General features: G+C 44.6%; 5 protein-coding genes, 2 long non-coding RNA genes, 2 other non-coding genes and 4 pseudogenes across 21 annotated transcripts in view; 7 read left to right on the forward strand and 6 right to left on the reverse strand.

Annotated features, from left to right (window-relative positions):
* Nucleotides 1–48,462: 48,462 nt before the first annotated feature.
* Nucleotides 48,463–64,652, reverse strand: SH3BP5L (SH3 binding domain protein 5 like). Of its 2 annotated transcripts, none has more exons than XM_025989059.2 (8): nucleotides 63,721–64,652; nucleotides 62,710–63,353; nucleotides 61,585–62,192; nucleotides 54,951–55,013; nucleotides 54,657–54,785; nucleotides 52,037–52,198; nucleotides 50,915–51,088; nucleotides 48,463–50,360 (listed from the first exon to the last, which is right to left on the reverse strand). In XM_025989059.2, the coding sequence occupies exons 3-8, from the start codon at nucleotides 61,765–61,767 to the stop codon at nucleotides 49,890–49,892; spliced, it is 1,182 nt and encodes a 393-aa protein (XP_025844844.1). In that variant the 5' UTR covers nucleotides 61,768–62,192; nucleotides 62,710–63,353; nucleotides 63,721–64,652; the 3' UTR covers nucleotides 48,463–49,889. The 2 variants fall into 2 exon arrangements, with proteins under 2 accessions (XP_025844844.1, XP_025844843.1); XM_025989058.2 differs by having other exon boundaries at nucleotides 62,568–63,353; nucleotides 63,721–64,112.
* A 12,135-nt stretch (nucleotides 64,653–76,787) lies between these two features.
* ZNF672 (zinc finger protein 672) lies at nucleotides 76,788–84,639 on the forward strand. 4 transcript variants are annotated; one of them, XM_072763000.1, is made up of 5 exons: nucleotides 76,889–77,383; nucleotides 77,820–78,701; nucleotides 79,991–80,047; nucleotides 80,838–80,932; nucleotides 82,254–84,639. In XM_072763000.1, exon 5 carries the CDS (start codon nucleotides 82,375–82,377, stop codon nucleotides 83,740–83,742), a length of 1,368 nt encoding a protein of 455 aa, XP_072619101.1. In that variant the 5' UTR covers nucleotides 76,889–77,383; nucleotides 77,820–78,701; nucleotides 79,991–80,047; nucleotides 80,838–80,932; nucleotides 82,254–82,374; the 3' UTR covers nucleotides 83,743–84,639. The 4 variants fall into 4 exon arrangements, with proteins under 4 accessions (XP_072619100.1, XP_072619103.1, XP_072619101.1 ...); XM_072762999.1 differs by lacking the exon at nucleotides 77,820–78,701 and having other exon boundaries at nucleotides 76,788–76,917; XM_072763001.1 differs by lacking the exon at nucleotides 77,820–78,701 and having other exon boundaries at nucleotides 77,254–77,383.
* Nucleotides 84,640–85,104: 465 nt separating this feature from the next.
* ZNF692 (zinc finger protein 692) lies at nucleotides 85,105–93,310 on the reverse strand. The gene is given in 13 exon segments (XM_072763003.1): nucleotides 85,105–85,272; nucleotides 85,274–85,540; nucleotides 85,682–85,781; nucleotides 88,242–88,356; nucleotides 89,979–90,057; nucleotides 90,159–90,236; nucleotides 90,324–90,545; nucleotides 90,862–90,984; nucleotides 91,077–91,125; nucleotides 91,621–91,884; nucleotides 92,199–92,230; nucleotides 92,521–92,708; nucleotides 93,174–93,310. Coding segments are annotated over 12 exon segments (1,539 nt in total). The 5' UTR covers nucleotides 92,697–92,708; nucleotides 93,174–93,310; the 3' UTR covers nucleotides 85,105–85,238.
* A 16,003-nt stretch (nucleotides 93,311–109,313) lies between these two features.
* On the reverse strand, nucleotides 109,314–113,643 carry LOC112912334 (uncharacterized; annotated as a pseudogene).
* Nucleotides 113,352–113,457, forward strand: TRNAL-CAA (transfer RNA leucine (anticodon CAA)). Its single transcript has 2 exons — nucleotides 113,352–113,389; nucleotides 113,412–113,457. It is a non-coding gene; the product is annotated as a tRNA-Leu (tRNA).
* A 46-nt stretch (nucleotides 113,644–113,689) lies between the features above and the next one.
* TRNAE-CUC (transfer RNA glutamic acid (anticodon CUC)) lies at nucleotides 113,690–113,761 on the forward strand. The gene has a single exon. It is a non-coding gene; the product is annotated as a tRNA-Glu (tRNA).
* A 16,259-nt stretch (nucleotides 113,762–130,020) lies between these two features.
* Nucleotides 130,021–130,933, forward strand: LOC112912335 (zinc finger protein 639 pseudogene; annotated as a pseudogene).
* A 19-nt stretch (nucleotides 130,934–130,952) lies between these two features.
* On the forward strand, nucleotides 130,953–131,700 carry LOC140593683 (zinc finger protein 639-like; annotated as a pseudogene).
* Nucleotides 131,701–135,517: 3,817 nt separating this feature from the next.
* On the reverse strand, nucleotides 135,518–143,896 carry LOC140599521 (uncharacterized). The gene is made up of 4 exons (XM_072762674.1): nucleotides 143,854–143,896; nucleotides 141,271–142,550; nucleotides 140,004–140,121; nucleotides 135,518–135,898 (listed from the first exon to the last, which is right to left on the reverse strand). The coding sequence occupies exons 1-2, from the start codon at nucleotides 143,894–143,896 to the stop codon at nucleotides 141,616–141,618; spliced, it is 978 nt and encodes a 325-aa protein (XP_072618775.1). The 3' UTR covers nucleotides 135,518–135,898; nucleotides 140,004–140,121; nucleotides 141,271–141,615.
* On the reverse strand, nucleotides 135,962–137,221 carry LOC112912341 (glycerophosphodiester phosphodiesterase 1 pseudogene; annotated as a pseudogene).
* Nucleotides 141,731–213,604, forward strand: PGBD2 (piggyBac transposable element derived 2). 9 transcript variants are annotated; one of them, XR_012002482.1, is made up of 7 exons: nucleotides 142,229–142,363; nucleotides 153,273–153,336; nucleotides 162,426–166,992; nucleotides 170,684–170,887; nucleotides 171,414–171,575; nucleotides 185,327–185,544; nucleotides 212,768–213,604. XR_012002482.1 is itself a non-coding variant. In XM_072763005.1 (4 exons), the coding sequence occupies exons 3-4, from the start codon at nucleotides 153,320–153,322 to the stop codon at nucleotides 164,236–164,238; spliced, it is 1,830 nt and encodes a 609-aa protein (XP_072619106.1). In that variant the 5' UTR covers nucleotides 142,235–142,363; nucleotides 145,927–146,006; nucleotides 153,273–153,319; the 3' UTR covers nucleotides 164,239–164,588. The 9 variants fall into 9 exon arrangements, 2 of the variants coding, with proteins under 2 accessions (XP_072619107.1, XP_072619106.1); XR_012002481.1 differs by lacking the exon at nucleotides 212,768–213,604 and adding an exon at nucleotides 190,041–191,211; XR_012002485.1 differs by lacking the exons at nucleotides 142,229–142,363; nucleotides 212,768–213,604 and adding an exon at nucleotides 141,785–141,805 and having other exon boundaries at nucleotides 166,826–166,992; nucleotides 185,327–191,211.
* A 21,121-nt stretch (nucleotides 213,605–234,725) lies between these two features.
* Nucleotides 234,726–236,537, forward strand: LOC140599624 (uncharacterized). The gene is made up of 3 exons (XR_012002478.1): nucleotides 234,726–234,972; nucleotides 235,636–235,764; nucleotides 236,121–236,537. It is a non-coding gene; the product is annotated as an uncharacterized lncRNA (long non-coding RNA).
* Nucleotides 236,538–264,752: 28,215 nt separating this feature from the next.
* Nucleotides 264,753–267,407, reverse strand: part of LOC140599627 (uncharacterized) — a 10,322-nt gene continuing 7,667 nt past the window's right edge. The window contains exons 3-4 of the long non-coding RNA XR_012002487.1: nucleotides 265,308–265,807; nucleotides 264,753–264,816 (exon numbers count right to left, since the gene is read on the reverse strand). This is a non-coding gene — a long non-coding RNA (uncharacterized lncRNA). The remainder of the gene's footprint in view (nucleotides 264,817–265,307; nucleotides 265,808–267,407) is intronic.

The raw sequence follows: 267,407 nt of genomic DNA on the forward strand, positions 1-267,407 counted from the left end.
GCTGGGGGGAAAACATTGTAAAACAAACAGTGAGAACAGCCTGGATTTTAAAAGTCTTACTAAAATGCATCTAGTGGAGATCACCTATAGAAAATGATCCCAGAAATGAACAAGGGGTAGTGGAAGGGGAGGTGGGCAGGGAGATGGGGTGACTGGGTGATGGGCACTGAGGGGGCACTTGGTGGGATGAGCACTGGGTGTTATACTATATGTTGGAAAATCTAACTCCAATAAAAAAAATATATATATACAAGCAAGCAAGCAAGCAAGAAAATGATCCCAGGACCATAGCTAATACATAGGATGCTCTTTCTGCTTTAAAAGGTCTGTAAGATTATAGTACGATGGGGAAGAGCAAGAATAGTGGAATTCCTAAGAACTGAGAGAGGCAAACCCTATGGAAAAAGCAAACAGTTGTCAATCACGTGCATTAGAACAGTCGGAAGTGGTGCTGTCTCCATGCTGGTGAGCTTTGTAATCCTGGAAAACGCTGTGTGCCTTCTTGGTGCACTAAAAGATTAAAGTATTTCATGAGAAGCTGATACATCCAGGCATTAATTCTAATTCAGTATTTAGAGGTGCTTCGTTAATTTTACAATTGGAAAAATATTCCATGCTCATGGACTGGAAGAATTAATATTGTGAAAATGTCAACGTTACCCAGGGCAATTTACACATTTAATGCAATCCCTATCAAAATACTATGGATTTTCTTCAGAGAGTTGGAACAAATCATCTTAAGATTTGTGTGGAATCAGAAAAGACCCCGAATAGCCAGGGGAATATTAAAAAAGAAAATCATATGTGGGGGAATCACAATGCCAGATTTCAAGTTGTACTACAGAGCTGTGATCATTAAGACAGTGTGGTACTGGCACCAAAACAGACACATAGATCAATGGAACAGAATAGAGCATCCAGAAGTGGACCCTCAACTTTATGGTCAACTAATATTTGACAAAGCAGGAAAGACTATCCACTGGAAAAAAGGCAGTCTCTTCAATAATTGGTACTGGGAAAATTGGACATCCACATGCAGAATAAAGAAACTGGATCATTCTCTTACACCAGACAGCAAGATAAACTCAAAATGGATGAACGATCTAAATGTGAGACAAGAATCCATCAAAATCCTAGAGGAGAACACAGGCAACACCCTTTTTGAACTTGGCCACGGCAATTTCTTGCAAGATATATCCATGAAGGCAAGAGAAACAAAAGCCAAAATGAATTATTGGGACTTCACCAAGGTAAAAAGCTTCTGCACAGCAAAAGAAACAGTCAACAAAACTAAAAGACAACCTACAGAATGGGAGAAGATATTTGCAAATGACCTATCAGATAAAGGATTGGTATCCAAGGTCTATAAAGAACTTATTAAACTCAATAGCAAAGAAAAAAACAATCCAATCATGAAATGGGCAAAAGACATGAAGAGAAATCTCACAGAGGAAGACATAGACGTGGCCAACATGCACATGAGAAAATGCTCCGCATCACTGGCCATCAGGGAAATACAAATCAAAACCACAATGAGATACCACCTCACACCAGTGAGAATGGGGAAAATTAACAAGGCAGGAAACCACAAATGTTGGAGAGGATGCGGAGAAAAGGGAACCCTCTTACACTGTTGGTGGGAATGTGAACTGGTGCAGCCACTCTGGAAAACTGTGTGGAGGTTCCTCAAAGAGTTAAAAATAGATCTGCCCTACGACCCAGCAATTGCACTGTTGGGGATTTACCCAAAAGATACAGATGCAGTGAATCGCCGGGACACCTGCACCCCGATGTTTATAGCAGCAATGTCCGCAATAGCTAAACTGTGGAAGGAGCCTCGGTGTCCATTGAAAGATGAATGGATAAAGAAGCTGTGGTCTATGTATGCAATGGAATATTCCTCAGCCATTAGAAATGACAAATACCCACCATTTGCTTCAACGTGGATGGACCTGGAGGGTATTATGCTGAGTGAAGTAAGTCAATCGGAGGAGGACAAACATTATATGGTCTCATTCATTTGAGGAATATAAAAAGTAGTGACAGGGAATAAAGGGAAAGGAAAGAAAATGAGTGAAAATATCAGTGAGGGTGACAAAACATGAGGCACCTCACTCTGGGAAACGAACAAGGGGTAGTGGAAAGGGAGGTGGGGGGGTTGGGGTGACTGGGTGATGGGCACTGAGGGGGGCACTTGGAATGAGCACTAGGTGTTATGCTAAATGTTGGCAAATTGAACTCCATTTAAAAAATTAAAACATTTTACAATTGATATTTGTACATTTTGGGAAATATAATTTGGTAAACTCAGTGCAGGTACTTAGGGGATTATTCACTGTTTACTTTGCTGAAGAGGCTAGTTGTCTGATAGCATAAGATGAAATAGTGTGTGCTGGGCCTCAGACATTACAGAATTCTCCCCGATGATGAACTCTAGGAGGTATGAAGTATGATACACAACTTCACTGTTTCCTCCTTGGAAAGAGAGAGAATCTAGAATGAAGGGAGTTTCCTGAGTTCTGAGGAAAGGGGAGTCTTATCTATGGTGAGCCCCGTGACAGGCAATGGCCTATCTGGCTGGGCAGAAGGGAACCCCAGAATGTGGACGATCTCTCCCCGTGGAGAAACAGGAGAGTGAATCACTGTTTCTGTTTCTCTAGGCAGAGCAAGTAGGGAGACATTCACAGGTCCTGGATGTTGCCCCTCACCTGCACCCCTCACTCCAATCCCCATGAAGCAATTCTCAAGCATGTGTTCTTCCCAAGAAGAGAATCCAAGTTCAGAAGACCAGGCAGTGACAACGGGGTGGGAAATATGGTGGACAGATATGGGTAGCAAAGGCCCCAGCCAGGCTAACTTCTGGTCCTTGCTATGGAAAGCCCGGACTGAGAATGCCTCTTCATCTCTTTCTACCTGTATCTCTTTAAAACCTGGAAGTGAGGGTTACCTCCCACCCACTTCTAACCCTCCATTCACGATCAGTCATCCATTTCCCACACTGATATGTGATATGAGGAAACCTGGCTATGTCATGTCATTCATCTGACTCAAGGCCTGACTGTGAATCACCCTCCAGTAATTTATGGATACTCTACAGAATGTTAGAAGGAGGTTGAAGGTGAACCATCAGGTGTATTGCAGAATTGTATATCATCAGCTATAGGTGCTGTTAAGCTACATTGAACAGTTAGAGTTAAGTAGTATTTTAGCTGATTACTCTCTATAATCAGTTTTCAGGAACATTTTTGTTTGAATCATTTCAGTTTGATTTCATGCAATTTCAGTAGCTTTGAGGATTTGTGTGCACAGGCACAGGGTGCCCAGATTATACACATTCCGACCCTGTGTGACTCCCTCTAACCCCCTTCCTGTGAATCTATTTGCTTGAGGATAAAGAATCTCCTTCCTCAGCCTCGGTGTCCATCGAAAGATGAATGGATAAAGAAGATGTGGTTTATGTATACAATGGAATATTACTCAGCCATTAGAAATGACTAATACCCACCATTTGCTTCAACGTGGATGGAACTGGAGGGTATTATGCTGAGTGAAATGAGTCAATTGGAGAAGGACAAACATTATATGTTCTCATTCATTTGGGGAATATAAATAATAGTGAAAGGGAATAGAAGGGAAGGGAGAAGAAATGGGTAGGAAATGTCAGAAAGGGAGACAGAACATAAAGACTCCTAACTCTGGGAAACGAACTAGGGGTGGTGGAAGGGGAGGAGGGCAGGCAGTGGGGGTGAATGAGTGATGGGCACTGAGGGGGGCACTTGACGGGATGAGCACTGGTGTTATTCTGTATGTTGGCAAATTGAACACCAATTAAAAATAAATGTATTATTTAAAAAAATCTCCTTCCTCAAACAGCAAACATAGTTACCAAAGCGAGAGTGGAATGTCTGATTAGTGGCTTCTCTGCTGGTGCTGAAATGTGCTTAATTTTCATTCCCACTCATCACTCCTTGCCTTTCTGGAAAGGGCAAATTTAGCAGAGCTCTCATTCAGTACCGTGGAGTGTAAACTGCTGTTCATGACCACCACGTCATTGGAAGATCTTTTTCATTATAACCTTAGCATTTTGTAACAACTAGTGAGCTAGTCTTTTTTAAAATTTAGAAAAAATTGTTTTAAGTTCTAGATGCTCCGGGTAGTAAGAGGCCCATTTCACAAAATGCTAAAGTAAAACATTCTCTAAATTCAAAAAGAAAGAAGAAAGAAAGAAAGAAAGCAAGGAAGAAAGAAGAAAGAAAGAAAAGAAAGAAAAAAAGAAAGAAAGAAAGAAAGAGAAAGAAAGAAAGAAAGAAAGAAAGAAAGAAAGAAAGAAAGAAGAAAGAAAGAAAGAAAGAAAGAAAGAAAGAAAGAAAGAAAGAAAGATAGATAGATAGATGTTAGAAGGGCATCTCTCCCCATACTAGGCCTCTGGCCTTGGCCTCACCATGGATCTCTCTGGACTTCAGATTCATAAAATGAGGTCATTGTTCCAGTTTTCCTAACAGAAACACCATGTGTCCATAAAAGTGCTTCATGAACTATAAAGAGCCATGTCCCTTCCAATTCCTGCTGCTAACGGTGGGATGGGGAGGGCTGGATACACATGTTCTAAAATTTTACAGGATAAGGCTGCATAGGCCTTAATTTTAAGGGTCTGACAGTTTAACAAAAGATTCAGAGACATGGAAACAAATCATCACATTTTATGTGGAAGTCCAGTTCCTCTAATTCTCCTAAAACTCTCAAAGTTCTCTAGGGGTTTGGGGAAGGAGAATTCTGAGAGTAGAATTAATGGCAAGATTCAAGATGAACTTTTCTATGGCCTTCCAGTCTTACGTTGACCAAAACCTCTGGCATCGCCTTTCCAAGCTGTCAGCCCTGAGAGGCAATGGTCTCTAAGGGAGAAGCCTCTTCATCCCCTGCATGGATGGAGTCATCCTTACCTAGTTACTGGTTCTAGTTCCAACAGATCTTTTTGGAGAGTCATCACCTCTAACTACCATATCTTTAAGCTCATCATCTACAACCTGCTTCCTCATAGATCCATTTGTGCTCTTCTCCAGTTCTACAACAGTCTTTTCCTATGAACCACATTTCCCAGGATCTTTTGCCCACTGACTTCAATGAGGTTCAGCCAGTAGAATGCTCTTAAGGAGGCAAACCCTAAGAAGTGGGATACCAGAGGTTGGATGAAGGGAAATAGCAGATTAATCACTCTTGTGTCTCCATTCCAGGTGGTGTCTCCAGCTGTGGCTACAACTCCTTATAGCAAATTTAAGATATCATGTCCTTCCCCATGTAGTCAAGAATACTACCAAAAACATACTGTGAAAAACATGGATACTTCCGCAGACCTAAAAAGGGGCAAGGCTGACCCTCTAAAGAAGAGGAGCCTCCAGAATCCATAGCTGTGAAGGGGCAGAGCTAGAAGTCAACATCAAGACTTCCAACTCCAAACCACCTCCAGAGACCACAGCCACACCCTGCCCCTACCACAGCCCACTCCTGCACACCTTGGGTCCCTACAGACCCAGCTTGGGTCCTTGAAACATTCTACAGTGATCCTGACACATGCATTGTCCACTTTTGGCAAATGTCTCAGGCCACTCCAGAGATCTTAGAAAGTGCACCAGGTGCCCTCCAACTCCTCCTTCTCTTCCCATTTCTTTTTTTTTTTTTTTTTCAAGATTTTATTAAAGACGATGAATGCAGAGGGGAAGCCCAGCTTTATGTTAGGTCTTGAATTCCCTTCCTAACATTTCTGTAGTGCTTATCCTACCTGGTCTTCATGTCTCCTTCATGTCTCCTATATATATATATATGTCATCCACTTACACTGAAGGCTAAGAGCAGGCAGAGAAGTAGGTTAACCATCAAGTGCATTTCCCTGGGCATTTATAATGGAGCTACTGTGTGAAAATCAGAAGCTCGGCATATGAAAGGAATTCCAGATAATTCCTGGCAACGACCCTTCGATCAGGTTATTATAGAACCCTACTTGAAAAGCTTCTTCCTCAGTGGAATTAGTCCTTTCAACTATTTTTGGCATAGGATTACTTTCAGCTGGGTTTTAACATCTATAACCTGGAAAAAAATCAACATCACACAAACACATACATTCAGCCCAGAAAACTGAGATTTCTCCTGGAGCAGCCCCTCTCAAATATGGTGTTTTGTACAGGTATCCAGTAAGTTGTGAGGTGTTTCCAAAGCAACCTTTAATAAATAATTACTGAAGATAAAGAACCTCCCTTTGAAGGGGACTCATGGTTACCCCTTCCACAGGTCTGTGCCTCCATCCCAGACCTCTCTCCTGAGTGTCATTCCAGTATCTCTATCTCCACAAGGATATTGATGGGAAAGTGAAACTCAATACCACTCTGGGTAAACTCAACCCCTCTCCTACTTTACCTGTCAAATCTTATTCTCCTATCCCCCCTCCCGTTATGGGTAATGGAACCATAATCCTCCAGCCAGTTAGCCATGTCAGAAGCCAGGGAGTCACCTTAAATTGTTCCCTCTCCTACTAATCCTTCTTGTCTCTTAATTGGGGCATACACAGCCCTAAGCTGGGTCACTGGCCCATAGTTTTAGTTTCTGTTGATGTTTATCTCCTTATGAGGGAACAAGATCAAAGAGGCTCCTTTCCAGAACCAAAGAGGGCCAGTGCATGTTTGTCCTTCTCTTCTAGGCTTCTATACCTACTCTCTGGCAGCTTTACTCCACTCTTTCTGCTTCCCTCTCAGCTTCACACTTCAGGCATGAGCCCAGACTTAGACAATCCCAATGCTGGTTAGTTACTCACAGAAGTAAAGCATTGAGTCTTTGCCCTCGAGTCACCCTCACAGAAGAGTGGGTGCCTACGTAACCTGTCAGGGCTTCCATCCTTATAGATCAGGGTGAGAACAGCAGTGTCCACGGTGACCATCTGCTGTGTTCTAACCAGGTGAGATGATTTCATACACCCAACAATAAAAGAACGCTAAGCCAGAGGGATGGCATTGTGGAATTAAACAGCCTATCTCTGGAACCACCAGCTTAAGCTTCCCATAGCTAGCACCAAAGAGAGTCCTCCACACTGGTTGCACCTACATGGGATCCCCTACCATGGAATGCTTTCACCCTGTCTTTTCCACCCAAACTGTTCCTGGGAGCAATTTGAGAGGAGTTTGTGATCTGCATTCGCACAACTCTGAATTGGAGCTACTGAGCTCCTAGCTCGAAGGACATTGTACTTGTACAAGGTGAGGTTTTACCTGTCACTGTGGATTTCCAGCTTGGAGGTTTCCAGGAAGGAGGGGCTTACCATTCCTACCTCCAGAAGAGACTGATCTAGGCCAGCACATAGGAAATACTCTGTGAGGTGGACACATAGATGCACCAGGCAGCCCAGGCATTGAGAGACAGAGTCCCTGTTCTTGGCCTCAGTTCCTGACCATGTTGTGACACACTCCCTCACCCTACCAGGCAGCAGCATCCAGCAGCACTGTGCAGGGAGCATCTTGCCCTTTGCAGGTGGTTATCAAAGTGCTTTATGAACTGTAGAACACCAAATACATAGAAACAGAAGGAACAGTTTAGCATGTGCCCTGTGATGGAAGTGATAGGAAGAGACTTTCATTGTTGAGGGAATGGAAAAGCTTCCTGAAATGATAAATGCACAAACATCATAGTGCTCATGCTACTTGAGTTCTGCAATGTACCTATTACTAATGCTTTCTAATTTGACTCTCAGAACTACAATGTGCATGCTTCTTTGGGAGGACCATAGTGCTGGGAGTACCATAGTGCTGGGAGCACCATAGTACCCAGGACACTGGGTAAAGGAGCACCCATTGTGCTGCCCAGTGCTGATACTTAATGCCTTCTTTGAGCTTCTGGCTTTCTGTCAGCAAGTAGAAGAATATTAGTACCTGCTCAGAAGTGGTACCTTTCTTTTCTCTACATCTAGTAGTCTTTAGAAAAAAATCTACCAAACAACAAAGACCTAGCCTAAGAGTTCATAACTCAGGCCCAAAGCCTGTCACTAATAGATACTGTACAATACTCCATTACTGTCTGGAAATGCAACTCATGGATAAATTCACCCATCTACAAACTTTGTCCTTTTTAATAGATTAATGCCCTCAGGTTTCATATAATGGATCAACAATAGAAAGGTCATTTATAATAAAATGATGAGTGTTTCAATGTGGAAATGCTTAAGAGCAACTAGAGTAGACGATATAACAAAGAAGCCAGGTGACTGGATTTAAGAGACTAGATTTAGGAGAATATATTTTGACATTTTAAAATAAAGGCTAAATATGCATAGAGCCATAATGAATGCCAGAGCAACAGAGTCCAGCTGGAGCATGTGTATGTGATGTTTTGGCCTCTCAAATTACCACGAATGCTGTTGCTATGGATGATGGAGCTTTTCAAAGTGAGTGATTCTCAGTAAAGTTCTGAGCATAATGTTTAGTCCTCTTTACATGACAATTGTATGCTTAGAAAATTCAGTCCAGGGATCCCTGGGTGGCGCAGCAGTTTGGCGCCTGCCTTTGGCCCAGGGCGCGATCCTGGAGACCCCCATGTCGGGCTCCCTGCATGGAGCCTGCTTCTCCCTCTGCCTGTGTCTCTGCCTCTCTCTCTCTCTCTCTCTCTCTCTGTGTGTGTGTGTGTGTGTGTGTGTGACTATCATGAATAAATAAATAAAATCTTTAAAAAAAAAAAAAAGAAAATTCAGTCGAAAAACCATGCCCCCAAATGCTTTCTTTTATATATAAAACTGAGTTGGATCCTATTAACAATAATTATAAGCTTCTGACTAACATGAATGTCCTCTTGGACATTCCAGAGTCATGAGGTATGTGGGATATACCTTTGTTATTCAAGACTGAATTACAAATGTCTGGCATCTCTATTGCCCACTAAATGTCACGTACTACCACCACCATGAGTAATAACTGTAACAATTCTAAAACACCTCTATAAATCTCAAAAACACTCTTCGGGGGACAGTACTTTCCTTTTTTTAAAGATTTTATTTATTTATTCATGAGAGACACAGAGAGAAGGCAGAGACATAAGTAGAGGGTAGAAGCAGGCTCTTCCCAGGGAGCCTGATGGGGGACTCCATCCTGGGACCCTGGGATCATGCCCTGAGCCAAAGGCAGACGCTCAACCACTGAGCCACCTGGGTGTCCCAGTACTTCCCTATTTAGAATCACTGACCTACCACTAAAAACTTTGTTAATTAAAAGATAAATATTGATTGGAATAAGAAGAAAGCAGTTATCAGGTCTGATTGGTGGATAGGAGGGGCATAATATCACAGATCTCCTAAAGGATATGTCAGCAACTATATAAGCCTCTTTTTCTGAGTATATGAGTTACTTGAATTAAGTTATGCTGCAATACCAAACAACCTCTACATCCCAGTGGCCTAACAACAAATGTTTATTTCTCCCTCGTGTTTCATATGTGGAATGCATTGACAAAAGCATTCTGCTCATCTTCACAACTGAGCAACCAGGCCTGACAAAGGCTTCATCCTAACATTGAGCTCACTTACACAGCTGTGGTAAGAAGCAGGTCTGGGGAGCCCTTGGCTTCTAAATCTTCCACCTTCAAGTGACAAATGTCACTTCTTACCAAGGAAATCACCATGGTCATACAACTGCACCTAGAGAGTGGAGAAGGGAAATCCAACATACACCTAGGAGAGCCAGAAACAGAGATATTCTGTTAGTGGTTCCCCAGACTACCATACTGGGCTTTGGAATCAGAAAAGCCTGAATTCAAACTCAGTCTGCACTTACTAACTGCAATATGTGCCATTACTTAGCCCTTCTGAACTTCAGTTTCTTTTTTTTTTTTTTTAATGCTATTTATTTATTCATAGAGACACACTAGAGAGAGAGAGAGGCAGAGACACAAGCAGGCACCACGCAGGGAGCCCCATGCGGGACTCCATCCCAGGTCTCCAGGATCACGCCCTGGGCTGCAGGCGGCGCTAAACCGCTGCGCCACCGGGGCTGCCCTGAACTTCAGTTTCTTTATCAGTAATAGTAAAAATAATCATAGCACCTGCTACTTATTGATCATTTACTTTGTGCCAGACATGGCACAAAATGTTTTACATTTCACTGGACTGACAGAAGAGCAAATGCTATTCTGAGAGAAATATCTTCCTTATGGTAATGGTGTAAGACCAAATGAAGTAGTGTCTGCAAATTGTAGTTGGTGCTTTAAAAACCGTATTTGATTCCAGCTCTGTGAAAGGCATGGCAGGAAGAAGCAGCAGAGTAGTAGGAGGCTAAGGAAAAAGAAGTGGGAGACATAGATATTAACCTTCAAGAAGATTATAGATGGTTGGAAAGACATGAATGTGTGACCCAGAAAACTAAGAGACACTTCCCCTGCAGTGGGAAAGTAAAATCCTTTAAGGAATTCTTAACAGGTTTTGAGGAAGCAGAGAAGAAAGAGGAGAGAATACCAAGCTGGGGGAAAGTAAGCCAGAGTATGGAAACATACTCCAGGGTCATTTCCTGGTGAGGGCATTGAGAAAAGTTCCCACAGTATTTCCCACTAGTATTTCATTTTGTATTCTGATATCTAGGGATGCACCATTAGTCGTTCCCTGATGGATCTGAGTTTTCCACATAGTCGTAATCAGCTCCAGCTGGCACCAATATCAGCACTTGTCTGATCTAATCTCTAATTCCTAGGATGAAGAATCTGAGGCTCAGAGAAGATGAAAAACTTGGCTAAAGTTGACTGAGAGCTGATATGGGTCTCCTAATTTTGTCTAGTGCCTGTTGCCTTCACCACCAACGGCCCTCAACATCAGGAGAACCACAGAAAGCTAGCTCTACCTGTTGCTGTCCTACCTCCCCAGTTCTTAGAGGAATAGCCAAGGGCTTGCTCTTGAAAATAAACAGGGTATGAGAGAATGTATTAGTATCTTCAGAGATTCGCTGACACTCTGTTAGGATAGAATATACTTCCTTGTCTCAGTGACAATAGACATGATCATATGATTTGCTCTAAATACTAAAATGTGAGCAGAAATGTGTATTCTATGTTTCGGCAGAAGCTAGGGTATAGTTGGTGTATGGTTCTCTCTATCTCTCTTCATTTTTTTTAATTGTGGTACAATGCATATAAGGTAAAAAGTTACTATCTTAAATTTTTTTAAAAGATTTTATTTATTTATTCATGAGAGACAAAGAGAGAGAGAGAGGCAGAGATACAGGCAGAGGGAGAAGCAGGCCCCATGCAGGGAGCCCAATGTGGGGCTTGATACTGGGACTCCAGGATTATGTCCTGAGCCAAAGGCAGATGCTCAACAGCTGAGCCACCCAGGTGTACCTATATTAAACATTTTTAATTGCACAGTTCAGTGGTGTTAATATCCATGCTCTTTTTTTCCCTCCACCATGACAACCAGCAATTCTTTAGAAAGCATCTTCTCCATCAGCTTGAGTCCCAGGTTAATGTGACTTAGAGTAGACACGCAGCTGACCTAGATGGTGTGAGCCAGAAATAAATCTTTAATTTTGTAGCTTCTGACACCTTGGAGTCACTCAGTATAGCAGCAGTACTTAGCCTCTTAGTACTTAGCAGTACTCAGCCTGGCTGATACCAGGATAACACATGGCTGTCATCTCTAACTTGCTGTCCAACCTGCTGGCTAAAGACCATGAAGTTTCCATGCAATAGCATCTGACTTACAACTAAGTAGAAGAAAGTGTTTCTAGCTTCTAAAATCTCAAGGTGAAGGATGCAGAACAAGAATAAAAACATCTGAAAGCAAGGGCAAATGTATACAACTGAACATGTGCTTTCATTGGCACAGGGCATGCTCAAATAGCCTGATCTTCTGACTTCTTGAGAACGGATTTTCCTCAGATGTGAGTCTTTGAAACAGGGTGTCACAGCCAACTTTCTCATTCTAAAGAGAAGGATAGAAATGAAGAGAAGCCAGGGCAGTGGGAAAAATAAGTTCTTCAGTCACTGACTATCACTTCAGGCAGGGAATTTTTATTACTGTCTACCCCTAAAAACATGTAGGAAGACAGACCAAAGAGATGTGATGGTGTCAAGTTGTCCACCCTCAGCCTGGGGCCACCCAATGCTTGCACAATCCCTGGTAGCCTGCCACCCAAGAGTACAGGTTCTTTGAGTGACCAAGCCCTCTGCCCTTCATTGACAAGGGACAGATGGTGTTTGTACTTCTTTCAAGGATAGACTATGTCATGCATAGGCGGAGGAGGAAATAAAAGCTTCATAAACACACTCAAGCCCTCTTTATGGTATTCACTTATATACCTGGCAGATGTCCAACTCATCAAAATCCCACTCTTTCCTGAACATGTCAAATGACCAAAGTTAGGTCGAAGTTTGAGAAGGCAGAGAAGGGTCTGGAGGTGATAGAATTAGGTTGAGCACAGGCAGTGTTCATGGTGGGACCCACCCTAGAGAAAGACAACCAATTACACATTTCCCCCTCAATTTCTGGCCCTTGATGTACTCACCAATATCTATCATATCCCTTCTAAGAACCTGGGCCTAAGGGAAGTATAAAAGCTTACAGTTTTTTTACCTGGACTCTGGAGCCAGAGTGCCTAGACTCAAAGCACCTAGAACAATGCCAGCATGACTAGATTTGAATAAAGTTTAGCTATAGCTACTGCTATAATGCTCTCACTCATCACTTTTCATAGAGCTCGTAATTCAAGAGCACAGATATGCAGCATTTTTCTGAACCTGAGGCTTGGAAGATAAGTGAGATTCAGGTAAGTTCACAGGCCCTTGGCCTGTGAAAATCCCACTCCCTGAGGCCTAGAGGGAAAATGAAGAGGCAGTTGTCATGTGGAGAAACCACCAATACCAAGAATGAGGATCCCAACCCTGAATCCCAGCTTTTTGGTTATTTCAAGAGGTGGGAATGGAACTCCTCAAAAGCCAGTCTGGAGAGCCAAGAGTAAGGTGTCATCCTGAGGCCCACCACTGTTCATCTGAGAAGTGGGCAAGTCAGAGTAAGGATGTACTGGCAAGTGGCCTAATAACAAGAAGTAGGGCAGCAAGGCCTGATGTGCAGGGCATTGTGCACAACATTGTGATGCTCACACAATCTTGCCAGTAAACCAGGGGAGATAAAGGTTATGTGCAGGTCTGGGTGGGAATTTTGGCCCAGCATAGGGATGCTTACCTGAGACCACTGCTCGGTGAGAATCAAGACTCTACATCCAGCTGCCATGGGAGCATGAAAGGAAATGACTATAAGAGAGAAAATGTCACCCTAACTACTTCTTACTACCAGCTTAAAGCACTCTCCCCCACTCACTAATTCACAGGACCAGAAGGTATTTTCTAACCCCATATGAACATGTAATGGGCAGAACATATAAGGGTGAATGAAAAAGAGTTAGGATGAAGATATGGAAGTTTTCCAGTCAACAAAATAAGCCTAGAAGTCAAAAAATAAAAGTTTCATGTGAGGGCTATGAATGAAAGTTTGGACAAGGTGGTGTGTGTGTGAAGGTGTGCAGCAGGGAGGCATCTTGGGTTCAAATTATGAAGGTAACTGTCTTGGTTTCTTAGGGCTACCATAACACAGTGCCACCAGCTAGGTAGCTTAAACAACAAAAATGTGTACTCTCACAGTTGTGGCATCTAAAAGTCGGAAATCATGGAGCTGGCAGGGTTGGCTCCTTCAGGAGGCTGTGGAAAAGATACTGTCCCATGCCTTTCTCCTGGCTTCTGGTGGCTGCAGCAATCTTTGTCACCCCTTGGCTTATAGACACATCACTCTGATCTCTGCCTCCATCTTCACATGGAGTTCCCTTGTGTGTCTCCCTCCTCTTTTTATAGGGATAGGGACACTAGCCATATTAGGTTGGGGCCCACATTATTTCAGTATGACCTCATTTAACTGATAACATCAGCAATGACCCTACTTCCAAATAAGATCATATTCTCAGGTATCCAGGGCTTAGGACTTCAATATATCTCTTTTGGAGGTGCAAATCAAAGTCATAACAGGAACAGAAGCCCTTGGATTCCCCCCTCTCAGTGCCTCATTCCTTCTACCTGGGTCCCTCTAACTTTGTCCTTTCATGTGTCCATCCAAATGGCTAGCACTGCTCTCCTCAGGGACACTCTTTACTGTATGAAAGGGGTCCATCTGAGAGTGGAAATTGGGACAGCCACTATGGAAAACAGTAGGAAAAAAAAAAGGAAAACAGTAGGAAGGGTCCTCAAGAAACTATAAATAGATGCACTTCTGGGTATACAACTTAATGAAACAAAATCACCACCCTGAATATATCTACACCCCATATTCATCACAGCATTATTCACCATAGCTAACCAATGGTAACAACCTAAGTATCTATCAACAAATGAATGGATGAAGGAGGTATGTTTGTGTGTGTGTGTACACACACACACACACACACACACACACACACACAATGGAATACTATTTGGCCATAAAGAAAATCTTGCCATTTATGACAACATGGATAGACATTGGGGGAATTATGCTAGGTGTAATAAGTCAGAGAATAACAAACACTTATAATCTCACTTACATAATAAATTGATAGAAACAGAATAGATTGGTGCTTACCAGAGGTAGAGGGAGAGTGTGGGGCATACTCCTTAGTTTTGTGATCTTGGAGCTGAATTTACCTTTTTCTTTGAAAAACTTTTCATGCCCTGTCTTCCATTTTAAGTACCATATTTATGGATAATGATCATTACAAAGAATACATGTTTGTTACAAAAAAACTCAGAATGTAGAAGTATAGAATAGAGTGGAAGTTACCTGCCTTCTGGTGGCTTCTACATCCTGTAATTGTTTTCTGGGTGAGGATGTTCCAGAGTGTAGTCTTCCTGAGGCAACAACTGTTCCTGTAAACTGTAGTGAGGTAGTTTAAGGAAGTGGGTTTATATATGAACATAAGATTCATCCCTAACTGGGTTCAAATTCCTACCCCTTCTGTTACTAGCTCTTCCAAACTGGATGCTATTTCAGCTTTCCATGCCTCTCTTTATCTTTAAACTACAAAATGATCATGGTAGTAGTCCCTATATCATGGAATTGCTGTGAGAATTAAATGATTTCACAAACATGGTAAGTCTTGGCTACTTTTATTATTGTTTTGTATCTTTCTGCCTACTGGAGGTCTTTGAGCCAAGGAATAATGAGATAGTACAAGTTCAAGAATGTAAATTAACCAACAAAAAGACCAATAAGGATAATAGCACTGTCGCTGAGGTGTGGATGGAAAACCTAAAAACAATTTTAAAAATTAATTTTTCCAACTTTATTGAGATATAAATGACATGTAATATTGCATAAATTTAAAGAATATAATAGTTTAGGGGATCCCTGGGTGGCTCAGCGGTTTCGCGCCTGCCTTTGGCCCAGGGTGCGATCCTGGAGTCCCGGGATCGAGTCCCATGTCGGGCTCCCGGCATGGAGCCTGCTTCTCTCTCTGCCTGTGTCTCTGCCTCTCTCTCTCTCTCTATGTCTATCATAAATAAATAAAAATAAAATCTTAAAAAAAAGAATATAACAGTTTAAAAAATATTTTTTTAATTTTTATTTATTTATGATAGTCACACACAGAGAGAGAGAGAGAGGCAGAGACATAGGCAGAGGGAGAAGCAGGCTCCATGCACCGGGAGCCCGACGTGGGATTCGATTCCGGGTCTCCAGGATCGCGCCCTGGGCCAAAGGCAGGCGCCAAACCTCTGCACCACCCAGGGATCCCTAAAAAATATTTTTATTTAAATTCCAGTAAACAGTGTACTGCATATTAATTTGAAATATATATATATACTGTGAAATTACAATAAATTTAATTAACATCCACACCTCACATGGTTACAAATTCTTTTTCTTGTGATGTGAACTTTTAAGATTTACATTCTTATCAACTTTCAAATATATAATATTGTTAACTATAGTCACCATGCTGTGCACTATATCCCCAGACCATTTCATAGGTTGCCTTTTAGTTTTGTTGATGTTTCCTACACTGTGCAGAAACATTTTGTTTTGATACCATCCCAATAGGTTTATTAGTTTCAGAGGTAGAGCTTAGTGATTTATCAGTTGCATATAACATCCAGTGCTCATTACATCATGTGCCTGCCTTAATGCCCATCACCCATTTACCTCATCCCCTCACTCACCTCCCCTCCAGCAATCTTGTTTGTTTCCTAGTGTTAAGAGTCTCCCGTGGTTTGCCTCCCTCTCAATTTTCATCTTATTTTTCCTTCCTTTCCCCTATGTTCATCTGTCTTGTTTCTTAAATTTTACATATGAGTGAAATATTATGGTATCTGCTTTCTCTGACTGACTTACTTCACTTAGCATAATACCCTCTAGTTCTAGTCACATCACTGCAAATGGCAAGATTTCATTCTTTTTGATGGTTGAGTAATATTACATATTATATCCATATATATTGCTTCTCCATTCATCTCTCAATGGGCATCTTGGCTCTTTCCATATTTTGGCTGTTGTACGCACTCCTGCTATAAACATTGGACTGCATGGGCTACTTTGAATAACTATGTTTGTATCCTTTAGGTAAATACCTAATAGTACAATTACTGGGTGGTAGGATGGTTTTATTTTTCAATTTTTGAGGAACTTCCATACTGTTTTCCACAGAGGCTGTAACACTCTGCATTCTCACCAAGAGTGTAAAGGGTTCCCTTTCTCCACATCCTTGCTAACATCTATTGTTTCCTGTCTTGTTAATTTTAGCCATTCTGACTGGTATACCAGCCATTCTGACTGGTATGAGGTGGCATCTCATTTTGGCTTTGATCTGTATTTCCCTGATGACAAGTCATGTGGAGCATTTTCTCATGTGTCTGTTGGCCATATGTATGTCTTATTTGGAGAAATGTCTGTTCATGTCTTCTGTCCATTTCTCAACTGAATTTTTTGTTTGAGTTTGATAAGTTCTTTATAGATTTTGGATACTAGCCCTTTACCTGATAATTGCCAATATATTCTCCCATTCCATAGTTGCCTTTTAGTTTTGATATTTTCCTTAACTGTGCAAAAATTTTTATCCTGATGAAGTTTCAATAGTTCTCTTTTGCTTTTGTTTCCCTTGTCTCCAGAGATATGTCTAGAAAGAAGTTGCTGCAGCTGAGTTCAACAAGATTACTGCCTGTATTCTCCACTAGGATTTTGATGGATTCCTGTCTCACATTTAGGTGTTTCACCCATTTTGAGCTTATCTTTCTGTATGGTGCAAGAAAGTGGTCCAGTTTCATTCTTCTGCATGTGGCTGTATAATTTTCCTAACACCATTTGTTGAAAAACTGTCTTTTTCCACTGGATGTTCTTTCCTGCTTTGTCAAAGAGTAGTTGACCATAGAGTTGAGGGTCCATTTCTGGGTTCTCTGTTTCATTGATATATGTGTCTGTTTTGTATCAGTTACCATACTGTCTTGATGATCACAGCTTTGTAATATAACTTGAAGTCCAGAATTGTGCTGCCTTCAGCTTTTGTTTTCTTTTTCAACATTACTTTGGTGATTTGAGGTCTTTTCTGGTTTCATACAAATATTAGGGTTGTTTCATAGATCAATGGAACAGAATAGAGAATCCAAAAGTGGACCCTCAACTTTATGGTCAACTAATATTCGACAAAGGAGGAAAGACTATCCACTGAAAGAAAGACAGTCTCTTCAATAAATGGTGCTGGGAAAATTGTACATCCACATGCAGAGGAATGAAACTAGACCGCTCTCTTGCACCATACACAAAGATAAACTCAAAATGGATGAAATATCTAAATGTGAGACAAGATTCCATCAAAATCCTAGAGGAGAACACAGGCAACACCCTTTTGAACTTGGCCACAGTAACTTCTTGCAAGATTCATCCATGAAGGCAAGAGAAACAAAAGCAAAAATGAACTATTGGGACTTCATCAAGATAAGAAGCTTTTGCACAGCAAAAGATACCGTCAACAGAACTCAAAGACAACCTACAGAATGGGAGAAGATATTTGCAAATGACGTATCAGATAAAGGGCTAGTTTCCAAGTCTATAAAGAACTTATTAAACTCAATAGCAAAGAAAAAAACAATCCAATCATGAAATGGGCAAAAGACATGAAGAGAAATCTCACAGAGGAAGACATGGACATGGCCAACATGCACATGAGAAAATGCTCTGCATCACTTGCCATCAGGGAAATACAAATCAAAACCACAATGAGATACCACCTCACACCATTGAGAATGGGGAAAATTAACAAAGCAGGAAACCACAAATGTTGGAGAGGATGTGGAGAAAGGGGAACCCTCTTGCACTGTTGGTGGGAATGTGAACTGGTACAGCCACTCTGGAAAACTGTGTGGAGGTTCCTCAAAGAGTTAAAAATAGACCTGCCCTACGACCCAGCAATTGCACTGCTGGGGATTTACCCCAAAGATACAGATGCACTGAAATGCCGGGACACCTGCGCCCCGATGTTTCTAGCAGCAATGTCCACAATAGCTAAACTGTGGAAGGAGCCTTGGTGTCCATTGAAAGATGAGTGGATAAAGAAGATGTGGTTTATATATACAATGGAATATTACTCAGCCATTAGAAATGACAAATACCCACCATTTGCTTCGACATGGATGGAACTGGAGGGTATTATGCTGAGTGAAATAAGTCAGTCGGAGAAAGACAAACATTATATGGTCTCATTCATTTGGGGAATATAAATAATAGTGAAAGGGAATAGAGGGGAAGGGAGAAGAAATGGGTAGGAAATATCAGAAAGGGAGACAGAACATGGAAGACTCCTAACTCTGGGAAACGAACTAAGGGTGGTGGAAGGGGAGGAGGGCAGGGGTGGGGATGACTGGGTGGCGGGCACTGAGGGGGGCACTTGACAGGATGAGCACTGGGTGTTATTCTGTATGTTGGCAAATTGAACACCAATAAAATATTTATTATTAAAAAAATAAATAAAATAAATAAAAATAAAAATTAGTGAAAGGGAATAAAGGGTAAAGGAGAAAAAATGAGTGGGAAATATCAGAAAGGGAGACAGAACATGAAAGACTCCTAACTCTGGGAAACGAATTAGGAGTGGTGAAAGGGGAGGTGGGGGGGGGGGTAGGAGTGACTGGGTGACTAGCACGGCGGTGGGCACTTGACGGGATGAGCCCTGGGTGTTATTCTATATGTTGGCAAATTGAACACCAATAAAAGATAAATTTATTTTTAAAAAATGTAGAGTTGTTTGTTCCAGCTCTATAAAAAATGCTAATGCGGGCAGCCCAGGTGGCTCAGCGGTTTAGCGCCGCCTTCAGCCCAGGGCCAGATCCTGGAGATTCAGGATCGAGTCCCACATCGGGCTCCCTGTGTGGAGCCTGCTTCTCCCTCAGCCTGTGTCTCTGCCTCTCTCTCTCCCTCTCTGTGTATCTGTCATGAATAAATAAATAAAACCTTTTAAAAAATGCTAATGGTATTTTGATAGAGATTGCACTGAATGTGTAGGTTGCTCTGGGTAGCAATAGACAATTTTTGGGATAGCATTAACAATTTTTGTTCTTCCAATGTATGAGAATGGAATGTTTTTCCTTTTCTTTATGTCTTCCTCAATTTCTTTCATAAGCATTCCATAGTATCCAGAGTACAGATCCTTTACCTCTTTGGTTTATTCCCAGGTGTCTTATGGTTTGGGGGACAATTTAAGTGGGATCCATTCCTTGATTTCTTTCATCTGTTCATTGATAGTGTATAGAAATGCAACTGACTTCTGTGCATTGATTTTATATTCTGCGATTTTGCTGAATTCCTACATCAGTTCTAGCAATTTGGGGATGGAATCTTTTGGGTTTTCTATATAAAGTATCATGTCTACAAATAGTGAAAGTTTGGCTTCTTTGCCAATTTTGATGCTTTTTATTTCTTTTTGTCTGATTTCTGAGGCTAGGACTTCTAGCACTATGTTGAACAGCAGTGAGAGTGGACATCCCTGTCTTATTCCTGACCCTGGAAGAAAATCTCTGTTTTTCCCTGTTAAAGATGATATTCACTGTGGATTTTTTGTATGGCTTTTAGGATACTGAGGTAAGTTCCTTCTATCTTTATACTGCAGAGAGTTTCAATCAAGAAAGGATGCTGTATTTTGTCAAATGTTTTTTCTACATCAACTGAGAAGGATCATATGGTTCTTATTCTTTCTTTTATTAATGTTGTGTATCACCTTGATTTGCAAATGTTGAACCACCCTTGCATCTCAGGAATAAATTCCTCTTGTTCATGGTAAATAATCCTTTTAATGAACTTTTGGATCCAATTTGCTACTATCTTGGTGACAAATTTTGCATCCATATTCATCAGGGATCTTTGGTCTGTAGTTCTTCTTTTTGGTGGGGTCTTTATTTGGTCTTGGGATCAATGCTGGCCTCATAGAATGAGTTTGGAAGTTATTCTTCCATTTCTATTTTTTTGGAACAGTTTCAGAATAGGTACTAATTATTTAAATGTTTGGTGGAATTCCCCTGGGAAGCCGTCTGGCCCTGGACTCTTGTTTGTTAGGAGATCTTTGATATCTGATTAAATTTCTTTGCTGGTTATGGCTCTGTTCAGATTTTCTATTTCTTCCTGTTTCCATTTTAGTAGTTTATATATTTCTAGGAATGCATCCAAATTGCCTAATTTGTTGGAATATAATTGCTCACAATATTCTCTTATAATTGTATTTCTTCAGTGTTGCTTGTGATCTCTTTTTCATTCATGATTTTATTTCTTTGAGTCCTTTCTCTTTTCTCTTTTTGATAAGTCTGGCTAGGGATTCATCGATCTTAATAATTCTTTAAAAGAATCAGCTCTTGATTTCATTGATCTCTTCTGGGTTTTTTTTCCCCATATCATTGCCTTCTGGTCCACTCTCTATTATTTTTCTTCTCCTGCTAGATTTAGGCTTTATTTGTTGTTCTTTTATCAGCTACTTTAGATTTCAGGTTATGTTGTGTCTTTGCAACTTTTATTGTTTCTTGAGAAAGGCCTGTGTTGCTTTATACTTCCCTCTTAGGACCACCTTTGCTGCATCCTCATAGTTCAGGGACATGTCTAGAAAAATGTCGCCACAGGAATATCAGAGAAATTGCTCTCTTCTAGAATTTTTATAATTTCAGATCTCACAATTAGGTCTTTGATACATTTTGAGTTTATTTTGTGTATCATGTAAGAAAATGGCCTACTTTCATTATTTTTGCAAGTAGCTATCCAGTTTCCCAACACCACTTGTTGAAGAGACTTTTTCCCACTATTTTTTCCTGCTTTGTCAGAGTAAATGATCATATAATTATAGATTTTTAGTGTTGTTTTATTAATCTATGTGTCCATTTTGTACTAACAGTATACTGTTTGAATTACTACAGCTTTGTAATATAACTGGAAGTCTGGAATGTATTACCTCCTGTTTTGTTTTTTCAAGATTGCTTTGGCTACTTGGGGTATTTTGTGGTTCCATATAAATTTTAGGATTGTTTTAGCTCCGTGAAAAATGCTGGTGATATTTTGATAGGAATTGCATCCAAAGTGTAGATTTCTTTGGTTGGCATAGACCTTTTAACAATATTTGGCCTTCTAATCCATAAGCATGGAATGTCTTTCCAGTTGTGTCATCTTCAACTTCTTTAATCATTGTTTTATAGTTTTCAGAGTACAGGTCTTTTACCTCTTTGGTTAAGTTTATTCCTAGGTATTTTAATATTTTTGGTTCAATTGTAAATGGGATTATTTTATTAATTTGTCCTTCTGCTATTTCATTATTAGTGTATAGAAATGCAACAGATTTCTGCGTGTTGTTTTTGTATCCTGTGACTTTACCAAATTTATTTATCAGTTCTAGAAAGTTTTTGAAGAAGTATTTAAGGTTTTCTGTGTGTACTATTATGTCATCTGCAAATAGTGAAAGTTTTACTTCATCGTTGCCAATCTGGATGCACTTTATTTCTCTTTGTTGTCTGATTGTTGTGGCTAAGATTTAGAGTACTATGTTGAAGAGAAGTGGTGAGAGTGGACATCTTTGTCTTGTTCCTAACCTTAGGGGGAAAGTTCTCAGTTTCCTCATTGATGATGGTGTTCTCTGTGGGTTTTTTACATAAGACATTTATTATATTGAGATACGTTCTCTCTAAGCCTTTGTTGAGAGTTTCTATCATGAATAGATGCTATACCTTGTCAAATACTATTTCTGCATCTATGAAATGATTATATGGTTTTTATCCTTTTACTGATCTGACGTATCATGGTGGTTGATTTGCAAATATTGAGCCATCCATTTGATTGTGGTAAATGATTTTTTAATCAATGTGTTGTTTGTATTTTATTGAGAATTTTTGCTTTTATATTCATCAGGTATATTGACCTGTAGTTCTCTTTTCCAGTAATGTCTTTATCTACTTTTGGTATCAAGATAATGCTGGCCTCATAGAATAAGTTTGGAAGTTTTCCTTCTTTTTCTATTTTTTGGGATAGTTTGAGAAGAATAGGAATTAATACTTCTTTAATGTTTGGTAGAGAAGAGTTAAGATGGAAGAGTAGTATGGGGATCCTTGGCTTTCCTTATCCTTTGAACATAGTTGTATTGAGGTCAGATCACTTTGAACACCCAGGAAATCAATCTGAAGATTGGAAGAAGGATTTCCATGGCTGGAGGGAGACACACCAGCAGGTGCAAGGTGTGTGTGAGTAAATTAGGGGAGAGAAAATCTGCCCTGCTGCAATGGGGAAGGATATCTTTCCCCAGGGAAAGGGGAAAGAGGGAGAGACGGGTTGAGAATGTGCAGCATCAGGTTAGCACAAGAAGAAAACTTCTTGGACTATTGACTGGGAAGCCAGAGGAACTGAGTGGTACAGGTTATTGCAAACAGTGAGTGGAGCTCAAGTTCAGAGATTTTGGAAGTGCACAACTTTCTCCAGAGGAAAGCTGCACTGAATATGCAAACTGGCATAGCCACTGTGGAAAACACAGTATGGATGTTCCTCAAAAAGTAACAAATAAATCCATCCTACCACCCAGCAATTGCACTCCTAGGTATTTATCCGGATATAAACATAATGATTTGAAGTAGTTCATGCATTCTAATGTTCACAGCAGCAATGTCCACAATAGTCAAAATACGGAAAGAGCCCAGATTTCCATCAATATATGAATGGATTAAAAAGAAATAGTGTATATATATATATATATATATATATATATATATATATATATATCAGGGATATTGACCCTGATATTGATTATGTATATATTTCACAGAATATTACTCAGCCATCAAAATCTTGCCCTTTGCAATGACATGGATGGAATTAGAAGGTTTTATGCTAAGCTAAATACATCAAGTCAGAAAATGACAAATGCCATTTGATTTCACTGATATGTGGAACTTAAGAAACAAACAAAAAACCACCCATGAACATAAGGGAAGGGAAGAAAAAAATAAAATAAAAATGGAGAGGGAATCAAACCATAAGACACTTCTAAATATAGGGAACAAACTGAGGGTTACTAGACAGATGGTAGGTGGGGGGATTTTGTAATTTGGTGGTGGGCATTAAGGAGGGCACTTGATGTAATGAGCACTAGATGTTATATGCAACTGATGAATTACTAAATTCTACCCCTGAAATTAATACACTATATGTTAACTAATTTGAATTTAAATAACATCTAAAAAATAATTAATTAAAAAATAAATGTTTGGTAGAATTTGCCTGTGAAGCTATCTATCTGGTCCTGGACTTTTGTTTGCTGTGAGGGTTTTGATTACTGATTCAATTTATTTGCTGGTTATCAGTCTCTTCAAATGCTCTATTTATTTCTGCTTCTGTTTTGGTAGTTTATATGTTCCTAGGAATTTATTGTTTCCAAGTTGTACAATTTTTCATACTATTCTCTCACAATACTTTGTATTCCTGTAGTGTTGGTTGTTATTTCTCTTCTCTCATTTGATACTTTTTTTTGAGATTTATTTATTTATATGAATCTAGTGAGAGGTTTTTATTGATTTGTTCAAAGAATCACCTCTTGGCTTCATTGATCATTCTATTGTTCTTTTTTAGTTTCTGTATCATTTATTTATGCTCTAATCTTTATTATTTCATTCCTTCTGCTGGTTTTAAGGGGTTTTTCTCTAGCTTCTTTAGGTATAGGGTTAGTTTGAGATTTTTCTTGCTCTTTTGAGCTAGATCTGTATTACTATAAACTTCCCTCTTACAACCACTTACTGTATCCCAAAGTTTTTGCACTGTATTTTCATTTTCATGTTCCCATGTGCTTTTTAATTTTTTCTGTTTCCTAGTTGATGCATTCATTGTTTAGTAGCATGTTGTTTAACCTTCATGTATTTATGGTCTCTTTAGATTTTTTCTTGTAGTTAACTTCCAGCTTCATAGTACTTTGGCCAGAAGAGATGCATGGTGGTGAGCCTGGCTGGCTCAGTCAGTGGAGCAGGGAAATCTTGATCTTGGGCTCATTCAGGCCCCACATTCAGTGTAGAGATTACTTAAAAATAAAATCTTTAAAAAAAAAAAGGTATGTATGGTATGACTTCAATCTTCTTGAATTTTTTGAGGCAGGTTTTTAAAGCTAATATGTAATCTATTCTGGAGAACTTTGGACAGGCCTTCTTAACTCATTTTGAGCATGGACTCCTCTAGCCATTTTGTAAAAAGACTTCAGAAATGTGCTTGTATGCATAAAATGAGGTACAGAGCCTCATAAGGGAAATCAATTATATTAAAATACAGTAATAAAGATAGTAGAAATTTTAAAACCTTACAAAAATAGTTATGTGTACTTCTTTATTAATTTATTAAAGCATTAGCCTGCCTGAAGATCTAATAACCACAGCTATTTTCAGGTTGTGGTGAGTATAAATAAAATTTTGAATTGTTTGTTAACAACTATGGCATAATATGACCTGTGGTTTCTCTTGGCATCCAATCCACTGGTCTTTCTAATCCTTCTCTTTGGTTGGCTCCATTCATCATGGAAGAGAAAGCAATGATTCTTGTAAGCTGGGGAAAATAAATAAATACTTTTAACTATCCACATTAATTGACCCCTAAATGTTGTTCATAGACTGGAAGTCTGTAGAACCTAGGTAAAGAACTTCTGAAGAAGCAGCCTACATGGGCTCAAGGAATCTTTACTGTACTCTGGAATTCCATCCACAGCATCCAGTAGATGGGAAGTAAAATAAAAGAGCTCCAACCATCAGGACTGGAGTCAGACCACTGCCACCACCACCACCCCCTTGGAGTGCAAATGGCCATTCCTGGAAGAGAGCAATCAGTAGGTGCAGTCATCTGACTGGAAACTATGGACCTGTAAGTCATAGTCCATGGACAACTTGATGCAGCTGCAAATGGGTGGCCAGTGTGTTAACTGAGGTTCATAGTCCCTAGATTCAGGGCATGGAAGAAGGGACAGCTAGGCAGACATAGGCAGAAGAAAAAAGGTGAATAACTGACTATTCATTTCCTCTGGGAATGGTGAGCTCTGTAATTGGGCTTCTTACTTATCTACTGCTGTTGCCACAGTGCCTGGGCAAAACAGGCATTAAGAAGATACATATTGAGGGATCCCTGGGTGGCGCAGCGGTTTGGCGCCTGCCTTTGGCCCAAGGCGCGATCCTGGAGACCCGGGATCGAATCCCACATCAGGCTCCCGGTGCATGGAGCCTGCTTCTCCCTCCGCCTGTGTCTCTGCCTCTCTCTCTCTCTCTCTGTGACTATCATAAATAAATAAATAAATAAAATTTAAGAAGATACATATTGAATAGAATAATAAGCTTTTCTATCTGAGCAAGATCTTTGAAATTATCCTATTCATGTATTTTTCTTTTCTAGGTAAGTAAACAGACCTCATTTGGTTCCACAACCAAAACCATAAACTTGGGAAGAGAAAGACTGGAAGGAGTTATGCTTCCAACTCCTGACTTTTTCTGCCACCCATTATGGCCCTGACATATTTCTGTCATAAAATCTACCTATATGTAGAGCTGAGCAGGATGTGGGAATTTCCAGAAATCTGAGGACAGTGTTAAGAGCTGTTCCTGGGATCCCTGGGTGGCGCAGCGGTTTGGCGCCTGCCTTTGGCCCGGGGCACGATCCTGGAGACCTGGGATTGAATCCCACGTCGGGCTCCCGGTGCATGGAGCCTGCTTCTCCCTCTGCCTGGGTCTCTGCCTCTGTGTGTGTGTGTGTGTCTATCATAAATTAATTAATTAATTAATTAATTAATTAATAGCTGTTCCTGCCTCAGGATCTGTATACCTGAGTCAGGATCTGTGTACTGCAAAGGGAGAAGTTTCAAGTGAAACTAGGCAATGATGTAGGATTCAGACTAGGTTCTCTGGGCAGAAAAGAACAAAGGAAGTTTGGTCTCTGTCCATCAACTAAAGTGTCAAGGGTAGAAGGACATCCACATTCAAAGAGACTGCAAGATCCATCTCTGAGCATTCAAAGATCTTTATATCCACAGATGCTTCCTTCCTGGGAGATCGGAAGCCCAGGTTCCTTTCTGCTCTGGTAGCAGTCAGTATGATGGTCCATAGGCATAGAAGGATCCCTGGATCCTATAACCTTTTCCATGCCACTACCTAGCCAAGGTGGGCAGAGAGGCTCAAGATAGAGAATGAGGAGGCACAGTGAACTTAGTCCTCTTCTGGAGTCCAGGGCTGGGCTCCTCACTGGAACCTCTTATACTTGATCGCACTTACTATAATCAACATAGAACTGATGTGTAGGATGGCAGTTAGAACTAGGCTTAGGTGACAGACTAGGGTGGGAATGCCATGAGTTAAGTTAGGGTGGAAGGAGAGGTCACCACGAATGTGTCAGTGACTGAGGAGGTGACTGTGTATGTGTATGTGAGAGTCACCTGCCATAGTCTATATCTGGAAGGCAGTTGGAAGGAAGACCCTTTCTCCCTACATACCATCCTTTCCCACATACATAATTGTAATGGGAACATGGTGGTTTAGTTCTGAACTTAAATGTAATCAGCATGTCCTGGCTCCAACAAGCTTTGGGGACTCCTGAGACCAAATTAAAGTGGCATCTTAGTGAAAGTTCCACTTTTAGTACATTAGTATAAAAAAACTCTGTAGACCAGTAAACTAGTGAAAAAAAATTTAAGTCTGTAAATTGTCATAAGGGCATATAGTAAATAAAAAGTTGTTCAATAAGTCTACTATGTTTAGTAAAAAAGAGAGAGAGAGAGAGAGAGAAGTCCCAACATTACTTGAACCAAGATCCATGCCTTGTCCCTATTCTAGCTCAGCAAGATGGAATTTCCCCTCACCATTGGTACTGCCAAGAACACAGGGCTCCTTCTCACTCCTGCCTCTAGTCAGAGGGCTGTCTTCCTAGGAAAGACAGAAATCAGCACAAGAGCCATGGCTCAGACATTTTTCCAGTGGAGAGAAGCAAACCATAGAACAGAGAGTTCCAAATTTCCCTCCAAAGGAAATGACCTCATTTGCAATAGGTTGTAAAAAATAGTCAAACCTAAGAGAGCTCTAAAACCAGTGAAGCCTGTGGTAAAATGCAGTTGGGAAACAATTGATGCATTCATCAAAGATACAAGCTAAACTTTAGGCCAGTTAGTTTGCCAGAAAGAAACAGGAAAACAGGGAGCCAAGAATCTTCCTGGGGTCAAAGCAAATTTCAAACACTAACTTTGAAACTTATCTCTTCAAAGGAGCCTGAATTTGATTAATTTGGGGGCCAGAGGTTGAGGAGGGCTCTTCTCAAATAATGCAGTTTCAAAATTCTCAAGGGCAGACAATGACCCATAACTAGCACTAACAACATCCTAAGACTAGGTACATGGGTACATGACTTAATAAATAGGTAAGAATGATGTTTAACTTACATTATCAATTATTGAGAATTGAGTGCCCCTCCACAGATCAATAAAAGAAACCAGAAAGGTCAGGAATAAACCCACATTTATATAATTAGTCTTTGACAAAAGCGGAAAGAATATGCAACAGGAAAAAGATAGTCTTTTCAACAAATGGTTTTGGGAGAACTGGACCACTACATGCAAAGGAATGAAACTGGACCACTGGTTTACATCACACAAAAAATAAATTCAAAATGGACTAAGGATCTAAAATGTGAGAGCTAAAAACTACGAAAACCCTATAAGAGGGTGCAGATAGTAATTTCTCTAAAATAGGATGTAGCAACTTTTTTCTAGATATGTCTCCTGAGGCAGAGGAAACAAAAGCAAAAAATAAATTATTGGAACTTCATCAAAATAAACTCCGCACAGAGAAGAAAACAATCAATAAAACTAAAAGGCAACCTACAAACTGGGAGAAAATATTTGTAAATGACATACCTGATAAAGTGTTAGTATCCAAAATGTATAAAGAACTTTTACAACTCAACACCCAAAAAACAAATAATCCAATTAAAAATGAGCAGATGAATAGACATTTCTCTAAATAAAACATCCAGATGGACAACAGACACATGAAAAGATTCTCAACATCACTCATCATCAGGGAAATGCAAATCCAAACTACAATGGGATATTACCTTACATCTGTCAGGATGGCTAAAATCAACAACATAAGAAACATCAAGCGTTGGCAAAGATGTAAAGAAATAGAAACTCTTGTGCACTGTTGTGAGTGCCAACTGGTGCAGTCACTGTGAAAAACAGTGTTGAGGTTCCTCGAAAAGTTAAAATTAGAACTATTCTATGACCTAATAGTTGCACTACTGGATATTTACGCCCCCCCTCAAAAAAAAAAAAAACCAATAATACAAGGAGATAAATGCATCCTGTTGATTGCAGCATTACTTATAATAGCCAAACTATTGAAACAGCCAAAATGCCCACTGATTGATAGACAAATGGATGAAGAAGTGAGATATATATATAGATACAATTTAGCTATACAAAGAATGAAATCTTGCCATTTGCAACAACATGGACAAATCTAGAGAGTATAATGTGCATGAAATAAGTCAATCAGAGAAAGACAAATATCATATGATTTCACTCATATTTGGAACTTAAACAAAACAAACATACAAGGAATAGAGAGAGAAACCAAGAAACAGTCTTAATTATGGAGAACAAACTGATGGTTACCAGAGGTAGACAGGTTAAATAGGTGATGAGGATTAAAGAGTATACTTATCATGATGAGCACTGAGTAATGCACAGAATTGTTGAATCACTACATTGTATACCTGAAACTAATATTTTATATATATATATATACTATAATATATATATATATAATATAGTATGTTAACTATACTGGAATTAAAATTTAAAATGTTAAGCAATAAATAAATTTTAGAAAAGAATTGAAGTACTCAAAGAAAATCCTTTTTCTCTTGAATAACCTAATTCTAATGTTTACTTATTCAGCAAATCTCTAAATCTCTAAATATTTTAAACTTTAATGAAAGTAAGAAAAAGAGGGAACGGGATGTAGGAACAAAGGGAGAAAGAGAAGAAGGGAGAGAGGGAGGAAGGCCTCTAAATGACTTCCTCACCTCTAATCTTGCTTCTCAGATATAATCACATATAACATGTTATGATTTTAATTCTAAAGTCGCTTCTACATCTTTTGGTAAAGTTTTCTTTTTAAAGATTTTATTTATTTATTCATGAGAGAGACAGAGACACAGACGTAGAAAGAGGGAAGAGAAGCAGGCTCCATGCAGAGAGCCTGATGCAGGACTCCAACCAGGGACTTCAAGATCACACCCTGAGCCAAAGGCAGACGTTCAACAGCTGAGCCACCCAGGCATCCCTTTTGGTAAAGTTAAATCACTATTTCTTGATTAATTTTAGGCATTATGTCCCTATTATGATACATAAAGTTCCTATTATGATAGATTAGGTCTCTCTGCCACTACCACTTCTCAATATAGTTCTATCAATATTTTAGCTGTGTTTTAATTATATGTAACTGCAACAATAATTAATATACTTAAATCCTTCCACTAACTGTAAACCATGTCTCTTAGCTCCTTACTATACAAGTGAAAGTGTTGGCATCTTCCCCTTCTCTCCACCTCTTTTCTCTGTACCATCTCAAAAAGAGTCTGAATTTAGTTGGATGAGTTTATGGGTTAATTTAAGTCCAAGGCATGCTGAAAAAATAGAGTAAGCAGCCTGCCATAGCTGAGTATAGTCAGAAGAAGAGATAGTAAATAAAGACCTGCCAAAACCACTGTCATCTCAAGACTATGGGCATACACAAGGGGCATATAAGGTCCTCTGAACACAATTATTTGAGGCTTCCCACTGCAGAGGTGGGGAGGAATAGTCGGGGGAGATGGGTGGATAATAGATATAATAAAGGTAAGCCAGCCAACTATTACACAAGTAAGCAGGCAAATAATAAGCCCCAGAGTGAAGTGAGGACTACCCACAGTTGCAATCATATATTATCTAAAATGCATAGTTTCCAACAAAAAATTGGGAGATATGCAAAGAAAGGAGAAAATGTAACCCATATACAATAGAAAAAGCAAGCAATAGAAACTATCTATACAAATGGTGTGTTAGGGTTCTCCAGAGGAGCATAACAAACAGATGACATATATTTATTTCAAATATTTGGCTTATGGGATTACAGGGGCTTCACAATTCCAAATCTGCAGAGCAGGCCACTAGCCAGAGACCCAGGGAAGGGTTGCAGTTCAAGTCCAAAGGTGATCTGCTGTCAGAATTTCCTCATACTCCTGGGGGGGTTGGTCTTTCTTCTATTAAGGTCTTCAATTAATTGGGTAAGACCTACCTACATTATGGAGAGTAATCTGCTTTATTCAGTTTACTAATCCTTTTTTAAAAGACTTTATTTATTTATTCATGAGAGACACACACAGAGAGGCAGAGTTATAGGAAGAAGAAGCAGGCTCCATGCAGGGAGCCTAATGTGGGACTCGATCCCAGGACCAGGATCAGGCCCTGAGCTGAAGGCAGGCACTCAACTGCTGAGCCACCCAGGCATCTCTTAAGTTTACTAACCCTAAAAAATACCTTCACACCAACACTTAGAGTATTTGATCAAATATCTATTTACCATGGCCTAGCCAAGATAATACAAAATTTACTATTGGATTTCCACCTCTTATCAACTTGTACCTATACACATCTCTTTATTTTTTTTGTAAGATTTTATTTATTTATTCATAAGAGACACAGAGAGAGAGGCAGAGACACAGGCAGAGGGAGAAGCAGGCTCCATGCAGGGAGCCCGATGCAGAACTCGATCCCAGGACCCTGGGATCACAACCTGAGCTGAAGGCAGACGCCCAACTGCTGAGCCACCCAGGTGTCCCTATACACATCTCTTTAAATCATTCTAAATCTCCAAATAAATCAAGAACAAGGACACAGTTCTACCTGACATGATACAGCTATTCTACATACAACTGAAAACACAGAGGCTATTCTCCAGAAAAGAAATGGATCCAGAAAAGGATCCATGCAAAGTCCTTGGGTGATGTTTACTTGTCTTGATGTTTCATAAAGTAAATACTATGATGTAACATTAACAATACGTAAATACTATGACATAAAGTCAATACTTCTGAGACTATGGGGCAAGATGGCTGAATTAGGAGGACCTTGAGTTCATACCATCCCATGTTTACAACCAGATATCATCTATCTCCATGTCAATAAACTGGAGAACAATATGAAGAATGACAGAACAAACTCCACAAGTAAATATAGAGAAGAAGCCACAACTGAAAGATAAGGAAAGTCAGACAGAGGATGACTGCCCACAAAGGGATGTAGCTCCACATACTGAGAGGGCAGAGAAATGGACCCTCACCCCAGGGAGCTCACAATGGGAAGATTAATCCTCATAATATTTGGCTTCAAAAACCAGAGAGGCTAAAATCCATGAGTTTGTAAAACCAGTGGGACTTAGAGCCTGGAGCTTTAATCCTGACTCAATCCTGGACAAGATGGGAATGCACGTGATAGCTGCGTCACTGCCACTAGAGAGATGGCAACCTGCATGGGGAGGCAACATAAAAGCTCAAAGTGGCAGTTTACACAATGTTAGGGGCAAATGGGAGACAGATCTTTTCATATTGATTTTAGAACATGTTGAGGGATATTCTTGAAAATGAGAAGTTGGAAGGCATCATTTTCCTAACCCAAACTCACCACACAAAGCCACCTGCAGGAAGCAGAGCTGCACAAATACTTGTAGCTTCCACCCAGAGCTCAGATCACATTTGGTTAAAGCTGCATACACACCCCGCCAGTCACTGGGTACACAGCTGCCAACTTCTACTCAGCCCAACCTCACCTCCAGACACCACTGCATGCCATGCCCACTGCTGCCACTGTGCCACATACAGCTGTACCTAGGGATCCCTGCTTGCAGCCTCACATCTCCAGCTACCCCAGCATGCAGGCCCCAGTCACTTCAGTGCGTCTGGGGATCCAGAATAGGACTAGTGGCCCAACAAATTTGGCTAACAATGTTGACCCAAGTTCTCTGGAGGGAACGGCCCCTCAGAGCTGGCCTGTCTGGATCCTACTGACACCACAGAGAACAAGCATAGCCCAGAATAGGCACACAAGCAGTGCAGATGACTGTACTGAAATGAAAAGTGCCTCAGACACAACAGCAGGGTGTAAGCAACATACATAGAATACTCTCCTGAAGTGCAAGATTCTGTTGAACAGTGGACACTGCACTACAGAACACTCCATGACCACCTTTTCATAAAGTCACTACACTCAATAGCAGAAGGCAGCTGGCTTTACTAACACACAGAAAGAGACACAGAGAGGCAAACAAAATGAAGAGACAGGGAAATTTATTCCTAATGAAACAACAGGACAAGGCCACAGAGTTCTAAGCAAAACATATATAAATAATTACATGCATGATACAGAATTTAAAGCAATGATCATAAGGATACTCACTGAACTTGAGAAAAGAGTAAAAGACGAGCGAGACCCTTGATACACAGAGATCAGGAATAACATGGCAGACATAAAAGGCTCAATAAATGGGATCAGAAATATGCCTGATGGAATGAACAGGATAGAAAAACAGAGGAATAAATGAGTGCCCTCGAAGACAGAGTAATGGAAAGAAATCAAGCTGAACAAAAAAGAGGGGGGAAATGCACAAAATAAGAACACATTTGGGGAACTGAGTCATTTCATCAAACATAATAATGTTCCTATTTTAGGAGTCCCAGAAGAAGAGAGAGAAACGAGGGCAGAAAATGTATATGAAGAAATACTAAATGAAAACTTCCCTAATCTGGAGAAAGAAACAGATATCCAAATCCAGGAAACACAGAGAAATCCTACCAAAATCAACAAAAGCAGACCCATACCAAGACATATAATAATTAAAGAAAAAATCTCAAAAGCAGCAAGACAAAATAAGTCAGTAACAAGGGAGCCCCATGGGGTTAACAGGAGACGTTGCAACAGAAATTTTTTAAGCTCAAAGAGAGTGGCCTGATATATTGAGTTCTGAATAGGAAAAATCTGCAGCCAAGAATACTCTATCCAGTAAGGCTATAATTCAGAATAGAAAGACATGGAGCCTCCCAGACCAAAAAAAAAAAAAAAAAAAAAGTTTAAAAATTAAATTAGGGGATGCGTGGGAGGCTCAGCAGGTGAGCGTCTGCCTTTGGTTCAGGGCATGATCCTGGAGACCTGGGATCGAGTCCCACGTCGGGCTTCCTGCGTGGAGACTGCTTCTCCCTCTGCCTGTGTTTCTGCCTCTCTCTCATGAATAAATAAATAAAATCTTGTTTAAAAATTTTAAAAAATTAATTAGAGTGTGTGTCCACTAACCAGCCTTTCAGAAAATATTAAAGGACTTTTTTTTTTTTTTTAGTGGAAATGAGAGGCCAAGAGTGACAGTATAAAGATAGGAAACACAAAAGCAGTAAAAACGAAATTTCTGTAAAAAATGAGTTAAAGGACTCACCAAAAAACAAACAAACAAAAAAAGATATAAAATATAACAACATATACCTGAAATTTGAGGAAGAGAGAAGAAAAGACTGAGTTCAATTTTGTTTAAAGATTTTATTTATTTGAGAAAGAGAGCATGAGAGAGAGATCACAAGCAGTGGGGAGGGGTAGAGGGAAAAGCACACTCCCTGCTGAGCAGGAAGCCCAATGCAGGACTGGATCCCAAGACCCTGGAATCATGACCTGAGCTAAAGGCAGATGCATAACCAACTAAGCCACCCAGGTATCAAACTGGGTTCAAACTTAAACAATAATCAACTTAATATAGATGGCTATTTGCAAAAGAGGTTACATACAAACTTAATGGTAACCATATATTAAAACCCACTAATAAACATGCAAAGAATAAGGAGAAAGAAATCCAAAAATATCACTAAAGAAAATCATCTTCGCAGGAAGACAAGAAAGGATCTGAAAAAATCTTCAGAAACAACCACAAAACAAGTAATAAAATGGCAATAAATTCATCTCTACCAATAATTACTTTGAATGTAAATGGACTAAATGCTCCAACCAAAGGACATAGGGTGACAGAATGGATTACAAAAACTCCCCATCTATATGCTGCCTATAAGAGACTCATTTTAGGCTTAAAGATACCTATAGGGATCCCTGGGTGGCGCAGCGGTTTAGCGCCTGTCTTTGGCCCAGGGCGCGATCCTGGAGACCCGGGATCGAATCCCACATCGGGCTCCCGGTGCATGGAGCCTGCTTCTCCCCTCTGCCTGTGTCTCTACCTCTCTCTCTCTCTCTCACTGTGTGCCTATCATAAATAAATAAAAATTTTTAAAAATTAAAAAAAAATAAGATACCTATAGATTGAAACTGAAGGGATGGAGAAACATCTATCATGCAAATCCATGTCAAAAGAAAGCCAGCATAGTACTACTTATATTGGAAAACATAGCTTTTAAAACAAAGACTCTAAGAAGAGATAAGGACACTATGTAATAAAAAAAAGGGGACAGTCCAACAAAAAGTCATAACAATTGTAAATATTAATGCACCCAACATAGGAGCCACCAAATACATAAAACAGGTCATAACAAACATAAAGAAACTAATTGATAATGAGGCAAAAATAGTAGAGCATTTTAACATCCTACTTATATCACTGGGTGCATCAGCTAAACAGAAAATTAACATGGAAACAATGGCTTTGAATAACACACTGTAACAGATGGATTTAACAGATGTATTCAGAGCATTCCAACCTAAAACAGCAGGATACACATTTTTTTTTCAAGTGCACATGAAACATTTACCAGAATAGATCACATCTTAGCACACAAAACCAGCCTCAAAAAAATTCAAGATTGAAGTCATATAACATGCATCTTTTATCGCCAAAACCCTGTGAAACTAAAAGTCAACCACAAGAAAATATCTGGAAAGACCAGAAATGCTTGGAGGTTAAAAAATATGCTACTAAACAATGAATCAGTCAACCAGGAAATAAAGAAGAAATTTAAAAGTACATGGAGACATGGGACACCATGGTGGCTGAGTGTCTGCCTTTGGCTCAGGGCATGATCCTGGGATCCGGAATGGAGTCCCACATCAGGCTCCTTGAAGGGAGCCTGCTTCTCCTTCTGCCTATGTCTCTGCACCTCTCTCTCTCTTTCTCTGTGTCTCTCATGAATAAATAAATCCTTTAAAAAAAGGTACATGGAAACAAACAAAAATGAAAACAATGGTCTGAAACGTCTGGGATGCAGCCAAAGTGGTTCTAAGAGGGAATTTTATATCAATACAGGACTTTATCAAGAAGCAAGAAAAATCTCAAATAAATAACTTGACATTAGAGGAGTTAAGATGGCAGAGAGGACTCTAGGCTTTTCTCATCTCTCAAACACAGCTGTATTGACATCATTGAAACACCTGAGAAATTAATTTGAGTACTGGGAGAAGGACTACATGGTTGGAGTAAGATAGCTGTCAAGTGCAAGGTGCTTGGAAGTAAATTGGGGGAGAGAAAAACTAAAAAGAACTTATCAAACTTAATATCCAAAAAACAACTAAGCCAGTTAAGAAATAGGCAGAAGACATGAATAAACACTTTTCCAAAGAAGATATCCAAAAAAGATATCTTCCAGAAGATATCCAGATTTTACTAAATCTACCCTATGTGTGATTTGGCAACTGCAGTACTAGCTATTTACCCATAGGATACAGAACTACAGCTACATGTGCTCCCATGTTTATAGAAACATTATCAATATTAGCCAAACTAAGGACACAAAGAGATGGAAAAATGTTCCATGCTCATGGATTGGCAGAATTAATATTGGGAAAATGTCAATGTTACCCAGGGCAATTTACACGTTTAATGCAATCCCTACCAAAATACCATGGACTTTCTTCAGAGAGTTAGAACAAATTATTTTAAGATTTGTGTGGAATCAGAAAAGACCCCGAATAGCCAGGGGAATTTTAAAAAAGAAAACCATAGCTGGGGGCATCACAATGCCAGATTTCAGGTTGTACTACAAAGCTGTGGTCATCAAGACAGTGTGGTACTGGCACAAAAACAGACACATAGATCAATGGAACAGAATAGAGAATCCAGAAGTGGACCCTGAACTTTATGGTCAACTAATATTTGACAAAGCAGGAAAGAGTATCCACTGGAAAAAAGTCTCTTCAATAATTGGTACTGGGAAAATTGGACATCCACATGCAGAATAAAGAAACTGGATCATTCTCTTATACCAGACAGCAAGATAAACTCAAAATGGATGAAAGATCTAAATGTGAGACAAGATTCCATCAAAATCCTAGAGGAGAACACAGGCAACACCCTTTTTGAACTTGGCCACAGTAACTTCTTGCAAGACGTCCAGGAAGGCAAGAGAAACAAAAGCAAAAATGAACTATTGGGACTTCATCAAGGTAAGAAGCTTTTGCACAGCAAAGGATACAGTCAACAAAACTCAAAGACAACCTACAGAATGGGAGAAGATATTTGCAAATGACGTATCAGATAAAGGGCTAGTTTCCAAGATCTAGAAAGAACTTATTAAACTCAACACCAAAGAAACAAACAATCCAATCATGAAATGGGCAAAAGACATGAAGAGAAATCTCACAGAGGAAGACATAGACATGGCCAACATGCACATGAGAAAATGCTCTGCATCACTTGCCATCAGGGAAATACAAATCAAAACCACAATGAGATACCACCTCACACCAGTGAGAATGGGGAAAATTAACAAGGCAGGAAACCACAAATGTTGGAGAGGATGCGGAGAAAAGGGAACCCTCTTACACTGTTGGTGGGAATGTGAACTGGTGCAGCCACTCTGGAAAACTGTGTGGAGGTTTCTCAAAGAGTTAAAAATAGACCTGCCCTATGACCCAGCAATTGCACTGTTGGGGATTTACCCCAAAGATACAGATGCAATGAAACGCTGGGACACCTGCACCCCGATGTTTATAGCAGCAATGTCCACAATAGCCAAACTGTGGAAGGAGCCTTGGTGGGTATTATGCTGAGTGAAGTAAGTCAATCGGAGAAGGACAAACATTTTATGTTCTCATTCATTTGGGGAATATAAATAATAGTGAAAGGGAATAGAAGGGAAGGGAGAAGAAATGGGTAGGAAATATCATAAAGGGAGACAGAACATAAAGACTCCTAACTCTGGGAAACGAACTAGCGGTGGTGGAAGGGGAGGAGAGCGGGCAGAGGGGGTGAATGGGTGAATGGGTGACAGGCACTGAAGGGAGCACTTGACGGGATGAGTACTGGGTGTTATTCTGTATGTTGGCAAATTGAACACCAATAAAAAATAAATTTATTATTAAAATTATATATATTAGCCAAACTACAAAAGAGCTAAAATGCCCAATGCCTGGACATAGTGTATATATAGAATGAAATACTACTCAGCCTTCAAAAAGAATGGAATGTTGCCATTTGCAACAATGTGGATAGAACTAGATTGTATTATGTATGCTAAGCAAAATAAGTCAGAGAAAGACAAATACCACATGATTTCACTCATATGTGGAATTTAAGAAAAAAGCAGATGAACATAGGGAAAGGAAAGTAAACCAGAAGACTCTTAACTATAGAGAATAAACTAAGGGTTGTTGCAGGGGAGGTGGGTCAGTTGTCCTAAATGAGTTATGGGTATTTTTTTTTTTTTGAGTTATGGGTATTAAGGAGGGCACTTGTTGTGATGAGCACTGGGTATTATATATATATGTAAGTGTGAATCACTAAATTCTATACCTGAAACCAATTTTACCATATATATTAAGTAGAGTTTATTTTTTTATTATAAATTGGGTGGCTCAGTTGATTAAGCATCTGACTTAATTTTATCTCAGGTCATGATCTCAGGGTTGTGGCATGGAATCTGCTTGAGATTGTCTCTCCTCCTCATCCCACCTCCTTTCCTCCCCCCTCTCACACACACTCTCCTCTCAATAAATAAATAAAATCTTTATAAAAACCACAAAGTCCTTTCTTCTTTCCTTTACTCTGACATTGGCTTGAAATGATAATGCCATTGTGCATATCTCCCAGGCCCGCTAAAGAGGATCATCTTTCAGACTGTCTGATTTGTCATCAGAAACTCCAATCTGTCTAGATCTACCCCTATGTCTTTGCAGAATTATTTACAACAACCGGGTTATGGAAGCAGCCCGAGTGTCTATCCATAGATGAATGGATAAAGATGTGGAGTGTGTGTTTATACACACACACACACAAATACAACTGAATATTACTCAGCCATAAAAAAGAATGAAATCTTGCCATTTGCAGCAACATGGATAGACAGACCTAGAGGGTATAATGGCAAGTATAATAAGTCAGTCAGAGAGAGACAAGTACCATATGATTCACTCGTTTGTGGAATTTAAGAAACAACAAATGAACAAAGAAGAAAGAAGAAAGAGACAAGCAAACACACACACACACACACACACACACACACACAAAAACCAGACTCGAATACAGAGAACAAACTGGTGGCTGTCAGAGGGGAGATAGATGAGGGAATGAGTTAAGTAGATGAAAGGAATCAAGAGTACACTTATCTTGGGAAATACCAGAAAGGGAGACAGAACATGAAAGACTCCTAACTCTGGGAAACGAACTAGAGGTGGTGGAAGGGGAGGTGGGTGGGGGGTGGGGGTGACTGGGTGACGGGCACTGAGGAGGGCACTTGATGCGATGAGCACTGGGTGTTATTCTATATGTTGGCAAATTGAACACCAATAAAAAATAAATTTATTTTAAAAAGGAGTACATTTACCTTAATGAGGACTGAAAAATGTATTGGACTGTTGAATCATTATATTATATACCTGAAACTAATTTAACACTGCAAGTTAATTATGTTTCAATTAAAAAAAACCCTGAGATCTATGATGCTAGAGATCCTCTGGTCCTGTGACCAATGTTTCTTCTATCCTCAATGTCACCTTAAACTTCAATCAACTCCTCTTATAAGTCACTTATAGGACTTGACTTTTATGATCAAAGCACACAATACTTTGATTTTACCTTTCCCCAACTAAATCTATTGTACTTGACCAGTTAGACACAAAAGCCTACAAAAATCATAGTAAATTTGCACTCCGATGTTCATATCATTATCTAAACTGGACTGTCCACAATCATGAAAATATCTTTCTAGCAGTACCCATTTTTGCAAAGAATTTAGAACCCTTTATTTCAAGCTAGGAGATTCATTACCTGAATGTGCTGAAAATATAACTCCTGGCTTGAATGGGCAAATCTGCTGTGCACACATCTATTATAGTGCCACCTTAGTGGGAATGGTTTGTTCTCCAACAGGATTTATCCTTGTCTATGGGTTATCATTCTCCTTTGGCCTATGAACACCTACAAGGCTGGCATATAACTTGGCAATGCCTTTTACGTTATCTAATTGTGTGCCTAACCGTCCACAATCAAACTGAGACACTTCGTTGGTACATTCCCCCAAATTTATGTCACCAAGTTAGAAAAGACCTACCAGGAGATAGTCATAATTCAGGATCTGCTTCCTTGGTTAGGAGTAAGAATGAGCTCTAATCAGGAACCTTTCAACTCTTGAAGACACTGCAGGTATGTTAAAGCAATTACTGCCCAACAAAATTCTTAGACTCTCTGGCCAAACAGTTCTTGATGACAGGACAGTTCTTCACTATCTTTTAGTGGAGCAAGAAGGCATCTGTACTATAGCTAACACCACTTGCTGCATACAAATTAACACTTCTGGTGAAGTTAAAACTTAGCTACATAAGATCACTATGCAAGCCACCTGGCTTAAGAAAGTGACTCCTTTAGTGGGGGGGGGATCTTTCTTTGATTTAATCAATCTTAATTCACTTGAGTCTTGGGGACCGGGGCTCTAGAGTGCACCCCAGACATTGGGAATTAGCCTTATAGTAATCATAGCAGTCTCCCTGGCATATTGTATTCTCTCAAAAGCTTTCTATGCATGTTCACCACCACTAACCAGCAAACAAATGACCTAAAACTAGAATGTCAGAAAAATGAAGAGAATGACTCATTTAAAAAATCTTAACCTGAAGTTGTGACCTACGAATACCATGCAAAAACTGTGAGAACTTCAGCAAAATAGCTGGGAGCAGCACACATGGTTTAAATTTTGATCAGTTAAGGAGGGAATTGTTAGTAATAAAACGAGACCCAAAATAGAGTGACTTACGTTAGTCCCTCAGCAAACTGAGACTCACTACTTAACTGCACTTTCAGCCTATCCCAAAAATGGAATCTTAAACCAGTCAATCAGCACTAATGAGGTAATGGGCAGGACAGATCCCTGCCATCCCCTAAGGATGACCTTGACACAATCAACCCACTTTTGTTAGTGTAGCTTCCTTGTCCTGCTCCATTCTGCCTATAACATTCTTTCATTTCATACAGTTCCTCAGAGCTCCTTCCTATTTGCTAGTTGGGATACTGCCCCACTCATGAATCACTGAATAAAGCCAATAAGATCTTTAAAATTTACTCAACTGAATTTCATTTTTTTAACAGCTCACAGGATATGACTTATTAGATGTTACTGTTGGAGCCAACAGAGGGTGAGGCATGTCTAAAACAAGGATTTTCCTGATATCAGAGCCATAAATGTCTAGCTGACAGTCAGCTGCAGAATGCAGGCAGCTCCAAGGAATAGCCCCCACACCTAGCAATCTTTTTTTGTTTGTTGTTTCAAGTTTTTATTTAAATTCTAGTTAGTGGGCAGTCGGGGTGGCTTGGCAGTTTGGCACCGCCTTTGGCCCAGGGCGTGATCCTGGAAACCCAGGATCGAGTCCCGTGTCGGGTTCCCTGCGTGGAGCCTGCTTCTCCCTCTGCCTGTGTCTAAGCCTCTCTCTGTCTCTCTCATGAATAAATAAAATCTTTTTTAAAAATTCTAGTTAGTTAACATAGGGTAATATTGGTTTCTGGAGTCGATATTAGTGATTCACCACTTACAGACAACATCCAGTCCTCCTCACAAGTGCCTCATAATACCTATCACCCATTTAGCCCATCCCCACCCACCTCCCTTCATCATCCCTGCTTGTTCTCTGTAGTTAGAATCTCTTACGCCCCATCTCATTTCTTATCCCTCTTCTCATATGTTCAACTGTGTTTCTTAAATCCCACCTACCAGTGAAATCATATGGTACTTGTCTTTCTCTTATTTCTCTTAGCATAATTCTCTTAGCTCCATCCACATCATTGTAAGTGGCAAGATATCATTCTTTTGGTGACTGAGTAATATTCCATTGCATATCTATACTATCTCCTCTTTATCCGTTCATCTGTCGATGGACATCTGGGCTCTTTCCATATTTTGACTGTTCTGGACATTGCTGCTATAATAACATTGGGGTGCAGGTGCCCTTTCATGTTACTATGTTTGTATCCTTTGGATAAATACCTAGTATTGCAATTGCTGAGTCATAGGGTAGTTCTATTTTTCACTTTCTTAGGAACCTCCATACTGTTTTCCAGAGTGGCTGCACCAGTTTGCATTTCCACCAACAGTTTGAGAGGGTTCTCCTTTCTCTGCATCCTCGTCAAAATCTGTTACTTCCTATGCTGTTAATTTTAGCCATTCTGACACATGTGAGGGCCATACCTAGCAACCTTGAGACAGGTCAAGATAAGGGATGCCTGGATGGCTTAGCAGTTGAGCATCTGCCTTCAGCTCAGGTTGTGATCCCAGGATCCCGGGATCAGGTCCCACATCGGGCTCCCTGCAGGGAGGCTGATTCTCCTTCTGCCTCTGTCTCTGCTTCTCTCTCTCACAAACAAATAAAATCTTTAAAAAAAAAAAAAAAGTGGGGGGAGGGAAAGAACTATAAAATTTACCTGGACTTGATCATTAATGTCCAGGTACCTCTGAACATCATTTCTGCTACTGGCTCAGTCACCTGGGAGGATTTTCCTCTTATCTCCGGTCCTTCCCTCCAGCTGACAACATAGATCTTCATGTCTCTCTTCCTCTCTTCTCCACTTTCTCCAATCCCTGTGGTTCCTCTAGTTGCAGTGTTTTCTCTCATCTCTCTCCCAATTTTTATGCTTCTAGATCGATTTGCCTGTCTTTTGAGATTGTCTTCTTGTCTTGCCACTTTCTCCCTGGATGGATCTTTAACGTTGTTTTAAAGAAAAACGAATTCAATTCAGAAAAGAAAGAAGAAAAGAAAAAGAAAGAGAGAGCATGCAATAGCATATCCAAAGTGGCAGATGAACATACCTCACTGCATTTTTTAACTATATTTGTTGGTGTCGCGAAGACATAGCTTCCCCCTTTCTAAAGGAAACCATGCTAAGGCCTCATGCCCTCTCTCGTCATTGGCAGGTCCCCCTTCCAACTGGGTAGCTTTATACAGTCTCTTCTGCTAAATGCAATTGTTTGAAAAAGGAAGAGTTTGTGATCGGGGGTTTAGGAAATAGTGTCCAAAGTGGAATTGGTGGTTGGGTAAAGATCAGCTAGAGGAAGGCCAAGTGTGAGAGTCGAAAATGCATCCTCCTGCCCTGTAGTGCATGGGCGGGTACACTTCTGGCCTCTTTCTCCAAGGAGAATTGGAGGCTGAATCCACAACAGTGCCACTGAGATTTAAAGGAGAAGGAAGGGGTGACTTTAAAGGAGAGACACTCATTCTCCCCTAACCAGCAGCAGCCCCTGAGAGTCCTGCATCTCACGGAGCCTCATACCACGAAACCCTCAGCTTCCACTATTTCCTCCACTCCCCTCTCAGTCTCCCAACTCCTGTAAGAGTTCCTGCCTCACCTCAGGAGGACAGGCCCCATTGGGTGTAGGGAGGACTCTGCCTACTTAGCATGTTACTGCAGAAATCACAAGGAACGAGGAAAAGGGGATACCACAGCAACCAAGAAAGGATGCATTTGTCTGCTCTTGACAAACTACACAATCCTAGTTTCCATCCCAGCCTAGATCAGGATGTTCCTGTCCCAAATGGGGAAGAAACTAATTTTTATAGCCCCTCCTCCCAATGATGTTGATGAATAAATCAGCTGGCTTATCTCCACTGTGTGGTGGTAACCGCCTGCCTGCTCTGAGGAAGGAAAACTCACTGCCAAGTCCTTCACCACCTCATATCCAAAGCAGAAATGTCTAGCAGCTCTTTACTGCCTCTAGGCTGGGCCCTGACCAACCCCGGTCTTGGAGTCCTCATGCTATGACCCATCAAGATAAGCCCTCATGCTAAGACCCATCATCTTCTACAAACACATCTACCATCTAACCACCTTCACCAAAATACCTCCCATGGGCCCCAACCTCCTCCACCAGCCATAATTTAGTGCTTTGATAACCTGAGATGTTATCCACCCCGTCTGGCTCCCCTTCCTGACCCAGGAACACCAAAACCCAGAGGAGCTGACAGCCTCATCCATAAGCACACATGCTTGCATGGCAGAGGCAGACCAGTGACAGCTCTCTCTAGACGGTGCAGTCAGTGCTTTTCAGTCCTGACTTGCATCTGCCGCTGCCTTTCACACTCAAGTGTCCCAGTTTAGACAATACATGGTGTATGGTCACTCTATTTTATAGGATGTCTATTGTACTATGTTAAGTGTTGAGTGGGATGGAGTCAGGAATGACACCGAGCCAGGCTTGTGACAAGTCAAGGGAGCTCAGGGGATTTGGTCCAAAGTCCACATGAGCTGAGCCTCAAATCACAGGCAGAAATCTGATGGGTTATGCAGGGAGAGAACTTGTGCCAGGAGCAGCACAAGTATAAGCAAGTCAAAGGACGATGTCTGCTGAAGAGTGCTGTCTCACACCCTGAGGACACCAAGGCAGGTGAGCCACAGGCCCAGACCAGATGAGCACAGGACAATTTCAGAAGAGCAAGGCATGGGGGTAAGACGACTGGCAGAAGAGAGAATCTGACCACCACCTCTCCAGCCTGAGGGCAGGGGCTGGTCCAGAGCTTCAGAGAGTAGTTTCCTGCTCAAAGCCTTTCCTAACCTCCCAGATGTCCCCTTGCCTGCAGCCCTCTTAAACATCTATTCATTTGGGGCATCTGGATGGCTCAGTCGGCGTAGTGTCCAACTCTTGGTTCTGGCTCAGGTAATGACCTCAGGGTCATGAGATTGAGCCCTGGTCCGGCTCCAAGCTCAGCAGGGAGTCTGCTTGAGATTTTCTCTCTCTCTCTCTCTCCCCCTCCCTCTCCCCTGCTCTAAAACAAATAAATCTTAAAATATCTATTTGTTTACTGCCTTGTATCACCTGTTACCTGTATCCACCTGTGTTTCTCAATGGGATATCCAGCCCCAGTATTATACTTTCTGGTATTCCTAACAGGTGCTACCAGTGCTAAATATTTAATAAACTACATGCCCTTTTGCCAGCCAGCCAAATGGTCCTCTGGTTCCTTTAATTCAAGGTACGGTGCAGTGTGGCAGTCTGGGGCCAGGCAGGAATGGTGGACAAAGGGGAAGACAAAGGCTCAGGAGTGGTGATAGAGGGAAGCTAAAGGGACTTCCCAAGAGGGGAATATGCAAGGAGGCTAAGGAAGCATAGGGTGAAAAGCCACCAAGGAGGACAAGGAAGGAGGCCAATGCTGAGGAGAACAGGGCATCAAGAAGCACAGAACATACGGTCTCAAATGACCTGCTGCCCCACAGACCTGAACCAGCTTTCACACACAACAGACCATCCCAAGCACATCAGGGGTGCAAGAAGCCCAGGTGGGGACGGATGTGGTTGGACTAATTCATACACCTCATCTTCTACCCCTCCAGGGTCCCAGGATCACCTGCCAAGCATCAAGGAGACAAACCCAACAGGCCAGCAGGAAAATCAGGACCAGGATCAGCCAACCCAGGTTGCGCTCCACCCACTTTCTGGTGGCTGCTGCCCTCTGCCGACCAAGCAGGACCATGACAGCCCGAGAAGCCCATCCTTGCTGCACTTGCTAGGTCAAGTTAAAGGGCGACTACCAAAACTACATCCGGAGTAAGAAGTAAACCCAAACTTCATCGGGGCCTTTATAAAAAGCCTCCTTCTCTAGCACAAGACAGAAGGAGGCCCTCCTAATCTGGAATCTGCAGAGAACTAATTCCAGATCATGTGGCTACCACCTGGCGTAGCTTTAGGCATACCCACTCTTTCTCATTTTACAGGTAATTAAATTGGAGCCTAGAGAACTCCCCACCTGAAGACATGGAGATATAATCCTAGGACTGTGGATACAGATGCTGACCTCCTAACCACGGTCTAACAAAGTAACCTAGCATAGATTTGGACTGGGGGGAGGAGGGGAGATGCAAAAGTATGTTTCCTAAACATTTAAGTGCCAGACATGTATTAAGTATTGGGGAGACTGAGGCCCAGCTGCTCACTTGGGGAGGATATAGTTCAGAAGACTTTATTACCACTCAGTAACATGGGTAACATGACATGGCACAGGAATGGGGGAACTTTCACCCTGTTTCACCACCTCTTGCTCATTTTATTTTTTTTTTTAATTTTTATTTATTTATGATAGTCACAGAGAGAGAGAGAGATGCAGAGACATAGGCAGAGGGAGAAGCAGGCTCCATGCACCGGGAGCCTGATGTGGGATTCGATCCTGGGTCTCCAGGATCGCGCCCTGGGCCAAAGGCAGGCACCAAACCGCTGCGCCACCCAGGGATCCCTCTTGCTCATTTTAGAACAAAATTCCTTGACTCTCCTATTTCTTAGCTCAGTTCCCCTCCCCCAGGAAACTTTCCTAAGAGGTAAATACGTCCACTCCACTTTCTCACCTATGGTTCCTGTGCACTCAAGTCCAAACACTTCCATTACCTTCTACTAGGCTATGGGCAAACTAAGCATCCCCACTACACCTGAATTCTCATCTTTGTAAAGGCAATCATGGTGCTACCCACCCAAGGCTGTTGTGGAAATCAGCAAATACATACACCTGGCACATGAATACAAGACACCGTTAGGAGGGTTGGGGGGCATATTTGCTGTGGCCATTTTCTTCCACGTGGAAACAGCGCCATTAGCTCTTAACTCTACTAGATGTTCACTCTTGCCTTATCTAGGAGGTGATTTTGTGAAGAGAAACAGGGTGGGTGGGCACAGCCAGCCCTTCTTCTGGGGATTCCTTCACACCAAGAGACTTGCAGGTCCTGTAGCAATGATTGGGTGGGGAAGTAGGACCCTGAAGTGTCATCGCAGAAGGCCTACTTGCCCAAGGACGTAAGCCATGCATTCTCACAACTTTTCCAGGAATAAAGGGAATATTCTGGTACCCATCTGCCTTACCACACTTCACTCAATTAGGAAGAGAGATCGGATGAAGGCCATTCCGATAAGCAACGGTAGATTAAATCCAGTGATGTTGCAATGGAAAAGAAGAGAATCAGATACCATTTGCATTGTTCATGGTGATGACCTGCTTTTGTGCTGTTATGGACTGAACTGTGTCTCCCTCAAAATCCATAGGCTGAAGCTATAACCTAGTTAGAATATGACATTTGGAGAGAGCGTCTTTGCAGAGGATACTTAGGTAAAATGAAGTCATGAGAGTGAACCCTGATCCTATATGACTAGTGCCCTTATGAGAGGAATTTGAACACAGACCTGTACACAAGGAAGATGATGAAGACACTGGGAGAAGATACATCTACAAATGAAGGAGACTTGGGACAGATCCTTTCTGTTCAACCCTCAGAAGAAACTAATCCTACCGACAGCTTGACCTTGGACTTATCCTCTGAACTGCGAGAAAGATAAATTTGTTTAAAAAGAAAGCCAGGGCGGGCAGCCCCGGTGGTGCAGCGGTTGAGCGCCACCTGCGGCCAGGAGTGTGATCCTGGAGACCCGGGATCGAGTCCCACGCCGGGCTCCCTGCATGGAGCCTGCTTCTCCCTATGCCTGTGTCTATGCATCTCTCTCTCTCTGAGTCTCTCATAAATAAATAAATAAAATCTTTAAAAAAAAAAAAAAGCCAGGGGATCCCTGGGTGGCTCAGTGGTTTAGTGCCTGCCTTTGGCCCAGGGCATGATCCCAGGGGGTCCTGGGATCGAGGCCCACGTCAGGCTCCCTGCATGGAAATAGAGCCTGCTTCTCCCTCCACCTGTGTCTCTGCCTCTGCCTGTCTCTCATGAATAAATAAAAATCTTTAAGATAAATAAACAAAATAGATTTAAAATATAAATAAAAAGCCAGCTTGAGTAAGGCAGTCTCATACCTGGACAGTACCTGTCAAAAGATACGCAGTGCATGCTCACAACACAGTGGCTCCAGATGGCCCATCTGCCACCTGAGATCACCAGGGTCACTGCTGTCCTGTCCCAACTCTGGCCTTCCCTCTGCCCCTTGAGGGTCTTCAGGTCACCAACTTCCCATCAAGGTTCCAGGGGGGTCTCCTAACCTCCTCTCTTTCAGTGCCTTCTCCATCCCTTGGTGTATCCCTCCTGACCTGCCTCGAAATGCAGGCGCACCTCTGGGGCTGGGGCTGAGCCTGCTCAATCCAAAACTTTCACTCTACACATCTACACCCCCTGAAGTTCTCATCTCTCTCCAACCTGATGCCACCAAGTATTTCACAGACTGTGGGTCCAAGCACAATCAAATCCTTTCCACCCCACAAAAGGTTAAGTCCCGACTTGGGTGACAGCTTTCATCTATATTAATTTTAGATAGCAACAAAAAACTTAGTACAAATATGCCCTAAACACTGCAGGAGGGAAAACTATATGAAATTTCAGTCAGACAGTCTGACTACTGTCCCTCCCCTTTCCTCAACACATGTCCAGATCGAGGGTCGGCATCCTCATCCCTTCTGGAGTACCAGTGGCTGACAATGTCCTCATCTCCCTGCCTGGCAGGTACAGGGAGGTCTCCCCCACCCTGACCAAAATTAAGACCCCCCCGCCCCAACAGGGACAGCAAACGTTAACTGTTACATAAACTATTTTATTTAAATAAAATCAGGGGCATACCCTCTTCTTTCTCTCACACTCACTCTCTCACACACACATACCCCCAGCACATGCACACACGCATGCCCATGTTTCCCTCCCTCTCCTCCCTCTACCCATGGCCACCTCAAACCCAGTGGTTCTCATAGTGACCATCTTAGCAAAGGGAGACACCCTCCATATGAAAGCCCACTCCTCCCAGGTGATGGCAGCAGCACAAAGGCCTAGACACCAGCTGTCCTGCCTAGAGTCCAGCTCTCAAACCTCTTAGGGTGGGAAAGGAGAAAGGACCAGTTCTCCCAAGGAACCCAGATCCAGGTGTGGCTTCCCCATAGAGCTTGGAACACTACCAAACACCCAGAGCTGCTCCCCATGGAGGGTGGGTTCCCTCACCCCAGGGCAACCCCTCCCTGCATCAGAGAAGGCTCTGCAGCCAAACTTGAGCATCTCCTGCAAGGGATCCTGGAGTAGGTATTGTTTGGTTTGGGGGAAGAGAGAGGGACAGCAGCTGAGCACCAAATTCCCTAACTCCACCCTGCAGGAGGATGCTGAGATTCAGCTCAACATCCTATACCCAGAAAAAGTAAACCCAACTCTGCAGCAGGAAAGGCAAGGGCCTCTACCATCTGGACCTCATTCCACATCTACCCCCCAACACGGACCCTGTTAGAGACTTACTAGCACCTCAGCAATGTTAATGGCCCAGCCCAGCTGGGGAAAACACCATGCACATGGGAGCCTAGTGGAGTTGATGGTGTCCTCCCATGTTGACAGGGGGTCGGGTTTCACCTTCTCTGACACTGGTACCCTTCAAGTCCTGCTTTGCGGCACACATAGCAAAGTGGCTTGGGTCATGACGAAGGGGCACTGAAGGAATGGGTAGTGTTTTCCAGAGGCACAGTCCTACAGTGCATTTTACAGGTTCCACATGGACAGGATGGGACAGAGGCCTCTGCAGCATCCTTAGACTCCTCGGGAGATGGGGAAGTGGAAGGGACACGTGTCTACTTCCTCAAGCTGGGGGCCAAGCTGCCAGGACTCAGGTCCCACACCCACCTTCTCTGATGGGATTCCCTGTGCCTTCCAGACCAAGTTCCCTGAGGGGAAAACCAGACAGAGGGAAGGAAGGCAGAAAGGGGGCAGCAAAGGGCATCAGACCATGAGGAGCCAGCAGGGAGAGGGCAAATGTGAGAGCCAGAGAAAAGCCTTCTGAAAGGATAAGGCAAAGAGAGCTGCCACCTGCAAGGAGGGACCTGGAAAGGCGAGGATGGGGAGAAACCCACCAGAGACAAGAGCCAACCTGACCTCTCCAAGGGAAGCAAGAACCTGAGGAGAGGGAGCTTGGAGCCTGTCTGGTCCTCATGGGTCAGCGGTGGTGAAGAGGAACAAGCCACCCTGAGCATGGACTACAGGCTGATGCTGCGCTGATGGCGGCCCCCACGGCCCCCACCATCACTACCCCAGCGTCCCCCACTGCGGGAACCCAGCTCCTGGCCATCCAGACTGGTGTGGTCAGAGAGGCCCCGCAGGTGCTCCACAGAGTCACACTTCTGCAGGTCTGAGGCCACGGTGCGCAGGCTCAGCAGGCTGAGCGTGTCTGTGTCAGGGGCAGGACCAGGCCCCAGGCTGCTGCCCTCTTCCAGGCCCCCGCCTTCAGCCCCCTCCATGATCCCACTGTCCCCATCCTCCCCACCATCAGGCCCAGCCTCTGCCCCCACAGGGGAGGATCGCCGCTGGCCTGGGGCATGAGGGGACTGGCCCCGGCGTCGTGCATGAATCTGCTCGCTGATCTGCTCCAGGTTGCGCAGGGCAACTGAATAGCGAGTCTTGGCCTGGGCCACCTGCTGCTCCAGCTCTGTCACCTTGGCCTTGTGCTCCTGCAGAGTGAGGAACAGAGTGAGGTGACCCAGGGGGCAACTCTCCGTGTTTCTGGAGCTGAGTCGCTTCAGCCCCACTAGCACTCTACCTGTCTCTACTTTTCCAGACCCACGGGCAGCTCCCCACTCGACACATACCCACAGTGCTACACCCCCAGCCAGCCCCTGTCTACTCCTCCTCTTCCCCAGCAATCCTGCCCTGCCTGCTACTCTAAGCCTTCTACCCAGGTCTTCACTCCCACCCACCCCTCCTCGCCCCACTGTTCCCTTTCCCTATCTGGCCAGTTCCTTATCCCCAATCTCCCTGGTTTCCCGATTCCCAATTTTCCTCATTTGCCTCCTTTCAACTCCATTCTCTGCCAGCACCTATTCCCCAAGCTGCACTCCCACTCCTATGGGTCATTCTAAGCACATGTACTGCCTACCTGGCCCACCACACTGGCCTCTGAGATGGCCCAAAGAGTCACCGCCATCCCCTCTAACAGCCCTCATTCTATGCCTGCCCCCTTCCTGCCTGTTCACATACCTTCCCACTCCCACTCCCCCTCCCCTACCTCCAGAATCTGGCTGAACTGGGCCTTGAGTTCAAAGTAGGGGCGGCTCTTGCCAATGGCCCGCCGGAGCGTCTTCTGTAAGGCCTGGACCCGAGCTTCAGCTTGCTGGCACAGCCGAGTCACCCGCTGATGCTCCCGCTCACCACGAAGCCGCTCCTCCTCTGCTTCATTCACCTGGCCCAGATGAGGCAGAGAACATATACATCACTGATCTAGGACCCACGCTCTTATCTCTTAAGACATGACCATCCTGGGGCAGCCCCGGTGGCACAGCAGTTTAGCGCCGCCTGCAGCCCAGGGCGTGATCCTGGAGACCCGGGATCGAGTCCCGCATCAGGCTCCCTGCATGGTGCCTGCTTCTCCCTCTGCCTGTGTCTCTGCCTCTCTCTCTGGCTGTGTCTCTATGAATAAATAAATAAAATCTTAAAAAAAAAAAAAAAATAACCATCCTTCAAGAGCTGACATCTGTTGCTAGAGACTAAATGTTTGTATCCCTCCAAAATTCATATGTTGAAATCCTAACCCCTAAAATGATGGCATTGGAAGTGGACCCTCTGAGAGGTGATCAGGTTATGGAGGGTCTCTAAATGGGATTAGCACCCTCATAAAAGAGGTCTTAGAGAACTCCCACTTACCCCTTCCAGCTCATGAGGACTCAGTGAAAAGATCACCTGCTGTCTAGAAACCAGGAACCAGGCCCTCACCAGACACCCAAATCTGCCTGCATCTGAGCTTGGACTTCCTAGCCTGCAAAACTGTAAGAAATAAACTGTAGCTTAAACCACGCAGTCTATGTTATTTTGTTGTAACAACCTCAATGGACTAACTTCTTTACAAGGTGAAGGTGGCAGACTGGAGCTGATGCCAGGGATCCTCCCACTCTCTACTCTCCTTTGAATAGCTGAGAAACAATACACAAATTACACTTAAAAAATCAAAGTATACTAACAGAGGCCAAACAGGGCAGAGAGGAAGAAAGAGGTTTTGCTTGAAACAGAATCAAAGCTGAGGAAAGGTTGGAGTGAGGAAGAAAGGAGGAAGGAGGAAGGAAGATGATGGGATGAAAGCATAGCAAAGGAAGTAGCAGAACCTGAGAAGACCTGTTGGCACTGACTGGCTCACCTTACAGGTGGCGTGATTGAGCATCTCCTGCCATGTGGGGTCCAGCCGGTTCTTGTCTGCCATGACACCCTGCTCAGCCACAAAAACCATCTCCCGGGCAGCATTGTGCATGCTCACGGCCCGCTCATACCTCAGCGCTGCCTTCTGGGTCTCTTGCTGGGCCTGGGAAGAGAGGGCTATCAGGATGGGGAGCCCCAAGGAGCCCCACCTGCCCATGGAGACCCATCTTGGATGAGGACAAGATAAGGAGGAAGGCCAGTGCAACATCAGCTTCGCTTCCCAAACTGCGCTAAGGATAAATATCAAAGAAGTAGCATTCTATAAAGAATATTTTGTAAAGGGATCCCTGGGTGGCGCAGCGATTTGGCGCCTGCCTTTGGCTCAGGGCGCGATCCTGGAGACCCGGGATCGAATCCCACATCAGGCTCCCGGTGCATGGAGCCTGCTTCTCCCTCTGCCTATGTCTCTGCCTCTTTCTCTCTCTCTCTCTCTCTCTCTGTGTGACCATCATAAATAATAAATAAAAAAAATTTAAAAAAAGAAAGGAAGCAAAAACATTTAAAAAAAAAAAAAGAATATTTTGTAAGGATATGATTTAAAGGAATTAAATGTAGAAATAAAGATTGGAAAATGCTGCTGCTAGAGGGGTGAGAGCATGTGAAATCAGCACTTACAAAGGCCACTGGCCTTTTGCCCTAAGGGGAAAAAAGAAAAATCCACACCACTTCAGCTGCAAGGTGGTTAGTGACACAGACCAAATCTTACAGAAAGTACACCCCTGAGATCATCAATTCCAATTCAGCAGGTAAGCTGAAGGAAGTAAGACAAGTGCTCAACAATATTCATCAGAGTCATGTTTACAAAAAAAAAACAAAAAAAAAAAAAAAAAAAAAAACTGGAAACTTAACTTTTCAGTTACAGAATGAACAACAAAGTAATAATAAGGAAATACTAAGCAATTCTTAAAAATGACAGCAAGGTGGGACGCCTGGGTGGTTCAGAGGTTGAGCATCTGCCTTTGGCTCAGGGCGTGATCCTGGAGTCCTAGGATCAAGTCCCACATTGGGCTCCCTGCATGGATCCTGCTTCTCCCTCTGCCTGTGTCTCTCATGAATAAATAAATAAAATTTTTAAAAAATTGACAGCAAGGATGTATACTTATCAACACAGAATTATGTCATAATTAAAAAATAAAAATAAATAAAAATAAAAATAAAAAAATAAAAAATAAAAATAAAAATAAATAAAAATAAATAAATAAAATAAAAAATAAAAAAAAATAAAAAATAAAAATAGCACGTGTCATCTCATTTGGCAAAATGATACAAAAAAAACTAAGAGGCTATCTGTGCTGTATTAATTGTAATTTCTGTATTTTACAATGCTTTGACATCTTGGGGGCCTCATGACCCTGGGCTAAGTCCTAGAGATAGTAAACTCCTCTATGAGCACACTTTTCAAATGCAAACCAACCAATCCAAATCCCCACCACTCCCTTTATCTAACTCTCACACCACACTAATATTTCTCACACCTGCTCTACATTACCCCAGGGCCAGGTACCAAAATATAGAGACCATCCCTCACCCAGAGCTCACAAATATTCAAGCTATCTAATTCCAAATTTGCTCAAAGTTACCTTTGAGGTAACTCAAAGTGCCTTACCCACTCCTTCCCATGATAAGCACAATAAAGGCTCTGAGCCAAGCTTCCCTCTCAGTTCTTCTGGCTCCTCACTGACCCAGGTGCCTCCCCTACATGGTGTGGCATGCCTTTCCTTCTTGGGAATTTTAAGTAATACAGTCTCCTTTCAAGGCAGCTCTCACTGTGTCTGTCACCTTACCATATTTGGTTAAAACAAATCCTATGATGGATAAAGAAGATGTGTTTTATGTATACAATGGAATATTACTCAGCCATTAGAAATGACAAATACCCACCATTTGCTTCAACGTGGATGGAACTGGAGGGTATTATGCCAAGTGAAGTAAGTCAATCGGAGAAGGACAAACATTGTATGTTCTCATTCATTTGGGGAATATAAATAATAATGAAAGGGAATATAAGGGAAGGGAGAAGAAATGTGTGGGAAATATCAGAAAGGGAGACAGAACATAAAGACTCCTAACTCTGGGAAACGAACTAGGGGTGATGGAAGGGGAGGAGGGCGGGGGTGGGGGTGAGTGGGTGATGGGCATTGAGGGGGGGGCACTTGACGGGATGAACACTGGGTGTTATTCTGTATGTTGGCAAACTGAACACCAATAAAAAATAAATTTATTATTAAAAAAAAACAAATCCTATGTACAAAAAACATGAAACATGTACATGGTAGGATTTGGGGTGATTTTGATTTTCTTCTTGTTTCATATTTATAGTTACATTACAGTCTTCCAATAATGAACACATATTATTCATGTTAAAAAAAAAGGGGGGGGAAGGAAAAGGGTAAAGGAATGGAGGGGTGGGCAAAGAAAAGAAACATGAACCAAAAGGAAGAGACAGAAGAGAAAAAAGAAAGGAGAAAGTGTTCTGTCTCACACAATTCATACAGAGATAGAAGAGTACAGGGCCAGGCTCTGCATGTGGCCCTCCTGGAATGCATGTCAGCTGGCCATACCTCCTTAGCAAGCCTCCGAGCCTCATAGTAAGGCCGGGCCTTCTCGATGCAGCTCCCCAAGTGGGAGCCCTGCGTGTTGAGCTTCCTTGCTGACTCCTGGAGGATCCTCCGATAGGTGGTCCTGGCCTCCTGGCAAATGGAGAGGGACATGAGCAGAGGGAAGGCATAGGTGTAGGTCCCAGCCCCTCTTGTTTTTCATACATGCCCCTTCCCCTGCCACCATATTGAACAGGGAGAGAAGGAGACACCTCCAGAGACCAGCTCAAGGGGGTGAAGAAAAGGAATAACACTCACATCCAACTGCAGCTCCACCTGGTTGATCTCCTCGCTGGCCTGGTTCAGATGCTCTAGCTCTTCCTGCCACAGAGAGGGGCAAAAAATGAGAGCAGTGGAAAGCAGCCTCATGTGAACCACGTGGAGTGGGAGCATAGCCCACAGAGGGAAGGTCCACCTGACTAGAGAACGGAAGAGATGCAGGAGGTTCTGTGGATGGCTCCTGGTAGGAGACCTAATAACATAGTCTCCTGTAATCCTCCCAACTCCACCTCTGCATCAGGTTGTTAAACCCCCATTTTAACAATGAGTAAATCAACATTCAGGGAATGAAACATGCTCAGGGCCACAGCAGAGTGGCAGCAATCTGCCCTCTCTTCATCAGACAGTGCCACCTTCTCTTCATATTCCAGCCAGGAGGAGGAGTCTCCTTAGAGCTAGTCTGTGTTTCTAACAGTACTACCGCGTGGCCACCCATTCATCACATTTTCTACATATACTTCACAGCTCAGCACACCTGAGATCCCAGAATTCAGAAAACAAAGAGGTAGGAGCTCATGGCCTAGTAAGTAAGCAAGAAGTTCTCAGCACTGCAAGCAGCTGTAAGAGGTAGGCATGGTGGGGGCAGCAGGGTCACCTACCTGGACAGAAAAAGCCAGCTCAGGACACCCACAGTACTTGCTCCTGGGCTGGGCTTTGATGGATACATAGAAAAGCACCAGTGAGGAGGGGACCAGGAATCAGGAGAGCAGGTGCCTGGGACAGGCAGCTTGTCAGGTGAGAAGCCAGTAAGGCTGGGGCACAGAGAAAGGATACCATAACTTTTCCCAATGGCAGGGGGAGCCCCTCAGAGCCTGGCACCACCTTGTCTGTGGCTTAGGAAGACGGATCTGAGCAATATGTGGGAAGTTTACAAGGGCCGAGGGACAAAAGTGGAGGCTGTCTGCAGTATGCCAGGTAGGAGAGGACAGAGGACAGGGCAAATGCCAGACAAATGCAGGATGCAGCAGAATCAGGAGGGTGTGGTAGACAATTCAGGTCAAGATGGGAGAAGATCACATGGCTCAAGGGCTTCTAGGCCTACTTGGGCAGTAGATGGACAGAGACCCCAGGTCCTCACACAACAGATTCTGTGGCAGGGAAGGAGAACCTAAGGGAAAATTCATGAGCCCACCATGCCAAGGACACTCCTGAGGAATGAAATACCTGACACTCAGCTCTGGGATGCTCTCCCAGGAGCCTTACAGCCCCTGGACAGGACAGTGGAACCGGCCTGTGTCTGCCTGCTGCCCATAACCCAGACACGACCTGCACTTGGCAGTGAGTGATGCTGCCATTACTGGCTCCCACACTTCATTTGGCCCTTCTAACAACCCAGTATATGATCTTCTTTTAGTCTTTTTATTTGTATACCTGTCCTAAAGTCCTAAAAAATTTGAGTCAGCAAGTAAGAATACAGGAAGCCAAGTTATATGGCCAAATGTTAGTGAAAGAAAGAAACATGTAACAGAATCAGGAACAAGGGTATGAAAATATGCACACCTACAACAATGCAGCCCCTGTCCCAAAGAAGACCATAAATTTGGCTCTAAACTTTACAGAGCAGAATCGTCCAACAAAACTGTGAGCCTCATATTGAACTTTTAGTTTTTGGCAACCATTTAAAAAAATGCAAAAGCAAACAGATTACATTATTAACAATACATTCCATTTAATCCACTATATCCAAAATATTATAATTTTAACATGTTTATCAAATAAACATGAATTTTACATTCCTTTTAACCTATGCCTTTGAAATCTTCATGTGTTTGACCCTTAGGACACATCTCAACTTGGCCAGTGCCATGTGGCTCCCTTACTGGACACTGTGGGTCTAGGAGTTGGTGCACATAAGCAATTTCATTAAGCACAATCCCAGTTTATCACAATAAAACACTGTGGAACCATAAAAAGTGACACAGTTCACAGGACCTCAGAAGAGGCCCAGGGGCAGAGCCTGCCCACGTGACACACAGAGCTCAAGAGTTTCACAGTGCCTTCCTACCTAGGACATCACCTTCAGCTGATGGAATTCTCCAAGGGTCCTCAAAAAAGGGAATTTTTGTCAGGATGAGAGACCACCTCTCCCACTGTGGACCTAGTCTCCTCCAGCTTGCTGAAGCCTGTGGTGGGTTTCAGACTATCTGGGAGGGGAAGTAACAGTGCTTTCAGCAGCTCCTGTAAGAACATTCTTTCTCAGCTCATTCAAATTTGCTAGATAAGAAACAATGAAGTGGGGAGTTAGGGGCAGAATTGAAACTGGATTTAGGACCTGATGTGGAATCCAGCTTTCCTGCTATTGTGACCACCATCCTAGGACTAAGCATATCCTTGGATGGATGCCTCAGAGAAGACAGGAGTACAATCACCTAGAAAAACCACAGTCCTGGTAGAAAGAGGACATGCCCCTTAGGAGGCAATACACTGATTCTAGAGAAGAGGAGGTCACTAAAGGCCATCCTGCAACACTGCCATAGGCAAACCAAGGTTCAAGACTGGATCCTACTCAGTTCCACAGCCCAAAGTGCTCCCAGATCCTAGTAAGATCATCACAGGAGCTGACGGCTCTACATAAGTCTCGAAAAAGGATGTGAACGGCTCCAGCTATCAGCTAAGGGCAGGAGCAGGTACTTCTTTCTATAAGGGACCTTGCATCCACACAGCACTTCCAGCAATTAAAAAAACCTTTAAAAAAAAAAGATTTTATTTATTTATTCATGAAAGACACAGAGAGAGAGGCAGAGACACAGGCAGAGAGAGAGGCCCCACACAGGGAACCCGATGTGGGACTTGATCCCGGTCTCCAGGATCATGTCCTGAGCCGAAAAGGCAGGGCCAAACCACTGAGCCACCCAGGGATTCCCCCTAAAAAAATCTTTTGATCACAAAGTTACAAAGCTCTTTCTAACATGACCAGGATACTGGGAAAGAGAATAGGCTAGAGGAGGGCAGGGTGAACAATCAGGCTGGGACAAACCCAGGACAAGGCTGAGTGGGAGTCAACGAGCACTCAGGACTCTGTGTTGGGAAGTTGGCGATACATTCCATTTGGCCTGCTCTACCAGGGACTCCTGGCACGCGGCTGAAACGGAATTTGAATATGATGAAGTCTGAGTCAGCACACATCATCCATCAGTGAGCCCGCAACCAGCAAGGAGGGTGACCTTCCCAGGGCACACCGGGCACATTCCAAAGATGCCAGGCCACTGAGTCAAAGGCATGGGTGCTCAGCGGACAGATGCTCCTGCCCACCTTGTGCAGGCCATTAAAACTCATAAGCCGATGGTGATGCAGGGCCAGGGTGATGCATGGCCCAAGAATTGAGAATAAGGAAAATATGACTGTCCTGTGAGAACTAAACTGATACTTCAGATGAGGACAAAGAGGTTGCAAAGTCACTCTGAAGAGTCTAGGGAGAAGGTAAGGCACTATATCCACTCACCTGAGAATGAATGTGCCCATCACAAAGGGAACTGAGAAAGTCACAGGGCAGGAGACCCAGGACCATCCTAGCACCACCCTCCTTCATTTCTTCCCTCCACTGGGACCCAGTCAGAAAGCTGAGGACCAGCCTGAAGGCCTCAGAGAACTACTACACTGAGGTCAAGACATGGAGACTAAGACAGGGCCTTCCCTGGGGGACAGCAAACTCCAGGTAGGCCTAGAGCTGGCCTCCAACCAACTTCCAGAGGCATCCTACCAGAAAACAGGGACATGAATTGCCTGCCAAGAAACCCCCTTACCCTATTGAGTACAAGCCTTGCCTTAGAGGCAACCATTTTTCGGAGTTCCAGAAAATACCTGAACACAGTCCCTGGCCTTTGGGATATCCTTGGCTCAGTGAAGACATGTGGGCTGCATGTTAGAACCACTTCTCACCCCACGGAGACCAGAATTCGCATGTCTGAGCATGGCTCAGGAATGGGTGTTTTTATTTTTTTTTAATTTTTTTTTAAATTTGGGATCCCTGGGTGGCGCAGCGGTTTAGCGCCCGCCTTTGGCCCAGGGCGCGATCCTGGACATAGCCACACAGAGAGAGAGAGAGAGGCAGAGACACAGGCAGAGGGAGAAGCAGGCTCCATGCACCGGGAGCCCGACATGGGATTCGATCCCAGGTCTCCAGGATCGCGCCCTGGGCCAAAGGCGGGCGCTAAACCGCTGCGCCACCCAGGGTTCCCTGGAATGGGTGTTTTTAAAACTTGCTGGTGGATTATGATGGATCTGTTGGCGGAGACCCACAAAATATACTGAAAATCCCTTTAAAGCACTGAAACACAGTTATCAGGATACTATGGTCTCATGCATCATCAACACCAACAGGGAGCTCAAATGACACATGCCTCCATCTCCTCCTTATCTAGAGGAGCCAAAACACAGAAGGGCTGAATCCTACTAGCTTTCTCTGAGAGGTGCCCTTCACATCGGGCTCCCTCTCTCACATGGTAAGACGACACAGAGGCCCTGATAAGGGCAGAGCACTGGCCCAGCCACAAGTGTGCCATCAAAGGGGGAAGCCTCTACAAGACTTTCCTCCCTACATAACCCACACTGCTCCACAATGTGCCTCCTGGTTTAACAAGAGTGACTATGGTCTGCTTGTTCTTCTCACTCAAATAACACTGCAAACTCCCTGGATTCAAGGCAAATCTTATGCCTGCTTGGTACTCTGTGACCCTCACAGAGCTCATCCAATAGAACTATGATGATGGAGATGTTCTACTTCTGCAATACGAACAGCAGCTAGAAAACTGCATTTTAATTTTTTAATTTTTAATTGATTTTACTTAAGTAGCCATACGTGGCTCACAGCTACTTTACCAAACAGCGCAACATGAGAGTGTGACTCTTCACACTATGGCCTTTGCCTGTGTGGGCACTGGAAAAACACACAGGAGCAGGAGAGACTGAGCAAAGAAACCACCCATGGTAGATTCTCACCTGGAGGAGACTAAGGAACACTGGAAAGAGATGTATGAAGTGCATCACACAGCCCTCCACACCACAGAACAGATATGGGACTCTTTCCCCAAGCACTACCTACAAACTTTCACCAAGAGCTAAGCCAAAGAGCTGTGATAGGAAAGAACCATAAGACTATGTCAAAGCACAGCAAGGAGTTGTGCTCACAAATCAGCGAGACCAACCCCTCACTTTATAGATGAAGGTGAAACTCAGAGATTACATAACTTGCATGGAAATCACGAACAATGGAGCTGGAGGTTGCTTCAATCTCAGCCCGACCGCGTTTTTTCACTACAACTTATTTCCTCAGTAGATAACAAATCCAAATCCATGGAATTGGCAGAAGACACTCAGCTGTTTTCAATGCAACACCCATGACACGTGGAAGAAATAAACTGACCCACGCCAGTAAACGAATGGCTTACCGCAGCTCCAATATAAGCATGGACACAGTTACCCCACCTCAACATCCAGGGAAGCTCCACCAAGAGGGTGGAGAGGATACTCAGACCAGACCTGATCTCCTCTTGACTCACAGAAGCGATCTAATAAGGGTTGGCTGGCAGAGAAGGCCAGGAATGCAAGCCCTGAGATGCTCCTGCTCACCTAGAGATGTACGTGCATCACCGCCACGTCAGAATCTTGGAGACACTGCCAGACCTTCTGGCAGACTCAGCCCCCAACATACAACAACTTCCTGCCCTCACCTGCCCAAGCAACTTTCCCAGTCAATGCCGGGAAACAGTAAAACTCCACCTTGGCCAACCGTGCATCTCACCCGCATGGTGCTTGTCCTCCTCACCCACTGCTCTGAGGCCGCCTTCCAAGATCTGCTCATCCTACCAACTACTAGCCCGTAAATACTCCAAGGCAATAATAAATCCGCTTTCCCACTCATTGGATACAAGCAGCACCCTCAGACCTGGGAGACTGGTCAACTCCCTAAACACATGGGATTTCCTTACAGGCCTCAATCTGTTGAGTCCTTACAAGATGTGAAACGTGTGCATCCCTGGAAGGCACTGATGAGGAGAGAAGGAAGGGAAGGTTCCCTACTACCTCCCAATCTCCAAATCCCATCCTCTCATCTGGCACCTCTCAGCCAACAGCCCCTTACTTGGAAAGGAGAACAACAGACAGTTCTACTCTCCACTGACCTAAATGAGGCCCTGCATCTGATGCTAATTTGCTGCTTCACTTGTCAGCGAAGCCTTGAGAAACACAGCCCAGGCACGGGGCAGGTGGCTCTCTCCATGGCATCACGCTCTACACTGCTGCCATGATTACTGCCAGGCTGGTTTTCCTTCCCGCTCCTGCCCACCAGACAGAGAGAAAGTCTAACTCTTCGCTGATCCCACAGCTCTTCAGGAAAACCGGAATCTGGGCTCGCTGTGAGTCTCCCTCCCTCTTGGTCTTTTTTTTTTTTTTTTTTTAAGATTTTATTTATGCATGAGAGACACAGGGAGAGAGAAGCAGAGACACAGGCAGAGGGAGAAGCAGGCTCCATGTAAGGAGCCTGAGGCGGGACTTGATCCCAGGACTCCGGAGCCGGATGTGGGACTCGATCCCAGGACTCCAGGATCACGCCCTGGGCCAAAGGCAGACGAATAGCTGCTGAGCCACCCAGGTGTCCCCCTCTTGCTCTTCTCACCTGAATTCGAGGATCCAGTTCCTCCTCTTCTCTGGGAGACAGCTTGGCCTCAGTACTGCCGCTCCCGCTTCTTGGGGGCTCCTCCGAGACCGGGCTCCGAGGGCCTTCATCCTCTACAACCTCAGCCCGAAGCTCCCCCTGCGGGGTCTCCCGCCCCCCCGGAGCCGGCCTGAACTCAGCCATGCTGATGGGGAGGGGGCACAGTCCTATGCACAAGAGAGGACTGCCATTTTGGGACCAGGGCCCCAGCGTGGGGCTTCCTGGGCTCCGGCCAGGGAGGAGGAGGGCTTCTCTTCTCAAACGGCGGGAGAAGGGGCACAAGTATGACCTGACGCTGGGTTAGAGGCCAAGATTCACGTGGTCGGCGGGGCTCCTGGAGCTGCAGCCCGGTCTGCGGTAGAGGTCCTCCGTCCCCGTCACGGGGCGTCCGGCAGGAGGGACCCGGAGCTCCGGCTCCAAGGCAGGGGGTAGAGGGGGCGTGGATCCCGGGCCGAGGCCTGCGAGGAGTAGCACCATTCGGGAGGGCGGAGGCAGGCGCCTCCAGGCTGTGGTGGCGGCTGGAGAGATAGGGCTGGCCCCCGAAGCTGCGGACGACGGTCTCCGGAGAGCTGCACGGACACCAAGGCCCAGCGCACGGGCAGCATGAGGACGCACGCGGGCCAGCGGCCCCTTCCTGCCCCTCGGCCTCCGAGCCCCGCGCTCCCGGCCGCCACGCGTCCACCAGACCCCACCGCAACCACTGTCCTCGGCCCTTCGGGACCGCCCGGGACCGCCCGCGCCTTCCGCACTTCCCCGCGAGCCCCTACCTTCCCTACGCCCGCCCGGGCTCCACCCCCCACCCGGGCTTCGCAATCCACTCCCTAACCCCAGCCCCGCCCCACTTCTCTCTGCAAACGCGGGGATGACCCCGCACCCTCCCTCAGTCGCGAACAGCCTGCCCCCAGGACTCCCACACACCCGGGCCCCCCGACACAGAACCTTACCTCAGTTTACCTTCCCGCACACTAAGCTCCTCCACCGCAAACAATCTCCCCCCTCCCTCCCCACAACAAGCCCGTCCAACCAAAAAGCGACGGGGCCGGGCGGAAGCGGAAATACGCCGCCCGCACACGACGCCTTCCTGACCTTTCGCCCCGCCCCCGCGCTCTCCGGGAGGCGGGGCCACGTCTGGGCACACACGTCTCCTCCGCGCCGGTCTCTCCTGTCAGTGCTAGTCGGTGCCGCTCGGCGCTCTTGGGCGCCGCAGTGCGTGGCCTCCACCTCCGCTGGGTGGAACTGAGACATGAGCGTGTTCTGCTGAGAAAAGCAGGGTCGGCGATGCGAGTCGGGAGTCCCTGGCGCATAGGGAAGCGGTCCAACTAGAACGAACTGGGCACAGTCGCCTCGGAGAGAGCGCCGCCATCTTGCTCTGCGCGCCGGAGCGCTGGAAAGTCGCTTCCGGCCTCGCGCGGGAAGGCCGGGGCGGCGCCGGAGGAGGAGCGGCGGCCGCAGTCTCGGGACAGCGTCCTGGGAGTCGGGCGTCGGCGCGTCTTCCGGCCGTCACCGGTCCCTCCGCCAAGCCAGCGATGCCCTTAGTAACGCGGTCCAGACGGACAGTTCTCACAGGCCAATGTGCTCCTCGGCGCGGCGCCCCCCGCCTGGACCTGGTTGCCCGGTGAGCACTGACCAGAACCCCAGGCGCCCGAACTCGGTGTGTCGCGCTGCCACGCGTGTCCGTGAGAGGACCTGACCTCGGCGATCCGCTCCTCACCTTGTGTCACAGGCACAGCCTAGGGGGAAGACAGGAGGATTCATGTTTTGTTTTTGCAGAAGACCTAACTTACTGAGCGCCACCTCAAGGTTGACCCTGAGGCAGGGAAGGCAAGCGCGCTGAATATTCTTTCTTCTCTTCGGATTTCCTCCGTTCCCTCACCACAGGAATAATCACACACACACACACCCCAAACCACCCCCCCCCCCGAAAAAAAGAAAAGCTTTTTAAAGAAGTCGAGCCAAGTACATTCCTTTAAAAACGACTTGAGAGGTTGTTTTGTTTTGTCCACAAAGTTAGACGTTTTATTTTCGAAATTCTACAAGTGACTAATGCAGTGAGTCAGTGGGAGTCCGACTTAAAGCGTCTAAGGAGACAGAGCTTACCGGCGCTAACACCTGTCTCCCGTCGCATTCCTTCTCGTTACTGAGAGAGCCACGTTCGGAAACCAGATGTAGTATCTATTACCTTCTGGTAACTTTAATTATTAGACCTGGAATTTCCCTGCAGGGATGCCCCACTTGACGCTGCGTCTCCGTCTCGCCGAGCCCGAACTCCCCAGCCTCTTCTCCCCAGCACGAAGCCTCGTCTGCCGCCCCAACACCTTGTCCCGCAGCTCCTTTCCCTGTGCATTCAGTCGTTAGCAAGGCTTGTCACATGGTTTTGCGTTGGCTGGGATGACACGAAGACCTGTTTTGCCCAGACTCCTCCTGGGTCACATCCTGAAGTTCGGTAGCCTCCCTGGTATCTCCCCTGGCCTTTTCTAGGGTTGACCTTCACTGAGACACGTATAGTGCCATTTATTGATTGTAATAGCTCCAGCAGTTTCTCTGCTATAGTTGGATAATGTTTCTGGTAGGAGGAGTTTGGGAGCAGTGCTGGCTTGTCCTGTGGGGCCAGGACAGGCACGGTGAACTAAAACTTTCTCCTAGAACTGCACTCTCCAATAGACTGTCTGCAATGTTGGAAATTTTCTGTCAGCTCCGAGGAGTGGTAACCACCGGCCGCATGTGACCATGGAGCACTTGAAATGGAGCTAGTATTGTGAAGGAACAGCTTTTTTAAATGTAATGCTAATTTAAATCTCCACATTTGGCAAATGATTCCATTATTGGGCAGTACAGTTCTACTACAGCTTGGCTTTCCTAGATCTCTTTCAGACACATACTGAACTTTCACAATTTCAGTACAAAACCAGTTACTCCATTGTCCTATGTGTCCTTTCTACTCCCTTCCCATTTACTTCTGCAGTCTAGCTTCTGTCAATCCACAGAAATTGCAGATATGAGGTGTCATCCATGCTCTGAATATCACCAAATGACCGACACCTGATATTGGGCTATTTATTCTCTCTCTTCCTTCTTTAGCTTTTGAGTCACCCTTGTCCTGGGTTTCCCTTACTTCTCTGGCCTATTGACTCATTCCTTCATGCATTATGTCTTTACTGAGCTACTGTGTGCCACGATTTTAGGTAATGAGGAAAAAGACACTTGTTCCAGTTTGCATGTAGCTTATAGTGTGCAGTACTCCCTTTATAAATCAGTTGACATTCAAACAAATAGGACCACAACCCAAAAATGTTTTACCTTGTAACAAGTGTACATATATTTGTGTAAATATACAAAAGTTTAAGGAAAAGATTTTTACTCAAATTCTATGCAAAGCATACTCTTGCTTTCCATATATATATATATATATATATATATATATATATATATATACACATACTGGTGGAGACCATTGATTTCATTACCCGCTCATGTTTGAAAACCTTACCCTGCATGCCTAGACTTCTCAGGCTCTGATGCTACACTATGACCATCTTATATGTCATGCAGCCTGCTTTCTGTGAGAGCTCTTGCCAAAGTGCATGGCCCCTACCCATGGTTCCTTTCTTGGACCCCTACCTCCACTCAAACTCCCCTCAGATCACATTCTGAGATCCAGCAGCTTCTCAGACCTCTGGCCTGTGCAAGGGTTGCCTCTCCCTGAGTTTAGATCTGATTTCCACTTCCCAATCCTACTTCTTCTATATTTCTTTTCTTGGTGAATGGTTCTACCATCCACCCATTTACATAGGGAAAAACCTAGAAGACCTCTTAAATGTATCCCCCTATCTTCACTCTGCAGTACAGTAAGTATCTTAAGAGATCCCTCCTCTCCATTACATTTCCATTGCTCCAGTTGAGACCCTCCCCACCTCCTTTGTAGATCATGTACCTCAAGAGGCTTCTTAATCAACTCTGTCCACTAGAACTTTCAGCAGTGATAGAAATTTCTGTATCTGCAGTGTCCAATATGGTATTCACTAGCCATGGGTGGGACACTCAAAACTTTAAAGTGTGGCTACTGCAACTCAACTAAATTTTAAATTAAGTTTAAGTAGCCATATGTGGGGGCGCCTGGCTGGCTCAGTCAGAGTAGTGTGCAACTCTATCTCTGGGTTGTGAGTTCAAGCCCCATGTTCGGTGTAGAGATTATTTAAAACATAAAATCCTTAAAAAAATAATAAATAGCCATATGTGGTTAGAGGCTAATGCATTGGACAGCACAGGTATACATGATCTCTTTGCCACAAGTGTGCCTTCTTCCAAGCCCTGACAGATAACCTATCAACCCTGTTGACTGAGTTGATAAATGAGATGTAAAAATATGAAAGCCACATAAAGATGTGATACTATCTAGTAAATTGACAGTGTTAGTGACAAGTCAACTCTTCATCAGTGAAGTAAAATTTTTCCCAAGCTTTTATTTTTATTTTATTTTTTAGAGAAAGTGCAAGCTGGGGTGGGGAGGGGCAGAGGGAGATAGAATCTCAAGCAGGCTCCACACCCAATGTGGAGCCCCATGCAGGGCCCCATCTCATGACCCTGAGATCATGACTTGAGCCAAAATCAAGAGTAGGAAGTTTAACCAACTGAGCCACCCAAGCACCCCATCAAGCTTTTTTTTTTTTTCCCCATCAAGCTTTTATTGGTAACTTTTTTTTTAATTTCTTCACAGAAATACTCTAAATTACCTTCATCTTTAAAAACTCTTCTTGTAGTTTGTTTTTTTTCCTACCAACAAAACTACCTTTCTATGGTCTTTTTTTTTTTTCCCTACCTTGAGTCAAATATTTTAATACATACCACCGTCTGGTAATGAAACATAATTGATTACTAATATATAGTGACAGAAGGCAGATCAGTGGTTGCCAGGGGAAAGGAAGGAGAGAGGACAGAATGATAACGCAGACTTGCAGGTAGTGGATGTGTTCTCTATCTTGATTGTAATGAGGATATGATCTGTATATACATATGTTAGGACTTTTCAAATTGTACATATCAGCACAGAGTATTAACCACTGTAGGATCACAGTGAACTATCAGGCACCTGTTCAAACTGTACATTTCAATATAGAGATTCTGTATGTCAATTATGCTTCAATAAGTTTTTATTAAAAAATTGGTTGGAAACTTGCTCTGAGAAATATATGATGTAAAGTTTGCTAATAAATGTTAATTAAAGGGACAACCTATATTATTTAAAATACCTAAATTATTTCTACTCTGTTAAACCTGCTAGATTTTTGAGAAATAAATTATTTTCCCCTTAGCTTGTCATCTTATTGAATCATAAAAACAGTGAACACATATGCAGTGTTAACTCTCTACCAGGAACTGTTCTGCGTGAGTTTGTATCTATCATTGTTCCTCATGACAACTGGAGTATACTGTACCTCCACTTTACAACTGAGGAAATTGAAGAACTAGAGGTTAAATAGCTTGCCCACGGTGGTACTGCTGGTAAGTGACACACCAGTCATGAAGTCAGTCTAGGGCCTCAACTAAGCTTTATACAGAAAAGTATTTAACATTATACACTACTGCTCCTAAAATGCCTTGAAAGTGGTTTCGATTATTATGTTGAGCAAAATAAGTCAGAGAAAGACAATCATACGTTTTTGCTCGTATGTGGAATATAAGAAACAGTGCAGAGGATCATAGGGGAAGGGAGAGAAAACTGAATGGGAAGTTATCAGAGAAAAACCATGAGAAACTTAATGACAAGAAATACACTGAAGGTTGCTAGAGGGGAGGTGGATGTGGGGATGGAGTAACTGGGTGATGGGCATTAAGGAGAGCACGTGATGTGATGAGCACTGGGTGTTCTATGCAAATGATGAATTATTGAACTCTACATCTGAAACTACTGATGTATGTATGTTAGTTAATTGAATTTAATTTTTTTTAAAGTGATTTCAATCAGTGATTTTATTCTTACCATGTATTTTACTTTAATTCTCCCCTAAAAGCTATATCTCATATTTTAAGCTCATTTTCCAAATATTTTGTGAACCAGTGATTCCTACATGTCAGTTTTGAACGTAATTTTTTATTTTTATTTTTTTAAATTTTTTATTTTTTTTGAAGATTTTATTTGTTTATTCATGAGAATACACAGAGAGGAGAGAGACAGAGAGAGGCAGAGACAGGCAGAAGGAGAAGCAGGCTCCATGCAAGGAGCCTGACATTGGATTTGATCCCCGGTCTCCAGGATCAGGCCCTGGGCTGTAGGCGGCTCTAAACCGCTGAGCCACCAGGGCTGCCCGAGCATAATTTTTTTTAAAAATATTTGACTTATTAATCCAGGAGAGACACACAGAGAGAGAGAGAGAGAGAGAGAGAGAAAGAGGCAAAGACACGGGCAGAGGGAGAAGCAGGCTCCATGAAGGGAGCCTGATACGGGACTCGATCCTGCGTCTCCAGGACCACACCCTGGGCTGAAGGCAGTGCTAAACCACTGAGCTACCCAGGCTGCCCATTGAACATAATTTTTATCTGGTAGAACTTTTATTTCTTTTTTTAAAAATGTATTTAAATTCAATTTTGTTAACATATACTGTATTGTTAGTTTTAGGGGTAGAATTTAGTGATCAACATTTTTATATAACACCCAGTGCTCATTACATCAAGCGTCCTCCTTAATGCCCATCACCCGATTATCCCTTCCTCCTACACATGGCCTTCCAGCAACCTTGTTTGTTTCCTAAAGTTTACTGTCTCCTATGATTTGCCTCCCTATTTTCATCTTACTTTATTTTTCCTTCCCTTCCCAGTGTTCATGTTTTGTTTCTTAAATTCCACATACGAATGAAATCATATGATATTTGTCTTTCTCTGATTTCATATAGTATAATACCCTCTAGTTCTATCCATGTTGTTGCAAATGGCATGATTTCATTCTTTTGATGGCTGAGTAATATTCCATTGTATATATACACCACTTCATCTTTATCCATCTGTTGATGGACATCTGGGCTTTTCCCATGTTTTAGCTACAGAGGACATTGCTGCTATAAACATTGGGGTGCATGTGACCCTTTGAACCACTATTTTTTGTATCCTTTGAATAAATACCTAGAATTGCAATTACTTTGTCATAGAGTAGTTCTATTTTTAACTTCCTGAGGAATCTCCATACCGTTTTCCAGAGTGGCTGTGCCAGCTTGCATTCCCACCAAGAGTGTAAGAGAGCTTCCCCTTTCTCCACATCCTTGCCAACATCTGCTGTTTCCTGAGTTGCTAATTTTAGCCATTCTGACTAGTGTGAGGTGGTATCTCATTGCGGTTTTGATTTGTATTTCCCTGATGCCTAGTGTGATGTTGAACATTTTTTTCATTTGTCTGACATAACTTTAAAAAAAGCTAGCATTAGGACTAAGAAATTTTGAGTGGTGGAGGAAAAGAAGACTAAGAAATTTCACCATTAAGGACTTAAACATCATTAAAGAATAGGAAAAAGCTTGTGTTTTTTAATTTAAATTCAATTAGCAAACATATAGTACATCATTAGTTTCAGATGTAGTGTTCAATAATTTATCAGTTGTATAACACCCAGTGCTCATCTCATCATGTGCCCTCCTTAATGCCCCTCACCCAGTTACCTCATCCCCCCTTCCCCATCCCTCCAGCAACCCTGTTTGTTTCCTAGAGTTAAGAGTCTCTCATGGTTTTCCTCCCTCTCTAATGACTTCCCATTCAATTTCTCTCGCTTCCCCTATGCTCCTCTATGCTGTTTCTTATATTCCACATATTAGTGAAACTATATGATAATTGTCTTTCTCTGATTGACTTTTTTCACAACTCATCATACCCTCCAGTTCTATCCATGTTGATGTAAATGGTAAGTATTCAGCCAAAGAGCTTCTTTTTTAAACAAAGTTGATCTTTATCCTCTCAGCTAATATTCCACTAATATCCTCTCAACTAATTTTTGTGTTACACCAAGTTTATCCAGTTTGTCTGTATCTAGTTTACTAGAGCTTTTACAATTAGTTTACCTGCATAAATGTAAAAATAAGTAGCAGTCTCTGATTGAATCAGTGCCTGAGACTTTGAAGTTGGCTGCACACTTAAAGCTGCACAACCTCCAATAATTTTCTATTAAAAATTAATTAATAGAAATAGAAATTAAATAAAATTGTATTTAAATTCTAATTAGTGGGATGCCTGGATGGCTCAACAGTTGAGCCAGGATCAAGCCAGGACTTGATCCAAGTCCGGATCCAAGGGATCAGGCTTTTTTTTTTTAAAGATTTTTTATTTATTTATTCTTTATTTTTTATTTATTTATTCTTGAGAACATAGAGATAGGCAGAGGGAGAAGCAGGATCCAAGTCCGGATCCAAGGGATCAGGCTTTTTTTTTTTAAAGATTTTTTATTTATTTATTCTTTATTTTTTATTTATTTATTCTTGAGAACATAGAGATAGGCAGAGGGAGAAGCAGGCTCCATGCAGGGAGCCTGACGTGGGATTCAATCCTGGGTCTCCAAGATCCTGCCCTGGGCCGAAGGCAGCACTAAACCGCTGAACCACTGGGGCTGCCCAGGATCAGGCTTCTTGTGGGGAGCCTGCTTCTTCCTCTGCCTATGTCTCCGTCTCTCTCTGTGTCTCTCATGAATAAATAAATAAATTCTTTCAAAAAATAAATTCTAATTAATTAAAATATGATGTAATACTGGTTTCAGGAGCAGAATTTAGTGATTCATTACTTACATATAAACACTCAGTGATCAACACAAGTGCCTTCCTTAATACCCATCCCCAGCCCACCTCTCCTCCAAACCTTCAGTTTGTTCTCTATAGTTAAGACTCTCCTATGACTTGCTTCCCTCTAAGCATGCTCTTTAAATTAAGACAAAAAATTAATACTACCCAAAAGCAAACTACACATTTAATGCAATCCCTCTCAAGATACCATCAACATTTTTCACTGAGCTAGAAGAAACAATCCTAAAATTTGTAGGGGACCACAAAAGACCCTGAATACCAAAACAATCTTGAAAAAGGAAAGCAAAGGTGAATGCAAGATCATTCCAGACTTCAAGCTGTATTATAAAGCTGTAGTCATCAGGATAGTAGGGTGTAGGCACCACAACACGTAGGTCAGTGGAACAGAACAGAAAACCCTGAAATGGACCCACAACTATATGGTCAACTAATCTTCAACAAAGCAAGAAAGGGACACCTGGGTGGCTCAGCAGTTGAGCCTCTGCCTTCAGCTCAGGGCATGATCCTGGAGTCCCAGGATAGAGTCCCACATTGGGCTCCCTTCATGGAGCCTGCTTCTCTCTCAGACTATGTCTCTGCCTCTGTGTGTGTGTGTGTGTTTCTCTCATGAATAAATAAATCAAATCTTAAAAAAAAAGCAGGAAAGAATATCAAATGCAAAAAAGGACAATCTCTTAAACAAATGGTGTTGGGAAAATTGGACCACTTTCTTATACCATACACAAAAATAAATCCTATATGGATGGAAGACCTACGTGAGGAAACATCAAAATCCTAGAGGAGAACACTTGTTATGCCAGGCACTGGGTGTTATATGCAAATGATAAATCACTAAATTCTCCTGAAACCAATATTATATGTTAACTGGAGTTTAAATAAAAATTTGAAGGAAAATAATGAAAGGACATTTAATACTCTATGTCAAAAAAAATACTCTATGTCATGTCATTAAAATTAATTTGCTATTGATGTAATTTGTAAGCTGTCTATTATTTCCTGAAAACCATTTTGACCTGACTTTACAATATGCTTGCAACTTGAAATTAATAAAAACCCTCATTCTTAAAACAATAAAATCTGCAATTCAGAATTTTATTAGGTTGTCTGTTCTTTCTGTTCTCATTCTAGATTGTTAGATTTCACTTTACTGTACTTGGTTCTTTCCACTATTGGAAAACTGCCAGTTGACATCTGTGGCGTTATTTGGGAAGCAAAAGAAGCTATCACGTTCTAGAGGCCAATGTTTTTATTGTAAATGGGACTGAAATTGGAATGCTTAATTGTATTTAGTAATACAGGAACAAAATGAAATTGAAACTGTTCTCAGGCTTTATATCACTGTAACAGCAAGCTTTCCAAATTTCATTTGATCAGGATCACATTTCAAACAAGGGATTGAAATAGTGGTCTATACCCTTAACTCTGCTTATTTACCTTTCATTCGCCTCTCAACTGCAATATGTTCCACATGCCCACAATGAACAGTACTTTTACTCCCCTTTTCTGTCCCTATCTCTCCTTTTAAACCACTAAGAGTGCCCTCCGATCAAACTCAATGGACTGACATTGCTATGATATTACCGGGCTTATGCATGCATTAGGCATGGACCACCGTTTTCTCACATGGGATCCAAAACCTCACCCTGTCTAGAGGCTCATGGGTGGCTCAGTCAGTTTTGTCTGACCCTTGGTTTCAGCTCAGGTCTGATCTTGGGGTCGTGGGATCAAGCACCATGTCAGGCTCTGTGCTCAGGGCAGAGTCTGCTTGGGATTCTCTCTTTCCTTCTATGTGTGCCTCTAAAATAGATAAATAAATCTTAAAAAAAAAAAAAAACTCACCCTGTCTTGATTGTCCCCCCTTTTTTTTTTTTTAGATTTTATTCATAGAGACACAGAGAAGCAGGCTCCATGCAGGGAGCCCAATGCGGGACTCAATCCCGGGACTCCAGGATCACTCCAGGATCACACCCTGGGCTGCAGGCAGCGCTAAACCGCTGAGCCACTGGGACTGCCCAGCAGTCACTTTTCTAAAAGTCCTTACTGATTGCCCCTTCTACAGCTGCCTCCTTTTAGACGCTAGGGCTCCAGGGTTCTACCTTTAGTTCCCTTCTTACCCACCCACAGCCTCTTTGGGAAATGTCATCCACTCTCATAGCTTCACCTTTTCACCTCTAACTTCCTAGTCTTTTTTTTTTTAAAAAAGATGTATTTATTTATTTATGAGAGAGAGAGAGAAAGAGGCAGAGACACAGGAGGAGGGAGAAGCAGGCTCCATGCCAGGAGCTCGATCCCGGGACTCCAGGATCGTGCCCTGGGCCAAAGGCAGGCGCCAAACCGCTGAGCCACCCAGGGATCCCCTAACTTCCTAGTTTTTACAAAACCTGACGCCCCATGGCTCCTCCCCTGCCCAGTGACAGAAGCCTAAACTCTTGACTGTGGCATAGATTCTTCTAACCACACTGTAAGGGCATGCTATGGGCACATTTCACCTGCCTAGGCAGGTGAAACTCAGTGTGTCCTCAATAAAGATTCATGGAAGGGAGGGACCCCTGGGTGGCTCAGCGGTTGAGTATCTGCCTTCAGCTCAGGGCATGATCCTGGTCCTGGGATCTCGTCCCACATCCGGCTCCCTGCAGGAAGCCTACTTCTCCCTCTTCCTGTGTGTCTGCCTCTCTCTCTCTTTGTCTCATGAATAAAAAGTAAAATCTTAAAAAAAAAAAAAAAAGACTTGTGTGGAAGAGAGAGATTCTTCAAATTAGCCAAATTTCTTTGAGTTTCCTTTCTCAACATCTCCATTTTCTAGAACTCCTGTCCTGCCCCACTCAGCATCCTCCAGAGAATTCTGATCTGCATATACTAATATTTTGTCCTCAGTCTAGAGCAAGAGTATGGAAACTACTTTCGTGCTTATCCCATCTCTCTGCCCAACCAAATCCCAGTATCTCTACCTTGGCAGAAAGCTCCCAGGACATGGAAATAATTGGCATCATCATCCTGATACAAAATCTTGGATACATGTTTAATCTATGAAATTTTCTGATGACCTATAGCAGAATTGTCCCACTCTTCCTGTTCTAGCTTTATACCACTTTACACCTGATATATCGTGGGAAGGTATAGTCTATGGAGGTCTGTCTTCCCACAACACTCCTCAAAGACTCCGTTTCTGTTTTGTCTCTAATACTCAACAACTCACTTCCTTGAACATAAGCAGGCATTTGGAAAAGTGCATTCAGTAAGAATGCCCTTAAGCTTACGGTTTAGTAGGGGAGATGAGACACAGACACAGTTTTGAAGTATATGATAAATGATATTAAATACAGAAGGTATTCATATGTCTTGTGGCCTGAAAGGCAACACATTTTCAGATAAATACTTACAGAATTTCTAGATGAACAATTCTAGTGGTCAGAAAGGAAATATGTTTTTCTTTTTTCTTTAAGATTTTATTCATTTATTCATGAGAGGCAGAAAGAGAGAGAGAGAGAGAGAGAGAGAGAGAGAGAGGCAGAAGGCAGAAGCAGGCTCCATGCAAAGAGCCTGATGTGGGACTCGACCCCAGGACTCCAGGATCACGCCCTGGGCCGAAGGAAGACGCCAAACCGCTAAGCCATCCAGGGAATCCCCAGAAATATGTTTTTCACTTTGAAGTGGATTGGCATTTAAACAGAGTTGTGAAGGATAAGCAGGACTTTGGCAGATAAAGAAAGGTGGAGGAGTAAGAGTATATTCCAGGCTGAGAGAAATGTAGGTAGGTGAGCAGTGATCTTGTTTAGTGGAGGCTTGAAGAGAACAGGCTAAAAAGACAGGTTGGAACAGGAGGAAAAAGATCTTGATGTTACACTAGAAGAGTAGACTTCATTTGATGGCTAATATAGAATTTAACAGTTTTTGAGTGGTAGGATGACACCCTCAGAGCTTACTTTAGGGAGATTCATCTGGCACTTCAGAGATGTATCCCCCAATGACTGGAAGATTACCTGGCATATAGTAGATCCTCCATAAATATCTTGAATATTTACAGGACCATACTGGGAGTTGTCATTTAATGATGGAGATTTGTAGTGAAAGGCAACCATCTAGATCAAATATTTTCAAACTGACAAATATGCACATAACTTCATCTTGACCTTCTTTATTTCACTAAACTCAGTATTCATGCTCCAATTATTATCCCCCTCTGTAATGACTCCCACAGGGAACAAAAATCCACCTCCCTGCATTTTCTCTCCATTGAGTTCTTTCCTCCATAGCTACACAAAAGAAAGTTGTTTTTAAAAAAAAAGTTGGGATCCCTGTGTAGCTCAGCAGTTTAGCATCTGCCTTCAGCCCAGGGCGTGATCCTGGAGTCCTGGGATCGAGTCCCACATTGGGCTCCCTGCATGGAGCCTGCTTCTCCCTCTGCCTGTGTCTCTGTGCCTCTCTCTCTCTCATAAATAAATAAAATCTTAAAAAAAAAAAAAAAAAGTTGTCAGGGCACCTGGGTGGCTCAGTCAGTTAAGTGCCTTCAGCTTAGGACATGATCCTAGGGTCCTGGGATGGAGCCTCCACATAGGGAGCCCCACTTAGGAAGTCTACTTCTCCCTCTCCTTCTGCCCCTCCCCCACACTCATGCTCATGCTCTCTCAAATAAAATCTTAAAGAAAAAAAGTTGTCTAATCCAGACCTCTTTCACATGACAGTCTGTCAAATTTTGTGTAGAGTCATCATGAACATGGTTTCCCCAGCCCTTTCAATTATATAATGTATTTATCAGTATTCTAGTCACTCCTCTGGAATTGGCCTACGTGTCACATATCAATGCTGAACAGTGAGTCCAGAGATGTCCTAATTAATCCATTCTTCAGGCCTGAAGGGCTTTGGAATGATCCTGCATAGCATTACCTTATCTGCATATGGAACTTTACAAGCATGTTTTCCTTTTCTACTTCTCCAAATCCATCCCTTCCTGGTTCAGGCCATCATCACCCCAGGCCTGCATCCTGGGTCCGTTTTTTGGTTCCTTGCCTGCTGCTGCCACCCCTGAACTCCTTACATCATATTCACAGGTGGACCAGCAAACACTCATTGAGCACCTGTGATGTGTGGTGCTCAGGCTTCAGGCATGGCTTATGAGTAAGACAAGGCCTGTCCTTTAACTGCAGAGGTGACAGCCATCCTCTGACTGCACCACGTGTAGAGGGTTCCACAGTGAGGGTGGAAAGCTGCATTCCAGCATAGATTGGTGGAAATGGCACCTGACTAAACTTTTGTTTTTGTTTTTGTTTTATTTTTTTATTTATTTATGATAGTCACAGAGAGAGAGAGAGAGAGGCAGAGACACAGGCAGAGGGAGAAGCAGGCTCCATGCACCGGGAGCCCGACGTGGGATTCGATCCCCGGTCTCCAGGATCGCGCCCTGGGCCAAAGGCAGGAGCCAAACCGCTGCGCCACCCAGGGATCCCTGTTTTTGTTTTTTTTAAGTTAGAGTTGAAAACAGAGGAGCATTCCATGCTGTCACGGGGTAGGACGTTAGGAGTTTGAATGGACGGTGATTTAGGGGACTCCTGAGCAAAGGGACAGAAGCTCCCGATAGGTAGCAGCATGGCAGTGCTAAGTGTCCTCGGAAGGAAGATTAGAGCAGGTGAAGAATGATCCCGAGAGCCATCCGGGATGAGGAGTCTGTTCCAGATGATCAGTAGGGTACCAACCGTATCTCCGGAAAGCAGCACTCAGCACTTGCATCTCGCAGTGGAAGACACTGAAGCCTCGACATTTGGACTGGGAGCTCTGCCGAGCAGTTGTTGAAGAGGCGGCTGCAAAGCAGCTCAGGACCTCCCCTCCTCCACTCTGGCAGTGCGCCCCTGGGTGGGTCATTAATTGGTGGGAGCCTCCTTGGCAGGGCTGTGGCGAGCATTAAGCGCGATAATGGGTGCCGAGTGTGGCCTCGCGGTACGAAAAGTCACTAACACTGGGACGATTTGGTCGGGCGGACCCCGCGGCTACTCCACGCCAGGAACCCGATACCCAGGGTGGAGGGGGGCAGCAGGAGCGAGGACCCGGAGCGCGAGCAGCTGCAAGAGCAGCGGGGGCACCCGCACTCCTCGCCTGCCGACCCACGCTGCGCGCCCCTTCCTCTGATTGGACGGGAGCAGCCCGGGGGGCGGGCGGACGGGAGGGAAGGCAGAGATTGGCTAAGCGTGGGAAGAAGGCGGAGCCTTGTCGGGGAGGGAGGCGGAGCTTGGCTCCTAGGGCTAGCCCGGTCCCCCCGCTGGGATTCCGCCCGGGGCTGGCGGCTCTGAGGCCTTCCAGATAGACGACCCAGCAACCGGTGACGCCGCCCGCAGGAGGCCGACGACTGGTCAGCCGGGGACGCGGGACTGGAGCGTGACTCCCTATCTCGAGGCGCCTCCCAGCTGCCCCACTCGGCGGCCGCGCGCTCCGCCTGCCCCTTCCTCCGACGCCCCAGTCCCGCGATCCGGGAGGCGGGGGCGGCGAGCCGGCTGAGTGGGGGCTGCGCGGCGTACAAGGAGCCAGTCGGCGACCGGTGAGGGGACCAAGGGGCTGGGGGGGCAGGGTTGGCGCGGGGCGGCGACCCCCAACTGTCGTCGTCTCCCCTCGCTACCGGCGGCTGGCGTCTGCCGCTGTCGGGAGCGCGGCCCCGGCAACGAGTGACCGCGGCGGTGCGGCACGCGCGATTGGTCGGCTGCGCCCGCGGCCGCCGGGCCTTGCCGGCCTCTCCCGGTGACCTTCGGGGCCGGCGGCCCCGCGACGCGGACCTGGCCAGGCCGAGGCGGATCCGGAGGGCAGTGTCAGCACCAGGCTCCGTCGGCGCCCCCGCTCCTCGCTACGTTTTTGCTGCCCTGTCCAGCCCCCAGGGTAGGCCGGCGCTAGGGGCGAGGAGCTGCGGGAGGACCCGGGGCTGCAAGGTTCGCCCAAGGAGAACCTGCCTAGCAACTCGTGACGAAAGTAGATTGAGGCGCCCGGGATTGGCTGCGCCGCGACCTACCCAGGTGCGGCGTTCCTCCTTCGGTGAACCGCTTTGTGCACTTGCGGGTTAAGTCCCCACCGACTAGCCTGAAACTGAGTAATCCGCTTCCACGCTGGCTCCGACAGCTCCCGGGGTGTGGCCTGCGGCTACGGAATGCCCACGCTCTCCAGCCGTGCGGAGAAGGGTTCCTCGGGGGTCGGGGAAGGACTTCAAAACTCTTGCAGAACGTTTAGAATCCTTGCGGGGGGGAGGTGGGTGGGTGGAGGGGGCAGGAGTCAGAACCCGTATTCAGGGTCCCTCCTCAGAGGAACTGTCTTGAGCAGGGCAAAACCTAAAAACTCCTATTTTAACCTTCTTTTCTTTTCTTTTCTTTTCTTTTCTTTTCTTTTCTTTTCTCTTTCTTTCTTTCTTTCTTTCTTTCTTTCTTTCTTTCTTTCTTTCTTTTTTATTTGACACAGACAGCGCTGGGGCGATAGCGCACAAGCAGGGGAGGAGCAGCCTCCCCGCTGAACAGGGAGCTGGATGCGGGGCTCCATCCCAGGACCCTGGGATCATGACCTGAGCAGAAAGCAGAGACTTAACGACTGAGCCGCCCAGGCGCTCCTAAACCTTATTTTCATATGAAACGTTAGGATAGCTTCCTTTACTGAGTTTTCCCAGGCACCTGAAGTCCCCTGTCCAAGGTCACACAGCTAGTAAGGAGGAACTGCCTCTGTGGTTCTTTCATGGATGTTGGCAGTTCCATTTCAGTAAACCAAAGCAGACTACTTGCGGTATGTGCAGTATCAGATAGGGCTAGGGAGGATACGATGACTGGAGAGAGGCCTCCTCCTCCTGTAACCTAACTTTTGAAAGAATTATTTCCAAATTAATGTATTTTTTAAAAGCACTGAGTGCCATCCATGTGCCCAACTTCTTGCTAGTCCCAGAAAAGGTGTAAAACACCTTCCCACATCCCAGTTCTGCGATGCTTTGCCCTCTGTGGGTTGCAGTTTTGGGCAAGTGTCAAAGGAACCTAGGGAATAGACTATCCTACTATATATGTTCTATCCCTGCCGACATCCCTATCTTCTTCACACTTTCCAGTGCACAGGAAAAGCTCTGTGAAGGCAAAACTTCCAAAAGAGTGTATTTGGATCACGATCAGGCTTGGGCACTTGGGATGGGAAGCAGCACTTCCGAAAACTTGTCGGACTGAATCTGAAGCTGAAAGGGGCAACTTCTTTTGAAGTACTGGACCTTGTTTCTGTTATGGAAGAAAAGAAAGCAAGGAGTAGCCATTCTGGTGCTCTAGATTCCATCCTCCCTACCTAGAAAAGGGGCTGAAACCTTCCTAGAATGTATGAGAATCACTTTCTTGTTACTTTCATTGATTATTCAGAATAAAGGCAAAGGGGATGGGGCTGTGGGTTATGGAGTTGCTCAGCAGAGCTTCTGTGAGGAGGGGTGACTGTAGCAGAGCCCTGGATAAAGAGAGAGAGGGGCTTTACAAGTGGAACTAGAAGTGGAACAGTCCCAAAGTAGGCAGTTAATTTTACTAATACATTTCATTTAACCCAATATATCCAAAATATTATCATTTCAACATACAACATTAAACAATATTCACGAGGTAGTTTGCATTCTTTATTCATACTAAATCTTTGGAATCAGGAGTGTATGTAATCCTTACAGCACATCTCAATTTGGACCAGCCACATTTCAAGCGCTCAGTCACATATGGCTCATGGCTTCTGTAGTGGACAGTACAGCTGGGACAGCCCTCAGCCCCACTCCTGTACCAGTTTTACCCAGCTCTGGCTTCAAGAAGGAGGATCGCTTGTCTCTTCATCCTGCCCCAGAAATATTGGCCCAGCAGAACAGATAACCAGAGAAGAAAATCTTTGTACTAACCAAAGGATACAACTCAGAAGGAAAAGAACTAAGATGTTCTCATAGTAGATTGTTAGTTAATGTACTAAATCCGGATGAATTATCATACATCTCTAATCTGTAATATGTTAGATATGGCATGAAATACCTGCAACATCTATTAAGAAATAAACAAAAAAGGGCAGCCCCAGTGGCGCAGCGGTTTGGCGCCACCTGCAGCCTGGGGTGTGATTCTGGAGACGCAGGATCGAGTCCCACGTTGGGCTCCCTGCATGGAGCCTGCTTCTCCCTCTGCCTGTGTCTCTGCCCCTCTCTCTCTGTGTCTATGAATAAATAAATAAAATCTTAAAAAAAAAAAGAAACAAAAAAATAAAGTGATATATAAAATTCAGAAGTTTATTTTTAATCAATTGTGAACGTTAATTTTTTCATTAGCTTATCTTAGTACCTGTTTATTAATTACACATATAATATTTGCAAATATTTGTAAGTATTAAATGCTTGAAAAGTACTAAAATATTTTATTTTTTCTAAAATATTTTAAAGTATTGAACTATTAGGACTTTTTGCCAACTCATAATTACCTTCTTCCCTCTTTCCAAGCCCTGGTACTTATTCCTGTTTCCTTCTGTACTTATTTACTTAAAATAAATATATAACAACTTGAAGACTCTCAATTGGGAAAGTGTCTAGGATAGTCTAGAATTTTTTTGTACCATAATATATATATATATTTTTTTTTTTTTTTTTCTTTCAGATTTCCTCCCATTCACAGACCCTTTTGCTTCCAGGGCAAACTACATCATGGAATGAGGTACACAAGAGAGACCTGAGGGCTGTACTCTGGCACTCAGTTACCAAATCAGCCCCTAGATCAGGGTCTGTCTTCCCTAACATTTGTAATGGGGGGAAATTGTATCTTTGTGTAAATGCCATTTTTGTAGGCATGTTTTTGTTTGTGCATTTGTCTTGCCTTCCTTGGGCATGTGCCCTGGGAGACAGAGGGTGGGTTCCCAGAAACTTGGCCTGAGAGGTCTCCATGGTCCCTGGAGACCCCCAAGTGATGTGGAGCCCTCATTAGTATGCACATTGCTCTCTTTAGCATTTGGATCAAACACTTGAGTCCTGAGGGAAGGTTTTATTCACAGGAGGGCAACCACTCTTTTGAACTGACAGCCTAGAATCGACAGCCCAAGTGTCTGGGCCGAAAGTTCCCTCTGGAAGGATGGGCTCCCTTTAAAGACTGCTTTTGGGTCTGCAGAGGGACTCCTTCCCCTGCTTGTAGCTTTTGCTTAATCTCGTATCTGTGAATAAGGTGTCTAGGATTTAAAACACTGCAGATCAAAAAAAAAAAAAGAGAGAGAGAGAGAGAGAGAGAGAAAGTGTGGGAGTGGAGGAGTGTGACAGATGAAACAATAACAAAATGTAGGTAGATGCTTAGGTGAGGGGGTGATTCATGATATTCTTTAGTTTTTTATATTTGAAAATGTCCTTTAAGGCAATACCCTTTTCCCTCCAGGAAATACTCCCCTCTTCTATCTCTCCCTGCCTCTGTCCCCTTTGCTCAATGTAAATTCATGTTGTCCTCTTACTTCACCCTGCAGTGTACAGAACATCCTGTTACAAAGGCATGAGAAGAGAACATCCTGTAGTGGCCACTCCTGCCCATCGTGGAGGGAGCAGAAACTGCAGAGCTGAGGTTTGTGGCTTTCAAGGCTTTTTTCAATGGATCCCATTTATGGGGTGTTTTAAGCAGAGCTGAGTATTTAGGATGTTTCTATCTGCCAATAAGAAAATGCTGACCATTTTGTTTGCTTCCTCTCCCTGACCTGTTGAGTGACACAGCCTATATATATATATATTTTATAGAAGCTATATCTAATCTTCACTGAATTTAGCTGGGACCAACCCATGGGCCTCGGGGAGAACAGTCAGTGATGGGGCCTGCGGGAGGTTCTGTACAGAAAGGCTGAGCCCGCCCCCAGACAGCTACCTGGACCAACCTGTCAGAAAGATACAGGGATAACATCAGAGATAAACAGGGCAGCAGATCAGAGTCCGTCTCCATAATGGAGCTTCTCTGCTAGTCTGGATTCTCCGATTGCTGGAGCTAGGGCAATGAAAAAAGACTGGAGAATGTTTACAAACAACTGGGATGACCTGAGAATTAGGAAGGAATGCTCCTTCCTTCTCCCCATGTTTCCTGAAGATGGGAAAAGCACTCCTAGGATAATGCCATTAACTTTCAATATTGTTCTTTGTGGATGATTCATGTTCCTTTCTGCTTCTTTCCTGAGTCCTGAGTTGCTTTCTCAAGGCAAAGCCATGGAACTTTGACATGGAGTGCTTATTTATCAGGTGCTGTCCAAAGCAAAGGTGCAGTACTTTGGGGTTTCTCAGATAACCATCCCTTACCCGGGCCCCAGTCGTCTCTGAGACTTTTGCCCAGACTGCTGCTTCTGCACAGGTACCCTCCTTGTCCTTCCAGCCCAGGCCTGGCTGGGTTCACACTGGGGACTTAAAAAACCAGAGTCACAGAGGAAGGTGTTGCTGTCATGTAGGCCCAGGGGCCTTCTCATTGCCCCTCCCCCGTTGGTGTTTCCTAGTGCATCTCCAGGCCGAGACACAAAACAGGCTGGCTATTCCTCATCCCCTCCCTCCCTCTCTGAATCCCTCCTGCCCTTCCTGGTTGCATGAGGGCCCCCCTCCCCATATTCTAGGAGTCCTATGGCTTTGTCTCCTCTCGGAGAATGCAATCCGGGAGACGGCCTGGCCCTGGCCGAGGAAGTTATAAGAGACAGGGTCCCTGGGCTTGCCTCTCCATTCCCCAAGGTGTAGCTGTTGCAGCTGTTACTGTGGCTGACAGCGACTTTCTCCCTGTAGGGCTCTGAGTGAGGGGTGAAGCTGGCTGCAGCCCACCCGAGAAAAAGCTGCAGAGCCTGCCCACAAGAGAAGGAACCTGGTGTCTGCCAGCCAGCTTCCCAGGCCTCCCGTTCCTCCCTCTGCCACCCCCTTTGCAGGCTTTCGGAAAACCGAGTACCACGCAGTTGGAGGAGGTGGACCCCGGAGTGGGAGAGGCACCTTTCCCGGCCAGCCTGGCCCCAGCCTGCATCCCGAGGGCGCCCCCGCCGAGCCCTCGCCATGCTCGCGGGATCAGAGGCGGCGGCGGCAGGAAGGCCCTACGTGTGCAGTGAGTGCGGCAAGAGTTTCCGCTACAGCTCGGTGTTGCTGCGCCACGAGCGCGCCCACGGCGGCGACGGCCGCTACCGCTGCCTCGACTGCGGCGAGCGCTGTGCCTCGGCGGCCGAGCTGCGCGCCCACCGGCGCGCCCACGCGGGCCAGACGCTCTACATCTGCGGCGAGTGCGGCCAGAGCTTCCGCCACAGCGGCCGCCTCGACCTGCACCAGGGCGCGCACCGGCGGCGCAGCTCCCGCGCTTGCCGCGCCTGCGGCCGCCGCTTCCCACACCACCCGGCTCTGCTGCTGCACCGGCGCCGCCGGCACCCCCCCGAGCGGCCGCGCCGCTGTCCCCTGTGCGCCCGCGCCTTCCGGCAGAGCGCGCTGCGCTCCCACCAGGCGCGGGCGCACCCGTGGGCCCTGCCCGCCGTGCCCGGCCCCCCGCCCCTCCGCGGCGCGCAGGGCCCTCGGGCCTTCGGCAGCCACACGGGGCCACGGAGCCACGCCCGCGGCCGCGCGGCCCCGAGCCCCAGCGAGTCCGCAGGGCCGCCGCCCGCGCCGGCCACGCACCAGTGCGGCGTGTGCGGGAAGCGCTTCGGCAAGAGCTCCGTACTAGCGCGCCACCTGCACACGCACTCGGGGGAGAGGCCCTTCGCGTGCCCCGAGTGCGGAAAGGGCTTCCCGGAGAGCGCCACGCTGGTGCGCCACCAGCGGACGCACACGGGGGAGAAGCCGTTCGCGTGCGGGGACTGCGGGCGCCGCTTCAGCGAAAGCTCCACCCTGGTGCGCCACCAGCGCAGCCACCAGGGGGAGCGGCCGCACGCGTGCCCCACGTGCGGCAAGGCCTTCGGGCAGCGCTCCGACCTCGCGGTGCACCAGCGCATCCACACGGGCGAGAGGCCCTTCCCGTGCGCCGAGTGCGGCCGCCGCTTCAGCGACCGCTCGGACCTCACCAAGCACCGGCGCACGCACACGGGCGAGAGGCCCTACCGCTGTGAGCTGTGCGGCAGACGCTTCACGTGCGTGTCCAACCTCAACGTGCACCGGCGCAACCACGCCGGCCACAAGCCCCACAAGTGCCCCGAGTGCGGCAAGGCCTTCGGCGTGGGCTCCAAGCTGGCACTGCACCGCAAGACCCACCTGGGTGAGCGGCCGGCCCCGTGCGCCGAGTGTGGCAAGTGTTTCAGCCACAGCCGTTCGCTGTCCCAGCACCAGCGGGCCCACGCCCGGGCTCGAGCCGCCGGCGCTGCCACCCAAGCCACCGCAGCAGCCGCAGTCCTCTTCGCCAGGCAGGCAGAGCAGGAAAAGCCTGGCCTCTGGTGTCCTAGTTGAGGGACACCTGCTGAGAAGCGTCTTGGGAGGCGGCTGGGCAGGGACTGAAGCGCTGGCACAGCGACTGGGGCACCCGGCAGGCGGAGGCCCGCGCGAGGTCACCGTGGCTGCCCGCGGCCTTCCCACGCCCCCGCTGGTAACCCTGCCACAGTCCCCCCGCTTTTTGCCTTGCCTGCTCCCCCCCCACCCCGCTGTGGATGCAGGGAGCCTCGGAATTGAGCCAGGGCCCGTAGAAGCCGGCTGCCGCCACTGTGCCCTCAGATGTTTCTTTCCTCTCTTCCCACCTGTGCTGGATCTTCTCTTGTCCCAGCCCCTTTTTCCAGCCTGGGCCTCCTCTCGCTCTTCTTCCTGGGGACTTTTGTCGTCCCACCTCTTCAGGTAGTGACCACAGATGTGGCTACAGCGACAGCCCACCCACCTTGTGGTCATCTTGCCTCTTGGTTCTACTTGACAGTCTCTCTGCCGCTTTCTCCCTGGGCTCTGAGGGATGGGATTTGTAGGCAGATGATGGGATCGCTCATTTCAGTGAAAGATCTCATGCCAGAAGTATGCAGCCTGTGGGAGAAAGCCTACCTACCATGACAGTGGACAGGAGCCCTCAGCAAAGCACCCACCTGCCCCATGGGTCAGACATGATCACGGTGCCAGATCAGAGTGCCTCTCCGGGCAATATTCTGCAGCTAGGGACATTAACTTTGGGACCTGAACTGAGACCCCATGGGGTCCATAAAGCAGAGTATTGTCAAGTGGAGCTTCAGAGTGGGATTTCCAAATCAAACTTGGAGCCATGGGGAACTGAGCTACATGGAGCCAACAGTACAGAAAGTCTGAATTGGCCAGCGATTTTTTTTTTTTTTTGCTTATGGCTGGAGAAATAAAGATTGTTTGGGTTCCAGATGCCAAGATCCTCCTTTATCAAAGCTGAGGCCATTGTCTTGGCAGACTTAGGAGTGATCCTAAGGTATTCAAGGTAGCTCAGTGATCTTGCACGTACAGCCCCCTTGATTTTGCATGCAAAGTCAAGACTCCTCAGGCATACACATTTGGTTCTCCCGGATAACACAGTGTACGAATATGGCTTAGGCTCACATACCTCCATTCCTGCTCACATACCTTCATTCCTCTCTAGTGTCCCAGCCTGCCCTCCTTGAGTGCAAGAATGGGTATGTATGATGATAACCCACAGAAAAGAACTGCAAAATGCCAAAGCAAACTGGGAAAGACAGCTGGCTCCTTGAGGTGGGGGCCCGCAGAGAGGAACAGGGCCCAACCGATGGTGCACTCAGGCATATTCTAGCAGCCTGCTTCTAAAGGAATCAGGATTCCTGTGTTGCAGGTGCCAAAATACTCTGCCCACACGTGTCCATGTAAAATAAGGGTTTATTCTGTCCTTTAGGAAGACTAAAGTAGCCTGGCTGGTTTCTTTGCCCCCACCCTGCACTCCCTGGCACTTCTCTCCAGTCCCTGGGGTCTGGCTCCTCAGAGCCCAGGGATGCTCACTGCTGAGGGAGTACAGTCAGAGTCTGAGGAACCCGAAGGCCTGGACTCATCACCAGACCTCGGGGTCACAGAGGCAGAGATGCTGGGACAGGGCTCCAGTGGGCCAGGTGACTCTTGTAGGGCTGGTAACAAGGCTGGATGGCTTTTGCTACAGTGAGCTGCAACGCTGTCCGGCTTCTCGAATCGCTTGCCGCAGAACTCACAGGGGAAGCGCAGAGTGGCAGCAGTCTCTGCATGCTTGCGCCGGTGCCAGTTCAGGGAGGCCTTCTGGCGGCAGGTGAACCCGCAGATCTCACACCTGAGCCAGGGACAGTGGAGGGAAGGACAGGGCTTCAGCCCATCTTGACTTCCCCAAGGGTTCTTCCTGCCTTTAGCTTCCCAGTGTCTTGCTGGCACCCCTGGCAGCCCTACCTTCCCACCCATACTCCCCCACACTCACTGCAGGGGTTTCTCTCCAGTGTGGATGCGCCGGTGGATGACGAGGTTGCTGCTGGTGCGGAAAGACCGGGCACAGAACTCACAGATGTAGTCCCGGGTGTCTGCGGGTTCACAGGGGTCACGCCAACATCCATCCCCAAGCCACGGCCCTTCCTCAACCCAGCCCACCTGCCAACCCTTACAGGCCGACTGCCCCCAAGCAACCTGCTTATCCTCCCAGCCCGACTGCGCCCTGTGGCTGTCAGCTGCCATCCTGCTCCTTTTTCCCTACCAGCACTAAGCACCTGCCCTTTGCGCTTCTCCAGCAGCTCTCACAGGCCTGTAGTTTTTCTCCCCAGGTCTCAGGGCAGGCTCCACAGGAATATCCCTGCTTCTTGTGGCATCCTTTAGACCTCTGCCTCACCACCACTTGGATCCCCCACTGTCACACCACACGTGTCCACCTGCAGCCTTCTTCCCCGTTTCTCCAGCACACTCCACAAATCTCTGGCTCCAGCCCTCTCCTCCCCAGTTACTTGTGCTACTGCTTTGTTTTCTACACGTCCAGCACTCCACATTTCTGTTCCTGGTCTCCCATCCTTCTCAGCCACCACTCCCAGGTCATGTCCCATCACTGGACTTCCTGTGACTTCCTGCTGCCAGTCCAGCAGCCCACCACCCACCCCTGTGCCCATCCACCCTCCTCACCCAGATCCCTTTCCAGGGCGTCTTTGTAGCCTGCCTTCACTCACACTATGAAATCACTGACCACTCTCTCCCTGGACAATTGGACCTGTTTGGTTAAAATCCCACTCAGGATTAACACAACTCTTGGCCCGCTCTAGGAATGCACAGGTGTGCTAAGGGGAGCAGAAACACAGCCCACTATCTGTTTGCCCAGCCCCCAGCCTCTCCTTTTCATACCCAACGATATGCCTCTGCACTTTCTTGGTCGGTTCCCTCTCCCACTCTTAGAGGAGTCTTCTCTGTGCTAGCTCATTCAGCAGTGATCTCATTTTTCAAGTCAGCAAGAAGAGAGAAGTCAAGAGAGAATAACCATATCTTCCCCCAACCTGATCCATCAGTCAACCTCTGTGCCATATATGTGAACACTCCTTGCTCTGCTGCACAACTCTGCTTCTCCCTGACCAGAGGTTCCCCATGCCACCTAGACATCAGTAAGCCTTTTCTCGGAGGGGGGGGGGGGGTCATTCCCATCTTTGTACCCCCAAGCTCACAGCCTTCCAGCTAAGCTCTCATTTCTCTACCTGTCATCTCAACACCCCAGAGAGTGGCCCATCCTCACTATCTCTACTTCTTTAGCTCATTCCATTCTGGCTGTCCTCCCTTGTCGCTCGCCACCTTGTCGTCTAGTCCAAGGTGGCTTCCCACCGCCCCATCCAGCGGCCTGTCCTCATTGTACTCAGTCCTGTAACACCGGCACTACCCCCACCCCAGAGGCCGCAGAATGCTTCTCTACCTACACTCATGCCACGTGGGTACATTCCACCCGCAGCTCCAAATACCACTGCATGCTTGTGAACACAGTTTTTTCTTCCCCAACATCTCTGAATTCCAGATTCACATCTTCTGGAACGTGAATAAATAAAATGTCCCCTTCCCAAAGCCTACCTTTCCTCACCTTCAGGAAATCACATCACCTCTGCCCAGTTGCCGAGACTGGAATCCTTCAAGTCAGCCCAGGCGCCCTCCTGCCCACCCACCTGTGGCCACTCTGTCCTCACAGCAGCCTCCAGCCACTTCTCACCAACTCAACTGTACCAGCACGTCAAGGCTATCACAGCACATTCCTACAGTCCCATTTGTCCACGTGGCAGTCACTCTGCTCCCTGTAGAGGCAGTTCTGTCCCTGAGCTGCCCAGCTCATCCGGCCGGAAGTCAAGCCATGCTGATGGTAGTCGAAGAGGCCCCAATCACCTATCTGATCTCTTTTCCTTCCTCTCCAACTTCCTGGCCTCCTCTCCATTCTTGGAACATGCCATGCAGATGCCAGGTGAAGGCCTTCCCAGTGCTGCCCACAGACATGGACAAGCCTCCATTCCTCCCTTCACTTCAGTCTTTGCTCAAAGCACCTTCCCTTTCTACAAGAGAGACTCCTCCCTCATGCTCTCCTCTCCTTCTGAGCTTTCAGATCTCTTTGTTCCCCTGTTATCACTAGAGTGGGCATCCTAAGGATTGCCCTCTTCGTTCACTTTTGTATCCCAGCACCTAGAACAGTCTCAAGCAGGCAGGTGCTCAACACACAGAGAATGAGTGTGAGAGTCATTCCACAGAGGGGTATGATGGGACCTGCAGATAGGAGGTGATGGGTTCCAAGGGGAGATGAAGGGACCCTCAGGGGAAGTGATGGGCCCCACAGGGGAGGTGATGGGCCCCTCAGGGGGGGTGATGGACCCCTCAGGAGGAGATGACATGCCCCACAGGGGAGATGAAGGGACCCTTGGGAGAGGTGAAGGGTCCCTCGGGGGGAGGTAATGGGACCCAAAGGGGAGGTGAAGGGATGCACAGGGGAGGTGACAGGACCCACAGGAGGGAAATGAGGAGGCATTTCCGACACTCACCACTATGCAGTTTAACATGCTCCTTTAGGTGTTTCTTAAAGTTGAAGGACTTCCCACAGGCTGGCTCTGGGCAGGAAAAGGACTTTTGATGGATGTGCTGGTACTTCTTGTGGTGCTGGGAAAGGAAACAGGTGGTCTCAGGGAGACCGCCAAACCTGGTCCAGCAGGCAGGCTTCTCTGTCCACCCTCTACCAACAGTTCTAGCACCACCAGCTCACATCATCCTGGCCAGTCCTCCTCTGAATGCCAGCACCCATCCCATCCTGACACCAAACTGTGCCCTCATCTTCTTCTGTCCTGGACTTGCATTATCTCACATTTTTGCCACAACTTTCCTTAGCAATGCCCAGCCCTTGAACCAAGTGCCATTCTGGTGACTGTCTTGGTTCCCTAAACATGGAGCTGCTGTCTGCTGGGATGAGAACACAATTTGGGGAAGGTATGGCTATCCTCTTTAACATCGATGTACAGGGATGCCTGGGTGGCTCAGTGGTTGAGTGTCTGCCTTCGGCTCAGGTCGTGATTCTGGGGTTCTGGGATCAAGTTCCACATGGAGCACCCCGCAGGGCACCTGCTTCCTCTCCTGTGTCTCTGCCTCTCTCTCTGTGTCTCTCATGAATAAATAAATAACCTTAAATAATAGTAATAATAATAATAATAATAGCAACAACAACATCAACGAACAACAGTACTGCCTAGATGGCCTACTTTATCAATAGCTCATTGTGGTCATGTCTTCTACGATGTTTTCCTAAATCTGCTTTGGAAACACACACATGGGCATGCTTTCAACCTGGAACACTTGTAGAGGTAGTCTGTACTTAACTCCATGAGTATGTCTGGGAAATAATTCCCTGTCCAACCTAACTTTACATCCTGGCTCAGTAAACTGCATGGGCTTTCCCCTTTTCTATAGTCCCAGTTTCCTATAGTTAAGCCACTGTTCGAGGCTGCTTCAGTCTTCTTCATTAACAGGCTCCAATGTGTTTGACTAGCCTTGCTAAACTTCTCATCCCAGAGCTTTCCTGCCACTGGGCACCTGCCCATTCCCTCTCTCAAATCCCATCTACCCTCGTGTCACCATCCCTCTGGTCTGGGCTCTCCCTCAACTGTAGGACATGGTTGGGGAGGGCTCTGGATAGGGTGGGGCTGTAGGCCACCCCTCTGTGCCTCAAATCTCGCTGGCAGTTAGGCTGCACCTACCAACCCCCAACACTAGAACCACCCACCCCAGCCAGCAGCGCCAAGCGGCTGAGTGTGGACTCAGGAGCCCCAGCACTACCACACACTGACTGAGGAGCCTGGGCCATTACTTAGCCTTTGTGTGCCATTCTGTGGGAGGAACAGGATCAGCACCTACCTACTCCCTAGGGATCAAAAGACTTGACCCACAGCAAGTGCTTAGAACAGTTGCTAGCACTTCAAGAGCCTGAGGAATGCCATGGTTATCTGCCTTCTCCTTGATGCCTGGAGGACCCATGCAACCAGCAGTGGTGGGCAGCAGCTATGTGCTTGAGGCTTGGTTTTCTGCTTTTACCTACCAGTTTCTGGTTGAGGGATTATCAACTGTAGGTAAGCTCTGCAGGTCCACCCTAACACTTATCTTCCTATCTCCAAATCTACCCACACTCCAAGCTTCTTTGCTTCAGCTTCTCCTTCACCTCAGCATCTCCTTAAGCCGTCCTCATACACCTCTGAGATCACAAAGGACCCAATGTGTGTCCCTCATGTCCTCACATTCAGGTACTGCCGGTTGGAGAAGATCCTTCCACAGCCAGGAAAGTCACAAGGCAGCAGCTCTCTTTTGGCAGCTTTCCTGGGGAAGGACAACGGGAGAGCTTCAGGACTCCCACAGGCTCTCCTCAGCCCCCTCCTCTCAGTCCCGTCCCCAAAGACTCCCCCCGCCCCCAGTCCTACCTAATTCTCTTGGAGCCAATCTGTGCCGTGTCCTCCTCCCAGGCCAAGGTCAGAGCAGACTGGGCCTGACTCTCAGGGCTACGGGCAGCAAAGAGGGAGCAAAGGGCCTCGAGGGAGGGCCACGTCCCAGGATGCCCCTGCCCTCTGTCTCAGCCATCAGGTTACCTGGCCAAGGGCTCAGTCTGCTGGGTTGCTTGAGGGGTCCCTCTGATTTCTGGCTGTACCCCAACTTCTGTAGGCAGAAGAGCTCCAGAACCCAATGATGATGTTGATGAGGACAGTACAGCAAGAGGATTGAGGGGAGCTTCTGGGGGTGGGGGTGTCTCTCCCTCCTTAAGTGCATGGGTGACAGGGGAAGGTAGTAGTCTGGGGGCATCTGGATCACTGCTGAAAAGAGAAGAGAAGAGCATTATCTCCCTGGGCTCTCAGCTAGCCTTCAACCCAACCCACGCCCCTAAACTGCAAAGATCCCCAACTTGGAACCACCCTACCCTACCCTAGAATCTCTATTCACATCTGCTTTCAGCTTTCATTCTCCTCTAGAGCCGAACTTCAACCCTGATTTTCCTGATTCAAAGCCTCCAGTTCTTTCCACCTTCCCCACCAACAAGCCTTTCCCTCAAGTCTGCAAAGCTTTGGGGTCCCTGGCCAGCTACTCCCTCCCTCCTGCTCACTTCAACATCCTCCCACAACCCCAACTTGCTCATCTGGGGAGGAGCTGTAGGTCCATGGGCTGGCATCACTGAGCATTTCCTCTTCATCCTCATCTTCCTCCTCCCCCTCTTCTCCTGGGGTTGGGAAGGTCTCCAGTAAGGGTCCTACTTCCCTGCTGGACCAAGGAAGGCAAGCCTCAGGCTCCCACTCTCTTGCCTGCACTGTTCACCCAAGTCTCTCCTTTCCCTTCCCCCCAAACCTCACCTGGGCAACATGGCCTCCTGAGTCCTCTCATCGTGCTCAGATGCCAAACCTGTTGGTACAGGTAGGGTCAAAGGGGAAGGATCTCTGGGCTGGAGGGAGGACAGGTGTACTTTTAAGGTCTCCTGGGATGGAGGAGGGTACAGCAGGAAGGGGTGCTTTACTCTGGAGATGATACAATCACATGGTTCAAAAGGTAAAAGTATAAAAAGGTACGCTTGGAAAAGTCTCCTTACCAATACTACCCCCTCTTCACCTAGTTCTTCCCACAGAGAACCGGGTTTCCCTCATGCCCTTCCAGACATATTTGATACATTCGTAAGTACATATATATATATATTCTTCCTTCCCTGGTTTTTCCACCAATGGTAACACAACATACGTCTCATTCTGTATTTTGCTTTTTATACCTAAAAATATATTTGAGAATATATTTCCTTGTTTTTCCATTAAGAAAGGATAATTTTTAATAAAGGGGGTTCTATGGTACAGAGACGGGAACCATTTTCCCTCTGTTTTCTTCACAGTTCTTCCTGCCCCCGCCTACCTGCAGGCTCCTGCCCGCTCCTGGCCTCTGGGCACCAGCTTCTCCGGGCAGTATTTGGACAGGAAGCTGGCTTAGGCTCCTCTGGAGATGTGAGGCCTGAAGACGGGCCCCAGGAGAAGGTGTGGCCTGCAGAGCACTCCCACACAAGCCCCCCATCTTGGCCCCCGGGGTCCCGGAGCCCAGGCACCAGGCTGCATTCCCGGCTGTGGGCATGCGACAGGAGCACCAGATACTGCAGACCCTTGGGGGGCAAAGGCTCAGGACCTGAGGTGGTGAAGGCAACAGTCAGGGCGAGCTGGCAAGCCTCCTACTCTCACACTGGGACCACACCCTCCCTGGGCAAAGCCAGTCCCTACCTCAGTTTATCATCCTTCAGAGCCCAGAACCCCCCCAAGGTCCCTAGACATTGCTCTCTTCCACAGCCTGCTCCCATCAAACTACCTTGGGCTCCCCAACTCCCCACCTTTCCCCAACCCACTCAGGGTCCCCTCTGATCCAGTCCCCTCCGGAGGGGGTTCCCTGTTGCCCCTCCGCCCTCCCTGGCTCCTGGCCCCGACCTCTAGCTACTCCCTACCCACCTGCACAGAGCACACAGCGTGAAGAAGTGTACCTGCCAGGGGGAGGGGGAAGAGAGGCGGTTTAGGGAGGGATCCGGGCCAGCTGGCCTCAGCTCTCTGCACTCCCACACTTTGAAGGGACCAGACCCTAGGGCCCCTATTCGCTGGAAACCAACAGCGGGGGGACAGGACCCAGAGAGGCCCCAAGTCACACAGGCTGTTCTGCTGAAATGAGAAATCTGCGGGCGGTGACGAGCTGGCGGCCGGCACCGACCACGTAGGGGACTGGGCGTCGCACCCCCGGCGCCCTCCCGCGCAGCCCCGGCCCGGCCCGGCTCCTAACCGGTCCAACAGGAACTTCGCGAGCTGCGAGTGCAGGGAGAAGCCCAGCCGCTCCTTGAGGAGGCACCACTGCTCCATGTGGCCGCCCAGGCGAATGCGGCACTTGCTGCGGCGCGCGTCCAGCTGCCGCCGCTTCTCCTGCCGCCTGCGCGATGCGTCCACCGGGGAGGAAGCCATGGGCACCGGGACCTACGGGTGGAGGACACACGCGCACGGGCGGCCTGACCCGGGGCGCCCCCAGGGCCCCCGGCGGCCGAGATCCGCCAGCCCAGGTCCTCCCCGCAGCCGCCGCCGGGGCCGCACCGCCCGGCTTATGTTACTGGGCGCGTAGAGCAGCGCTGTGCGGGGGAGGGGGGGAGGAGGGGAGCCGGCGGCCCGGCCCCGCGCCCCGGGGAGGCGCCAGGCTCCGGCCAAGTTTCAACGGGGGCTGGGCGACGGGGAGGTGACAGTTTCACCTTGAAGACGGCACAGGCCCCTCCAGCCCGGACTGCTGGGGGGGGGAGGGGGTGTCTGGGGGGCGCTCTTCATGGCGGAGTGAATGGGGCCGGGGCCGGGGGCGCTCCCACCCCGCGTCGGGCCGCCCCACTTAACGCCCACTGAGCGCAGGCCGGGCCCCCGGAGTGCCCGCCGCGGTCCACCCCCGCCGGGTCTTACCTGCGCGCCCCCACCCGCCCTCGGCCCGACTGCGCCTGCGCCTCCCCCTCCTCCGCGCAGGCCCGGAGAGCGCCGGGAGGAAGAGGGCCCACCTCGCGCGCTCCGCCGCCGTTTCTCCTTTAAGAGGAAGCCGCCCCCTAGGCGTCTGCGGCTCCAACGCGGAACTGGGGCCGGGGCGGCTGGGAGGGGGACTGGGAGGGGACTGGCGGCGCCTGCGCAATGGCCGGCGAGCGCACCGCCTGCCGGGAGCTGTAGTTCCCGTAGGAATCGCCCGAGCGCCGCGGAGCTACGGAGTGATGCAGACCTGGCGTCCGCCGGGGATGCCTCCGCCTGGTGCGGAAACGTAGCGAGCCTGACCCTGCCCTGTGCGCTTCACCTGCGGTTTCTCCCTCTCCGTTGCCACCTACATGCGAACACCTGCAGCATCAGCCGCCCTAACCACCTAGACCCCTGTCTAGGCCTCAAAGGCACATCTGGCCATGGCCCACTCCCTCTGAGGCATCGAGAGGCCTCTGAAAAGTTGCCTGGATTCGCTGCGGACTCTTAGTCACTTCCTAGTTCCTCTTGGGATGCCTCCCGCGGAGATTTCCTCTCCATCAAGCCGCTGGAACGGCGCTTCTCCGCCTTCAGAGCATCTGACCCTGCGGGATCATCCCCTCTGCCCTCCTCTGTCCCAAACCCCAGTGCTGCTGTGTCTGCATTCTTTCGGTTTTCTTCCTTCGTCGTTGGCTCCCCCTTTCCTTTGTTGGATCCTCCACCACTGTACCACCCAAATACAGTGTCCTCCTGAATTAGAACCTAGACCAAATATCCTCTCTTCTGTTCTTGAGTGAGCTAACCGTCCCAGGGATTTATTATTTTTTTTCTTCCAAGTTTTTTATATAACTTGCAGTTAGTTAACATACAAAGTAATGTTAATTTTAGGTGTAAGACTTGGTGATTCCTCACTTACATACAACGCCCAGTGCTCATCACAACCTGTGCCCTGCTCCATACCCATCATTCATTTAACCCATCCCCCACCCCACTGCCCTTCAGCAGCCCTCATTTGATCTCTGTAGTTAAGAGTTAGTTTGGGGGGTGGGGGGCACCTGGGTGGCATCAACCTTGGCTCAGGTCATGATCTCCTAGTACTGGAATCAAGCCACTGCCCCCACCCCAGGCAAGGAGTCTGCTTCTCTCTTTGTCCTCACCCCATTCATGCTCTCTGTCTCTCTCATTAATTAATTAATTAATTAATTAATTAATTAATTTTTTTAAAAGAGTCTGCTTTCCCTCACTCCTTTTTTTCCCTCCCTACTTGTTAGGTTTCTTAAAGTCCACATATGAGTGAAATCATGTGATATTTGTCTTTCTCTGACTGACTCAGTTCACTTGGCATAATATACTCTAGCTTCATCCATGTTATTTGTTTTTTTTTTTGTTTTTTTTTAACATTTTTTTTTAAAATCTTTATTTGTTTATGATAGTCACAGAGAGAGAGAGAGAGGCAGAGACACAGGCAGAGGGAGAAGCAGGCTCCATGCACCGGGAGCCCGATGTGGGATTCGATCCCGGGTCTCCAGGATCGTGCCCTGGGCCAAAGGCAGGCGCCAAACCGCTGCGCCACCCAGGGATCCCCATCCATGTTATTTGAAATGGCAAGTTTCTCATGGATTGGCAGAATTAATATTGTGAAAATGTCAATGTTACCCAGGGCAATTTACACGTTTAATGCAATCCCTATCAAAATACCATGGACTTTCTTCAGAGAGTTAGAACAAATTATTTTAAGATTTGTGTGGAATCAGAAAAGACCCCGAATAGCCAGGGGAATTTTAAAAAAGAAAACCATACCTGGGGGCATCACAATGCCAGATTTCAGGTTGTACTACAAAGCTGTGGTCATCAAGACAGTGTGGTACTGGCACAAAAACAGACACATAGATCAATGGAACAGAATAGAGAACCCAGAAGTAGACCCTCAACTTTATGGTCAACTAATATTTGACAAAGGAGGAAAGACTATCCACTGGAAGAAAGACAGTCTCTTCAATAAATGGTGTTGGGAAAATTGGACATCCACATGCAGAAGAATGAAACTAGACCACTCTCTTGCACCATACACAAAGATAAACTCAAAATGTATGAGAGATCTAAATGTGAGACAAGATTCCATCAAAATCCTAGAGGAGAACACAAGCAACACCCTTTTTGAACTTGGCCACAGTAACTTCTTGCAAGATACATCCACAAAGGCAAAAGAAACAAAAGCAAAAATGAACTATTGGGACTTCATCAAGATAAGAAGCTTTTGCACAGCAAAAGATACAGTCAACAAAACTGAAAGACAACCTACAGAATGGGAGAAGATATTTGCAAATGACATATCAGATAAAGGGCTAGTTTCCAAGATCTAGAAAGAACTTATTAAACTCAACAGCAAAGAAACAAACAATCCAATCATGAAATGGGCAAAAGACATGAATAGAAACGTCACAGAGGAAGACACAGACATGGCCAACAAGCACATGAGAAAATGCTCCGCATCACTTGCCATCGGGTAAATACAAATCAAAACCACAATGGAAAAAAAAAAACACAATGAGATACCACCTCACACCAGTGAGAATGGGGAAAATTAACAAGGCAGGAAACCACAAATGTTGGAGAGGATGCGGAGAAAAGGGAACCCTCCTGCACTGTTGGTGGGAATGTGAACTGGTGCAGCCACTCTGGAAAACTGTGTGGAGGTTCCTCGAAGAGTTAAAAATAGATCTGCCCTACGACCCAGCAATTGCACTGTTGGGGATTTACCCCAAAGATTCAGATGCAATGAAACGCTGGGACACCTGCACCCCGATGTTTATAGCAGCAATGTCTACAATAGCCAAACTGTGGAAGGAGCCTCGGTGTCCATCGAAATATGAGTGGATAAAGAAGATGTGGTTTATGTATACAACGGAATACTACTCAGCCATTAGAAACGACAAATACCCACCATTTGCTTCAACGTGGATGGAACTGGAGGGTATTATGCTGAGTGAAGTCAATCGGAGAAGGACAAACAGTGTATTGTTGGGAGCCACGTGCCAGGAAGGGGTTAATGGATTGAGCAAGGGCTCTCTGTTGACTCTTCCAACCACAGCCTACGCCTACCTGTCTCACCCTTGTTGTTGAAGGCTTGTGGCTCAAGGACGCATACCATTGCTATCTAAGGGTGCATACCTTGGCTATCTATTCAAGGGCGCATACTACGGCTATATATTCTGAAAAGACATGTTTGGAGAACTAAGCTTAAGACATCCTGCTTGATATACAACCCTGCTCTATAAAAGAGTGAGTAACACAAATAAAGTTGGCATTGTGGCTGAATCCGGCCATATGTCCCTCCTGCTCCCACTCTGTGTCTCTTTTCTTTTCCTCATTCCCTTACCCTCATCCCTGGACGGTTGTCGCCCCCAGCGCATGCGACAGTGTATGTTCTCATTCATTTGGGGAATATAAATAATAGTGAAAGGGAATGTAAGGGAAGGGAGAAGAAGTGTGTGGGAAATATCAGGAAGGGAGACAGAACATAAAGACTCCTAACTCTGGGAAATGAACTAGGGGCGGTGGAAGGGGAGGAGGGCGGGGGGTGGGGGTGAATGGGTGACGGGCACTGAGGAGGACACTTGACGGGATGAGCACTGGGTGTTATTCTGTATGTTGGTAAATTGAACACCAATAAAAATTAATTTATTAAAAAAAGGCAAGTTTCGTTCTTTTAGATAATATCATATATGTGCATATAACATATACATATATGACCCATTTGTTAGTTGATGAACATATGAACATTGGGCTCTTTCCAAAATTTGGCTATTATGAATATTTCTGGTATAAGGGGTACGTGTACCCCTTCAAATCACTGTTTTTGTATCTTTTGAGTAAATACCCAGGAGTGCAATTGCTAGGTCATACGGTATTACTTTTTTTTTTTTTTTTTTTTTTTTTTGGTATTGCTATTTTCACTTTTTGAGGATCCTCCATACTGTTTTCCAGAGTGGCCGCACAAGTTTAAATTCCCATCAACAGTGAAAGAGGGTTTCCCTTTCTCCACCTCCTCATCAATGTTTGTTGTTTCCTGAGTTGTTAATTTTAGCCATTAATGACTGGGTGAGGTGGTATCGCATCATTTTGATTTGTATTTCCCTGATGATGAGTGATGTTGATCATTGAGCATCTTTTTATGTGTCTGTTAGCCACCTGGATGTCTTTTTTTTTGGGGGGGGGAGTCTATTCATGTCTTCTGCCCATTACTTAACTGGATTATTTGTTTTTTGGGTATTGAGTTTAGTAAGTTCTTCATGTAATTTTGACAGTAACTCTTTGTCAGATATGTCATTTTCAAATACCTTCTCCCATTCCATAGGCTGCCTTTTAGTTTTGTTGACTGTTTCCTTTGCAGAAGCTTCTTATCTTGTTAGTTTCAATAGTTCATTTTTATTTTTGTTTCTCTTGCCTCTGGAGACGTCTATACTAAGAAGTTGCTACTGCATAGGTCAAGGAGGTTGGTCCCTGTGTTCTCTAGGATTCTGAGGGTTTCCTGTCCCACATTTAGATCTTCCATCCATTTTGAGCTTATTTTTGTGTATGGTGTAAGAAATGTCCAGCTTCACTCATTCTTTTCCCAGCAACATTTGTTGAAGAGACTGTCATTTTTCCATCAGATATTCTTCCCTGCTTTGTCAAAGATTAGTTGATCATATAGTTGTGGGTCCATTTCTGGATTTTCTATTCGGTCTCGTTGATCTATGTGTCTGCTTCACAGTCAGTACCGTACTATCTTGATGACTACAGCTTTGTAACGCAGCTTCAAGTCTGGAATTGTCATGCATCCAGGTTTACTTTCCTTTTTGAGGTTCCTTTGTTATTCGGGATCTTTTGTGGTCCAAACAAATGCTGGGATTGTTTGTTCTAGCTCTGCTGAAAAATGCTATTTTGATAAGGATTGCATTAAATGTGTAGATTGTTTTGCGTACTATAGACATTTTAGCAATATTTGTTCTTTCATGAGTGTTCTATAGTTTTCAAGCGTACAGATCTTTAACCTCTTTGGTTTATTCCTAGGTATCTTACGATTTTTGGTGCAATTGTAAATAGGATCCATTCCTTCATTTGTCTTTCTGCTGCTTGATTATTGGTTTATAGAAATGCAACAGATTTCTGAACATTGATTTTATATCCTGAGACTTGGCTAAATACATGTATCACATCTAGCAAGTTTTTGATGGAGTCTTTCAAGTTTTCTGCAGAGAGCATCATGTCATGTGCAAATAGTGACAGTTTGATTTCTTCCTTGCTTATTTGGATGCCTTGTATCTCTCTCTGTTGTCTGATTGCTGAGGCTAAGACTTCCAGGACTATGTTAAATAACAACGAGGAGAGTGGACATCCCTGTTTTGTTCCTGACCTTAAGGGAGAAGCTCTCAGTTTTCCCCATTGAGGACAATATTAGCTGTGGGTCTTTCATATATGGCCTTTATAATGTTGAGGTATGTTCCTTCTGTCCTACTCTGATGAAGGTTTTTATCAAGAATGAATGCTGTATTTTCTGAAGTGTTTTTTCTGCATCTATTGTGGGAATAATTTTTTTAAAAAGATTTTATTTATTTATTTATTTATTTATTTATTTATTTATTTATTTGAGAGAAAGAGCATGAAGGGAAAGGAAGAAGCTAACTCCCTGCCAAGCAGGGAGCCAGACACATGGCTCTCTCCCAGGACCCTGAGATCATGACCTGAGCTGAAAGCAGATGCTTAACCAACTGAGCCATCCAGAAGATCTGATCTTCTGCACCCTGAAGATCATATGATTCTTATCCTTTCTTTTATTAATGTGGTTTATTGCATTGATTGATTTGTGAATATTGAATCACCCTTTCAGACCAGGAATAAATCCCACTTGATCGTGGTGAATAATACTTTTAATGTACTGTTGCTTTTTTTTTTTTTTTATTGATTTATGATAGTTACACAGAGAGAGAGAGAGAGGCAGAGACATAGGCAGAGGGAGAAGCAGGCTCCATGCACCGGGAACCCGACGTGGGACTCGATTCGGGGTCTCCAGGATCGCGCCCTGGGCCAAAGGCAGGCGCCAAACCGCTGCACCACCCAGGGATCCCTGTACTGTTGCTTTTGATTTGCTAGTAGCTTGTTGAGAATTTTTGCATGATGTTCATCAGGGATATTGGCCTGTAATTCTCCTTTTTAGAGGAGTTTTTGTCTGGTTTTGGAATCAAGGTAATACTGGCCTTGAAGAATGAGTTTGGAAGTTTTCCTTCCTCTTCCTATTTCTTAGGACAGTTTGAGAAGAAAAGTCATCTTTAAATGTCTTGTAGAATTCCTCTGAGAAGACACCTGGCCTGGGAATTTTGTTCGTTGGGAGATTTTTGATTACTGAATCAATTTCTTTGTTGATTGTGGGTCTGTTCAAATATTCTATTTCCTACTGTTTCAGTTTTGGTAGAATATATGTTTCTAAGAATTTATCCATTTCTTCTAGGTTGCCAAAAATGTTGGTATATAATTGCTCATAATATTCTCTGATAATTATTTATATTTCTGTGGTGTTGGTTGTGATATCTCCTCCTCTTTCATTTGTGATTTCAGGTATTTGGATCCCTTCTCTTTTCTCTTCTATACACTGATTCACTCCTCTGCTTCCTCCATCCTGTGTCATAGAATGCAGTCAGTTTTGCATCTTGGTTATAGTTTTTTTGTTTTTTGTTTTTTTTGGCCTGACTGGGTTTTAGTTCCTGTATCTTCACAGTGAGGGATTCTCTGGTGTCTTCTCTACTTTTCTTAAGCCCACAATATCTTTATGATTATTATTTTAAATTCTGATTCAGGCATATTACTTGTATCTGTTTTGATTAGATTCCTGGCTATGATCTCTTTCTGTTCTTTCTTTTGTCATGAATTCCTCTGTCTTGTCATTTTGCTAAGGTGTTGTGTGTGTGTGTGTGTGTGTGTGTGTGTGTGTGTGTGTGTTAGAAAGGCCTGTTATATTCCCACTGCTGAGAGTAATGACTATATTAAACGGAAGTCCTATACTTTCTTAGGCCTGGTGCTTCAGGAGGTGTTTCAGAATGTGCACTCTGCTGTCGTGTTTTGGCTGCTCTTTCTCTCAGGGTTGTCCTCTGCAGAGTTTCTCCTGCAGTAGGGAGTGTTTGGATCTTCTGTGTGGCAAGATTTAATTAGGTGTGTTTTGGTCGGCTTGTTAAAAGATGCTAGATCCTATTTCCCCTAGAGCTGAAGCTTTGCAGCACTCTATGAACAGTAGATTTAGTGCATGTGAGGGGTTTGTGCTGGTCTTCTCGGGGAGTACTGATTCTCAGGCACACTTACCCACATAAAGATGCTCCTCCAGGGCAGTGTCAGCATGCAGTGTAAGTGGCTGCAGACTCCACTGGAGGCGCTGTGTGGTTCACTGAAGTCTGTCAAGTGCTAATGGGGGGTGGGGTGGGGAGTGGGAGGAATGGTATTGCTCTACTCTTTTTCCCCAAAGCAGAGAATTCTCACCCACCACCCACCACTCTTAAGTGAGCCCTCACAGTAGAGTGAAGAATCTCCCTTCCTGTGTCCCTAGTTTCCATCATATCCCTGCCATCACCCTATCTGTGTCCAAGCTGTCTGCCTGCCAAGCAGCACAGTTCTCCTGTGTTTTATCTTAGGTGCGTGCTTAGGTGTCAAAAGTCCAAATGTGAGGGACCCGGTGTGTTATGCACCTACACTGATCTTCTGGAAGAGGGTCTCACCATGCTGTAGCTAGTGCTAATTTGTCCCAGAAAAGCGGTCCCATGATCATGCAGCACTTCAGAGTTTATGGTAAAGCACATCAAAAGCTGGCACCAAGATTTGCCACCCTCAGCAGGTGTCTCTGTTCCTATGCTAAAGAATAGGGAAGTACATTGGTGATGGCCATCTCTTTTGTCCCTGGAGAGGCCATGCCACTCTTCCCAAATGCACTCCAAGAAGGAGAACTGTTTCTTTGCATCAACCCAGGGGATGCTCAGACCATGCCTTCTGCACCTGGGCCTCTGTCTTCCTTGCCCACAGAAGGACCACTAAGCCCATCAGCAAGGACTCTGGTGATGGCGCAGACTTTTAAAACTTCAGACTTTAACCTATGCTGTTGATAACAACTTTTGGTAGTCCTTTCCCAGTGAATGGTTTTGGGGGAGAGTTTTTCTTGAGCAATCCCCTGCACCTGCTGCTCTCCTTCTTTCCCTCTCACTCCTCTCGTTGTGATCAGGGCTCCCTCCCCTCCACATCATTCCAGGGGAATTGTTAAGACAAATAGGTTATGCTTTAAGGTTAACATGGTAGAGAAGTAGGGGACCCTAAGTTCATCTGATCCTTGGAATTCAGCTAGATAGTTATCAAATCATTCTGAACACCTGCAAAACCAATTGGAGATCTGAGAAAGGAAATGCTACAACTCTACAAGTAGAAAAGCAACCACTTCTTGGGAGTTTGAAGGTGCAGAGATGTGAATCAGGAGTCATATATCAGAGGATCTGGGGAGGGGAGGGACCCAGCCTAAGGAGGCTACCACCAAGTATTATAAGCAGTGGAACATGAAATCCGAACTTTTAGATGTCTGCAATGGTGGGGGATGTCCCAGGCTTAAAGGTGCTCAGGTGGCAATGTGGGGCAGGAATCCCAGGTGTGGCAGCATGATATCAGGGTCCCTGGGGTCACAGGAAGAACAGGAGTCCCTGAATATGGCAAAGCTCCCAGGCATCAGAGTGGGGAAGCCAGCTGAAAATAGCAAGTCTAGGCCCCAGTGTGACCTCAGCCGCAGCACCTTCTTGCTAGAACATCTCCAAAGGCAAGGGAGACAAAACCAAAAATAAACTACTGTGACTTTGTCAAGATAAAAAGCACTTGCAGAGCAAAGGAAATGGTCAACAAAACAAAAAGGCAACCTATTGAATGGGAGAAGATGTTTGCAAATGACCTATCTGATAAAGGATTGGTACGGAAATCTACGAAGGACTTATTCAAACTCAACACCCAAATAACCAAGAATCCAATTGCAAAATGGGCAGAAGCCGTGTTAAGACATTTTTTTCCAAAGAAGACATGCAAATGGCCACCAAAAACATGAAAAAATGGTCAACATAAATCATCGTCAGGGAAATACAAATCAAAACCACAGATATCCCCTCATGCCAGTCAGAATGACTAAAATTAACAATACAGGAAACAACAGATGTTGTCAAGGATGTGGAGAACGAGGCTCTTATGCTCTTGGTGGGAATACAAACTGGTGTAGCCACTCTGAAACACAGTATGGGGTTTCCTCAAAAAATGAAAAATAGAAAAAAAATGAAAAATAGAGCTACTCTACAACCTAGCAACTGCACTACTAGGAATTTATCCAAAGGATACAAACATCATGATTCAAATGTGCACATGCACCCCAAGGTTTATAGCAGCAATGTCCATAAGAGCTAAAATATGGAAAGAGCCCAGATGTTCCCTGATAGATAAATGTATAAAGAATAGGTGAGACATATATATAATGGACTATTACTCTCCCATCAAAAAGAATGAAATCTTACAATTTGCAACAATGTGGATGAAATCAGAAGGTATTATGCTAACTGAAATAAGTCAGTAAGAAAAAGACAAATACCATACGATTTCACTCGTATGTGGAACTTAAGAAACAAAACAGATGAACATAGGGGAAGGGAAGGAAAACAAAAATAAGATGAAAATTGAGAAGGGGCAAACTGTAAGAGAGGTTGAACTCTAGGAAACAAACTGAGGGTTGCTGGAGGGAAAGTGGGGGTGGTAAATGATTGGGTGATGGGCATTAAGGAGGGCACTTGATGTTATGAACATTTGGTGTTATGTGCAACTGATGAATCACTAAATTCTACCTGTGAAACTATTAAAAAAATAGACAGTCACTATTATAGGTCACTATTTAGTTTTCACTGGAGGCTAAGATTTCTAAGATTTAAAAGTCTGCCAATGTAATTGAGACTTCTGGAAAATGATAAACCAAGAGATATGTCAAAAACATATAGAGAATGAAAATCCATTTTTCCTTACGGAAAAAAATAATTTTGTCCTGAAATGTGACTAGTTATTTAGTGAGGAAAACTTAGGATAAAATATAAATGAAAGAAAAACTTATAAAAGATTTATAAAGGGGCATTTTTGAAAAAGAATTTTACATCCAGTCAGGAATAAGATTGTAATAAGTGAGTTTTAAAAGTACGATGGTATAAAATTAAAATTTGCATTTTTGCTCTGTAAAAACCTAAGTCTTCTTGGATTATAGGTGTGCTTTTGATAAAAAATTATAAACAATTTTTTCCAATATGCCCAGAAATACAAGGTTTATGTATTTGTTTATATCAGGTTTTTAATTAAGAAAACGAAAACTTCTCAATATTCATGGAGCTAAATTTTCCTAACAACTATACAACTTTCAATAGAATCTCTTATGGCCACTTTGGTTAAACAAATAATTAAGATGTTTTTAGGTTCTTATTTTAACTCCAATTAGTTAGCATACAGTATTATAGAAGTTTCAGGTGTACAGCAAAGTAATTCAACATTTCCATATCACCCTGTGCTCATCACCAAAAGTGCATTCTTTAATTCCCATCATGTATTTTAGCAATTCCCCACCCCTCCCCTCTGGTAACCATCAGTTTGTTCTCTGTATTTGAGAATCTATTCTTCTTTTGTCCCCCTCTCTCTTATTTTTTTTTCCATTTGCTTGTTTGGTTTCTTATATCCCACATATAAGTATAATCATATGAAATTTGTCATTCTCTTTACTTAGCATTGTAATCTCTAGCTCCATCTACATCATTGCAAATTGCAAGATCTTATTCTTTTTATGGCTGAGTAATATTCCATTGTGTGTGTGTGTGTGTGTGTGTGTGTATGCTATATATTCCTTTAAAAAATATTTTATTTATTTATTATGAGAGACACAGAGAGAGAGAGGCAGAGACACAGGCAGAGGGAGAAGCAGGGTCCCTGCAGGGAGCCCAATGTGGGACTCGATATTGGAACCCCAGGATCACCCCCTCCCGAGCCAAAGGCAGACGTTCAACTGCTAAGGCACCCAGGCGTCCCTATGCTATATATTCTTTATCCATTCATTTATGGATGGACACTTGGGCTGTTCCCATAGCTTGACTATTGTAAACAATGCTGCTATAAGCATAAGGGTGCATATATCACCTTGAATCAGTGGTGTTTTTTACTCTTTGGGTAAATAGTAGTCAATTGCTGGATCTTAGGTATTTCTATTTTTAACTTTTTGAGAAATCTCCATACTGTTTTCGACAATGGCTGCACCGTTAGCATCACCATCAATCCTGCATGAGGCTTCCTTTTTTTCCATATCCCTTCCAATACTATTGTTTCTTGTGTTGCTAATTTTAGCCCTTTTGATAGATGTAAAGTGATAACTCATTGTAGCTTTGATTTGCATCATCCTGGTGATAAGTGATGATGATAATTTTTTCATGTGTCTATTGTTAAACCGGGTGTCTTCTTTGGAGAAATGTCTGTTCATGTCTTCTTCCTATTTTTGAATTGGCTTATTTGTTGAGTGTTGAGTTTTATAAGTCCTTTATACGTTTTGGATAGCAGACCTTTATTGGATATGTCCTTTGAAAATATCTTTTCCCATTCTGTAGATTGCCTGTTAGTTTTGTTGAGGTTTCCTTCATTGTGCAGATAATTTTTTATCTTGATGGAGTCCCAATAGTTTATTTTTGCTTTTGTTTCCCTTTCCTTCAGGAGATATATCTAGAAAGAAGTTGCTACAGCTAACGTCAGAAAGGTTACTCCCTGGGCTCTCTTCTAGGATTTTGATGGTTTTAGGTCTCACCTTTAGGTTTTTAATCCATTTCTAATTTATTTTTGTGTATGCTGTAAGAAAAAGACCCAGTTTCATTCTTCTGCATGTGGCTGTCCAATTTTCCCACCATCATTTAGAAAAGAGACTTTTTCCTGTTGGATTTTCTTGCCTGCTTTGTGAAATATTAATTATCCACATAGCTGTGTGTTTATTCTGAGTTTTCTATCCTATTCTATTGATCCATGTGTCTACTTTTGTGCCAGTACCATACTATATTGATGAATATATCTTTGCAATACAGCTTGAAGTCTGGAATTGTGATACCTCCAGCTTGGCTTTCTTTTTCGAAGATGGCTTTGGCTCTTTAGAGTCTTTAGGACTCTAAAGAGTCCTAAAGTTTGGTTCCACGCAAACTTTAGGATTGTTTGTTGTAGCTCTGTGAAAAAAACTAGTGGTATTTTGGTAGAGGTTTCATGAAATACATACACTAATTTGGGTAGTATAGACATTTTAACAATATTTGTTCTTCCGACCCATGAGCATGGAATGTTTTTTCACTTCTTCGTGTCATCTTTGATGACTTTTGTTGGGAGTTTTTTGATCACTGACTCAATTTCTTTGCTGGTTAATCAGTCTGTCTAAATTTTCTATTTCTTCACGTTTCAGTGTGGGTATTATATATGTTCCTAGGAATTTACCTATTTGTTCTACATTGTCCAATTTGTTGGCATATAGATGTTCAATTTTTTTTTTTAGTTTCTCTATCATTTATTTGTGCCCCAATATTTATTATTTCCTTCCTTTTGCTGTTTTTAGGTTTTGTTTGTTGTTCTTTTTCTAGCTCCTTTAAGTGTAAGGTTAGGTTATTTGAGGTGTTTCTTGCTTATTGAGGTAGGCCTGTATTGCTATAAACTTCCTTCTTAGAACCTCTTTTGCTGCATCTCAAAGGGTTTGAGCATTGTATTTTTATTTTCATTTGTTTCCATGTACTTTTTTTCTTCTTTGATATCCTAATTGACCCATTCATTGTTTAGTAGCATCTAGTTTAACTTCCATATATTTGTAGTCTTTCCAAATTTTTTCTTTTTTAAAAGATTTTATTTATTCATGAGAGACACACACACACAGAGGCAGAAGCAGGCTTCTTGCAGGGAGCCCAATGCAGGACTGGATCCCGGACCCTCAGATCATACCCTGAGCTGGCAGATGCTCAACTGCTGAGCCACCCAGGCATCCCAGTCCCCTCTGGTTTTTAAAGCCAAAATGTTATGGGGATTAGCCTTCCCCATGTGAGCTTCCTGGGGTGAAAGCCCATTTCTCTGCCCTCTCCATGTGTGCAGCTCCTCCCTCCTGGGGACAGTCTCCCTCCACTTTTCTGACCTTCGTAACCTTCGTATCAGATGCAGCTTCTCTATATTTAGTGGTGGAGTTTGTTCTATCAGTCTTTGGATCACTTCCAGGTTTAGTGAGTTGGATGTGGATGATATCTAGCTGTGAACGTGGGATTGGGTGAGCTCAGGGTCCTCTTACTCTGCCATCTTCCCAAGCTCCCGATTTGTTTTTTTTTTTTTTTAATTTTTTTATTTATTTATGATAGTCACAGAGAAAGAGAGAGAGAGAGAGAGAGAGAGAGAGAGGCAGAGACACAGGCAGAGGGAGAGGCAGGCTCCATGCACCGGGAGCTGGACATGGGATTCGGTCCCGGGTCTCCAGGATCGCGCCCCGGGCCAAAGGCAGGCGCCAAACCGCTGCACCACCCAGGGATCCCAAGCTCCCGATTTGTAACTCTTTGTGTTAAAACATGTACAGCTCTGCTCCTAATATTTTCCCCCAGGGCTCTCTCTTCTCTGTGAAGACCGCACACCCTGAGCAGCTGTCCTAACTTGGGCTCAAATAAGCCTCTTCCTTTCTTTTTTTTCTTAATTAGAAATTCCACAAAGTTTGTTCATTTTGTGTTGACAACATAAAAAATGCTGTTGGCCTTCAAAATGTATCCAGAAGGGCAGCCCTGGTGGCACAGCGGTTTAGCACCACTGGCAGCCCTGGGGTGTGATCCTGGAGACCCGGGATTGAGTCACACATCGGGTTCCCTGCATGGGGCCTGCTTCTCCCTCTGCCTGTGTCTCTGCCTCTCTCTCTCTCTCTCTCTCTCTCTCTCTCTCTCTATGTCTCTATGAATAAATAAATAAAATCTTAAGAAAAACAAAACAAAACAAAACAAAATGTATCCAGAAGTCCACTCTCCTGTCACTGCTTGGCTCGCTGCCGCACTGTTTAGTCACGGAGCCCAGTAGTGGCCTCTCAGTTGCTCTCTCTGCTTCACATTTGCTTGCACCCAAATGTCTATTCCCAATGCAGTAGCCAAGGCATCATGAGAAAGCAGGCCATACCTTACCACAGCTTGGCTCAAAACTGTCCTCTTTGCTCAGTGAAGTCATTCTACAGGTGGCACCAGTCCCTCTCACCCAGTTCCAGCGGTACTTTTGAGTCTCCTTGTTGGCCTTTCTATTTGTTCTTCCATTTCCCGGAAGCCCTCTGGCCCCAGATACTTCATCTGGTTGCTCCTTGACTGTCTTAAAATTTCTGTTCAAAAGGCACATCCTGAGAGGCCTTCCTCATCACCTGCATCTCTCTCTACCTTTCTTTCTCTGCTTTAGTTTTTTGTCACATATTTATCACTCCCATATTTATCTTGTTTATTCTAGGTCTTTGTCTACTGGAATGTAAGCTTCTCTGCTGCATGCAGGTGCCCAGGTAGAGCAGGGCTTTCTCTGGCCATGGCAGTGGGAATGAAGGCAGATTGAACATGTTAAGGAAAGGCGGCTAGCTCCCTGGGGCACATGGGAGACTGCGAAGTGGGGTCAAGCTGGCCTAAAGGTCATGAAGGCCAAGCGGCCACCACAGAAGTTGGATAATATCATAAGCATTATTGAAAACACCATTCCCTGTGTCCTCACACTCATGTCTTCCCTTCAGTCAGTCTTATCAGTGTGATAAGAAATGATTCTCCAAAACTTGTAAATAGACAACATAGATAACTACTGATAAACACTCTCCCTGACTTAATTTACTTAGGCTCCTCTCATTAAGGCCCGACCCCCTGAACTCAGGAAATTTCTAGTAGGAGCTTTTGTTGAACTGCCAATCTTCCTTTTAGAAACTAAACCACTAGAAGCTTCTATCTAGCTGTCAGTCTTAGCTTCAGAGACAAGGTAACAAACTACAAGAACAGAGAAAGAAACATTTGAGGGAGAGCCTGCCCAGATGAATCAGAAAGTACCGGAGGAGGGGACCAACAATCTCTTCAGCCTCATTATAAAGTTAAAATTCCCTTCTGTATATTCATCCCAACCCTAAAGGAGCCTGTGTTCCATGGTTTCCGGAGACACAGCTTTGGAAATTATTCCCTGTGATCTCCTTATCTGTACAAGTAAAGATGGCCTTGTAAGGCAACTTCACCTGCTGTAATCTCTATCTGTAACTAACTGGGGGGGCAGGCCCACTTTGGTTCAGTAACACTTCGAGCCCTTTTTTCAGGCAGGCCTTGACCTTGGGCTTCTATGTCTATTCTAGCAGAGTCTAATTTTTTTTTTTTTAAAGGTAAAGTGGAGAGGACACCTGAATGGTGCAGTGCCTTTGGCTCAGGTCATGATCCCAGAGTCCTGAGATGGAACCCTGCATTGGGCTCCCTGCTCAGCAGAGAGCCTGCTTCTCCCTCTACCCCTCCCCCCTGCTCATGATCTCTCTCCCTCAAATAAATAAAATCTTTAAAAAAATAAAAATAAAGGTAAAGTGGGTATTTTATTTATTTGTACTTAAACCTATAAACCAACCAGTCAACTGGTATTATTATCATGATGCATTGAAATATAAAGCCTCTTTCTACAAAGACTAGAATAATGAACAAATTAGGAGGGTTTTTTGTTTTGTTTTGTTTTGTTTTTGTTTTTGTTTTCAAATTAGGAGTTGTAGTAAAAACAGCACTGGAACAACTGAGGTCATCAACAAGTAAAACCTCTCAATCTCAGAAAACAAGGATAATCCATCATACATCTCTGTGCTTTTACTTCCTATTCTATTTTTTATTCAAGTTAATTAACATATAGTGAGTATTGGTTTCAGGAGTGGAATTTAGTGACTCATCACTTATACTTCCTATTCTTGAGGTTAGATTCTAGAACCCAAAGATATTCAAGCTAGTATCCTATCTAGTTATCTACAGCCAGAAACATCTTTTATCATGTTGTGCACAGTGGCCGATCTACTGAAACCTCTCTGATTAGACTCTAAGCAAGCCCCCCTCCCCTGCCACCCCCCCCACCCCGCAGTGGACACAATGAGCATAAAGGGAAACGGAACATCAAGGCAGAGATCCAGGACCTAAAAGACAAATCCTCGGAGAAGTAACACAGCCCCAATTGAGACTGAATCATAGATTCATTGTCACACATCTTCAGGCTGTATGGTCACAGAGTACTTTGAGAAAGATCCACCATCTGCTGTGTACTAGACTACTTGGCCGTTTGCTCTCTTATGGCTTTCCTCAGCAGCTTTCTAAGATGGACTCCACATGGCTGACAAAATCTTGCTGGAACTGGATCTGGGGCAGCAGGGATTCTTCTCCACAGTTGGTTGTTCCAGGCTTGGGAGCACCAGATCTGACTATTCCAGGAACAGTTGTTCCAGGACTGGCTTTTCCAGGTCTGGTTGCTCCCACCTGGGTTATTACAGGCCTGCTTGCTCCATACTGGAAGGTTTCCAGAAGTCTGCATCAGGAATCCCCGGTGACAGGAGTAGAAGCCTGGGTGTTCTGTAGTCACTGAGCTATTTATTACGAGACACACCATTCTATCCTGCGACTCTTACGTTGTTGTTTTTCTGCTACCACCGTCATTTCATCCTCTGGTTCTGGAACCAGGTCTTCACCTGCTTATAGCTAAGGTTCAGGAAGCTATAAAGTTCTCACATCTGCTGGAAACTGTGGTATTTCTGTCTCTGAAATCTGTCATTGAGTACATATAGCTGGGTCTGAGAGAACATGGTTCTGATCTTCTCTTTCTTGCCTTGGGCCATAACTTCCCTCTTCACTGTGCTCTCTACAGAAGTGGGTAGTGATTCACTAGTTTTACTAGAAAGAATCAGGGCTGGCCTGAATAAGCAAATCCATGGAGGAAGGAAAAGGAGAGATGGTCTCCATGTGAGGTTCTCAGCAGATGATATTTGCAAGGGTGCATAATTTTCTTTAGAACCATAAATCTCAGGCATTGAAGAGTTCCTAGAATTTGCATGCAAGATGGGCACTGGGCCGGAGCTAGAAGCCACACTCACTGCAAGGCTATTGTAAGGCAAAAGGTAGCTAGCTGCCTGGTTGTCTAGACTGGGTGGGGAACAGGAAAACTGGGGCCACAGAACCTTAGTTTGCCCATAGCCACAGAGTCTAATTTTAACAATTCTGCTAGGTCAGTTTATCCAGAATCCCTCCATCCTTGATATCTAATCACCCTCCTTATCTCATCAAATTCCTCATCCCCCACCATCCTCCAGGTGCCATCTCATGGCTGGCCTGCCTTTAGCAGAAACCCTGTTAGCTCAGTATAGCAAGTCTCCCTTCTCCTCTCTTCTCATTTTCCATCCACTGACTCTCATTCTGTTCCTTGACTATAAATCCTTGCTTGTCCTTGCTATATTTGGAATCGAGCCCAGTTCTAGATGAGGTTTCCTATCCCCTACTGCAATAGTTCCTGAATAAAATCTGTTTGTATGGCTTAACTTCTGTCCGGCTCTTGTCCTTTTGGATGTTAGGTGTCCTAACAGTGGAGTGCTTAGCATTGCCTAGCAGACCTTTTGGGGGTGAACTGATTCCATGGGCACCTTTGACTGAGTTGGCTATTTTCTAATTCTGCAGGTATAGAGGTTAATTTGTGGGAAACTGGGATCCCTGGGTGGCGCAGCGGTTTGGCGCCTGTCTTTGGCCCGGGGCGCGATCCTGGAGACCTGGGATCGAATCCCACGTCAGGCTCCTAGTGCATGGAGCCTGCTTCTCCCTCTGCCTGTGTCTCTGCCTCTCTCTCTCTCTCTCTGTGTGACTATCATAAATAAATAAATAAACTTAAAAAAAAAATTGTGGGAAACTGATTGCAATGCATATGGTTTCTGTGTGAGAGCAAGGCCAGAGAGTCCTGTTTATAGCAATACAAATAAAACATGTCAAGAGATGCCCCTGATTTCTGTCTGGTAAAAAACAAATAAGTAAAAAAGTAAAAAATAAAAATTACCCCAAAGTAGAAATCATAACTTTAAGTATCATAGTTTATTACCTATCTTTAGGATATTAACCTCCCTTCCATCTGTTAGCAATCTTTTTTCAACATTCCTTTGGTTGACTGATTATTTAAAAAAAAATCTATTGAATATCTCATTTGAATTGGTTATTGCAACAACATTCGGGGCCCCTCATAAATGAACTGAATAAACTCTTGACAGGGGTGCATCCTATATTTGCGTGAGAGTCGCCTGTTTTGCTTTTTTTTTTTTTTTTTTAAGATTTTATTTATTTTTTCATGAGAGACACAGAAACACAGGCAGAGAGAGAAGCAGACTCCATGCAGGGAGCCTGACATGGGACTCAATCCCGGAATCCCAGGATCATGCCCTGGGCTGAAGGCAGATGCTCAACCGCTGAGCCACCCAGGCATCCCTGTTTTGCTTTTTAAAATTATTTTAGGGATCCCTGGGTGGTTCAGCGGTTTGGCACCTGCCTTTGGCCCAGGGCATGATCCTGGGATTCCGGGATTGAGTCCCATGTCAGGCTCCCTGCATGGAGCCTGCTTCTCCCTCCTCCTGTGTCTCTGCCTCTCTCTCTATGTCTATCGTAAATAAATAAATCTTTAAAATGAAATTATTTTAGCAAATCATCTCAGCAGGACTCACTTGACCAAGGTGGTGTAAAAATACAACCTGCTATTCCACTACCCTACTCTTGTTCCTCCAGCGTATATATTTGTTTGTGCAGATTGTTCCCCCCACTAGCAGTTTTCCAGGGCAAGGGCTTCTGTGTTCGTTCACTGCTGTATTTTCAGGGGACCCTCAGTAAAGACTCAGTGAATGAATGAAGGACTGAATGGGATGCAGTCTGGAGCAGGGGAGTGGGGCCTCCCCATTGGCCGCTAAAGCACGCTAGCTGTCTTTGCACTCCTTTAAGTGTTCCCTAGATTTTTTTTTTCTTCTACTAGGCCTGACTTTTGGACTTCCATGTTTGTCTCTGCATTGTCCAATTTTGGCAGGATTCCTGCTAAATAAATTTAGCCAGAATCTCCCATCCTTGATATCTGATCATCCTGGATATCCAGTGGGGTTCCTCACCCCCCCCCCCCCCTTCCCCGAAGTGCTATTCATCGTGTAAGGCCGAGTCAGATCCAGCATCCGGAATCCTAACCCTGGATGATGTTTTCTCTGCCTCCTTTGCCATCCACTGACTCCCCCACCCCCCACCCCCCCCCACCCCGGTTCCTTAGCTAGAAAATTTCACTTTTCTTTGTTGTATTCTGAATGGAGTCCGACTTCTGTCCCTGCCGGGGCCAGCCCCCGTTGCAGTGGTCCCGACACCTGTCGCGACGGCCGCCCTTAAAGCCTCCCTGACCGGGGATGCCTCGGCGGCTCCGGGGCTCAGCGCCTGCCTTCGGCCTCGGCTGTGATCCCGGGGCCCCCGGGTCGAGTCCCGCGCCGGGCTCTCCGCCTCTCTCTATCATAAATAAATAAAATTAAAAAAAAAGAAAAAGCCTTCCTGATGGTGTTTCAACAGGGGTCGCGCGTGGGTGCTCCTTTTCTTGGATGGTTACAGTCATCGCTTTCTTTAATAGTGTTTCCGCATCATCTCCAGCCCCCGCGGAGCGCGCGGGCGCGGGCCGGGGGCGCGGGGCGTGCGGGGTCACCACGGACTCGCCCGCGCTCCCCGCCGCGAGCACGTCCCGCGCGTCTCCCGTGCACCTCCCGCAGAGGCCCAGCCGGGAGGGCAGGGCAGGGCAGGGCAGGGCAGGGCAGGGCGGGAGCCGGGGGGCAGCCGCAGCCGGGCTCTCTCCCCAGCGCACTTTTCGCCCGCGGGGCGCACGCCGGCCGCGGTCGAGCCCTCCGGTGCCGGGGACCCAGTGCGCCGGGCCGGCGCGGCTCGCTGGACTCCCTGCGGGGAAGACCCGGCCGGGCCGCCGGCGCCGAGCGGCCGCGCGGTCCTCGGAAGTGCAGCGCGGGCGGCCTGCGCGGCGGAGGCGGCGGTCGCCCAGGAAGCGGGTGCAGCACAGCCGGCCTCGCCGCCGGGTGTCAGGATGGCCGAGTGGTCTAAGGCGCCAGACTCAAGGTGCTCACCTTCCCCGCGGGCGTTCTGGTCTCTGCATAGAGGCGTGGGTTCGAATCCCACTTCTGACACAGACCTTTTGTGTGCGTCTCCCGCAGGACCCCCACAGCATCCCAGGGACTGCTGGCGATTCTTTTTGCCCCCGAGAGACCCTGAGGTCGCCGAAGTCCTCCCGCAGCTCTTTCTGCGGGCGTGCGGCGGGGCCTGGGGAGGCACCCCAAGTCCTCCAATCGCGCTTTCCCTCCGACTCGCGTCATCGCCACATGTTTGGTCTAGCACGTCAGGAGCGGAGCGAGCGTGCCTTCCCTGGTGGTCTAGTGGTTAGGATTCGGCGCTCTCACCGCCGCGGCCCGGGTTCGATTCCCGGTCAGGGAATGGATGTTTTTCTTTCCACCTTCAAAATACACCCCGTAGCTTTTCTGTTTTGGCAGAAAGGCCTTATGATAAGTGAACGGTGCGTCTGGCAAGGGCTTATGCGCAGGCTGGAGGCAGCGCTAACCGAGGCAAGGCGTCACCCCCGGGCTGCCCCGAACCTGGACGGGTCACCTGGATCTTAGCTGCTCACAGTGACGCTGGCAATTGTGGATCTAGAGAAGTCTCGTAAATCTCCCTCATCCCAACATCTACTTATTATTTTGAAGATATGTTAAATAATTCAACTAATGGCACAAGGGACGCTTGGGTGGCTCAGCGGTTGCATGTCTGCCTTGGGCTCAGGTTGTGATCCTGGGGTCCTGAGATTGAGCCCCACATTGGGCTCCTTGCAGGGAGCTTGCTTCTTCCGCAGCCTATGTCTCTGCCTCTGTCTCTTATGAATAAATTTAAAAATTTTTTTTAAAATGACACAAAAGACACAGATATTCTCTCTACCTAGATACAACCCTGGTTAATATTTTGCCACATTTCTCTCTCTGTCTCTTGCAACCCCAGCCTGCTACCCGTGTGACAATTGCAGAGGTCATTGCGCTATTCAACGTTAACATATCAGATGCCAGTTCACATTCAGATTTCTCCCAATTGTTCCCCAAGTATCTTTTATAGCTTCTTTTTAAAAAGCTTTTTTTCTAGGAATTTTCACTGTTCGTTTTCCTATTGTAATGCCTGTAGAAAACAATATATTGTAATAATAAGAACAGTTAGACCACTTTTAAATTCTATTTTCTTAACATTTGTATAATCTGAGCCTCTATACCTAATTTGTTGTTTTTCAAAGTGTTCATTTCTCCTTGGGCACCTTTTCTAGACCTCCAGGCCAAGAATGATCTAGGGTACACACTACCTCACTATGGGTTAGATCCTGCTTTCCCAGACAGTCGCAAATCTGGCACAAAGAACTTTGCTTCTGTTTTGCTGTGCTCTAGCAGTTGCTGTTGTCCTTGTTGTTTGTTGTAATTTAGTCCAGTATGGAGCAAGGCGCAGTGAATGATGGATGGCTAGGTGAGTGGTCAGGTTGAGATGAGTAAGTTCCGACTGTGTATTTCCAGCTGAAGGCAAGTTGCTTATCTTCTCTAAAACTTAGTTTTCTAACCAGCAAAACTGACCAAAGGATGAAAAAGAAAGAGACTAAAATTCTATTTAACCTCTAAGTTTAATTTTCAAAACTTCTCTCCATCTTCAAAAGGAATTGGAAGGGATCCAAATACATGTAAGAACAAAAGAAAAAGAAAGTTGAAAGGACAAACATCTAAATGTAACTTTTATGATTTCTTAAATGATTTTCTGTAAGTGCTAGGATTGTGAAAATCCTTAATTTTCTGTAACTGTAATTTTATGCATATGCTAATTTTCCTACCATGGGTATATATAATTTATTAGTAGATGAATACACTTTATTTGAAAAATTGCTCATATTTTACACAAAAATCAGCTCAAAATGAATCACAGAATTAAAAATTACATTCAAAACTATAAAATTTTAGGAAAAAAAATGTAGGAGAAAATTCTTAGGACTTCAGGCTTAGTGAAAAGTTCTTAGATAACAATAAAAGTATAATCCATAAAAGAAAACATCATTAAATCAAAACTTGCAAGAATTAAACATTTATTCTGCAGATCTTAAGAGGATGATAAGACAAGGTATAGACAGAAAAAGAAATTTATAAACCACGTATCTGACACCGGATACATAGAGAACTCTTAAAACTCAGTGGTAAAACAATAAACAATCCAATTTAAAAAATAAACCAAAGATATGAAAAGACATTCATGTTTATTTTATTGAAGTAGGAATGAAAATCACAATGAGATGCCACCATCACCACCACAATGAGATGCAGAGTGACTAGAATAAAAAGTAGTGATAACACCAAATGCTAGTGAAGATGAAGAAAAACTGTATCACTTATTCATTGCTGGTCAGGATGTAAAATGGTACAGCCACTCTGGAAAGAGTCTGGCAATTTTTTACAATACTAAATATGCACTTACATTACAACCCAGCAATTATATTCCTGAGATAAAGGCCTCAGGATAGATAGAGAAATAGAGAAATGAAAACTTATGTTCATAAAAAAACCTATATACAAATATTCATGGCATATTTATTTGTAACTGCCAGAGCCAGGGAACAATTGAAATGCCCATTGGTAGGTGAATGGTTAAACAAACTGGAGAATAGGATTCATAGAATAGCACCATAGAATACCAGAGAATTCTACATAGCAGTAAAAACACATGAATTAGCGATAAAGGCAACGAACTTTGGTAGAGCTCAGATAATTATGCAAAAGATCACTCTCAATCTCAAAAGGTCATGTACTGTATGATTCCTTTTATTTATCATTCTAGAAATGACAAAATTACAGTGAAATCTCAGAAGGGGCAGTCCAGAGAGCTGAGGCCTTGGGGGCCTGTGGGGCTTTTCCCTGGAGGTAACGTTGGTGTGCCTAGAGAGCTGGGGTCTCCCTACCCAGACAGGTGCTGGGAATAGAGAACTTGGAAGGAAGACAGGGACTCTGACTCAGGCTCTTTAGGGCCGTTAGGAAGACAATTTCCCATTTCTCCATCTTACCTGACTCTGACCTCAGATGCCCTCCTCTGGAGCACTTAAAGGACAGGTTAAAATAGGGAAGACAGGAAAAGTATTTGTCTGTCTAAATGGTGGGGTGGAAACCTACCCTGAGGGAGTTCGAAGGAGGCCCTGTCATCTTTGTTGGGCCTTCCCTATTCCCTCCCTCCTTCCTCCATTCACAGTGAAAGATTGATTGAGCAAATCATCAACCAAGTGCCAGGTTCTGTGTTACCTTAAATGCCTCTTGGACCAAGGTGCAGTTGAAGAAAGGGGAGAAGAAGGAAGAAAAGAGACCTAGAGGAAGGAAAGGGCGGGGGAGGGAAAGAGGTGGTAAGAGGGAGGGAGGGAAAACATGACCAAATGAATGCCAAGCACTTTCCAAACTTGGACATGCAGATCAGTTAAAGAGTAGACACATAATAGTGTTTATTAAGTCACTGAAAAGAATAAGAAAAAGTCTTTACCTTCAAGAAGTTTCTATGTGCAAATATAAAATAGCTGTACTGAATAACAACTCAACCGCTCGGCCACCCATGCAAACCTCTTCACTGAGTTACTCTGAAATACACCTGAATTCTGGCAGAGTATAGGGACTCTCCTCCAGAAGGACGCTGCACCGAAATTGCTCAGCTTGGCCTTCTACCCCTGGCCAGGCTTCTAGTACCTGCCTGGAATTCCCAGAACACAAGTGATTCGACCCGCAAGCTCCTCCTGCCCCCTTTCAAGCCCAGGCACTCGAGCACCTCCAGTTCTTGACCAGCAGCTTGGTTTGGCTGAATGTGGCTGGTGAGGAGAGTGGTGTGGTGAGTGTGCTCTCTAGGGTGAGCAGGGGAAAATAGAAATCAGTGGAGGCAACTGTCATATATTTTGTGTAGAACAGAGAAATGGCAGGTATACGCAGCCATTTGTCCATGTGAGGGTGTGTGTGTGCATCTGTGGGGCACTGTGGAGGTCATTATATGTGCCAACACCTCATGGCTCATGTCTTCCTTTAGCCTCTAAGTCTGTATATGGGTAATGTGACATACACAGGTGTACACAGGTGTGGGAAGTGCCCACTGAATTTTGAGCTCCAGAGATCATCCCCTGGTCCACAGTGAACTGTAGGTCAAGGAGGAGAGTCTCGCACCACGGCTGCTCTCTCTCATCATATAGTTTGCAGGTATGTTATACTTAAAATTGATACACAAAGATAAAAAGGTGAAAACTATGTGACTTGTTTATTGTCTCTTGGACAAAATGATTTAGATGAGGCTTGTAAAACATTGCAACAATACCATTCAGTTTTACAATCAATTTGAAGGGTCATGATGTACCATTTATTTTATTTTATTTTATTTTATTTTATTTTATTTTATTTTATTTTATTTTATTTTATTAATTTAATTAAATTATTTAATTTGTCTCATCCAGAAACACTCCCACAGACACACTCAGAATGTTCTTTTTAAATTGAGATGTAATTGACATATAATGTTGTGTTAGTTTCAGGTGAGCAAAATAAAATGATTTGATATATGTAAATAACCCAAAATGATCACCACAATGAAATTTAATTCACATCCATCACCTCACAGAGTTACAATTTTTTCTTGTGGTGAGAACTTTTAAAATCTACTCATTAATAACTTTCAAATATTAACAGTAGTTACCATGCTCTATATTAAATATTATTTAACAATAATTAAATTATTAACGATAGTTACCATGCTCTATATTAAACCCCTATCACTTTTTATTTATTGATTATTTAAATTTTAATTAGTTAATATATGGTGCAATACTCATTTCTGGAGTAGAATTTTGTGATTCATCCACAATATCCCATGCTCATAACAAGTGCCCACCTTAATATCCATCTCCCATCTAGCCCATCCCCCACCACCTCCCTCCATCGACCCTCAGTTCATTCTTTAGAGTTGTGTCTTATGATTTATTTCCCTCTCTCCTTTTTGCCCCTTCTCATATGCTCATCTGTTTTCCTTCTTAAATTCCACATATGGGTGAGATCACACAGTATTTCTCTTTCTCTGCCTGATTTATTTTGCTTAGCATAACACGCTCTACCTCCATTCATGTCGATGCAAATGGCAAGAGACGTTTATTGTATAAGTGGAAGTTTGTACCTCTTAACCCTCTTTATCCAGTTCACCCACCCCCACCTCCCACCTTTTTAATTAATTAATTAATTACCCCCCACCTCATTTGAATCCAACTGCCTCCAAGAAGCCCCCCCATTTCCAAACACCATGCCTTTGGAAATTAGGGCTGAAATATGAATTTGGGAGAGAATGGATGACTTCAGACCATAACACCTCTCGGTGTTCTCCAGTTCTCTTTGAGGGTAAGCCCATTGCGCTTTCTGTGTGCTGGGAGCCTCGTGGGCCAGAACCTGCCGCAGCAGACTTAGCTGCCAGAGTGGGGCAGTGCTGGGTGGCAAAGGAGGGGAGAGAGGCAGAATCCCAGCTCCCAGCTGTGCAGGAAACACTCTCTGACCTTGGTGTCCAGGCCACAGTGTCCCTGGGGTACAACAGTCAACAGTGGTTGGGCACTTCTTCTGAGCCAGGTTCTGTGCTTTACATGCATAATTCATTTAACAGTAGAGCACCATTGCCTCCATTTTACAATTATGAGATCAAGACTCAAAGACACTAAGTAACCTAAGAGATCACACCACATACCTGGAAATGGTGGAAACAACAGAGCCTGGCTCCTGGTCACTGCATGTTGTTGGACTCCCCACATAGGAGAGGAGGTGGCACCCTGGGGCCCATGGTCCAGAGTCAGCCAGAGTGCTCAGGACACACCACACTTCCACCAGTCAAGCATGTGTGGGGTCCCTAAATGTCCTGTATATTTTCTTCTCCCTGCTAGAGATCCCTGTAACGGGCATCAATATTTCCACAATTGGGCAGACAAAAGCACAATGTTGCTTGTGTTGAAGCTTTCGGAAACTAACTCTTCAGGGTGAGTGGTTGCCAGTCACAGAGCTCCTGGGATTCCTGTGGTTCTGCAGGAAGAAGGGAGCAAAGAACAGAGGACCTGCAGACTGGCAGGAGCTGGAGCACTAACATGTTGACTCATGAGACTACATCAACAGAAGCTCCCAAACTCTGGCAATTCTAGTTGCTGTGTGTTCCGTGGCTGGCCCTCCTGCAGCTTCACGGATTTCTCATTTGGTCAGTGCTACTTACCTTCAAGCCTGAGTGGAGGGCCATTTTGTTACCATGTGCTGTCCTGGGTGGCACTCAGGGCTTGTGAGGGTCCTCCGCACCTCCCTGCCCCCTACTTCCTCACTCCCTATATGTTAAATAATTAAAATATAAATAAAACATTTAAAAAGGGAGACATCAGCTCACAGCTTCTGGAATGGCTAAAGTCAACAACACAAGAAACAGTAGATATTGAGAGGATATGGAGCAACAGGAACCTTCTTGCACTGTTTGTGGGATGCAAACTGGTGCAGCCACTCTGTAAAACAGCATAGAGGCTCTTCAATTAGTTAAAAATAGTACTACCAATTGCACTATGGGGTATTTACCCAAAGGATACAAAAAAACACTAATTCAAAGGGATACATGTAACCTTATGTTTATAGCAGCATTATTTACAACAGCCAAGAAGCAACACACATGTCCATTGACTTCTTAAAAAAGATTTTATTTATTCATTTGAGAGAGAGAGAGAAAGAGAGCACAAGTTTGGCAGAGGGAGAAGCAGGGTCCCTACAGAGGGACTCAATCCTAGGACCCTGGGATCATGGCCTGAGCCTGAGGCAGACACTTAACTGACTGAGCCATCCAGGCACCCAAGATGTCTATTGATTGATGGATGGATAAAGAAGACATGGAATATATTCAGCCAAGAAAGAAAGACGGGGGGGGGGGGGGGGGGGGATGAAATGCTAAAATGGAGGATTCGTCCCAAATGTAAGAACTCTGCTTAGATCTCTCTCCATGACCTGAACTTGGTCATGGACAGAGATCTAAGCAAAAGAGATGTAAGTAATATGCCTAATGGAGAATTTAAAACAGCAATCATGAAGATATCAGAAAAGAACAGTAGACTTCAGAGAGGCTTTTACCACAGAAATAAAAAAGTTAAAAAGAACTTAAGATAGTTATACTGCTGAAAGCAATCTACATATTTCATGCAATTCCTATCAAAATACCACCAGCATTTTTCACAGAACTAAAACAAACAAATCCTAAAATTTGTATAGAACCACAAATCTCTGAATACCAAAGCAATCTTGAAAAAGATTGCAAGGGCCTCTGGGTGGCTCCATTGGTTAAGTGTCTGATTCTTGATTTCGGTTCAGGTCATGATCTCAGGATCCTGAGATTGAGCCCCAAGTCAGGCTCCATGCTGCACATGGAGCCTACTTAAGATTCTCTCTCTCTCCCTTTCCCTCCCCACTCCCCTTTCTAGCTCTCTCTCTCTCTCTCTCTCTGAAAGAAAGAGGAAAGAAGAAAAGAAGAAAGAAAGAAAGAAAGAAAGAAAGAAAGAAAGAAAGAAAGGAAGGAAGGAAGGAAGGAAGGAAGGAAGGAAGGAAGGAAGAAAAAAAGAAAGAACGAGCTGGAGATATTATGTTTCCAGATATCAATTATATTACAAAACTGTACTCATCAAGACAGTATGATACTGGCACAAAAACATACACATAGATGAGTGGGGTAGAATAGAACAACCAGAAATGGACCTTCAATTCTATGGTCAACTACTCTGACAAAACAGAAAAGAATATCCGATGGAAAAAGGACAGTCTCTTCAAGAAATGGTGCTGGGAAAATTGGACAGCCACATGCAGAAGAATGAAACTGGATCATTTTCTTACACCACACATAAAAATAAACTCAAAATGAATGAAAGACAAACATGGGATAGGAAGCCATCAAAATCCTAGAGGAAAACACAGGCAGCAACCTTTGTGACCTCAGCTGCAGCAACTTCTTGCTAGACACGTCTCCAAAGGCAAAGGAACCAAAGGCAAAAATGAACTATTGGGACTTAATCAAGATGAAAAGCTTGTACACAGCAAAGGAAACAGTCAACAAAACTAAAAGACAACCTAGGGAATGGGAGAAGATGTTTGCAAATGACATATCAGATAAAGGGCTAGAATCCAAGATCTATAAAGAACTTATCAAACTCAACACCCAAAAAACCTGGGATCCCTGGGAGACCCAGTGGTTTAGTGCCTGCCTTTGACCTAGGGCATGATCCTGAAGTCCTGGGATTGAGTCTCACATGGGGCTCCCTGCATGGAGCCTGCTTCTCCCTCTGCCTGTGTCTCTGCCTCTCTCTGTGTGCCGCTCATAAATAAATAAATAAAATCTTAAAAAAAAATAGACATACTACTTCATACCACTGAGAATGGGTACAATGAACAAGACAGGAAAAAAACAAATGTTGGTGAGGATGTGGAGAAAGGGGAACCCTCTTACACTCTTGGTGGGAATGCAAACTGGTACAGACACTCTCAAAAATAGTATGTTGCTTCCTCAAGAAGTTAAAAATAGAGCTACCCTGCCATCCAGCAATTACACTACTGGGTATTTACTACCAAGGGTACAGATGCAGTGAAACAGTAGGACACCTGCATCCCAATGTAGAAAGAGCCCAGATGTCCATTGACAGATGAATGGATAAAGAAGATATGGGGCGGGATCCCTGGGTGGCGCAGCGGTTTGGCGCCTGCCTTTGGCCCAGGGCGCGATCCTGGAGACCCAGGATCGAATCCCACATCGGGCTCCCGGTGCATGGAGCCTGCTTCTCCCTCTGCCTATGTCTCTGCCTCTCTCTCTCTCTCTCTCTCTCTCTCTCTCTCTCTCTCTCTCTGTGACTATCATAAATAAATAAAAATTAAAAAAAAAGAAGATATGGGGCATATATACGATAGAATATTACTCCATTAGAAAGGACAAATAACACTACATCAATGTGGATGGAACTGAAGGGCATTATGCTGAATGAAATAAGTCAGTGAGAGAAAGTCAATTATCATATGGTTTCACTCATATGTGGAATATAAGAAACAGTACCAAGGAATATAGAGTAAGGGTAGGAAAAATGAATGGGAAGGCACCAAGAGAGACTCTTAACTCTAGGAAACAAACTGAGGGTAATTGAAGGGAAGGTGGGTGGGATGATGGGTTGATTGGGTGATGGGCATAAGGAGGTCTCATGATGTGATGGGCACTGGGTATTGCATGCAACTGATAAATCATTGCACACTACATCTGAAACTGAGTACTCAATATTAGTATATATTAGTTTCAGGTGTACAATATAGTGATTTATTTATTTTTCAATATAGTGATTTAACTATTCCATACATTACCCTGTGCTCATCACACAAATTGCACTCCTTAATCCCCACCTGTTTAACCTAACTCCCCACCAACCTCCCCTCTGGTATCCATCAGTTTGTTCTCCATAACTAAGAGTCTGTTTCTTGATTGTCTGTCTTTTTTCCCCTTTGCTTGTTTGTTTTGTTTCCTAAATTCCACATAAGAGTGAAATCAGATGATATTTATCTTTTTTTGACTGATTATACTCTCTAGCTCCATCCACGTCATTGCAAATGGCAAGATTTCCAATATTTTTTCTCTTTTCCTGCCTTAACTACAATATTTTACCAACTCTTCATTTTTAAGCTTTTTCTTTTTTGACTTTCATATTTCTACAATGACATGTCTTAGATATATTCTTCAGTTTTGGATTCCCTTCAACATACTCAATTTAATTTTGTTAGACATATGAGTTATGGGTTTTTGCTTTTTGGTTTTTTGTTTCTTCTGTCTTGTTTTGTTTTATAATGGTGAAAGTTAGTACCGTCTAGTACATAGATCAAAATACACCCAGAACCAAGTAGAACACTGTGTTGGTTCATTCTGTGAGACTATATTCTCTCTTCCTTCCTATTTGGCCCCCTTCTTTTATCTCATTTATGTTTTTCTGGTCAATGTGGAGGCTTTGTATAAATTTCACTGTTTTGTATAAATTTGGAATTGAGCATCTTCTAACATACAGAACAAAATACATTCATAATCAAGAGGATCATCCTCTAGGTCCCCTTGGGGAGAATATATTCTCTTTCTACCACCACTTTCTCACCACCACCCCATTTATTTTCTTCTTCTTCTTCTTCTTCTTCTTCTTCTTCTTCTTCTTCTTCTTCTTCTTCTTCTTTTTGGTATTTGTTTTTCTTTATACTTACTATTTGTTTTAAAATCTGTTTTTCACTGTAGTAGTCCTTCTGTTTTATTTTGTTCTGTTCTGCTTTTTCTTTTATTTTCTGGTATCTGACATCTTCTGAATCATCTAGAGTGTATTTTACTTAGGTTGTGGTTGATATTTGTGACTCTGCTCGCTCATACAGCTACTCTGCACTGGACAAAATGACTAGATGGAAGAATTCACTACAAAAGAAAGAAACGGAAGCCATACTCTCTGCCACAGAAATGCTGAATGTAGATTTCAATACGATGTCAGAAATTCAATTCAGAAGTACAATTATAAAGCTACTGGTGGCTCTGGAAAAAAGCATAAAGGACTCTAGAGACCCTCTTACTGCAGAATTGAGATCTAATCAGGCCAAAATTAAAAATACTTTAACTGAGATGCAGTCCAAACTGCTCTAACTACTCGGGTTAATGAGGTGGGAAAGAGTGATGACATAGAAGACAAGCGGATGGAAAGGAAGGAAGCTGAAGGAAAAGAGAAAAATAATTAAAACCCATAAGGAAAGGCTTGAAGAAATAACTGATAGCTTGAGGAGGAAGAATATTCATCTTTTTGGGATTCCAGAAGAGGCTGAGAGAGAGAGAGGACCACAAAGTATATTTGAACAAATCATAGCGGAGAACTTCCCTAATCTGGGGAAGGAAAGAGGCATCCAGATAGAAGAGACAGAGAGGACGCCCTAAAAAATCAACAAAAACCATTCGACACATCTTATTTATTTATTTATTTATTTATAAATGATTTTATTTATTTATTCATGAGAGACAGAGAGAGAGAGAGAGAGAGAGAGAGAAGCAGAGACACAGGCAGAAGGAGAAGCAGGCTCCATGCAGGGAGCCTGATATGGGACTTGATCCTGGGACACTGGAATCACACACTGAACCAAAAGCAGATGCTCGGACACTAAGCCACCCAGGCATCCTAACACCTCACATTTAATAGTGAAACTTGCAAATGTCAAAGATAAAGAGAAAATTCATAAAGCAGCTTGAAACAAGAGATTCTTAACTTACCTGGGGAGAAAATATCAGATTAGCGGCAGACCTCTCCACAGAGACCTGGCAGGCCAGAAATTGCCAGCAGGATATATGAAGGGAACTAAATGAGAAGAACATGCAGCCAAGAATACTTTGTCCAGCAAGGCTCTCATTCAGAATAGAAGGAGAGATAAAGAGTTTTCCAGACAAAAACTGAAAAAATATGTGACCACCTGACCAACTCTGCAAGAAATATTAAGGGGGACCCTGTAAGAGAAAGAGGGAGCCCAAAGAACCAATCCACAAAATACGGACTGTGTAGGTAATACTATGACACTAAATTCATATCTTTCAATAGTTACTTTCAATATGAATGGGCTAAATGATCACATCAAAAAATGCAGGGTACCGGACTGGATAAAAAAGAAAGACCCATCTATATGCTATCTACAAGAGACTCATTTTAGACCTAAGGACACCTACAGCCTCAAAATGAAAGGTTGGAGAACCATTTACCATTCAAATGGTCCTCAAACGAAAGCAGGGGTAGCGATCCTCATAGCAGATAAATAAGTTTATCCCAAAGACTGTAGTAAGAGATGAAGAGGGACACTGCATCATACTTAAAGGGTCTATTCAACAAGTGGACCTAACAATTATGTACAGTTACACCCCTAATGTGGGAGCTTCCAAGTATATCAATCAATTAATAACCAAAGTAAAGAGACACCTAGATAATAATGCCTTAATAGTAGGAGACTTCAGCACAGCACTTTCAGCAATAGACAGATATTATAAGTAGAACATCAACAAAGAAACAAGGGCCTTGAATAATACACTGGACCACATAGATTTCACAGATAGATACAGAACATTACATCCTAATGCCAGTGAATACACGTTTTTCTCAAGTGCACATGGAACTTTCTCCAGAAAAGATCCCATACTGAGTCACAAATCAGGTCTCAACTGATACCAAAAGACTGGGATTTTCACCTGCATTTTTTCAGATCATGATGCTTTGGAACTAGAACTCAATCACAAGAAGAAATTTGGAAGAAACTCAAACACATGGAGATTAAAGAGCATCCTGCTAAAAGATGAAAGGGTCAACCAGGAAATTAGAGAAGAATTTAAAAGATTCATGGAAACTAATAAAAATGAAAATATAACTGTTCAAAATCTTTGGGATACAGCAAAGACAGTCCCAAGAGGGAAATACATTACAATACAAGCCTCCCTCAAAAAATTGGAAAAAACTCAAAAACACAAGCTGACCTCGCACCTAAAGGAACTGAAGAAAGAACAGCAAATAAAGCCTAAACCAAGCAGAAGAAGAGAGATAATAAAGATCAGAATGGAGCTCAATGAAATAGAGATGAGAAGAACTGTAGAACAGATCAACAAAATCAGGAGGTCATTCTTTGAAAGAGTCAATAAGGTAGAAAAATCCCTAGCCACCTTTATTAAAAAGAAAAAAGACTGAAATTAATAAAATCACGAACAAAATAGATCACAAGCAACACTCAGGAAATACAAATGATTTTAAAAACATATTATAAGCAAATATATGCCAACAAATTAGGCAATCTAGAAGATGTGGATGCATTTCTGGAATCCCACAAACTGCCAAAACTGGAACGGGAAGAAATGGAAAACCTGACAGGCCAATAACCAGTGAGGAAATTGAAGCAGTCATCAAAAATCTCTCAAGACACAAAAGTCCAGGGCCAGATGGCTTCCCAGGGGAATTCTATCAAACATTTAAAGAGGAAATAATATCTATTCTACTAAAGCTGTTTCAAAGGATAGAAAGGGAGGGAATACTTCCAAGCTCATTCTGAGGCCAGCATCTAAATGTGAGACAAGAATCCATCAAAATCCTAGAAGAGAACACGGGCAGCAACCTTTTTTTAACTTGGCCACAGTAACTTCTTGCAAGATACATCTATGAAGCCAAGGGAAACACAGCAAAAATGAACTATTGAGACTTAATCAAGATGAAAAGGTTCTGCACAGCAAAAGAAATGGTCAACAAAAATAAAAGACAACCTAGGGAATGGGAGAAGATGTCTGTAAATAACATCAGATTAAGGTCTAGTATCCAAGATCTATAAAGAATTTATCAGCCTCCACACCCAAAGAACAAGTAATCCAGTCATGAAATGTCAGATGACATGAATAGATATTGGTCCAAAAAAGATATACACACAGCCAACAAGCACATTAAAAAAAATGCTCCACATCACTTTCCATCAGGGAAATACAAATCACAGCTACAATGAGATACAGATGCAGTGAAATGGCAGGACACCTGCAGCGCAATGTCTATAGCAGCAATGTCCACAACAGCCACACGGTGAAAGGAGCCTTGGTGTTCTTAGACTGATGAATGGATAAAGAAGACGTGGTCTATATACATGGAATATTACTCAGCCATTAGAAAGGATGAATACCCACCATTTGCATCGATGTGAATGGAACTGGAGGGTATTATGCTGAGTGGTTAGTCAATTATTGGAGAAGGACAACCATATGGTTTCACTCAAACGTGGAATATGAGAAATAGTGAAAGGGATATAAGGGAAAGGAGGGAAAATGAGTGGGAAAATTAGACAGGGTGAAAACATAAGAGACTCCAAACTCTGAGAAACGAACAAAGTGTAGTGGAAGGGGAGGCAGGTGGAGGGATGAGGTATTGGGTGACAGGCACTGAGGAGGGCACTTGATGGGATGAGCACTGTGTTATACTATGTGTTTTATTAGCAAAGAGATAGAGGATAGCATTGTCAATAATATGCATATATGAATTATTACCAGCCTGATACTTGAATGTACTTCCATTACACAAAGAAACATAGTTGTTTATATTAATCCCAATGTGATCCCCTAAATGAGCTCTCACCTAAGTACCAATTACTCCTTGTGCTAAGCAATGAGAGTGATTTGGTACCAAGGGATTCATTACTGTCAGGATTCCGTTAGGAATAATTTTTGCTCCATCTAAAAGTTTGATCTTTTATTTAGATTATACAGACTCAGGTATTGAACAAATGGCACAACTGAAGAGGAAAAATGTCTTCCTAGGTGGTTGGGATGGGAGATAATGTTTGGAAGGTTTGATTTACATGTTGGGAAAGTATATTTATATATATTTTATATATATAAATATATATATTTATCTTATATATATTTATATATACTTATATATTTATCATATATATATATATATATATATATATATATATATATATATATATATAAAAGTTTCAGCTCCTTGCAAGCCCATACTAGACTCTTGCCACTTGCTTTCTTGCTTCCTCAAGGGGGAGGCGGTGTGTGTGGCTATGTGGCCCAAGTCTGGCCTTTTGGGGAAAAGGAGTGGTGTTGGCAGAAAACAAATGATCGTCATAATAAATCCTCATTAATCTATGCCACTTGAGATCTTTCCCTGGAGTATGCAATAGGAAACTTTAAAAAAAAATGATGCTTACTTTTCTGTGATAATGAAAGCAATCAACAGGGAATTATAGTAGAAGAATCAAAATTTTTCAGAGCAGGCTAATAAAAAAACCTCAGGAGGGCAAAATGCGGTTGCTTCCTGTAGCCAATACACTGGAGATAGATCATATTTCTATATGTTTACGTGCATATGTACATGTGTATGTTGTATATACATTTATATTTATTTTAAAAATATTTTCTCCTAATGCTAACATTTTATGTAAGCATAACACTGTTAATCAAAACCAGGAGGTTAATCTAACTATTGGCCTTATTCACATTTCACAAGCCTTTTCACTAGTGTCTAACCAGGATCTTGTATTTCATGTGATTGACATCTGCTCTTAGTATCTTTCCATCTTTGAGCACTCCTCTGTCTTTTCTAACTTTGACACATGGTAAGATTACTGCTCACTTATCTTGTTGAGTGACTCTCAGCTTACTTTTGTTTGTTGGCTGTTTTCTCATTATTTGATAGATGTCATGGATTTTTGGCAAGAATGCCACAGGAGGGCTATTGTTTCCTGCCCAGAGCACCATAGCAGGGGATACCTGATGTCAACCTGTCTCGTTAGTGATAATGTAACCTTAAATAGCAAAGAAAGGTTTTTAGTTGGGAGATGGTGGAGGGAAAACACAAGTGCCACAGCAAGCAGACTGTCTCAGTCTAGGTGAGCAGTCAGCTATTGCTTTGGGAAGTCAGTCCACTCACTGCCAGTAGGGGAACTTGTACTCCAAGAGGAGTACAGGCCTGGCCTGCGCAAAACCACCATCCCTTCTTCAAGGGCTAAAGAATATGGCTGGCTTGATGGAAGGCATGGGCCTTAGCTTCATTAATCCTGTCCTCTATGTGACTGTTTCCCAAACACATTTGACCATGTCTCATAGTAATAACAATAACAGGAATGATGAAAATAACAAAACAAATGACACTTACTGAGTGAGGTACAGGACTAAATGTTTTATACTTGATATTTTCCATTTAATTTTTATGACATCATGGGATAGGTACTATCATTATGTTTATAATTCTTAGATTTAAAAAAATGACACCCAACATGATCAAGAAACTCGTCCAAGGTTACAAAACTCCTAAGAGGCTTGCCAAGGTTCAAGTTCAGGCCTCCAAGTCCTCAGGGGTGACCCTTCACCACACATCATGCTGTCTCCATGGACCCAGGTCACTCATGCACACAGCATATATCACACACACCACACACCCAGCACACATTAGATGCATTATGCATATCACATGCACACACCCACTCCACACATACCCCTTCCCACATATCACATGCACCACACACACATGCACACTCTATACACACCATACACATACACAATGCCCCCCCACCACATGTGAACCACACACTCTCACATACATAAACACAATCACACATACTCATATAGTCATAACTGAAATAAAATTTGTGTAGATTTATCTCTACCAGGTGTGATGCTCTGAAATTTTGTCTCTATTTCATTTTTTAAAATGATGCACTTTGCCAATTTCATTAATGATTCTATAAAGGTGGGAAAACCCTGCTTGTAGCCCATTTGCTTGAGAGATGCCAACATGATCATTTCTTCTGTGCGTTAAAACACAGGGCTAGATAGCAGTGGAACCCAGAGGTGAAGACAGAGTGCACTGGTTGTGCTGCAGGCATTTTTGATAAAATCTTTAATTATGAGTGTGGAATATGAGTTACACTTTTTGACCTTTCCCATGAAAATTTTGAAGATGCTTGATTCAATGATTTATCTCTTTTATTCAACAAGAAATATGTACTTCAAAGAAGAGTCATAGGGCCTGGCGGGCAGGGCAAGAGGCGCCCGGGAATGCGAGGGCCACAGCGCTGCCTGGGAACTGCGCCTGGGCTGGCCGGGTGGCCCCGCAGTCCCATACAACCTAGGGACGTGAGTAGTTTGAAGCAGTTCATCTCATTGCAAAGAGGCATTTTTTACCATCTGTGAAAACTTCCTTGTAATTCATTTCTCCTCCCTCCAGTATTAAGAATTGTACCATATTGAAAAGATATGAATGAATATCCTAAAAAAAGAAAAAGGAAGACATTACACCCTTCTCATTACTCAGATTCCTCTGGAATAAGCAGGATTGCAGATTGATTCAATGAAATTTTTTCTGATCATTGTTATAGTGTTTGTTCTATGAGACAACCAGACTTAAAATATTTTGACAACAAAGATGATGATTCTGATACAGAAACATCAAATGACTTGCCAAAATTTACAAATGGGATCAAGGCCAGAAGTAGAAATCAGAACTACCTGGTTCCCAGCCCTGTACTTAGAATTCTAGACCACACTGCCTTTTCTACAGAAAAATCTGCTGATATTGAAATTTGTGATGAAGAATGTGACTTACCTGAGTCAGCCAACCAACAAGCTCAAGAGGAGAGTCCTATAGAAGTTCACACTGCTGAAGATGTTCCAATTGCTGCAGAAGTACATGCAATTTCTGAAGATTATGATCTAGAGACCGAAAACAATTCCTTGGAGAGTCTCCAAGACCAAACTGTTGAAGAGCCACCAGCTAAACTTTGCAAAATTCTAGATAAGAGCCAGGCTTTGAATGTGACTGCCCAACAAAAATGGCCTTTACTGAGAGCTAATAGCAGTGGCCTCTGTAAGTGTGAACTTTGTGAGTTCAACAGCAAATATTTTTCTGATTTAAAGCAGCATATGATCCTGAAGCATAAGCATACTGATTCAAATGTGTGTCGAAAAAAAAAAAAAGAAATAAACAAACAAACAAAAAAACCCCACAAATGTGTGTCAAGTATGTGAGGAGAGTTTCTCTACCAACATGCTTTTGATCAAACATGCCAAACTGCATGAAGAGGATCCCTACATTTGTAAATACTGTGATTATAAAACAGTAATTTTTGAGAACCTCAGCCAGCACATTGCAGACACCCATTTTAGTGACCACCTCTACTGGTGTGCGCAGTGTGATGTACAATTCTCATAAAGCAGTGAACTCTACCTACATTTCCAGGAGCTCAGCTGTGATGAACAGTACTTGTGTCAGTTTTGTGAACATGAAACGAATGATCCAGAAGACTTGCATAGCCATGTGGTAAATGAACAGGCATGTAAATTAATTGAGTTAAGTGATAAGTATAAAATTAGAGCACATGGACAGTACAGCCTGCTAAGCAAAATTACCTTTGACAAACGTAAAACTTCTTTGTATGTCAAGTATGTGGTTTTCAGAGTAGACTTCATACAAATGTTAACAGGCATGTTGCTATTGAACATACTAAAATTTTTCCTATGTTTGTGATGACTGTGGGAAAGGCTTTTCAAGTATGCTAGAATATTGCAAACATTTAAATTCACATTTATCTGAAGGGATTTATTTATGTCAATACTGTGAATATTCAACAGGACAAATTGAAGATCTTAAAATTCATCTAGATTTCAAGCATTCAGTTGACTTACCTCATAAATGTAGTGACTGCTTGATGAGGTTTGGAAATGAGAGGGAATTAATAAGTCACCTTCCAAAAAAAAAAAAAAAAAAAAAAGCCCCCTTCCAGTCCATGAGATAACTTGATTATTTTCTTTAACTGCCACAATGTTAATGTAAAATAATAAATCTTTTTGGATATGTTAAATGGTAAAACAAAAACAAACAAACAAAAAAAACAAAACAGAAAACCAAAAGAGAGTCATAAGATAATGGTTTAAAATGCTTTTAAAAAATGTTTTAAAGAAGAGTCCAGCTGCTGGTAACCAAAGTCTATATAGCTAATTTGTACTTTTCTAGGCAAAGAGCAATAAAATGAAAACTCTTTGCAGTAAAGAGTTGACCCAGAAGTGTCTAAACCTTGTACATTCCAAAGAAGGCCTCTGTGGCTCCTGAGAAGTAATCTATAAGCTCTTGGAATATCCTGCCTGATAAAATGTCTTTGTTTAATGGGGCTTGGGTAGTAGTCCAAGAAAGTCTATGCCAAGAACTTGACTTATATTGGGGGCCTTGAGCCATATAGTATCAACTTGACTTTTGGGAGAGGATGGAGACTAAATTCAGCCCCCCAGGCAGTCAGTCATATGTGACTAACTCCCAGTAAAATCACCAAGGCTCAAGTAGGCTTCTCTGGTTGACAGTACTCTGTATCTGCTGTCATACATCATTGCTGGGAGAACTAAAGGCTGTCTGCATGTCTCTACCAGAAGCAGATAACTACAAGCCTGCACCTGGTATTTCCTGGACCCTGTATGTTTTATCTTTGCCAACTTTAATCCATATTCTTTCACTGAATAAACCACAACCATGAATATAGCAGCTTTTCTCAGTTCTTTAAGTCCTTCTACGAACCTGAGGGTGATGTTAAGGATCCCCAAGAAGTCTGGACACACACAGGGGTGGAGAGGGTATGGGCAGTGAGGGGTCTTCTGCTCAACAGAGTGAGCTTGTGGCAGCACTGCCTTTGAGGACACTGTGACTGAGTGACTCTGCCTCTGAGAAAGCAGCTGAGGAGGGGGCAGGAGCATGGTCACAAGAGTGAGGAAAGGTTCCCATGTGCCTTGGTGGACCAGGAGAAACAAAGTCAAGGTTTTTTTCTTTCAGAACCTCACTACTTGGAACCCTTATTGAATTGGAGAACTGCTTTTCTGATATTGCTTTGGAAGAGAGGTAGTTAAAGTAGAGGGAAATGGTTTCATTTAGGGAATAGGGAACTGCAGTCTGAGACATCCTGGCTTCCACTCCCACTGCGGAGGTTCAAGTTCAGGGGCCCCATTTTATTTACAGTGAATGATTTGATGAAAGAATAAAGCGACTGATTTGAGAGTGACTTAGTGATGGTCACCATCTGTGAGCAGATAAATATATTTCAAGAAGAATTCAACCTAAAATCTCTGTTTTATCTCCACATAACTGAAACAGAAACCTATGCTCCTTCCTTGGGATTTGTCTAAATCGGCTGGGCCTCCTGACCAGGTCTGGGAGGCCAGTGTCCTTTCTTTTCCACTTGCACTGGAGATCTTGCCTGCGTGCACGGGCAAGCATTGAGACTGGCGTAGTGATCCAAGCTTACCCAGCTCAGCTTCCCTGGTCAGGAGGACGGGTGGCCCTGGAAGGGACCCTGCTTCCACCCAGCATCCCAATTCACTCACCCTCATGACTAATGTTTTCACCCAGACTTGTAGCTTTAAATATAATTTATACTCTCTAGCCAATTTCTCTCTCCATCCAGGATCTCTCCTTTGAATGGCAGGTGTGTAATAGGCACCAGACATGGAACAGGTCAAACTGAGCCTCTTATCTCTGTCCACCCCAGACCCTAACTGCTCCTCCCACTGCCATATTTCTGGTCTTAATAATGATACTTCCACACTTCTAGCAATTCAACACAAAACCTGGGAGAGTCAGCCCAGACTCCTCTTTCGCACTCAGATTAGCAAATTCCATCCACTCTACCTTCAAATATAAGCCACCATTTTGTAGCAACTTCACTGCTCCCATTCTGTTCCTACTCACTCTCATCTCCTGTCTGGAAAACTCAGTAGTCTCCCAGCCTTTCCTTCTCTCCCTGCATCTGCTGTGCCCCCTTTGTCTAACTGTCAACACAGCATCTGCAAATCTCATCTCCTTCATGTCTTTACTAAAGATAAGGGTGCTACATACTATGAATTGCAGAGCTCCAATTAAATTTGAATTTCATCTAATAAATAAATATTTGTTTTTATTCCTTTTCATTTTTAATTTTCATTCTAGTTGTTAACACACAGTGTTATATTAGTCCCCTTTAATTTGAATTAGAGCCCTCTCCCATCTTCCTATCATCCTTTTCTGCTTTATTTTATTTTGCAGACTTATGTGCAAAATACCACATATTTTGCTTGTTTTTACAAATTCTGTTAAGGTGAAGTTCACATTACATAAAATCATTTATTTTATTTTTAAAAGGATTTTATTTATTTATTCATGAGAGACACACAGAGAGAGGCAGAGCCATAGGCAGAAGGAGAAGCAGGCTCCTTGCAGGGAGCCCGATGTGGGACTCGATCCCAAGACCCCAATGCCACCACCCAAGCCAAAGGCAGATGCTCAACCACTGAGCCACCCAAATGCCCCTAAAATCATCCATTTTAAAGTGAACAATTCAGCGGCATCTAGTACAATCACAATATCCTTCAACCACCACCACTATCTAATTCCAAAACATTTTCCCCACTCCAAAGTAAAACCCCACAGCTATTAAGCAGTTTCTTCTTATTTCCAGCTCCTGGCCCTACCTCCATGCCCTTTGCTTTGGTAACCACCAATATGCATTCTAGTTTTATGGATTTACCTATTCTTCATATTGCATACAAATGGAATCATACAATATTTTGCCTTTTTTTTTGTATTTGGTTTCTCTCACTTGACATAATGTTTTCAAAGTTCATTCACACGTATCAGTGGTAACATGTATCAGTATTTCATTCTTTTTCATGACTAATATATTTTCACACACACATAACTATATGTTCATCAATCATTATTTTACTTTTGAATTGTATGTAGATTCAGGCTATTGTAAACAGTGGTGCTATGAATAGTTGTGTACAAGTATTTGTTTGAGCCCCTGTTTTCAGTTCTTTGGGGTATTATATACCTAGGAGTGGAATTGCTGGGCCATAGAGCAATTTTATGTTTAACATTTTGAGATTGCCAAGCTATTTTCCATAGCAGCTTAACCATTTCACATTGCCAACAGATATATGTTTTCCAGTTTCTCCAGGTCCTCATCGATACTTATTAGTCTCCATTTCTTATGGTTTGTTTGTTTATTACAGCCACCCTCAAAGGCCTGAAGTAGAATCTCATTGTGTTTTGATTTCCATTTCTCTAATGATTAGTAATGTGTCGAGCATCTTTTCATATGCTTATTGACCATTTGTACCTCTTCTTTGGAGAAATGTCTGCTCAAGTTCTTTGCCCATTTTTTCAAAAGTTTTTATTTAAATTATGTTTTTTTAACATACAGTATAATATTAGCTTCAGGTGTACAATATAGTGATTCAAAACTTCCATTCCTCCATCCATTTTTAAACTGTGTTGTTTGTTTTGTTTTTTTTGTTGCATTATAAGAGGGTTTGATTTTTAAATCTATTCTGGATATAGAGGTTCTGAGATATATGATTTGGAAATATTTCCCCCTTCTGTATGTTGTCTTTTTGCTCTCATGATAATGCTCCTTGATGCACAAAAGATTTGATGTCTAATGTATGTACTTTCTTTTGTATGTATTTTTTTATTTGAGTTCGATTTGCCAACATATAGCATAACACCCAGTGCTCATCCCATCAAGTGCCCTCCTCAGTGCCTGTCATCCAGTCACCCCATCCCCCCGCCCACCTCCCCTTCCATTACCCCTGGTTCGTTTCCCAGAGTTAGGTGTCTCTCAGGTTCTGTCTCCCTCACTGATATTTCCCACTCATTTTCTCTCCTTTCCCCTTTATTCCCTTTCACTATTTTTTATATTCCCCAAATGAATGAGACCATATAATGTTTGTCCTTCTCTGACTTACTTCACTCAGCATAATACCCTCCAGGTCCCTCCACATCGAAGCAAGCAACCGGTGGGTATTTGTCGCTTCTAATGGCTGAGGAATATTCCATTGTATACAGAGACCACAGCTTCTTTATCCATTCATCTGTCGATGGATACTGAGGCTCCTTCCACAGTTTGGCTATTGTGGACATTGCTGCTATAAACATTGGGGTGCAGGTGTCCTGCCGTTTCACTGCATCTGTATCTTTAAAGTAAAAAAAAAAAAATTAAAAAAAAAATTTTTGCTCTTTTTAATGATTTTACTGGTATGGTCACAAGTTTGATGTACATTGATTATGTAGCTGAATACAAATATTTTAAATAAGTATATTACATAAATGGGTCAAGTTTTAAAATGTCAAGTTTGAATGATCATGCATTTCCCATGCATTTGCATCTGCATCCCCAAATTGTACAACTCAATCTATGCTATCCTCACTGGGTCTTGGTGTATGCCTCAGCTAGGTTGGGGCAGGAGCTGTTGTGCCTTTTTGCAGACCCAGATTTTCAAGAGCAACAGTGTTGAACTCAGGCATTCCATGGAGCAAGGAAAGCAAAACCAGGTTTTGCTCTGGTTCAGTTAAAAATGCAAATACTGACTATTGCTTGTGTGAACCACCTGATCCCCCAGGGCTTGGGCTAGCACAAAGGGTATTTGGATATCCCTGCATGAAGCCAACAGGCAATTTCTATACCCACATTTCCTCCCTGGGGGAAAATTCTAGAACTGAGATGCACAGTCTTCCAACATGCTGTTAGTTATATAGCTGGAACCAAGATGGGATTCATACTAACTTTTTTCATCAAAGATATTAACAGTCCAACCAACAACCTGAATGCCTTTGGCTGACCACTTCTTCAAGTAGTCCGGGGATACAAAAATCCTTCTGTAGGAGGAAAACTGAAATTCCACACAGGTACCACAAGATATTATGCATACTCCAGTCGAGCAAAATGTCCATTGCCACAAACATGGACTGTTTCCAGAAAGTATCATAGCATGGCTTCCCATCTCCTGTATGGCTAAGGCTCCAAGGTCTATGAGTTAACTGCATTCTGATCTGTTTGTCTCATCTTATAGATAACTTCTGGCAAGAAAGAACAGACGATACTATCATTGTATAGTTGAGGAAACTCCAGATATATTTTCTTTAGAGCATCAGTAGCCATGTTTGCCCATGGCCCTTGACACCAAATATTGTGAGGTTGTAATTTAGGCACTCCACTCTGCAACGGCTTGTCTCAGGGTAGGGATCTTTTCATCAGGGAAATCATTCCTTAACCTGTGATTTGCTGTAGGATTAAGCTTCCTAATTTGTTCAAATATCAAATCACACAATTGACCAGTGCCATCAGTCATCCTATCGACTGTGTTATCATGCATTAGGTTGGGAATCCCATCAGAAGTAAACTCAAGGTCCAACTGCACGCCGGTTGCTCCATTCTTAGCTGCCTGCCAAAAGCCCGCCAGCGTGTTCTCGGGGGCTTTGTGGGGCGATGGTGGAAACATAGCCCCCTGGCTTGAGCACCTGCAGGGCCCTTTGGGAGGACCCAGGCTCAAAGCTGAAGAGGCACAGCAAGAGGTAGAGGCTGCCGGTGAAGAGGCAGGCATTGAAGGGATTATGTGTCACCAGCAGCAGCAGCAGCAGCAGCAGCAGCAGCAGCAGCAGCAACAGCAGCAAGGAGAAGGGGCCCAGGAGGCCTCTCTGGTGCTCCCACAGCCACCTGCTGGTGCCCGCACCCCCACGGATGGGAGTCCCCAACCCACCTGGCTCCCCAAGCCCCGGACACTCCCCACAGAGGGAGCCCTCTTAGGGGACCAGTGCCGCACAACTGTGGTGGCCTAAAGTTAAATTTTAACCAAAGTTGTAAAAAGCTCCAGTTAAAGGGATCCCTGGGTGGCGCAGCGGTTTGGCGCCTGCCTTTGGCCCAGGGCGCGATCCTGGAGACCCGGGATCGAATCCCACATCAGACTCCCGGTGCATGGAGCCTGCTTCTCCCTCCGCCTGTGTCTCTGCCTCTCTCTCTCTGTGACTATCATAAATAAAAAAAAAAAAAAAAAAAGCTCCAGTTAAAGTAAAAGTAAAGTAAAAATAAGCTATAAAAGTCAATAATAATAAATAGATAAAGTAAAAATAAGCTGATTTAAAATAACAGATACCTAGAACCCCACTACTCTATGCCCTAAGCTAGACCTAATGGAATCATTTATTCTTATTTATTTATTTTTGGCCAAGAAACTTAAAACTCGAAGCAAGATCATTGTGGATGCCTTTGTAAGAAACAGAAAATGAGAAGACACACAAAGACACAGTGAGAAGGCCACGTGAAGACAGAGGTAAAGATTGGCATAACACAGCAGGAAGCCAAGGAAACTAAGACATCCAACACTGGATTTAGGGGTCATGGTAATCAAGGATGTAACTCACCTCAATCTTTACTTTCATAACATCTGAAAAGATTCTTATTTCAAAGATTAAATTCTGAGGTTCTGGGTAAATGTATGTTTTGAGGTGGCACCATGCACCCGCTAAGGGATTTTTAAGACCTTCAGTACCACAAGCAATGCAAAAATTTCTTTATATTAAAAAGAAAACTCCTCAAGGCCGTCTAAGGAAACAGCTCAAAGAGTGTACACCGTATCCACTAGATGGGTTTACCTGGGGGAACCTGGAACCCATCACTCTACCATTGCCCTCTTCCTTCTCTTCACCACAGTCCATCTTTCCAAGACTATCATGTCTCTTTCTGTTTTTGATTCATACCTATTTCTCCCTTTAACCTAGACTCTCCCTACTCCATATCTCTATAATCTGGAAGAGACCGCACTAGGGCCCTGATGTTTCTGTTGGTTGGTGTGCTGATTTATTCTGGAAAAGTATTTGTCTCTTATTCTCAGATTCTTCCATCCTCGATTTGAGCTCATTCATGAAGAGTCACAGTCTCATGAAGATTCACAGTCTCCAGCACATGTACTGCCATATAAACCTGTTCTATAAGCTCCAAAAGGCTGCAGAAAAAGTTTTTAAAGACAGAGGAGTAAAAAAAAAAGGAAACTACCAAAGAATCCATTGTTCTAGGCAAGGTTGCCCTCCTAAGGAGATTAGAGGGTGTCTATCATTAATTATCCTAATGCTGACCAGGAAATCCCCATGGTGACTGGTTAAAGGTTACATATCTGGGGTGGGGTTGACCTCCAGTCATCCAAGCATGCATTATATATCTTCTTGGTAAATGAATAGGGGAACTATCTGGTCCTTAAGACAATGATTCTAATCCCTGCATTCCTTGATGTTACAACTCGTTATCCTGCCTATTTGTTAATATTTAGTCTCTTGATTTTTTTTGCAATATATGAAATGTATTTAACCCTATAAGAACTGTTCATTTTCCAGAGCACTTCCTTTGTGAAGATCCTGTTTCTTGGTCAGCTGTCCTAATTGAGGCTCAAATAAAACTTTCTTTCTTCCTTTTAGAGATTCTAAAAGGTTTGTTCGTTTTGCAACTCACTTATGTCCTGCCTTATTTGGGGGAACTTACCTGATAGTTATCCCAAATTCCTAAGGACTTAAGCTTAGTAAGATTTTTCTGTTTTTGCTAGATATCTACATCTTTCAGGACTATAGTTCTTGAACATAAAACAAGCAGATGTGCTAGAGGGTAGCATGCTTGATTCTAGAATTTAAGGATCCCATTAGCTAAGTCTTTGGGTTTCTCGGAGCTGAACTAGTACCTGAAAAGGTTGGGCCACAGGCTTAAGGATTATGCGTGTTTTACAGTGTACCTTGCTGCATAGCAGTTTTCTTGATGCTGGTGGGTGGCCTAGTGTCCATCTAACCCATTTCATGACCAACCTACTCTATCATGGGAGTCTTCCTGAGGTGGCAAGTGTTCTAATAGCCTTTAAGTGCTTGACCCACACCCACCAATTTTTGCAGCCTTTTGGCTTCTGAGATCCTCACGAGCAGTAGCCGTTATCCACCTAAAACAGGACAAATATGGGGATATTAATGTATTGAGAGTCTCACTGAGATGTTAGTCTGTCCTGGCCACAGGAAGGCCTTGAGTGCACCGCATCACCAATTCCTGTGGAACCTGCTGAGGTTTTCCATCCAGGGAATTGTGGGCTGAAAAGCTAGAGGCTTGGCCCTGGGCTAACCCTCTGCCAGCGCATCTGGGCTCCAGGTGACTATACAAACTCAATGGTTAATGGAATATCTGTCTGCCCGCTCAAGTCGATGTGCCCTATAAATAATGCCAATTCGATTGGGAGCTCAAACACAAAAATAGTGGCACTCAGAAGAACTTACCTATAGCCTTGGAAATGTGAAAAAGACGGTGATTTCGAAGGGATCATGAGAGCGTGCCCAGTTTTCTTATTGAATGCTGGCCAGAAGTTCTGCTTCAAACCCCAACACTGTCCCAAGCCTGTTAAATAACAAAAAGTCAACAATGTAAATTTTAAAAATCCTATTGGCTTTATTAACTGATTCATGAGTCAGGCAGGATCCCATCCAGCAAGTAGAGGGAAGCATCAAAGGGCTACAGAAAAAGGAAGTGTTTTTAAACATGAAGAAGTAGTGGAAGAAAAGAAACGATTAGCCTAGAACCCGTTGTTTTAGGCTAGGTTTCCCTTCTAAGAGGGATGAAGGGGTCTATTAGTCAGCTTCCTAGTGCTGACCAGGAAATCTCCACGTTGACTAGTTGAAGGCTACATTTCTGTGGGGCTGATGCAGTTACGTGAAGCATTAAGTGCTGCTTTACCGACTTGAGGCCTTAACCTAAGTGACATCATTTTCAGGCTGTGATTTTCTTTTTAACAACGGTGACAAAAACATTGAGGCACCTGGGGGGCTCAGGTGGTGAAGCACCTGTCTTCGGCTCAGGTCACGATCCCTGGGCTCTATGACCCCTGGGTCCTGGATGGAGCCCTGCAACAGGATCCCTGCTCAGTGGGGAAGCCTGCTTCTCCCTCTCCCACTCCCCCACCTGGTGCTCTCTCTGTCTCTTTCTGTGTCAAATAAAATCTTTAAAAAGTAAATAAATAAATTCATCTACATAAAATCTCAAAACAATGAACAGTGACAAAAATAAACACCTTGTGGAGAATTGCCAGGGTAGAGAAGCAAAATGCAAAACGTTTGCTACTTGGCTCTCTTGAATGTTTGTTCCCAGGAGTATTTGTGTTTAGAGGCCAAGTCATCTTCTTCAGTGAAGTCCGCTGTCCCATGTATCTTATAAAGCAGTGATTCTCAAGGTATGACAGTAAGGGTGGGTTGGGGTGGAGGGGGGATTTTGCTCCTCCCCCAGTGTTAAAAAGAAAACCATAGACCCCGAATGATATCAATTCCATTGAGTTCCTAAATTGTGGATTAATATTAATCTAATTCCAATTTAGGGGCACCTGGCTAGCTGAGTAAAGTGTGTAACTCTTGATCTTATGGTTGTGGGTTCCAGCCCCACATTGGGTGTGGAGTCTACTTAAAAAAATAAAATGTGTAAAAAAAAAGAAGTTGTAAGCAAAAATATCAAACAAATAATTGCAGTTTCGAATTTCTCCAGAAAAGTAGTCTTTACCAGTAGTCAGGATTTTTGTTGTTGTTGTTAGTGCCAGTCTTCCCCTTGGGCCCTTTCCATCCCCCAAAGGCGAGGGAGTCAAGAGCAGATAAGACCCCTTGCCTCTCCCCACAAGGCAAAGGTCTTTCCCGGAACAATCCTTTCCATTTGCTAATGAGTTGCTTGCCCCAGGGTCCTGCTATCAACACCTTCCATGTTGTATCATTCCTCGCAGCAATCTTCTATTTGCTAGATGGGATGTGACCTGATTTGTGAGTTATTTAATAAAGTCCGTTAGATCTTTAGCAGTAATCGCGCCTCGGATAAACCTCATTGGCTACGTACGATACTGCCACTGCACAAAGGTCAGTCAGACCTTGAAAGCTCAGCTGAGTGTTTTATGTAACGCCTGGATCGTGGGGGTGCGTCTCCAGACAAAACACAGATGAATGCTCCCGGCCCCATATGAATGCTGAACTGGCCCTGTGGTTTGCCTGAACGCCAAGTAGAACAGGCCTGCGTGTGTTTATCCGGAGGGTCTCCCCCTCCTGCGCAGGTCAGGCCCCCACGACCTCGATCCAGGCCAGGGCCAGGCCCCGCGGGCTCCCAGCCGGCTTTGGCTGAGGCTGAGCTCGGGGCGGGCAGGGGCCGGGGGCCTGCCGGGTGCCGGGTCCGCAGCTGTGCGCGCAGCTCCCCGCGCCGCGGTTCTCGCCTCTTTGCCAGGTGCCCGGGGGCCTGCGACGACTGTCCCTGTGCTGGGAAGGCGAAGGCCGCCTCTTGCCCGAGCCCCCGCCCTGGGGCGGGGAGAGGCTTCGCGCCTCGGGGAGCAGGAGCCACGGCCGTCCGCGCTCCTCGGGGCTGGGGCGGGGCGCAGTGCCGCGGCCCCGGCGTCCCCGCTGCGGGCGGAGGCCTCTCGGGTCCCTCTAGGCTCCGCGGAGGCCGGGCCTCTCGGTGGTCGCCGGGGCCGGGGCGGGCCGGGGCGGGGCCGCAGAAGGAGCCAGGCGCGGGGAGCCCATTGGTGCCGGACGTTGCGTGGCCGCGACGCTTCAGGCCCGGGCTTCCGGGCGCTCGGGCTCCTCGCAGCGGGCCCCGCAGACCTCGGCCCGGCGCGCAGGTACGTGTGGGCCCCGAGCGGGGACGGCCGGTTTGGCTGTGCGAGAGGCCGGGCCTGGCGTTGCGTTTTCTCAACGGTGCTGCAGGCGCTGGGCCTCGCTGTGGCGTGGAGGGACTGGGACGGGGGCGGTGGACTTCTGGGGCCGCGGGGAGGCGGGCGGAGACCTTTGGGCCGCCACGGTGCTGGGCTGCGGGATGCCAGGGAGGAGTGGTCGGACCTGAACCCGGAGCGGCGGCTGCGGTGAGGCCGGCTGCAGGGCAGGTCGCGTCCACGTGGGCTCAGGGCGGGTGCGGCCGCGTCCACACGGGCTCACGGAGGGTGCGGGCCCCATTAACGCGGGCTCGGGGCGGGGGCGGGGGCGGGTCCCGTCCACCCGGGCTCATGGAGGGGCGGCTCTGGGGCGGGCAGGGTGCAGTGCACCTCTGGCGCCTCTGCCTGCTCCTGTGATTGTGGACTCTCTGGTTTTCTCTGCCTTTTATCACTTTGATGTTGTGATGCGGGGCGGGGTCTCACCAAGGCTCCTCCCCCCAGCCCTTGTACCGATGGCTCGACTTTGATGCATTTACATTGATCAAACGTCTTATTTAAAAAAATATTTTTGAAATAACGTAAGGATGAAAAAAGTTCAGAAACTGGTACAAAGTGTTGTCACGTTCTGTGCATTTAGACTCCCCAGGTGTAATTAACATCTAATGGAACAGAACAGGAAAACTAGAGCCCTAACATCTACACGGTTTATTCAGACTGGCCTGCTGGTCTCACCCACTTCCTTTCCGTGGTATAGGATCCACGTTAGGATTTAGTTGCATTTACTTGTCTTGTCTCATCGGAACCTTTTACGTTTTATGTATTTATTTATTTATTTATTTTTAAACGATTTTTTAACTTTATTAATGAGAGACAGAGAGAGAGAGAGGCAGAGGTTGAGAAGCAGGCCCCATGCAGGGAGCCGGACGCGGGGACTCGATCCCGGGTCTCCAAGATCATGACCTGGGCTGAAGGTGGCGCTAAACTGCTGAGCCACCCACGCGTCCCAACCTTTTACGTTTTATTTTATTTTTTTAAGATTTATTTATTTATTTATCTATTTATTGTATTTATTTATTTATGATAGACATAGAGAGAGAGGCAGAGACACAGGCAGAGGAATAAGCAGGCTCTACGCCGGGAGCCCGATGCGGGACTCTATCTTGGGACTCCAGGATCGCGCCCTTTGCCAAAGGCAGGCACTAAACCGCTGAGCCACCCAGGGATCCCCCAACCTCTTACATTTTAAACAGTGAAGGTCCTCTTACCCTCCAGGACCCTTCAGAGTGGCCTTGGAAGCAGCAGGTCTCAGATGAGAGGGTCTTTTCTTCCTCCATGCCGGCCCCATAGAGAACGTCCAGCAGGGCCTGTGGGCAGCTTTGGCACTTGTCACTGTCTGCCTTGACCCATCTAGTCCTGGCCTTTCAGCCTGTGTGGACTCTCCTCCTGCTTCTCAGGCCTACCTGCTTCTGTCCTGGTATCTCTGAAGATGCCGGCTTTGGCCATCTTCTCTTTCAGTGGGAGCATTTCCCCTGGGTGATCTCGTGTGGCTCCAAGGATTCTTGTGGGTTTGAGCCTAACCTACATCCTCAGAGAACTCCCTCATCTGTGATTGCAGCCCAGGCCACCTCTCTGTTCCCGACTTACAGAGCCTGTGGCCTGCATGGTACCTTGAAGGGTTACCTCAAAGCATTTCTGTCTCAGTATAAGCATATCTCAGCCTGAACTCACTCACATCTGGTCTCCTCTTGGGCTCCCAGATCTGTGAATGCGACCACCGTACCCTCGCCACTCAGCCCATCCTGGGGTAGGCCTCCCTGACCAGCTCTACCCCTGCCCCCCAGTCAATCCAGACTTGGTTTCCTTTTTGAATCCTCCCTGGGCTGGCCCACTTTTCTCCCTGAGAACCACCATCCTGGGTTTTGTCCCCCTGTGCTTGCTCTATGCCCTCACTCAGTTGTCCACACCAGAGTCGGACTGAGCTAATTATTTTATTTTGTTTGTTTTTATTTAAAGATTTTTATTTATTTATTCATGGGAGTGACAGAGAGCGAGAGAGGCAGAGACATAGGCAGAGGGAGAAGCAGGCTCCATGCAGGAAGCCTGATGGGGGACTCAGTCCCGGATCCCAGGATCAGGCCCTGGGCTGAAGGCAGATGCTCAACCGCTGAGTCACCTGGGGGGTCCCAGACTAAGCTAATTAACATGTACAAGTGATTGTGTCATACTCTGCTTGTATTGTTTTAAAATTTGTCTTTACTATAAAGAGAGAGAGAGAGAGAAAGACAAACTAAGATACAGACCATTACAAACTGATGGTCAGGGATCACTGGGTGGCTCAGCAGTTTAGTGCCTGCTTTTGGCCCTGGTCCTGATTCTGGAATCCCGGGATGGAGTCCCGTGTCGGGCTCTCTGCCTGGAGCCTGCTTCTCCCTCTGCCTGTGTCTCTGCTTCTCTCTCTCTGTCTCTCATAAATAAACATCTTTAAAAAAAAGAGAGAGAGAGAGAGAGAAAGTTGGTGAAACAGGTGGCAGGAATTAAGGAGAGCACTTGTGATGAGCACCAGGAGATACATGGAAGTTTTGAATCACTAGATTGTATGCCTACTAATATAACACTGTATGTTAACTAACTAGGGTTAAAATAAAAACTCAATATTTAAAGAAGGTGCAAAAATAAATAAATAAAATTTCCCTGTGCTGTACGATAAGGTTCGTCTTCTTAATGGCGCCCTCAGGGCCCTGAAATGGCTGGTCCAGCCTCTTCCTCTACCCTCCCCCTTGGGTTCCTGCTTGGCCAAACCTTCAGGGAGCTTGCCACCAGCGTGCTCATCTGTCTTTGCAGAGAAGCGCTCCTTAGTCTTGGGGTTCACCCAGGTTTTGAAGCCTCCTACCTGGATCCCAAAGCTCCTGCCAGAGCACTTTTTCTGTAGTTGGCTGGCTCATCATTGTATAGGGAGACAGAAGTGGGGCGGTTTCCGTTGTGCCATCTCGCTGACATCACGCCTGGTTGTTCAGGATGGATCACAGGTCACTTCTGCTGTTCAAGTCTCAGTAATTTTGTCTGTAGATCATTAACCACTGAAAGAGATGTGTTGAGATCTGCCGTTATTGTGATGGATTTTTCAGTTTTGACAGTTCATTTGTATTGTGAAGTGGTTACTAAACGCATGAAGTTTAAAAGGATTATAACCTAGTGAGTGAATCATTCTTTCCCTGTGCAGTAGTCTTTTTCTCTGATAATGCTTCTGTTTATTTTTAATTCTAAAAGTTAGCAAAAAATAAAATTTACTACATTAACCACTCTTCAGTAGTGTTAAGCATGCTCATATTGCTGTGCAGCCAATCTTCAGGACATTTTTATCTTCCAACATTGAAACCTTTGCCCATTAAACATCATCTTTCCATTTGCCCCTCCTCCCTCCACTGCTAACCACCATTCTACTTTCTGTTTTTATGAATTTAAGTACTGTCCATAGCTCATCTAAATAGATCCATACAGTATTTGTCTTTTCATGACTGTTTTCTTTCATTTAGCTGAATGTCCTTAAAGTTTCATCCATGCTACAACATGTGACAAGATTTCCTTCCTTTGTAAGGCTGAATAGTATTCCATTGTAAGTATATACCACATTTTCTTTATCCGTTTATCTTTGATGGACCTTTGAGTTGCTCCCACCCCTTGGCTATGATAAAGAATACTTCTATGAAGATGGAGGTCTCTTGGAGAACCTGCCTCAATTCTTTGGACTACATGCCCAGAAATAGGATTGCTGGATTATATGGTAGTTCTATTTTTAATTTTTTTGAGGAACTCTCATACTGTTTACATAGTGGTTGCACCGTTTTACATTTTCCTATCAGCAATGCACAAGTGTTCTAATTTCTCCATATCCTTGCCAACATTTTTATATATATATATATACTGGTCATCGTAATGGGTATGAGGTGAGCCTCATCGTGGTTGTGATTTGCATTTTTTAATGGTTAGTGATGTTGAGCATCATTTCATACGTTTATTGGCCATTTATACATCTTCTTTTGAGAAATGTCTATACAAGTTCTCTGTCCTTTTTTTCATTGGGTTACTTGTTGCCTTGCTACGAAATTCATAGGAGTTATTTGTATATTAACTTATTGTCAAATACATGATTTGCAAATATTTTTCCCATTCTATTCATTGTCTCTTCACTCTCTGGATTGTGTCCTTTGATGCATTTTGAAGTTTTATATACCCCATTCGTCTATGTTTGCTTTTTTGCTGGTGCTTTGGTATCATAGTCAGGAAATCATTGCCAGGTCCATGGATGCCTGGGTGGCTCAGTCAGTAAGCATATGACTCAATCTCAGCTCAGGTCTTGATCTCAGGGTTGTGAGTTCAGGCACCATATTAGGCTCCACACTGGGTACGAAGCCTATGTTAAAAAAAGAGAGAAATCATTGGCAGATGTTGTATTGTGAACCTTTTCCCTATGTTTTCTTTCAAGTGTTTTATAATTTTAACTTTTACGTTTATTTCTTTGATACATTTTGAGTTAAGTCTTTGTAGATGATGTCAGACAAGAGCCCACTTTATTGTTTTGCATATAGATACTCCATTTTTTCTTTTTTTTAAAGATTTATTTATTCATTTATTCATGATAGACACACACACAGAGAGAGAGAGAGAGAGAGAGAGAGGCAGAGACACAGGAGGAGGGAGAAGCAGGCTCCATGCCGGGAGCCTGACGTGGGACTTGATCCCGGGACTCCAGGACTGCGCCCTGGGCCAAAGGCAGGCACTAAACCGCTGAGCCACCAGGGATCCCCGATATTCAGTTTTTTTCAACACCATTTGTTAAAGAGACTATCCTTTCCTTATTGAGTAGTTTTTACGTCCTTTTTGAAGATTACCTGACCATATACATGAGGGTTTATTTCTGGTTCTGTTACACTTCACTGGTCTGTATATCTGTCTTTATACCAGGGCCATGCTATTTTGACTTCTTTAGCCGGCAATATATTGAAATGAGGACATGTGAATTTTCCAACTTTGTTCCTTTTTTCCAAAGTTATCTGGGCTATTTGGCTTCCCTTGATTCCAAATAATTTTAGGACGGATTTTTCAATTTCTGGGGGAAAAAATGGTATAGGGATTTTGATAGAGATTGCCTTGAACCTTTGAAGTACTTTGGGCAGCGTTGACATTTTAGCAATATTAGGCCTATCAACTTATGAACGAAGATATCTATTTTTGTGTGTTTTTTAAAACATTAGTCTGACATGTTTTCTCATTTTCAGCATATGATTCTTTCACTTCTTTCATTAGTCTTATTCCTGAATATCTTACTTTTTTCAGTGTTGTGGTAAATGTTGTGTTCTTAATGTCCACTTCAAATTGTTCATTGTTAGCATATAGAGATGCAACTGATTTTTGGTGTTTTGGTTTTCATTTCTGCAACCTTGTTCAATTTGTTTACTGCTTCTAATTTTTTTTTAATCCTTTCAATTTCTACATATAAGATCATGTTTTCTGCAAATATAATTCTTCTTCCTTTCCAACTTGGATGTCTTTTGTTTCTTTTTCTTGCCTAATTGCTCTGGCTAAGATTTCTAGTACTATATTTGATAGGCCAGAGTAAACAACTTTATCTTGATCCTGTTTTTAGAGGAAAAGTTTGAGTCTTTTGCTATTTTGTACATCAGCTGGGATTTTTAAAAAAATATTTGGTCTTTATTATGTTTAGTTGGTTTACTTTTACTCCTAGTTTAGTAAGAGTTCTTTTCATGAAGAGTAAGAGTTCTGTCTTAGTAAGAGTTCTGTCTCCGAGGCCCAGGACACTTGTCAGAAGGAAGCAGAAAAACAAAACAAAACAAAAAAACAGTAGGTTCCACCCTCTTCATCCCCGAAGAACTACGTCCCCCACTTCGGCAGCAGGGCCAGAGCGACACAGCCGAAAAATTGCAGTTTCTCTGTACTTCTTCTGTTTGAACTCTTTCCATGTTGTCCTGTTTACAAGTTAACCTAAGTTGGGGTATCTGTCACGGGTCTTCCTGTTTTTGTATTGAAATAAAAAACAAAACAGCGGCCAGCCGCCTCCCGTAGTTCCGCCATAGGTCAATCTTCCGTGTGTTTGTGCAGTGCGGAGCCCTACCGCCCGCACTCCAGTAAATTCTCAGCTCACCGCTGTGAACCCGCCAATCCGCTGTAACAACTCTGCTTTAAAAAAAACAAAACCAAACAAAACTTAAAAAAATAAAAAGTGTTTGTGATCCAGCTTTCTCTTGTCATCCTATGTGCATGCAGTAAGATCGGTTGGATATTAAACCATCGGTAAAGTTTCACAAGATTTGAAAAAAAAAAATTAAATCTTGTGAAGTGGATTTTTTTTTCATTATTTGCTATAAATATTTGTTTTTTTAAATGTTTTTTTTTTCAATTTAAATTTAATTAGCCAACATATACTAAGTACATCATTATTTTCAGATGTAGAGTTAAAATAATCCATCAGTGAACATATGCTTTTTGTCTATCATTCTGTTCACTGATTGTTTTCTCATGTTGAACTATCTGTGCATTCAAGAAATCTCCCTTTGTTGGGGTATATAATCCTTTCAATGTGCTATTGAATTTACTTTGTTTATAATATTTTCTTGAGGATCAATATTCATCAAGGGTATTGATTGTTAGTTTTCTTGTAGTATCTGTTTGGCTCCAATATCAGGGTAATGCTGGCTTAGTTACTGTATTTTTCTGCTCCAGAGTGTCTTTTTGGATCTTTTCTATGATTTCTATCTTTATGTCAATATTCTCATTTTGTCATCCATTTCCTGATTTTGTCTCATTGTTTCTCTTGTTGTCTTTTAGCTCTTTGAATATATTTAACAAATGGCTTTTAATTCTTCACCAAGAAACTCAGCAGTCTGTCTTTCTTTAGGATTCATATCTGGAATCTTATTTTGTTTCTGTGACTGAGCCATGTTTCCCAGTTTCTTTGTATGCTCGTGATCTGGTGTTGAGATATGGCCATTTGGGAAAAAACAGCCTCTTCTCAGTCTTTATGGACTGGCTTTGTTCAGGGGAATACTTCACCAGTCAACCCTAGAATCTAGAAGTTTGGAACCTCACCAACATCTCCTGGTGATGCATTCTCTGGACCTGAGTGTGTACTTTTAATTTTAATGGTCTCAAGTTCCACAAACAGCGTGTCCCTAATTTCTTCTTAGAAATGTATAATTTTTCTCTCCCTGGCATTGGCATGTAAAACTACAGAATTTCTGCAGCTCTGGTGTGCTGTGGCACTTGGTTATATTTTCAGTAACCTCCAAACTGCTCCCATTCCCATCAATGCTCCATGTCTGATGAGGCATAAAATCTGTATCACCCAGGGAGCCCCCAGACAAGTCAGGGTGTTGGACAGATTAGTCTACTCTGATTTCCACTCCAGGGTCGAGTCACTGTATTTACCCTGGCTGTGCCTTACTGATCTGAGTGGGGAGAGATCCATCTGTGCACAGAATGCCATGAAATCTCCTACGCTTTTAAAGGGAATCCCATCTTACTTTTCTGTTGGCCTGGGTTGTACACCATTTCAAGTGGGCTCTAGCGTTCTCACAAAGATATTCGGGTTCATCTTTGTTGTTAACTTGTATTTCCATGGGTAATGAGGGCCTGGAGCTTTGAAGTCTACCATCTGCTGATATCACATCCTCTATATTTGTCTCTTGAACTGTCCTCATATTCCATTCTTTTCTTATAATGTCCTTCTCAAATGCTCGTATTGTGGTAATGCTCCTCTAATGAGTTTGGGTTGGTTTGTGTGTGTGTGTGTGTGTGTGTGTGTGTGTGTTTGGAAGAGTTTGAGAAGAGCTGGCATTAATTGTTCTTTATGTGTTGGGTAAAATTCACCAGTGTGTACATTTGGGTTTTTGTTTATTTTTGGTTTGTTCGTCTGTTTTTTGGTTGGGAGAGTTTTCGTTACTGATTCAGTCTTTCTCCTACTTAATTGGACTGTTTCAATGATCTGTTTCTCCTGGCTCAGTCTTGATAGATTGTGTGTTTCTGAGAATTTCAGCCGTTCCTAAGTTGTGCAGTTTGTTGGCATATAATCAATAATCAATTTGTAGTAGCCTCTATGATCTTTTGTTTCTGTGGTATCAGTTTTAGTCTCTCCTCTTTGAGATGTATTTTTGTTGATTTGGGTTCTCTTTATTTCTAGGATACCGTAGCTAGGAGTTTATCAATTTTGTTCATCTTTTCAAAAAACTAGTTCTTAGTTTGTTCATCTCTCCTATTATTTTTATGTTCTCTATTTTAATTATTTTGGCTTTAATCTTTTATTTCCTTTCTTCTGATAACTTTGGGCTTAGGTTATTCTTTTTTTTTTTTAAGATTTTATTTATTTATTCATGAGAGAGACACACAGAGAAAGAGAGACATAGGCAGAGGGAGAAGCAGGCTCCCTGTAGGGAGCCCATTGTGATACTCAGTCTCAGGACCCCGAGATCTTGACCTGAGCCAAAGGCAGATGTTCAACCACTGAACCAATTATTCTTTAAAAAAAAATTTTTTTTGGGATCCCTGGATGGCGCAGCGGTTTAGCGCCTGCCTTTGGCGCCTGCCAGGGCGCGATCCTGGAGACCCGGGATTGAATCCCACATCGGGCTCCCGGTGCATGGAGCCTGCTTCTCCCTCTGCCTGTGTCTCTGCCTCTCTCTTTCTGTGTGACTATCATAAATAAATAAATAAATAAATAAATAAATAAATAAATAATTTTTTTATTTTAATTTAATTTTAAATTCCAATTTAGTTAATATAGAATGTTATGTTAGTTTCAGGTGTACAATATAGTGATTCAGCATTTCCATATGTCACCTGGTGCCTATCACAAGTGCAGTCCTTAATCCCATGACCTATTTTACCCATCTCCCACTCCCCTCTGGTAACCATCAATTTGTTCTCTATACTTAAGAGTAATTTCCTGGTTTCTCTCTCTTCTTCTCTTCCTTAGCTCATTTTAAAATTTTTATTTATTTCTGTGAGAGAGAGAGTGAGCACAAGCATCAGGGAGGGAAAGAGGGAGAAGCATACTCCCCGCTGAGCTGGGAGTCCAATGTGGGACACGATCCCAGGATCCTGGGATCATGACCTGAGCCAAAGGCAGATGCTTCACCAACTGAACCAAGAGCAGTTTTGCACATTTGCCCCCCTTTGCACATTTTTTTGTTTCTTAAATTACACTTAGGAATGAAATCATATAGCATTTGTGTTTCTCTGACTCACTTATTTCACTTAGCATTACTCTTAGCTCCATGTACATCTTTCCAAATGACGAGATTTCATTCTTTTGTATGGCTGAATAATACTCCATCGCATATGTACCACTTCTTCTTTATCCATTCATCTATTCTTTTTTTTTTTATTCATCTATTCTTTTTAGAGTTCCTTGTATATTTATATATATATATATATTTTTTTTTTTTTCTGTATGTGTTTATAGCACTAAACTCTCCTAGAAATCTTTTGCTGCATCCTAAATGTTTTGGTATATTGTGTTTCCTTGTTTCATTTGTTTCAAGATACTAAGTATTTATGTAAGAAAGAGAACCCAGAAGTGGGTTGGGGCAGGGGGAAAGGAGAGGGAGAATCTTAAGCAGACTCCACACTCACTGCAGATCCCCGCACAGGGCTCGATCTCAAGATCCTGAGATCATGATCTGAGCCAAATTAGGAGTCGAATGCTTAACCAAGAGCCACCCAGATGGCCTCAAGATACTTTTTAATTTCCTCCTTAAGTTATTCTATGAAAGAATTTTTTCTTCTTTGACCTGTTGGTTGTTAAGAGAATGTTGTTCCATAAGTAGTTCTTTAGGGGGTCCCTGGGTGGCCAGCGGTTTAGCCCAGGGCGCGATCCTGGAGACCCAGGATCGAGTCCCACGTCAGGCTCCTGGTGCATGGAGCCTGCTTCTCCCTCTGCCTGTGTCTCTGCCTCTCTCTCTCTCTCTGTGTGTGACTATTATAAATAAATGAAAATTAAAAAAAAAAAAAAGTAGTTCTTTATACATCTGGGACTTCACGAATACAGTGGTCACTGGCCAGGCACATGTGACAATTTACATTGAATTTAATTAAAATTATATAAAATTGGGATCCCTGGGTGGCGCAGCGGTTTGGCGCCTGCCTTTGGCCCAGGGCGCGATCCTGGAGACCCGGGATCGAATCCCACATCGGGCTCCCGGTGCATGGAGCCTGCTTCTTCCTCCGCCTGTGTCTCTGCCTCTCTCTCTCTCTCTGTGACTATCATAAATAAATAAAAATTAAAAAAAAATTATATAAAATTAAAAATTCAGTTTCTCAATCACACTAGCCATACATATCAGATATGTAATAACCACATACCATATTGGGCAGCACTAGTAGATCCTTTTTACAGTAGGATCTATTGGTAGTCTTGATATAGAATAAGAGTTGTCAACCAGGTGCAATTTTGTTCCCCATGGGACGTAATGGCAATGTCTGGAAACATGTTTGATTTCACAAGTAGTGGAAAAGTAGTGCCGGTGTTTTACTGGCATCTAGTGGGTAGAGTTCCAGAAAGCTGTTAAAATCCCGTAATTCACAGGACAGCCCCCAACAGAGACTCATCCGGCCCACATGCCAGTAATTTTGACGGTGAAAACCTTTGCCCTATAATATGTTTTGGTGTGAGGTGGAGAGCTCCTTGTTTTTCCCTCTGATGGGCCAGCTGACTAGATCCCCTCTGCTGTGTGTACTCAATCCATCCTCTGCTTACCGCTGGTGAACATTAAGCTAAACATGTTTTTTCACTTAAATGGTGGAGAAGGTCCTATTGCCTTGCTAATTAGCATACAATTTTTAAAAATCGACCTCTGCTGTCTTACAGATTCTTTGACTCTGCACATATAGACAAGTCTCTGTTCCTGGCTCATCATGGCTTCAACTTCAAGGTAAGTGCCTTTGATGAAAGCCTTTATGAAAGGCCATGCCCAGGACATTTTTAGCTCTTGGTCCTGCTGGCCTCACTAAGCATATGGTGTCTAGGAAAGAGAAAGGAGGAAGAGAGAGCAGAAAATGGAGATTGAGGAAAGATGAGGCAGGCAGGGTAGTGTATATGGCATGGGTGAGGCTTTGTAGCTCCAGGGTCTACACTGTGTCTGAAAATGTGATTTATTTTTCTCATCTTTTTTTTTTTTTGTAAGATTTATTTTTTTATTGAGAGAGAGAGAGAGAGAGAGAGAAAGAGAGCACAAGTGGGAGGGTTAGAGAGAGAGGGAAAACACGCTCCAGATTGAGCACGAAGCCCGATGTGGGACTCGACCTCATGACTCTGAGATCAGGATCCAAGCTGAAACCAACAGTTGGTCACATAACTGTGCCTTCCAGGCTCCCTTTCCTCATCTTTTAATGCACAAGGTGCTTGCTACTGGACTACCATGGTCCTTGCAAGCTTTACCATTCCATGAGTCTTCTTTCTTTATTTTTTTCAAGTTTTTACTTAAATTCCAGTTAGTTAACATGTACTGTAATATTGGTTCAAGACTAGAATTCTTCACTTACCTATAACACCCAATGCTCATCACAAGTGCCCTCCTCAGTGCCAATCACCATGCCAATCCCCTGCCCACCTTCCCTCCAGCAAGCCTGTTTGTTCTCTATACTAAAGAATCTCTTATGGTATACCTCCCACTCTTTCCCTTCCTTCCCCTATATTCGTCTGTTTTTCTTTTTTTTTTTTTTTAATTCTACATATGAGTGAAATCATCTGGTACTTTCTCTTACTGATTGACTTTGCTTGACATACATAATACACTGTAGTTCCTTCCATAGCATTGCAAAAGAGAATATCATCTTTTGATGACTGAGTAATATTCCATTGTCTGTCTGTCTATCTATCTGTCTACGTACGACATCTTTGCCTGTTCGTCAGTCCATGGACATTTGGGCTCTTTTCATAGTTTGTCTAATGTTGATAATGCTGCTGTAAATATTAGGGTGCATGTGCCCCTTCAGAGAATATTCTTGTATCCTCTGAGTAAATACTTAATAGTGCTATTGCTAGGTCACACATAGGGTAGTTTTATTTTTAACTTCTTGAGGAACCTCCATACTGTTTTCCAGAGTGGCTGCACCAGTTTGCATTCCCCCAAGAGTGTAAGAGGGTTCCCCTTTCTCTGTAACCTTGCCAACATCTGTTGTTTTCTGTGTTGCTAATTTTAGACATTCTGACAGGTGTGAGAAGGGATGTCATCATGATTTTGGTTTGTATTTCCCTGATGATGAGTGATGTTGAGCATCTTCCCATGTGCCTGTTGGCCATTTGTAGGTCTTCTTGGGAAGAATGTCTATTCTGTCATCGGCCCATTTCTTAAATGGAATATTTGGTTTTTGGGTGTTGAGTTTGATAAGTTCTTTGTAGATTTTGGATAAGAGCTCTTTTTCTGATAGGTCATTTGCAAACATCTTCTCCCATTCCATAGGTTGCGTTTTAGTTTTGTTGATTGTTTCCTTTGCTGTGCAGAAGCTTTTCATCTTGATTAAGTTCCAGTAGTTCAGTTTTGGTTTTGTTTCCCTTGCCTTCGTACATGTATCTTGCAAGAAGTTACTGTGGCCAAGTTCAAAAAGGGTGTTGCCTGTGTTCTCCTCTAGGATTTTGATGGATTCTTGTCTCACATTTAGATCTTTCAACCCTTTTGAGTTTGTCTTATTGTGTGGTGTAAGAGATTGGTCCAGTTTCAATTTTCTGCATGTGGCTGTCCAATTTTCCCAACACCACTTATTGAATAGACTGTGTTTTTTTCAAGTGGCTATTCTTTCCTGCTTTGCTAAAGATTAGTTGACCATAGAATTGAGGGTCCATTTCTGGGTTCTCTATTCTGTTCCACTGATCTATATGTCTGTTTTTGTACCAGTACCACACTGTCTTGATGACCACAGCTTTGTAATGCAGCTTGAAGTCAGCATTGTGATGCCCCAGCTTTGGTTTTCTTTTTCAGCATTCCTCTGGCTTTTTAGGGTCTGTTGTGGTTCCATATAAATTTTAGTGTTGTGTATTCCAGCTCTGTGAAAAATACTTGTGGTATATTGATAGGGATTCCACGAATGTCTAGATCCCTCTGGGTAGGATAGACTTTTTCACAATATTCTCCCAATCCATGAACATAGAATGTTTTTCCATTTCTTTGTGTCTTCCTCAATTTCTTTCACAAATGTTCTGTAGTTTTCAGAGGACAGATCCTTTACCTCTTTGGCTAGGTTTATTCCTAGGTATCCAATTGTTTTGGTGCATTTAAATGAGATCAATTCCTTGATTTCTTTTTCTGCTGCTTCATAATTGGTGTATAGAAATATGAGAGATTTCTACATTGATTTTGTATCCTGAAACTTTCCTCAATTCGCGTTATCAGTTCTAGCAATTTTTTGCTGGATTCTGTTGGGTTTTCTAAATAGAGTATCATGTTGTCTGCAAATAGTGTAAGTTTGACTTATTTGCTGGTTCGAATGGACTTCTGGTATTATTTTAAATAACAATGGTGAGAGTGGACATCCCGGTTTTGTTGCTGACCTTGGAGGAAAAGCTCTATTTGCCCCCATTGAGGACGATATTAGCTGTGGGTCTTTCATCCATAGCCTTTATGATGTTGAGCTATGTTCCCTCTATCCAGACTTTGTGGAGGGTTCTTATCAAGAATGGATGTTGTGCTTTGTCAGATGTTTTCTCTTCATCTATGGAGAGGATCATGTGGTTCTTACCTTTCTTTCATTAATGTGGTATATGATATTGATTGACTTGTGGATGTCGAACCCCCCTTGTAGCCCAGGAATAGATCTCACTTGATTGTGCTGAATGATTCTTTTAGTCTAGTAGTGGATTTGATTTCCTAGTATCTTGTTTGGAATTTTTGCATGCACGTTCATCAGGGATTTTGGCCTCGTTGGGGTCTTTGTCTGGTTTTGGAGTCAAGGTAATGCTGGCTTCATAAAAAATGAATTTGGAGGGTTTTTTCCATTTCTACTTTTTGGAGCAATTTGAAGAGAATATGTAGTAGCTTTTCCTTAAATGTTTGGTAAAAGTTCCTGAGAAACCATGTGACCCTGACTTTTATTTGTTGGGAGATTTTTTTTATTTTTTATTTTTTTGTATTTTTTTTTATTGGAGCTCGATTTGTCAACATACAGTATAACACCCAGTGCTCAACCTTTCAAATGCCCTCCTCTGTGCCCATCACCCAGTCATCCCCCCGCCCGCCTCCCCTTCTACTACCCCTTGTTTGTTTCCCAGAGTTAGGAGTCTCTCTGCTTTGTCACCCTCTCTGATTTTTCGTTGGGAAATTTTTAATTACTGATATAATTTATTTGCTGGTAATGGATCTGTTCACATTTTTTGTTTCTTCCTGATTCACTCTTGGTAGTTTATATGTTTCTAGGAATTTATCCCTTTCCTCCAGCTCCTAGTTTCACTGATCTGGTCTACTGCTTTTTTTGTTTCTTTATCATTTATTTCTGCTCAATCATGATTATTTCTCTCCTTCTTTTGCCTTTAGGCATTACTTACTGTACCTTTCCTAGCTCCCTTAGGGTAAGGCTAGGTTGTGTATTTGCACCTATTCTTGCATCTTGAGGTAGGCCTGTATTGCAGTATACTTTCCTCTTAGAACCACTTATAGACAAATAGAGCTTTTCCTCCAAGGTCAGCAAAAGTTTGAGACTGTCTTGTTTTCATTTTCATTTGCTTCCATGTATTTTTTATTTCCTTTTTAATTTTCTGATTAACCCATTTATTCTTTAGTATGGTCTTCTTTAACCTCGATGCATTTGTGGTTTTTCCAAATTTTTCCTTGTGATTGACTTTAGGTTTCATAGCATTGTGGTGAGCCATTATGCATGATATGATCTCAGTCTTTTTGTATTTGTTGTGGCCCGATAGGCGACCCAGTGTGCGATCTGTTCTGGAGAATGTTCCATGTGCGTTCAAGAAGAATGTGTATTCTGGTGCTTTCAGACAAAATGTTTGTAATATATCTGTTAAGACCATCCAGTCCGGTTTGTTATTTAAACCATTTTTTCCTTGTTGATTTTCAGGTAGATGATCTGCCTGTTGCTCTAAGTGGGGTGTTAAAGTCTCCTAATATTATTTCAGTGACTTTAAGTTTGTATTTAATTGATTTTTAGGTTTGGGTGCTCCAGTTTGGAGGGCATAAATATGTACAACTGTTAGATGTTCTTGTTGGATAGATCCTTTTATTATATTATAGTGCCCTTCTTCATGTCTTCTTATCGTTTTTAGTTTAAAGTCTAGTTTGTCTGATGTAAGTGTGGCTGCTGACTTTCTCTTGATGTCCATTTGCATGGTACATGGTTCTCCATCCGCTCACTTTGAATCAACAAGTGTCTTTAAGTCTAAAGGGAGTTTCTTGTAGGCAGCATAGAGATGGGCCTTGTTTTTTTATCCATTCTGATATCCCATGTCTGTTGGTGGGAGCAGTTAGTCTGTTTCCCTTCAGAGTGAGTGTTGATAGATATGAATTTAGTGCCATTGTGTTACTTGTGAGGTTGGTGTTCCTGTAGATTTTCTCTCCTCCTTTGTAGTCTTTGTGGCTTTTGATCTTTCTTTACCTCTTGAAAAGTTCCCTTTAATATTTCTTGCGGGGGTAATGTAGTGGTCATGAACTCCTATTGTTTTTGTCTGTCTGGGAAACTCTTTTTCTCCCCTTCTATTCTGAATGATAGCCTTGCTGGAAAAGTATTTTTGGCTGCATATTCCCATTGAGCACGTTGAGTATATCATGCTTCTCCCTTCTGATCTGTTAGGTTTCTGTGGAGAGATCTGCTGCTAACCTTATTTCTCTTCCACTATAATTATGCAGGGGACAATCCCAATCTTTTGGTATTGGTTAAGACCTGATTTGTGACCCAGTAATTTAATTTAGGGATTTCTTTTCCATTGCTGCTCTCAGGATGTTTTCCTCATCTCTATATTTTGCAAATTCTACTCTAATATGTCTTGGTGTTGGCCTGCTTTTGTTGATTCTGGCCAGAGTTCTCTGTGCCCCCTGGATTTGGATGTCACCTTCCTTCAGCAGATTAGGGAGGCCTTCAGTATAACTTCCTAGAGTAAGCTGTCCGGCCCATTTCCCTGGAACTCCTATGCTCTGCCTGTTATTTTTTTTTTTAATTTACTATTTATGATAGTCACAGAGAGAGAGAGAGAGAGGCAGAGACATAGGCAGAGGGAGAAGCAGGCTCCATGCACCGGGAGCCTGATGTGGGATTCGATCCCGGGTCTCCAGGATCGCGCCCTGGGCCAAAGGCAAGCGCTAAACCGCTGCGCCACCCAGGGATCCTCTGCCTGTTATTATGCTTTATGAGGTCACCCAGTTCTTTAAGTCTATATTCGTGATCTTTTTCTTTCCTTTGACTTTTCAGCTTCATTATTTCTCATAATTTAATTTTTTTAAATCACGTATTCATTCTTCTGCTTCTTCTATCCTTGCGCTCATTGTATCTGGTGGATTTTGCATCTTGATTACAGGATTTTTTATTTCAGACTGACGAGTGTTTAGATCTTTTATCTCTGTGGTAAGGGACTCTCTGGTGTCTCTTACGCTTTTCTTAAGTCCAGAGAGTATCCTTAGATGTTGTTTTATTTGTATTCATTCATTTTTTTAAAGATTTTATTTATTTATTCATGAGAGACACAGAGAGAGAGAGAGATTGAGAGAGAGAGGCAGAGACACAGGCAGAGGGAGGAGCAGGCTTCATGCAGGGAGCCCGATGTGGGACTCGATCCCAGGTCTCCAGGATCACACCCCGGGCTGCAGGCGGTGATAAACCGCTGTGCCACCAGGGCTGCCCTTAGATGCTGTTTTAAATTCTGGGTCAGGCATATTACTTATATCTGTTGGAATAGATCCCTGGCTATGACCTTTTTTGTTCTTTCTTTTGGGATGAAGTCTTCCCTCTTGGCATTTTGCCTAAGTCTCTGTCTTCTAGGTGTTAGGAAAACCTTTATGTTTCTTTGTCATAGGGGTGATGACTGTATTAAGAAGAGGTTGTATGCTGACCAGGCAGGGCCTGGGCTTCAGGAAGTGTCTGGAGTATGCTGTGTACTCTGCTGCTGTGTTTTGGCAGCTCTTTCCCTTAGGTCACCTGTGCAGTGTTTCCGCCTGCCTGCAGTGTGCCCTTGTCCAGTGTGTGGTGAATTTTACCTAGATGTGCGGTGGTCATCTTGGTAGAAAGGCTAGACCCAGTATCCATTACAGCTGGTGTTGTATCACTCCATGGTCTGTAGTCTTGGGTGTGGGGAGTGGGTGCTGGTTGTCTGGGGAGGGAGAGGCCCAGCTGCCTTTCCGGCTCTCAGGTACACTTGCCCTTTGAAGAAAGCACCTGCAGAGCATAAGGGGATGGGGATCGGTGTAAGTTTCTCAAGCTCCCACTTTGTTCTCTGTACTGCTGCCTGAAGTCCTCAGTGTTGACTAGGAGCGGATAAAAATGGCATCATGCACTCAGTGTTCACACCCACAGCTATTCAGGAAGCCATCATAGAAGAGGGAACCATGTTCCCTCATTGGCCCCAGGCTTCCTTCAGATTCCTGCCTTCCCCCTGTCTGTGTCTGAGCTGTCTGACCCCCAGTGGCTCAGTGCTCCTGTTTTATCTCATGCATGCTGGCTGGGTTTCAAAACTCCAAATTTTAGGGACCCAGTGTGGCATGGAGCCACACTAATCCTCTGGGAGGGTCTGCCCTTTGTGGCCGGTGCCACTATGTCCCTAAAGGGCCATCACGTGAACACACTGGGTCTTGGAGTTTATGGTGAAGCACAGCGAAAAAGCCAGTGTCCAGGTTAGCTGCCCTCAGCAGCTGCCTCTGCTCCTATGGTAATGCGTGGGGCAGTTCAATGCTGTCTGCTGCCTGTTTTGTCCCTGAGTGGCAGTGCCACCTCTCCTAGATACACTCCAGTGGGCCCCAGGGGATCCTCAGACACGCTGTCTGCTGCTGGACCTCTGCCCGCCCACCCCCACCCCAGGAGCACTTCAGAGCTGGCCAGGCTCCACCCATGGAGATGGCATGGAGTTCTGAGATTCCAGACTCTGAGCTCCCCTGCTTCCAAGAACTTTCTATAATCAGCCCCTTTTGCTTTCTCCCCTCGATGGCTTTGGGGAAATGTTTCTCTTGTGCCCCATGCATGTCCTCTCCCACACGCACTCTCCTCTCTCCCTGACCATGGCCCCCTCCCCCCTTCACCTACCCCAGATCCTGTCTCCCCCAGACCTACCTTCCAGGCTGTAGCCCCTTTTCTCCAAGTTCTGCACTTTGCTCTCCATCCTCAGATCAGTTTCTTGGGTGTTCAGAATGATTTGGTATTTCTCTAGCTGTGGTCATGGGATGAGGCAAGCCTAGGGTCGCCCTCCTATTCCTTCCTCTTAATTCCTCCTCCCCTTGTCCAGCAGTCTGAACAGCCACGCGCAGGAGGTGTTTAGAGTGAGGTAGTGAGACTGGTGGAAGCCCTGGCTGTCCTGGCCTGGATCTGCTGCTGCAAACCAAGAGAGGCAGGGACACTTGTGAAGATGGCTACTGACCCCAGAGAAGTGCTTGATCTGAGGTCCATGGGAAGCGCTTTTGTATCCTTGAAAACTAGGTTCCCTTCCTGGCCCACACAGAGCATAAGAAGTATCTTAGTTCCCTGAGGTCAGACCTCCCAGGCCTTGGTTCTAGCACAAAGGCTAATGAAGTCAGCATCACGAAGTGAGTCTGAACTCGAGAGTCCAGGGGCAGGTGTTCAGAGACCTTGCCTCTGTGTAAAGTCTGTTTCCTCCCTTGGGTTTGAAATTCTTTTAAGTGGCGCAGGACATCAGTAGTGCCCACCTTCCCCACCCTGTCCTTTCTCACACCCTGGTGGCCCTCCTCCGTCCCACTACAGAGGGCTTCCTGTGACAGCTGAACACATCTGAATGTCCTGATGGGGCCTCTAGACCCCTGGGGCCCTGGGCCAGGTGTCCTGGGCTCCTTGCTCCCCTGTTACTATATCTGAAGCCTCCTTGCTTGCAGATAGCCTGTCTTTTTGGGTTCAGGGACTTGTACCTGCCGCTCTCTTCCTGTGCCAGGGACACCCCATCTCCAGCTCTCTGTAAGGCCCACTCTCTTTCTCAGGTCACCCGTGTGGTGAGCCTTCACCCATCATCTATTGGAAATAGCAGCCCCAGTCTTAGTGTTTTGCTGTATTCTCTGAACCTGGTGCCGTCCCACAGAGCTCCTTGTCTGTTGAACTGTCCTCCTTCTCCTCCAGGGCAGATCAGGAGTGGAGCACGTCCACTGCCAGGCCCTGAGAAGCACCTCATCACAGTCGGTGCTCATTAAACACAAGTATCTCTTGACATCCAGTTAGTTCCCACGTGCTCAGGAAGAGTTAGGAAGGCAGGGGTTTCCATGTTTTGTGAGTCTATCTGGCTTCTGAATTGCAGCTGCTACGTAGTAAGATGTCTAATATTGAGGGAACCATCTAAAAACCTGTCTGAATCTGTTCAGGTCCTGAATTGGGGTAGTAAGGCTTCAAATAGGGAGAGTTTGGAAATTTGGGAAAGACGAAACTTATAATTGCTCAATTTGTAAGGGAAAGGGAAGACCCAGGTAAGACAGGGATGAAAGTAGGGCTGCTGAGGCCATTGAGTCAGAGGACATCACTGGTGTCACTTCAGCAGCTCAGGCTCCCTGGTGGTGGTTCCTCCCTGGGGATGACAGTGCCACCTGGACTTATCACTAGAGGCGATCTTCTCTTCAAAACACTTTAAGAAAGAAAGAAGAATGGAATGTGTCCCTGGAGGTCCTCCCACTAAAATACTCCTGCACTTGAAAGTGTAACATGTGCTGGCCTGAAACTCAGTCACGTGGCCTGGAGCCTGATGGTGCTGGGTCTGACGTGCTGTTGGGGCCCAGGTGCTCTGTGGTGGGAGCCCTCTTCTCCAGGCAATGCTTTAACAGAGTTTCCTGCTGAAACACTGTCTCCTTGTGGCCTCTCCCCCCCTTGGTTCCTATCATTGCAGCAGCTTCACTGTTGGGAGAGGTGCCAGTTCAAAGGCAAAGTCTGCGAAGCTGCTCGAGGTTCTGAATGCACTGGAGGAGGAGGAGGAGCGCAGCCACAGCAGGCAGGAGATCTTCATTGCGCCACCTGACAGTGCCTCAGGGGACTTCACTGACGAGGACTCAGGGGACGAAGGTGGCCGACGAGGCTTCCACCTGCCCGGCAGCGTCCTGCATGCCTCCGTGGTGCCTGAGGACTCTGGCGCAGACGAGGAGGAGGAGGAGGAGGAGGAGGAGGAGGAGGAGGAGGAGGAGGAGGAGGAGAAGGAGGAACAGCTGTTGCAGCCGGCCTTGAAGAGACAGAGGGCAATGGTGGAGCCTCGGCGTATTTGGACCAAGAGAGATATCCAAGCTGACTTCTGCAGCTGGACTGCATCTGATCCTCACATAGAGGATCTCAAGAGCCAGGAACTGAGTCCTGTCGGCCTCTTTGAGTTGTTTTTTGATGAAGGAACAATTAGTTTCATTGTTAATGAAACCAATCGTTATGCTTGGCAGAAAAATGTCAACCTGGGGCTCACAGCCCAGGAATTAAAGTGTGTTCTGGGCATTTTGATTTTAAGTGGGTATATATCCTATCCAAGGAGAAGGATGTTTTGGGAAACCTCTCCTGATTCCCATCATCATCTTGTGGCTGATGCAATCAGAAGGGACAGGTTCGAAGTGATCTTCTCCTACCTACATTTTGCAGATAACAATGAGCTGGATGAAAGTGATAGGTTTGCCAAAGTCAGGCCTCTCATCGTCCGGATGAATTGCAATTTCCAGAAGCACGCACCCTTGGAAGAGTTCTACAGCTTTGGAGAGTCCATGTGTGAGTACTTTGGGCACCGAGGATCCAAGCAGCTGCCTGCAGGGAGGCCCATGCAGCTGGGCTACAAGATCTGGTGTGGGACAACCAGCAGGGGCTACCTGGTGTGGTTTGAGCCCTCACAGGGCACGCTGTTCACCAAATCAGACAGGGGTCTAGACCTAGGAGGCAGTATGGTGGTGAAGTTTGTGGATGCGCTTCAGGAGCGTGGCTGTCGGCCTTACCACATATTTTTCGACAAGGTTTTTACAAGTGTCAAACTCCTGTCCATTTTGAAGAAAAAGGGGGTGAAGGCCACAGGAACTGTTCATGAGTATAGGACTGAGCGATGTCCCCTCAAAGATCCCAAAGAACTTAAGAAAATGAAGAGAGGTTCATTTGATTATAAAGTCGATGAGAGCGAGGAGATTATCGTGTGCCGCTGGCATGATGGCAGTGTGGTCAACTTCTGCTCCAATGCTGTGGGCATAGAGCCGGTGGGGCTGACCAGCCATCCTTCAGGAGCAGCCAAAACACGGACCCAGGTCCATCAGCCCTCTCTGGTGAAGCTGTACCAGGAGAAGGGGGGCGGTGTCAGTCGGATGGACCAGAACATTGCTAAGTACAAGGTGAAGATCCGGGGCATGAAGTGGTATTCAAGCTTCATTGGCTATGTCATCGATGCTGCCCTGAATAATGCCTGGCAGCTGCACAGGATCTGCAGCCATGATGCCCAGGTGGACCTCCTGGCCTTCCGGAGATATGTGGCCTGTGTGTACCTAGAGAGCAATGCTAACGTGTCCTCCCAAGGGAGGCGAAGCAGGCGGCTAGAAACTGAGAGCCGCTTTGACATGATTGGGCACTGGATCGTCCACCAGGACAAGAGGACCCGGTGTGCCCTCTGCCACTCACAGACCAACACGCGCTGTGAAAAATGCCAGAAGGGTGTCCACGCCAAGTGCTTCAGGGAGTACCATATCCGGTGATGCACGAGGGCCAGAGGGAGCCCTGTGGATGTTTGGTTTATAATGAGATTTTACAGCTACTTACATATAGTAGATGGAGCACCTGATTTTGTGTTGGGAAAAAGAGACCTGAATCCCTCATTATTTGCTTTTGTATTTTCTCCGTATCTCCATTATACTTCTCTTTTTATTGTCTTCTGTGATGCCCACATGTAATATAAATTAGTATTTATATTGGCAATGATCGGTGTTTATAAATCTCTAGATTATACTTCTTATTTACTTCAACAATGGGCCCTTTTTATTCAGATAAAAATCTTCCTTTGAGTTATACCTGAGTCCCAGTAAAGAAAGTCAAATATAGCCAAAAACTTTGTGAAACTTTTATGAAGAGTAAAAAAGGTAATTGCATGCTACTGATGACAATCTAAGATGGAACATTAGTATATAGGTATGGTATTGATGTGATGAAGGATATTTTATCATTTTATTTCACTTTAACACTAGCCGACTCTCCGTGGATAGATATTTATCTATTTATCTCTGCCTTCTATTTATCCAGAGGGCTAGATTTGTAGACTCTATCAAGATTTTCTTGATAAAAATATTTTCCTGGGGCGACTAGGTGGCTCCCTTGGTGAAGTGTCAGCTTTCAGCTCAGATCATGATCCCAGAGTCCTGGGATGGAGTCCCACATCCAGCTCTCTGCTCACCGGGTAGTCTGTCTCTTTCTCCCCCACTTTCTCCCCCTGCTTCTCCCCATGACTCATTCTTTCCCCCCCTCAAATTAATTAATTAACTAAATATTTTCCTACTTTAAGTATATTCTTTTGGGATCCACTTTCATAACTAGAGCGAGATAGGAATCTCTCTCTCTGCCAAAACAATGGTTTGCATCATTTTAAAAAATATATGCATATTTCCCCACTGATTTCAATTCTAACTATATAAATTCCTGAAATTTTGGGTTAAGTATTAAAACACAGGAGTTATTCCAGACGACTAAAAGAAATACCTGTAAAAATTTGGACCTATCAAACATCAGAGAAAGGAACTTTTTTTTTTTACTTTTTAAAAATTCAATGTTTATTACTAATTTGGGGGTAGCATATAGTGATTCTCAATGGCAATAATAACTAGTGCTGGTTACATCAAGTGCCCTCTGTAACGCCCATCACCCAAACACCTCATCCCCCACCTCCCTCCCCTCCAGCAACCGTCAGTTTGTTTCCTATAGTTGAGTCTCTGATGCTTTGCCTCCCTTGCTATTTTCATTCTGTTTGATTTTTCATTTCCTTCACTTCCCTTATGTACATTGCTTTTGTTTCTTAAATTCCACATGTGAGTGAAACCATATGATATTTGTCTATATCTCTGACTTATTTCGCTTAGCCTGCCACCGTCTAGTTCCACCCACATTGTGGCAAGGGACAAGATTTCATTCTCTTTGCCAGCTCTGTAGTATTCCACTGTATAGAAATACCACCTCTTTTTCATCTATTCATCAGTCAACAGATATCTGGGTTCATTCCATAGTTTGGCTCTTGTGGACATTGCTGCTGTAAACATTGGGGTGCAAGGACCACTTTGAATCTGTAGCTTTGTGTCCTTTGAGTAAATACTTAGTTGTGCCATTGCTGGGTCATAGGGTAGCTCTAGTTCTAACTTCTTGAGGAACCTCCCTACTGTTTCCAGAGTAGCTGCAGGAGCTTGCATTCCCATGAGTCAACAGTGCATGAGGGTTCCCCTTTCTCTGCATCCTCACCAGCATCTGTGGTTTCCGGAGTTGTTCATTTCAGCCATCTGATGGTGGTTTGCCATTGTGTTTTTGAGTTGCATTTCCCTGATGATGAGGGACCTTGAGCATTTTTTTTCACATGTCTGGTAGCCATTTACCTGTTTCATTTGCAAATATTGAACCACCCCTGCAAAAACAAGGCCAATTTAAGAGTTGAATTATTACCTGGGAAAAGGTGCTTCCCTAACACAAGGATAAAGGAGAACTCTAAAGAATACAGAACTGCAGCTGGAGTCCTGGCTCCACCAGGCAAGTCTGTCTGATGGAATTTCAGTCGGGAAGTAAGCTACATAAGGCAGGTAGCTCGTCACTGTTCTGGCAAAGTGGGCACACGTACCTGGTTTTTGGAAGCATCCACGGTGGACAGACAGGTCCCTGACACAGCAGGTTTAAAGCAGGTTTAAAGCTGGAGCGGCTGTGGCATGGAAATCTGGGAATGTGGCTCCCTCGCTGGCTGTGAGGAAAGGCCAGGGGAATCCCTAAGGAGCAACACTAGGCACACGGGGCTAGCTGCTGCACACTGTGCACTTGGCTGGTGATGCTGACACTCCGGGCAGAGCGGCCTGTCCCAGCACTTACTGGTCTCCATCATCATGTCTCCAGTGCTTATGTTTTTGCACCCTAGTTTTTTTTTTTTAAATCACATTTATGTTAGTTTTTCAAACCACTAGCATTTAGCTTTATGATTTTCCCCAGCATGCACCTGCTTTCTTTTAATGAAGCTCTGCTTTTATATTTGTAATGTAGTTGCTTCTCTCTTCTGTTCTATTTGCTATTCTTCTTTGGCTTCTTTTTTTTTTTTTTTTTTAGGATTTTATTTATTTATGAGAGACACACAGAGAGAGGCAGAGGCACAGGCAGAGAGAGAGAGAGGGAGAAGCAGGCTCCATGAAGGGAGTCCGACGCTCGATCCCAGGTCTCCAGGATCGTGGAAGGCGCTGCTTGTTACTCGACTTATGTTCCATGGAATCTGTGAGGTACGATCATACTTATATTCGAGGCTTGCTGTTTTGTGTCACCAGTCTGCTCCTGCTTCTTTATCCCTCTTTCTGCTTTTTTGGTTTGATGAATTATTTTCATTGTTCCCTTTCAATCTTAATTATTCCGTTTTCTCCCTTCAAGATTCAGCTTTATTTCTTTTTTCAATTAATTATCTTCAATGGTGTTACTTCTCCTCTGCTGACTTTCTAGTTCTGCATATCCAGGATCATGTCCTGGGCCGAAGGCAGCGCTAAACCATTGCCACCTGGGCTGCTGTCTTCTTTGGCTTCTTAAAGGAGAAGCTTCTTCACCTGATTATCAGCATTTCTTCTTCTCTAATATAGACACGTGCAAGCCTGTTTGTACCTTTCATCTACACCCCAAGCAAAATTTGTTTTCATTACATTCAGTCTGGACTATTTCCTGAGTTTTCCTGTGATGTGTCCCTCGACACATGGCTCACGAACACATGTGTTGTTTCCTGTCTCAGCAGGAAGGGATTTCCCAGTTGTCTCCATGTTGTGGATTCCCCACTGAAATCCAGTTTTCAGGATCACAGTCAGCGGGAAGTCAGTCTTTTACAATCTGTTGAGACTTGGTTCATCATCAGCATACAGTCTGTGTTGTCGATCATTCTGTCTGAAATGCCGAAGGACATATATTCTGAGTTACTGTGTGTAGTAGTAGAGCCAAAGGGTGCAGGTGCTCGGTCTCCCCTTCGCTGTGGGTTTTCCTGAGTGTTCTGGCCGTTAGCGTGAGAGCGGCGTGTGAAGCCTCCAGGGCTGGTTTGAAATTTGTCCGTTTCTTCCTTTACTTTGCGGGCATATTGCTATGTGCCTATGACAAAGGCTGTGCATGTCATCCCGCCACCCCAACCCTCTCTGGTGTGAGATGTCCCACTTGCTTCAGGCAAGAAGTCTTCACTTTGAGTCAGCTTGGCTTCTACAAGGAGAGCTCACTGCTTCCTTTGGTTTGTGTCTGTGAGCTGCCCATTGTCCCATCTTTTATTGTGGACTTTGTGTCTGGAGTCTGCACGGGCTCCCTGTCAACAGCAGAGACTGGGCTATTGTTTTGATGGGCCGCCGGCTTTTGCTGGAAGGTGCTGCTTGTTGCTCGACTTATGTTCCATGGAATCCGTGAGGCATGATCATACTTACATTCGAGGCTTGCTGTTTTTTGTCACCAATCTGTCCCTGCTTCTTTATCCCTCTTTCTGCTTTTTTGGTTTGATGAATTATTTTCATTATTCCATTTCAGTCTTATTTATTCCATTTTTTCCCTTCGAGATTAAACTTTATGTCTTTTTTTTAATTAATTATCTTCAATGATGTTACTTCTCCTCTGCTGACTTTCTAGTTCTGCATATGCGTATACATTTATATCCGTTCCTATGCCGGTGCGTGCAGATACACATCATTATTTCAGTTCAGTTGGTGGTCAAGCTGGAGAGTCAGTGCCTCCTGTCTACTTACAGTTCTGTGGCTGACAGCAGGTTTCCTACTTGTAAACACTCAGTCTTAAGACTCACTAGATTGATTCATCACGCTGCCTTTTTATGATCGCCCTCATGTTTCAATTCTACATGCCTGCAACCACAATAGTGCTTTTTTTTAAAAAAAATCAATTTTCATTCCCCTTCTTTATGTCCATATATATTCATAAGCAGTCATATTCATTTACATATCCATACTCAAGGGCAGCCCTGGTGGCGCAGTGGTTTAGCGCCACCTGCAGCCCAGGGCGTGATCCTGGAAACCCGGAATCGAATCCCACATCGGGCTCCCCGCATGGAGCCTGCTTCTCCCTCTGCCTGTGTCTCTGCCCCTCTCTCTCTGTCTCTATGAATAAGTAAAATAAAAAATCTTAAAAATAAAAAAAAGAAAGTGTTAACATATTCATACTCAAATAGACAGCATTATTTACATATATATTTATACATACACATATATATACACACACATACACATGCGTGCACACATATCTTGCTCTTATTTCCTTCAGACGGTCTGTAGTTCAAGTAGAAAATTTTCCTTCAGCCTGAGGAATTGCCTTTTGTATGTTTTATGGAGATCTCTCATATGTTTTCTCAGTTTTGTGGAATATGATTCAGAGTTCCTGGGATTGCATCTCCCTCCCTCTCCCTCTGCCTGTCTTCACTGATCATGCGCACGCACTCTCTCTCTCTCTCTCCCTTAAATAAATAAATAAAATCCTAAGAATTAATACTACTACTACTAGTAAATAACACACAGAGTGAGCATAAAGATGGACATGCAGGCCTGCTAGGCCTGGCTGGAGACCCCCTCCCTCGTGCCTGTGTTTGTTGTCTTCCCCTTGTGCTGCTGCCTGCAGAGGTGCATGACCTCCCAGGGAGGGAGAAAAGGCCCATGGAAAAGCCACCCTGGCTCCTGAACGACCCCGTGAACAAGTTCAGTCTCCAATCTGAACAGCCACTCAGTGCTGTCAGGTGGGGCAATCTGTGTTGACGCGATACTGACATTGGAGGAGTCACTTGATGATTCCGCATAATGGGATAGACCTACCAAAGGTGGACATCTCCAAGTAACTGAAATAGTTATCACTCTAGTAGCTTGAAAATGACCGATGGACGCCTGGCTGGCTCAGTCCATAGGACGTGTGGTTGTTGACTTCAGGGTCGTGAGTTTGAGCCCCACGTTGGGCACAGAGTTTACTTGAAAAACAAAGAAAACACAAGAATTTAAAAATGTCCAAAGTCAATAAGGCCCTAACCGTTGTGGGGCCTGAGGCGGGATGGATCCTCCCACCTGCTCCTTCAGCCACTGAGCCCTGAGCACAGTGCCAGAGCTGATAAGCCGACCAGATGCTCCCTCTCGAGCTCATGCTCCAGCGGGAAGATGCACAAAATATGGAGCAAGGTCATGAATGAGAAGGGCCGTTGCTCCCTAGAAAGAGAGCCTGGTGCTTCCCTGGGTCCTGAGCTCCGCAGGTGAGGCTGTGACAAGGCTGTGCTGCGGGGACGTGGGGACGTCCTGAACCCCGCACATGTCAGGGCACGCAGCCGGGCAGAGGCCACCACGGTTCAGACGCTCGAGGCAGAACTTGGTGTTGCCAGAGTGGCGGTTCGAAGGGGGGCCCGGGGGCCGGAAGAGGGGAGCAGCAAGAAGGGGAGGGGGGGCAGGGCCCTGTCCTCTCACTCTGAGACCACATTTCCCCGCCCGGTGGCTTTCCCCACCAACACTCCCTGTCCCCCAGTGTCAGGGGCCAGGGATCCCACAGGACGCAGCGGGGCTCCTGCCAGAGCCTTCCAGGGGGCGGAGGCTGCTGTCAAGACCGAGGATGGACCTGCTTCCCAGAAGCTGGGCTCTCGGAGGGCTGGGGGCGGGATTCAGTCCACACTGCAGGCCAAGTTCCCAAACCTGTGGGCTGTTGTCCCCGGAGGCCAGGGCCCGAGCAGGGACTGTCTTATGGCTCAACATATGGCCTTGTGGCCCAGTGTGGGGACCCAGGAAAGACGCGGGCCAGACTGAGAGCTGCTGGGCCCTGAGCTGTTACAACCAAACTCTAGAAGTGGCTTTGGGTCACATTGCCTCTGCTGCGGGTGCAAGTGTGTCATCAAGTGCAGGCCACACTCCAAGAAGTTATGCCAATCTGTGAGATTCTGGGGCCAGTCGTGCACTCGCTTTTGTCATTGTTCCTTCAACATAGATGCACTGAGGCCCGAGACACCAGGAACCGCAGAGTCATAAGTGCTTGCTCTCAGGACCCGCAGAGACACGGCCCCTCTGGCTCCTAGAACCGGGAGGCCGGAGTCCGAGTGCGCAAGGGGGACAAGCCGGTGACCTGTGGGGAGGCGCACGTACCGCACTTCATCGCCCACCGCAAGGGCTGGCTGTCTGTCACTGCACACAGGTGAGGGAGGGGCCCCTGCCGGGCGGGCGGAAGGACCCATCTCAGCGAGTCACGGCCTCCCCAAACAGGAGATAAACACCTGGGAGGGGCTTGCTTCCATTCCTCCATATTCAGAGGTTTTATTCTCGGATTTCACACTTGCGAGTCCCCGTGGACGAGCCGAGCACCGCCCTGCACACACCTTCCCCGCCAGGGCTCTGCCTTCTTATTTCCGCTCATGCTGCGAACAAGTGTTCTTTTCCCGATGGATTAGTGCCACATGTTCACAGTTCTGTGCTTTTGGTGGGTGATTCCGCTGCCTTAAAGTAGCCCTAATGCTGAAATGTGAAGCTCGGGAAGGGTGTGAGGTACACACAGAGAAAATAGGCAAGGTAGGTAAGCTTCCTTCAGAGGCCAGGTATAATGGCAGAGTTCAGCGTTAATCCATCATGTGTATTACACGAAGGGTCTTTAAGCAGAACACACAGGAAACAAGATTATATATTGAGGTGTTGACCACACTGTCCTAACCCTGTGTTTCTTCTAGGAGCGATGGTTCAATTCAATCAGTGCGACTGGATCTGGAACCCCCTGCAGTGTCCTGCACTTGTGTATTGTGACGGGTTCGGTTCCTGGGTCCGATGGTTGAGGCTGTGCTACGTGACTTCAGGACTATTTCCCTTGGGTGGTCTCTTCTATGATCCTCCGGGTAAGAGCTGTTTTTTTTTTTTTTTTCAGTCTTTTCCTGCCAACATATTCTTACATGTTTATGGCTTGGAGGTAGGTTAAAATAATGAAGCCTTTATTCCATGATTTATCCTCTATTTTTAATATTTAAGAGATGCTAATTTCACGGTTGGTATTTTGTACATCATAAACTTTCATAGTTACTCATTTGTGAATTTGAGAATTTTTGTAGTTTTTTGTATACAGTTTGGTATTTTTTGATCCATTGCAATGTTGATGAAATTGTCAGTTATTCTCTCGTTTTATATTTTAACTATTAGAAAAGATTTATATTTTTTCTATTAGTGATCTCACCACTTGATATACTGAGTTGTCTTCTGAGAATTCATTAAGATTATGCAATGAAACCACATACGTGTTTTAAAGTTTAATCGTATTGTATCATTATATCCTTGATCTCAAACTGTTAGCAGATTGAGAAAAAAGTACATAGTGTGATTTGATCAAATGCCGTGTTTCCATCGCTCTCGCTCACTGTGTCAAGCAAGTGTGGTTCACGGTTTCCCTGTTTACTGGTCACTTTAATTTTAACTTTGTTACACTGCTTTATTCTCTGTCCCCTGCAGCTTTGAGGTTCCCTTTGTGTTGGCCCCCCCTTTATTTTCTGGTCTTTAATCTTTGCATATTATTTCATTACCTTTCTACTATAACTCTTACATCATTCCACTAATGCTCATGCCTCCTTCTCTTTGGATGAAGCACTATAGCAGCAGACTGTTTGCGAGCATCACCGTCGTTTCAGACAGCTCTGGGCTTGTGTCTTCGTTCTGTGACTTAGGAATTGTGAGGCCTTTGGGAAGGAGCTTAGAGTTTCTATGTGTAAAAGGAAGTAATAGTAATATTTAGTTCAGAAAGCTGTGAAATTTAAATAACGTGTCATAAATTTTTGAACACTTAGCATACTACTCAACACATTACCTAGAAGGTTTTTTTAAAATGTGATTCAAATATACTATTTTCCTCCAGTCTCCCTCCAAACCCCAAATGGCCAGAACTTCATTTTACCATGTTGTATTTCTACACATCCTATTGTTCTTTTGAAGGCAGTGTGTCTTCCCAACCCCCACCCCCCGCCACAGCTACTTTTGTGATTTTCTTTTTGTTTTTCTGTATTTTGATGATCATGTGACCTGTGTGTGATGTGTGCCTGTGTGTATATGTGCACGTGTGTGCTGTGTGTGCCTGTAAGTGCACACGTGTTTTCATTCTGCCTCTTGAATATGGGAGTTGGTGTCTTTCTGCAGTTTGGGATCCTTGGCTGTTATCTCTCTGGATGTTGCTTCTGTCTGTCCCTCTTTTCCTGGGACCTCAAGTACAAGTATGATGGGCCTTTTGCTGTGGACCATGTGTCTTCTGTTCTTTTCATTGCTGCTTCTGCTTGCTCTTCGGTTTTGGTATTGTCTGTTTGCTCTGTCTCAGAACCACCAATCTTGTCCTTTCCTATGCCATCTGAGTTTTCTGTTAAGCCGTCGATGAACGCTTGATGAAAGATAGTTTATTTTATAGGTCTAGAATATCCATGTGATTTCTTCATATGCATTACACTTTTCTCATTGAGTTCTCCATTGATTGCATCCACTTTTCTCCGTCTTGTTATCTGTTTGTCTTACCACGATGATCTTACTTCACAGTCTTTGCTTATTTTCATTCTGAATTATTGGTTGCATTTTCCTTCCCATGTATGTTTCTGGTAATTCTTTGGACGTGTGCATAACACGGTGAATGAAAGAACATCAAGGGCCAGATGGTTTATTTGGTTGGTTGATAGTCCCTTTTTCTCTTTGGTGCATTGAGCTGGCTGTCGGTGCCCCTGTAATTTGTCCGTTTTTCCCCTGTGGACACTGTGTTTTGATTGAGACCCACTAGTCAGAAGTGGGCTCTTTGTCCTCAGCACTGGAAGGCCTCACAAGCACTACGCCAGTCCTTTCAGGGATTTCGAGTGTCCTACTTAGTCCTATGCCCCGTGCAGCTTAGTCATCTGGCACCTCCCACATGGGTGGGTCTGGGTTTGTGGCAGACCCCTTCTTGCTTGCAGAGGCTCATCCCGTAGGTGCTGCGAAGCCACGGTAAGCTTTGCTCGGTCTTGTCCCCTTCACCTCCCACCTTGCCAAAGCACACGTCCTGTGGGAACGTCAGCCTTGCATCTGGGCCTCCTTGAGTTTCCAGTGTGGCATTGTATGGTGGTCACGATTGATGCTGGTGTCCTCCTATCCCAGTGCAGCTGATGTCCTGAGCTGGAATTGGCAAGTGGCCTGGGGACAAAATGGTGCCCCGTCATCAGCCTCCTCAGTGAAGGGCTCTCTGTCCTCTGCACAGAGCCATTACCTAGTTCTGGTCATCTGACAGCTTCCTTACTATCGCCAGGAGCACATTTGTGCGTAATCAGCCTTTTCTGGTTGTTGGGATGGAGGCTTTGGCTTGCACCATGTATAAATCTTCTCAGGAAGTGGAAGTCCCCGATTTAATAAAAAGCTTAGAAATTGTGATTTGTTAATATCTTAAAGATGGTAGTGAGCTAGTTCTTGGTAACTGATGATTCACATAGCGAGTGCCCCATTACTGCTTTTTGAATTGGATGCAGAGTGTGTTCTTCACTGTACACAAGAATGTGTGATTTTTTTCTTTTTTTTTTTAGATTTTATTTAAATCCAAGTTAGTTAACATATAGTGTAGTATTAGTTCAGCGGTAGAATGTAGTGATTCATCAGTTGCATATAACACCTAGTGCTCATCACCTCACATGCCCTCCTTAATGCCCATCCCCCAGGTACCCCATCCACCACCCACCTCCCCTCCAGTGACTCTCACTTTGTTTCCTATGATTAAGAGTCTCTTATGGTTTGCCTGCCGCTCTGGTTTTATCTTATTGTATTTTTCCTTCTCTTCCCCATGTCCATCAGTTTTGTTTCTTAAATTCCACATATGAGTGAAATCATATGGTGTTTGTCTTTCTCCGATTGACTTATTTCACTTAGCAGAGTACCGCGAGTTCCATTCATGTTGTTGCAAGTGGCAAGATTTCGTTCCTTTTGATGACTGAGTAGTATTCTAGTGTGTGTGTGTGTGTACATACATAACATCATATATACCTACACCACATCTTCTTTATCTTGATAAAAGTCTGGGCTATAGATCTTTATCCAAAGTACGAAAAAATAGTGATTTGAAGGGGTACATGCACCCCAATGTTTATCTCAGCAATGTTCATAATAAGCAAAATATGGAAATAATGTGTAATTTGTAGCTATGTTCTTGAAACCACATTTGAGTAGCATTAAGAAAAATTCATATAGCAAATTATAGTCGTAATTTATTTCAATGGTTAATTTTAAAAGATCCTAAATTTTGCTTATTCGAACTATTTTTGAGGCTTGACTTAGATGTAAGATTCTCCATAAAGTTGACAGTAGTTCGGTTTGTTGAAGAGTAGTTAATAAGATTTTATCCTCTATCAATATGGATGGAACTGGAGCATGTTACGCTGAGTGAAATAAGTCAATTGGAGAAAAACAATTATATGGTTTTACTCATACATGGAATATAAGAAACAGCACAGAAGATCATAGGGGAAGGGAGGGAAAACTGAATGGGAAGAAATCAGAGATACTCTTAACTCTGGGAAACTGAGGGCTGCTGGAAGGGAGGTGGGTGGGGGGATGGGGTAACTGGGTGATGGGCATTAAGGAGGGCACATGATGTGATGAACACTGGGTGTTATGTGCAACTGATGAATTATTGAACACTACATCTGAAACTAATGATGTATGATATGTTGGCTTACTGAATCTAATTTAATTTTTTTAATCTAATTTTAAAAAAAAGACTAGGAAATTTCTTTTACAATTTACTCAGTATTTATTTACAATTTATATAGAAAGCTTCTTCATATTAGTGTTAAAATGTAATGTTCAAAATGTGATAAACACAGCATAGAAACTTTGGGAGGGATGAGAAATACATCCATGATCCTGATTCTGGTGATAGTTCATAGGCATACATATATGTCAAATCTTACCAAATTGTACACTTTAAATATATGCAGGTTTGTGTACATTAATTAAACTCCGATAAAGCAATTGGATACACAAAGTTAATGTATTTAGAGAAGAGCACAAAAATGAAAGAAGAGGACATAAATTTGGTGTAATGAAGTAAGTATGTTTCTTGGAGAAATAAAATGGCCATAATTCCACTTTGTCATGCAAAGCAATAATATAATGTTTTATTAGGCCTAAGAAAAGATCTTGTAGATAAAGCTGTATTATACTTCATTACTATAATATATGAAGAAAAATTACTGAACACATGCAAAACCAAAAAATGCAAGCATCAGGACTTGCTGAATTGTAATATTCAGGAGATGTCTGAATTCAGGAGCATAATTTTGAGAAATGTTGCCATCACCACTACCTGTGGAAAAACACAAACACTGATGACTCTGAGTTGGAAAATGTGTTAGAAGAATTAGCCTATGAATATAAACAGGATTTAGAAATTCCTTAACTAATTGTTTTCAGTTATAATCCCTTTTGTGGTATATAACAAAAAGCTATGCCTATAGAAATCCGAGAGAGCTTTTTGAATAAATATGAAATTAAAATTATGTATTAGAAAAAATGATATACACACACCCTTCATACAAATAGTAAACCCATGTCAATGTTTTAATCAACTCATTAATGAGGGAACCTGCTGGGTGACAATGCAGGTTCTGGAGGGATATAAGAAAGTGGATTAATAAGTGAAAGAAGGAATTCTTCAAATAAGATTGTCAAATTGGATACAAAATTGATTAATGAACTACAAGGCAATAAATCCAAACCTTTAAGGTAATCTTTTCTGTAAACACAAAGTATAACATCTCTCCTCATCAGTTTTCTATAAATTATTCTGTAACTTGATAGAATTGTAGAAAGAGGTTCCAAGTCAAGCTGCATTATATTGTTAGGGGCCGAGGCCTCTTCAGTGGGCTTGTTGGGCATTAAAATGTCATGCAAGCAGCTTTCTGCCCAAATTCCAAGTTTTTTTTTTTCTTAAATTTTTTTTTAAAATTTTTATTTATTTATGACAGTCACAGAGAGAGAGAGAGAGAGAGAGAGGCAGAGACACAGGCAGAGGGAGAAGCAGGCTCCATGCAGGGAGCCCGATGTGGGATTCGATCCCGGGTCTCCAGGATCGCGCCCTGGGCCAAAGGCAGGCGCCAAACCGCTGCACCACCCAGGGATCCCCCCAGATTCCAAGTTTTAAATATTCCTGAGCATTGGAGAGGCATTGCAACCATATAAGCCACATGTTAACAAAATATTTTCTGCCAGCAGTTGGTTGGCTTCTTGGAAGCTGTTGACAGAGGCTTGTTTAGTGAGGTACTTGGTTAGAAGGATTTTTTTTTTTCTGGCTAAAGAATAGTTATTTATTTTCATTTTTTGACCAGTTTATTTCACTTAGCATAATGTCTTCAGTTTATCCATGCTGTAGCATATGTTAGAATTTCCCTCCTCTTTATGACTGGATAATATTTTGTTATGTGTATTAGCACATTTTGTTTATTCATTCATGTGCCATTGGTACTTTATTGCTCCGACCTATGACTATTGTGGATAATGCTGTTATGAACATGGATATACAAATATTTGAGTGTTTCCTTTTAAATCTTTTGGGTATACACCCTAAAAAGGAGTTTCTGGATCAAAGAATGGTATTTTAAAGATTGGATTTTACTAAGGTAGAAGGAAAGCCATTGGAGGGTTTTGAGCAAGGTGGTGGCATGATCTGGATGTGTTTTAGAAGGATCCCTTTGGCTTTGTGTGGGGATGAGATTCTGGGGACCAAAAGGGAAGCCACCAGACACATCCCAGAAATCCATGCAGGAAAATGTAGCTCACCCAGAATAAGAGCCCAGGAAAGGTGAGTAGTATTGACTCTTGATTGGCCTCTGAGGTGGAGCCAAATAGATTTGCTGACATATTTCCTATAGTCACACAAATGTAAGGCAAATATCCTAACTTCCTTCTTTGGTTAGAGATGTTAAATGTTCAATAATGCAAAAGGTTATTTCCTGGGAGTATACATGTTTCTGATGCTTGCACAAAAGAGGATCAAGATTCCAATGGAAGTATAACCACAAAAATGAGCTGGGACCTAAGGAATCATCTAGCCCCACAGGTGACAACCTACAAGGCTTGGCCATTGAACTCTTAACTTCCTACTTTGCTGGTAACTCTTGGCTTTGGGATGATCCTTCCTGACACCTGACACTGCCCATCCAGGCAATAATCACATAACAGGGAAGTCTCCATAAAGGTCCCAATCCACACAACAGGAGTCCATATTCTCTTTCCGTTTACAGGTGCTGAACTGTTTACAGAGAACTGTAGTCATATTGCATGTGAAGCTTAGAAACATTTGAAGTGTAACACATTAATAGTTAAATTGCATAACGTGGTAGCAAATATTATACAGCATTACAATGTCATTTATATGTTAAATAAAGTTACTGTGATATCTAAAGGAGATTCCACACATATTCAGGTGGCAAATGTCAAAGTGCCAGTACTTATAGCCTTAGAAAATGACCTAACACTAGTTGCAATCCTTCCCATAATTTTTCCAGCTATAAAATCTGTTTACATTAAGTCTGTTCACTTTCAGGTATGAAGAAGTCCAGTGTGGTCTAAGTTACATATTCAATCATATGTTCCATTCAAAGCCTCTCTCCTCTTCCAACTTTAGCTCTGTCCTAACACTATCTCTCCCTTCTTTTTTTTTTTTTTTAAAGAAATTATTTATTTATTCATGAGAGACACAGAGAGGCAGAGGGAGAAGTAGGCTCCATGCAGGGAGCCTGATGTGGGACTCAATTCCAGGAACCCAGGATCATGACCTGAGCCAAAGGCAGATGCCCAACTGCTGAGCCATCCAGGCATCCCATTACCTCTCCCTTCAATGATTCTCACCTCCTGCTATTCACACTCTTGTGCAATCCCCACCCCACAAAATACCTCTGACTTGTATAAGGGTATTGCAGAAATGATGGCATATGACTTTCAAGGCTAGGGTATAAAAGATATTTTGGCTTTTGACATGTGCTATTGACTTGCTTGCTCTCAGGATGCCAGCAATCATGTCTTCTTTTTTTTTTTTTTTAAGGATTTTATTCATCCATTCATGAAAGACACACAGAGAGAGAGAGAGAGAGAGAGAGAGAGAGGCAGAGGGAAAAGCGGGCTCCATGCAGGGAGCCCAACATGGGACTCGATCCTGGGTCTCTAGGATCATGCCCCGGGCCAAAGGCAGGCACTAGACTGCTGAGCCACCCGGGCTGCCCCAGCAATCATGTCTTAAACACACTCAGTGGAGAGTTCCATGTAGTGAAGAACTGAGGCCTCCTGCCAACACCCAGCACCAACTCACCAGGCACATGAATGAGTCACCTAAATAGCAGATTCTCCAGCCCCAGTCAAGCCTTCAGATGACTGCAGCCCCAACCAACATCTAGACTGAGCCAGTCAAACATCCACTTTATTTATTTGCTGCTTCTGGCTTCTTCAGGGTCAAATTAGATGAAGAAGAATCAGAGAAGATGGGACTAATTACTTACCTAATTGGTGCTATTGCAATTTGGCTGCCAGTGCATCCCAAAGACTGGTTCTCTTGTTAGGACTCAAGTTGTGAGTTATTTAAGAGGCTCTACTCAGACCCTAACCTGGGCAACATACTGTCTGCCTGTACTCTTAAAATACCATCCCCCCTCAGCAACTGCCCATGGTGGAGGAACTCACAGTCTCCTTTTGCTGAGATCCCCTCATGCTAGCAGGCTTCCTTTTGGGACAGCCTACTTATAAGGTCACCACAAACCCAGTTATTACTCTTTGACATCCATTTAACCATTTAACACATGTAAACTTGCAATGCAAGGTGGTGGATATGTAGGCAGCTCCCCATTGCCTTCTACTTTAGGAGAGAAGGAAGCACTAGTTTCTAGGCTCATGGATGCTCCCAGATTCCAGGACACACATATCAAGCTCTCCCAAGAACCTTCTCACCAATCTATACACCAGGCTTCATTCATGCTGAATCTAATGAGTTTTTGCAGTTCATTAGTCAACCAGCAAGGGAGGGAAATGACCTTTTCCCCTTCTTGTAAAGACCCCCAATCTTTTGAAATCATATTGCTGAAGCTCTCTTCTATTGGCCTTAAGGCGAGTTAGTAATCCTTCCTTCTTCTGGCTTGGAATGTAGGAAAAGATCCTCAGAGACTATCTCTATTGGAAGCTTGCATAACAGAACTTAGAACTACAGTCTGGTTTGCCTTCAGAAGAGGGTTTGTACTCCTACAATAATGCCTATAATTTATTGCTCTTGCTCACTGGTTGGTATGTTAATTCAAATGTAAATGGAGTTGAGGAAGACACACATTGAACTTGACATGTTTCAGGCAATTCATAGATATCACTCTTACTGTTTTGTGTGAGGAGCCAGACTGCATAGTGGGTTCCTTTTACAAGAAGTATTGATTCAGTTTCAAAATGTAATAAAAATATAATAAAATACAAAAATAAGATTTTGTCTTATAATCATGCTACCTTTATATGACAACTAGACTTTTTGTGTTCTTGTTTTTTCCTTGTTTGTCCTTTCCAACTTTGGAAAAGTACCGTTGGGAAGGGAAAATGCATAAGATTTTAAGTCAGACAAATCTGGATTCAAAATCTGTTCTCCCACTTGCTTATTAAATTAACCTCAGCTCTCTAAGCCTCTTGTTATTTCAAGACAATAATGTTTATTTTGAAAGATTTTTGTAAGGATAAAAGATGAGGTAAGTGCTTAGAATAGCATCTGGGAAAGAAGCACTCAACAATGTGCAGCTAGTACCAGTTATTGTCATTATGAACATATACAAAGTTTTTATACAGTTGAATTATAATGTACGTTGATTTTGAGTTCTAATTTTCTTATTTACCTAAACTTGTTTCAAAAGTGTTTTCTGGGATCCCTGGGTGGCGCAGCGGTTTGGCGCTTGCCTTTGGCCCGGGGCGCGATCCTGGAGACCCGGGATCGAATCCCATGTCGGGCTCCCTGCATGGAGCCTGCTTCTCCCTCTGCCTGTGTCTCTGCCTCTCTGTCTCTCTCTGTGTGACTATCATGAATAAATAAAAAAAAAATTAAAAAAAATTAAAAAAAAAAAAAAACCAAAAGAAACCCAAAAGTGTTTTCTGAGATGCCTGGGTGAGCATCTGCCTTTGGCTCAGGTAGGGATCCCAGGATCCTAGGATCAAGTCCTGCATCAGCCTCCTGCAAGGAGTCTGCTTCTTCCTCTGCTTATGTCTCTGCCTCTCTCTGTGTGTCTCTCATGAATAAATAAATAAAATATTTTAAAAAACAATACAAAATGTTTTCCATGACAACCATATTTTTTGTTTTAATGACTAAAATATTCCAGCATATTGATATTTTATAATTCATATGCATTTCTCTATTCCTTAAAATTTAGGGTATTTCTAGCTTAACACTTTTTTATTTTTGGCAGTTTCAAATTATGTGCTATCAACCTCTTCATACATATAGTCCTTTTTTCTTATTTTAAGTTACTTTTCTGAGACAAAACTCCAGTTGTGGAATTACCAAAGTGGGTCAGAGTGCATGAATATTTTTATAGTTCTTGATATGTAATCCCTACTGGAATATAGGGCACTGTTAAAATTATTTCTCATTCCCGTGAGACCCTTCTGTTGGCTAGGCATTCTCTGGCTCAGTTGTACGTTTAGCAGCAATAGCTGCCAAGGACAGAAAGCACCATGATTCCGTAATAGGTTCTGTCTGTATCTGAGGACAGGTTGACCTTCAAGTATGATTGGAGATGTCAGATGCTATCACTGAATGGAACTCCTTCCGGGGAAGATCTAAATTGAATTGATACAGATACAATTTCTTGGTGAGGTTTCTGGCATGTGCCATGAATTGCCCCTGTGTACCTACAGGGAAGTAACAGTGAGGGAGAGGTAAGAGATCGGATTGGAGATGCAAGCAGGAATCAGACTGTGCAAGGCTTCCAGGCTTCCAGGCTTCTAGGCTTGATTTTATTCTGCACATATTATGGACGAATTGTGTCCCCCTCCAAATTCGTATGTTGAAATTCTAGTTCTCAGTGTGACTATATTTAGAGATAGAGTCATTAGGAGGTAAGTAAGGGTGAATGAGGTCCAAAGGTAGGGCCCTAATCTACTAGGACTGCTGGTCTTCTGAGAATGAAAAGAGATCTCTTCCTCTCCATTTCCCTCCTCACATTACAGAGGAAAGGCCATGTGAGGATTTGGTGTGAAGGCAGCAATCTGCAAGCCAAGAGAGCTCTGGCCAGGAACTGGATCAGCCAGCACCTTGATCTGGGAATTCTAGCCTCCAGAACTGTGAAAAAATAAATTTCTGTTGTTTAACCACCCAGTCTATGGTACTTTGTTATGGCAGCCGAGGCTGACTCATCCAGTGTGTCATAGTAAGTTATTGAAAGCTGTGAGCAAGAAAATGATGGGATCTGATGTGCAGCCAAGAAGCTGCTACCACTAAAGCAAAGCAGCAGATGAAATCAGAAAGGTGAAAGAGTTCTAAATTTATATAAGACCACATGGGACCAATGTAAGGAGGGTTTTGAGTAGAGAAATAATGGGACTTGACTCAATGGTTGAATAAATTATCCTAGTTAGAGGGCCCAGCAAGAGGAGAAGCAGATACAGTGGCCATCAGGCAAGAAATGGTATGGTCTACACCAGAGAAGTAGCAGATTTGGCACACCTACTCCATCCTCGGGGCTCAAATCCATCACCTGCCTTTTCTGCTGAGTGGCAAGTCCCATACTTGCACAAAATGAAAAGCAAGCTCCAATAGTACACTTTCAACATTTCGTTCACAACTGTATAGCCGCTGCCTAGTGCCTAATGTGTATGAAATATTCAATAACTATTTGTTGAATGAATAAACTAGGAAAAAACTTAAAAAATAGCCAGAAAATCATCACCACTGAGGAAAAGACTATGTTTAACCAATTATCTGACCCTGATAATGGTATAAATTCTTCTGGCAACATCTCTATTGCTCTGGGATGCGCTCTCAGGCAAGGCAGCACAGCTGGGGAAGTCGCGCCCAAAGGAAGTACCTGCAAGCTTTTTTTTTTTTTTTTAAGATTTGGTCTATTTATTCATGAGAGAGAGAGGCGCAGAGACACAGGCAGAGGGAGAAGCAGGCTCCAAGCACGGAGCGCGACCTGGGACTCCATCCCCGGTCTTCAGGATCATGCCCGGGGTCTCCAGGATCACCGACCCCCCCACCCCACCCCCGGGCCTCCAAGATCACCCCCTGGGTCTCCAGGATCATACCCGGAGTCTCCAGGATCATGCCTGGGGTCTCCAGGATCACATACACCCCCACACCCCCACCCCTCTCTCCAGGATCACCCCCTGGGTCTCCAGGATCACGCCCTGTGGAAGGCAGCGCTAAACTGCTGAGCCACCGGGGCTGCCCACAGGCGAGCTTTTTAAGGGGAGGGGTAAGAGGCTGTGTCCCAATGGGGTGATAGGTATTAGGGCCTGTTACTGGGGGGGAATGGGTATGGGGCGAGAACTGCTTATGCCCTTATATGGGGGTTTGGATAAGGTGTGGTTCCAGTTTCCTGCATAGGTCCTGTTTTCCCGAGAGGATGTGTCCTCGGAGGGTCTGCTGGTGGCAGGAAAATCCCGAGGCGAGGGTGACAAGACGGAGGGTCCACCGCCACTTTGTTGGTGCCTCCCAATGCCCCTTGATCCCGCCAGCCCAACAGTTTTCACTCAAACAAATGGCCAGACTTGGGGGTGCCGGGCTGGCTCAGTCGGTGGAGCATGTGACTCTTGATCTCTGGATTGTGAGTTCAATCCCCATGTTGAGATTAGAGACTACTTAAAAATAAAAACAAAACCCAAACTTTTAAGGAGCTTGAAGTATAGAAACGGGGTGGGGAAACAAGACTTTTGTACACACGTGTAAAAAAAATTCTATGGAAGTGGCATTTTTAAGTAACAAATGAAGTAGTGCTGGACCTTTGAGGAAAGTGGAATTGAGGGTGGGGGGGTCAGAAAAAGCCTTGTTAAAATTGAAATGATCCTGGAAGAAAAAATGGCAACGAGGAAGGGCAAACTCTAGGCAACCTGGCCCTTCCTTACCTTTTCCAAGTTATTCCTTTCCTACCAGCTTTTCCCAAACATATTAGTATTCCTTTGACCTCATGGACCCCCTGAGATAGCATTAGAAAACTTGAGGAGTTCCCAGACCACATTTGGAAAACCACTGAGCCAGCCCATGACTAGCAGGAAGAAGACTTCATGAAAGCTCGCTGAACAGATTCATTTATTAAATAATTATGTACTTATTTAGTGACTTATAATTTTTACAACCCTTTCCATGTGACTGTCCATAGTATTATTTCTTTTTGAATTAAGCAATTATGGAGGTTTGGAATGAAGACTAATATACTCCCACATGTACTCCCACCTGGCTCTAACACTCCTCCTCGTGGTCACCACGGTAGCAGTTTGTGGCATGTATATACTTTTTCTGTTCATGTGTATTCACATATACATGTATACTGGGGGTTTTGTGTGTCTTCATACATACATGTACATTGGGGGTTTCATGCATATTCATATATACATGAATATTTGGGATTTCGGGTTTCTCACTCCCCTCCCTTACACAAACACACGTGAATAAGATTGTGCTGTATAGATTGTTTCTATAACTTGCTTTTTTTTACTTTACAGTCTGAAGATCATTTCAAATTTTTACACATAAATGTACTTCATTCCTGATAACAACCACGTAATAGAGTAACAGCTCTGTGATGTGAACATTTGTTTTTTAGAGGGAGGAAGGAAAGGAAAACCAATTTTTTTTCTTGTTTCCATAGGGATGACCAGTGGTACCAACAGCTTTCATTAAATGGTTCACCTATTTCTTCCCAATTTGAAATGCTACCTGTAGCTGTTACCAGATTTCCATATATGCATGGATCTGCTTCAGATACTGTTTAATTAATTGATTTGTCTCTTTCTGACATTCTTTTGATTTCTATGTCTCTATGTCTAGCTATCTAAGTGTAAGTCTACTTTCCCTTTTATTTCTCGTTTCAAATTGTTTAGAATATTCTTATATATTTACTATTCTATATATTTTTTTCATAAGGAAACAAAATATCTTTATTGCCTTCCATAATATATTTAGAGATTTGCTTCTCAGAAGCAATTTGAATAGGAATACAAGTACTTTTTTTTTTTTGCACGATCATATATATTCTAGTCAGAATCTATAATGTAAACTTTAAACAGAGAAATACCGCATCACTATCCATGTATATTTTGTGATCAGTTTGTCAAGTTCTTTAAAAAAAATCTAATGGTGACTTGTAAAAATGAAATTAAGTATTTTTGAACAGGAAACACATGGGTGTGATGCAAAATTCAAAGTGTATGTGGGCACGCTGGAAAATAGTCAAAGCAGACAGCACGTAGATGCTAATGGCTACTAGAAAATGAATTTATGATCCTTATGTTCTTAGTTTAACGATTAATTCCGTCTTTGGTCTGTACCTCTATCTCTTATTTTTGTTATAGTTAATGGTATATATAATTGTATCTCTCCCCAACTGAAATGTGAACTTCCTGGGGACAGTATTGTGTTCACTTCTCTTTGCAGCTTGGTGTCAAGAATACAGCCCAAAATTTGGGATACCATTAAGGAGAGAGAAAAAGCTGATTTTGATAAAGAAGAAGGTGACCTATATTGAGACTGGGATCTAGCAGGAGTAGACACTGAAAACTGAAAATATCATCACTTAAAATATATAAACAAGCATCTGCCTCCTAAAAGGAGACACTTGATATATGTGGAGGCAAACCATCCCTGAGTTCCAGGTAAACCTAACTCTGCTTTAGTTGTGCAAATGCAAAATAACCTTTTTGGAATGGAGCTGTGGTCTAGGAGCTAAAGTACTCTTCGTAGTTCTATGACATTTGTCTTCATGCTAGAAAGAACTGTGTATCTGAATATTATGTTTCCTCTAAATCCTCATTCAGAGAAATGTTTGCTTCCTAGATTCCAACCATCCTGTGTAATTACATCTGCATATTCTTGGGCCATATCTGTAGTTACACCATTTATACTCTTAGTTGCCTACGGGAAATTAAAAGACCCTGAAGATTGCTGAAATAATATGTAAGCCTGGTCATCTCTTCATGGAACTGTGCTGATTTTGGTGCTATTTGATGCTGATTGGCCTGTTGATAGCACATGGTTTTATTCAAGATGGACTATCCTGGACTCTAACGACACTAGTGATATTGGGTGGCTGTATTCTTGTATACCACAATACATAGCATGCTGAAAACACATGAAATATTTCTTGAGAAGATTAAATATGGCACACCTAGGTGGGCTCAGCAGTTGAGCATCTGTCTTCTGCCAAGGGTGGGATCCTGGAGTCCCGGGATTGAGTCCCACATCAGGCTCCCTGCATAGAGCCTGCTTCTCCCTCTGCCTATGTCTCTCTGCCCCTCTCTCTCTCTCTCTCTCTCTCTCTCTGTCTCTCATGATTAAATAAATAAGATATTAAAAGAAAGTTCTACTACCTTCAGAAGAATCCCAATCCTAATTCCTCCAAACATACTTTATTTAATCTTTTTTAAAAGATTTTATTTATTTATTCATGAGAGACACAGAGAGAAAGAGGCAGAGACACAGAGAGAGAAGCATGGAGCTCCCTGCATGGAGCCTGATGTGGGACTCCTCCCTGGAACTCCAGGATCATGTTCTGGATGCAAAGGCAGACGCTAAACTGCTGAGCCACCCGGGCATCCCAGTAGTAGAATTTCTAGTCTGCTGGGAAGAATTCTATCCACAGAGAAGAAACAGGAATATAGGATATTGAGGAAGGAAAGCCGAATTCTACTCTGAACTGCAAATAATTAATATCTACACTCCAGGACTGTTGGACTGGAGCTGGCTTGTTGTGTTATGTTGGTTCTTGGCTGGCAAAAACTGATTACCAAGTTTTCAAGAATCTTCCAAGCTGGTTGTTAGACTATTAGTAGCTTAAAATTGGCCCTGGTGGGAGTATTTATACTATGGAAATCTATCAGATAGAAGCAAACGTCGCAATGGGCTTTTTCTAGCAGGTAGAAGCAAACACTGAAATGGGCCTCTCTCCCCCTAGAGAGCTAGTTGTTAATCATCTACAGGCACATTACTGACTCTAGCTAAAAGAGTCAAACACAGTCCTCATTTGCCTAGGACAGTCTCATTAGACTGCAGTTTTCCTGATGTAGGTATTAATAGCTCCGCTTTCACTGCTGAAAGTGTCTACTTTGCACAATATATATTTGGTTATTCTAGCTCAAGGGCCCTCTTATGGAACAGTAAACTGTCCTCTGGCTTGTGGTCAGGCTCAGGGACTCCTTAGTATAAGACCCCAGTTGAGATTTGGACCTACAGAGTTTGAGAAACACCACATTCAACTATCCTCTTGTTTAATATCTTTAATTCATTCTCCTAAATACAGTGTTAATTAAAAATCCATTTTCAAAAAAATAATTTTCACTAATTTTAATGGGAAGAATTATGATGCCTTAAATCCCAGCCCAAGATCTTATATAATTTTTGCAGAAAAATATAACAACTAAATAATACAAATGTGTCTAAGTAACAAGTGATAATTTGAAAATAAACAAACATGATTTGCATGTAAAACCTAATGTAATGAAGGTTAACTGTATTTGCCAAAGATGAATTAAAGACCTTGGGGTGGGTGGAGGAGGAGGAAGGGGGGGAATCTAATGGACTTTCAGCCAGACATTCTGGGTCAGAGTGAGACACACTTGATAACTTTCTCTTTCTTGAGACTACAACCAGAAGCAGCTTCTTTTGTGGGCATGATCAATTTCCCAAAATATATGACTGATTCAGAATTTTTATTTATCTTCTCATAATTTGCAAAAACTTTATATACAATATGATGAACTCTCCTTTTATAACGTTCAAAGTATCTTATTTTTTCTCCCTTTTCATTCTGTTTATCACACCCATCTTTTTTGAATACCTAGGTTTCTCATTCTTCTTTCTGTACCATTTCCTTTCCACCAATACTTGAGCTTTTGGAGGCTCATACTATTTTGTACTTGCGATGCTCTTAAAAATAAAGTCACAATACAAAAAAAAAAACCCTTTAGGACAAAATGAATGCTAACCAGAAAATCACTTCAAACACACTGAAGAATTCCTCTCACTTAATGCGTGTGAAAAACAGACACAGTACAAGTTAAACATAGCACACACTTAGGATCTGTTCCACATGATACTCTTTACCTAGAAATTGTGTCAAGTGAATTGGCAAGTGAGTCTTTGTCTAAAATGATAATATCAAAATACTGCTGCTTATAGAATATTCGTTTAATGTTTTTGAGTGAAAATATGCTATACTGGAAAAATGACTTGTCAGAAAAGTGACATTACGGTTATCGTGGTGTAAAGTTGTAAACTGAATTGACACTACGAGTCAAGAATGATAAATACAAAACATTTAGCCTGATGTGTTAAAATTCCATCCTGAAATCATTAAGCATTTAGGAAAGTCTTATCAAATGTTCCAGCCAAGTCTTAGCTGCCATCATTGGGAATGGAAGGAAGTGTGCATGCGCACACTTGAAATGGAGCAAGAGGAGAGAAGAGGGGGCGGCTATGTAGAATACAAGGGAACAAAAAAAAAAAAAGGAATACAAGGGAACTAGCCATCCTTAACACCTCTAAAGAGAAGCTGAACAAGTCAGATATAAAAGACTAAGAGTTAGATGGAATCAAACTTTTCAAAGACCACATGGAAAGCTGGAAGACAGTGGTGAAGAGCCTTTAAAATCTGTATCTTTGGGATTTACCCCAAAATACAGATGCAATGAAACGCCAGGACACCTGCACCCCAATGTTTATAGCAGCAATATCCACAATAGCCAAACTGTGGAAGGAGCCTCGGTGTCCATCGAAAGATGAATGGATAAAGAAGATGCGGTTTATGTATACAATGGAATATTACTCAGCCATTAGAAATGACAAATACCCACCATTTGCTTCGACTTGGATGGAACTGGAGGGTATTATGCTGAGTGAAGTAAGTCAATCGGAGAAGGACAAACATTATATGGTCTCATTCATTTGGGGAATATAAATAATAGTGAAAGGGAACAGAAGGGAAGGGAGAAGAAATGGGTAGGAAATATCAGAAAGGGAGACAGAACTTGAGAGACTCCTAACTCTGGGAAACAAACTAGGGGTGGTGGAAGGGGAGGAGGGCAGGGGGTGGGGGTGAATAGGTGACACGCACTGAGGGGGACACTTGATGGGATGAACACTGGGTGTTATTCTGTATGATGGCAAATTGAAAACCAATAAAAAATAAATTTATTATAAAAAAAAACAAGAACAAAACCAAAACCAAAACCAAAAACCCTTTCATCTTGTGTACCCGAAAGCTTAGCTGTTCTATGAAACAAGGTTCTGAGTTTCGAAAAATGTGACCTTCCATTCATGCTCTGAAATGTTCGGAGGCATGTAAATTAGCTAGCTGTAGACATGCACAATGTTTGGCAAATTTAACAGGCTCCTTTCAAAGCGGGGGACATTTCGTCCCCCTATCTTCCTATAATGAGTAGCCAGGGGAGGCAATCGGGGGGAAGGAGGAGGACTGTTGGTTTTGCTTTTATCCAACGATCTCTGAAAACTGTTAAGCAAATACTGCATATCACACATTATCCAGTATGTGTGAAAGTTACTTTGATTTGTTTTTGATATGCAAAACTATAAAACAGCATTATCTTAGTTACTAGGAGAATAGCTCTGTGTGTCTCTGTGGATGTGTGTGCATGTCTGTGGATGTTCGTGTGCATGTCTGCGCATATGTATGTGTATATATGTCTCCGTGTAGGCATGTGTATATTTTTTTTCAAAAATGAAATATTTATTACCGCATTTTGTGACTTAACACCTTTTTTTTTACGTAACGTCACAGTCCTCATACAAGTATGTTAATGTAAATTTGACAAAGCTTAAAGGTAACAGCATTTTCTTCTAGTGAGGAACACGTGCTGAGAAAAGAATTCATGGACATACAATACCAATTCCACAGCAGATCTGATACTAGCAAAAACATTCTTTTTTTTTTTTCAATTGAGGTAAACACATAGAATATCTAACATGAAACAATCAATAGACCAAACTCTGTACGAAGTTTGTTACAATATTCTCTTGCTCCTTTTTCTCCTCCAAGCTTTGAGTTCCTGATAAAGTCCTAGTTGTGGTGCTATGACCATTAATAACTTTCTTGTGTTGAGGAAAGCTGCCCAACTTGAGATTGTTTTGTCCACAGCCAAGGCTTAGAACTCTTGGAAGAAGCTCCTGCTCCATTTTTAAATCTTCACTGGCAAGCTCTTTGAAGAAGAGTCCCCCAAAATAATAAGAAGAATTGGCTTATGAAGCACAAACTATAAAGATCTGTTGGAAACTAAAGGACACATTTCTGGAGGAACAAAGGCCGGGCATGAAAACACATTCTGGAAGCTGGAGTCCAAGGGATGAGGTTCAGCCAGACATTCACCATGGTCTCCGGCGTGCTTCTTTTCTCATTGGCCCAACAGGTTTAAAACAGACCACAGTCTCTCCTGGATAGTGAATTCACTGATGAACCAAAACAGTCATTCTTTTGGGAACAACACACATAGTGTGGAAAACAAGGATATATATTTTTTTCTCTTCTAAAACTATTTGAGGCAACGTAACAGAGTGATCAACAGAAATGTACAAGGTTTAACTTAGTTCCTATATTTATACTACAGTAGTTATAACTCTCGGAGTCTTTTTCCAGAGGATCTTTACATGGACAGAATCGTCTCAGTGAGCCCATGGTTTCACATTTGTGTTCTGGTCTCCTTGGTCCTCTGTTGCTTGATGAAAAATTACAAAAGTAAAAAATAATCACAGCTGTCTGGATTTCATATGAAGTGTCAACATCTGGTCAAAGTTCAGAAGGTCCTAAAATAGTTTTTGTGTGTGTTTCCTTTTTCCTTGAGTTCCCTTATACTACTGGGCATGAATGTCCATGACCTGTCCACCAACATTGAGATCTACAGAATTTAACACTGTGGGACTCTGTGCTGACATAGTCATTCCAGGGTGGGTAGGGGGTCCTCTGTGCATCATCATGGCTGGGTGGTGGGGATGACTTGGCAAATATGAATGCATTGGGGGTCCATGTCTTAATTGAGTAGGGTGTGCGGTCAGCTGGGGAGGAGGGTAACTTGGCTGTGCCATACTCATTCCCATAGGACCACCCTGAGAAACGTAGTCCCCTGGCATGCTCTGCAAACCTGCAGGCCGGATTCCCATGTGTTGCTGACCATCCAACACAAAGCTCCTCATGGGCTGACCCTCTGGGCTATATGCAGCTCCTTGGCTCACTGCTTGATTTGACTGGTCAATCATGGGCTGTACTCTTCTTCTTCTGGCATTAATAAACCAGTTGTTTACTTGGAGAATTGTAAGTCCTGTGTCTTGCGCTGTTTCTTCTGCTCTTTGGAAGGGTACGGATGCTCTCCCAAAACTTGCATGGCTCCTTGTCATCACAAACCAGATTCTTGGGGCACCTGGTGGCTCAGTCAGTTAAGTGTCTGACTCTTGATTTCGGCTCAGGTCCTGGTCTCAGTGTTGTGAGATGGAGTCCTGTGTTGGTTCCATGCTGGGAGTCAGCATGTGTATATGTTTGTGTGTATGCATTTGTGTATGGGTGTGTCTGTGTGAGTGTGTGCATATCTGTGTGTGCACATGCATGCTCACATGTATATGTGTGCATGCATGCCTGTGTGCATATGTGTGCATGCATGTATGCATGTCTCTGTGTGCATATCTATGTATATGTGTGTGCATGCCTGTGTATATGCATGTGCATGTATATATGCCTTATGTATGAATGTCTGTGTCTGTATGTGCATGTATTTCATGGTGTATGCATGCCTGTGTGTGCGCATATCTGTGTATGTATGTGTGTGCTCATGTGTGCATGTGCCTATAAGTATGCATAGGTGTATGTACATGGTTGTGCGTGTATGTATGCACGTCTCTGTGTGCATGTACGTCCGCGTGTGCATCTGTGCATATGCATATCTCAATTGGCAGGATTTCCTTCTCGTGTAAGGGTGAATCATACTCCACTCTACATCTACCCCACATTTTCTCTACCCTTCCACATCTTGTCTGTTGTGCACAGTGCTGCAGTGGATGTGAGAGAGAAGGTAACTCTTTGAGATCCTGATTTCATCTGTTATGGACAGATACTTGGAAGTGGGACTACTGGATCCTATGATAGCTACAGTTTTAATTTCTAGAGAAATTCTGTACCATTGGTAGCTGCACTGTTTTACACTCCAAGCAAGAGTGCACAAGGGTTCTGAGTTCTCCATGTATTCAAATAAGAAAAATAAACAGATTCTGACATAATATGAAATGTATAAAATACGGGGCATCACCATAAGCTAGACTATTACATATATATATATATAATGTAATGTTATAATATATATATTACATATACTATTACTAATAAGTATACATGTACTATTACATATATATATTACATAGTAGAAAATTCAAAACTATGTAGTATTTTATTTCAGTACTAAAACAATAGAACAATATCAAGTAAAATATATAATTCTAAATTTATGAACATATGTGGACAGAGTAACACGTAAATGATACTTTTTTCCTCTTAATACAGTGGTATAATGGATATATTTTTAATTTAATTTTTTAAGGCTAACCAATTACTTCAATTAAAAAAAATCAACTAAAAATCAACAAACAGTTTTTTTTATGATAGTCACAGAGAGAGAGAGAGAGAGAGAGAGAGAGAGAGAGAGAGGCAGAGACATAAGCAGGCTCCATGCACTGGGAGCCCGACGTGGGATTCGATCCCGGGTCTCCAGGATCGCGCCCTGGGCCAAAGGCAGGCGCTAAACCGCTGCGCCACCCAGGGATCCCAACAAACACTTAATAAAAATAAATTGTGCATTATGATAGATGTCCTGGCTCAGATAAGGGTTCAAGTAATGCCACATTTGGATGACTTTATTCTTGGAATAAAGATGCTGAATTCTCCTCCGCGGCTTTCAGAGGAGTATGGACTCCTAACTAGCCCTCAGATAATGAGAAAAGATGGTTTTCTTGGCAACAATGGAGTAATAATAATTCAACGAACTTGTATTGATCTTTATGTACAATAATTTGCAATACAAACATATTTTTTAAAAGGTAAGAAAAGCCTTCTGAGACTAAAACCATAACCGTGTTCACAACAAGAAATTCTATGCCCATATCACAGCTATTTCCCACACAGGGCGCTGTGGAGTGTGGGTCTCCCACCCTGACCTCTGGTGGGAGGGGCAGCAGGTGGAAGGGCCGTGGGGAGGGGAGCTGAGCCTATTGGTGTCGTGGAATCTTGCTCTGCCTTCTGTCCGCTGGTGGGAAATGGTGGAAGCTCTTACTAGAAAAACCTGGAGAGAGGTGTAGGGCTTTGGAAGACCCCCTTCATGCCAGGGAAACCGAGTTAGCACGGGCCCCAGCTCTAGAGGTCTGGGTCAGGAAGCATGCAACAGGGGCGAGGGGGCAGGACTCAGAACAAGGCACAATGAACACAGCTGTGCGGACCTGTCTTTTTAATCCTAAGTGCCTAATTAGTTAGAAGTGTTGCCTTAGAGCAAAGAGGTCCTGGGTTCAAATCCAGTCTCAGCTACTGGTTCTCTCTCTCTCTGTCTTGTTTAAAGATTTTATTTATTTATTCCTGACACAGAGAGAGAGGCAGAGACAGGCAGAGGAGCAGCAGGCTCCATGCAGGTAGCGTGACGAGGGACTTGATCCCAGGACCCCAGGATCACGCCCTGAGCCAATGGCAGACGCTCAACCACTAAGCCAGCCAGGCGCCTCTGCTTCTATATCTTTTAAAAGCTGCTAATCTTTTCCTCGTTTCTCACATGAGGGCCATGATAGCTTCCACAGCATGGCTGTGGAGATTAAACCAAATGGCGAATGTTAAATGTTAAGCAATGCTTGGGACACATGCCGTTACATTAATCTGTTCCCTGGGATTTAAGCACAGGAGGTTGTCTTTTCATAGGTGGCACAGTAAAATTATTTACATGGACAGGCATGTGTAAGGCTCCTGAAAAGCACAAAGTCGAGCTAATTTCCTCTTTCTTGGAGTAGCTGATGCTAAACCTAGGCTAAATGTGCACAAAAATACTTGAGTCAACAAAGGATGACAAAAACAGGAAAGCAGACGGTGTGCGGAGAACTAAATAGAGATCATGACTAGGAATCACTTTCCGTGAAAAGAAGAATTTCTGATTTCCAGTTTCAGAAATTTTCAGGGTTTCTCCCAGGCCAGCATGTGTCATTATCGTCATTTTAACTTAAAATATACTGAATACCTGCTTTCATTAACCCCCCTCTCCCATGCCTTACAAGGACCTCAGAGTAAGACAGGCTGCTCAGTGCGATGCTCTGCAGTCATAAATACACATTTCTGTTCTTGGCTTGTGCCCGTCTGGGCTTCTCAGGTAGGGGCTTCCGACCGCCTGTGCTGTGCACACCTGATGCTCAGCGCTCGGCAGAGAGCCCGCCCAAACCCCGTATCCTTCCAGCCACCCAAACACCAGCTTCCCAGATACCCTGGGACAGCTTGGTTGTGTTCTTTGGTGAGAAAATTCACGTTTCCACGAGTGTGTGGCCTCCCTTACTAACAGTGATACTACGGTACCATTTACCCAATGATCCACAAAGCGGGTTCTGTGGGACTAGAGGTGTATCCTTGATTAACCTTCACAATCGGTTTGGGGGCCACCGTGTTCAGTTTCCTCTGTGTTCTGTACGTGTTCTCTGTTCTCTAGTTCACATCTCCTGCGCCTTCGGTTGTTTTACCTTATTACGAAACGCACACACAAAACTACGCGGAATATACAGCTTGTGTGATATATAAGCCGCGTATAAAAGCCTTATAGAACACATAAATCATATGCTCCGGTTTAAATACTGATGAAACAGACGCCAGTACGTCACCTGGTGAGCAGAACCCTGAACCAGTGTTGCTCTGCCCTCGTGAGGGCCTCTCTGTACCCCTTGCCGGTCCCACGCCTTTCTTTTCCTCCCACCCAAAAAGTAGCAGCTATCAGTCTGTTTCTCCTTTATGGAAAAATGAATTTCCAAATAATTGATTTTTTAGTTTGGCCTCATTTTCTGAGCTTCTCAGCCATTGCATCACCAGTGGATGGAGGGGGCCGCTTCCCTATTCCCCACCAGAGAGATGAGCAAACAGGGTCACTTGGGAGAGCAGAAGGAAAGGCCAGGCCCTTAAGAGCTACACCCCCTACCTCACCCTTGCCCGCCCAGGATGATGGGGAGCCCAGCAAGTCAGCACAGCAGTGGAGCCACTGGCCCCGGGACTGTCTGGACCCCAAATGTCCAGCTCCCGGGGCTCCCGGGGCATGCGTCGATGGTGACACCTGCTAGACTGATTGAAATCGCTCATTGGCTTTAAGGAGCCCCACTGGGATCGGAGCTTCACTCTACTGCTTTCCTTAGATCCCAGCACCTAGTGAAGGCCTACATACAGAGCGGGCACTGTGAACGTGCTTGTTAATTAAGCACAGGATTAATTAATTAAGCAAGGGATTAATTAATAATACACAGTTTATATTTGTGTTTATTTTGTGTCCTAATCCCCTTCGTCTTCATCCAACTACATCCCATCAACATCAACACATGGGCTTCCCGGAGTCATCAGCCCCAAGGCAGCTCAAGGCTGTTCCACGGTGGTGTATCTGTCTAGACACCGGCTCCTGAACGGCTCAAAGCTCCTCCTTGACTTTGTCTCCTGGAGTGTAGCCTAGCATGAAGCACGAGTCAGATAACCAGTAAATGGCAAACGAGGGAGTTCAGGAAATAGTGATGTGGCTTGATTATGATGTGAGAAAGGGTAAACGACCCGGACACACAAACCAGAACAGGTGGGAGGTGCCTGGGCAGATGGGGTCCAAAGCCAAGGCCTCACTGCAACAGCCTGGGGCCCCGGCATCTGCTGAAAGCTGGTTAGATGTGAGACCCCCGGGTCTGTTCCAAACCTGCTGAATAGGGGCCTCTGGCAGGGACTGGGCACTCGCGGAGTCCGATGCTCTGTCAAGTTCAAGAGTCACTGACAAGCAGCTCTGCAGGCGGCGCTCACTGTGCCACTGCTGGCAGGAGTAGAATCCAGTGAAATCCAGTAAACGCCAGTTGATATGGGATGATTCTGCTGTCTCCAGGATCCTGACGTCTCATAGAGCAGAAAGCCAGAGTCTGAAATAAAGAAGACCATGTGTTCTGGGAGTCTGAGAGGAGGTAGCACGGCTCAAGTGGTCAGGGAGGGCACGGACGAAACTTGGTTCTGGCGGGTATTTAGGACCTGTGTATTCATCACATGTTGAAATGAGGACAGGACACTAACCAGGGACCAGCCTTTGGGATTAGGAGGTATCCCCGAGGAATCTGGACCATATTTTAATACCAGGTGGGTGCTTTATTGTAATTTTAGAGGACTATGACCTGATTAAATGTAGATCGTATTCAATTGGTAGGAACCCATAACTAGAGCTAGTAGAGCCTTTCTCCAGAATATCAACGTGGGGAGGCGTGAGGGCAGGGGGTGTGGGGGCCATCTCTCACATACGGGGCTGGGTCTACATGACCCAAACAGCCTGATTCTGGCACATCGCCACAACCAATAGAAATCAGCCAGCTTGACATCTGGTGCCATGATTGTTCCACAGGGAAATGTGAAAACGTGCAACAGTAACGGGCAGAATGACAGTCCAGGATCCTAGGAAAGTTGTCCCCTGTGAGGGTCACACCTTTTGGAAGCAGCATCAGGCCAGTAATCTGTACCCCGTGCCATCCCAGCAAATGGTGAGCTTCTCACTCTGCCCTCCTGAGATGTGGGGTGAACCCCCTAGAAAGGGTCATCAGAGACCATAGCTGAGGTTGTGCCCCCACTTCCCCAAGGACAGAGGGTGTCTGAGCACCCCTTTCTGGGCCCCCCACCCTCTGCTCTCCCCGTGGTGGATGGCATGTGTTGCTCGACGCCTGATTCCCCTGTGACCCCCCCCAGTTCCCATGGCTCCCCATCCTTGCCCCTCGATTTATGGCAAACACATATTTATTTGATCACGAGAAAAGGAAGATGGTATCAGAGAGATTTAGTACCTGCTGGTAAATGTGCTAATCCTACCCCACCCCCCATGGCTGGTGGTCTCCATCCAGTCACCTGTCGAAGGCAGACCACCCTCTCTGCACCCTCATAGTGCAGAAGGTGCTTCCTGTGACGACTTCTGTTCTGTGAATTCTAAAAAAAAAAAATTACATAAATTCCACATATGGGTGAAATAAACTCAAAAGAGAATAAAGACCTAAATATGAGGAGCCCTGAAACCAAAAAGATTCCTGGAAGAGAGCACAGGCAGTAATTTCTCTGACATTGGCCATAGCAATATTTTCCTAGATATGTCTCCTGAGGCAAGGAAAACAAAAACAAAAATAAACTAATAGGACTTCATCAAAATAAAAAACTTCTGCACAGCAAAGGAAATAGTCAACAAAGCTAAAGGGCAATGCACTGTAGGAGACGATATTTGCAAATGATATAACTGATAAAGGGTTAGGATCCAGAATCTATAAAGTACTTATACAATACCCTGAAACCAAACAATCCAGTTTAAAAATAAGCAGAAGGCATGAACAGATATTTCTCCAGAGAAGATATCAGACGGCCAACAGACACTTGAAAAGATGCTCAACGTCACCTGTCATCAGGGAAATGCAAATCAAAGCCACAATGACATATCACCTCACACCTGTCAGGATGGCTAAAATGACAACAGGAAAGAACAGGTGTTGGTGAGGATGAGGAGAATGTGGACCCCAGGTGCACTGTTGGTGGGGTCCAAACACTGGGGCAGCCACCGTGGAAAACAGTATGGAGGGTACTCAAACATTTTAAAATAGAATTACCCGATGATCCAGTAATTGCACTACTAGGTATCTAGCCCCCAAATACAATAATGCTTAATTTGAAAAGCTATATGCTCCCCACCATTAATGCAGCATTATTTACAATAGCCAAATTATGGAAAGAGCTCAGATGTCCTTCGACAGATGAATGGATAAAGAGGATGTGGGTCCATGTCCGGAATGGAATATTACTCAGCCATCAGAAAGAATGAGATCCTGCCATTTGCAGCCATGTGGGTGGAGCTAAAGAGAATGGTGCTAAGTGAAATAAGTCGCTCAGAGAGGAGATTGAAGAATACTTGAGAATGAAGAAAAAAGGTAGGGGGAGGCTTCTACATTGGTAATTGGCAGTGAGTGAGCCTGAGCAGACAGGGAGATAGACTAACACTGTTGAAATAGGCACCCTACAGGGATCATGGCTGACAAATGTAGCCACTGTGAGGTCTGCCCTCAAAATTATAATGGTTACTTTAATTTAATTCCATTTTTAAGTGATGTACAAGCTATTTGCACATTTTTGTGCAACTACACAATTTTGAATTAGTAAAAGCCCCTGGAGCACAGACTAAGGTCATGTCCTCACTTGGAGGTAACTAGAGATTGCTGGGACAGCCAGAAGGAGCTGGGTCACTGAGCTCCAATTCAGCCCTGGCCCGTGGGGCTGGAGGACACAGGAGGATGTAAACAACTGTTCTGGCTGGGACCCTAGGAAACAATGTGGTGGGCTCAGGACATCCCACAGACAAGAGGTGTCACCTAGCCCCTGGAAAAAGGGCGAACCCAGCAGACAGGGGGTTTGGGAAAAATTCGTTTTTTCTCTTTTTCCATAGTAACATTTCCAAACAGTTTTCAATTGTTTTGATTTATTAGTCAGTATGAATTTCAGCTTCAATATATTTCAGTTAGGTACAAATTATATCATGAAAACGCAACCCTGGTTTGAGTTGTTTTTAAAAAAAAATAAATAAATTTATTTCTATTGGTGTTCAATTAGCTAACATACAGAATAACACCCAGTGCTCATCCCGTCAAGTGCCCCCCTCAGGGCCCGTCACCATTCACCCCCACCCCCCGCCCTCCTCCCCTTCCACCACCCCTGGTTCGTTTCCCAGAGTTAGGAGTCTTCGTGTTCTGTCTCCCTTTCTGATATTTCCTACCCGTTTTAGTTTGAGTTTTTAAGATAAATACAGACTCTAATTTTTACCAAAAGAAACAAGCTAAAAACAAAACAAAGTAGACCGGCAAGAAGGCAAGTAATCATGGCCAAAGTGCTTCACCTCAGTAGAAATAGATCCTGGGACTCCATCTGGCTAGACTGAAACAGCAGCGTTTTGCATGAAAAGCAGCACTGCAATACTGAGCAGCCTGCCCTACAAATCTGCCCAGTCAGAAAGTTTATATAGCTTTCAACATTGCTTTTCCATTGTCCGATCTCATAGCCTAAACCTGAAAACTCCTTAATTTGACATTAGCAGAGATAATTGAGAAAATAGCATTTTGATGACCGTTTCCAATGTTATTTAATTGTTTTCAGTTACGTATGTGGAATCAGGATGAACTCCTTATTGTGGAGAAGATAATGAGCATGTCATTCAATATTATAAATTATTAGCAGAGCCTTCCTACAGTTACCTCAAGACACTTCCCGGAATTTGTATTCCTCATTTGTAAAATCATAGAACGTGTCCTATTGTCTCTGGAGGTTTTTTCCAACACAACAAGGACACGAATAAGGAACACTGCCCTAGTTCAGCTCTGGGATCTAGGGTCACAGCATAGAAGGAGAAAATAAGACAGTATATAACTGTCTTGGCTCTGTGCAAGAAGGTTTAACTATTCAGCCACCAACAATGCTTCTGGAGGGTGACGTTCCTGCAACTTAGCAGGATTTCTCTGGAAATGGACCCACTACATAAGCAGTTCCAATCTATTTTGTATTCTGGACATATGTGAAAAGAAAAAAAAAAACAAAGCCTTGATGCTTTTATGGGAATACAGCCTGGTCAGGACAAAGATCCAAATAGTTTTCTTAAAATAGTTTAAAGGTTGTTATATGGAAGAGAGCTAGACTGGAGTTGTGTAGCCCCAGAACCTACTAGAAGGTCTTATAGGATTTCATGAGATGATGGTATAAATAAGTAGTGCCCTGCAGTAGAGATATCAGCACTGGAGGTGATGATTTTCAGGATACTGGGATTCTGGCAAAGACTGGAGAATCAGAAGCTAAAACTTCCCAGGACAATTGATGGCAATGGCACCAGATGCTGCCTCCGACGATCGAGTCTTTATTCTGAAATGTCCAATTACCAATGGTTCCACATTGCCTCAACAAATATTCCTGAGTTCTTCCGGAATCCTACCAGCTTCCAAGAAAGATTCTAAGCATTAGTGGCACCCACATGAAGAAAAGAAGAGCCACATTCTTGAGGGGCTCCCCAGGAAAGACGGAGAGGAAGCCACATTAATAAATAATTGGACCACATTGCTTCAGGGTCTGGAATATTTTCACAGCCTTCTCCGACCCTCTGTACCAATGGCAAAAACATTCTGTGGCTCCCTTGGTCTTCTGAGCTTATCTTCTTGTGTTGCTCATCCTCCACATCTAAATTTTCAGCTTAGTTGGGTGCCTGTCTATCAAACAGCATGTTCTTTGCACACTGAACCTCTGTGTTGTCTCTAAATCAAGAACAGCTCCAAAGACAATAAGAAACACTCACCAAGGAGTTTCCACTGATTGACTGAGAGCACTGAATGCCTTCCAAGGCATTCAAAATGAGGGTATACAGAGGAGACACCATCTGGGGTAGGTCTTTGAAGGACTTGCAGTTTCACCCGTGAGGAATGAATCTCCAAGTAGAAGCAGAGGTGAAGGGAAGCTGTGTGCACCTGAGACCTACAAACGTATGATCCCCACATCTGAGCCAGGGCTCAGGACAGCAGGTGGCAAGAGGCAGAATGACGAGGGAGGTCAGGGTCATCTGTGAAATGCAGAATGTCATGCTAGGTCATTACAACTTCAGGATCTAGCTAGTGTCTACATATTGGGATCAAGTGGTAGTAGTTTAATTAAAATTTTTGTAGAGATGATTATAGATTCACAGCAGTTTTAAGAAATAATACAGAAAGATCCTTTATATTACACTTTTGCCAGTTGCCCCCAGTGGTATACTTTTTAATTCTGGTCTACTGCTCTAGCAGGACTCCCCCATCTTACACTCCACACTTGGCCACACCTGGATTTGCCACATCTATCCTATAACCCCCCTGGTCTCTCTACTTGAACACTGTCTCCTCTGTGCCTCCTTCCCTCCCCCGCATTGTTCCCCACCACGCTGTCTGAGGTATTACGGGGAGACAACAGGCCTTAATACTGAGTATGGTGACTCTCCCACTTATATCTCTCTTGTCAGGATTGCCTGTGGCTTTCAATATAAAATAGATTGCTTATCTCCATCTACAAAAGTTCTGATTGGGATATTTATAGAAATAGCATTGTCTATAGACCATTTGCGGGAGGAATTTACGTCTTCACTATGTTGAGTCTTCTAGTCAATAAGTATGTTCTTTAGATGGTCTTTGATTGCTTTCATCATGATGTTGCAGTTTTCAGCATAAAAGTCAGCATGTTTTATTATATTTGCATCTAAGTATTCCTCGCTTTTTGTGTAATTATAAATATGGTTATATTCTTTTATATCTCAGCACCCATGTGTTCATTTCATAGAAATGCAATGGGTTTTCTTATGTTTATCTGGTATCCTGCAACTTTGCTAAATTCACTCACTAGTCCTACAAGTATTTTTTTTAGAGTTTTTGTGACTTTCTATTTAGACAATTGTGCCATCTGCAAATAAAGATATGTTTTTATCACCTTATTGTGGTGATAAAATACTATACTGATACCAGTACTATATTGAGGAAAGGCGATGAGAGTAGACATTGTTGTTTTGTTTCCAGTCTTAGAGAGAAGCCTTCTGTCTTTGATATTAAGTGTGATATTTGCTGTAGCATTTTGTAAAGCACACTTTATCAAGTTGTGGTAATCCCTGCCCCCAGAACTTACTTGCTGACAGTTTTCACCATGGATGGATTTTAGATTTTGTCAAATACTCTTTCTGTATCAACTGATGGGATCATGCGATTTTTGCTTCTTTCATTGATCTGTAGGATTACAGTACCTGTTTCTAGTGTTGAACTAGCCTTACAGGCTTGGAATAATTCCACTTGGTCGTGTGTAATTCTTTTTATATATTATTGCATTTGATTTGCTACTATTTTGATTTTTTATCTATGTTTATGAGAAACTTTGGTCTGCAGTTTTATATTTCTGTAATGTCTTTATCTTGTGTTTGGATTAGGATAATGCTGATCTTTTAGGATGAGACAGCGTTTTGTCTACTTTTACTTTCTGGAAGCAACTGTGTAGAACGCATATGATTTCTTCCTTGTATCTTTGGGAGGATTCACAAGTGAAATCATTTCACCTTAGTGCTTTTTAAAACTGTATTAATGATTGACTTAATTTTAATAGATGTAGGCATATTTAATTTATCTGTTCCTCCTTGTGTGAGTCTTGAGAGCTGGGTCTTCAATTAAACTTAAATATGATGTCCATCAGAGTGTGCCTTCATTATGTCTACATGATCTCTCATGATAGTCCTCTTTCATTCCTGATTTCTATAATCTGTGTCTTTTCTCTTTCTCCTTTGTCAACTGTGCTAGAGATGTGTCCATTTTATTAATATTATTTTTTTAATTTTTATTTATTTATGATAGTCACAGAGAGAGAGAGAGAGAGAGAGGCAGAGACACAGGCGGAGGGAGAAGCAGGCTCCATGCACTGGGAGCCTGATATGGGATTCGATCCCGGGTCTCCAGGATCGCGCCCTGGGCCAAAGGCAGGCGCCAAACCGCTGCGCCACCCAGGGATCCCCATTTTATTAATATTATTGAAGAATCAGCTCTTTGCTTCATTGATGATTCTCTATCATGTTTCTGTTTTAAAATTTACTAATCTCTGCTCTTATTTTTATTATTTCCTTTTTTCTGCTCGCTTTTCGTTTATTTTGTTCTACTTTTCCTGCTTTCTCGAGGTAAGAACTTCAGTTATTAATTTGAGACTTTCCTCATTTCTCATGTAAACATTCAATGCTATAAATTTATCTGTCTAAAGAAGATGTGGTATATGTATACAATGGAATATTCCTCAGCCATTAGGAACAAGAAATACCCACCATTTGCTTCGACGTGGATGGAACAGGAGGGTATTATGCTGAGTGAAATAAGTCAATTGGAGGAGGACAAACACTATATGGTCTCATTCATTTGAGGAATATAAAAAAAATAGTGAAAGGGAATAGTGAAAGGGGAAAGGAGAAAAAATAAGTGGGGGATATCAGAAAGGGAGACAGAACATGAGAGACTCCTAACTCTGGGAAACGAACTAGAGGTGGTGGAAGGGGAGGTGGGAGGTGGGAGATGGGAGTGACTGGGTGACAGGCCCTGAGGTGGGCACTTGATGGGATGAGCACTGGGTATTATTCTGTATATTGGCAAATTGAACACCAATAAAAAATAAATTTATAAAAAAAAGAAAAAATAAATCTATCTGTCAATACTGCCCTGCATATTCCACAAATTATGATATGTGTAGCTTCATTTCCATTCAACTCCATGTATTTTTGTTTGTTTGTTTTGTTTGTTTAAGAAAGAGAGAACTAGTGAGAGGGGCAGAGAGAGAGAGGGAGGAGAATCCCAAGCAGTCTCCCCATTGAGCATGGAGCCCAATGTGAGGCTTGATCTCACAACCCTGAGATCATGACCTGAGCTGAAATCAGGAGTCAGACACCTAACTGACTGAGCCACCCAGGTGCCCGTCAACTGGATGTATTTTTAATTATTTTTCATATTTTATGAATCATGGGTTCTTTAAAAGTATGATGTTCATTTTCCACATGTTTAGGGGTTTTCTTGTGTTTTTATTTTTGTTTTTGCTTTGCTATTGATTTCTAGTTTGGTCAAAAAACACATTATGTAGGATTTCAGCTATTTAAATTGTGTTGAGATTTGTTTAACAGTTCAAGATATGGTCTATCTTGGTAATCCCTGGAGTAGAGGGAGATGTCTGCCCTGCTTTGTTGTGTGGAGCACTCTGTAGGTCAGTCAGGTGCTGTTGGTTGGTTATGTGTTCGACTCCCCTACCTTCTTGCTGGTAGCTCTGTTGATTGCTGAGAGGAAGATGTTCGATTCCCCAGCTGTGGATTGGTCTATTTCTACTGTTACTTCTGACAGCCTTGTTCCCTGTGTGAGGCTTTGGTGGTTGGTGCGAATGTGTACGCACCTGGCATCGACATAGGTGATGTCTGCTTTGTCTCCATCACTTTCTTCTCCAACAGCTCTACACATAGTCACCCTGCTTTTTTCGGATTAATGCTTGCGAGGTCCATGTTCTAAGTTGCATTACTTTCCAACGATCTCTGTTGCTGAATTAGATGTGAATTTAAGGCTCCTGTAGGTGAGTTGTTTTTGTTGTTGTTGTTTCTGTATGGTTTTTTTTTAAATTTTTTTTATTTATTTATGATAGTCACAGAGAGATAGAGAGAGAGGCAGAGACACAGGCAGAGAGAGAAGCAGGCTCCAAGCACCGGGAGCCCGACGTGGGATTCGATCCCAGGTCTCCAGGATCGCGCCCTGGGCCAAAGGCAGGCGCCAAACCGCTGCGCCACCCAGGGATCTTGTATGGTTTAATCTACTCTGCCCTTTAGCTGGTGTATTTAGACCAATTGCATTTCACTTAAGTTTTGATATGATAGTGCTCAGGTCTCGCATTTTATTACCTATTTTCTCTCATTATCATTCCTCACTTTCTCTTTCCTTGGTCTCCTGTAAGTCACTTAATATTTGTAGGAATCGACCTTGATTTATTTATAATTTTTGAGTGTATCGCTCCACATGGTGGTCACAGTGGTTGCTCTGGGAATTGTAAGATATGCATATAGCTTGTAATATTCTATTGATAATCAGTATTTTACCACTTCAAAGAAAGTGGAGACAACTCACTTCTATTTAGCTCCCTTTGCCTTCCCCATTCAACATATCATCATCATGGGTATCAGATGGTGCTTAGATCATCCTGTGGTTGAGGGAGCATGAGCGCCTGAGGACAGTCTGCCCAACTCGCCTGCATTGCATGCTCTCCACTGTGCCCTGCTGCTTGCTGACGCTCCCCGTGCCTTCCAGGCCCATGTCCTCCCTGTGGAAGAATGTCCTTTAGCCATCTTGGAGGCCAGGGCTGCTGATTCCTTTAGTTCCTTCCACCTGAGATTGCTCCCTTCCCTTTCATTCCTGAAGAATGGTTACTGGACATAGAATCACAGTTGATACTCCTTTCCCTTCAACACTTAACAGAGGATATTGTGCCACTTTCCTCCTCCCCTCAACATTTTCCATGAAAAATCTGATACCCTTTGAATCACTGTTCCCTGTAGGTCACATGCGGCAGCATCCTCTTTGGTTGCTTTCAAGCTTTTAGGATTTTAATTATGAAGTGCTTTGGTGTACATTTCTTTAGATTCTTCCAATTTGGGGTTTACTCAGCTTCCAGCTTTTAGAAGTGTGTTTCCTTTGCAAAATTTGGGAGGTGTTCAGCCTCAAGAAACTCAAGACTCAAGAGTCTCCTGGGCCTGCTCCACTTCCTGTCCTTCTGGCACCAATGATGGGGCTCGTCTGTGATTTCCCTCTGCCCCTGAGGTTCTGTTTAGATTCTAGTCTGCTGTTCAGACTGCTTCGATCCTAACAAAGTGCCCTAAGTTCACCAGTTCTGCCCCTCTTGTCTTCACCTTGGAACCAGCAAGGGAGGCTTTTATTTTATTTCAGTAATTGCTTGTTTAATTCCTATAATTTCATTTGAGTCTTTTTACCTATTTTATTTCCTTGCTAAATTCTTTATTTTACTTTGTGTATTTGTTTGAAGAGTCTCTCTGATCAATTGTCAGGCATTTTTGAGAGCTGCTTAAAAACCTCTATCAGAGCACCTGGTGGCTCAGTCTTGTTAAGCACCTGCCTTCAGCCCAGGTCATGATCCCACCATCCTGGGATCAAGTTCTGCTTTGGGCTCCCTGCTCAGTGGGAACTCTGCTTCTCTCTCTCTCTCTCTCTCTCTGTCTCTCTCTCTGTCTCTCCCTCTTTGTCTCTCCTGAATAAACAAATAAAATCTTTAAAACCTCTGTAAGATAATTCTAACACCTGATTGGTGTTGGTGATGACATTGCTAACACTCACAATCTCAGAATCTTACTGAGGGTCATGGAGGATAATTTTTAGTACTGAAAAATAGCACTTGAGGTTAGTCTATAGAAGCCTATTGCACATTTAAGAGATATGAAGAAATTGGAAGGGTATATATATATTTAAAGTTATCTTCTTAAGTTCCCAAAGTCATAAAGAGATCATAACCTGATGGGTAAAATGAACAATTTACAGGGAAATTTGTGTGCCTACCGCAGTAGTATCTAGAAACTGTTTTATAATCACCATTCTGAAGGAAACGGAAGAATGGACAACAGGCAGGAGTTAGCAGGTGGAAGTAGAGTGTAGAGTGGCCATTTGATCTTGAAAGAATGTCCTGGTGGGTCACCAAATATAGAGGAGTCACCCCTGCGTATATGAGGGAGAAGATCCCTAGGGTTGAACAGCCTGCGTGGGAGGACATGGAAATAGGCAGAAAGGCAAGAGGAAAGCAAGAAATATGAAAATTGTGTGGAACCCACAGCACTTCTTGGGGTGGTCATGCCTTTTCCTCTGAAGAAAGGGCAGCAAAAATGGTTTAACATGTCAAGCGGAGCCTGCCATCAGGATGGGGAAGTGTAAGCAGTGAGCATGGAGCCCCAGCCCGTGTGTGTGGAGACCCAGCCCCATGTCCCATGGGACACCCAGCCCTGTGTCCCGCAAGAGAGCCCGCCCTATGTCCCCTGGGAGAGCAGCCAGTGCTCCCCAGCCAGTGGGGAGATCCAGCCCAGTGTCCTGTAGGAGCTGCAGGACAAGAAGGGAGCAGAATGGACCCAAAGCCGTCCACAAAGGGGGTCGCGCTCTGCAGCATCCTCAGGGACCCAGAGGACAGGGCCTGAGAGTGCCCCTCTCCTGCACCATGTCTGCACCTGCTGGCTGCCTGCGCCTGGCACATGTGGCACTAGCCCTCGGTTTCCCTGCCTGACATTTCCTCAGCAACAGAAGCAATCAATCATCTACAGAAAGACCAACATGAACAAGTAGGCAACACGTGCCCAGTGTGCCCAAACACCAAACAAGAATACACATTTTTAAGGCACTCTGCTAATTTTTTCTGAGGCCCATAACTGCTGCCCCCATGGCATGATTTATGCTGGACAAGGACAATAAACCAGAGCAGAGGCATTTTGCAGAAGAGCTGTGGTCACTTCACACGATGCCGTGTAAGGTCCGAGACACCTTCAGGGCAGGTTCACACTAAAGCAGCAGCTCCTCCTGTGCACGTGTTCTAGAGCTCATCCACTGTGTGCAGTGCAAGCACACAGCTCATCCCCACTGCATCTCCGCCCGGCTCAGACCCCAGACCTGCACTTCCAGAGACCTTCTGGCACCACCCTCTGTATGGCCCACCTGTAGCTGCAATCTGAAACATATTCTCTAAATTCATTTCTCCTGTGTTTTCTTAGATGTTTTTAATGACTCCTGGGCATCCTTTATCACAGGCCAGAGTATTTACTTGTTTTCTGTAGTCAGCTTGCCTAGGATTCATCTTTCCTGTGCAAGCCGGCAGATACAAGGCCAAGCCCCCACTCACCTCCTTATCTGACCCTCACACACCAAGCCAGTACCCCCTACCCTAAATCCAGACAACTAGAGGTTGCCCCTATGGCCCAAAGCCCACTGGAATTATTCAAACTAGCCAGTACCAAATTGTTTACTCTTGCCCGACTTGCTTTTCCTAGGAAACCCAAGTAAAGACTCTAGTCTATGCTCTAGTCTTTGTCCCTCTGGCTCCTAACCAACGCTAGTGCTTCTCTATGTCCAGAGCACCCACATGGCTTGGCATCAGGCTCTCTGTGCCATCATAGAGGCACCTCCTCAAATTCAAATCCCACAGGTAGAAGTGAGACTCAGCCCTTGGGTCCTCTTAGCATAAGGTTCAGGATGTGGCATGTCTGAATTTGGAAATGTAATACAGCCTGGCCAGCCGTGCCTGTATGGACTGGCTTGATCCTAACCCACCAGCCTCTCTAAGAGGCCGTAATAATCCCTTGCCCAGAAGGGGAGGTGATGGGAGTGGACACATCGTTGAACTATGAAGAGACCCCGCTGTCAGACAGAGAACATCCGTCACCTCGGCCCAGGAGGTCACAGGAGACATCTGTCTTGTTTACCACTGTGTCCAGGCACCATTTCTGCCACAAGATTGAGGGCAAGGGTCACATAGTTACACAGATAAGAGGGTGAGCAGTGAAGCCACCCAGACTCTTCCCATCCACAGGCTGTTGGAGAGGGTGGGAACCTATTTCACATTCCATGTATTGTCAACTGTGTGATCTAACAGCTTAGTGACAGTTGTGTGGTAGAATTAACTGGCTTTACTTCCCAGCTCATAAAACCAACAGTGACATAGGACCAGGTTAGAACAGCCTCAGGGCACGGAGTCTCCATGGGGCTTCTTCCTCCAGGGCCATACCCAATACTGCCACCACGTGCTCCTGTGTCCCAAACCCTCCTCCCTCCCTGCAGACCCCGTGGGGAGAGAGACACCGTCCTGGCACGTGAGCTCCTTGTCAAGTACGCGCTGCACACACAACATGGAACTAGTCCATGTTTCTGTGTGTGCTGTCTGATTACATGTGTGCATATGTGTGGGATGTGTGTGCATGTGTTTGAGTGTAATGTATGATTCTAAGCATGTGCAGAGTGATACATATGCATGTGCATATGTGTGAGTGCATGTGTATGGATGTTTATGTGGTGTGTGCATATGTGTGTAAGTGTTGTGTATATGTACATGCCGAGTGTGCATGCATGATGCCTACGTGTGCACATGTGTGTAGTGTGTGCACATGTGCACAAGAGTGTGCACTTGTGATGTGTACATGTGTGTAGCATGTGTGTGTATAGGAGTGTGCATCTGTGCTGTGGCATATGCACGCGCATGAGTGTGCCTATGTGTTCAGGAATGTGCATGTTTGTGTGCACAAGTATGTGTGCGGTGATACATGCCTTCTCTGTGGCTCTCAGGAGAGCCGAGTGCTCTGTAACCTGTTGGACGTGACGGAGCTGGTCCCTGGGTAGCCAGTCCAAACACCTGCGCAATGACAGCTCTTCTCAACTCCACCCTGACTCCTCAGAAAGGCCCCCCTAAACATGGGATTTCTCAGGAGGTTCTCCCTTTAGACAAAGGTTCAAGAAGCCTGCGTGACCACTCTGTGGCCAGTGTGGGAACCTCTACTCTACTCGAGGACCAACTGCAACAGGGGTTTCTAGACCTGCCTCCCACTGGAGACGCGGGGGTCTGAGAAGTCTCTGATCTGTACCAGGCTTTGTTTTGAACTCTCCGGGTTGGGTTAAGGTCAAGGCGATTTAGTGGTGCCTCCATGGCTTCCTGGAATCCCACCGTCCCCAAGCACATATCATTTTGAAGGAATAGTTCCCAAAAACTTATGAACAACATCGTTAACCCACAGACCTCGTGAGCAAGTAAACAGTTGCAGGAAGGTTTCACTTAAACCAGCAAACCACACCCTCTTTATCTTTTTCTTGTAAATACTGCTTGATCTGCCTTGATTCCTGAAGCAGAGGTAACTGTTATGGAGCCCGTTGATTCGGATAAAGGGTATTTGTGCAGAATTTTGTATGGTTTCCATGGAAAAAGTGAATAGGACTGTACAGGATTATTGTGGTTTTAAGGATAAAATGTCGAATCTGCCCTCGTGAATCCATGTGAGACTCGGCCTGCGTGACATGGGCATTACAGAAGGCTTTATTTTTTCACACCCGGTACTGGAACTGGAGACCTGGATAGTCCCCAAGGAACTGGTGCATTCAGATTTTCCACATTGATGTTATATGATGCCTGAATGAGAGTACAGCCTGCCAGGATTTCAGAGGTAGAAGGAAAAGCAGAGTCTCCTACTCATGCCACGTTCTCGGCACTGGACCCCAGAGGCCTGGCCTTCCCAGGGGGCCCTACCACACCTGAGTCTCCCCTGCAACTTCATCTCCCTAGAGACCCCTGCCTGTGCCACCTCCGCAAAGAGGGTCTTCCTACTTGCATCCCTTTGGAATCATTTTGGTCTCAGAAAGCTTCCCTCCCTCTCCCAGACGTCTGCTTCAACGTCCACTTAAAAATAAGAACAGCTCTGACCTCACTACCGGGAGCGGCCACCCCACCCCAGATCTGGCTCTCTCCAGCTGTTAGAACCTGCTTTTCTGTATCTTTCCTAGAACCTTTACCCCCTCTGAGAAAAACTGTGTTTTCTGCCCTCTCTTTTTTTGTTGTTGTATCTCTTCACACGAGTAGCTCCTCGTGCCTTGTAGGCATTCATGGATTGTCTCCTGAATGACTCAATGAGCGTCCCGTCTTCTGGACCCTGAGAGTCACAGTTCTTCTGGTCCAGACTGCAACTTTCCTGTAACTCCAACGCATGCTAAAATTTTAAGAGTGGCAAATGGGCTCCTGGATAATGGGAATTAACCATGAGAGGGAATCTTATATCTTTGAAGGCAGTGATGACTCTGTTTCCCCTCCTTGACCACTAAATGTGTCTGTCTCGCAGAAAGAATTGTATGGGGCAGACAGCGCAGGGCAGGGCAAAGCCAGCAGAGTCGTCATTTGGGAAAACTACTCTAAAACTGACACTTCGGGATCCCTGGGTGGCGCAGCGGTTTGGCGCCTGCCTTTGGCCCAGGGCGCGATCCTGGAGACCCGGGATCGAATCCCACGTCGGGCTCCCGGTGCATGGAGCCTGCTTCTCCCTCTGCCTGCTTCTGTCTCTGCCTCTCTTTCTCTGTGACTATCATAAAAAAAAATTAATTGAAAAAAATTAAAAAAAAATAAAACCGACGCTTCATGACCATCCCAAATGGAAATCAGTGTTTTTAACAGACTTTTACCACATTAAGTTATGGTACTGTGGCTCATGGCAGCACCTTTGTGACCTAAGGAAGGCATCAAGGTAGGACTCACTGCTCTCCGCCAACTGCTAAGAAAGAGCCCCTCTCCAGTTGGGTTACAGGAAGGTTTCCTCTAGATCGTATATCTGTCTTCAAACCAAGAATACATCACATGATCTTCAAAATCTCTGCTACGCCTACAGAGCCTGGAAAGTGATCTTCCGAAAATGCAAGTCCTGTCTCAGCTCTTCCTGCCACCTCCAGGCCAAACATGTGCAGACAGGCAGACGTGGGGCGTGTAGGTGTGGACGCTGAAACACGCAGACGTGCAAACCGAAACACGACATTCACAAAGCGATGCTTGCAAGCTTGCTCCTTGCGCAGCCCTTTGACATCTTCCCTTCCACTGTGTTGTATTCCCTTGCAGCCTCTTTTATTTTGAGTCTTGTCCTGGCCCACTAACCTCTCCTCTTGACTCCGCGAGGGTTAACAAGAGCAACCGAAAAATACCGATCCACAGAGGCACGCCTGGACTTCTTAACACAACAGCCTGTGCTCTTTTACAAGATTCAGGAAAGCTCTCTTTCCTCTACATACACTTCCTTGCCCCTTGGGCCTCAGGATGCAGCTGGGCACATGGCATGGCATGGAGGCCCCTGGCTCTGGGGCCTCCACACAGGGTTGAAGGACCTCTGTGTGTGTCCCCCGGGGGCTACTTCCATGACCGTGAACGACGTTAGACACCAGAGCCAGGGACCCAGAACTTCTCACCTTGTAACATTGGTGTCTGACACGATACCTGACACACAGAGCGAGCGACCCAGGGACAGAAGTTAGTGTTATTATTGTGAAGATCAACTGTCAGAATATGGGGCAAGAAATTCTGGGAGTGACCCTGTGATCCACTGTGATTTCATCCCTCAGACTTGCACCAGCCTGAGTCAGGGTATTGCTGGTAATGGTGTGGAACAAGCCACTTCATGATGCTTAGCCCAGCAAAATCCTCTCCCAGAGCTGTCCTTCTGTGTACTCGTGGCAGTTCTGTCTTCTCACATGAGAAGCCTTAAGGTCTCAGCATGTCACTACAGGGCCCTACAAAATCAGGGACTCTTCTCACATACTCAAGGCCCTAGAAGGAACCCACATTTCCCAAAAGGCCCATGCTCGTTCCTCTGCACACACAGAGGGATCTACCTCAAATTTCATCCACCACCCTTTCATTGTCATGGCCAACTCCTGCTTATCCTTTGAGATCCAGAACAGATATCATTTCCTTTTGACCCAGGGCTCCTGAGTGAGTGAGCTCACCCTAGCATGGCTGGGAAGATACCCAGCTGTCTCACTGTGACCGTGTCACGATGATGATGATGATAGGCACAAATATGGAGTGCATGGCAGTGGGAGGGAGGGAGCTGCTCTCCACAGAGATGGCAAGGATCCAGCTGAAATGGACACCTGCAGGAGGGACAGGAGACAGGAATGCAGAGGGGACCCATTGCATCCTACAGCCCGCAGGCACAGAGGCACATATTCCCTTTGGGGAGGATGGGGGAGGACACATGGCCCACTCAGCAAAGCCAAGCCTGAAGGAGCACCAGTGCCTGCTAGAGCCTGGATTTTACCCTTATCATGACAGTGATGGTTGTGAGCTGTGTGGCATGGTTTTTACTTATGGGAACAACCTGGCCGGGTTTACCATATGGAAGGATTCCATTGTAAGGGAAAACACAACGATCTTTTTACCTTACTTCTTCCTGTGCTGGCCCTATCCCCTTCATTTCTGAACTGAATATGAGAGAAATTGTGGTCACAGGTTGGCCATGTGGCCATTCCTACTGGAAATGTTAATAACTTCCTGATAATTTCTTCAATCAGATGAGAGATGTGAACCCCTGGAAGACACTTTGCAGTGTGCCTCTGTGATACACTTTCAGCGTGAGGGCTGGAACCAAGAACTCCACGTGGCATCCTCTCCATAAGAGCATGACTGGTGGGGACCACTGGCATCTTCAGCAGCACAACGTCATTATTCGATAAAATTCCTATTGCAGGGATCCCTGGGTGGCGCAGCAGTTTAGCGCCTGCCTTTGGCCCAGGGCGCGATCCTGGAGACCTGGGATCGAATCCCACGTCGGGCTCCTGGTGCATGGAGCCTGCTTCTCCCTCTGCCTATGTCTCTGCCTCTCTCTCTCTCTCTCTCTCTCTCTCTCTCTCTCTCTGTGACTATCATAAATGAATAAAAAAATTTAAAAAAAACTCCTACTGCAGAAGATTCACGTGTGAATAACTTGATTGTCCACTCCAGGAGCTTCCAGAAGGATCTCTCTTCAATACAAGCATTGGCTGAGAGTTTCTATCCAAGACTCTTAGACCCTTTCTGCTGTGCCCGCCTCTCCTCAACCATTATCCTGTGGTCATTGACCAAATCTGAACAAAACCTAACATGAAAGACCCATCTCAGCCCAGACCACAGAATCTCAATAAACATCCTGACTTCACTTTTCCCCTCTGAGGTGTCTTCAAGACTCAGTTGAGGAGGGACGCCTGGGTGGTCGGTGGTTGAGCCTCTGCCTTTGGCTCTGGGCGTGGTCCCGGTCCCGGGATCGAGTCCCACATCGGGGTCCCCGCAGGGAGCCTGCTTCTCCCTCTGCCTGTGTCTTTACCTCTCTCTGTGTGTCTCTCAAAATAAATAAATAATCTCTTTAAAGAAAATTACTCAGTTGAGGTGAGTTTCCCTTTCCATGATAAAAAATAAATAAACTGGGCTTTGTCTCACCCACAGCTGTGGTGGCGCTGTTTTGGAGAGCGGGCGGCACTCAGCAGGTGCAAACCTGGCAGGCTGCTTGTCCCTGGGTGGGGAGATGGGGGGAGCGGAGGGGAGGCTGTGGCTAGCAACATCTGAGTCACTGCAGGGCCTGGCCCTGTCTGAGGCCCTGGGGATAATGAGGAGTGAGGGACATTGGTGCCATCGAGGAGCACAGAGCCTTGGTTGGGAGAAAGCTGTGTGAGCCACACTTGCGATGTCATGGAAGCCACCAGGACAGAAGACAGTGCCCTCTGCAGTGGAGGAGGTAACAGAAGGTGCACAGAGTGCTACCAGCCTCATTTTAGCCAAAGACGGGACAGGGGAGGAAGGATGCAGAGTGAAGGCAGGACCTGGGCCATGCCACCAGTTATGGAAGCAGCCCAGGTGTCCACGGACTGATGAATGGATAAAGAAGATGTGGTCTATACATACAGTGGAATATTCCTGTCATAAAAAAAAAGTGAAGTCCTGCCGTTTGCAATGACATGGATGCATCTAGAGGGTATTATGCTAAGTGAAACAAGTCAGAGAAAGACAAATACCATACAATTTTGCTCATGTGTGGAATTTAAGAAACAAAACAAACAAGGAAAAATAAGACAAACAAAAAATAATGCATTTCCTTTATGCCTAAGTCTCTTCATCTGAGAAATGGGTATTATTTTAATTTCAATTGCGTGCTATGTGGGAAGATTTAATGCAACAAGGCAGTACAAGAATGGAAAGGACAGCGTGTGGATGAGGCACAGGTCATACAAAGAGTTACTTTAAGAGACTTATCTGGCATTTGACGTTCTTTCAATGCAAAGTACGACATCACTGAGATTATTCACTTTTCCTCTCATCAAGGGTGGTCTCAGAGGCTGTCCCATGGAGATGAGGCCTGTCCAGTGGAAGAGGAAATGAGAGGGTCCCCAGTGAGCCACAGACTGACCAGAACAGGCAGGCATGGGAGGGCTGACTAGATGTCAGGGGCCAGGAAAGTGCAGGAGTGGTGGGTGTGGAGGTGTTCACAGGCACAGACAGGCCCCTGCTGCAGCCCCTGCCCACTGCTCCATGCCTTCCAAATGCTCCAAGTGTATTTGGAAAGCATGTGGGGGCCAGGCAGTGGGTCACCGTAGGGCCATGGAAGGAAGGGGATGGATTCACACTGCAGATGAGATGGGCAACCAAGATCAGCAGGGACATCTGAGTGGACGGAGAGAACCTGGGAGATGGACAGAGGAGGCAGCCTGAGAAGGGCATGCGAGGTGGAGCTGGGCATGGTGGCGCTGGCCCCGTGGGGCCTTCCCGTGTCCACCCCTGGAGGACTCACGCAGGGAGCATGGGGGCCCCGGAGGATGACACGAAGCTCCCCTCTCTCTGTCCTGCCCTCTTGGGCTAGTCAGGGTGGCTCTTGGCAGGAAGATAAAAGGGAATTACAGAAACCTCTCCTCTGTCCACGCTCTGTCCCCTCCTCTGTGGGAGGCATTGCTTTCCATCTGGATGCTGGTCTCTTCCATAGGAGAACGTGGAGTCATTCACATCGGGTTCTCATCCTGACTCCAATAAATGCTATTTTTGAGTCAGTAGACCTCAGTTTTATCACCAATAAAAAGGAATTACGATACCGAGATCTTTCTTGGTTATTGGGAAGGATTAATTAACTCCATGTGTGGAACACAGAACTCAGACTGTGGCTCTTGTAGTGTTTCACAAATGACAGACCTTATTCCCTTTGTAGCTAAAGCCACAAGGAAGCACAGTGTCTAACAGTGAGTGGAGCCCAACAGACATCTCTCAGAGACAAGAAGACACAGATAAAAAAAACTGAGTAAAGAAGTAGACCTGTGTGGTCTTCACACAGAGACTCAGCCTAAGGATGAGACTGTCGGATGCAGATAGAGTCATGAGTAGGATAAAATGTCAAGAACCTACTCTCACAGGGCTTGTGCGATGCCAGCGGACAAGACAGCAGATGTGAGCCTGCCCGGCTCCCCAAGGTGCACCGCCAGGTCCCGGGCTGATGCGCCAGGAGCCTGCTGGTGGTTGGTGAAGTCCAGATGGAGATGCTGACAGTCTGGTTCCTGGTAAGTGCTCCCCCGACCCAACACCGTCCTCCTCGGTGGGGAGAGTGAGAGAGGAAGGGAAAGCTTGCTGGTGATGCTTCCTATGGGGACACCAGGCCTAGTGGATGGGGTCCCACTGTATGACTCACTTACACGTCATCATCTCCCAAAGGCCCCTCTCCACAATCTTGCTGGGGAGTTGGGAGGTGATTTGGGGCACAGCCACAAAGCCCTACAAAACACTCCAGTAAAACACCTCTGTCAATGCCACCTCATTCCCCCCAAAGCAAAATTCTCAGAAGTGTCTGGTCTACACTGGGCCATGGGAGGCAAATAGCTGAAAAGAAAGAAGACATCAAGCTTGAGAAGTCTATCTAGTTAAACAACTTGCCAGTACACATTTTTACAAAAGGATTCAAAACTCCCATCACGAGACTCCAGGAAACTGGCGTCCAGGTCTCCCCTCGGGGTTGCACTGACCCTCCCTCCCTCCCAGCATGTATATTTGCAGCCCACAAACCCTGTGGGCCAAGGCTGACCCGCCCTTGCATGGAATTTCTTATTTTCAGAACATCTATTGTTTTTGATGTAATCATCAAAGGCTATTGGAAAAAATATTATTTCATAGCTTAGGGAAGAAGAAAGGACATGTGGAATGAACTTGGAGTGTGAGAGATAGTGAGCTCGTAGACAACACGCAGGAAGATGAGATGAAGCTCACGGGCGCAGTTTCCGACGTCAGAGGTGGAGGACGGGTGGCCGGGGCCTGAGGCACCTCTGTTTCTGAGTCGTGCTAACACAGCCCGGGGTGCTCCTACGCAAATGTGAGGTGCTGTTCATTGGAAACTCCCCTCTGACCTGCTGTCCTGTGTGCTTGTTTGCACACCTGGCCCAAGGCACTCACTTCACCGCATGGTCGTGTGGGGTCGGTGACGGCAGGGACAAGCCGTGAGCGCCGGGCCTGGCACTGGGCACCTGCCCCAAAGGTGACTCTTCATTTCTATTTTAATGTCAGTAAGAATGAGGATCACATGTTAGGTCTCCGGATTTTCCCACTGTTAAAATACAAAGTGAGGGGCGTCTGGGGGGGCTCAGTCCGTGAAACCTTGGCCTTCGACTCAGGTCATGATCACAGGGTCCTGGGATCAAGCCCCATGTCGGACTCCCCAGTCAGCGAGGGGTCTGCTTCTCCCTCTGATCCCCCACCCCTGCTCATGCTCTCTCTCTCTCCCTTTCAAATAAATAAATAATATCTTTTTTTAAAAAAAAAGTAAAATCAGGAATAATTTTATTAAGAAAACTTACCAAACAGCACTTAAGCATTAATAAATAAAAATACTTATTACAAATAAGGAATACAGACTGTATATATTTGCCCTGCCCTACCAACACAACTGCGTCGTTCGCCAGTCCCCAAAGCGTCCTCCCCCCCAGGCCTTGTCATGAAAATCCACATGTGTGGACTCACAGGTCATGTGTCCCTCACCCAAGGACTCGGGGAGCTGGACAGCAGACACGTGGCGGCCTGGTGTGCTCCACACCCACGGTTAGTCGGTCTGTGCTCATGTGGCTTTCCCTGAGGAAGCCCTAATTTCATGACCCTGTTTTCATGGAATACAACTTGAACAGCTCACAAGCACTTAATTTAGGACAGTTAGCCTCAGTGACAACCTCCTTGTCCCGGGCTGCCGGGGTGCCGGGAAGGCAGCAGTCCGGCCCCGGGGCTGTTTCAGTCAGTGACCTCAGGCCAGGCAGACATCTGGGATCCGATGGTTGGCAGCCATCTGAGGGCCACCCTCTGGAAGCTCCGATTACCCCGGAGAGCATCTGGGATACACACACAGCGAAGGGATAGAAAGAAACAGAAACAGCACGACGGTGCCCAGCCCACGGCGGAGCTGAGTGTCCGTCCCCACAGGACGCACATCGGCTTTGCAGGTGCTCAGCGAGATCCAGTTCTTGACATGCAGACATCTCGCGCTCCCAGCCTGTGAATCTCACGGAAAACACCAAACCAAGGGCACAGCACCTGTCCAGGTGGGGTGGAGCTGAGCCTGAGAGCCAGTCCTCCTGACTCCCCGCCCCACCTGTCCCAAGACCCTCCGCCAGGGAAGCCCTTACTCTGCAGGAGGTAAGCCCCCAGGGCTACATCGGCCGAGTCTTCTGGGCTCAGCGCTCAACCAGGGGGTGTTTGAAGTGGCTTCTTTTCACCCATAATGAAACATTTCTCTTCCTCAAAGTTGCAAGGTGTCATGGTGACTTCAGCATGCAGGGGACCCACTCATACCCCTTGCCTTTTCCTTCATTTTCAGAAGTTAAACTTGACTCTGTATGGATTTTTTATTTTTTTTTTTGTATAAAACTTCATGCTTAAGATATTTCTTCCACCACCCCCTCAGCACCCCCCGTCCCACCCCCAGTAACTGGCCACAACTTAGAAGCTAACTTCAAATTCATCCCTAACCAGTTTGGGTTCTTTTCCATTCAATTAATTACTCAAGTCCCCAAACTCACTCCTCTGGAGCTGAGTCTGTGGGGTGTGGGGAGGCTGGAGCGGCCGCTGAGCGGGCATTTCTGTGACTGCTCTTCAAAGCTCTCATGTTCACATTTTGCACAGTGTGGGCACAGCGGGACGCTTGGCCTTTACGTGGCCGCCACCTGCAGAGGCGGAGAGCAGGGAGCCAGGATGGAAAGGGATCAAACCTTAGGAACTGGGCCCAAAAGGCAAAGCTGGGAGACCCATCAAGACGGCACGGTCTCTCCCCAGGACGCAGACGCGAAAGCTGACATACCTTGCAACCGTTTCAATCCAGAACCTCCAATGACCACCTGTACACTCTCATGAGCTACAGATTCCCACACTTGACCTGTGTGTCCGGCCTTTCTGCTGAGCTCCAGACCCACAGAGTCAAGTGCCTGCTGGAAGTCTCCAGGAGACACGTGGGTCTCTGAAGAGCAGCCCTTGGGACCTGACTTCATCACCTTCCCCTGAGCATCCCTAACCCGCCCATCACCTGTTAACCCCAACACAAAACCATCAGGCAGGCAGCTGCACGGTGGACAGAGCCCTCGCCCCGGAGGAGTCTCATCCACTCCGGCACACTGGGTCCTTCCCCCACCCCACGTGCAGTCGCCGGGAGCTGTGCCTTCCATGAGTGACATGGCCCGGTCACAAGGAGACAAACGCCACATGATGCACAAGCACACTGCTTCCTAAGGTCAGACACAGACCTGTTCTCCAGCGTTGGGCGCTGGGATTGCTCCCAAGGTTCCCCTCGCAGAGACGTCACCCAGCGTCAGTACTGCCACCAGCTGGACTCACTGGGGGTGACTTTGCAGGTGGACGTGCCCGGTGGAGGGACTGTGCCCTTCCGAACTTGCTGGCCATTTCCTCACTGCTTCTCCCCGCTGTACCGTGTGCAGCCCTGGAGCCGGCGGCATACCCGCCCCTGGACTCAGCTGCCCCGGAATTAGCACCTCGCTGTCCTCCTGCCTGTCTGATGACAAGGGGACACTCTCGGGGCCGCCGCGCTCCCCACCGCTGCTCACAGCGAGGCTGGGACTCTTCCTGTTACTCCTTCTGGATTCCTGGCATGTGAAACTCTTGTTCACACTTTGACAATTTATCTATGGGGCTGCTTGTTTTCCAATTAATTTCCTCAAGTTCTTTCAGTATTTTGGATACTGATCCCTCCGTCATGTATGACACAGATGTCTTTTCCCAAACGGCAACCTGCCACGGCTCTCTCAGCTTTCTTTACAGCGTGTTCCTCAAAGAGAAGTTTTAGATTTGGTCTGGACTGATTTTTCCTTCTCTTTCTCTCTGAGGTGTGTCTGTCATATTGTTGTCCAAGTCAGCCCTTCTTTTTCAAGAGATCGTGAAGTGTATTTCTAAACATTCTATGAGAAGTTTGGCATAAATGAACATATTAATACATCTATTTCTATATTTATTATATATATTTACACATCCACACAATCTTGGCCTTGCTTCTCTGTTTTGTTGATGCTTGTGTCAATCTCCAGATTAATCTCATTAGAGCCTTGAAAGACTCTTGACGTACATCAGTCCGTCTTCTCCTTTATCTTTGTCATAAACTTCTCATTCCTTCTCTGAGTGTTTCTGTTCTGAGCGCGATCCCAGAGGCATGCATTCTAATCCCCACTACTCATTTGGGAATGTTTAGAATCCTACACCGATGTAGGACTCAGTGACACGTTTGTGACCTTGACTCTCCCCACGGTGGAGGGTCGACTTACCCTATAAATTCTCCAGAGACATTCTGTAAATTTTCTCTATAGTGTTTTTTGCAAACACTTTGTTACTAAGATTCCTGGGTCCACCCGTGGTAAGTGGTGCCTCTCCTGTTCCCACATCTTCTCATGTTGGTCCCATCTCCAGTCACCCTCATGAGCGGTTTCTAGATTAACACCCTTGCCTGAGCTGCACTTCGTGTGGTTTCTCTACAGCAAGTCAGAACAGCAGCATCTGCCATTTCCACCAGCTGTAAATTGCACAAAGGTGTGTACAGTCAGGGTCCTGGGCATGTAACAAGCACATGACGGATGTTAATGCATTTCTCTTAATTCCTATCTCCACCAGGTGAAGATGGAGACAAGTCCAAAGGTATATTTTTTAAATATTTATTCATGAGAGACACACATGAGAGAGAGGCAGAGACACAGGCAGAGGGAGAAGCAGGCTCCAGGCAGGGAGCCCGATGTGGGACTCGATCCCAGGACCCCGGGGTCATGACCTGGGATGCTCAACCACTGAGCCACCCAGGTGTCCCTCAAAGATATTTTTATATTACCTTTTATTTACATATCTACTTCCCTCTTGGAATCCACATCTTGAGAAAGCAGGTAAGTCTTGTTTTATCCACTTATGTGCCCCTAAGGCCTGGAGCAGGATCTGGCTCAGGGTGAGTGTTCTGCAGACAAACATGCAATAAAGGAAAGAATTCATCAAAACACAGTTAACAGAGAAGGTCATGTTTCCCCAAAGAGTCATCCAATGCAATATGAGTGGGACCAACCGATTTTCATCCAGCATCTTTAGGTTCTACTATGGTTAGCTGGATGGTTCTGAAGCCAATCTTTCAACCCAATCATCCATCCCACCCATGGAAGTTCCACTTCCTGCACCTGCCTTCCATGAAGGTCAACCTCTTCCTACATGTCCATTATCTGTCCCTGGACCTTCCACCACCCATTGTGCATGCAGCCCTCTGACCGTCTCACACCCTCTGCTCCCCGGGCTGGCCTGGAAGTCCTCGGGCTGTATCTCCCCGTATTTCTGAGCCCTCCGCTAAGAGAATGATGTTCTATCATACCTGGCGCTTCATTTGTTGAATTGAAACCATTCTGGGGTGCAGCCTCTAGACCCTCTACTCTCTGGACCCCGACTTGGCTCACAGCACCCACCATGGGTGCCAGGACCCTTCTTCTGGCCTGTGAAACCCTACAGACTTGTCTTGAAAACCCATTCAGCTATAGACAATCCAGAAATATAAACCCAGTGCTTCTGAGAGGTCACAGGTTGGAAAGGAATCCCAGAAACAGTGTTGGGCTGTACTCAACATGGAGGCATGGGTTGGTCTTCTCAAGGGCCACAGAAAGAGCGAGGAAAATGTCTTGGAGGATTCTGGACAGAGAGTGTGGCTGGTGGCAGGAAGTCAGTTCTCATTCCTGGGAAAGCCAGCAGAGGCCTGCGTGCATCCGGGCGCAAGCTGGACATCCAGTGGCAAGCACTGTCCCCTAAATACAGCCACAAAAACATTTTTAATTATCTCTAATTTGTAATTCATATGCAGATTCGAAATTATTTCCCACCCCCTGCCAAGGATATTTTTTCCTTTTATTTTAAAATAGTATTAAAAAGAAAACTATTGTTGATGTTGGTCATTAGGTAGTAAATATACCAACGAATAGCATAAAACTCATTTTCATGATCAAAAGACTTTTTATAGAGAATATCTAGATATAGTATAAATGTCACCACAGTAAGTCCATTTATGGTAGAAGTGCCTTTAATCATATATTTTTAGCACAAAACAGAAACATTTTACAACTGACTCTTGAATATACAGAGGCATTTTGCAAGAGATTTGATTATTTACAGAGTTTTTTCCCCCAAACGTGCAACAACAAATTAATGTGGATGAACTTCGGACCTGAGGCAACATGCATTATTCCATGAGAAACTCTGTGCACCAGGGCCCCGGCAGCCGCCCCACGTATACACACTGACAGCCACTATATTTGGGGTTCAAATGCTTCCATGTGTGACAGCCCAGGGCCTCTGCTCACATCGGAGATGGGACATGTGTCTTGCTGGCTCCAAATGCTCCCGGAGACGGAGGACAGACTCTAAGGTTGAATTGTTTCACGTGTACAAGATAAAAATTTGTCTGGAAAGACAAAATGTTGGACAGTTTTCCTTTTGTTTTCTGAAAGGACCTTTATTGTATTCAGTTATGAAGTCTGTGCACTCAGAACACGTCTACTTTTCCTGGGGTCCTGGGCTGGAGACCTTGAATGCGGGTCACTGTCCCCATAGAAGGCTGGGAGGGCCTGCCAGCCACTGAGGGCCTCCTGCCATCCCTCCCCCTCCCCTTTTTTTTCTCTCTCCTCTTCCTCTCTCTCCACATGCTGTCATACAGAGATATAAGACTGTACAAATAGACAATGGAGAGGCCACATATAAAACTAGAACTCTGGAAAAAAAAAATAGACCTCTGGTAGCCCTGGTGGTGCAGCGGTTTAGCGCCGCCTGCAGCCCAGGGTGTGATCCTGGAGTCCTAAGATCGAGTCCCACATCAGGCTCCCTACATGGAGCCTGCTTCTCCCTCTGCCTGTGTCTCTGCCTCTCTCTCTCTCTCTCTCTCTCTCTCTCTCTCTCAGGGCCCCTGGCGGCTTCCCTTTCTTACCACGTTCTTGTGCATCTGTGTGCCTGCGTGAGTGTCCATGCGTGTGCATGGCCGAGTGTGCACGAGGACGCATGCCTCTGCACGTGCGCACCGGCCCTTCCCTCCCTCCCTGTGGTCTGATGTCACTGCTGGATTCCTGCCCCTCCTGGAGCAGAGGGCCGCGTCCCTGAATCCTGGCCCAGCCCCTGACCCCTGAACCTCTGCAGTGCGAGATGCCTCCCAGGTGGGGACGTGGGCACCTGCCAACTCTGGTCCTTTGTCTGTTTGCTGGGGATAGCGGGTCCTGGCCTCCCACCTTGGGGGTCGCCCCCGGGGTGGAGACGGGGAGTGACAAGGCCGGTGGTTCTGAAGGGCGGGGGACAGGCACCGAGGCCGGGCCAGCATGCCAGCTGGACAGCTGGGGAGGTGGCTGTCGGGTGACCCTTCCGGGCAGGCCCTTCTGCCCACGGGCACTGTCCCCACTGACCCCCAGGGCCCGTGTCCCCGTTGAGATGGGGTCTGTCACTGGCCCTGTGTCCCGGTCCTCCATGTCCAGGACTGAGTCCTGTGCAGGGGCCCTCGTGTGTGGCCAGGGCTGGCTTTCTCGGTTTTCTGGACGAATGGTTGTAGCTATGACTTTGGTGCCTCTTTTCCACCCTGTATTATTATTATTATTATAATTATTATTATTATTATTACTACTACTACTATTATTATTAGGTTGAATTATTTATTTATGAGAAACACAATGAGAGAGAGACAGAGACACAGGCAGAGGGAGAAGAAGCAGGCTCCCTGCAGGAGCCCGATGCAGGACTCAATCCCGCGACCCTGGGGTCACACCCTGAGCTGAAGGCAGACGCTCAACCGCTGAGCCCCCCATATGCATGTCACACGTGTGTGCCCTCAGGGCCGCTGTGAGTCAGCGTGGGCATCGTGCTGTTGTACAAGCCCGCGGTCGTGGGTCTTGACCAGGAGACAGGTTAGCTTTCTTATGCTTAAAGTGAACCCAGAGAGCAGGCAGGTGGGGGCCCACGTGGCAGCTTCATGATCACCTTGAGCCAGACCCGTGACCCTGTTCCGGCCTGCCTGCCTGCCTGCTGTCATCGCCACATGGCCCAGCCGGGATGCTGGGGCTCCGGTCATTGCATCCTCGTTTCAGCTGGCGGGAAGGACGCAGAGCAGGCAAGTCCATGTCGGCCCCCAAGCTGGCTCTCCTGCCCGGACAGCCCCGTTCCCCCCATGTCCCTGCAAGGCCTGGTGGCAAGCAGAGCAGGTCCGGGTCACCTCTCCTGCCCGGGGTCAGCCGGCCCAGCCCGGCCTCCCGACTTCCCGCAAGGGCCTCTTGCTCCCGGCGGCTCTGCCTCACCTGGGTCTCTGCGTGGATTCCGATGCTTCCCGCGGGCAGCACGCCGTGCCCCCCATCGTTGTGGGTCGCAGCCCGGGAAGCTGGAGCAGAGAGGTCAGGGGCGCCCTCGGGGCTGCACAGCTGGCCCGCACCCAGGGCTCTGCACCCAGGCCTCGAGCCTGCCCTCCGGCAGGTCAAGAAACAGGCCCAGGCGGCCAGAGTCTGCACCAAAACGGGCACGTTTCCTTGTGACCTTGGCTCTGACTTGTTTTCCGAGGAAACACGATTGTTGTGGAAAGTGCAGGGAAGAACGACAAAGAGGGAAAGCGAGGCCTCGCCACGGGGCACGGGAGCTGGGGGGGCGCAGTGGAGGTCCTGCCCTCGAAGGAGCCGGGCCGGGAGGAGCACGGTCGCGCTCGCTGCTGGTCGCGTGGGAGCAACCTGCCCAGCAGTGGTCGTGGGTGACGGCTCTGTCCCAACCCCTTCCATGTTCTCGCTGCGTTCCGAAGGGGGGCAGTGATGCACCACCCTGGCCGCACGCACGTCCGCGGTGGCACCACCCAGTGTGCACACTGGGGCCCCTGGGGGGCTCCCCGAGGTCGCAGCTCCCCAGGACGTGTGCACCTGAGCTAGTGAAGGGCACCGCCAGGTGGTGCGTGTGGCTGTGCCCCGGGTCATCCTGGAGGCCACACTTGGGGCCCGGAACGTACCCTCACACCACGATCCCCCTTCTGCTGTGCCACACTGCCCACTCCCACCCCCCGGGCCCCCCACGGACGGCTCTCCTTGCTGACCTAGCACTGAGGACATCCTGGACGCGTGACCCTGGCTCCTCCTCCCTCGGGACGGAGCCCCGGGTCCCCCGTCCCCCGTGGCCGGCTGGCATTCCGCGGGGCGGGCGGGCCACCGTTTGCGGGACCGTTGAAGGACGTTTAGCTTGTTCCCCACCGTGACTGTTAAAAATAAAACCGCAACATTCGCTCGCGTTCTCTTTCGTGGGGACGTAAATGCTTATTATCTGGGACAGATGCCCAGCTGTGCCGCGGATGGGACTTGTTTTTGGTTTTTGGTTTTTTTTAAGAAACCGCCAAACTGTTTCCGGAAAGACCGTCCCATACCACGTTCCCGGCAGCCCCGTGTGCGAGACGCAGCTTCTCTGCATCCAGCCAGCTTTGTGTGGTCTCTTTTTAGAAAAATTTGGCTGTTCCAACACATGTTTAGTGACTTGCGTTTATTGGCATCTCCCAGGTGGCTCGTCATGCCAGCCACCTGTTCAAGTCCTTGTTTCTGTCCATATATTTTCTCTTCTTTGTTGGCAAAATGTCTGTCTGCTTTGTAATTGCAGTGGTTTTGTTTTTCTTGGGTACTGTTGACTTTTCGGAACTCTCGATGAATCCGGGATCTGATCCTACTGTCATACGTGTGGCTTGTCTTTTCGTCCCGTTCACAGTGTCTTTCCCAGGACAGAGGTTTCAAATTTCAAAGATGTCCGATTTACTGATATTTTTTCCTTTCTGGACTGTGTTTCTGATGTTCTAAGAATTTTCGATGTAGCCGAAACCATAAAGATGATCATGTTTCTTCTAAACGTTTATACTTATATGTTTTCTGGTTAAACTTATGGTGCATTTTGAGTTAATCTTTTATAGATACATATATTTGATCACAATTTTAAATTTAAGTTAGATTTGCCAACATACAGCATAACACCCAGTGCTCATCCCGGCAAGTGCCCCCCTCCGTGCCTGTCACCCAGTCACCCCCACCCCGCACCCACCTCCCTTTCTTCCACCCCTTGTTCGTTTCCCAGAGTTAGGGGTCGCTTGTGGTTTGTCTCCCTCTCTGATTTTTCCCACACATTTTCTCTCCTTTCCCCTTTATTCCCTTTCACTATTTCTTATATTCCCCATATAAGTGAAACCATATTTCTCCGATTACTCACTTCACTCAGCATAATACCCTCCGGTTCCATCGGAGCATCGAAGCAAATGGTGGGTATTTGTCGTTTCTAATGGCTGTGGAATATTCCATTGTATACAGAGACCACATCTTCTTTATCCATCATCTTTCGGTGGACACCGAGGCTCCTTCCACAATTTGGCTCTTGTGGACATTGCTGCTAGAAACCTCGGGGTGCAGGTGTCCTGGCGTTTCCCTGCATCTGTATCTTTGGGGTAAATCCCCAGCAGGGCAATTGCTGGGTCGCCGGGCAGATCTATTTTTAACTCTTTGAGGAACCTCCGCACAGTTTTCCAGAGTGGCTGCACCAGTTCACATTCCCACCAAGAGTGAGGGAGGGTCCCCCTTTCTCCACATCCTCTCCAACATTTGTGGTTTCCTGTCTGGCCAGTGTTCTCCATTCTCACTGGTGTGAGGTGGGATCTCGTGGTTTTGATCTGTATGCGGAGCATTGTCTCATGTGCTTGTCGGCCACGTCTATGTCTTCCTCTGTGAGATTTCTGTTCATGTCTTTTGCCCATTTCAGGATTGGATTGTTTGTTTCTTGGGTGTTGAGTTTGATAAGTTCTTTTTATAACATGTGAGGTTTAGGTCGAGATTTCCTTTTTTGCACAGGGACGACCAGTTGGTCCAGCACCCTTTGTTGACAAGACTATCCTCTTCCATTGAATTACTTTTGCATTTAGTCAAAAATCATTGACCATACTGGTGTGAGGCTGTTTCTGGACTCTCTATTCTGTAGTTCTCTGTGTCTCCCCTGTCACCAGCAGTGTACTGCTCCCACCAGGGGAGGTAGCTACACAATCAGTCTTAACCTTGGGTTGAGTGATTTTGAGAAAAATGAGCTATTCTCATCCCCTTCCCTTTCCATTTATATTTAAGATAAGCCTGTCTATCTATGAAAAAATTCCTGTTAGGATTTTGATAAGAATTACATTAAACCCATGCCCCACGGGGCACCTGGGTGGCTCATTGGTTGAGCATCTGTCTTCGGCTTAGGCCCTGACCCGGGGTTCTGGGATGGAGTCCCACACTGGGCTCCCTGCATGGAGCCTCATGGAGCCTGCTTGTCCCTCTGCCTGGGTCTCTGCCTCTTTCTCTGTCTCTCATGAATAAGCAAATAAAATCTTTTTTTTTAAGGACCTGTGCACATCAATATGAGGAGAATCGACAGCTTTACTGTGTCCTGTCTTCTTATCGATGAGCACGTGTGTCCCTCTGTTCATTGAAATCTTTGATTTCTTTCATCAGTATCATCTAGTCTTCAGCATACAAGTTGTGTATGTGTTAGATTTGTAGCTAGTACTTCGTTTTTCTCCATGAGTACATATGGCACTGAATTTTAACTTTGGTCTTCACATGTTGATTATTAGTTTAAGAAATACACTTATTTTTAGAGAGAGAGAATGAGAGTGCACAAGCAGGGGGAGGAGCAGAGGGAGAAGGAGAAGCTCAAGCAGATTACCTGCTGAGCAGGGGGCCCAATGTGAGGCTTCATCCCAGGACCCCGAGATCATGCCCAGAGCTGAAACCAAGACTCAGACGCCCAACTGACTGAGCCACCCAGGTGCCCCAAGAAATACCTTTTTTATGTTCATCTTGTATCCAGTGACCTTATGGAATTCATTTGTTCTAGAGTTGTTTCCTCCACTACATAGAATTTTCTACATACACCATTGTGGCATCTGCAAAGGGCCAGTTTTCTGATGTTCTTTTTTTTCTTTTTCTTGCCCTATTGCAATGGCTGGGGTTGCTGAAAGCACTCCATCTTTCACCAACAAGTACGATAGTAGCTGTCAGTATTCTGTAGATCTTCATCAAGTTGGAGAACTTCCCCTCCCTCCCTAGTTTTCTGATCTTGTTTATCAAGAATGAGTGTTGAATTTTGTCAGATTCAACTGTCAAATTTTTCTGTGTCAATTGACACAACTCTGGGATTTTTTTCTGTGGTGTATTGCATCGATGTGCAGATGTGTAAAAGGATCTGCATCTCTATTCATGGTCATGGTGCGTGCTTCTGTTCTTAGGCTGCCGAATTCTATTTGCTGTTTTGTTAAGGATTGTAGCATCGGTATTGAAAGAGATGGCCTGTCGTGTTCCTTTTTTTGTCTTGTCTCGGTCTGACTTTGGTATCAGGATGATTCCGAGTTTATAAAGTGAGTTGGAAGGTGTTACCTTTTCTGTTTTCTGGAAGAGTTGATGCAGAATTGGTGTTAATTCTTATTTAAATGTTGAGTAAAATTCTCCAGTGAAGCCACCTGGAGCTGGAGATTCATTTTTCGGGAACTTTACATTTATGAGTTGAATTTCTTTAGTAAATTACAGGGCTAATCTCATAATCTTTCATGTTAGGTGAGTTGTGGTAGCGTGTGTGTTCCGAGTCGTTCATTGGTCTGAGTCGTCAAATTAAGGTGTGTAATTGTTCACAGTATTTCCTTATTGCCTTTTTGACGTCAGCAGAGTCTATAGTAGAATTGTTTCATCCCCAGGTTTGTTAGTCTCTCTTTCTTTTTTTTGTTGTCATGCCTGCTGGAGATCTGTCAATTTTATTGATATTTTTTAAGAACCAACTCCTGTTTCCTTGCTCTGTGCTTGGTTCCGCCCACATCCACACGGAGTGCCACATGAACGTCGTGTGCCTGTATTTGCAGACGCAGGCGTCTCAGGGCCAATGATGCACTAAGTCACCTGGGATTTCAGGTGGTGGAGGCACGACCGCATCTCGGCCCCGCACCTGCCCTGCCAGACAGCAGGCTGAGGGAGTGGAAGAGCTTTTTCTTAAATGAGTGGAGGATTTGACATTTGTTTTTTTCCCTCCATGGTGGCAGCGGAGGGCATTGGGAACCGCATCGGAGAAACTCAGAAACCGCTCATCGTTCTCTGCGAACGTCGTCTACACCACACCGGGCACGCGCGTCAACAGGTACATCGGCCGCCTCCTAGAAGCACGCCAGATGGAGCTGGAGATGGCAGACCTGGACTTCTTCACCCTGAAGTACAAGCAGGCTGAGCGCGAGCGCAAGGTAGGTGGCAGGGGCCCCGGGAGCCGCCCGCGACCCGTCTCCAGGCGGCATGTTCATCTCTTGGGACGCTCCACCCGCAGGAGGCCAGTCTGATACTTCTTCTCTGGTTTTGTTAACCGGGGAAAGACAGGTCCCGGCTAAGGATGTGCGGGCAGGACGCGTGTTCGGGACCATGAAGGGTGATCCCGTTCCTCCGGGTAGACAGAGGAGGGAAGACCCGTGTGCGTGCGCGTGTGCGTACCCCAGTACATAGGGGGTCTGCACACACGTCCGTATGCCGGGGAACAGCATAGCCTAATTATTCTTTTCTGCGTAACCGCACTGAGGTTAAAACCGCTCTCTTCACGCTTCATTCCTGTAAAGTATGCGGCTTGTTCACCAGGCACCTGCCGTGTGGCCAGCGCCACAGGCAGAGGCTGCGGTGCCCCGTCTGGGTTGGCAGGCGCTCTTCTCGGTGCCCCTTTAGATGTTGTAAGCCCAGTGTTTGGGCCTGCCCTGGGGTTCCCCACTGACAACACCCCGGGCCCCCACCTCTCAGTGAGTTTTCTGGGGAGCTCAGTGGCAGGGAGACCCTCCACATGTCACTGGGAAGGGGTCCTACATGCGACGCACTGACATATTTTCCCAAGGACGTGTACCGGGAAAGGCCACCTCACCTTCCTGTAAACCCAGCAAAACAAGGACATTTCTCGACTTTGCCCGCTTGCCCTGTGGGTCCCTAAGCCTGTCACGCAGACATCACGGTGTCTCACGCCGTTGTGGATCGGTCAGGCCAGGCCTGGGGGCTAATTATTTACGGACCCCGGATGGTCACAGGAGCCTGCATGCTTGAGCTTACTCCTCGTCTGTGGCCACCGCAATGCCTGTGTGCCAGAGCCGTGTTTCCTTTGGATTCCGCAGACAATCGGGACGCCGACCTCAGTTTGGATGATAGTAGGGCAACTTGTTCCTGCACAGGGAATGCCTGTCTCGGGAGGGTGATTCCCATCGGTGGTGGCGCCGTAGTGGCGGGACTCGGAGGGAAGGTGGCCCGGCGTGGGCCTGCCTGTCATGCGGGAACGGTTCTGTGCGTTGTTGGATTCGTTTTGCCAAAACGTGGTAAGGGGATTTGCGTCGGCGCTCATGAATAATGTAGTTCTCTCATTGTCTTTCATTCATTCATTCATTCATTCATTCATTCATTCATTCATTTATTTCTGTAAATTTATTTTTTATTGGTGTTCAGTTTGCCAACCCATAGGTTGTTCTCTCATTTTCTAGGCCAGACAAGGCTTTGAGGTCAGAGCGAAGCAGGCCTCACCAGTGGGGACCTGTTCCCTCCTTTGCGGGTTTCTGGAAGAGTTCGTAGAATTGGTACCATTTCTTCCTCAGACGTTTTGGGAAGTGAAGCCCTTCGGCTTGGATTTGTATGTCTGTCTTTAGAGTAGGAAGGTTTTAACTAAAATGAGCTTCTCTAAAGATAAAGGGCCATAAGGCTTTCCTTCTTTTTTTTCTTTTTTGAGGTAGCTTTGGGAATTTATGTCATTGCCTGAACTTTGTTCATTCGATTATCACAAACTTGTTTTTACTATTCCCTTCTTACCCACTTTACCATTTGTAGGATTTGTGGTGACATCCCCTCTCTCCTGATGTAGGATTGTGTAGACTTTTTTTTCTTTTTTTGATCAATGTGACTAGAAGTTGATACATTTTATTGATCTCAAGAAATAGCTTTTGGTCTTATTGGTCTTTCTCTGTTATTTTGAGTTTCCAGTTTCATTGAATTCTACTCTGATCTTTATTTTCTTCTGATAGCTTTGGGGTTAATTTACTCATGTTCTCTAGTTTCTCAGGATGATTTGTACTTTCTCTAACTCAGGGGTTTTAGGGTACATTTTCCTCCAAGTCCTGCTTAATTCACAAATTTTGACATTAAATGTCATTTCATTTTCCTTTGGCTCAAAGATCTTTGTCGCTGTTGTTGTTGCTGTTGTTGTTCTTGTTCTTCTTTCTTCTTTCTTCTTTCTTCTTTCTTCTTTCTTCTTCCCAAGAGTTATGAACACATACATTCTTTTTAAGCGTGTGGGCCAGCAGCAGCCCCTCCCACCCCAGCTTGGCCCTCAGTTACAAAACCTGACAGGCCCTCAGTTACAAAACTTCATGAGTCGCCAGCCTGCTACTGTTTTAGGGAAGATTGGGGAAATCTGCTCCAAGGGGCACCACAGCCCCGTGATGATTCAGCAGCAGCAAATATTGATGCCAAGCGCTCCGGGGGAAGGGAGACCATGTTGCCAGGTGCTACAGGCCTGGCTCCTGGGCCACGAGCACCCCGACCGCAGCCCTTGCTCTGAGGGTCACCAGCTCTGGGGACGGGGACCCGGCTACCCTGTTTCCCTTACATCACCCCTTTGGGGACTCTTTCCAGATACCTGCAGGCAGGTAGAAGGCACATATGGCACACTAAATCCCAGGAGGCACCTACACAGGCGTGGAGGGCTGATCGTGTCTCCTCTCTACCTCTCAGGACCTCAGAATGGGTCTGTATGTGGAGAGGGGTCTTTAAGGAGGTGATGAGGTAAACGAGGTCACTAGGGTGGGCCCTGCTCCAGTGTGACCACGTCCTCATCAGACGAGGACATCAGGATGCAGACCTGCACTGAGGGACGACCCTGGGAGGACACGGGGAGGACATGACCGTCCGCTTGCCCAGGGGAGGCCTCAGGAGGGACGCCCCGCACCTGGATCTCAGATGTCCAGCACCAGGGGATGACGGATGCTGTTCCAGCTGCTGGCCCCCAGTGCCCGGTGAAGGGGCCCGAGCTGCCAGATGCCGGGGCCGCCTCGTTGGATCCGCCTGGTAACTGGGAGGGAGGTGGTGCAAACCCACTTGACACACAGGATGACAACGCTCGCAGGTGGGCTCTAAGGGCAGAAAGCTGACCATCGTGCTGTGGTGACATCGGGAGTACTTTAGGCTGGTGGGCTTTCTGGGCATAGTTCTGTTTGCTTGTAGAGAACAACTGAAGGAGTCGGAGCCGCTTTCAAAGCTCCGCTGGGCAGACACGTAGCTGGTTCATGTAGGCGGCCCACATGCAGTCACACGGAAGGCCGTCAAGTGGCCCTCCCGAGAAGCAGGTTGGCTCCACCTGATTCTTACAGATACAAAAACATCAAGTTTCAAGTCACGGTAATTCCAGGGAGCACAGGCCATTGTCCCCCGGGCATCTGGATGCCCCCAGGGCCGACCTGGCTTCTGTCCTACTCTGCAGAGGTGGGAGGAGGCCAGGTGGGGCTCCCAAAATGGTTTGCAGGAGACGTTCGGGTTAAGTTCAAGGGGATCCGTGAACGGCTTTGGGGTCCTGGCTGAGGCACAAATAAGGCAGGGACTGGTCAGGACGCAGTTGTCACCACGGGTTTTCTCTCCTTCATATTCCTAAGTCACACCGTAAACAGCATTGGCGGCAAATAAGGGGAGAGGGGTGAACGGCTTTCTACATGTAAAGAGCTCATACGAGTCAAGAAAATGATGAAGCCACGGTGCAAAGTGTCCTATCCCAAGGGGATACAGGTGACCGGCACAGATGGGAAGCAAAGTGAGCCGAGACATGTAAACTGGAGCCCCGAGGAGATGCTGTTTTGTCATCTGTACTCGAGGCAGCAAAGGCCGACATGCCTACGCCTTCATTCCTCTGGGGACGGTGCCACCTCGCCCCCCGGATGCACAGCAAAGAGAACACACCCAGCAAAGAGGGAAGGAAAGGTGTGCCCAGGCGAGTGGGTGGCCTGAGGCAAGCTGACGGGTGCGTGTCGCAGGGACAGAGCAAGGTGAGTCACAGCAGGAGAAGCTGGAGGCCTGCCCGGGCCACGGAGGTCAAGGTGGGCACGCGGAGGTCAAGGTGGGCACACAGAGGTCAAGGTCAGTGCAAATACTGAAGCCAGGCATGGGGTGGCACAAACACCCAGCAGCGGCACCAGGAACCATGCCGTCAGGCCCCTCAGTGTCTCCCCATGCTGTCACCCTGTCACCCTGGTGCCCTGACAGGTTGGGCCTACCCGACCCCCTCACCAAAAGGCAGAACCAGAAGCCCCCCCTGCCAAAGAATGGAACTTGTGGGGAACTCCAGGGCTTCTGGAAGCTGGGCCTGTGCTCTAATGGCCCGAAAGAGGCCATTCATGGCTCGGGAGGGACCCGGGGAAGAGCCCACAGCAGAGGGTGAGGCCAGGAGGGACCCCCCTCCACTGCTCGGCGACAGAAGAGCTCTTCCCAAAGTATCTTGAGTTTGTGCTTTCAGAGCTATTTGGGAAGAGGAACAGACATAAAAACCAGATACCACACAAAGGGACACTCGGAGAATGAGAGCGACCTTTTGGAAAAGAAACCAAGTGTTCGGGTAAAAACGGGTCTGAGAGCTGGCCGAGAAAGTACGAGAGGGGAGGCTAAAACCAGACAGAACGTCGGGGCAGGACGGCCTCAGCTGGACAGAGGGGTTCTGCTCAGTCCCTGGGGTAACACGGAGAAGCTGAAGTCCCGGAGGCCACCTGGAGGTGACGGCACTGATGGGAACAGACCCACAGAGTCCACCTCTTGTGTAACTGCCTGGGAGATGCCAAGGATAAAGGCAGGATTCTAGGAGCTTCCACGAAAACACGCAGGTCGCTGGCAGAGGGCCTAGACCTGAGCAGACAGTCGAAGGGTCCCTGGAAATTCTAGACTCCTAGGGAGGCCCAGGCGGAGCTCTGCACCCCAGCAGGAGCCACACTGAGGGCCTGCCGTGGGACCACCAGACGCACAGAAGCTTCCAGAAGCATCTGGGTTTGCACCTTTCTTGGAAGTTACTTGAAAATGTGCCACAGCAACAGAAGAAAAAGCCAAAGAGAGAAAGCAAGAACCCGAGGCCCTCGGCTGCCCTTGGCTGGGTCCCCAGGTGTCCCGCTGGCTCCAGCCGGTCTCTCGGGCCTCTCATGGGCCCGTGTCTTCCCTGTGTCCCCACGTGGCTGTCCTCTCTGCTGGTCTGTGTCCTGATGTCCCCTTCCCACGAGGACGCAGGTCCTATGGGATTAGAGCCCACCCCAGTGGCCTCATTGTACCTCCATCACTGACCCCATCTGCAAACCATCATACCTGAGGTCCGGGGGTTCGGGCTTCCCCAGGTGGGTCCTGGGGGACACGGTTCAGCCCCTCGCATGTACTACCATGTTACCCCTGGAAAGAACAGAATGCACAACGCAAATTGCAACACGCCCGATTTTGCACACCCGATGGAGTGTGAGGAAAGAGCCCATCTGGCCGCGCACCCCCCAGGCCTGTGATTTACAGCACCTGCTGCCGCATTTGTGAGGGTTGGTCCCTTCACATGGCCCGGAGCTTGGGTTTTCGGGCACAGCTGGTGAGGGCGGGTATTTTTCTCTCTCTCCTCCTGTGATCACGTGCCCTCAGCCACCTTCGCCAGCCCACGTGGGGATCTCGGGGTTCTGGCCGTCAGCCGGTCCCCTCGGCCCAGGCAACCTGGTGACGACGTGGCTCCCCCGCGGGCCGGCGGTGCTGAGCAGCCCCCCCCAGGCCCCGGGAGCGCGGTGCAGCCCCTCTTGCCCGGAGCACGAGCAGGGGGAGGCTGAGGCCCAGCCCGCACGGGCTGCCCCCACTGGCGCCCGGCGACCCCTGGGCCCAGCAGTCACTAGAAATGCCCCCCAACGGGCTCTCTTCTTGTCCACAGAGACACACGCCTGTCTGTGGAGGCTTGTTCCGTCTTCCTCTCCCTCTTACACGTCCTAGTTCTTCTGTTGCGAGAACAGAGGATTTTAAAGCACAAATTTGCTTTGCCATGTTGACCTACAGGTACTCGCTTACTGGTTTTTAACTGTCATGACCTATTAGAAAGAAGGCAGCCTGCAACTCAGTTACAGAAACGACTGTGACGTGACCGACCGAGACCCTGTACAGGTGACGCCAGAGCGGCATTAAGTCCAGAGACGCAGGGGGAGGCAGGCACAGGAGGCACCGGGCAGGTTAGCAGCCAGGATCGGATCTGCAGTGTTCTCCCGAACTTCAGGAGCAGCCGGGGTGTAGGGTGCGCGAGGAGAGTGACCCAAGCCCCAGGACGTCAGCGTCACTGGAGTCATGTCACTGTCTACACGTGATGACCTCGCGGACAGAGGGGAGGTGGATTTTAGCATTGGGAAAGGACCACAGAATAGCTCAATCCCCCGCGGTCTCTGCAGAGTGGGGTCATGTGCATCCTGTTCTGCGATTCCTTTGGGCTCACTCATACACTCCTGCACGCACTCGCATGCACATGCTCACATGCACCCACTCACCACTCATGCATATGCTCACGTGCGTGCACATAACTGTGCATACACACAATGCTCTCACACATGTGTACACACTCACGTGCTTCCACGTGCACATGCTTGCATGCACTCACATGCTTGCACACACATGCTTACCTGCATGTGCTCACATGCATATGCTCACACACCCAAATGCACACATGTGCATGCAGACTCGTGCACATGCTCATATGTATGCACTTGTGCACATGTTCACACATGCACACACAGATGCACACATGCGCAAGCTCTAACACGTGCATGTGCACACACATTCATGAACACAGACTCGCACTCAGGAGCTCACACTCACACAAACATGTTTTCACACACACGCAGGTGCCGATGTTCAACGCTGGTGATTCAAACCAGAAGAGACCTCCACGCCTGTTTGGAGGAGACACCTGGTATTTCCTACATGGGAAGCAAGCGCCAAATGGAAAAGAGTTTTGCCCTCAGCTTTGACAGGTAATCCCACTTCTGGGAGTTTATTCGAGGAGAAAGTGAAAGTGAGAGGAAATGTTTCTGTAGGAGGAAGTTCTCACAAGTGTGAATTGTCGGAATAGTATTCAATGATGTAAATGCCCATCAACAGATGGGTGTGCAAAGGCACTGTGGCACACTGGCCACGCATGCTGTGCAGTCAGTGACATTATCCTTTAGAGCAGGCTTTAATATGTGAAAATTCTACATGCTACATAAAATTTTTGAAAAGCAGGAAAAAGACAAAACTGGTAACTATGGTTATCTCTGGGTGGAAGTATTATTGGCAAGTTAAACGTTCCTTAGATTTTTTTTGCTTTATTTTCTATTCTTATACTCAGAAGGATAGGTGCATTTTCCAGGCCTGCATCCTGCCCCGTGGCTCGTCCAGCCCCAGCCCCAAGACATTCTGGGAGCCCCGAGAACTGCACGGGGCCCATTGGTGCAGAAACAGCACGCCTCATCTCCCCACGCCGTCCCTCCTGCATGTGGACAGGCTCCTGTCACCCTGGTCCAGGTACCACCTGTCGCCGTTGCCCTGGGCATAGGACTGACGCTCACTAGTCACGGAGTAACAAGCTGGCAGTGTGGCTGCCGCTCCCCTGAGACCAGTAACCACATCTCATTTATCTTCGCAGTTCCCATCAGGCCTGGCAAGTCACCTGGATGCTAATGAAGCTCCACACACATTCACAGTTTGATTTGATTTAAATTAGTTCAGTATTTATCATCCACCAAGAAAAAGCTGATCAAACTGAGCTCTGCAGGCGTGAGTCTGAGCTGTGTCTCACTTGCCGGTAGAGGCCCGGCCGCAGAAAGCAAATAACTCAGCGTGTCTTGCCGGGCGGCCACCGTCGACCACACACCCTGGGGTCTGCCCAGGTGTCCACTGGCACATCGAGGACCCCGATGGAGCTGGGAGCCTAGGCAGGGCCTGCCTGGGTGGGGGTGGGGGGTGCTTGGCAGTTGGCTGTGCTTGGCCTGGTTCATCACACTGGGATTTGTCGGGGAAGGACGCGGGCAGGGAGCAAAGACATGGGCCAGCATGGGGGACGGGGGAGGGCCGTGGAGTGACGGGCCACGGGACACCCTCAGGGACCCTGCAAGGAGACCCAAACTGTGTCCCGGGTGTGGAGGGTGACGCTGGAGCCCCGCTGCAGCTGGGTCGGCAGGCGAGGGATTTAATGAGCACCAGCGTAGGTCCTCGGTGCCTCGAGAAGCCAGGTTTTCCTGCCACAGTGTGGAGGAAGATTCTAGAACACAAACGCTGTGAGGGCAGAGATGTTTGTGTGCTTCACCAATCTGTGCCCCTAGGGTGGGCAATGGGAGGCACCCAATAAAGGTCTGTTGAATGCGTAACAGAGCAAGCACTGGAATGAGACGGCTGGTGGCCCCTTCTTGTGCCGGGGACAGGGGACAGGGGTCATCTGCTCCCGAGGCCCAGTCACTGGCTGCCGCAGCTGTGAGCATCACTACGGGAGGAGGGGCCCTGCCTGCCACCCAGGGGCCTGGGGTCTCCTGGGGAGCATGCCCAGAAGCACCCGATGGGACAGGGGTCCTGCCCCGAGGACCCTACCAGCTGGCTGGGAGCGTCGCCCTTCTGTCCTGCGTCACAGCTTTCGAAGATCCTGATGAGAACGTGGAAGCCTGTGTCATCGAAGACTGCTGGCTGGGGGGATAGCCAGGCCTCTGAAGAGAGGTCAGGATCTGGGTCACACCAAGCCCCGCAGGAGATGAGGTGGCCCCAGTGTCACTGAGCCCCCCAGATCCCCTGCTTTGCTCCGCAGGTTGCACAGCTACGGCAGACGCAGCCCAGTGGGGTGTGAGCAGGCTCCTGGGGATGGGGCTGGGCCCCCCTCTGACCTCCCACGAGGTGCGCAAGGGCGGGGGTCAGCACAGGATAGGCTCAGCCGAGCTCACCACCACCTTGCCACGCAGCCCGGGGATGAAGAGTGTCTCTACGGCTTTAGAAGGTTGAAGAAAATCCACAGAGAAGACTGCTTCCTGGAGCGTGGGCACCGCATGGGATGCGGATCCCGTGAACCTGAACCAAGTTTTATTGGCGCAGAGACATGGGGCCTTGGTGCTCACTGCTGACTTCCGGCTGTGGCGCAGTGGGAAGTGGTGACAGGAGCCTGTGGCTCTCGGAGCAGGAGCCACTCGCCCCCAGCCCTTCAGGGTCTGCAGGCGCTGCCCGCAGGTGGGAGCGAGGGCTGCACACCAGCACCCCCACTCAGGGCCGAGGCTGGCTGTCTACGCGCTGGGGACGTCCTCTGACGCCCCAGAGGTCCTGTCGCGGTGGGAGAGCAGCAGGTCGCGGGCCACACGCTCATTAGCCCCGTTGCCCAGGGAGCCTCATGCCCCCGGGCCCCCCGCACCGGCACCCAACACGCAGTAAACGCACGTGTTCCCGGACAAGTGGACGGTCCCCGCAGGCCCCGTGCTGGGGGTCAGAGGGAGCCAAGCCGGGGTGACCGGAGCGGGGGAGCAGGCTGTGGAAGCCAGAAGGAGCTCCCCGAGGTGCCCCAGGGCCCAGGACGGGGTGGGGGCAGGCAGGCTGGCGGGTAGCCCTGGGCAGGTGGGGACAGGGACAGCTCTGAGCTGGGAAGGAACTAGCACATCTGGCCTGGGTTGGCTGCGTGGGGGCAAGGGGCACAGCCCGGCGTCCATGGGCCAGCAATGGACCGGAGGCCAAGTAGGCAGCATCTCCCAGCGGCCAGGTGGGAGGAAGCACGTCCAAGCTGGGGCCTGGGTGGTGGCAGGGAGCCCGCAGGGAATCTTGAGTCCGAAGCAGAGCTTGGGGGACAGCCCCAGCCTGGGGCCCGAGGCCCTGGAGAGATGAGGAGGGGCTGCTGGGCCCTGCAGCCACCGCCACCCGCCCCCCCCCCCCCCCCCCGCCACCCCCGCCTGCCTCCGGTTGCACGTCTGCCCCGGGAAGTGCCTGAGGTCAGGGTGAGCTCCTGCCCCACCGCCCACGCAGTCCTGGAGCCTCTGGTGTCCCCGAGACACGAGAACCTGGCCCGTGAGCCCTCCGTCTGCAAGGGGGCTCCAGCCGCCCCACCTTCACCCCCATGAGTCACTCGGGTCGCGTCCGACTTTGGGAACCCCAGGTCCCACCTGCCGGGCCTGTGGCCAGTCCGTGGGCGGATCTCGGGGAGGGGCGTGAAAGCCAGGTGTCTGGAGCCCTGAGGATGTGATCTCTGCAGCCCTGGGTCCCCACCCCAGCCGCTCTTGCGGCAGCAGAGATGGATCTAATGAGCCTGAGGGGTCACCACCCGATCTTCATATTAGCACCCATCTTTCCTGCGTCTTCAAGGACTCGGGACAGAACGTTTGTCCAGGGCCGTATTGTAGTAAAACCCCAGCCGCGTCGATTCTGCTGTTTATCGTGATGCTTATCATCACTTGTATTTTATCGGCCAGATGTCTGGGGCAATTTTCTTTTCATTCCCATGAGACTCTATTATTCCGAATCACAGCACAGAAAGGGGGATGTTTATTTGAATGAGATGCAGTTTCTCTTTACAGAATTTAGGTAGAATGTCTCCTAATGCATTTTTAAGTGAAATCCGAGAAGCAGTTTTCATGCCAGCTACTATCCTGCAGAGACACCAGAACTTGGCGATTGGCACAAAAGAAAAACCACATGTAACTTTATCAGTTAGGGAAAAAAAATGTGAATGATAAAATTGTCCTTCTTTTCCAGAAAGCAGCACATGTAAATTTTTTTAAATAAAATCTTTAAAAAGTAAAAAGTCTGACTTAGGTGGTGAATCCTGAAATACATGGGAAAGAGAAAGGAAGGCAAGTCACCTGGACCCGACCAGCTGGAGAGAAGTGGTCCTGACAGTGCAAACTTGCTCCCCGGCTTTATTCTGTGCAGCAAACACACTTATTAGCTGGGCAACGTCGCTCTCATGGCTTCCCCCAGCAGGGGGACCAACCAAGGAGATATATGAACAATAATTTCCCTTTTGTCATTGACCCAGGGGCCATTATTTAATTTATTTATTCCTGAGAGACACGGAGAGAGGCAGAGGGAGAAGCAGGCTCCATGCAGGGAGCCCGACGAGGGACTCAATCCCGGGACCCCAGAGTCCCGCCGTGGGCTGCAGGCGGGTGCTTAACCACGGAGCCACCCAGGGGTCCCCTGTACGTTTAGTTTAGAAGAAGGCACCAGACTGGTCTCCCAGCGCCTGTGCCATCTAACCATGGCCAGCCGTGGAGGAGAGATCTAGGTTCCCCCGACGTTTGGTGGCTGCAGGAGGAGCTCAGAGAGGGGTGACGGCCGCTGGACCCACGAGGCCATCAGCTGGCAGGGGTTGCCCATCCCCTCCCGCCCTCCGGTTGCAGCTCTGCCCGTTGCTCCCATGGGGTGCAGCTGCCAGACTGTGCATGCAGCTGGGCCACCTGGATGGCGCATGTGACAAGACCCGTCAGGCTCGCTCCTTAACTCGCAAGATTCCAGCGGGCAGGGACGGAGGCGCACTGGTCACGCAGCCACCCACGACCAGCCTGGCAAGTACGTTCCTTTGCCTATTCAACTTGCCACCCACCAGCCAGGAGGGGCCTCCTGTGTCTTGGATCTCACCTGCCCTCCACGAGTGCAGGGGCCCATGTCCAGCCAACAGAGAGGTCACTTGTTACCGTTCAGAGAGGTGTGCAGTGATGTCCCACTGTGGTTTCCATAACCCGTCCCTGACGGCTGTGTTGCTGGGCATCACCTCCTGTGCTTCGCTGCCATCCCTACCTCCTTGTCAAGAGACTGACTGCCGTCTCTGCCCATTTTGTGATTGGATCGCCCATTACTGTTAACTTGTAAGGTTTTATCTATTCTAGATACTAGTTCTCTTTGGAACATATGGTTTGCAATTTTTTTCTCCCAGCCTGTAATCTTTTCATCCTGGTCACGTGGTCCTGCACAGAGCACGAGTTTGAGTTTTTGATTCCACTGAGGTCCAATTTATCCATCTTCCTTTAATGGACTGTGCTTTTGGTGTCAAGCCTAAGAACTCTGGCCCTAGACCCTGAAGAACTTCCCTTTTTTTCCCCCAAAAGTTGTTGTTTTCCACTTTACACTTAAGTGCAGGACCTACTTAGAGTTCATTTCAAGGTGTAAAGTGTAGGTCAGGTTTCGTTTTCTGAGTGTGCCTGTGGATGTCCAACGGCTCCAGCACAACTTGTTGTTAGACCTGCCTTCCTCCACTTAAGCGCTCTTGCATGTTTGTTGAAAGTCGGTTGGGCTCCTTTGTGTGGGTCCATGGCCAGATTCTCTGTTTTGTTCATCAGTCTGTGTCTATCATCCCCCGATACCACACTGTCCTGGTTACAGTAGCTACCTAAGGCTTACCACAGCCTACAGTTTGCAGAGCAAGACACACTCCCCAGTGTCGCCGAGCCAAGGAAAGGAACCTCAATCCCACCATGACAACATGTGACCCGGGGCAGGACTCTTTCTACCAGAGCCAGCCAGCTGGTCGGTGTCTAGGGTGGGGAAGGAGTCTAGGATCTAGCAGGAAAGGGATGACCTCCCCACCAGCCACTCATCACTGAATGGGGTCCCTGGTCAGTCCCTCCCGTGGATGTTTCTTTCCACTGCTTTGATGGAAAGACTCCCTTATCCCCTGTTGCCAGCCTCAGGGCCTGGACCACCTCCCTCTGTTGGGTCGGGTAGTGTAAGATCCCCACCACTGAATTGCTGTTCATCCCTCGGGTCCCACGGTAGCCTACCCTCCTCCTTCCTCTCGCTGCCTCTTGCTTTATTTACAGGGCAAAGAGGAATATGGAGAAGCAGGTCTACTCTACCATGTCCAGGCTGGAGGCCTCACTGTATTATTTTTGTGTAGCAGATCTTTGGTTCAAACTCACGTCTTTCACCCTAATTCTCCCTCTGCATCTTTTGTGCTATAATGACTCTCAAAGACAAGTTTTCAAACAATTGAACAGCATGACAATTCAGATCGTTAAGGGACCCCAACACCATCAGCCCCGGGTGTTGTTTCAGGGCTTCCAGATGCGATACATGATACGTGAATGAGCTTCAATCCTCACAACATACCAATTGTCCATGTAGACCAGCCCACATTGTTGCAAAATTCAAAAAACATCAAAAATCTATCTTCTTTCAAGAAATGATGGAAGCCTAGAAAAGCTATGACTTGAAACCCTTGACACATATTCATTATGTAAATCTATTGTCACACCAAGTGTAGAAATAAAAGGAAAAAAAAAAAGAACTCAATTAATCCCACATAGACCTGAATCGTAACCATGACTCCAGTGCTCCAGACTCCCCCAGAGAGCACTATAATTAGTGTTCTAATCCTGCTACACCCCCACAACCAAATGCTCAGTTTTCACCGTGTGGTTAGAGATGCAGCACTTTGTAGATGGGACACGAGGAGTATGGAGCTGGTGGCAGCACATCTGGAAACACCTAGTGGTGTGTGAACAGCTATTGGACACCTCAACCCCCAGGTCCCTCCTTCCAGACACATTCCCCAGAAAGTCTGGCACCTCGCTTTCCTCAAAACCTCCTGGAACAGAGTTTCTAAATGGTCAGAGACTTGGGGTTAGTAGAACCTGAAGCTGTGGACGAAATGATAAACTGAAGACTTAAATGGTGGGGAACAGCAGCACACAGCTCATTCACCTGGTCCTTCTCTCACTAATTCAGCAATCCTTGAGTAGTGACTTTGAGCCACACAGAATGTCAGAGGCTCTCATGGATCCTTAGGATCCATAGAAAGACCCAAACTGGAGAAGTACTAAACATAATTAAACAATAGAAAACACTAGAGGGACAACTTCCCAGTGCAAAGGAAACCTATGTGAGGGTCCCATATTGGCCTGGGGAGTTAGAGAAACCCACACTAGGAAGGGGAATCTGGACAAGACAGAGTCTGAGAGTGATAGGCTGCCCTAAAGCACCTGTGACTTCCCTGCTCTCCGCCATGGCGCCATCTGAGACAGCCACCCAGAGCCAACCTTCTCAAAGTCCCTCCAGGACTATCCAGAGCAGCCTTCCCAAACCCAGTCCTCCCATAGCCATCCAGACCCACTTTCCTAAAACTTTTATTACAAAAGTATAATCCCATATATTAAAGAGGCTCATTGAACCCCAATCACAAGAATCATGACAAAAACTACATGTCGTGCCATTTTGCCCAAAACCACAAACAAAGAGAAAATCTTAAAAGCAGCAGAGAAATAAGACAACTACACAGAGAAGGATGAAGGTAAGGGCGAGTGCTAACTTCTCATGAAGTCTTCTCGTTGAAGACAATGAAGAAATTTCTTTACCATTTGAAGAAAAATAACTGTAAACCTAGAATTCTTTACCCAAAAAGAATATCTTTCCAAAAATGAAAGTAAAATAAAATATTTTCCATCCATACTATAGCCAGAAGAACTTACCTCCAGCAAACAGAAGAAAAATTACACCAGATGGAAATCTGGACCAAAGTAAAGGAATGCAGAGCATCAGAAATGATAAGTAGATGGGAAATTATGAAGACTTAAAAATGAATTAACCTTTGTAAAAGATAGCTGAATGTTTAGAGCAATAATGAGAAGACTATATTGTGGAATGTATAACATATGTAAAAGTAAAATACGTTACAATAATAGCACAAAGAACAAAAAGGAAGAAGTAGGAGCATATTGTAAGTTGCATTCACTACATGGGAAGGGGCACGATCTTGCTCAAAGGCAGGTCAATTAAAGATTTATATCATGAACTCTAAAAAACTAAATAAACCACTAAAGTATCACAATAAAAAAATAGCCAATAATGTAGCAACATAAATGATATGGAATTATAAAAAAGAAATAGTCAATGAATCCAAGAGAAAGTAGAGAAACAAGAAAAAGAGAACAAACAAACGGGACAGTAGAAAACAAGTAGCAAGTGGATAGAATTAGACTCAACCATGTCCGTAATCACACTCAGTATAAATGGTCCAAAACCCACTTAAAAGTTAGAGATTGTCAGATCCAATGAAAAACCACAGCACAAGCACATGATACCCACCAGAAAAATGACTTTATTTCTTTTAAGGTTTTATTTATTTATTTGAGAGAGAGAGTGAGAGAACAAGCAGGCAGAGCAGCGGAGGTAGAAGGAGAAGCTGAGCAGGGAGCCTGACTCGGGACTCTATCCCAGGACTCCAAGTCCATGGCCCAAGCCAAAGGCAGACACCCAACCTACTGAGCCACCCAGACGCCCCGAGAAAGTGACTTTAAATGCAAAGACACACATAAGTTAAATGCAAAGGATGCAAAAAGATATTCCATACTAATGAAAAGCAAGTAGTCGCACGTTAATGTCTGACAAGGTTGATTTCAGACCCAGACTGTTACAGGGGAGACACAGAACTATGTCGAGAAGAAATAGATGTCCGATCATCAAGAGGACATGACAAAAGTCCTAAGTGCTTATGTACCTAACAGAGCTTCAGGATACATGAAGCAAACATGATAAAGACAAGGAGGTAGAAACAGTAGAGTCACGGATTTCAATATCCCTCTCAGTAAATTGATGGCGGATGTAGACAGCCCATCAGTGACAACACCGAGGACCTGACCTGAGGGACATTCCAGAAGAACACGATACTTGGCAGCAGCAGAACATACATTCTTTCCAAGTGCAAATGGAATATTTGTCAAGATAATCCATAGTCCGGGCCATGAAACAAATCTTAACAAATTGTGAAGGATTTCAGTCAGAAAGATATGTTCTCCAATCACGGAATGAAATTAGGTTGTAAATCATACTAGAAACATGTCTAGAAAATCTTTGAATGTTTAGTAACTAAATAAAATGTTTCCAAATAAGACATTGAACAAAGAAGAAACTTTAAGAAGAAAGTAGAAAGGGTTTTGAACTGAGTGACAATGAAATGCTCTGTATCAACACGTGCAGGCTGCCGCTGGAGCAGCGTCTGGAGGGAAACACATATCACTTAGCACCTACCCTAGAAAAGAAAACAACAATTCCAACTTCCATCTTCCATCTTAGGAAACTGGGGCGGGCGGGGGAAGCAAATAAAAATCAACATTGTACGAGAAGGAAACAAAAATCATTCAGATGAGAATGGAAATCCATGAAAAAAAAAAAAAAGCAAAACAATAGTAAAAAAAAAAAATGAGGAAAGCTGGTTCCTCAGAAAATTGATGTAATGAATAAGTCTTTGGCTAGATTGACCAGGAAAACCAAGTGAACAAAAAGTCACGGACAGCAGGAGTGAGAAGTGGCAGCCCTTCAGGTGATATAGATATTAAGAGCATAATAAGGGCCTATTGTGGACAGACACATGCCAGTAATTCTGACAACTAAGACAAAGTGGGCAAGGTCCTTGGATGACAAACTACCGAAGCTCACTCAAGAAAAGAAGACAAACAGCCTTATGTCTGTTAACAAAATTGAATTCGAAGTAAAAACCAAGGGACAGATAAAATTCCAGGCCCAGGGAGCTCCACTGGGGGAATCCACCGAATATTTAAGAAATAAAATAGGGCACCTGGGTACCTCAGTCGGTGATGCAACTGCCGTCAGCTCAGGTCATGATCTCAGGGTCCTGGATTCGACCCTCACGTTGGGCTCCCTGCTCAGTGGGGAGTCCGCTTCTCCTTCTGCCTGTGCCCCTCCCCCCACTCATGCCTGCACTCGCTCTCGCTCTCTCTCATTCACTCAAATAAATAAATAAAATCAAGAAAAAAAAGATCAAACCAATTCTAGACAAACTGCAGAGAAGTGGACGAGGGCCTGCCCACAGTGGCCGGAAGTCTCTGCTACCAAAACCAGACAAAGACATTGCCCCAAAATAAAATAAAATAATATATAATATCTTTCACAAGCATGGGTGTGAACATTCTCAACATAATGTTAATAAATTGAAGCTAACAATATTTAAAAAGATAAATCACAACCAACTGAGGTTCAATGCAAGGTTGGTTTATTGGGGATGCCTGGGTGGCTCCATGGTTGAGCGTCTGCCTTCAGCTCAGGTCATGATCCCAGGGCCCAGGATCGAGTCCTGCATCGGGGTCCCTGCAGGAAGCCTGCTTCTCCCTCTGCCTATGTCTCTGCCTCTCTCTGTGTGTGTCTTTCATGAATAAGTAAACAAAATCTTTTCTAAATAATCAAATTAAATTAACAACTAGTATAATCCACCATATTAATAGGCAGAAAGGAAAATGCACATGTCACCTCAATGCAGAAAAAGCAGCATCCATTCCCAGCAAAGTAAAAACAGAAGGGAACATTTTCAAACTGATTAAAGTCATGTACAAAAACGCCATAGCTAACATCACATTGACAGAAGAGCAGCAGACACTTTCCCTCTGAGATCAGTGACGGGACAAGGCCTCCACTTTTCACTCTTCTGTGTGACATTCATATGCGGTTCCAGCCACTTCAGTAAGACAGGAAAAAGAAATAAAAGGGAGCAGAGAAAGAAAAGTCTTTTCAGCAAATCTGTGCTAGAAATAGTTAAATAGCTAGATAATAGCTATAGATAATAGCTAGAGATAGATAATAGATAATAGCTAGAGATAGATAAATACCAAAAAAAAAGGAACTAGAAGAAGAAAGAAAAGGAAAGAAAGAAGAAAGAAGAAGAAAGAAATGGAAAGAAAGAAAGAAAGAAAGAAAGAAAGAAAGAAAGGAAGAAATAAGAAATTGATAAATTGCATCATATACAAAAATAAAGTTAACCACAGTCCTAAATGTACAGCCTGAAACATCACACTTCCACAAGAAAATATAAGAAAATGTCTATTTTATGTTGGACTAAGATTTCTCAGATACAACATAAATATGATCCATAAACACACAAAAAAAATGATAAATTAATCTTCATGAAAATGTACAACTTCTGTTCTTATAAAGAATAAAAAGACAAGCCACAGACGGAAAGACAATATTTTCAAAATACGTCTCAGCAAACCACCAAAACTAAGGAAGCAAACCAAGAAAGAAAGAAAAAGACAGGAGTTCCACCAGTCAGAGAGCAAACAGGAGAGGGGTGAAGAATTTCCCAAGACCGAGTCTTGGGAAAGGGGCTTGTCTGTCCACGGAGCAGGAGAGATGCCTGCGAGACCGACAGTATTCGCCACAACACCTGCTGTGATTTGAGTGTATTAGGAGGAGATTTTTCCACTCAAGGATGAATTTCTGATGGTGTGATGGTTAATCTGATGTGTCAGGTCGCCTGGAGTGTGGTCTCAGAGAGCCGGTCAAACACTTTTCTGGCTGCTCCTCTGAGGGTGGCTTTGGGTGAGATTAACATTTAAATCAGGCGGGATCCCTGGGTGGCGCAGCGGTTTAGTGCCTGCCTTTGGCCCAGGGCTCCATCCTGGAGACCCGGGATCGAATCCCATGTCGGGCTCCTGGTGCATGGAGCCTGCTTCTCCCTCTGCCTATGTCTCTGCCTCTCTCTCTCTCTCTGTAACTATCATAAATAAATAAAAATTAAAAAAAACATTTAAATCAGGCAATTTTGAGTAAAGTAAGTCACCCTCCATAATGCGGGTGGGCCTCGTCCAATCAGGTGAAGGCCTGCCTAGAACAAAGGCTGACTCCCCTGAGCAAGGGAGAAGTCTGCTCTTCCTGGGCCTCCAGCTGCCGGCCTCCCCCCGGCAGATTTTGGAGTCACCAAGTCTCCAGCATCGTGTGAGCCAACTGCTTAAAGTAGATCTATTTACACACTTACCTCCAGTTGGCTCTGTTTCTCCCTGACTCACACGGCTGGCTTTCCAGACCGCGAGGGGTCTGTTGGCCACCGACACCCGCACTGTTAAGCCAGAGTCACACGCGGACCATGTTGATTAGGCCTCATCCTGCTTCACGAACCATAATTTCCAGAAATGAAAACTCGTGCGAGCCTGGAAATGGCAAGAGAGCCTCCCAGGTTCCCGAGCTGCACCTGGTGCTTACGTGTTAGGAAACACCCTCGCTGGCCATCGGTCTGATTCTGCGGCAGAGCCGTGTCTGCACCGCGGGTGGGAGGAGGCTTGAGTTTGTGTGTGGGGAGGAATGCGAGGGGGCGCCAATCTGTCCCTTCCACGCAGGAACGCGGACAGAACCGGAGCTTGGAAACCAAGAAGTTGCAGCAGATACTCATTCTTCAGATACAAGGACGCGGAGAACAGACAAGCATCTCAAAGCGTCCAGAGTGGCTGCATCTGGGGCCTAAGAGTTTGGGGTGGGCAGGGACCGAGCAGTGATCACGGCTTCCCTTCAAAGTCCAGAGCTTTTGTCCTACAAATTATAAAGTTACAGCTTATAACCTCTTGGTGTCAGTTTATTAAAAAAAAAAAAAAAATCAGTCGACCGGATACCTGAAACCACCACATGGAAGACACTGTGCTGGGCTCAGCGGTAGACAGGAGAAGTAAGAAGAGAATTAATGTCCTCAAAAAGCTTCAGAAGATTTAAGCATTTTCAACCAGAGCAGTCAAATATCTGAACCATGTAATAAACAGTATCAAACAACTGAAAACACTAAAGGTGATACAAAAAATAAATAAAAAAAGAATGTGTAACTGGATTGTCTCTGGTCTTCCCAAGACACCACAAACTTAACAAATGCATTTAGGTTTTACTAAAAACCAAAGCAAAATCACCTAAGTCCAGAAAACACTTTTCGTTTCATTTCTTTTCTTTTCTATTGTCTTCACCAATTTATATGAACCAAATCCATTGTGAAATGAGAGTAGCAAGTATCTCAGAGGAAATAGTTGCTTAACTGTTGGAGGTTAATGTGTGTGAAATTAATCTGGACCTGAATTTTGATGTGATATTTGTATGGAAAGGAGAGTTATTTTTTAAGGTATTGGAGCCTAGAGCTGTACTGGGTAAACTATCATATGAATAAAATGAAAGCATATATATACCTGCTGAAAAAAAAACAATACAAAACAAACCAAAAGTGCATTGTTTGTTAGAATTTTAGGCTCATTAGGAGAAAAGATGACAATGCTTCAGACTGGAACGTTTCCCTCCATTTTGCATCCATCCACAGGACTACACTGAACACAGCTACAACCTCGTGTGACACATCTCTGCTAGAGAGGAAAATGTAGCTTGGTATCTCGATCACACAGATATTAAAACAAGTGCATTTTCCTCTCTTTAAACTGATGATGACCTATGGCTAATCCACAAGCCATTTTGTCTGGGTGACAAAAACTAAAACCCTATCAATCATGCATGAAAAGCTATTTATTTTGCTTAAAGCCAGTCAAGTATTAAAGATATGAAACACAATAATACATCTAGATTTCTTCAGTCTAGAAAAATATATCATTATTGGATGACACTTCTAGCATACTCGGTACCGCACAAAGGCTTTCTCTAGAATGGATAAAATTACAAATAACCATAAGGAAATTAAGATTATTTTCAAAAAGAAAATAACACACAGCAGTAAACGGAAAGAGGAAAACTCACTTAGATAGAGGACGTGCTGGTACTTAAGACCAAAATGACAACTTGTTTCAGAAAAGCACAACCTTTCCTGGAATTAAGACCAGGGAGAAACCGGCCCCGGGATCTCACAGGAAGATCTGACCGATTTTCCGGAGCGGCAACCTGAGCACATTCTTAATAATACAGAGATGCATGTTATAAGGCCACTTCTTTAAACATCCTTAAGTGCACGTCATTAGCACAAACACTGGGAAGTCCATTCCGCCTTAGAAAACAAAAGCAATAAAAAATAAATTTATTATTAAAAAAAAGAAGACAGAAAAGAAAACAAAAGCAAGGCAGGGAGGGCAAGGGGCTCTCCTGCGAGGTGCTAAGGCAAGGGGGAGTGGAAGCACAGGAGGAAGGGAAGGCCAGGACCGTGCGCTCTGGCCTGCAGGGCAACCGCTGCACAGAGGCCCAGAGGCCGGAGCCCCTCGCAGCTCCCGAGCACTGGGCCGCAGGAGGAGCAGGGCGGCCGCTGCTCCAGGGAGGCTGCGGGGCCAGAGGCAGGCGGGAGCCGGAGAGAGGGATTTCCATCCCCTTGCGGACGAGCCCCGAGAATGAACTCTAACGGGGTCCAAATCCCTTGCCAAGAAAGTAAGGTGGAAACTTCAGCCAACACACGAGGATCTGAGAACCCGACCTTCTGGACCACTGACACCTCTGTTCACTTCCACCAGGAACGTTCATCAAGTCGCAGTTAGGAAACACCCATTTCAGCAAGAAAACACTTGTCAGGAAGCGACCAAAGAACATTGAAATTACCCACTTAATTGGGAAATATTTCCTAGACACTGACAAGATAGCTTCGTGGAAGATATACACTTATCTCTGTGGGCACCTTAATAAGTTGTCAGTTTAAACCAGTAACATATAAAAGGAAATTTTCTAGAAATAATAAATAACCTTGGTTTTAGATGAATTGATGTGACTTCTGTCTTTCCACATAGAAGTGATAATTTAGCAGGGCTATATGTCTGTTCGATCCTACTTGTTCACAATTAAACCGTGGCAAATGATCACGAGATATTAATTCTATTCTACCCTGGATATTGTCTGCAGATGGAGAAATGGGAAAAGACAGAAGAAACAGAGTCCTGAGCTCATGCAACACTGAGGCAATAACATAGGACAACCTCTTGCTCCTTAACATAAGCAAGCCGAGGTGTAAAGAAGATATGTTTTCCTCCATTTTGGCTCGAGAGTTATTTCTGGTATAAATATATATTTTTTACAACAAAAAAAGAGCCTATAAGCACTATTTTTCTTAAAATGGGCCACATTAAAAAAAAAAAGATAGAAAGGGAAAAAATACTGCTAACCATCGGGGTAAGAGAAGAAATGAGAGGGGAAGACCAATAAGCAGTGGGTGAATCATGGTGACAGTGAGCCTGAGGCCAGCAGGAATAAAGTGACCAACAAGTTTTACCAAGAACACTCCACAGACATCACACGATGGTCACTCAACACAGAGGAAAATATCTCAATGCATCCATGAGAATAAGGTACCCATTTCAGTGGTAGAACAGAAAACGGTATTTACCCTACAGACATTCATAAGGAATAAACACTGAGGAAGATGACAAACCTTTTTTTTTTTTAAGTAGACTCCATGTCCAGCACCCAGCATGGAGCCCAATGTGGGGCTTGAACTCAAGACCCTGAGATCAAGAGCAGAAAGCAAGAGTCTGAGGCTTAATCCAGTGAGCCCCCCAGACACCCTGATGATGATCTTTTAATACAGAAAGTGAAAGTAATGATGACAACTTAGCCAAAGGAACACAGTTCTTTCAAACAGACAATCAAGTGACAATTCCAGGAGTTAAGCTCATACTCTTCTGATAGGAAAATTTTGAATCTCTTTAGATGAATGTAATTCAGGATATTTATAAACTGTATTATCCTCTCATTTAAAGGTAACCTAAGGTTTTGGGGTACCTGCGTGGCTCAGTCAGTGAAGTGTCTCCCTTCAGCTCAGGTCATGATCCCAGGGTCCTGGGATCCAGCCCCACTTTGAGCTCCCTGCTCAGCGGGGAGCCTGCTTCTCCCTCTCCCTCTCTCTCTGCCCCTCTTCCCTGGTATACTCTCTCTCTCTGATTAACAAAATCTTTCAATAAATAAATGTCAGTGAAGTTTCAAATCAACCCAAATTACTGTTAGCAAAGTTGCAAAGATAACTGCATGTGCACATTGGTATGCTTTTTTCTAGGAATGTTTAGGTTTGGGATACTTTCATGTTTTCAGAAAAAGAGTTATGTTTCCATCTAAACCGAAAAGCAGGGAACAATGATCCTTTCATAAAATTTTAACATTGCAATACAAGCATTTCTGAAAAACGAGAGAAAGGAAAGGAGACAAGCAAGACCCCCAAACCCTATAGGGTATCACGTCTGGTCGTCTGGTTCCTAACGGTTTACAGCAAACCAGAACCAAGTAGCAGAGCTGCCAGGATGTCTACTGCACAGTGGGTCTAGGTAACACCTGGTATGGATAAAAATGGGGGGGGGGGCAAGATTTTACTTATCAATAAGACCAAAGATACTATGAAAGGAAGATGACAAATCACAAATCCCAAATGTCTGGTAAAAAGGAGACAGAGCCAGCATCCATGAAAAGAGCTCAGGGATCTGAAACAGGCCTAGGGAAAGCCCATTCACCTGAACAAAAGCCCTGACCAATCCTGGGCTCGCCCTGGGGCCTAAAGACTCCCCATGTCAACCACCACACACTCTCTGAGTTTTACAACCTGAGTTGATGCCTCCCAAATTCTTCACTGAGGAAATACTAAGGTTTTTACTGAGGTTGTTATTCATTAATTAACAACTTGAAAGAAACAGGTACATTTCCCATGTTATGAAATTATTTAGGTCTTAGACTCTCTGGCCCGTGGATCCAATTTAAAATCTTCTAGTGGAAAAGGTGGTTGGGGCGTTAAAGCCCCCCTGAGACGCTGTCAGGGCAGAGAACTTTGCTGGCCCCTGGACACCACAAACTCGGATTTCCAGTGAGCCTTTTCCCCTCCTGCTATTTAGTCACTCAGAGCCCAGCTGACCTCCACACAGGGAACTAGGAATCCATCTCCTTCTATTAGAATATGCGCCTGACTCCCACACGAGAGAAACGTAGCAGGGCTGTTTCAGCGGTGGTCATTGTGCGGAGGCTCATTTTCTCGATTCCTGTGAGCAAACTCATAAAGATACTTTGGCTTACTATATTACAAACAGAATTACTCCTTTAAAATAAGAAAGACTTTAGAATGAACTTGCAAATTAATTGGAGTCTATTATTTTGGAATGTGAATCGAATGTGGTTATATTTAGTTCTTTATATTTAAGTGTACAAGACTTCAGAAAGACAGGAGTGTACTTAGTACCTTAAAGTAAGTTCATACAAATTTAGGGACAAAAAACAAAAACAAAAACAAACACAAGTTCTTACGCGAGCCGTCATTTCAGGTGTTCTTGAAGTCAAACATATATATTTGAAATGATCTAACTTTCTGTCTAATGACAGTCATGCAGACAAAATTTACTGGTTCATCAAACTATAGTGCAAGTATATGAATTTATTTGTAATAAAATATCATTTTTGCATATATCAGTCAAAACACAAGGCCTAAACACTTGCAACCAAAATGAATTATTAATTTAATTGTCACAAAACATGAGAGACACCTAAGTCTGAGAAACAAACAAGGGGTAGTGGAAGGGGAGATGGGTGGGGTGTTGGGGTGACTGGGTGATGGGCACTGAGGGGGGCACTTGGTGGGATGAGCACTGGGTGTTATGCTATATGCTGGCAAATTGAACTCCAATAAAAAAAATTGTCACAGCCTATTTGGCTAAGTTCTATTACTATTTGTTTTCATATGCAATGCATAAGGGGGAGAATCAAATTGAAAACCTAAAAAAGTAAACCGATTATTTTGTCCTGGAGAAATTAAAATACAGCAAGCTGACAAAATTAGAGCCAAGGCATTAATGTTTTAAATAGGTAAAAAAAACAATACCTTAATTTAAAGAACAGTTGTGCCCAAAGGGAAGGTTCAACCTGCTGATGAAGAGTTCCTTTGTTTCCAGATACCATGAAAAGGCCTCAATTCCCTCTCCGAGGTAGGAAGGAGGGTGGAATGGGAGCCCTTTGGCACTGGCTTTGCTACTTGACTGTGACTCTCCCCAGCTAAGCAGGTCTACTGGGAGAGGACACTGCTGTGGGGCTCTGGGCCTTCCGACTTGGTATTTTTGTGCAGAGAGAGGGAGCGCCCCAGAAACAGGTGTCCTAAACCAGAAGGCTTCTGAAACACAGAGGTCTTTGAAATAACAATTCAATGGAAGATGCTCAGTTGAGAGGAACTCAACAGCCTGGACTTCATGGGGGTCAGGACCCAGAAGATGGTGTATTTTCCCTCTTGAGGTTCCTTTCCTGATTTAGTAGCAAAACCAGATTAATGCCAGAGAAAAAGCTTAGCACCTCTCAAAGGGTAGAAAGACATGCTATGCTTCTCTTGCCTCAGTGTGGCCTCCCTCTACGTGTCAAGGGAGGAAATGAGTGGACACCAGCAAGTGTCCCTGGAGGATACAGAAAAGGTCATGGGAACCAAACAGTACATGTGGGCTCTTCCCCCTCCTGTCATAATACACAAGAGGTGTCTACTGTTTTTAAGTCCTTGGAGGATAAAAATATGTATCAGGTAATGAATTATTCATTGTATAAAATGATGTGAAAACTTATTTAACCTTTTTAAATTCCTAAATAAGGGTTTCCTGGGTTGGCGCACTGGTTTGGCGCCTGCCTTTGGCCTAGGGCGTGATCCTGGAGACCTGGGATCGAGTCCCACGTCTGGCTCCTGGTGCATGGAGCCTGCTTCTCCCTCTGCCTGTGTCTCTGCCTCTCTCTCTCTCTCTCTTTTATTTAGCATAAATAAATAAAAAAGATATATATATATATATATATACATTTTAAAAATTCCTAAATAAAAAGCAAAATGATACATTTGAGTTCAAAACATATACTAGTTACACAGGAGGGGAAGGATTTTCTTTTCAGAAATCATCTGATCTGTTTTCATTCAAAATTTATTTGGGGAACAAAATATACGAAGTACCTATATGTAAAGATTCTCAAGGGGAGATCATTAGTACAAGAAAGGACAACGGATTAGAGTCAGAAATAAACAATTCTAATATTCATTAATTAAAAACACTGAATAATACAAAAAAAAACCACTGAGTAAGTCACTACACATTCCTCAATCTCAGTCCTTAGATCTAAAAACCTGGAATACTGCTGCACTGCTAATAACACCTCAGAGTGATTACTGAGATCATGCATGTGAAAGCAACAAAAACACAGCATTACAAATGTTTTGCTTCCACTTCCTTATAGACTCATGAAACAAAACTTCGACAAGTTCCAAATCAGAATTTAAGTGATAAAGAATTTGTTGAATTTGAAGAATAATGCGTTCAGGATTGTTAAATACATAGAGTTTGGCTCCAATTAAATATAATGCTGCAAAGAGAAGCACCAGACATCAAAATATAAGGAGTAGGCATACATAACGCTCAGTACTTTGACAAATAGTCACGTCCAAACTAACGTGCTAGAGAAAATACTACGCCTGCAATACAAGAGTCAAGCCAAACTGCTTGTAAACACAGAAAATATTGGTAAGAGCATTTTACATTTTTAAAAAAGGCAATGAAACATTTGTAAATAAGGAAGAGGTCCTTGGAGGTCCTAAGCTGCAGACTTGTACAACAAACTGCATCATTACTGACAACTTAAAAAAGTACTAAAAACCTAAAGTTTCCAGGAGTGTCTACAGAGTGTCAGACACCATCCCAGAGGATCCGGGGGTAAATATCCTCTGTCTTTGAAAGAAAGAGAGAGGAATTTTCACTAGCTCTGAGTTGTACATTTTGTAGATTCAAAAAGTTTAGAAGTCGCCATACTCACCTGAGAGCTGACATTGCTCTATCTCTGCTCAGCTAATAGAACTCAGTCCATGTGGTGAAGCTAATTATGATACGGTAGCAGGAGAGAAAAAAAAAGCAAAAGCCTGGCAGTTGAGGACATAATCACTGTGGTGTCATTTCTCATGACAGGGCAACCATAGTATTACTTGGGGGAAGACCCAAGATGTATTTCTTTTGTAGTATCAGCAATGCTTAATTCTACACTGAGAATCTGAAAATACTGTTTAAAATACAGGAAGAAATACACAAAGTTTACTTTTACATCATTATTTTAACTCAAACACATGTGCAGAGGTCAATCCCCTCCGAATAAACTTTTCTACTGTTTCAACTTTATTTCACAATTTCACAAATTCAAAGTTCTTCAAATTGTTGCAAATATTTTTAGAACAGAATTTTCAGAATTAGAAGGACATTAAATGTTTGTGGCAGAGTGGCCTGAAACGTCCTATTCAAGGACGGAGCACCACAAACGCAAGACATGAGGAACTGGGCAGCTCCCGTGGCTCAGCGGTTTAGGCCACCTTCAGCCCAGGGCCTGATCCTGGAGACCTGGGTCCAGTCCCGCCACCGGCTGCCTGCAGGGAGCCTGCTTCTCCCTCTGCCTGTGTCTCTGCCTCTCTCTCTGTGTCTATCATGAATAAGTAAATAAAATAAAAAAACATGATGAACTGATTTGATAAGCATTCTAGAAGTGACATCATTAAACGAGGCCTAAAATGCAAATATAATTGTATTTGTTACATTTTTAAAAATGACCGAAAATTACCTTTCATGTGGGGTGCCAACTCCATGATTGCCTAGTAGAGGTGTATGTAAGTGCTAATTCATTACAAAAGCAACCCTACAGACAGAAATAAGCATAATCATAGAACTAAAACTTGACTCTCTGCTAAAAACATGTGCATGAAGTATTTAAAAACAGGCATTTGGGGATCCCTGGGTGGCGCAGCGGTTTAGCGCCTGCCTTTGACCCAGGGCGCGATCCTGGAGACCCGGGATCGAATCCCACGTCGGGCTCCCGGTGCATGGAGCCTGCTTCTCCCTCTGCCTGTGTCTCTGCCTCTCTCTCTCTCTCACTGTGTGCCTATCATAAAAAAATAAAAATAAAAAAATAAAAATAAAAATAAAAATAAATAAAAACAGGCATTTGTCTGTGGATACGACACGAAAATGCACATTCCGGGGGTGCTCCTGGTGAACAAGAAGCTGGTCTATAGATCCAAGGCCCTGTCATACCTAAAAAAGAATGTGGCAGTGACAGCAGTGGCTTCAGCCCGCTCAAGTCCTCTAGTTTCCTGTAATTAGAAAACCCGACAGCCCACAGCGAGGAGCGAAGGTTAAAGCCCAAAGTGGCCAAGCAGCAGCGCGCGCCCCGGGCTCCCCCGCCGGGCGCCCCGCCCAGGCCAGGCCCCCGCGGCGCGCGCTCGGGGCTCCAACGGCCTTAACGGAAGGAGGCGCGGGGGGCGGAGGCGCATCAGTCTGGGGGTGACCCGAGCGGGCGGGCGTTGGGGAAGCCGCGGCCTGGAGCGGGACCCACACGGGCGGCTCCACGCTGGGGCAGGGCTCTGACCCGCACTCGGCCTGCGGTAAGCAGCGCCCCACTGCGCGATGGGGGGCTGAGGGCGGCCCGCGGGGGGCGGGACCTGAGGCCGGGCGGGGCGGGGGGGGGGCGGGCAGGGGCCCTGGAGCTGGGAGGTGGGGAGGGGGGGGCTTGGGCCAAGGAGCCTGGGGGGCCGGGAGGGACCCCCAGCGGGGAGGGCGGGACCTGAGCCCGGCGGGGTCGCGGGGGGCAGGCAGGGGCCCGGGATGCTGGGGGGGGGGGGCGCGGCGGGGGAGGCCCCGGGTCGCCCCTGGGCTGCAGCGGGACTGGCCAGGCCGGGTTCCCCGCTCACCCCCACCGCTGCTCCGCGCCCCGCTGTCCAGGTCCCGAGGTAGGGCCCTAAGGAACGTGCTAAGGCCCCTGATATTACCTGAACCCTCATGGACTCTATGATTGTGGCCACAAAATTAAAATTCTTTCCATCTTCTAAATTTCTACAAGTTTAGCAGACAATGGCGAGAATTTTTGTAAGACATACGAATTGTAGATTTAAAAAGATGTGAGTATAACATGGATTATTTATAGGATAAGTTATAATTTGCGTAATTTCATCTGGATACGTTCTAAGAAATTAACTTACATAATTTAAAAGACACTGGCTTTCATATTTGTAATATTGAGTATAATGGTTTTGAGCTTGTACCTTGTGAAAGATTTAAGAATTAAGCATAAACTCTTATCACTTGAGTATTGTTATTTTCAAAGTGCATTGATCAGCGCCTGAACCACAAAATATATAGGTTAAAATAACTGGTTTTATTCTCCCTAGGTAACCTTTCTAAACATCATAGTTGATAACGTGTTCTTACTAGCATGGTGTTAGACAAGATAATGATTTGAAGGTCCTTGTAGCTTGAAGAACAGGTTATCTGGTCTGTGTATTCTTACTGTCTATATAGTAAGGAAGAATTATATTTATTTTTAAGTTATCACTGGTATTAAAATACGTATTTTTTGGACAAACAAATCAAAACAGAATTTTATTCTTTTTAATAATAAATTTATTTTTTATTGGTGTTCAATTTGCCAACATACAGAATAACACCCAGTGCTCATCCCATCAAGTGCCCCCCTCAGTGCCCACCACCCAGTCACCCCCACCCCCCCCGCCCACCTCCCCTTCCACCACCGCTAGTTTGTTTCCCAGAGTTATGAGTCTTCCATGTTCTGTCTCCCTTTCTGATATTTCCTACCTGTTTCTTCTCCCTTCCCCTCTATTCCCTTTCACTATTATTTATATTCCCCAAATGAATGAGACCATATAATGTTTGTCCATCTCTGATTGACTTACTTCACTCAGCATCATTCCCTCCAGGTCCATCCACCTCGAAGCAAATGGGTATTTGTCGTTTCTAATGGCTGAGGAATATTCCATTGTATACATAGACCACAGCTTCTTTATCCATCATCTTTCGATGGACACCGAGGCCCCTTCCACAGTTTGGCTATTGTGGACATTGCTGCTGGAAACATCGGGGTGCAGGTGTCCCGGTGTTTCATTGCATCTGTATCTTTCGGGTAAATCCCCAGCAGTGCAATTGCTGGGTCGTAGGGCAGATCTCAAAATAGAATTTTAAGTCTTCCCGTGGAATTTATGTAACATATTCAAATAAAATAAAATCACAGGTTCTAGGGAGTGTTTTTCATCCCTCTAAACCTCAGTCCCCTAACTCTGTTCCTTCACTTCTAGCTTCTGGTTCTGGAACATATCAAGCTAGCATAATTGGTAGGGTGGAGAAAAGAGACAAATACTCTTTTTGTGAATCAGAGGTGGTTCATAGAAGTATGCCGTCTTTACAACTGCTTATGGGCAGGGACTATTGAAACGGTTTATAGTAATCTCAATCTTAGTTAAAAATTACAAGAGAAAAAGTCTCAACACTGAAATGGTTCTCAAAGCCTTCTCATCTCTTGTATATACAGAGACCAAGAGACTTGTGCACACAGAAATGTCATCTCATAAATTTTCTCAAGTGATATTTTTGCTTCTCATTGTTATCATAAACAACCATTCCCTTTCCTACTACTGATTAGTTATAAAATACTATACTTACACCATGTAGCTCAAATGCTATTATAACTTCTTATCGCCTCCAGGATAAATCCAAAATTAATAGCATAGATATCAAGTCCTTGCTGACAAGGACTGTGAAGAAAACCAGTAAATTGCAACCTTATTTCCTACATAAATTCTAAAAAAAAAAAAATGGAAAATTGAAAAGATGTTAGTGGCAGCAGGCTAAAGTAGTACTTTTTTACTAAAGATAAAGATTAAATTGTAAGACATAGGTTACTCAGTATGAGAACCAAATGGTTAACTGATTTAGAGAATCAAGCAGACCGACCAAATGTGATGTGGGATATTTGGGAAGGACATACCCCATATCTATTCAAAATAAATACATAAGGAAATAAATATGTAAATTAATAAGTAAATCTTTTTTTAAGCCTTAGAACACACACAGATCATGCTTGTGTTTCTTGTCACTCTAAGAAGTCCTTATTTTCACAGGAAATTGCCATGTTATGCATATTTTCAAATTAATGAAAAGTTATTATTTCAGTGAAGCTTTAAGTGCTCACTCCCTTCAAAGCATTATATATATACTAAGCTTTATGGGGAAACTTGGTATAGGTTTTGGTGTTCTCCTAAAGCATTTTTCCAAAGCTCAGAAACTAGTGGGCCAGATGAACACATAAACAAAAGCAAACAATAACACAAAACCTTTGGGATGACACTAAATAAGAGAAATACTGTTATGGGTGAATGATGTGCTATGATGGTAGGAGGGAAGAAAAGTCAATTTTCTATCCAGCAACTGATTCTAGTTAAAAGAAAATATTATAAATAAGTCAGAATTAGTAAAATGCTTGTTTCTGTATTTATCTTGTGATAAACCTAACATGAAAGATAATGTACACTGTACAGTAACATTATAAAATTACTGAACTATCTCCAGAAATATTCTGATATTTGAACCTTTAGTATTCATTCCATGAAGACTCTTCCTTCTCACATAATGCAGTACTCCTAGTCTTCATTAAATATGGCTAATGCAATAAGTATTAGGCTCTGAAAATTTCTTCAGAATTACATTTTTGTTAAGAAAAGATTTAAGGATCTTAGCAAAATTAGGTGGTTTTTTTTTGACATTTATAAGAAAGTTGGAGAGGATAACAAAAGTCTGTTTGGGTTGGTATAGAGAATCTAGTCAGTACTGTTTTACAAAACTCTTTGCTGTGATGGATATGTTGTAAAATTCTCACTGTCCAATGCAGTGGCCATTAGCCCCATGTGAATCTTGAGTTCTTGAAGTGTGGCTGTTGCAACTGAGGAACTAAATTTTTATTTTATTTCAATTAATTTAAATTAAAATAACCACATGTGGCTAGTGGCTGCCATATTGTATAACCAGCTCTAGAATGAATATATGACAATCGGTTGGGGCATTCTTGGTTAATTGATGGGGTAAGGAAACCAGAGCTGACAAACCAAGGTAACCGTGGAGCCTCTGCTAGTCCCTGAAGCCCATGCAGTCCTCATTTTCCTCTTCAGTGCATACAACTAATGTGGCAGGTCTGCCGCTTGATGCTAAAGGAGCAAGTGATCCTGACCATAAAAGTATGATAAATGATGCATCTAAGAGGTGGCAAAGTGCAGCCACCTCCTCCTTCAGGAGAGCTACATCTAATGAATTTCATCATTTCCAAGGTGTGCATGTCTAATAGGAGACAATCAATAATTGCCTGCTGAGTAGATCGTCAAACAAAGTGAATAAGCTATACAATTGGAAAGGAGTAGATAAATAGAAAAATTGCAAATGTGGAATGTACAGTATTTGAGATTTTGATTGCATTTGTTTTGAACTTATAGATCAAGTTGGGATTAATTGGTATTTTACCAGTATTGAGTCTATGAATCCATAAAAATAGAATATTTCCTATTCTTTTAGGTCCAATTTGTTTCATCCAAGTTTTATAATTTTCCACATTTAGGTATCATACATATTGGTTTTTAGTTTTGTTACATTGTGGTCTGAAAACATACTTGTATGTTTTTTATTTTCTTAAATTTTTTATGCTGTGTTCTGTGTCTCTGAATATGGTATCTTGTAGGGTCCGCCGAGTGAGCTTGCAAAGACTGTGTATTTTTCTCTCATTAGGAGTATTCACCACCTACTGTCAATGTCAGTTAGATCAAGTTGATTCGTAGGGTTCTATATTCTACCGATTTCAGGTTCAGCTCGTCTACTGATTTTCTGCCCGCTAGGTCAACCAGTTCTTGAAAGAGAGGTGTTGATATTTCTAATCATACATACGGTTTAAACTAATCTAAGTATACTTTGAAATGATGCTGTACCACTTCACATATAGTACAGGTAACTTTTTTATTTTTTATTTTTATTTTGTATTTTGTATTTTTATTTTTTTTTGTACAGATAACTTTTAATAGAGTATTACCAATTCGTCCATAGTAAGCCTTAGGAAATTTCTTTCCTTCATTTCACTTGGCTATATGCTATATCAGCTAGTAACATTATTGTTATTGCTTTAGATAAACAGCTATTGGTCAATTGATTTTATTTTTATTTTTAAAAAGATCTTTTAAATTTATTTTAATAGAGAGCAGTGGGAGAGAGAATGTACTCAATGTGCTCATACCTGATTTAACATAGCCAGGGAAAGAAATAGCAAACTTGAACATAGGGTAGCAATAATTACCCAAACTGAAACGCAAGGATACAAAAGTATAGTATAAATCACATTTCTACCATCAATGCCTGACAGACCCAGTTGCTCTCCATCTGTGCACTGCTAGATATTGTCATCCATTCTGATTTGGTCCTAAAGATGATATGTAGTAATATCTCATTACAGTCTTTTTTGAAGGATAAAAATATTTTATTTAATAGTTTTCTATATTTATACCTCGTAAATATTTAGACATAGGAGATAGTACCTACCCTTCCTATCTTGATCTCCATCTGACAAATGTTTGGAGGTGAGCCTGTGCTGAGGCATTGTAGGGCAGTAACAGGGAGACAGTTACTTTCAATCCTTGATACCATTCTAGAGTGGACTTTACAGAAACACACCATGGGCTGCCTGGGTGCCTCAGGTCATCATCTCATGGGGTGTGATATGAAGCCAGGGTCGGGCTCCATGCTCAGCACAGCGTCTGCTTGAAGAGTCCCTTCCACTGCCCCCCTCCCCCACTGCCTGCTAATGTTCTCTCTCTCACACGCACAAATCTTTTTTAAAAAAGAAATAAACTCTATATTAACACAGCAGGAATTCTTTCTCTAGGTTGACAGTATAGATGCTGACCTATGTATTTCCATGTGTCAGTTAATCATGATCCCATTTCTAATCAATTTTTATCTCAGAAGTTTCTAAGGATGTCCCATCTATTTCTCTTGGTCCTTACTCATAACAACAGATCTTTTCTTGTAGAAAAATACCAAATACTGATATGCATTTTTTTCCAGTACACTTTATTTCTTTATGTAAATCCAAGTTTTTGACATGTTATCTTGCTCCTTTAAAAGAACTTTCAAAATGTTTTATATCTTACAGTACAGTCTACAAACAATAAATTTTTCTTAATTTTTAAGAAAATATTTATTTCATTAATTGAAGAACAGTTTCATCTGATGTAGAATTCTACACTGGTAGTTCTTTTTCTTTTTAATACTTTAATAGTTTGACTACTCTCTCTTCTCTTGGCATAGATTCTGACAAGCAGCTGGCTCTAATTATTGTCATTCCTTTGAATGTAAGGCTCCTCCCCTCTGGCTGCCTTCAAGGTTTCTATTTGTCTTTAGTTTTCTGCGATTTCAATATGAATTGCCTAGGTGTGTGGTTTTGATATTTATCCCACTTGTGTTTTCTGAGCTCCTGGGATCTGTGATTTAAGGAAATAAATCATTGTGTCTTCAAATATTTCATCTGCTCGTTTCCCATTCTTCTCCTTCTGTTATCCCAATTACATAAATGTTGTACTTTTTACTTTGTCCCAGTCTTGGGTGTTGTGTTTTGTTTGCTTGTTACTGCCCTACCATGCCTCAGCACAGGCTCGCCTCCAAACATTTGTCAGATAGAGAAGGGTAGGTACTATCTCCTATGTCTAAATATTTATGAGGTATAAATGTATAGAAAACTATTAAATAAAATATTTTTATCCTTCAAAAAAGGCTATAATGAGATATTACTACATATCATCTTTAGGACCAAATCAGAATGGATGACAATATCTAGCAGTGCACAGATGGAGAGCAACTGGGTCTGTCAGGCATTGATGGTAGGAATGTGATTTAGAGGAAAACTTGCAATCTCTTATGAAGTTAAAAATATACTTCCCATACCATCCAGCAATTACTTTCTAGGTATTACTCAGGAGAAATGACTACTGATATATTCAATAGTATGGATGATGATCATAAACAGTCTCCACCCCGTATACTTGTTATGCAGATTAAATGACATAATATATGTAACAAGTTTAGAGCAGTGCATAACACGTGGACACAATTTTTTTTTTACATGAACACAATTTAAGTACTACCTGTTTGCTTTTTTTATTGGACATTAGCACAAGTTTTCATTGGAAACTTTCTAGTAGTACTTATAAGAATGAATAACATCGAAGGAAATGGAAACTTTTCATGGGCGGAGCAGAACTAGAGAATGTATATTATAAGATGTAAGAAGCACTAGAGTAAGAATTTTTTTCTCTCTTGTTCACTGATATAGGCCAAGTATCCCAAATAGAGTCTGGCATAGAGAAGTCAATAGATGCTTCTTGAACTGAATCAGCATGGACATGAAGATACAATTCCCGCATGTCCAACACTTATGAAAATTAAACATTCCATTACATGTGAACATCTACAGCTTAACATGTAATGCACATGGGAATAGAATTTGAAATTATTTCATGAACTACTGTCCCAAACTTGAGAAATGAAATCTGCATGAAGTAGATAATTTGCAAGTAGGAAAAAAGGCTACAAAAGGCCTTGATGGTAAGTCAAAGTCATCTGATAAGACTAAAAGAAGATGGCAATAATTTACATTAGTTGAGAAAAAATGGGAGGAAATGGAAAAACTCTAAGGAAACAAGTTTTTGTTGATCAGGGAATTCCTTAGTTCTACTCTATGAGGAACGGTTCACACTGAACCTTGCACAGTTAAACTTGACCAAATTTGGTTTCATCTTCCTCCCTTCCTTTTTGCTAGTCTGTATGGTTAAAAGATGACCAATATGAATGGAAGTTCACGAAATGATTATCATGAAAACTAAACTTTTAATTCTGCCTTGGACCTCCATATATAGCTGGCTCTAAAGTCTTAGGAACACCTTTTTACATGAGCAGAATGGCTTTACATAATGGCCCCAGATGCTTCATTACAAAAGAGATAATGTACCTTCTTCAACACCTCAAGCTGAGCATCCCTGACTGCTCCTCAGTGAGTGAACCAATTATGTCAGTTAATGGGCAAGGGACTAGAGCAAGTTGCTACTATCATGTGATTCTGTTTAGTTTCCTGTGATACTTCCTATGAAAAGGAACTTTACCGCATTGTTCTACCTTTTCTATTCTCCCATGAGTCTGTTTTTCCTGAGACACATATTCTTACTCTTTAGGTTATCATGAACTATTGGTAAGACTATGGATGATTTGCAAGATTGACTTACACACTGAACTCAGCTTGATTTTGTAAACAGCTAATGCAAAGAGAGATACTCTGGCTCTAAGCAATTCTCTATTAATAAATAAATAAAATCAACTTAAGGATCACCTGGGTGGCTCAGTCTTTTAAGCTTCCAGGTCTTGATTTCTGCTCATGATCTCTGGGTCCTGGGATTGAGCTGTGGAACAGGCTCTGTGCTCAGAAAGGATTCCACATGGGATTCTCTCTCCCTCTCCCTCTGTTCACCAACTCCCATCGCTCATGCTCTCTCGCTCTCTCTCTCTCTCTCTCTGAAATAAATAAATAAATAAATAAATAAATAAATAAATAAGTCAGATATATATAAAATAAAATAAACAAATTTTTTCTCAGTTTTATTTCTAGCTATAGATCGTCTAATCTCTCTTTTTTCAAATAAACAATGTTCATTGTAAAGGAGACATTTCTGCAATTGTAAAAACACGTTCATAATACAATGTGCATAACCAATAATGAAATTAATATGTAGTATTCCATTGACAGGTTGGTCAGTTTGTTTGTTTATGTTTAGGTAGTTATCCTCATCAATAGGAATTCTAAGATAAAAGTCAATCTCTTTAAAATCTTTGCAGTATGAACTATGCTAAAAAAGTGAAATTTATATATATATATATATACACATGCACATATATGTAAAGATTCTGCTTTTATATTTCTACAAGCTTTACAATGTCATTTTGAGTGAACTTAATCATTATTTTTTAATGATTTCACCATATAATTAGGGAAAAAAAAGACTCACAGCACAGTATATTAATTTTGCAGTTTAAACCAGCTTTGGAATCGGGCATTTCCATTCATATTCAAATTAATAATCATAAAATCATAATGTAGATTTTGTTGCCTTTTGTGTTACATTTGCCTGTTAGAGCAGAAAAGTTACATAAATACTGATGCTTCCTTTTTTTTCTTTTTAAAGTTTGGCTTTTGGGGACATGATATTGTGTGGATGTAGGTGGTCTTTTTTTCTTTTTTAAGCTACATAGAGGAGAGAAATGAACAGGTTAGAAAAGAAATAGGAGTTGCTTTTTAAACAAATTACAGACCAGAGATAAACCACATACCCAATTCCTTAATCTGTCCCATTTCCTATTTATATTAATTGAAGAAAAAATACTGGCTTTGTAGTAAGATGCATTCTTCCAAGTAACACTCAGAAAAAGAAAAAGGCTTGTTCCACATTGTAATTACTTAGCATTCTTTTTCATTTTTGCTTGAACAAGGTGGAAAACGTCAGTAGGTCTGCTCATGCAAAAGAAAAGAAGTATAAAATATCAAACATGCATTCATTAGAGATTATTATAGAAAAAAGTATTTAACTTTAGGGAGGAAACACTTAACCTGATACACATTAAGTTCTCCTCTCTTCTCCTCTAAGAAAATGAGAATAATTAAGGAGAATGATTATAGGTGCTGCTAATTGGTTCCAAGTTTAAGGACAGCATTTATGACACTTTTGTTTTTATTGATGATAACTCCATAACATAATCATACTTACTCGTATCACCATTGACAAAACTATCGTCTTGAGAATGCTAAGCAAAGCAAATGGCTGTACCTTTGAATATATTACAAAAAACAAGTACTTTTGTGTGCCTTAGTTGATCTTCATGCCATTAGATGTAGCTGAGTGCCACGTTTTTCCACTTGGAATTAATGTTAACCCTGACTGCTTCCTAGGCTTGGTAGCATTTGGTGGACGCTTTTGCATTTTTCTGCAATGTGTTATACACTTGCTGGAGTGTATAGAGGGAATTTATTTTTTTATTTTTTTAAAGACTCCCATTTATTTATTCATGAGACACAGAGAGAGAGGCAGAGACACAGGCAGAGGGAGAAGCAGGCTCCCTATGGGGAGGCCCATCCAGAACTCGATCCCAGGCCCTGGGATCACAGGACCATGACCCGAGTCAAAAGAAGATGGTCATCCATGAGCCACTCAGGTGCTCCTATAGAGGGACTCTAAAAGAAATATAAATGGTCTGTATGTTGGTAAATTGAACACCGATAAAAAATAAATTTATTATTAAAAAAAGGGCACACAGCAAGTGAATAAAGATTTGTTCAAGAAAATCTATTTTTAAAAAAGAAATGTAAATGGTGAGTTGATTTCTTAATTTCTAAGAATTCTTGACCTCAAATTCTTTAATCACTTTTTATTTTCTGAAGGACTGTTAAAATTTAAGAAAATTTTTGAACAGCTCTTCTTTTAATGCTATTTTCCCTTGAACTCTTCGCTCTTTTAAAAGAACATGTACATATGCATGTGTGTATACATGTATTAATTCATATCATGTTAGTTTTCAAAAAGTTTTTCTTCTCTCTTTCCATAACTGCCATCATTTTTATGAGAAAAAAGGCAACTTTAAATGGTGTGTTCCTACTCTCTAGTCAGTTACCTTGCCCAAGTCCTGAAACCTTAACTGAGGGATCCCTGGGTGGCTCAGTGGTTGGGCGGCTGCCTTTGGACCAGGGAGTGATCCTGGGGTCCTGGGATCGAGTCCCGGGATCAAGTTCCAGGTCAGGCTCCCTGAGGGAGCCTGCTTCTCCCTCTGCCTTTTTCTCTGCCTCTCTCTCTCTCTCTCTCTCTCTGTGTGTGTGTATGTATCTCATGAATAAATAAATAAAATTCTTTTTTAAAAAAAAGAAACCTTAACCGATTGTTGAAGTGAATAATGGGAACTTGCTGGCAGCATGGCAACTGACTGTGCTTAACCCAGAAACAAATTCCAAAGAACAGAAAAAAAAAGAAAAACAATGAATTTGGATATATGTGGTGATACAGAGAATGAATAATGTACTGCACACACACACACACACATAAACAAATGCACACACAAAA

This window comes from Vulpes vulpes, chromosome 7 (genome assembly GCF_048418805.1).
Source record: "Vulpes vulpes isolate BD-2025 chromosome 7, VulVul3, whole genome shotgun sequence".
In the NCBI taxonomy this organism is placed as follows: Eukaryota; Metazoa; Chordata; class Mammalia; order Carnivora; family Canidae; genus Vulpes; species Vulpes vulpes.

Coding starts and splice junctions, on each gene's coding strand:
- SH3BP5L (XM_025989059.2), bottom strand. CDS start 61,767: ATGGCTGAGTTCAGGCCGGCTCCGGGGGGGCGGGAGACCCCGCAGGGG. Junction 54,786..54,950: donor AGGTGGAGCTGCAGTTGGAT/GTGAGTGTTATT, acceptor TCCATTTGCCAG/GAGGCCAGGACCACCTATCG. Junction 52,199..54,656: donor CTCGGAGGCTTGCTAAGGAG/GTATGGCCAGCT, acceptor CTCTCTTCCCAG/GCCCAGCAAGAGACCCAGAA.
- ZNF672 (XM_072762999.1), top strand. CDS start 82,375: ATGCTCGCGGGATCAGAGGCGGCGGCGGCAGGAAGGCCCTACGTGTGC.
- LOC140599521 (XM_072762674.1), bottom strand. CDS start 143,896: ATGGCCAAAGCCGGCATCTTCAGAGATACCAGGACAGAAGCAG. Junction 142,551..143,853: donor AGATACCAGGACAGAAGCAG/GTAGGCCTGAGA, acceptor GGCATCCCGCAG/CCCAGCACCGTGGCGGCCCA.